Below are 239,158 nucleotides of genomic sequence, written 5' to 3' on the forward strand. Positions count from 1 at the left end.
ACAAACAATATAGACACTCATAAAAAAGACCACTCACAAGTTATTTCTTGATCATTTCGACGGAATTCTGCTCCGTCTTCATCCGAGGATATAGAAGTAATCTTTACTTCTATATCCATAATCTTTAATCATTACTGTGGAGCTGCAGATGCGTGCATTAGTAAGTATGGGGCTACACCACGATTTTATTTTGGGATTTTGTTGGCATACGAGTAATTAAGTTACCTGGAAGTCGCCTTCAGCAATTAAAAACGCTAGAAAATTTCATTCACTTCATAATATGATGCTATTTGTAATATTTTTATCTTGGACAATTATTATTTTAGGAGACCTGGAATTATTCGCAGTGGTTTTTCAATAACGCAGATGATAATTTCTTGTAAATATTCATATCCCCATCTCATAAGGAAAGGCAATAGTCCATTTCAATGTTTTTTTATGATGAAACGCACGTTGGTGATTTTTGGATCAGCAGTCACGCTGGTGAGGCGAAAGTAAATAACCGATTGGGGACCGATCTCTTGACATCTTAGAGACATCGGATTCTCGCCATCTCTTCTATTTTTACTTTGAGTGAAGGTTAAAAATTAATTCCCACACATTGAGTTGTGGCTGATATTAAATGGAAAAGTTCTACGATCAGTTATTCATGGAGCCGTGGCGTTCTAAGTTTCCGTATCTCATAAAATTACTCATTCCGATTTGGCTTTGGATCCTTCATAATATAACTTCATTATATACCCTGAACTTCGTTCATATAAGAAATATTTTTCCATATCTCTTCTTGATATGCCGTGGAAAACAATCCCAGAATAATTTAAACCGAGTCATATGCGCCTAAAAATGTATAGGGTTATTTTACATTTTATCTTTTTTTCCAATACTGCCTCAGTGAATCTACATAAAGAATTAGTTTATTTTCCTCCATTCATGTACCTGGAAAACAAACGCGAATACATAACTTTGAGTGAGGGGAATCCTAATGGGGTTAAACCGGAGACGGTTTCTCAGAAACAAGTTTATTCTTCTGAATAAACAAAAGGTCAGAAGCATGAGGACTCAAAGTCGTCAACAGTTCTAAAGGATTAGTGCTCCAAACTCAAGAGATCAATTTCCTTGGAGTTCTTCTTTCCCCTTCCTCCCACTCTCAGCCAACCAACTCCAGTGAACCCCAAGTCCAAGTCGCCTCCCTTCGCCGTCACTTCGCATCACCCTATCCTTGGCCCTATCCGAGAGCTGAATTCCAATCTCCTACATTTTTCTATTGTTCCTCTCCTATGGCCTTATTTATCACTTCCACTACGCCTTCGTAGACATTCTATTTACTCTTTTTTGTCGTCCGATGTGGAATGGCATTTCGCTCAATAGTTTGGCTGCTACCCTATGCATCATGGCCCTTCAGCTATAATTTCTAAGGATCTACATTCTTATACCATCCTTCACCCGAAGTGTGATCGAATTTCTACGTTTACCTATTTATTTTGCACTAATTTATTAATATTATTTAAGAATTACGTTGCAATTGGCGATTACGTGGAGGTTTTCCTGGTGTAAACGGTCAAGTTTGGTCAATGATCACTCTTACAGCGAAAAATGCATATAGTACATACACGCACTAGAAAAACGGATAGAAGACAGCATATTCTCACATACAATGACACTTCCACATCACATACAAACAAACTTCCACATCACATACAAAATGCCGTCCACATCCCATACAAACAATATTTTAATAACTACAATGAAGTTCATCACCCAGTGGCTGATTTACATTTTTACTTAAAACTTCTAAAATTGGATGGAAAGGGCTCAAACAAACCTCCAGGCAGCTGGTTCCAGTGAACAATAGTTCTATTTAAAAAAGAGAATGTTTTCTTATTTGTTTTTTGCGTCCTTATTTTTATTTTGAAACTATGGTCGTTTTTTCCCTTAAAGTTAGGCTTTTCTATCCCTTTCCATAAATCTTCCCACGCTTCGTCCTTTAACAATTCTATGCATCGCGCCTAACCTACTCCTTTTTCTTCTATTTTTGAAACTCTCCCATTTCAGTACGTTTAACGTTTCTGTGACACTTTCTGTTCTTTTTCACCTTCCGAGTACATATCTTTCTGCCTTTACATTCATCTACATCGACAAAATAATCCAAAAACCGCTGCAGGGACGTGATAAGGCTCCAAACATACATACACAATATGTATACATGTATTAGTTCATTCATGCATTCCAGGATATGTGTGCTCACGTACAAAAATATTCTCAAACAAACACATGCATTCCTAGACATATCATGCCTTTGTTTCTGTGTTTGAAAAAATCACTGAAATGTTCACATAATACAGGCCCACATTATGTAGTCCGTCATCCGGAGTTTTGACGAGTCATCCCTTTTGGAATTATTCCTCTAATCCTGCATCCCACCACATGGTAAAGAATTGGCATGGTAGAAGTACGTTCTGATGATCCCTAGACTGTGCTGGCGGGATTAAAAATGTGAAAGAAATATAAGGAAGCTTCTGGAAAGGTCACCCATATAGTAAGTCGAAGAGTAGGAAACCGGACGAAAGGTAGTTCTCGCAGCGTCTGTTCCCCATTTGAGACGACTATAATGGAGTTTGGCCGGTATCCGACTCCAGTGGGGCGGGCGGCCTTTAAGCTATGGTGTCACGGTAAAATGGCTATTTAAAAAAGTAAAGGAAACAATCTCAATAATTTATTCCAAGAATTTCATTTTGGAATTATTGAGAAAATGAGTCCTGGCAACTTTGGGACTTGGAACAATCGCCGTATGTCGTATTCGGCTGCGGGAGATGCAAGGGTTACGCGATCGTCATCTCAAGAAATCATTGCAAGGTGAGACCAACGGTAGCCGTAAAAAAACATAGAAGAGGGTCGAATCAGTCAGAGTAGGGACTTGGAAGTTTGGACGATGTTGAGGGCAGAAATATAAAATATAAATCGAGAGAAACAGAGGAAATATATAAGTTTTGAGGCTGTGCAAAGTGGGATAGCGGGATAGCGGAGATTGCCGGAGGGATAGTTATGGAGCAATATGCTTCGGAGAGGACGAGAGACGGTGAGGGATTTCAGCAAACTTTAGAGAAAATTATTTGTGAGGATATATGAATAGGTAGCCAGAAAATATGGAGGAGAAATGGGAACACATCAAAAAAGAAATATCGAAAGTCGCAAGCATCACTATTCAAAGAGTAAACAGGAAAAGGACAAAGAAACCAGGGATTACAGACAATGATAAAAAAAATTGGACAAGGAAATGGAATAATATAAACTCAGATCCATCCCCTATGGCGCAAATGACCTCAGCTGTCGGTCGCCTCCCCTAAATACTACTACTGCTACGAAATCCCGCTAAACGGCGAACAAATACTCATTTATATAGAAACTGATATAAGGAAAAGGGATAGGAACACACATAAAGGACGAACACAGGAGAGGTGGGGAAGGCGGAATCAAGCAGATCACGAATGTAAAAATCTTGGTTAAGAGCCTCCGCCCTGCTAATGGAAAGATCCGGAGTTCATATTCCGGTCTAGGAAATATTTTTACTTTCGTGATTTGCTTGATTCCGCCTTCCCCACCTCTCCTGTGTTCGTCCTTAATGTGTGTTCCTATCCTTTTTCCTTATATATACATGTATACATACATTTATCATTCAAATAAGCTTTTAATAATTAAATGGGTATTATTACAAATTGGAGGGCTATCCGTCATATGAATTCGTTAGACGTGGTCGGCAAACAACAGTGCACAGGAATATTATGTTTTGTATTCTACGGGTTAAGGTAGGTTTTGGATCGACACAGAACACAAAACGGTATAAGGTAATTACCCTGCCTGTCCTATCAAAACACAACCTGACATCCAGCATTATATTAAGCCACTCTTTCATTTAGGACACCTCCTCTCTCCCTTTATTCCGTCCAACATCCTTATCCTATTCTTACCACATCTTCGCTTGTTTAAGGCTCTATCACAGTCTTCAACACCCCACTGCCGATCAATATGCTCTGCATCCATCTTTCCGGCCTCCTTAGGATTTCTCCCAACCATCCCCTCTCCTCGTCCTAGTACTTCCTCATTTGTTTCCCTTTCGCTCCACTTTGCCTTCTCCATCCGTCTCTTCACTCACATTTCAAAAGCCTCCAATCCACGCCTGCCATGCTGTTTCAGTGACCATGTTTCCGAGCCGTGCATAACTACGCCCCATATCAAAGTTTTAACCAGCCCTTTCTTAACATCCTAACTCAAAGACCCTGCCATCAACTCCCTTCTTTCTTGAGAACGTACCTTTACCGAACACAATGCTTCTCCTTGTGTACCTATTACTCTGACAATTTTGGTCCACAACACTTCCGAGAGAGTTAGCTTGGTCATCCGCAAACTTGACTTTATGACCTGTTATGCTGCGCGAAAGCGAAACCGTGGTCGTGTATTAATCAATTTTGAATTCTGGAATTGGAGAATGTTATTTTACCATTTATAGCATTTTGGATAAAAACCACATGGTGAAGTTTGAAACACTCCCCTGCAAAGGAGATATTAACTTCAGAAAAATTGGGGCAAAATGTCTTTTCAGTTTTAATGACACATCGTACTGCTGCCACTGCTTTGACATACTTACTCGCAAATTTACCACTTGCCGTCTAAAAATATTCAATCTATTTTTACTGTTAAAATATGTAAGAATATTATGGCTAATATTCCTAGTTCATTAGTCACTTTTTTAACAGTATTTGAATCGCATAGATTTTAGTGAAGCTTCTACGGATGATTGCTGTTCACAGGATCAAGCAGCTGTCGACTCATGAATATCGCCGCGAGAGTTTTTTAGAATTTTGCGAATTCAATTCGCTGGAAAAGAATAATATACGATATTCTTTTTTCGCAGATGATAATAAAAAAACACTTATACTTTTTTCTTAGAAATTGTCTGATCATCGATGTGGTATTTCGAAACTTAGGCAACAAAATGATAATGGAACCAGTCCGTTGGGATAACCCAGGTAAACTATGGATTTATCGGATATATTTTAGGCAGGCGGAGGTCGTCCACAATATTTTTTTAGCTCGAGGTTGTCGATATTATCCCATAGCAGTCCTCCTCAACTTGTAAATACGATTGGCATTAGCACAAAGATATATAGACACTCTTTCTCTAATGATTTTCCGTCTGGTTACGTTGGATTCGCTTCACGAGGCTTGCATATTTTCTGGCAAAGGTTTTCTTTCATCACACATCCATTTGATCTATACATCTGAGATTACTGTATTTAATATCCAACCTTCAGTGCTCGCAAATTTTCCGTGAATGGTTCATCAGCGCCGCTATCAGCATTTTTATGTACCTTTTTCGTAACTAATATAGCCTCCATCCAAATACTACTTGCATTGAAGTCCTCCGTAAGCAAGTATTACACAAGTTTTTATGTGGTATCCTCAAAGTCAGAGCCGCGCATTATTACGCCCAGTGATCCTTTATGCACACATCACATACCTGTTGCTGGCTTTCAACTTCCGGGGACATAATTTTCTGTACGCGTCTCTTCATTTTGGGGGAATTAAATTTAAATCTAGGAGCAATTAAATGAACCTTAGTCGTATATTTTTTCAATTTGGATAGTGTTCCAAGTGGCACCAAAACCCCAAAGGAAACTTCCGCGTCCTATTTATGGAGACTCTTCACGTTGTTTAATGCTCAAATCCGCGTTTCTTTTAGTGCCACTCTTCTTCGGTGACTTCGACAAAAGTAATATTAATTTCTTTGCCTCAAGATCCCATCACCATTAAATACCCTCGTATATGGAGAATAATGAAATTACATTGAAGGAATAAGCCATCTATTTCAAATGCATGCGTTATGGCTGAAGAATGTAAGGTGTTTCGATGAACATACGAGTTTAATGTATCATGTATCATAGTTTATTCATAATCTCAAATGTGCAGCGAAGTTTAAATGGAATATTGATTGAAATATTACAGTTATTTCCAACCGTATTCGTGGAAACTTGCTAGCTAAACGTGTACTTCGGCAGAGTATAGCAGTGCTCCTCGTGACTCCTCAATAAACCACTCGTAGAACCCCGCCTAGGTTGCGCGGGAGCGGCCAGGCCCAGATTGGCGATCACTAACAGAATTTTTCCCTATGGATTTTTTTTTAATTTTCTAGATAAAAACCTGTTTGTCCTTAAACTCCAAAATATATTGTGCTTTCACAGTACATTTGGTGATTCCTATACATTTTAAAGTTATTTGTCCACAATGTACAGGGTCTATCCCTAAAACAGAAGAATAAATCCGGGAAAAAGTTAATTTCAGATCAAAAGTACAATTTAATGAAATCATTCAAAATATCGCTTATGTGCATCGACACGCCGCTTCCAGGGCCCCTGCCAGTCGCGATACGCTTCTTTAAAGGCGTCGAAGGAAACCTCGTTTTTGCGCTTCGCCACGGCCTCTTTGACGCTATACAGTGTCCCAATTCTTGCTTTCAAGTTTCGTTTTAATCTCGGGAGCAAAAATAAGCCCGACGGGGACACATCGGGGCTGCAGGACGGTAGGGGCCACGTATTCAACTTGTGATTGGCCAGGTACCCGGTCACGAGTCCTGATCTTCCGACAGCACCTTGGGAACCATCTTGCCACACACATATCTCTTAGCTAAATCTTCGGTATTAATGCTATGCACAGTGATTTTCGGAATATAGCACTCTTCTGCTGACATTCTGACACTCAGGCATCGATCGGAATCGAGCATGTCTCCCACTGTTTGCACATTTTGGTCGCACTGTGTCGTTGACGGACATCCAGGGCGTTCCTAGTTGGGTTAAATGGAAGAAGGGACCATTTGGTCTCAATTTCGCCCAAATAAAGACCACTATCATTCCTAGTGGTCACTATCCTCTCTACCCTCCCGAAACATCTTGTTCCAGTAAAATACGATTCCTTAGGACATTGCTTCATCTCCTCAAGCATCCTAAGCCATGGCCTTGGTCTCCCAACTCGATTTTCTGAGCTTAACACAAAATATTGCCGCGTTTCGTTGCTCCGTGGAACGTGGCATCATGAATTCGTGCCGGGACCCTTTTGCAGGGATCCAGACTAGTAGTGATCGGTACTGCAGTGGCCCTCAGACAACTGACGCGGATCGCATGGCTTTCCAAATACCTACCATTACCTATGTGTCATAGCGATTGTTGTCATTTAAGAACGCTTATTGCCAATGTATGAATGGAATTATGGAAGGAAGTGAAGACATAATAAAGCGAAGTAGCAATGGCGGATGCCAGTAATAGCAATTATTGTGGAATGAATGTATTTGAATAGGCAATTCAATAAATTCTCAGATCGGTAATCTCTGTTAAATTCTTCCGCATGAAATACTTCTGAAGGCCTGCCAGTAAATTCCTGATAGATTTTCGCTTCAGAATGTAAAATCCCATGCACGTACTAAGCCAATAGCATTAGCGACAGGTGGGTTTACTAGGAGAACTGAACCGACCCTCATTCAATTCCAATTATGTATACATACATCCCTCCCCGTGTGCAACACATTGATGTGATGGAAGGGCTTATTTATTCTGGTAACCTCTAGAGCTGTACTGCCAGGGGCAATGATAACTGATGCTGTCAGGGTTGTGATTAGGACATGAGAAGCCTTTGTCGGCTACGGTGAACATGATTTTTGGATTTTTGACATGTTTGATCAATGAAGATTCAGCTAAGGAAGGATTGTTTTGTTCTTATCAACTTCAGGGAAAAAAAGGTTTTGACAAGTATATTTTTCCTTAAAATCTCAACCAAATGATTTGGAGGAAAAGATTTGCATAGATTGGTGAACGGGTGTTAAAATTATGAGGATAATGAAGTGAATGAACTTTTATTCTCACAGCATGAAAGTTGAGTGCTTCAAACTTATAGAGATATTTGCTTGAAAGACAGTTTTTATTTTAGGTTATGGAATTGAACTAAATTTTTACTGTTTTTGGCCCAAGTGTATCTATAGAAGGGTCTGAGGAATGGGAAGTCTACTGTTTCTGAAGGAAACTTACTTGGCAGTGGTAGGAACCTTTGGTAATCATTTTCCTATTTTGACCAGCGTTTTAAATAAATATCAAGGTGGTTATGATACAACAACATAATGATAATTTCATATGTATTAAGATAAATTAATGTTATCATACTGGGGCTACATGTAGGCCATTTCATCAATTTTACCATTTGAATAATATTTTCCATATCATTCTATTGATTAAAATACCAGACCACAATGGCTTGCTTAAGAAATGGATATTATTATGCATGAACATTTGTAGAATATCAGATTACGATATGGAAAGAAGCAAGAAGTTGTTCAATATATTATTCCCAAGAATGTTAATATTAATTCCATACCACTATGCATCACAAAAACACAAAACATCCTTTTGTCATCTCTAAATCATTTTTTTCAACATCTTGTTTTTAGATGAAATAAGTTGGAAGTGAAATGATATCTTGTGAGTATGTGATACTGATTTAAGATATTATGACAGTAGGTCTGCTGGTTAAGGTACTCTTTGAATGGGCAAAACTACCAAATAAATATCTAGTCTCTCCTAACAAAGCACAACCCAACATTCTATTCTACAGCATTCCACTCAATTCCGTCCAACATCCCTATCCTATTTCTGCCCATTCCTCCTTTGCCTAACATTATCCCCCCTATCACAGTCTTCAAAATCGCACTGCCAATCAATTTTTTGCATCAATTTCTTCTGTCTCCTTATGATATCAATTAGCAATATATATCAACGACCATTTTCAACGACCATTTTGGTCCTAAACACATCCAAGATATATGCATAAACTGTTCCACTTGCTCTAGTTTTAGCCCTCATAACTTAATGTTCAACTTAGTATTTCTCTTTCTGGAAAATCGCATAACCTTTGTTTTCTTAATATTGATTCTCATCCCATACCTGTCGCACTGAATTTCCAATTCACTCAGCAATGTTTGCAACCCCTTGGCTGACTGACAAACTAAAGCTTGGTCATCAGCAAACCTAACTGATTTTACGAATTTCCCGCCCACTTTCATTCCTACGCCCAGTTCTTCCCATGCCTATGTAATCATTTCCTCTGCATACAGGTTGAACAGCAATGGTAATAATGGGCAACCCTACCTTACACCTCTTCCTTACAATGCCCATTCAGACTCCCCGTTCCCCATTCGCACCTGAGCAGTCTGAGACATGTACAAGTTGCGGGTTAGCCTCCTTTCCCGCCAATCTATTCCTATTTTCTGCAATATACTCATTAGTTTTTCCCAATTCACTCTATCAAATTCCTTTTCGAAATCTTTAAAACAGGCATATATGTCCTAATTGTATTCAGTATTCCTCTTAATGAGTTATCTCATTACTACAATGCATCATGCATACCTCTCCCCTTCCTGAACCCAAACTGATCATCCCCTAACCAATCATTTGCCCCATTCAATATCCTCTTGTTGATGATCCTTAGAACCACTTTAGCCACATGGGATATCAAACTTATTGTTCAGTAGTCCTCGCATGATGTAGGCTTCATCTTTTTCGGAATAGGAACTAAAACTGATCTCACAGTCTCCCGGCCAGATTCCTTCCTCATAGATGCTATGAATCAGTCCATATATATCTTTTAGTAGTTCCGCAAGAATGTTGTCTACCCCCATGGTCCTATTTCATTTTATTTCCCTTAATGCCCTTTCTATCTCTTCGCTGAGTATGCCTGGACCTAAGCTATCTTCCTCTATATCATGTTCCTTTTCTATGTCTAACTTTGTTGTTTAAGTTCTTTACCCTACAGGCCTTCTATATATTCCTTCCATCTATCCTGGATTTTTTCTGTGCCAACCATTATCTAACCCGACTAATCTCTAACTGTTATCACAGATCTTCCCTTCTTACTTCCCGATGGTGATTTAACTTTGTTGTATAGCACACCAATTTCACCCTTCTTCTGCAAACTTTCCGTATCCTTGCACTGCGTCTTCCACCTTGCTTCTTTTGCTTTATTTGTAGCCGGTCTAAGTTAATTATTCAACTCTTCGTACTTCATTTTGCCAAACTCTGTGTTTACATAATTCAATTTCCTTCTCTCATCTATCTTTGTAATCATCCCATTAGTGTTCCATGGTTTCCTTGTCCTTTTCCTATTAACAGTTTATGTAGTTTTTTTTGTGGCTTTTCATATCCCTTATTCACATAATCCTATTTTTCCTTGATAGTACTCCACTCTTTTCATTCATTCATGATATACTCTACAGCCTGTTCATACTCATTATTTGTCAATGTAATTAATGCTTCCACATTCCATTTCTTAATCCGCCTACCTTGCCTTATCTTTTTTATTTATATGCTAAATTCATAACTACAAAATTGTGATCAGAGTCTGCATTTGCTCCCTGTAAACTGGGAGGATAAATCAAGCTGTTCCTAAATCTGTGCCAAACCATAATATAATCTGACTGATACCTTTCTTAATCACCTAGCATTTTTTTTGCATTTGTACACCTTTTGTGTTGTCTAAACCAAGTGTTTGTGATGATTAACCCGTGTCTTCTTCAGAACTCAATTGGTTTCTCCCCGTGGCCATTCCTCCTACCTAAATCATAGCCACCCACCTCGTCGCCGTCTTCCTTTACTTACCATTGCATTCTAATCCACCATCACTATCAAATATTTCACTGCAGGAACACACATGATTATATCCTCTAACTACTCATATACCGTATTGACTTCTTCCTCCTTATAGGATTGCTTGATGGCAATTATGCCTGAAAAATTACAATTTCGTTAGTTGTGCTTTTATTTCTACTAATAATATTGTATCAAATGCTTGCTGTATGCTAAGTGCACTTCTTCCTACCTTTTTATTCAATATTATGGCAACCCCTCGCTGGCTCTTGCCCTGCTGCTGTACATTACTCAATAACTACCATTGCATTACTCCCGACTATCCTTCCATCTCACCTAGCACAGACCTAAAATATCTATATTTGCTCTTCACATCTCTAGCTTTATATTTTCTAATTTTTACATCTTCAGCATTTTCCTAACATTTCAAGTTCCTATTGTAATAAATTTGGTCATTTTCTGCATTTTCTTTGCTGCTGCTGATGTTGATTTTGCTTTGCAAGGATTTTTTGTAATGATGACCACGGAAACTTACCTCTCCCACTGCCAGCCAAGATACTTGGCTGACTGGGGCAAGTCTCATAGTTGCCAGGCCTTCTTTTCTCTATATTCTTCATAATCGAATCTTAGGAATAATAATTTAGGTGATTTCCTGTTGCCTTCCTCACTAGTATTTTTAATGTGACACCATCACGCAATGGCTGCCCCACTGGGGTGAAATGCCCTTGGGGCCACCTCACAGTTGAATAGATGCCACCCAGACTACCTTTTGCCTGGCTCATAACTCTTGATATATCTGTATGACCGCACCAGGAGTAATTGCCACTGCTCCCACCAGAATAGCTCTAGGAGTCATCGGACCCACAAGCCCTCCCACCATGTAAAGGTGGTAGTCCATGGGAGAGATAGAGTGAAAATTATGTTAAAATTCGTGGGAATAGTATGCATTGTGGTGAGGAATTGACAAGAATATACATATTAGTCAGGCAATAGGTTTGATTCTGAATGAGAGTCCTAGGATGAAAATATAGAAACAGTAAGCTTCTATTCTGATTGTGTATTGACTGATCATAATACCATGGCGGATTGTGTATTGACTGATCATAGCACCATGACTGATTGTGTATTGACTGATCATAACTATATAGATGAAATATTTAGTACTTTTGAGGTACCCAATTCAAGTGGAAAGCCTTTCCTTATAAAGAGAATAGGGGAGATAAGTTGATTCAGAAATGAAGAGTTTGATCATAATTTGTTTCTCAAGGAGTTGATAGCTAATTGTGTTACCAAATATCAACTTTGTAGTAGGACAGGATAATAACAAATGTGAGAATCCTACTTCATAGGATTGGCAGGACATCAACCATATATATTTTTATATTCATCAATTAAAAGATCTGAGATTTGCTAAGCAGACTAGTTCAGCTCTGTTCCCCTTCAATGCCAGTAATGCAAATGATACAAAGGACTGAAATGAAGACTGAAAAGATAGTTTACAAGAAGACAAAGAAGAAAAATGACACACTGAGGGTGAAGAGTAAGTATTCATTCCAAGACTAAAGCAAGGAAAATCCTCCATAGGTGTACTGACTCATTTTTATTCCTTAAGTTTACATACTTTTATTCACATATTGATGGTAGTGTGGGTATATTTACTATATTCTTAAAAGAACCCATGGTATATTACCCGTGAGTAGAATAACAGGGACTTTTGAGATGCCATTTAGGATGCCATCTTGAGAGTTTAATGTGTCTTTGTTGGTCCTATTTTTAAGTGTTTTTATGGAGTAAAAATTATAAATCAAAGTAATTTTTATTTATGAAATGAAGAACACAATACATATTTCCATTGTTCTTTATTTTGGTACTATTAGTTTCAAAAGTTAAGCATCATCATCAGGTGCAAATTAGTCAAGTTTTGGTCCTTTTATGTACCATTCTTGTGGAGGAAGGGGTGGGTGAGAGAGGGGGACGGAGAGGGGGAAAAGAGGAGGGGCTGTGATTGACATTGATGGATATGAGGAAAGGGGTGCTAAGCCTCAGGAAAGCCGATTTGTGGGGTTCATAGTGAGGGGGGAGGGTAGTTAGGTCTTTCTGTAAAGGAGAAGGATGCTTCCAGGATTGGGGAGAGATATGCAAATAATAAATCGTAGATCAAATGACCCTTTTTCAAATTCTTTCTGATTTCCAGCCCTTCCCACTTTTCCATCCTTCTTCCTTTGTCCATTTGGTGGCACTGCCACAGACCACATCATCCCCTTCAACTCCCACCATCACATATCTCAAAAGTTAACCTCTTTTCATTTCCTCCTAAATAGACTACTAGAGACACCTCTGTCCAAAAGTAATTTTGTTCTTGAACTAAAAACGATATAAGATACTGCAGTGAAAAATGAGTGCCAAGAATATTTAATAGATTAAATACTACACAGAAAATATTCCCTTAGAACACACAATCTTTGGTTTAAATCAGTTAATATGGATGTAAAAGATTACCAATGGTGTATACTCCCATACTATGGATTGATTTCACAAAAGATAGTCATCCTCTTCCCTGGGGAACAATATTGGATTGCTTTTTACAATGCAAACAATTTAAAATCATTCACGAATACTATGAAAGAAAAAATGAAAAAACAAAATAAAAATGGCATTTATAAGTTAACTCGCAAGGGATGTAGTGCCATCTACCAAGGCCAAATGGTGGGATCAATAAAATCACGAGCAGCAAACATAAATGCTGTTATAGGATATGTGGCCTGCTGCAATTTCACTTCACCAAGCATCTTTGAGAAGAAAATTATTGGAGCAATTTCAACCGGGAACTGATTCACAAAATGGACAGAGGAAAGATGATGGACAATTGGGAAAAGCTGGAAACTAGAAAGAATTCAAAAAAGTGTCATTTGGTCTACGATTTATTATTTGAATACCTCTCACCAATCCTGGGAGCACTCCTTGCCTTCACGGAAAGGCCTAACAATCCTTCCCCCCCATGTGAATCCTACCAATCACCTTTCCTGATGAATTCTGCATGTCCGGGTTTTCACCGCGTTGTTGTTTGAAGCCGACAACAGTTTCGCCGAAGTTTCATCCGGCGTCTTCAGGTCGAAGATGAGGGACTCAGATTTTGGCCGTCCTTATATAGGTGGTCCCGTCCAGGTGCTGCTCTCTGATTGGTCCTTTTTCGGAGGACTCTCTTCCACGCGTTGTGGAGATGGTAGCCTTCATCTCTATTGAAATTCGCCGGGTTTTTGGCTATCTCAATAGCTTCTCTGATTAGGCGTGGGTAATATCTACTTTCTTTACTTATGATTGTAGCGTCATGGAATAGAATATCATGGCCGGGTTCACTCCACTTATGCTCGGAGATGGCCGAGAGGTGAAACTGTTTGTTCGTAGTAGCCCGGAGGTGTTCTTTCATCCGAACTTTCATAGCTCGGCATCTACGCAGCCACCTTTCCTGATGCTTAACACCCCTCTTCTCCTACCCACCAATGCTGATCACAACCCCTCTTCTTTTCCCCTTCTCCTTCCACCACAAGAATGGTATACAAAGGGACCGTAACTTGACTAATTTGTACCTGATGATGACGCCTAAGTTTTGAAACTAGGAGTACCAAAATAAAGAGCATTGGAAAAATACATTGTGTTCTTCATTTAATGAACATGAACTTCCACTGAAGTTGAGCCAGAAACCATCAAATACATACTTTAATTTGTTTTACAATTTTAGAGAGCATCTTATTCATGTTATCAATAGATAACGTTAGTGATAACATGCAGGTCAAATCTCATATGGTAGTCATGAAGTGCTCAAAAAGCTGCAAGGAGCTTGATATTGACAAGGAAAGCATAATTTGTTTTGATTGTGATGAGCATTTTTGTAAAAAATTTGCAAGTCTGGGTGGTACATTTTAAACAATTGTCGAAGATGACGAGATCTAGTGTTTTTGCAGTTCATGTAAAAGTAAACTCTCAGCTGATATGATCATACCTCAAAATTCATTTACCCCATAGCTGGATTAATGTCCAAGAGACATAACCCTTTGAATGACTTTAGTACTTTAGATAAGCCATCAGCTCTTTCAAGGAAGCATATTGGCCAGTCAGAATTTGAAATTTCTGCAATTAAAGAAAGGCTCAATGCTCTCAAAAATAGTACATTGGATATGAATGATTTTGAGATATTCTCACTGAGTTGGACGAGAGGAGAAGAAAAGCAAACTGTGCAATTACTTCCAATTTTGAAGAGCCGCCAGGTCAAATTAGAGAAAAGAGAAGGTAAAAGAACTTCTCTCCAAGGTCCACACTATCAAAACAACTACAATGCTCATTTTTAGAGTAGGCATAACATTATTAAATAGAGTGTGCCCAGTTAAATTGTGTTAAAAAGTTCCTCAGAGGCACAGGTCATGCTAAAAAATAAATTGGAAATGACAACGGGTTCTCAATTGCATGGGACCAGACCTTGATCCAGCAGCAACTTTTCAAAATGTTAAAAGGTGAACTTAAATGAAGGACTCGAGCTGACCAAAGCACCCTCACAATAAAATGAGTAAATATCTCCCCGAAAATTGTGCAAAAAAACTAAGTAGCATAATTACTAAAAAGTAACTATCAAGACATACCGTATTATAAAAGGACCCCTGTTCTGTTGGATGACACCTTAGACACAGGTTTAGGAACTGTGTGATAAATTCGCACAGCTTCCTGGGAGCGGATGCCGACTCTGACTACAATTTAGTGGTTATGAAATGTAGCGTCCGTTTCAAAAAGATAAGGAAGGAGCGGTGGGTTAGAAAATGGAATGTTGAAGCATTAAATGGTTTGAAAAGTAAGGAGTACCAACAGGCGGTAGAGGAAATCATGAAAGATGGTAAAGAGCTAAGTACTATCAAAGAAAAATGGGAAAGGATCAAGAAAGGGTTATCGAAAGCCGCAAAATACACTATTGGAACCGTTAACGCTAAAAGGACTAGGAAACCATGGATCACGGATGAGATGATTACAAAGATGGATGAGCGGCGAAAATGGAAGAATATAAATACAGAATTAGGCAAAATGAAGTAAAAAGAATTGAACAATAAATTGAGGCGGGCAGCAAATAAAGAAAAAGAAGAATGGTGGAAGACGCAGTATGAGGATGTGGAAAGTCTGCTGAGGAGGAGTGAAATTGGTGCGCTGTATAGCAAAGTTAAATCTTTATCGGGAAGTAAGAAAGGGAGATCTATGCTAACAGTTAGAGATATGGCGGGTAAGGTAATAGTTGACACAGGAAAGATCCAAAAGAGATGGAAGGAGTATATAGAAGAACTGTATGGTAAAGAACTTAGACCAGCAAAGTTAGACATAAAAAATAAACATGACGTAGAGGGAGATAGCATAGGTCCAGGTATACTAGACAATGAGATAGAAAGGGCATTAAGGCAGATGAAAGTAAATAAGGCAGTGGGGGTAGATAACATTCCCGCGGAACTTTTAAAATGCTTAGGAAAATGTGGGAGGAAGAGGCTATATGGGCTGATTTGTAGTATTTATGAGGAGGGAATCTGGCTGGAAGACTTTGTGAGATCAGTTTTAGTTCCTATTCCGAAAAAGGTAAAGGCTACATCATGTGAGAACTACAGGACAATAAGTTTGATATCCCACGCAGCTAAAGTTGTTCTCAGGATCATAAACAAAAGGATAGAGAGTAGGGCAAATGATTACTTAGGGGATGATCAGTTTGGGTTTTGGAAGGGGAGAGGTACGCGTGATGCCATTGCAGTAATGAGATTATTAATCCAGAGGAATATAGAATACAACCAGGGGGTATTTGCTTGTTTCGAAGATTTCAAAAAGCGTTTGATAGAGTGAATTGGGAAAAACTAATGAGTATATTGCAGAAAATAGGAATAGATTAAAGGGATAGGAGGCTAATCCGCAACCTGTACAAGTCTCAGACTGCTCAGGTGCGAGTGGGGAACGGGGAGTCCGGTTGGGCAATGTTAGGAAGAGGTGTAAGGCAGAGTTGCCCGTTATCACCATTGCTGTTCAACCTGAATGCAAAGAAAATGATTAAAGAGGCATCATGGGAAGAACTGGAGGTAGGAATGAAAGTGGGCGGGGAATTCGTAAAATCAGTTAGGTTTGCTGATGACCAAGCTTTAGTTTGCCAGTCAGCCAAGGGGTTGCAAGCATTGCTGAGTGAATTGGAAATTCAGTGCGACAGGTATGGGATGAGAATCAATATTAATAAAACGAAGGTTATGCGATTTTCTAGAAAGAAAAAGGCTAAGCTTAACATTAGAAAAGGAGGGCAAAAACTAGAGCAGGTAGAACAGTTTACGTATCTCGGTAGTGTTTTGCACCAACACGGTCAAAGTAGTAGGGACGTAAGGAGACCAATTGCTCTAAGAAAAGAGACTTTTACAAGGAGGAGAGAGTTGATGACAGGGACATTAAGTAAGGATGTTAAGAAAAGACTCATTAAACTTTGATATGGAGTGTAGCTATGTGCAGTGTGGAACCATGGTCACTGAAGCAGGATGATAGAAGTATGAGTAGATTGGAGGCTTTTGAAATGTGGGTGTGGAGAAAAATGGAGCAGGTGAAATGGACGGAAAGGAAAACAAATGAGGAAGTACTTGGTATGGTGGGCAAAGAGAGGGGTTTGTTGGGAGCAATCCTATGGAGGCAGGAAAAGTGGCTGAGGGGGGTATTGACCGGCAGCGGGATGTTGAAGACTGTGATTGAGGGGAGAATGTTAAGCAAACGAGGAAAGGGAAGGAACAGGATAGGGATGTTGGACGGGATGAAGGGAGGAAGAAAGTACTCAGAGCTGAAGAGGGACCTGATGTAAAGTAGGATGTTGTGTTTTGCTAGGGGTCACAAATTATTTAATTAGTAATTATGTCCATCCAAAAACCTACCTTAACCGGTTGATTACCTATACACATATATATATTTCTATATATATGTATATATATATATAGAAATGTATATATATGTGTATATATATTTCTATATATATATATGTGTGTGTGTGTGCGTGCGCGCACGTGTGTGTGTGTGTACACACACATATTTATATATATTCTTTCTGATAAAATAATTTTTTAATTTCAAAAAAATATTTTTTAATTTCAATTTAAAACTGATAAATCTTCGGTCATTTTTAATCACTGATGGTAAATTATTAAATTGGTGAAAGCTTATACAGGTAGATCCTTTGCTATGTATAGTTAAATTATGTGACATGTTACACAATTGTGTCTATTTCTTGTGTTATACTGATGATCTTGGGTGGTCCTTGAATTTAATTTGCATTCAAATATTTTTAGGAGCATAATGGCTTGATAAATACATGCTAATTTTTACTCTGCCAATTTGTATCGCAGAGGAAGAGTTTGTAATTTTTTAAATAGATAATGGCAACTGCCATTACATCTTGCATTAGAAATAATTCTAATTACCTGTTTCTGAATTTAAAAAAATCGGCTCAGATTTAGGAGAATTCCATGATGCTACAATGTCATATTTTAATTTGCCATATAAGTTAGCATAGAGTACAGCAATGGCTGTGTCCATATTTGTTACGATAATCATTCTTCTTAATAAAATGACAGGCAGCAGCAAATGATGTGACAAAAGAATTAATATATGTGTCCAACTTAAAATTCAATGACAAAATTGCCAAGGAACAATGTGTCAGAGCTGCAATGGACAAATTTTATATAAGAGCTTTCATCGATTTTTGTCTGCATAGGATAAAACAAGATAAAAGATTTGATCTTGTCTATCAGGACCTTATTCAGATCATACCAGCTCGCCATATTGGTGACAGCATCTTGGGCTACAGTAGCAATATTGCCCTTGTGTTTCAGTAAGTGATTATTATCATCTGCATGCATGTAAATATCTCCCTTCAATGATGCTGGGAAATCAAGGATGCATGGTAAAAATATTGATGATCTGAGAATGGGAACTTGGTGAGTACCTCTAATAACCTGCTGGTATGAGGATTAATATTTCTTCATGTTACCCTCTTTTATCCTGAATCGAATATTTGGATCATAGATACACACCCAGTGAAAATAATAACAGGCAAAAAAAGTGTCTAAATATGTATTTGCATCATCTGCTCTTAAAAAGGATTTTTTTATTATTACAATGTTATCCATCCGCTCATGGATAATTTTCCCATCCCAAGTCAAGCCCCTCTTCAAAAATAGAGGATGAATTTACACCAAAGACAAGTTCCTTGAAGCCAACAATGTTGTGAGTGTCAATTTCAAAACCATGAGGTAATATGCTATTGTGAATTGAATGATCCTGATGACAGCTCCGGAAAGAGGCTCACCATGATTCATGCGTGATGATGTGTCACCAACATTCCAAATCTAAGTATATTTCTGAAACGTGAGTATGAAGATTGATATTTATTTGTGTCTGCCATGATTTGATGTCCTCTACTGTTCTCCCATGGGTGTCCACATATCACCAATTGACTCTTCGATGATATGACACCACTTACCCTGATTGAATGATTAGCAACAATTACTCATATGCTCTGAGGTTCGATGCTCTTTTTCTGTCCTCACATTGGGTGCCCCTATGTAGTCAATTGATTTATTAAAATCCAGACTACTCATCCCAGGTGAATGAGTAGCAATTATTATTTGTGCCTCCTGTGCCTTGATGTCTTTGCTGACCTTTCATTAGGTGCCCCTATGATACCAATTTACCTTTTTAAGGAGCCAAAATCACTTACTGCATGCCCATTAGTAGAGATATTATTTGTAACAAATGTGACTTGATGACCTTTGAAGCCCTCAGATTCAGTGCTCCCAACTTGTCAACTGGTTCTATGATGAGCTGACATCTCTTGTCCCAAGTTTGTAAGTTGTGATATTTATATTTGCCTCCTGTAAATCGTTGCTTTTGCAGCTCTCCCATTGGGTGTATGGAAGTTGCCAATCAACTGTTTCATGAGTGGACATCACTTGCCCCAAGCATATGAGTGGCAATATTTATTTGTAATGTGATGTCCTTTTTCTCCTCTTCCATTGATTGCCCCTGGTGGTGGTAGTTTTAGGGGACTTGACCAATAGCTGAGGTCATTTGCGCCGTTAGGGATGGGTATGAAAGGATGAATGGTGGAGAGAAACCCAGCGGTGGCATCAGCCTACTCTCAATAAAAGTTGCCCAGGGGTCCGCAGTTTAATGTCCCATCTAATGGATGGACAGCATACTCAGAGCGCTCTCTGCAAAGCACCTAAAGTAAGGATCTGGATACCACTGAATAATATCTGCTTCCTACAGGATTTGAGCCCGGGCCTACTGGGTCAGAAGGCAGTACTTTAGCCACCCCACCTTCTTGATCCTCTTGATTGTCCCCTTTCTATTCAATTGACTAGATGATAACCTGAAATCACTTGCCTCAAGTATATGAGTAGTGATATTCATTTGTTCATTTTATTGCTAATTATCCTGTTCTACCCTCCCATTGGATGGCCCTTTTGTTGCCTGTTGACTACTTTTATTGACAATTGATAAGCTCACATAACTGCACCAAATGTAAGTGGGCCAATATTTATTTGTGCCTCTTGTGACACAATGTACTTTATTAGTTTCCCATTGGGGCTCCACTGATTGTCAGTTTAATCTTTGATTGCCTGAGAACACTTGCCTGAAGTGGATAATTAGTGATACTTAATTGCACATCATTTGACTTTACGTCCTATACTGCCTGTGTGTCATCATCATGCACTCTATCATGACTGTTGACATAAATTGTCCCAAGTTATTCATTAGCAATATTTATTTTCAACTCCTCTAACGTATTACCCTTTGCTGATATCCCATTTCATGTTCCTATGTTGTCAATTAACTCTGTATTAAGCTGATGCCATATCCACAAGTGTAATAGAAGGGATATTTGTTGGTGCCTGCTGGGACTCAATGCCCTCTCCTACTCTTCCATTTAGTGTCCTCATGTTGTCAATTTACTCTTTGGTGAGCTTGCATCACTAGCTCCAAGTATTAGAAGTGATAATCATTTATGTCTTCTTTGACATTTTATTCACAGTTCCTCACCTTTGGATGTTCCGATGTGATCAGTTGACAAGTTAATCAGCTGACATCACTGCCCCAAGTGTATGGGTAGCCATAGTTATTTTAACCTCATATGACACAATATACTGTCCTACACTCTTGTCTACTTGTCCAGGTTTTTTGAGAAGATAAAATTATGTATGCCTTCTGTGATTTTGTCCTTTGCTGCTTTCCCATTAAGTGTCCTCATATTGTTAATTTACTCTTTGGTGAGCTGATACCACTTAACCCAAGGGTATAAGAAGTGATATTTTTATACCTCCTGTGATTTCATCTCTCTTACCGCCCCAAAATTGGCTGTCCCGATGTTGATAATTGTCTATGTAATGATCTGGCATCATTTGCCCCAAGTTTATTAGCAATGATATGTTGAATGGAGTCCCTTGGGACTTAATATCCTCATCTGTCCCATTTGGTAATCCCACCCTGTCAATTCAATCTTTGATGACCTGCTATCACATGCCCTAAGTGCATTAGTAGTAATATTTATTTCGTCCCCTGTGACTTGCTCTCCTCCCATTGGATGTCACATGTTGTCAGTGACTCTTTCAAGGGTCAATGCCACCTGTCTCAGTGTATTAGTAGCAAAATATACTTGTGCCCTCTATGATTTGATGACCTTTGAAACACTCACATTGGGCGTACCAATCTTATCAATTGTCTGTTTGGTGAGAAAATATCGTATTCCCCAAGTGGTATGAGTTATGATATTTATATGTGCCTCTTTTAACTTGATGACCTTTGCTGCCATCCCATTGGGTATCCTCAATTAGCCCATTGAGTCTTTGATGAGTTGGCATCAATTGCCCCAGGAGTATGAATAGTAATAATTATATATTCCCCCTGTGGCTTAATGTCCTATGTTGTCCTCAAATTGGGTGTCCTCATGATATTAATTGACTTTTCAATAAGCTGACATCATAATCATCAGGTGTAAGAGAAGTGATAATTATTTGTGCCTCCTTGGACTTTTGGCCCTTCAATTGCCTTCACATTGGATGCAGATATGTTGTCAATTGCATCTTTGATTAACTGCCATTACTTCCCCTTTGTTTAACTCTTGTGAATATTATTTTTTCACACTGTGAATTGATGTAATTTTTTTGCCATTCAATTAAGGGTCCTCATTAAGCAATTGGCTCTTTGGTAATCTGAAATCTCTTATCCCATGCATATGATATTCATTTTTGCCTCCAGTGACTTTACGTCTTTACTGTTCCTTCATTGGCTGCCACAACTTTGTCAGTAACCTTGCAGATGGGCTTGCACCAATTACCCAAAGTTATGAATAGAAATAGTTATTCCTTCAAACTTCGAATTAAAGTTCTGCACTGCATTGGGTGGCCCCATGTAGTCAATTCATTCTTTGGTGAACTGTTATCAATTGCTAACAGTTTTCCATGAATGATACTTAAATTTGCTTCCTTGGACTCTTATGTTCTCTGTCCTTTGATGCTCGCCCATTTGGTGAGTCCACATAGTCAGTTGACAAATTGATGATCTAATATCATCACATGCCATAAGTGTTTGAGTATCAGTATTTATTTGGGCCCCCTTTGACTTGTTATCTTTTGCTTCCCTTTCATTTGACATCACTTGCCCCAAGCAGAATGAGCACCGATATTTATTTGTGCCTTCTGTGACTTGATGTCTTGCAGTTCACTCATTTGTATCCTCACCTAGTCAAATGAATCTTTAATGAGCTGAAAATACTTGACCCAAGTGCATGAATAGCAAAATGTATATATGAATCCTGTGATTTTATATCTACAGCTGACTTCTTATTTCATAGCCATCATGCTCTCAATTGATACTCTGATGAGCTGGAATAATTTCCCCAAGTGTATGAGTGGTTATAACGATTTTCTACCACCTGTGATTGATGTTCTCTCTTATCTCTTCCATCTGCTCTTGTGCATTATGCAATCTTTGTGCACTGTCTGCTCTCCTTTAGTTGAAGAATATCATTGCCTCCCCCAATATCCATATCTGGAAAACTGTCATCCTTCGTTGGATCAGCTATGCTGCTTGAATTTTGCTCTGAATGTGTTTCCAGCAGCCACAAAGTCATATGGAAGTTATCTTCTGCACAGTCCTAAGAACAGTCTAACACATGCTGACCCACAATAGCAACGAAGCCCTCTAAAAAACCATTGCCTGACTCAATAGATAAGTGTACATCTATGATAGAGATAGATAGAAAAGTAATATATCATAATATTTCATTGCAATTTTGCCAGGAAACTTAAAGTTAGTGAGTTGAAAATACCCTGGTTATAACTGTATCTCATAAAAAGAGACGTTTCAGGCGTGAGCCAGTGCAAAAGCTAGCTATGAAATTAAACTTGATTTATCAGCAACTCTCAGGCTTCAAACCCAGGTTCTCAATAGAAAGCTTCATTACTTGAATGTCTTCTGCCCTTCACCTTACCACCCAACCCTAAGTTAGTATTGTTGGACGTGCGCAGCCTCTTTACTTCTATTCCAACGCATTAAACATTAATTTATGCTGAAAATTCATTAATCAACGCCAATGTGAAACAACACCTCGTTAAAGAATTGATTTCACTTCTTAAACATTGTGCAGACCAAAATTACTTTTCATTTTGTGGCACCTACTACAAACAAAAGGATGGACTAGCAATGGGGTCACCTCTTTCCCAACTCCTTGCAGAAGTATTCAAGGACAATTTAGAGAACAAGGTCCAAAGAGATAAAAAATTTAGGAATAATATTTTATACTGGTTCAGATGTGTGGATGATATTTTATGCTGCTACAAAGGCAGCAATAGACAGTTAGAAATCTTCTTACAATTTATCAACTCCATTCACCAATCAATAACTTTCACCATGGAATCGGGAGTGGACAATAAAATCAATCTCTTTGATCTCACAATTAAAATTAAAGACAGCATACACAGCTTTTCAATATTTAGGAAACCTCATCACACAGATCAATGATACCCTCAGACTCCTGCCACCCTACCACCCACAAACTAGCCAGCTTCAATTCCATGATCCACAGATTAATGAGTATCCCCTTGTCCAAAACCAACTTCGAACGAGAACTCAGGATGATCTAGCTCATAGGCTTTGAGAATGGTTACCATACCAACATAATAGATAATTTACTGAAGAAAAAACAGAAGAAACAGGCCTTAAAATTAAACATCTCCCTTTCTGTCGCTACTGCTTTAGAGCGGAAGTGGTGCAAACTTCTGTTCCATAACTCTGTGACGCACAACATCGCTAACAGGTTTCCCAAAGATTCCGCATTTTATTTTATACCCCACTACTTTGTTCAAAGCCTCATGCATGAACAAAGACCCTATAGAATGCAAAAAAATAAGTGGTGTATATGAAATTCAGGGAGAGTGTGGAGCAATTGACATTGGTCAGAAAGGCATAAGTATTTCGATACATCTCAAGGAATACAGGAAAGGCACAGGTCATACTAATTCTTTATTTGCCAAACGTCTGCTTGATTCCTACCATTTCTGTAACTTTGACTTCAAAGTGCTTCATAACTTGGATAAAGGAAAGAAGCTAGATGCCATGGGGCAACTAGAAATCATATGTCGCAAGGACTTGGAGCTCACCAATGAAGTCCAATTTTATCATCACCCTTCCCCCTCCTCACCATCTCCTTTCCATGACATTTATGTGATATGTTATCCCTTGTCCCTACTCATAGGAATTCCCCCCCCCCCTCCCTGTGCATATGGATACCATGCTTTCCCGACCAAGGTGGAAAGCCATGGCTCCCCACCCTCTTTCTTCACAAACCAGGAGGGAAGGTTCTACGCTGAGCGTCCAACCTCCCCCCCCTCTTCGGCAATTTGAAAGTGAGAAAAATCCCTCCACCACCCTTCCGCTAACCCTCGCTTGGGCATTGCCCTTGGAACCATAATATACAAGTGATCCCAAACCCCTAATTACCAGTTTTTACCCTTTGTGGATTGATACTATGTGCCCAGTCAACGACCACAGGGGAAGTCCCCCGATCTCACCCGCTTTCTCCACGGCCCTAGGAGTATGGCGCCGCTCCATGGGACACACCCTTTGGGTGGTAAATCCCCCTCCATCCAGCTACCACGTTCTCTCCAGACTTTGAAGGACTTTGCACCTAGTTATCTTGTCTTCCCCATCCCCTTTTCCCTACCCCACTCACGGTGTCAATCATGATGCCTCCCGCCTTTCCTCCCTCTTCCCCTCTTTTCCACTACCCTCCTCATACTTGCTTTTCAGCATATACTCTGGTCTCGGAGTGGTGACAGTCACCTGATGCTGATGTTGTTACATTGAAACCAGTCGCATTAAATTTTATTTTGTGGAAAATTGCCAATTTTTAATTAATGTATCTCATAAGGCTATTATTGATAATGCTTCATTAAGTAGAGCGAGGCACAGAGTCATTATATGTACAAAATAAATAGACAACAAAAGAATATAACAATTTTTTTAATGCTAGTAATGATTGCTTCTAAAGCATGTGTACCAGACTAGTTTTAACTGGTTTATAAGTAGCCCAGAAATATATCCCACAAAAACTTAACAGTCCTACAGAACTACATATGTATTTTGAACATTTCCAAAATATGAAGTGGTAAGACTATGTCTTGTTCCTGAAGATGACTCTAAGTTGAAATGCACATCATTTATTTACTCTTTTTGCAGATAAGTCCTGGACTCTTATTCCGCTATGAATTCCTTCCACCATATCATGCTGGAAACTAAATCTTACCACCAAAACAAAGTTTCACAGCACAAATTGTGGCTATAATTCTTTGTTTCATCTTTTTTATGAAAAAGTGATAAATTTCACTACCTTGTCAGATAATAACCTAATTTAATCAAACTTGCAGTGGGGTCTCTTTATTGGGGTGGGTTATGGTCAATTTTCATCGCCATTAGAGGGGCATCCAGTGCGAGGACCAATGACTATAACCTCCGAATTGTAAAAGAAAATGATAGTTGAGTCTAAATTGTTGAGTAAGGAAGAAATGAAATACTCACTGATCAACAGAGGGACTTCATTGTTTCTGTTGATAAAAAGTTCACACAACATATGAATAGCAGGATATATAATCTTTTTAAAACAGACCATAAGCCAATTTTTGTGAATATTTAGGGATAAAATGGGAATATACCAAATGGATGCAAAACCACTTCATTGCTAAACTCTATGATAGTCAGAATAAGGACATAGAAGCAGCTGAGAACATGAAAGTACAAGGGCTTTCTAGGCCACCCCTACTTGAAGAAGGATCAAAATTTGAAGAATTATCTGATATTGAATGGTGTGAAAGAAAATTCTTGTTGATCACTTGAAAATATATTTGTTGAACATCTTAAGCAGGCTCATTTATTAGAATATCCATAAATTTCTGCATTTTGAGTGGCCATTTTCAGCAAACAAAGTTCACCTAAAGTTCACCTCTGAAAAATTGAAAAATGAATGATACTTGGAACATAGGTGTTTGACCTGGGTACACAGTCATGCCTGAAAAGATATGATGAACAACTGAAATGGAGCTTCACTCCAATAATTTGGGGATTGAAAAGATGAAATGATTGATCAGACCATATGAATGGCAGTCTAAATTGGGTCAAGATCTTACATATATGGTTAATGCCTGTACTGCATGATAAATGCACAAGCCCTTGCCGAAAAAGGTTCTCAAAAAGTGCAGGAGCTAACCAGAAAGAGGGTTATATGGCTCATTGAATTGGCTAGACTACTGTTACATAAAATATTACTAGCAGTCATAGATGGTTCAAGTATGAATGGCCTGAGATAACAGAGCTGAAGAATGGAACGACTATGGAATATACCTCTCAGTTGAGAGTTTTGGTTGCCATTTTTAGGTTATCCGAGGAAACATTTACACATAATGGTAGTCGTTTGATTGCACTATTTTTATGAAATTTTGTGGAATGAGTGTATGGCCACAACCTTACCACCCAACCCAGAATTAATGGTTCTTTATGTGCCTGAATGTGTATGCGCATGGTTGTCTGCACAGGATTATGTGTATGTTTGCAAGCATGCACACATACCACGTGCAGCAGAACATTTCAATGCAGTGGCAATTTTATTTCAATCATGAAACATCTCGCAAGGTTCTCCGCAGCACTATTAGTGCTTGGTTGGTTGGTGAAGTTGTAAGCATGAATGAGTTATGCCCCTCAGTCCACAAAATTTCTTTAAAAAATGAGAAGTAAACAGATTAACAATATATGTAACTAGCATGAATGCAAACAACCGAATGCACACAAAACTATGGGCACATAAAATAATGCAAATATCAGTCATCAAGCTGTTGGCAGAGGTACATGAATACCAGAGTAGTTAAGCTTTCACTGCAGTATCAACATGGCACTCACTGCTTTTCGTCTTCAGCTCATCTCCAGTGATTATTTCTGGCTCCTCAGCTTAACTTTCCCTGCAGGATGGCATCTACCTAGGCCTGGCAAGGTTTACTAATTTCAGTGATAAACAATTAACGATTAATTATGCAAGCTTTCCATATAACCTTCTAGACCTAAATGTAAATAAAAGTAAAATAGTATACTTTACACGCAATTAGAATGTGACAGATAGCCCGCTGGTAAAAATTAATGAATCAATTGAGCATGTAACGGAATTTAAATTTCCAGGTATTTCTCTGTGTGCAAATATTTCTTGGATTATGCACATAACATTCCTTCAACATAAGCTCAGTTCAACTTGCTATTTATTAAGACACCTGTAAGAGACTACAAGTAAAACTGTACAACTCAATTTACACTATGGGGAAATTTATTCAAATATAACCTGCAGCATAATATTATGGGAATCAACTACTATTTCTTAAACCATTTTTAAAATTAAAAAAAAAGCTATTAGAATCATCATCAGGAAACCTCACAATGCTCCATCAAGGCCTATTTTCCATTAATTAAATTTGCTACCACTCCCGTGCATTTACATTATATTTTTAATTCTATATATAAAAAATAACATTGGCAACTATTCTCTTGACTCTGCCTTTCATCATCATTACACCAGAGGAAGGAATGACATCCATTATGGGAATATAAGAACTAAAGCATTGAAATTAGGACCCAATAAAATGGGCATCAGATTAAATAACAAACTACCCAAAAGTATCAAGGATACTAAAGGAACTGCTGCATTCAAGCATAAATTAAAAAGATATCTACAGCGCAATATGTTCTACTCGGTTGACGAATATCTCAACAATATGCCCGACAAGTAAGTTCATACTTTTAGTTTCCAGCAATGGTCATGGTCTGATTCATGTTGGTGATCAATGATTTTTCTGAATTTGATATTGCATGTTACAGCCAATGTTCATTGGTTTGTGCCAAACATTTATGTAACTATGAGCACCATTTCTTTTATGTACCTTAATTGAGCCTGTCTTTGCTCCTTTTTGACGTACCTTATATCATGTACACACACCACCCAACTGGTATTTTTGTATTGCCATCTCTGGACTAATAAAAATAATAATAATGATAATAATATATAAAATAATATGCAAGAGTGAGAGATGTATAATGAGGTAAGGCTTATATTGCTGGGTGTCCCCTTGCCCTTGAGTGGAGTACACTACAAGGAAGGGAATTGGCCGGCCATACACAGTGCACTCATTCTCGGAAAAGATATCAATGGAACATTGCCCCTTTACCTGTGCCACTTCTACAGTGGTATCCCCAATAATGCACTTAAAAACCTAAAATAAGTATCCAACCATCTCATGACCTGGACTCAAAGTGCAATCTATGAGGAGTTAATGCTATTTTAAATCAAAGCTCTGCAATGTGAATTATATCGGGAAACTAGAGCAGAAGCTTAAGACGAAGTTTGAGAGAGAGAATAAAATACCAAGCTTGTCACATTAGCCTTGCTAACTTTAAGTAATTGTTAAGGTTATAATGTTTTCTACAATGTTCAAGATGTGGAATTGAATTTTACATAATCATAAATAATTTGATATAATCTAATGTATGTAAGTACCCAGAGAAATCATTAATACAATGATGCAGCTAAAATTCCAAAATTATTTATAAATTCCTTGGCATCATTTGGCCTCTCACATGCGTCTACACAATTCACAACTTTACTCTGTTCCCTCATCAATCCACTATCATCATTATCTCTCTTCCCCTTCTTTAATCCATCTTGGTTTTGATTGCATGAGTTGTGCAATGCTTTGGATCCTGCTTGCTTGTATTACAGGTGGTCAGAAAAGAGAGGGATGTCATTGTCATGCATAGAGGAACATACAAGCACACATATATAGACACAATAATAATAATACTTTATTTATTTTGAAAGATGGTACAACCATGTTAAATGTTGTCAATATAAATATTACTTAATATATAAATATAAGTTATTTAATGTGATAAACATTGTTGCAAAATAAATCATCAAATGAGTAAAGTGGATGAGCAAGTAACCAGGTGTATACCCTATTATTGAAACTCTGGGTACAGTCTAATTTCAACTGAGCAGGCAGATAGTTATACAGTCGCATGTTCATATTATGAAATGTGTTGTAAGTTGATGACAATCTACTATTAGTAGTGTTTAAATTCGCTTTACCTCTAGTTGTGTATTTATGGATATGAGATCTTAATTGGTAAGTTTCTAGATTAACTTTCACAGGAATCAGAGCCTTAAAGATATATACACAAATACAGTCAATATCCCTTAATCTAATAAAAAAAGGTTTGCAGGAATCACGAGGTGTTATATTAGCAAGGGAGCATACGCACACACAGACTAATATTGTATGCATACATACACTAATACAGATATATCCACACCTATGCTTGCCCATGAGCACACTCACACAAATGTGAAAATGCAAATACACGGTCTATCCCAAAAATAAGTAGAATGATTTCCTTTTACTCTAAAGACATTACCCATAGAGAGTTCGTTCCTCAGGGACAGACAGGAAGCAATAAGTTTCATGCAGAAGCCCTGGAAAGGCTGTAGAAAAGAGTGCAATGCATCAGGAAGGAGATATTTGCCAACTGGAGGCTGCACCATGACAGTGCCCTACTCTGTACCACCTTCCTGTTGACCGAGTACCTGGGCAAGCACAAGGCAGCAACGCTGCTCCAGCTGCTCTATAGCACCAATGTTGCATCACGGCGTCTCTTTTTGTACTCATTAATATAAAGGACCTTGAAAGTCAACCATATCGGAACACTGGATAACATCGAAGATGCTGTAATGAGGTGCCTGAATGAGGTTCCTGTCAATATCTTCTAGGAAGCAGGCATGTCCCAAAAATAACATCTGGGAAAAAAATGTATTGCAGATCATGGTACAAGCTACTAAAATTCTTCAAAATAGTACCCTTTGCATTGACTGGCTGTACCGTGACTGGAAGAGGTACTAGCATCTGCCAGTCATGGTACAGCCAGTCAATGCAAAAGGGTGCTATTTTGAAGAATTTTAGTAGCTTGCACCATGATCTGCAATAAATGTTTTCCCCAGATATTATTTTAGGGACAGACCATGCATGCACACAGATACATGTACATATGTAGACCTATTCACACATATGCACATTCACACTCTTACACACACATACATATATAAATGCATGCTTTTATATATATATGCATATACACGCATACAACTTGATGGCATTTTTCTCGAGCATCGGAGTTTTACAGGTATGTGTGACTTTCCACTTTCATATCATAGTTTTTCACTGGGGTCACAAGAACTCTCTTTCTATACTCACTACCACTGCTATACCTGCAGCATACCCATTGGATAGTCCTCTCAATCCACCAACCTCTGTCCCACCATCCCCTCTCAGCGACCCTACCTTACCAGAGTCTACAAAGCCCCATCCATTTCAACCACTCCTGGTGGCATACCTGATGAGGTCATTGTGGTTGCAGTGTTATCATAATCTGTTAATAACTCCTCCGAGTGACAATGGAAAGCCCAGAAACACAGGGTCTTAGCTGAAATGATGGAAGGGCACTAAAGATTAGGAGGAGAGAGTCTATGCGAAAAATAATATCATTCTAGCTGAAGTCTGAAATTTAGCATGATCCCCATTAGCATGTTTCAGACATACCTGCAATAGGTCTCGTCCCTAAAGTTACGGGCATTTGTTTGAGATTTTCTCACATAGGGTGGATGCAGTCTTCCTAAAGAGCATGAGAACCAGTCCTATGCCAGAATTCCCATAGTGCCTGGTTGTTGAGAGCATGGTATTGCACATTTGCATCCTCCTCGTCCATTTGTATACTGTCTTCCCTGGAAAGCAATTCAGAAATGCCCGAGGATATCAACTGGCAAACTTCCTCATCACTCTGGGCAAGGCAGCAACTCCCAGTTACTCTCTAATTTGGAAGTGGCATAGAAGATATTACATGTAGCCATCATATAATATAAATTTTTTTAGTGAGTTTGATCTGTTGAGGGTAGAAAATGAAACTTAATACTACCACAATGAAGATATAATATTTCACGACCATGGTTTCGATGCTGTGCATCATCATCAGGTGACATACATGAAAAATTTTCATTGGGGAAATCATTAACAACTTTCGTTTCCTCCAGTGGAAGTTATCAGCAAGGCTTAAAAAATGAAAAATTATAAACAAATGAAACAATAATATTTTTTCCAAATAGATCATGTTTATTAAAAATATTTGTTTTTACGATTTCACAAATCACTTTTATCATTATACAGGTAGTAAATACAGATCGAACAAACTTAACAGTTTCAGGCTTAACTTTGTGGAATTCCTTCATGATGAGTGCAGAAAAAGAAACTTTGCAATTCCACATAAAGATTTAATACTTCACATGACCATGGTTTCCATGCTGTGCATCATCATCATGTGACATATATAAAATATTTTTCAGCTTATATAGCCTGGCTCCAATAGGGGAGGAAGGTAGGGGGAGTAAGGGAGAGGGGGTGAGTTGGGTACTGGTGGAGCAACCTATTACTGGGCTAGGGGAGGGGGAGGGTATCTATTCGATGGTTTCGGGCTCAAATTTGAGGAAGTTTATGTTCATTAAATGAAGAACGCTGTCTTTTTCTGCTGTTCTTACAAAGAACAGTGGAGGAATACATTGAGAATACAATGTATCCCTCCACCGTTCTTAAAAAGAACAATGGAAAAAATATATTGTGCTCTTCATTTAATGAGGGGGGTGTTTGTCCGCAATGGTTTGACCTTCGTTAAGGAACAGTCGATGGTCATCACTGCCTTGGTGGGTTTTGTGCGGAAAGATATTGGAGTCTCTTAGGAATTTAAGGAGAGGGGAACGGGAGAGGTATAATGTTTTGTTGACCCCCTCAAATCTGTCTAACTGAAGGGATTGCCAAATTTCCAACTCCTCAAAGCATTCAACCTTTGTCCTTTCTTTTCTGAGGGAAGAATGTCCGCTGTGAAGTTACTTGTATGATTCTTTTCGAAGAGGTGTTTGGCCAACTGTGATCTGCTGTCTTTCTTTGTGAAGCATGATTGGTGCCGTTAATCGTAATATCAATTGGCCTCCCTGTCTGTCCAATGCAGATGGCTTTGCAGGCCGTGCAATTGAGTTTATAAACCCTACTTTATTGCATTCTTTCAATTTTGTCTTTGGGTGAACCCATTATGTTTTTTAAAGTGGGTGTGTTGAAAAACACTGTCTTGATTTTGTTCTTACAGAGTATGTATTTATTGTATCCTGTGTGAAATATGGCCAAGAAATGAAATTCTTTGCCATCGGTGCTCGTCAAGTTTAGATGTGTGGTATATAGCTTTCTGGGCTATCTGTGTTTGTTTTCTGTTGTGCATGTTGCCGATCATTATTTCCCTGTACCCATTGTCAATTGCAGTTTGCTTTATAGCATGGAGTTCCCCTTGCTTGTTGTGTGGGGACATTGGGATATTGCATACCCAGTGTAACATGGCATGAAAGGCTGCACATTTTTGTGAATGGTGATGCTTGGATGTGGAGTGGATAATTTGGGCAGAGCAACACTTTTGTGTACATGGAAAGGTGGAATCTTTGATTTCACATTTCACTCAGGATACAACAAATACATACCCTCCCCCTCCCCACTAATAGGTTGCTGCACCTGAACTCAACTTACCCCCTCTCCCTTACCTTCCTCCCCTATTGGAGCAAGGCCTTATAAGTTGAAAAATTTTTCATGTATGTCACCTGATGATGATGCACAGCATCGAAACCATGGTCATGAAATATTATATCTTCATTGTGGAAGTGTTAAGTTTCATTTTCTACCCTCAACAGATCAAACTCACTAAAAAAATTTATATTATATGATGCGACATGTAATATCACGGCACATAATTTTTCATGCAGTCAAATTCCGATCCCTCTTAGCCTTCCAAGGATATCACAAGCACTAATTTACAAAATTGCATTGAAATTTAGTGATGTATTCAACAATACCTTATCTATTTAGACAGCTAAAATGCATGATATATTGCATAATCATTAGCACAAAAATTTTCATTATTCCCTTTCTATTTAAGCAAGTGGCAACTCTTATTATCATTGACATTAGATTAAATACTTTAATGACTTTCAGCGTCATTGCTTTCTTCCAGAATTATTGTTGTACCTCAGAAAGACACGTGGTTTTCTCCCACTTTGACATCGCATGTACATCTTTGAAATCAACTATATATTTTGAATGGATATACTTAACTATAAGAATTACACAGTTTTGAAACAGTTAGCATGTTAAGTTTATAATAAAATATGAAGGTACTATAGTGCATGCAATCCTGTCTTTCCAATAACCATTTTTGAAATCCTATTTTGTGATACAGAAATATAGTATTAATTAGTATATATGTTACCCTGATTGTTACAACACATCTCAAAAGGGACTCCATTATGGTTACGTATTATATTTTCTTTGCAGTGCATGGTTTAAGATCTTGTACATGATACATTTGATATAATGCACTGGATTCCTTAATTCTCCGTGAAACCATCCAATCTCATAACTTTATCATCATCAACTTCATTTTCTGAATGCCATCGACGAGAGAGAATGAAAATTACCCCAGAGAAGTATGGATGACTCCACTTTCAAGGCACACCAGGAATTAGGATGCATGTGACTTGAGAAGTTGCATTATCTTACGAGTGTTGGTGGCTAATTTTTAAAATGCATGCAGTAAGCAAATGCCTTACAGATAGATTGCTAGCTTTAACAATAAAAATATTTATAATTAACTTTGTAAACACTTACAGAAATAATACAATACTAGAAGAAGTAAATACATTTGGATGCATGTATAAAATACTCAATAGTTACTGCAACAAAGTATCATTAACATGCTCACCAACAAATTAATAATACCTTTGCCCAGTTGGTTTTTTTTCAAGTTGAATTTAAGGGATATGATACTGCTAACACCTTCGACATACCTTGGATATTTATAGAAAAGCCCATTAATCATCCCTTCTGGCTAATTGACAGTCTTTTTCAGATCAATTGGAATGAGTTTCCAGTCATTTTTCAATCTTGTTGAGTAGGTAAATGTATATATTACTGAACTTAGTGAGTTAGTTTTCCCAGATCAGTACTATTGCACAGAATATTTCTGCTCGGTAGAGGCTGAAGCTTGGGAGATTCAATTGAAGGACATCAAGGTGAGTGAGAAGACTTTCCTGAAGGATTTCTGACGTTTATTGTACCTTGCAACTTCTTACAGTGCATTTCAGACACCATTAATGCGTTGTGCGGAAGTTTCACCAAAATACTAGTATTTAGCACATCTTGATGAAATGTTTGCTTTAAAAGTTTGAACATAAAGCCGAGTGCAATGGATTTATTGACAGGATGTATCTCCCAGGTGAAATTGGCATGAAAAAACCAATAAGATCATTTTCTGAGCATTTTAAGCTGTGTTTTTCGGGCATGTGAGCACTATGGAATTTTGATTTATACCAATAAGATATCTGTGATCGTGCTGATGAAGCTTGCTTCATGCCATATGGCTTTCTGTCATAGGGCTTGCTCAGATTTAAAAACCAATTTGTTAAAGAACTCAACAGCTAAGGGTATTTTGTTTAGATGGATATTTTGTACCCTGCAAGCCAAAGTAATTAGAATCATAAGCTTGAAGAATCACTTGGAAACTGTTGACAGAGGTAAGGCAAGTAATCAGAATATTCATTTATGCATAATGATAATGGTCCCAAAATGGACCATTGCATTTTTTTGTATTGTTATGGCCCTACAATGTTTGCAAAAGCCCTGAGATAAACTCTGTGCGTAAGTGTTCACTAAATTATTTGAAACTTCTTGGGAATAATATATTTGGCATAAGGTGTATATTGTGTGGGCGCAATCCTTTTTCTCTGAAGGTTCTAGCTCTTTTCGTTAAGTTTCCCTTTTGGTTTCATTTCTGGTCATTCGTTATTAATTGGATTAAAATATTTCATTCCGGGACAAATATAACTTATGGCATACCCAACATGTGCACGTAAACTAATCCTTTAAAGTATTCTTAAAAAACTTAAATGTGAATGCATTCATTAATTCTCTCACAAATCTCACGTATACCATTATTAATGGAGCTTCCCCACAGAAAGATTTGAATCATTATAAATAATGGGTTTGGCATCAAGCTGGTTAAAAACTAATTACATAATTTGTATCACATATTGTTCCTAGTACTATGGCAATTTTGCTTACTTTCACATTTTCAGATATTTTAGTACCATGCAAGCCAACGTTTTGGTGAAAACACACGACTAATTTGACCCGAACAAGACCCCTACCGCGGTCGGACAATGCTATTGCAACTCCTCACCGTACGTGGATATAAGGGTACCTACCTCTTACAGTGTGACATGCAACCCCATACACTCCTTACTCATTTCAATAAAGTTACTTTTTCAATCAGCGCACACAAGCTAATATTGTTCTAATTGTCATTGGAAAAGTACTGTATTACTTCTATTCCACGATTCCACCAAATGTATTACTGAAGCGCGTCATTTTTAAAAACAAACCTCACGAAATGTCATTTTATTACCATGTACGACAACGTCATTATATTGTATGACACGTTAAATAAGTTGTTCACATTCTGTCGTCGTTGTTGATAGAGAAAAAGTTCAGTAGCGTATAAAATTGATTCATCGTTAAAGCCATTATTTCTTACGTTTCGCATTCGCTTCATTTTCATAAAAACAATGGCATGCTTAAAACTTACTATTGTGAACAACACGACATAATTCAGTATTTTTTTGCAGGGGCATATGCTACAAAAACACGTGTGTTAGCCATAACTTATCCTCTGGCTTATACACTATTGTTCGGAATTTCTGAGCATACTCAAAAGATTTAATGTCATCCTTCACAACAAAATCCTAGCGCCTCTAATTTCTGCATTATCCAGGGCAAGCTGTTTCCGTATAAGTTTAGCAATATGGAATACGTTTTACTTAACACACACTGCCAAAAACCTATTTAAACAACTACCGGAAGGCAGCATGGGAATTTTCTCACGACCAGTAATATATCGACGATATCGACCTTGCTCACAGTGGCTGCATAGTAGTTCCATCTGTCGGGTAATTAGGTTATAAGGAAATATATATTTTTGGGTAATAGAATGTGCAGAATAGTGTTAGAATCTTCGGTTAAGTGATCATGTGGTTAAGTATGGTTGTTAATTCATTAAGTCCCTTCGAACCTAAATATTATTAAATTGCAAGTAGAGAAGGGAGGTTTAATGTTTGGCGAACTTCTCAATTTGTGACGTAGTCGTTTTCCGAAGTTCGCTTCTTGGAAAGTGATTGTGTGGGTTCAAGATGTTGCAAGTCAACTTCTCATGAGTTAGTCCACCTACGAAAATACTTGTTCGGTTCCAGTTGGAATTGTATTTGAGGTATGTATGACTATTAATATGTTGGTTTCTTTAAGATTAGTTGTAACATAAATCGATTTAGTCGATGACCAGAGGAATCGTTTGTCTATGAAAACAACGTTACGCAGGAGGTACGTGAAATCCTTTGATCCACATGTAATGCGTTGACATGCATTTGGAAAAAAAGAAAAACCGTGCAAAAACGAATGACCAAATTCTTTTTATCACGCTAGTAAATTCGTGATGTAAATAGTGCCAGTGTTATGTCCTTCAGATACTCGTGTGTTAGTGCAAGAAATACGTGCTGTTATTACGTTCACTAGGTATTCATATGAGTTTTAATGTCAAATATAGGATGTAATATGTGAAATTTCCTCTTAAATAATTTGCCGTCGTCGCTATCTTCTACCCCAGCGAATTTCTAATCAATGTTGATTTTTAAACTTACTATATGTGAGCGATTGGGTTTGACGACTTCACTTTTGTGCTCTTACTTTTCCTCCCTTTCCTATGACAAAAATTCGTTTGACTTACGAATTTTAATTTAGTTGTGATCGTTCAGTTGCATTGGATTTTATCGGTGAACTTCCGACAATACTCGAAATGTAAATAAAGATCGAGTGTTTTCTCGTTGTTAGCCTAGAAAAAAATAAGTTTAAAATGCCTGGAAGGATATTTTTTTTGCCCAGGTATTATAATTAATCTTCTGATTGCAGATCATCGGTATCAGTTTTTTTCTAAAAAAATATGGTAAATATTTGGGTAACTTATCTGGTGATCAGTGTTGACGATCGACAATTTCTATTTAAACTATTCTTATTGAAATGAATTCTATGCAAAGAACATTTGCCTCTGATTCATTGTAGATCAAATGGTAATTTAAATGTTTTAACTCATAGGATATATGCTCTTCACTTTATTTTGCTTATTAATTGCCTTTGTATTGTTGGAAAGCTACTTGGAAATCATTTAAGATTGGGCACAGCTCAAGTGTCATCGTTTAATGGTGCTTTATCAAATGTTATTGTTTCTAAAATCCTCCTGGGTATCTTATGTACCCTGTTGATGCACTTATCCGCATCATTAGGATTGTCCGATTGTTATCTTGGTCGTCGGGAAGATTCATGCTGGTGCATATTGAGCTGGCTTGACCCATAATTATCATAGGTTATATCATATGCAGGTTCTGCGTGCTGCAGTAGAATTTGTTGCAGACCACGATGATATGGCGAACTATCCGCACATCATAATATTGATGTGAAGCATCTTGGCAGAGTTGTTAACACGTTTTATTAAATCGGTTACTCGTCATGTGAATCACTTTGCTGAGGAAGTAATAGGATTATTTGTGATGTTTACAAATATAGGTACATGAAGTGTAGTCTTCGAACAGTGTTCTTGTTTAACTAAGATGTTTATGATATGGTTAAGCATGTACTATATCAAGGTGTAGTATTCCTTGCCGAATTTTATAGGGAGTTTTAATACGGTTCTGACCGTTATGGTAGAATAGTCGACGAAGTCCTCAACGGCCCCAGTGATGACTTCAAGTTTTTATTTTCGAGTTGTGAATACGATAGTAAGTCTATATAATCGGTTCAATTCATTCGAAAACCAAATTATCCCGCTTTGTACCGGCAAGCGCCTTGAATGAGTCCTAAAGTAGTAGCCAAGCTCTTCGTTATTTTCCATTCAAAGGTAAAAACAACAAATAAGTAATTTGTAATTATTAAGGGTACTACTAGTACGTTTCTGTTTATTATGTAATCGTTGGGCGGATTCAACTTTTATGTGTTTAGAAACGGGATGCTATTTCTTATTTCTTGGTTTTGAAAAATGTGACCCTTCTAAATATTTTCTTCCCAGGTAATATTTCACCATGGTCCATCTCGTGGGTCACTCGCTGTTTGTCATTCCACTGTTTTAGCTTTTTGACTTATTTGCCACGAGAGTGCACGGCAGCTCGGAGGAGCCCATAGTAGCCTTGGTAGCTATCGTGGGAACTAATGAAGGTACTTGCCAGGCCATAGGATTGGCACATAGGATTTTTCCCATTTCCCCCCCGGGCGACCCCCAACCCTCGCTCAAACCATTACCAGGTAATCGGCCCCCGTTTTCCGTGGCCTCGCAGATAGTGCTGGTCCAACCTTCCCCACCTCCTCCGCCCTTCCATGTTCTCGCTCTTCGGTCAAACGCAAGTCGCTCATTTTGACGCTTGGTCTTCCCAAAGCCCTCATTGCTATTCAGGCTCACGTTCTCGACTCGCTGCTCGTGTCTTCCACTCTTGGCCCGCCCGTATCCAGTCTAATGAAAACTTGCCGAGGTTTCTACACAGATTACTGCAGCTTATGATGCAGACTTCCTCCCTGGCTAGGGCATGGGATTTTATTATTTTTGTTATTCCCATTCTGCTAACATGTGTTCTGGTTCTCTGTTCACGTATGGCTTGCACTCACAATGTTTGTTTTCGGGCGAGTGTGGAAGCATGCTCACGTCTCAGTGGCAATGGGTTCCATTTACCGTGAAAGGTAATGTAATCGCTCTTCTTCATGCTTTGTGAGCCATCTCTTTGTTAAAAAACTGTTATGTACCCATAGACCTTTTTCTATCGTTTCGATGTATAAAGGTCTGCTAGGTAAGTGTAATGATTCAATTTCCCATACTTCGATCATATCGACAAGTTAGTTGAGAACATCGTCCCCGCCTGTGTAGAAACGAAGATAAGGAAGGAGTATTGACAGATTGCGTATTGGTTATGCTAGTGTATCGTGGACCTTAGATAATTAAAGGCGGCATAAAAAACATGCTTTGCATGCCGTGAACATGTCGTGTATGAATCACAATACTTAATTCTTACTTACTTGAAAGAGTGTCTGCAGTGAGGAATAATTGTCTTTCCTAAGAGGACACACCGCTACCATTTGAATCCATTGGTCAATTTTTTCATGAGGTTAGGCTTTAAGTAATAGCTAAGGCAATATTCAAAATAATACGTGAATAATCAAGATTTCATCTTGTACGTTATTGCAGAGGGTGTCAAGGCACAAGCATTTTATTTAACATGCAATAATGTAATATTGGGTTAATTTGAAGAGTGATTGGCGATGATTAATTGGTCTGTCGTCCAATTCTAACTGGATGTATGGTCTCTGCTGCATATTACTCTGCTTCGAACGAATCTGTTATTGTCGTTTGCACAATCGCCGGATTTCTTGTAGTCGCGAAAGACTGTGTACGAAGGAGTCCAAGAGAGTAAGTCGCTCGTTGAAGAGCATCTCTGTTTATTGAGCGTAGTAACTGCGTAGGGATGTTCGATTCGCCTGAACGTTGCATGCGCTTAGCGGAAAATTCCTTAGCTCTCTGAAATTCATGTGCCAGGAAACAAATTCACTGTTTACCAGGAAGTCAAGAAAATCCCTTGCAAGACGATTGGGAGTGACGATGGCGCTAGTGATAATGAAATGTTACGCGTAACTTGCGGTGAAATTTACAAATATAACGAAAATATGAAACCAGGAGGGTTCGGAAGGAATTTGCATTATTGAGAGCAACGTAGTTAGAAGTTTGCTCCTTGTGTTGATTTCTTGTGACGAAAAAGTTGGCTGTTAAAGACATTATCTGTGGTTATTAGTAAGTTACGTTTATTTGCCGACGATGCAGTGGGCTACTGAGGTATCCATAATCCTGAGGATAAAGCAGCTTTAGCAGAATACCTAAATGCCATACAATGCTGGTTCGACACTTGGAAATAAGAAATAACCTTAAGAAAGTGATAAGAATGAACTTTTGGGATGAGAGCAATGCTCTCCTGAATGCCTACTGCATAGGAACCCCCCGGCATGGGAAGAGTGGACTCGATAAAATCTTATGCGCTACCCTCCTAATATGTGGACACGCTAATAAAAAAAATGAGGATTTATTTGAAGAATATCGGGAAAATGCAATACAAATTTTAAAGAGGAATGTTATTTTTCGCTTATCAGGCCACATATGGAATATGATGTTAGCATATGGGATCGTCATGAAGTTGGTTGCCGAATTAGACCGCGTGCATTATAGAGCTAGGTTTTAAAAACGTTATTATCACAAACTGAGTTGCGTGTCAAAATTATTAGAGGAGCTAAGTTGGGAATCACTCAAGGTTAAATTACAAATTAAAGTTCTTGCTTACGTGGGAAGGGTATATCTTTAGCGGTGATGTAAAAATGTATATTTAGCCCCATCGTACTACGGGGGGAGAGATCATGTCAACGAAATTAGAGATCTCTTATGTGTAGAACAAATAGATTTAAGATGTCATTTGTCCCCCGACCGACGAGGGATCAGAATAATAGACCGAACAGATAATAGACCGGCCGATCTCTTTGACCTTTTCATCACATTTTCCCAGTACTCTTCTAATAAATCCCAATTTTTTGTTAGCCTCGCCGCATGTCTCCCCCCCCCCCCCCCCGTATGTGTTTCACCCAGGAGTGGTCGTGAGTGAGGGTAACGCCTGGGTATTTAATCGAGTCTACCCATTCCATTTCGGTGTCCCCGATGGGGCCGGCGTTCGGGAGGGAATTGCTCTTTTTCCAGAAATGTGGGTGTAAGTAACGGGCTAGAAGACTCTATCCCTCCCTCCCGCTGAGTGAGAAATGTTTTGTTTGGGACGCGAGTCCTTGGTCAAGGTTGGGCCATGAAAATTTTCTCTTAGTTGTCGATTTTCCATCTTGCTCTTGGTGAATTTCCGTTGCTCATCTGAATGCCAGACAAGGGCCGGCTGAATCTTCAGTTCTTGGTGCTGCGATTTTAATATTGCTGACCAGTGCTATACCCACCTCACAGTGGTGTTATCTTGAATAGTCACTTGATATGGGCCAACACGGACTCTTGCCCTTAACCGAGAGATTGTGGAACAGATGGATTAAAGATGTCATTTTTTCCGCTAACGATAAGGGATCGTAATAGCAATGTTTGACCGCGGTATGTTCATATTTGGGTAAAAATTAGTTTGGTGTGAATTTACCCCCCGCCACACACCCTAGCCGTGGCTTTCAGGGTGCATAAATAAAATAAAACGTTTTCAGGGGTTCTCGCGCTCTCCCCTCCATAATGGATTTCCTGGAAACGCGTGGGGACTCGGATTCGCACTAACTGCAGCCCCCCCCCCCCACCGCCTCTTGATCAGCGAATATGGGGCGGCGGTTCAATCGCCCGCCCAACATCCCTTGATCCTCGCAGTCATCGTTTGGTCACACGCGAAACGGAACACGATAATTGGGCTCACATCTTATCGTGGTGGTCGTTTGCCCGTGTGTCGATTGTGTGTATTCACTCAAAGGGAATGTCATTCATTCTCTTTTAAACGAAGATAGTTTAGTTTCTGGAAAAGCCTGCCATTTTGTCGGGATTGAATTTAGTTTCAGCGAAGTCGATTTCGGTGAAGTGTGGAGAAATCTAGGAAAATTCCTAGTGTATAATGTCGCACGCTTAATTGTTTTTTATAACCTGCCAACGCGGCCGATTGAGAGAAGTGGTATTTCGTACGAGTGTGGTTGGTCTGCTAATATTTTCGATCGTCTGAAATATTTAAAGCATCGTGTCGACCCATTTTAGTATCCGTGGCTAAAACCGTTATTATTTGCAAATGAAGGATCATCGCCAGCTCGTGGGACTGTATTGGTGTAGTTTCGTGGAATAAGCTCCGTGGTGTAGTTAGTAGGCTGTTTTTATTTTATTTTGTAAATGCGGTTAATGAACTGAAAGGGTGAATATGCGCGTTAACCTCTTCATTCTAACGTATCCTGTATCATTAAATACTCATAGTAGTAGTTTTGAGGGGAGGTGACCGACAGCTAAGGTCATTTGCGCCATAGGGGAAGGACAGGAAAGGATGAAGGGTGGAGAGAAACCCGGCGTCGGCATTAGCCTACTCTTTACGAAAGGCGCCAAGGGGTCCGCGGCTTAACGTCCCATCCGACGGACGGCGTACTCACTCAAAGTGCCCTCCACAAAGCACCTCAAGTAGGGATCGAGATACCTCTGAAAAATATTCAACACCGCCGGGATTTGAACCCGCGCCCTCAGGGTGGGAAGCCAGTACGTTAGCCCCCGCACCATCTCGATCCCCTTAAATACTCATTAAATACGTATCCTACATCCCCGTCGCTGGCCTACCTTCCCTTCGTCATTGAACGCACCAAGTGGTTTTTGGCCTGAAGGCTCGTCGTTGGCAAAACGTGTCACCAGTTGACTTTAATGGGATAATAATTCAATGTATTTTTCCGCGGTTGTATTATAAAAATTTAGCTTGAAACATGTCCCAGGAATTTTTCGTTTTATTCGGACAGTGCTCCAAATAACTCCCATTTATTTTAAGGAGCATCCACGGCGCTGAATCAGATAATTTTCAATTTTGAACGGACCATAAGGATAAATGCAATGGTAGGCTTCCTGCTATGCCTCACAATGATGCTGTTGGTGCTTGTATGTGAAGTTTTCGTGCGTCCGGACTCCGCTCGCGCACTCTGAGCGGAAGCAAGTCTGAAACAGGCATTCCCTTTGTAACACTCGTACGTGGATTTCTCCATATCGAGGTGATCAAACGCAGAAATCGTGGACGTTTAGGGTGGTAGAGGAGGTCGTGCATTTTTTTTGGAAAACTGCTTTTGCACGGCGCAATACGCGTAAATACAATGCGTGTGTTGCTCGAGAGGCTGCACTGGGAACGTGGTTAACTTCCTCCGAAGCTAATACATTATCCTTGCCCTGTTTAAATGTACCGGTCGAGTATTCGCATTATGTTGTCAGCGATATAAAAATATAAACAATACAAATATAGTAAAATGAAATACAGTATATTACGACTCATTTCAAAACACCTCAGCTGGTTAACAGTTACGCTAGCCTAGACCTTGTTTGAGTTATGGTGATGTGACTATTTACGAACTGTCGAATACGAAACTATGGGATAACACAATTTTAGCTTTAGGTAGTCAGCAGTGTGCAATTCAGTTGCCTTTGGTTTTTATCTCACACCAACAAATTTCATGTCAATTCTTTGTGATTTGTAAATGTTAGAAGATTAGAAAATATCAAGAAATGGCAAAGTGACTAGGAGAATATGATTTTTCGTAATAAAAAGACATGATATTCGTTAAAGTTGTCAACAAGCATTGAGTGTTATCACAAACATATCGATAGCGTTCATTTTCTTGAACATTGTATTAGGAAATGTAGGGTATGATTTCTGTGGAGAATTACGATCGGTACTTTACTACTTGTACACCATAGCTTCTTCATAACTGGTTATAGCCCGGAGGGTGTAGATGTTTCCGCAAGTGTATATTATGGTTAGGCGTAGATGTAGGGACCGCGTCAATAATACGCAAAAATTTCTCGTTGGTGGATGCGCATTCAGATCGTAATGTAGCATTAATGAAGTTAACCTTAGGATAAAAACGGATAAAGAGGGGAAGAAAGATGGTAAATGAATAGAGTAGCTTCCACCGAAACAAAAAGGAATGAGTCCTTAGTGGAAGTTAAAAGATTGAGAGAGGACACAGCCGAGTATAATAAATAAAGGAAGGTCACACGCAAAAAAAGGGAATCGAGAAGCGCAGGAGAAACTGTAGGAGCAGTTAATTTAATACAGAATTAGGAAGAAGAAAATACGAAGAGATCGATGAAAAATGTCGAGAAAAAAATAACGGCGAAAGAAGCATAGTGGAAGACTGCCGAGGAATGGAGAATTTGCGAAGGAAAGAGACATGGATGCGTCGTGCTAAAGGGTGAAAGAATTATGAACAGTAAGAAGGGGTAAAAACCGTGCCCACTATTAGAATTACTGCAGACAAATTATAAATCAAGCCAAGAAAGGTTCAAGAGAGATTGAATGAATATTGAGCAACTGTTTTGTGAAGATAATTGGGTCAGCAAATGTAGGCATAGGAAGAGAATACCAAGTAGATAGGAGGGGCATTGAGGGAATTGAAATCAAGTATGGTCGTGGGGATAGATAACATCTCTGCGGAATTGCTTAATGGTTTCATAGTAAGCGGACGGAAGAGTTATTATGGGCTAACTCGTAGCATTTTTGTGTTCGAATTTATGCGGAAGATTACGTTTTTGTGTGTGAATTCCCATTCGAGAATAGAGAAAGGCAGCCTTAGCTGAGGACTACGGAACAATAAGTTTGATATCGCACGTAGCTAAAGTGGTTCCCAGGATAATCAACGAGAGGATAGAGAGCAGGACAAATGATCACTTAAGGGATGATCAGTTTGGATTTAGGACGCGCGATACCATTGTGGAAATGAGATCACTAATTGAGAGGAATATGTATAGAATACAATAGGGACGCGTTTGCCTGTTTCGCAGAAATCGAAGAGGCATTCGATAAGAGTGAATTGGAAAAACTAATGAGTATATTGAAGGGCTATGGGGCCGGTCCGCAGACTGTGCATGCCTCGGACTGCTCGGGTGCGAGTGGGGGATGGAGTGAGTCCGGATGGGCAGTGTTAGGAAGAGGAGTAAGGCAGGTTTGACCACTGGTCCTGTTCGACGTATATTTGGTAAAAATGGTTGCAGAGGCACGGGGAAGGATAACTGGAAGCTGTTGAAATGTGGGTGTGGAGGAAGATGGAGTGGACGGGAAGGAAACAAAATGGGGTTGTTGGGAGAGCTCCGAAGGAGGCGTGAAAAGTGGTTGCAGGGAATTGTAATTAGAGATGTAATTTGAAGACCGATAGATGGAAGAACTTTGGGCAAGGGGGGGGTAATGGTTAAGTAAATATGTAGGACGGAATGAATGGACAATAGAATGTGTGGTGAACTGTACGTATAGCAGTTAAATGTGTGTGGGTTAGTGTCGTTCTGGACGGGGCCGGGAAGTGTAGCGATGCTCATTCTATGTCCATTCTAAACCCACCTTTGACGGTAGACCGCCCATAATAATAATGGGGTAGCTCTATTAATGCGACTGAGACAATTAAACACCATTCTAATACATTCGGAGAGCTTTTCCCTTGGTGGTGATAATAATCACCAGGGTGGAATGCCGGCCCGAAACCCTCCGCGCCGCCTTCTCCAGAAGTCTGAAAGGTTCCTGGCATTTATAATAGTCGAACTTTCTTTTAATATGGAACTTAGATACGACGTCAGCCGTTCATTTTAGCGGGCTGTTTGGTAGTTCCGAGGGAATGCTTCTCTCCATGGCCTTAATGTCACTTGAATCGATTGGCTAAAAATCTTCTTCGAGGTTGAATGCAGGGTAACCGAATCGAATAGTGTCATGGGATCGAGTGGAAATGAATCGTTCTGGACACGTACTGTGATCGAAGAGGGTTGAGTTCATTATGGTTGCATTTCCGAAAGAAAACTTGAACCCATCAGGGATCTCTGGACTAGAGTCTGCATTGGGACGTGTTTGAACCTAATTGGGGAAGTGGTAAGGATAAATCAGTGTGAGATCCAAATCGTAGAACCCAAAGTTTCGATTCCTTCGGACGTAATTTATTTTTGAGTTAATTGCATAGGGTTCGCCGGCGTCGTTTGCGCTCCCCCATGGACGCCGATCCTCTCCAGTGGTCCGTGACGGGAGAGGAAGGAAGATAGAAAACTCTTAGAGCTCTCTCTCGGCACAAACAAACTTAAGGGATGTAAAATTAGTATTAAATATTTAGTTTATCACGCAATTGTTTGCCGTTGCGAATTGTACGCAGTAGAATTAATTATGAATAATAATGTAATTTTTTAATCATGCAATTTTTATTTCACCTTCCGATGCACTATCTGTCTGCACGGTAGGCACCATCTTTGATTATTAGTTATCTGGTGTCATCGAGTACAGTTTCCATCCAAGGTAATTTAGCAATTACCTTACCTTCTTTCCTTTTCACAAGTTTTTGATATAATTTTTGTTTTTTTTAAATGTATTGTGTTTGCAGATAGTCAGTATTTTCTATAATGGACTCGAAACGCTCTCCTATTCGCAGTCTTGACTAAAATAGTTTTGTGTAATTCCTTCTCTCTTGCTAAGGTGAAAATGTGCTCGCTATTGCATCGGGTTTGTAACGCAATTAGTCACGCAGGTGCTTACATCACCCTATGCAAAAGTTTTCTTATGGAAAATTATAATTTAAAACGCAGTCAAATATTCTACAAATATTTTTAAGGAACCAAAAAGGTATCTCCTATCACGTAATTTTTCCTTTTTTCATTAAAAAGTTTAGTCCCCTTTTATTCAGAAATTATGTATATTTTGTTTAATGCATTTCAAAATAGCAACATGAAGCATATTGCTGATTTATGAAATTGCATATTTCCAAGGAGTAGTGGAATATAAGGGAAAGAAATAAGTTAAAGTTTTACAGTTCGACTTATAGTGTTATCCGCTATTGACTTGGTAATATTCTCCTCATTTTTGTGTGTCATATATGCCGTGTTACTGGAAAAACAGATATATGCGTAGGTTGAGACATTTGGTGTATAATTGAAATTGGGAGTAGGCCAGTGGGCGGTCGGTAGTCATTCAAAACAATCAAATTATAATAAATGTTTGTTTTACAATTGTACAACTGCATGGCACAGCAAAATGTCAATGCATACCAAGGGAGAACTGAAATAGTCATTGCAATTTGGTCCATTTGTTTGTCGGCAGATGATGGATTTTGCTCGCTGTTTTCACAAATATTTTATATTTGTTTCATACAAATCATCGGGAAAAAAATGATTTTGTGGGAAGGCTTTTATTGTTGGACACACCATATTTCGCCCTGGCACTGTCACAATTTTTTTAGAATTTGAATCGATATTGCTTTTCACTTGAGCTTCGTATCTCTCTTCAGCCAATGCCCTATCGCTCTTCCTCTCAGGTTTTACAGGAAGATATGACACGAAGTTCTCATAGCTTTTTCTTTCATTTATTGGTGGGTACGATTTTCCGCACTTGGTTTGCCGATGAAAAAGCTGTAATGTATCCCAGCTGACGGACTCCTCCTCGCTCTGAAGAAAACGTTTCTCACTAAATCAGAATCTGCTGGATCCGATTTCCCCAAATCTTATCAACGCTAGACACTAGTGCTAGAAGTTTAATATTCCCGGAAAGCACTTTTCAAAATCACTTAGTTGCAATGATCGCCGCTGATTACTCTGAATAGGAACAGCGTTCTGAGGAAGGATATAAACGCAATCCACACGCTCAAGTACACGGAAATTTACGTAAGCAGTTGCGAAGGGGAGGGGGGTGGTTTAATGACACCCCCGGCACAATATGCACGTGTGTAGTCGTCGTCTGGCACGATGTTCGAAAGAAATTTCTTTGAGCATGCTTGGGGGTGTGGGTAACACCGAGCGCGCGACTAATGGAAGTGTTTAACTAGAAGGTGCCGTTTTCTCAGGAGCCAGTGGTCAACATTTGTGGAGTACACTGAAATCCACCGCTAGGGCGTGAGGAAGTTGTATTTCCATTCAAGGCATGCGCAATCCGCATTAATTGATAATGAAGGTCGCTGAGGGAATACTTGAGAAGCTGCTTTATTATTCTTATTGTGGAAATGTCGGACGCGGACTGCTTTACATGGAGTGCAGCATTTAAGTTGCAACCCTATGTACCTGGGAGGTAAGCTGCCAGTTAGTATTATATTACTGTGTGATTTGCATTAGACGGTGGGCGTTTTAATCTAGTTAGTAGAGCGTTTTACTGCCGACAGGAGGGACCAGGTTCGATTCCCGGGTAAGCCTATCTGGGCCCCCTGTACCCTTCACGCATGCTGTGTGATTTTTCGGGTACCAGATCTTCCTGGGAAACCATAGCCTCTACGGGGATGAGGACTGCCCCCCCCCCCACCCTGATTGTGTGGAATTCACACGCCAACGGGCTTAGTACTGGGGGAACTCCACCTTTAACTATCAAACTGATCTTCCGGCTGACAGCTGCGGTTGGTTAATATAGGATAAATATATTTCCCTTTTTCCTTCCTCTCCCATGTACACCTTTATTTACTTACCCTTCCCACCTGGTGCTTGCACCGACTGCCGAACACATTTTTCGTGGATCGCGGGTTTTTTATGTCGATTTTGTCCATGCCGACAATTGCTCAAGCTAGGCCAAATAGCATTGAAAAAATGAAGTCTTCGACGACTTCGTTCGCGGAAATAGTGGTCCCTTACCGTTCACGGGAAATATGTTTTATCTTTCCTTCGACCGAAGGTCGGTTTCATAAGAGGGGGTGAGAGGACGTCTCATATGGTACAAGGGACGCCTTTTTCTAATTCCGGACCCTCGCTTTAATTGCTGGACCCACCAGGATACCACGCACTGGCTTTCATTGTAATCTCAATAATTTTTATTGGTATTTTTTCTCTGTTCACATCGAGATCGTAAGCATCGGTTCTTTAGAGAGAGTTAGAGTGAAAGGCGTGTCGCGAAGCTACCGAGTGATCGATTTGAAGCGGTGTACGCGCACTCCGACGCACGAATGGCTGGAAGCTAGAGCTAAGTATCCAAATGGCCGTCGAGTAATTAATGAGTGCGTATGAGAAGACCGTGCGTGCGTCCCTCACATAGCTGGGATCTCTCTCATCGGCCCCCGTTGATGTCATCCCCGCGCTTCGTGGTTGCCATTCGTGCGTGAGGCCCTCAGCGCGTCACACTCGCCGGACTGCTCGGTGCGCTCGAAAGGGACGGAGGTGGGTTAGGGAGCGAGCTTGAGTGTGTCCCTACTTTCCCCTCGGGGCCTTGGGGGGAAAACTGTTTTTCAGAAGCAATTAAAGGCGCCTTTTACCTTCACTTGCGGCCCAGCGGGTTCACGTTCCTGCGTCTCTAGGATCTGAATTGGGGATTGTGTTCAAACGGTGCTGACCGAGTGAGTTTTGTGCGTGAAGCATGCCGTTAGCGGTTTACTATGGTAACTATGGGAATTAGTCAAGTAACCCTTAGTTCAACCCTTTCCTGCTGGTTTCCCGCCATCTTCAGGTTATCACACGCGTGTTTACATGACCGTAATCTTAATCGGCGTAAGAGTGGACAAGGTGTTGATCATTGGGGATCAAATCTCGAACTCCTCGCAGTTTGCGCGCGTGCATCGAAGGTCAACTCCCGAAGGATTCGATTGATTGAATTGATCGTTCAGTCAAATCAAAGGATTCTCTTCCACAGGATTGAGATCTACGAGTGTGTGGGTAACGGTGGATTGGTTACTTCAGCAGTCGGGTCCTTCTTGTTTGCTTTTGCGTTAGGACAGCTCAATAGGGAGTAATGAATGATACGTTTTTGTGCGTAATCTTTCGTGCAATCGTTTAAGAATGTTTTATGGTGACTTGTGTGTTCTGTATGTGTGGTACTCGTAGCTCATTGATTTGACGCCAGTTTAGAGTCAGCGATAGCCGGTGCAAGTTGAAATATCGTACGTCCAGTTCGCCTACAGCTCTTTCTGATGATGGAAAACGCTTTCCTCGAAGTTGTTACTTCAGGCTGGGGACTGGGAATAGGGCGAGGACTAGGCAAGGCCTAGACTAGAGAGAGGGTGTGGGACACTTCACATTGATTTTCACGAAATCTTTCGAAGCACTGTTTCAAACGACTTCTGCGGTGTTTGGCCATGCATCGCCGTGCTTCGGCATAAATTTTCGAAGGATCAAAGTGATGTTTTCAGAATACATCTGCAGTGATAGCCTCCATTAGAACCCTCATAATACTGTCAAATCGACTTCAACACGAGCAAGCCTGCACGCGAAAGCCCCGCTTTTCGGTCGGGAACAGTTTTGGAGCTGTCCGCGCACAAAAACGTCTCCTATGTGATTTGTCTCATGCCAACGCGTGAGTGGCACCCAGCGAAATATCCAATATTTCTTAAAGTACTCCTTAACATCAGTTGTTCGAAGTTCCTTATCTACATCCACATCAATACCCTGCGAGCCACCAAAAAGGTGTGTGGCAGGGGTGTGTTCTTCTGTCGCTATGGCATTAGTGTAACGTAGTTGTTGATCCACCTAATGCAAATTGCAATTTATGATGAGAATTGTATTTCGTCTTTTTTGATCAGCAAAAGGCTCTGTATTAATTTTTTCCTTGAGTTAGTAATTAAAGCCCCTGAGGCAAGAATGTGTTGCCAAACTTAATTTTGTTTAATTAGGTCAAATGAGAACTTTCATACACTATTCTAGGAAATTGTATTGTTCATGGGGAGGAATGTGGAATCGGTTCATTCATGATGCTTAAATTTGGATTTTATTGTAGCGTATGGAAAACAATTGGCCGGGAAAACCCGAAAGAGAGAGGAAATTTCGAAATGGGAAATGTGGCAACCCTGTATTGGTTTTAGTCGTAGCCGTCACACTGATATTTTTTAAAAGTAAGGAATACATCCATCCATATAGGGCGTAGTTTTTAATTCGTATAGCAATCCTAAACGCGATGCATATAGTTACAGTGGTCAGAAGTGGTGGAAACGAGGAACCACCAGGAAATTGCTCTAGCAATAAATTCTTCACTGTTTAAATCTTCAAGTATCGTTTCAATCGTAAAACTATCGCGCAATGTATTTGGCACGAGCCAACTAATTCTTTGTCTGATCGCAAGGTTTTCTTTTTTTTTGCTTATACTAATAGAAACCAACATTATTTCCATTTTTGTGTAAAGTTATTAAAAATGGAATTAAACGGAAATAACTGTGAAATTGCAGAGCCCAGCCAACCTAAGTGCCGGTACAAATTCGTTTAAACTTACTAAAGTATGATTTAAAAATATTTATTTTTGAATGTGTGATTTACTCCAATTGTAAAATGGTTGTTTGAGTATTTCTGCGAGTAAAAAACGTAGTTCGTGGTGATGATATTGGAATATTGCTCATTGCATTCTAGCTCCTTAGTGTTGGCGGTTCTAAAGTCGCCTTTTCAATTAAATGAGTGCCTGCATTGGCCTCTGCGGAACACCAGGCAGCGCTGGGTGTATGCAGAAGACGCTGGCAAACGACCCCTGGTGAATTAGTCCTTCATATTTAAGGAAAAAAGAATTTCGAGGAAGTAGTTCTAACTTTCGCCCAACGTTTTCCTCAGATTGTGAACGATAATATGCGGATAATTTGAATGAAAAAAGTGCTGAGTAGTATTAAGTCGTGCGACTCAGTAGGCTTACTCTTTATTATTTTATAGTTACATCTTCCTTCTGGCAGCTAATGGCTTTCACGCTAGATAGTATTCCATAGATATCTGGAAATTTCAATTGTCATGAAGACGCCCGGACGGCGCGCCGCGGTATGCTCGCTGGGTGGACTGCATTATCCGTGGTTGGGCAAAATCTCGTTAACTTTCTACTTCAAATAGGGAATGATGTAACATAATAGTGGTTCTTAAACGTCGTCTTTCGATACTGAAACGATGAATCTAAATAGCATTTAATGGCAAGAAAACGTTATCATTTCTGTTTTTGTATTACACGGATTAATAATACAAGTTAATTAAGACTCCCTCAAATTAAAGTGGTTTTGGTATCGATTTGCAGAAAGAAATGAACGAGTTAACGAACTGTTTGCGCAGGATAAAACATATTCACAGTCGGAAAAATAATCCACCATCTGTGAAAAAGGAAAGAAATAACGAAGAGCAGGACATTTTTTTTCAGATTCATCACACAGCGATGCCAGGAGTATAATTACTCCTGTTGATGCGAGTGTTTGATACGAATTTCTCGGAGAGGACGAAAACCTCCAATGAGTCCAATTTATCTTTAATTTTGAGAAATGCCTGTTGGAAGGATGAGTGCATGCGCTTGATCCGTACGGAGGACGCCCACGTTCAGGAAAAACCGTCCCAAATAATTAAAAGACGCCGGAAATAGGAGTGTATGTGGAGCAATCCTTGGACAATCACAGCATCCGCTCAGTCGGCGGAAATTATGAGAGGGCATGCGGTTTTGAAAGGGTGAGCTTGTGGCATGGCCATGAGTGATCATGCCGAAATTTGTGATATGGTTCTTTTTTATTTATTTGTTTGATTCATTTAAGTCCTCATGTAAGGACGTGTTGAAAGTGTTTCTTTAGGCAGAAGCGGATGTTACGCTTACTATGGTGCTATTTTCCCTCCTATATGCCTTCAGTAGCGGCGGAAATAGTGACGCCTGCGGAGACGATGTGTCGTTCCCATTGGCACTGCCCGCGGCGTTGCAGCGGCGAAATCTAGCTGAATTAATCTCAGGGAAATCGTCGGGCCTTGATTGTCGCGGTTAGGCGTAAGCAAAAGCGCTCCTGGGTCTGCATTCGAGGCGGGGAGTCGTACGTCTCTCGCAAACAAAATATACCGAACGTTGAAAATCTTTTTGGCACGAATCTCCTGTCATTTGGCATTTCTCCGTGCAGTATATTTTTTATAACTCGCGTATGTTATTGCTTTTTAATGTCAGTAATTGTGTAAACGGCCATTGTGGTATTTACAGTTTTATAATGTTTTTACATTATAAGCTGAAGGTCGAGGAATCTCTTATTTTCTCTCCACATTTGGGTTGTGCCTCGGCATCAGCGGAATTGTGGAGTGGGTAGGTGTCCGCATTGCCCGTGAGGATACTTGCCCGGGGAAGCCCCCAGTTGAGGTCCACCCTTTAGAGGCACCAGTTCGCTTGGATATCTCTGTCGTTAAATGCTACTGCGCCAAGCTCTTCACAGCTTATCTTAATATACTATTTCTTCGGATGGCAGCTTGGGAAAAACCGTAAGTGGTCCGCTCTGATGTAGTTGAACGTGCTAGATGCTGCTCGAGTCGCTGCTGGGTCGTGTGGCGAGGGTTTGTTGGTCCACCGTTAGAAATATGTGTATAGTAGAGGGAATAGAAGAGGAGGAAGAGTGGAAAGAAGCCTGGGAATGGAAGATTGGTGTTGTATGGGCAATTTTTTTAAGATCGCGAATCGTCCGAAGTAACATTAAAAAAAAACGCTTCGGCAGTGTTTCTTTAAACATACCGTTATAAACTGGCCTTCCGATGAACTCTCTGCACGAGAGATATGATCTTTGATTACTAGTTTTCTATCGGGTATTAAATCGCACGGTTGAAATTCTACGAGGGTCATCCGGAAAGTAGTACCCGTTCGTGCCGCATGAAGTGCTGACGACGCGAGTAGCCGCTGGACGAGGTCAGATAGCTTCAGTGGCTTGTCTGCCTTCTCTGAGCCAAGTTGCGTGACGCTAGCATTGCCTGTGTTGTTTCTGTGATTGTTTACAATGTTTAAAAAAATTGAGAACGCCGCCAGTTGTGAAGTGAGGGCAGTGATTAAATTCCTCAATGCAAGAAACGTTCGCCCATGTGATATTCATCGCCAATTAAAGGAGGTGTATGGAGACAATGTAATGGACGAGTCGTCTGTTCGGCGGTGGTGTCGCAACTTCAACATGGGGAGGGGGAACACACACGACGATGAGCGTTCGGGGAGACCGTCTGTCATTACAGACCAACTGGTGAGCTCAGTTGACGAATTCGTGAGGAACGATCGGCGCGTCACAATTGATGACATCTGTGAGCATTTTCCCAATGTTTCTCGAACAATTGTTCATGAAATTGTTAAACACCATCTGCATTATGCAAAAATTTGTGCAAGATGGGTCCCTCGCGTATCTCAATGAGCTGGCGGCGAAGGACTATGCAGCAGGAATACAGAAACTTGTCACACGTTATGACAAATGCCTTAATTTGCTTGGAGATTATGTTGAGAAGTAGTTTAAAGTATCCTCTTTCAAATAAAATTTTTTATGTTTGTTAATATTTACTTTTGTGTCTTTATTTCACGAACGGGTACTACTTTCCGGATGACCCTCGTACGTAGCCATCGGACGTGATTTCTTGCTTTTATTACTTTCTTCCCTATTCGTAAAAGTTTTTAAAAACATTTTTCTATGCATTGTGTTCACAGATCGAATCCGTCTTCTCTGTGATGCACTCCAAACGTTCTCATGTTCGGAGTCTTAACTAGGACGGTGTTTTTTATTTCCTTTACTCTTTCCTAGGTGAATCTTTTTGAAATGTTCGTGTATTTTCATGAAGAACACTTTCTTCAGCGTTACCACTTTCGTCCGAATCTCAAGTCCGGTGTCATGGACACCTCCCAAGTATTTTACGAGTCCATAAAGTATCATTTGAACTGAAGGAGTGCTTTAGTCTGTTCCTCTTTCAAAGAAGTGAATTGCCGTGCATGAGACGCTTTTGCTGTGGACCGCAATCTCTGTACTGTTCGTGTATGCTCGGGAAGTATTTCGGGATCATTATATTAGCAGTGACCAATGCGTGTCGGCTCGAAACGTCCACATCCCATCAGTTGCCTCACTCGGCTTCCGTGGCATAAACACGTGTCACTAGCGCAATTTATGCCATCGCGTCTCACAAAGGGAAATGTTTTACAAGTTCAATCCAGAACTTCATTTGAATTGCATTCAGCCACCCAGAAGATCCACGGGATAGCGGTCGGACGGTATCCCGTGGAGCAGATTGAAAGGAGACAAGACTTTGGTGGGTGTTCGCCTGACAGCGCCTTGAAAAATGTTTCCTGTTAATATTTGTTCCATAGTGTTCCAGACGCTATCGAATTTTAAGGTTACGCTTAATTCTGCGACCTGAATGAATCATAAGAAAATGGGTCTTATAATTTATAATACGCGCGACGAAGGCTGGCTACAATGTTGTCCCTGTCATGAGTTGCGTTGATATGAGAAATTTGTTAGCAAAAACTTCCTAAAGGGGAGAGGGGTACTTTGAGTAAAATCCGTTGGCGTAATGTCTCTCTGTAGCATGCGAGTGCTCTTAGGAAGCAGGCCAACAGCTTGGTGAAATACGATCCCGGTGCCCCCGAAAATGAGCAAATTATATGTGCAAGTGCAATTTATCGGAGACTTGAATGAAAAGCAAAAGCAGCCATAAAAAGTCCTTCATTTGAAATAATCGCTTCGTCTCGTCAAATCTTGTGTGATTATTTAATGTGTACACCATGTTAGTGAATTTTCAATTTTTAAATTGTCATTGAAACCGTTGGGTTATGTCCATTGGCGATTTCAAATTACTATTTGGGTTCCATTCATGCGGTTAGTAAAGAGTGGAATTATTGAAGCGAATGAATTGGTTAGTATAACTTGGAACGGTGGCTTAAAACCACTCGCGAATTAAGCCTAAGTCTCTGCCTGCGGGGCACGGTGTGAACCCGAGGATTGTCTTCTCTATCATAGTATCGATTGCCATTTCGAAATCCCATGTAAGTGTCAATCTTGGATACCAGGAAACTTGCGTTCAGATTTGATAGCCTCCATCAGTCAGGTTTTGAAGAGGTTCCTTGTGGAAGCCTTCGAAGTTTCTTCCTGGATCTCCAGTGTTTTGTGCTAAGATCGACAACATTTAAGAGGAGAAGAATTGATACACTCATATACAGTTTTATTTAGGCGAGCCCTACTCTGTTCCTTTTTTTAAAGTTGGCCTACACATAAGCAAAGGCGGTTAATAAGTTCGGCGGCCAGTCAAGCATAGCCCGGGGCCCTTAGGTAAACTCCTCGTTTCCTGCGTGTGAGCAGACTTAAAGGACGTAGCTCGTTAAATGCCCTTTGGAATGAGTCTATGGCGGCATTTACTTTACGCAATTTGTATGTAATGCTAGTATGTTTTTTATCTGTAAGTTTTAACAAAATTTATTTTTAATGCACTGTTTCAAATGACGATTTAGTTATTAAGATTACTGTTAGAGCTGTCGGTCGCCTTCCATAAAAACTGACTACTGCTAAGTTAGAGAGAATGCTGTATTATCTATCATTTCAAGTCCCAGTCTATCCCTATTTATACTAGTATATTTTTATTTTTGCATTCCGATATCGATAGGGAGCGTTGAAGTCAGTAGTTAAGGTTTTTTTATCCTTTGTTGTAGTTATATAAGGACTTGAAGCCTAGAAGAAATAGGTTAGATCTTACGATATTAGTCCAGCATTAAGTACTTTGTTTTATAGATTCGCTCTTGAAAATTACCCATGAACGGAGAAGAATGGTGCCAGTTCAAGTCTCGAGTCGTTGGTCTGCGGCCTAACACGCCCACATATTGCTGGAGCAATGCCAAGTGTGGATTTGTGGCGTGGTCGCCATGCCTCGGTGACCCCTTGCATTCTTCGTCTCATTCGGTCAATGAGATATTGTGTTTAGGGACCAAATTGAGAGAGATTATGACACGGGTCGAATCGACGAGGGTGTTCCAGCCATGGGTGTCTATGTATCGGATCGTTCAGTCAAAATTAGGGTTTAGGACTTAAAAGAGTACTCGCTGATAGATAAATATAAACAAAGTTAACTCTAACGGTTGTTATTTTTTTTCAAAACTGTAATTACTTGATTATTCTGATATATCAATGGAAGAAGTGGCAAGCAATTAGAGAATCTAGGCTCCATAGTCTCATTGTCTAGGGCAGGGCAAGGGAATCTCCGTCCCCTGGTGTTTCCCTTTTCGGCCCCTTGCACTATAGTCGTGCGTGCCATCTAACAATACATTTTCAACGTCGTCGCTGAAGAGACGCCCTTCTACTGTACACGGTTTTAATAAAAATTATTGGGAAATGTTTCGGAAAAATAGATTTATTTCAGATATTGCTACAATGTTTCAAAATGCTTCAAAATTAATCCTTGGAGCGTCGACATACTTTTGCCAGCAGCTCTTCCACTGCTCGAAGGCTCCTTGGCAGGCGGATTCCGGAAAGTACTTAAAAGGGTACGCTGCAAGCTTCTTTGAAGGAGGATTTCACTTTTGGAAATAGGGAAGTCTGCTGGTGGCAAGTTGGGTCTGTAAGAGGATTGGGGAATCGTGGCGATTACGTTGCAGAAGGTCTTCGCAAGCAGACCCTCGACTCTACTCGCTGTTTAACGCAGATCTTTCGCATCGCCTAATTTTCAGTGATAATGGTGCCCGCTGTCATCTTATCTAGGCAAATACGTTCTGCTGTCATGGGCACACCTAACCGACGGTCAGAATTCAGTACTTCGCGCGCGCACGTCAGTAAAAAATTGTTGCCGATACTCTTTACACAAAACCTTGTGCGTATGAGATTTCATTTATAATTAAACCTTCGCTCCATGAGCGATTCCCAACCTGCTTCCTCGACGCTGCACGCTATTGCAAATCTTGTAGTCCTGGAAATGTTGGGAAACGTCCACTAAGCGGGGAACGTGAATGCAAGTGGCCCACAATGCAGAGCGCGGCCTCGTGAGATCGCCCCAGGCTGAATTTTGTTCTTTGGAATGAAGAAGTTTGCCAACCCCACCCTCCTTGGTCCGGGGTCTCGAGCGATTGTGCCCTCGCTTGCCCTTGACCATCGATGGTGTCACTTGATCTTTGTGAACTCTGCAATCGTTAATGACGCGCACATGCTCGTCCGTCACACTTTTTCGTGGTAATCGAATCCTCTGAAGTAAATTGAGACGTATGCATGCACAGAAAGTGACTGGTAGCCTTTGCACCCCAACCGAGCGATATGGTTTGAAGCGTCTTGGAATGACCGAGGAGACAAAAGACACCCACTGACGAGGCGTTGACATTTAACGAATAAATGCTACCGCTCGTAGCTGAATTTGATAATACTTTAGGGAAGCGGCCATTATCGGTATTTATTAACGCCAGGGTTGATTTGACCCAGCTCCATTTCCCTTTTCATGTTGGCTCTCTCCGTTTTCCCTTCATTTGACTTCACTTTGTCCTCCTTAGCTCCTGCCATGCAGGACTTCTCTCCTTTTTCCTGTTGTCAGCCTTCCGAAGTTTTATTCAGTAAGCTGCCCTGTATCGTAGAATGTTCATTTCGAGTTTATTTAGCTCGGCAGTTCATTCCCAGTGCGTGATTATCCGTGACTGTCCTTTTCAAACTATGAAATCCTGTACGCTAGTTTGCTTAGATTTTTTTTTGCGTATTTTGAGGCTTTTAATATTTATTGGTTTGTACAGACTTCGCATTGGTGTGACTCATTGTGGGATAAATTGTTTCAAAATTTATTTTCGCTGTGTCGAGTTCTCGCTGCATTTGGACTCCTAATGCAAATGGTCGATCGGACACATCCGCAAAATGGCTTCCTGGTTAGAATAGTGTTGGTGTTTGGCGATTTTATAGTAATAACTCGCATAAGATTGCGCAAAATTTTTAAGACTTGGTATTATCCCCGTTGGATTGTTAATGCTGATATGATGTAGCCTTTGGTGTGTAAATATATGTTTTAACATTTTGCAGGGTAGAGTAACGCGCCAGATATACGAAAAAAGGGTAATAGGCGTAATTGTGGAATAAATAGTTCCAAATGTTAATTTGAGGAAGCTCTCTACTAGCCACTTGTCCTCAAATTTTGGCTTTTAATTAAGCCTAAACCTTGCATTCTCTTTATCTGATTAAGTCGTAAAAGAATGGGGACAATGTCAGATTTACTTATTTGTCGCGAGGCCTACCAAAGTGTAGAAGTCTCAATTAGAGACATATATATTTATCGTTTTTTTCCGTTTTAATAGGGTTGTCAGTCACATAATTTGTGTATAAACGCTTCGAGGCATTTAGCGTTGCTTTAAGAGCCACCTGCAATGTAGAGGGTAGTGGATGCTATTGTACAATGAATGCAAATGAAGCCTCTTCGGCTGTTCACTATGGAAGAGTCAGCGGCCCATTTTATTATATCTTTGTGTGTATAATAGTGTGGTTGTTGTTATCAACAAGCGTTTATGATGTAATTTTCAAACATATTTCTGGTCGAGATGGTAGAAGTAGTCGGCAAACATTCTCAATAAAATAATGGTATATTTTTAAGAAGAACTTACAAGTTAAACGTTAAGTGTGTAGTTATAATTATATTGAGTAAAGCAAGATGTTTCCCGAGCGCATACTGTATCAAGCATATCGAAATATCAAATGTAGAAACTACTCCGTGCTAAAATTAAATATGCGCCTCCCTTATGGCACGCGAAAATTGAATACGAGACGAGAGTCTCGTATTCAAGTTTCAGTGGAATCACAAAGTTACTATTTTTCATTTCCAAATTGAATCGATTCCTTAAAGTTGCGCCGGAAACCATCAATTATATCAAGACTCACAGAAGTTTAGGATTTATTAAAAAGGTGCTGTAGGAGAGGGATTAGAAGGTGGAAGTACTCCGTCTGCATTTACTAGGTCTTCTTTTGAATATTACTCTATATTATATGACATATTATGGTGCAGGTTGGACTTCATGATTAGATAAGAGTTCAGATGCTAGGTTTGTAATGCGATGCCCTAATAAGTTGAGTGGCGTGCCTGGTTTAGAAGAGATCGGTTAGGTCTCACTTAAAAACCGAAGGCTAAGCGATAGACTATATGGACCTCTTCGGCAAATGTGAAGCGGATCTTTATTTTAGCAATCTTTCATAGCTATTGCGGCCGTCAGTTCATTACTTTAGGAGGGATATGGAAATAAGGGATGGAGGCTATGGAACAGCCGATTTTAAAATTCTTGTGTGTGGAAGATAAGAGAGCTGTCATTGACGTCTCCCACCAGATGTCATTACAATAGGTAGCCTCGTTTGCATATATCCATTCGTGTCCGTCCTTGTTCGTTAATCTCATTATAGCCACCCCTAGCTGCTCGTATGGAATTCTGGTAATCCTGTAAAAGTTGGGTACGCAGTGATGTAATACGTGGTCTTTTAACTCCAGTTAATTTGGCTGTTATATGACTTCTCAATCAGTTTCTTTTAGCAATATTTAAAATAGATCCTGTGTGCCTCGTGTGGAATCACTGCTCTTCCGTCAAACACCCCGCACTATGGTTTGCAAATATAGGATTAGACCACAGTTTCGCAATCTCTTTCGAGTCGCGTCACCTTTGTGTGCAAGTAAAATGACTCGTGACTCCGATGAATTAAAAAAAAGCAATTTTAGCAAGGGAAAGAGAGAGCTCCCAAAATTTAAATCACCCATATTTATTTTAACATTCAGTATGTAATAATGATTTTTCGGAATTTTTTTCTATCGATTTTTTAAATTTATTTGAACTTAGCGACATCAACTAAAAATGAAACTTGCTTCAAAATCGATTTTTAAAAAGTTTTCTGGGTATCGTATAAATCGTCGACGCCAGCCGCGATTCGCAACCCTTTGAGCTTCGATTCAACTCATAAAAATGATTTATTTCGTCGTCTCCGCCCACGGCCGTCAAACGGCATTGCACTTATTACCCCTTCCATCCAACAAGTTGTCACATGAGCAACGTCACACCCACGCATACATTTCCAGTGCCGGAGCGTTGCGTAGGCAGTATGTCCTATTCTTTGAGCTGAAGTTACAATGGATCAAATTCCGTTAGAATGCATAATCGGGTGATGCGAAGGTAGAAACTAGAAGCTAATACAGTGTAATGTTTAGAAAAAATGTGATTATCGTATGAGAGATATTTTTTTGCATGAATGGAATAAACTCCACTGTTAAAAACACGGAGTGTGTTAATTTGAACGTTTTATGTTCGTGACTGAAAGTTGTAGAAAGCGTGAAAAATAAAATGATTGAAAGAAAATATCATATATTGATGAGTAAGCTTGCTTTTTAAACATCTTTTCAATTTCTGGTAAACGTCGATCACAAAATCCCTGCTGGTTTATTTTATGATCGGGTTTTTTTTGTTGTCTTTATTTCTTCTTGTACTAACTGCAGCCATTTAACCCACATTAGTCGTTCACGCTGAAAGATTTGTAGTACCTTCCGTAGTCCAGGCTCCATTCCGTCTTCCGCCGGGAAGAGGGAGTGGGGTAGAACGAGAGAGAGATTGTGGGAGAGAATGGGTTAGGGGAAAGGGAGGGAGAGGGTCGGAGGTATTGAGGGGGAGAATGAGGGAACAGAGGTAAAGAAAGAGGGGGGAGGGAGCGATGGGAAGTAGAGGAGCAGCGATAGTGAGAGAGAGGCGAGGGAGAGTGGAGAAGGAGCGAGTGAGATAGAGAGAGTGAAAGTGAGGGATGGAGAAGAAAGGGAAGGAGAAGGTACAGTGGGGGGGTGTGAAAGAAATCTGAGGGAGGTGTGAAAGAGGAAGGGGAAAGAGACAGTGAGAGAGAGTGACTATGAAGGAGAGACAAGAATTGGATAGGAACTAATAGAGGATGGGAGAGAAAGGGGTGGAGGGACGTAGAGAGAGGAGAAAGATAGGGAAGAGGGTGGGAGGAATAGAATAACTGTTTATTTTTCTCCTGGACTATTCCTAAGGAGCAAGCAGAAAAAAAATAGAATAAAAGAAACGAGCATTTCGAACAAAAGAGACCATATATAATCAAGAGAATAAACCGTAATTTGGGAACAGGTTAGTGATCTTGTTGTACACTCAAAGTGTAGGAAAACGTTCTTTTACTACAAGATCATGCAAATATTATTTAGAAATGTCCTTACGTAAGTTGGAATGGATTACCATTGTTGTGAAGTCACTCTATATGACTCGTGGAGTGTTTATTGGGTGGGTCGGAGGTGCGGGATTGCTTGGTTATGTTCTATTAACCATAGAAAATTGTGATTCTATTTATAAGCATGTAAGTTAGTAGGAATGGTCATTCATATGCAAAGATAGAAATGTTTCTAGTAGTTTTTTCCTACATGTACAGGTAACTAACCAAACTAGTGTGTCTTAGAAGGGAATGCTCATCTTTGCGAAGATAAAATGTGCAGCGTGCTAATGAATTTAGGCTGCGCTGGAACTTAGGGTTATGCTAAACCCTCAACGCGGTTCTCAGTACGTGATACGTCTCAGTCGGCTGACCTTATCCGCGGATCGACGTACGCCCCTCTCCGCTCCCTCGGTTTTGAATTTTTTTCTGCGGCTCCATCGAATTTTTTAAATATCTATATTTACCCTTGACCTCTTAGATAATGAGTTCCTAATCGTTCTGTTTCGGCTAATGAAAAGCGACTCTAACAGGAAGATACAACTATCAAGTCCGTTGTTGTGAGATGATTTGAGTTCTTTGCATTTACGCTTTGTCCTCGGGTTCTGTTCGTCTTTATTGCTTGATATGATCTCCCTATCTATTTTCTGTGGAACCATTCGTCTATCATTCTTTCTTTTTGTTTCGTCATAACAGTTGCGATGGCAGAAGGCCTCACCACCATCTATAGTCTCAGTTGTTAGATTTCTTTCTTGAGAAAGAGAATTATCAGGTGCATAATCTGAAATCCGCTGTTTACTCACAGTTGGCGATAGTAAGCTATTAAGTTACTATGGACACGCCATTCTTTTGATTTTATGAAATTGACATATTTAAACAATTTAATCCGTGCACATCATCAGCAATTTCATACAACAACCTAAATTTTTCGTATGCTAATGATGCCAAGTTTCTTCCCCAGAAAAGAGCATAAGCGGAAGCTCTGCTTTTCTGCTTTAATTTGAAGGAATCGGCTGCCGAATCGTGTCAAATGCTTGTTTGAGGCCTATGGCGGCAGTGCTTTATCGGAAAAAACGTGCAGAGACTGATTTTGTCGGTTTAAAGACGGCCATTTTTACCCTAGCGATAAGGCGCGTGAAAATCGCCTTGGAAGGTTGAGGAGCATTAATGGCAGACTCTCTTGGACGAAGATGATGCGCAATCTCAAAAAAATGCTTGCCACGCAATTGTGTGTCACTCACCCAGGCATTTCTATGCGCCTGCGTGCCACGGGAAAGATTTAAAAGATCGGAAAACGGGTGCTACATGAATTGAACGATAGGCAGATGGAGTGACGTGAAAACACACGCGAAATCTTGCTTTGACCAAAAGGAAAGTCGTTTTTGCATCGGATTGTGACTGACAATGAAAAGTGGATATACTTTGAAAATCCTAAACGCAAAAAGATCGTGGGTTGATCCTGGTCAATCATCGATGTTGTCCGCGAGACCAAATCGCTTCGGATGGAAGACGATGCTGTGCGTTTGGTGGGATCAGCAGGGTGCCATCCACTATGAGCTGTTGAAACCTGGTGAAACTGTCAATGACCATCGTTATAACCAACAATTGATCAAATTGTACCGTGCTCTGCGTGAAAAAAGACCGGAATATGAGCAAAGCCATGAGAAGCTGATTTTCCTCCGTGACAACGCACCATGCCATAGGTCAATAATGGTCCGTAACTATTTGGAAGCCCTCAACTGGGAGGTGCTAGCCCATGCCGCTCATTCACCAGACCTGGCTCCTTAGGACTGCCGCCTGTTTTCGTCGATGGGCCACGCGCTTGCTCAGCAGCACTTCGATACTTACGCAGACGTCCCAAAATGGCTTGACGAATGTTTTGCTTCGAAAGATGATTGTTTTTGGGCGTGGTATTTACAAGTTGCCCGAAAGATGGGAAAAATGTGTAGCTAGCCAAGGACAATAATTTAAATAAATAATTTTTTCACTTTCTATGAAAAAACATGTTTATTCTGAATAAAATACAGCGGATTTAAGCTTATGCACCTGATAAAAAAAACCTCGTATATAACCCCAGTAATGGATTCCAAGAAGGATACGCTTTTTTTGAGTGGAGCTAATATAGGGAATTTAGTTAAACACCCAGACGGAGAAAGATAAGAGAGTATCGGATGTGATTGTGCAAGTTCAAGTGAGGAAGTTTTGGTCAGGAGGCGCTTCGTTGAAAAATACGGCCGACCGGGAAGAAGTCCAGCCTCGCAGATGATGTCAGGTGTGCTCGGCACGAGGTAAAAGGAGGGATGCAGTGTACTGGTGCCCCGACTGCTATTCATGCCTGTATTTAGAGGATTGCTTCAAATTACTACCTTGATCAAAAAGTTCCCGGAATAACCACCGTGTGCCGCTCCCATCGTTCCGATTTGAGTTCTGTTTTTTTTTGTTAAATTGGTACATCTGTTGTTGATATTCCCTTTAAATCTTAGTGTCATAACTTGACATTTGCAAAAGTTACGGTCGGTTTTCGGTATGTCCATCAGTGCTTCCTGCGATTTTTCCATTACTTCCTCTCGGCTGCTAAAACGCGTTCCCCGTAATGGTTTTTTAACTCGATTGAACAGAAAGAAGTCACAGGGAGCCAAATCAGGTGAATTCGGTGGCTGTTGGATGGTATTTGTTGCATTTTTCGTCAAAAAATTACGAATAATGATAGCACTGTGCGACGGTGCGTTATCACGGTGCAAAATCCACGAGTTTTCTGCCCACATTTCTGGTCTCTTTCGGCGAATTGCTTCACGCAAACGTCTCATAACGCCCAAATAATACTCTTTGTTTACTGTCTGGCCTTCTGGCAAAAATTCATGATGCACTACACCGTTGTAATCCATGAAAACCGTCAGCATTGCCTTCTTTTTTGACTGAAAACGACGTGGTTTTTTTGGTCTCGGCTCATTTGGTGAACGCCATTCACTTGCCTGATGTCTGGATTGCGTGTCGTACTCATAAACCCACGTCTCGTCTCCAGTAATGATCCTTTTGATGAATGTGGGATCGGATTCAGCCTCGCAAATCATGTCTTTTGCGACGTCAACACGGTCTCTTTTTTGCATGAAATTGAGGTCTTTCGGCACCAACTTTGCTGCTACATGACGGAAACCCAAATCATAAACCACAATGTCTTGGGCGGATCCATAGGCAATGTTCAAGTCCTCCGCTATTTCTCTGATGGTTAATTTGCGGTTATTGACCAACATTTCTTTTACTTTATCAATTTTTTCACCGACTTTCGATGTCGATGGTCTGCCACTGCGTTCATCATCTTCGATTGACTCACGACCACTTCTGAACCGCTCGTGCCACTGGTAAACGACCGTTTTTTTTAGAGAATCGTTGCCGAAACACTTTTCCAACATTTCCAACGTCCGTGCGCCACTAAATCCGTTTTTTACGCAGAATTTAATACAAGTTCGTTGTTGCAAATTTAAATCCATTTCTGCAATTGTAAAAAATCGCCAACACACACAGAGATAGATGTACTCTTGGCTACGTAACTTTTGCAAATGTCAAGTTATGACACTAAGATTTAAAGGGAATATCAACAACAGATGTACCAATTTAACAAAAAAAAACAGAACTCAAATCGGAACGATGGGAGCGCCACACGGTGGTTATTCCGGGAACTTTTTGATCAAGGTAGTATATCTTACAAAACTCAACTTTTAGAACTGAGGTACGAAACTTAAAGGCGAATAAAGAAGTGAAAATAAAACAAATACAACGTAAGTAAAATTTTTCTAAATAAAATAGGCAATTTAACATAAGGTTTTTTTTTCATTTTAGAATAAATATTGAAAAAGATATTAATTTCAACAATGCTGCAGCTGGGAGAGATTTTAGAGAAATTAAATTCCGAGAGTGAGGTTCAAGCATTTAAATACCTGCACCTGCTAGAGGAGTAAATGGTTTAACCCAGTAATTGTATCGTTGTTATGTTGGTATAACGCCATATTAATTGTATTTTAACCGTGTGAAATTTATTATTCCATTACGATTTATCATTCGGGATTGTACGGGTTTGGAGAAGGGCAGCTCAGTATCCCCACCTCTCATCCTGGGAAAGACGTTGAGATCGAATTTGTTGGTTAATATATAGCCCCCAAGTAGAATACCTTGAGTTTTGCTTCTGGTCAGAGAAACTAAGTCTTTATCGGCCCAATTCACAAAGGTATAGTAGTTCTCCAAACCCGTACATTCCCGAATGATAAATCGTAATGGAATAATAAATTTCACACGGTTAAAATACAATTAATATGGCGTTATACCAACATAACAACGAGTAACTTACGGCCCTTACATACCCTTACATAGCCGTTGGGTACCATATTACCGTTTTTACTATTGAAGCCGTGGCAGTATGTATATTTGAAAGTCTTCTGCGTGCAGCAAATGTTGGAAATTCATAATACATTTCGCGAAGTCTAGGACAAAGAGTGAGAGTAAGAGTGAACCAAGGATGGAACCTTGAGAAACTCCTCTAAAAACAGGCCCCCAACCTGGTAAGTTTCCGTCAATAGCCCTTCACTGTTTAAGGTTGAGCTTTGAAATAGGATTGGAACTAATTTAATACGAAACGAGGAAAATTCATGGTTTTCATTTTGAAACGTAAGCGTGGGTGGGTTCACTCAAGTGATAGCTTCAGTGAAATGAAATAATACAATAACGGTGACCATTCTTTTGTCAAGGGTTTAGCGGATACCATCGGTTAAATTGAGAGGTACTGGCTGTTTGCAAACGCCTTTTCGCCAACCCGACTGAAAACGATCAAATCCATCGTAGGCCGGAAGATTGATCGGAGTTCGTTCGTGAGCGACCCCCTCGAGAACTTTCTACGAGGCATGTAAAATCGAAATGGATAAGGAAATCATTTAGTGGGCCTTATTAGCACATGCATACAGGCCGAAGGAATGCCTTTGGCGTCAAGTAGGGAGTGGTTAAAAATATCCAAGTTACTGATATGTACTGCAGAAACAGATTTCATTAGGAAATCAATGGAGACCCTCCTGTGAAAAAAGATATCAATTCCTATAAAATAATGATCAATTCCTATGAAATTCGTCTTAGACATCCAGACCTGTTGGCTTCAAGTATGGAATACCGAAACTGTCCGCGTTAAAAAGGTAGAATAAATCTGAGGAAGTAGGGGGAGGGTTTGAATTTAACTCTTTATTTATTTGAAAAATAATGGGAAGACGAAACGAAATAAACATTTAGATGGTCAACTGTTAGTTAAAGGCTGTATCGATATCAAGAATGAGTCCCCGTTCCCTGAGCTTGCGCCGAACTGCATTTGGTTTATCCGCATAGAAAAAGCTCTGGATTGGTGATGACCCTTAGGATCATTAATTAAGGATTGAACCGAAAGCCGACTCCGCTTACGAAGGGCCGGTAGGTCTTTTGATTTCTCGAACGGATGAAATCTGCCAAACCCTGCCCCTATTTTTAGTGTATCCCCGAAATTCGTTCGTCAACCAAGGAGTTTGTGGGTGTTTCTGAGAACGAAGCTATAAAGGTACAAGTGTTTTAAGGTTATCTATGTAATGAAAATCAAAAACTTGGGCGTTAAGAATTAGTTGAGGCTAAGTAAAAGCAGACTTCCGGTGAAGGAAGGAAAGGTCCACTTGAAAACGACTCTTATAATGTCTTGAAGTAGGGTAAGAGAAAGGAACTGGGGAGAGTCGGGAAATGTCGGACTTATGTTCAGAAAGCCACAGGCAGGGAGAAAGAGCGTTGGCGATTTAGAATATTGCTGGTATTCCACCAGTTAGGGAAAGTGTGGGATGGACACAGCCTTTACCGCGGTACAGCGATACATATTCTTGTCTCGCCTAACAAAGCACATCTGGTCATCCTACACTGCAGTATTACCCTCTCTAAGTCCACGTAATTCCTTCTCGCCTTCATTAATCCGTCCAATATGCCTATCTTAATCCTATCCCTGATTTATAGATGTATACAAGAGCCATCAAATTAATTCTGGACCTATCATTACATTCACCCGGAATAAGTGTTTTTTAAGGTCGTACTGAATTTCAATTCGAAATCATGCAGTTGGCCAATTTTTGTTGGGTGATACGCTACAGATACTAATAGATTAGACGTTGATTTTTTTCTGACAGTTCTCAGATAAATTAAGACTGGGAGAGCAGTTGACTGAGACTTATTTAGTAAGCACATAAATTGAGGTGAGGGCGGACAAAGATACCAACCACATCACCAATTTACCAGCCCTATCATATCGTATCGAAGTCTGTGAACCCAGACAAGAACACCATTTCTTAGGTCATAGGAGGCATAAGTCAAGAAGTATTTGTCATACAGATATATCCGTCTTACAATTACCTAAACAGGAGCGAAATTCATCGATATGACGAAATAAATACGGAGTATCATCTAGAGAGAAACTTACCCCACCATTGCCAAACACGTGGGCTAATGTGATCTAGAAAACACTATTTCCAATTTGACTGCATGAAGGTCTGCTCTGAGTTAACAAGGACGCGTTCAGTCTTCACTTCTTCTTATTCGCCGACCATTCAAACCCAGAGGAATTTATTTGAAGTCACCTCACTTTTTCATTGTTCTGGCCATTGCATTGTTTCCTGTTGCTTTGTGCCGACTACTCATTTGTGTAGATAGTAGGAATATGCGTTCCGCCCTCCAGGTCAGTGACGTGGAGGGTTGAATTTTTATTTGTACTTCTAACCAGCGCAAAATCAGCTGCGGTATGTGATTTCTTAAAACGCTTTCAGATGGGGGAGGATGTTTCAATGACCCTTTAGAAGGCTGGTCTCTTTTTCATCTGAAAGGCCAAGTATGCTTCACTAACATTAATTTTTATTCCTGCAGCAATTCCAGTTCTAAACACCGCTTACACGCATTCGCAGTTTGGCAATCAGCCACAGGAAAGCCATGAATTTCCACCGCATTTTTCAAATGATCCTGTTCGACACGTAGAAGTGGAATCTCCATTTCCGAAAACGGAATCGACGTTAGGGTCCTAATTGTCACCGACCAAAAGATGGAGCCTCTCGATCGATATTGTGAGGGCGTTGTAAATGAACTCAGTAGGCTTGGTAAACATATCATGGAAGTATGCCAAAATGTGACGGGTGGATTAAAGAGTGCGCTCTTCTTCACGCATCGCTCTGTTTTTACATGAATACTTATCAGTGCAGAAGTAATAGAATTACTCGTCTGTGCACTAGGAGTTCCTTTTGGCCCGATAGGAGTGTCATCACCTCGATCTCATTGAATCTCCGTGTGGCACTGGACTCCGCTCCGGGTCTTCCGCGGGCCTTCTTAAATCTTGAGGTACTCACAGGAGACCGACTGACTGGAATGTAGGATGGTGTAGATCCGAACAGGTGTGGCAGGGAAGACCTTGATCGCGCTTCATTTAAATGCCATACTTGCGGCAGAGGCTCTGCGTTGCGTAACACACAATATCTGAAGCAGGCAGAGAGAGAGAGATGGGAAGATATACATAGATGGGGAGAGGGGAGAAATTGATGTTAAAATATCAAAATCCCTCTCTTTTCCCTCTTCCTCCCTTCCCCTCCCCATCTCTCTCTTCCCCCCCTCTTCCCCCCCTCTTCCCCCCCTCTCTCTCCCACTCTTGAATGTTTGAATCGGAATCTGGATTTAAAAAGGAACTGAATCGAATTTAACTTTTTGCTTTGCGAATCAAGGACTGCGGAAGAAAATGAATGTCTAGTAACCGTACGTATAGCCTTAAGCGCTGGTGAATTGTGCCAACTGCTCTTTACCTAGAAGAGGGATCGCTAATTTTCAAGCAAGTGTATGGTTTCATGTTCGTTGGAAAGCAGCTGAATGCTTGCCAAGAATTATTGGATCGCACTGAGGTGGCATTTCAGCGCAGTATTGTGAATAACATTCACTTCGAAACAGTCTGTCTCGATTCGTCTCTGTTTTTAGGCCCGGCTTCTTGTGGTAGTAGTAGTTTTTATGGGAGGCGACCGACAGCTGAGGTCATTTGCGCCATTAGGGATGGATGGGAAAGGAAGGGTGAAGAGAAACCCGGCGTCGGCATTAGCGTACTCTTGTCGAAAGGCCCCCGGATTCTTGTGTTCTGCGTCTTTAATAATCCTCACATGTCACGGACGAGGATGAGAGTGCTTTCTCTGAGGCATCATATATAGTATTCAGTCCCATTTCATTTTGTGGAAAAGAGACTTATCCTTGAATTTTGCATTGCGATATTTCATGCTATAGCGATCACCTTCGCGACGCGTTGATAGCATAAGAGCCCACAAGAATGAGTACCGGAAAGATGTTCAACCATCGAACTACGTGTTCATGCATCCGGCATCGCGGCGCCGCAGACTGCGCCGCCGGTCGGGAAGCGGGTGGCCAACGCGGCGGGTTTGCGGCCCCGCTCAAGTTGCTGCCCTCTCTCGGCTCGTGCGGCGGCGAGCGGAAACCGACGCTCGACCTCGTGTCATTGGTCCATGTGCCATCGAAACACGCAGCGCTCGGGTCAACGTGTCTTCTATTCCTGTCCGCCGCTGCCGCAAGCGTGAAAGCGGGCCTAGCGGGGAAGCAAAAACGAAACGCAGAACCGGGGTATGAAATGTTCCCTCAGAGGCCACGTTTTAATTCATCCGTTTTTTTCGGCACTGCAGACGGCGCTGCCAATCAGGACGCAGGTCACCGCCACTGGTAGCCGCAGTGCCCGTCGTGTGCCGCAAAAGTAGCCCCCGTCTGGCGAATTTCGCCGCGGGCTACGTCGGCGTAAGTGATAACCTTACGCTCCCTGTCTGTCTTTCGTTCACCACCAATCAAAAAACACGGCGCACGGGTCATCGCCGTTTCTTGTTTCCCGCCGCAGGCATGAGAACGGGGTAGGACGGCGACGCAGAAACGGAACGCAAAACCGGATGTATGAAAACGTAGCTCATAGTACCCGGATCAACCGGTCCGACACATTGACAATTACTGTTTACAGTTACGTCCTGGCTGTATGCGAGTAAAGTTCTTAACCTGCATATGGTTCCAAATGTGTATTTTGTTTCGAAGTATTCTTATAATATCAAATGATGTATAAATTTATCAAGGTCTATGAGCTGTGATATTGAATTTCTCCGTAGTTGTAATTTCGAATGGGTAGAAAAATGTGCCAATGAAGTGGTAGCTAAGCTTAATAAGTTTATATTAGTTGGTTGATATTCGTCATAATATGGGTAACTTGCGATATGAGCATAGCATAAGACTTGGAAAACTTGGAGGGAAGTGGCCAATCTCTCGAAATGGCAAATGTGCGCGCCGTCGCCCGCGCCTCCGCCGCAACCGGAATAAATGCGGAGGGAGAAGTGTGTGGTGCAGAGGGGGGGTATGCTTGTTTACCTCAGTTAGAATTTCTCTAGCATATATCATATTAAAAAAATGCAATTACTTCTTTCCCTGTTGACGTCATAGCCCATTTTGTTTTAAGGAAATCAATTTAACTTAAACCGATTTCGGCTGTCCTAATCATGAGAAATTAGTTCTATCTCCTAAATATGACTCTGTTGGCATCGTAGGCACATTTGAAGTACAGTTGTAATAATTAAACTGTCATAATAATAATAATGAATAATAAAAAAACTGTATTGCCTGATGTAATGCGTTCTTTCAGAAAGCGTGTAGAGATGGCCCTTACAGCAAGGGTTAACGTTATTACCTTTTGAATTTGCTTCAGTACGAAGAAAATTGTGCAAGTTCTAATGCAATATACGAAGGATAAATATTCTTTGTGATTTTCCACACATTGATCATGTTGTCGAACGAGGTTTGAACTTAGGCACACATAATTAATTATCAATGCACATGTCTTGACAAAGTGTAGAATTTGCACTTTCTCGTGGCGCAAGCGTCGGTTTTCGCCATAGCATCTATCTCCGATGTGTGGCAAGTGGATAAATACTCGAGTGGCAAATGGCTCTTCCTGCTTCGGGCAAGTGGTCGCGTCAAGAGTTGAGGCGCTTCATGAACGTCTTAGACACTCTCCTCTCTCGAGTACGAATGTAATATTTTCAATGGAAAATTTCTCTCGTAATTTCAATAAATTCCCAATATACTTAGTCTTTCTGCTTGGAACGTAGTTTTCCCGGCTGTTAATTCCCCAAAGACCCCAGCGTCGATGCTAACTGAGAAACGTATTTTTTTATTGCTGACTTATTTCGGCGAAATAGCCCGTCAGGTTAACATGGGACGTGTTTGGTCGTGCTTTCATTCTCGGTATTATCACGGAGCTTCCTTTCCCAGTAATTTCGCACTCGCCACTTCGTGATCTTCGTTTGCCCACTCACTCACTCCTTTCCGCCGCCTCTTCCTCCTCCCCCCTCCTCCGCCGTCCTTCGGCGCCGCTGCTCGCGCCCTCCCCCCTCCACGTGCTCTCCCCTCCCCGTCGCTTTCCCTGCCACCACCCTCCGCCCACTCCTTGCCCCCCTCCCCAACCCTACCCTTCCCACCACACCCGCCCCCTCTCCTCCACCCCCCCCCCTCGCTCTTCGTGCGTCGCCGAGCCACTTCGCATTCCCGCCTGCGCCAGTATTTACGGGAATGGTTTGCCGCGTACAAGTACCTATCATTCCAAAACACATTGCTTTCTTTCGTCGGATGTTATTTATGGAACCCCCCCCCTCTCTCTCTCCGCCCGATTTCCCAGCCATGCACATTTTTCTTGGTCCGCGAAAAAAAAACGGTGCTGGTTCTTAAACATTGATGGCGCTTTTTTGTAATGGGATCGGCGCCGTAGCGTTCTCTTAGCACTCTTTGTTTGACAGTCCTAGAGTTGCAAGGCCGGAAATAAAGTTCTATTTCTATTCAGTGCCCTGAATGAAAATAGGGTGAAAACTGCGGTGGAAATTTGTCGTAATGATTACGTGGATTGTTAGCACCCACTTAACAGTATCTCGTTTCCTTGTACTTTCTCTTACTATGTGCATTCTTGCAATAGAGTGCGAAATAGAAAACGTTGTTTGTTGAACGCTTATTCTAGGGCTTACTCTGTTTTAGCAATTTTACTAAATTGTTCCAAGCTGGATTCTTTTTTGTTCATTGCCATTGCTGTGTGCTTAAATTTCTTACCATTTAATTACTAATGGTTAAATAAATTATTACTGTAGTGTAATAATATTCAACATTCCTTTTGGTTGTTTTATAAATACATGTGTGTGTGTGTATATATGTATATATATATACATATATATATATATATATATATATATATATATATATATGTAACCATAAATGCAGTAATCAACCCGAAGGTCGGTTTGGTAGGTGATGGTAGAGTTCATCCAGTACTAAGCCCGATGGCATGTGAAATTCACACATCAGGGTAGGGGGGCCAGTTACTTTCCCTCTGCAGGTTATGGTTTCCCAGGAAGATCTGGTACCCAAAAAATCAAATAGCATGGGTGGAGCTGCAGGTGCCCAGAGTGCCCGGGAATCGAACCCGGGACGCTCTGGTCAGTAGTCCAACGCTCTACCCACTGGACTACCGCGATCCATATACATCAATATTTATATATATGTATGTGTGTATATATATATATATATGTATGTGTGTGTGTATATATATATATTTAAATATATATGCGTGTGTGTGTATGTATGTGTATATATATATATATATATATATATATATATATATATATATATATATATATATATATAAACCATAAACACAGTAATCAACCCGGAGGTCGGTTTGGTAGATGATGGTAGAGTTCGCCCAGTACTAAGCCCGATGGCGTGTGAAATTCACACATCAGGGTAGGGGGGCCAGTTCCTTTCCCTGTACCGGTTATGGTTTCCCAGAAAGATCTGGTACCCGAAAAATCACATAACTTGGGTATATATATATATATATAAATACACAGTAAAACTTTCAATATAGCCTATAAGAAAAGTTTTCATAAATTGTTGAAATTGTAGAATTTTTTTTCATTCTCCCCAGTCTAGAACTTTCCTATGTTTTGCATGGAATAAAGTGAAGAAGGCATGTGATAGTAGTCCTAAACTTTTCAGCATGTGAAAGTCTGGGTATTGTCTTCTCTTGACATATATGCATCAATTAGAAATCTTCCCTCACAGCCTGCCCTTTTATTCTCTGCTTTTACACCACATCCCTACTCTGGTGGTCAAAGCTAACCTCATGCCACTCGGACAACATCCCACTGATCCTCCTGGCGCTCATTGTTGATGGATTTTCCAGTAAGTGATTAAGTGCCATGAGTAACTGTGTCCTCATTCTTTCCTCGACCTACCCTCATTCCTCTCATCTCTCCTCACTGCACGTTTGTTGGCCGTCCACCTCTCTATTGTTGGCCACCAATCACTTTGGTGGCACTCCATCAGATTCCGAAGTAAATTTGCCGCTTAATAATCTCTTTCAAGTTTTCCACAAATTTGCATGATACAACTACAATCGACGAGATCCCCACTGTTTCCCATTATCCGCCCCACCTCTTAATAATCGCAAAGGGGTAATCTTCACATGCCTGAGGTATTAATGCTGCTCATTTTTCTGCTCCACAGTTTCTCCTTCCGAGTACACCTCAAAGGATACTTGCTCTTTGGAAAATGTCTTATGCATCCTCTTCCATGCGTTCGGCCTGTCTTTTGACGTTGGCATATGCACTGCCCTTTCCATCCATATCAACAGGGCTCCACAAAACCTCCTGCATTCTCTCTGGCATTAACTCTGTCATCCCATTCTTAAGTGTACCACTCATCACAATCAATCATTTTCTACTTGCTTCACCCTCACTATCATAGAAGTCCTCCATACTGATGGACGATTCAGATAAGAGTTTGTGTATTCCAATGTGTCAGATAAATTTGCAGGTTTTTTTAAAAGTGGCGGAGACATTTAAGTAGTTTGCAATTGTTTTATGGTTGGTAAGATTGGGGAAAAGGTCTTTTGCTCGAGGGACTGAATTCCCTGGAAGTATGCTTTGCAGATGTAGAGGTTGTGCAGTTTATTGTTTAGGGAAGGTTTGGTCCCAATAAATGTTGTCAGCATCTTGTAATTTAGAAGGGACGTCAAAGAAGAGACTATACATTTGCGAGAAATTTCCTGGGAAGTTTGAATTGTTCCAGGCTCGGTGACCGGGGATGAAGAGTAAGTATGGAAGAGAGCATGTGGGATGTTGGCTTTGTGTGTTTTGGGCAGGAAATAAAAGTGAGGAGTATGTATGTGGTTGAAGTGGGGTGCGGATAGTAATGCCTGTGGTGGAAAGAGCCGTCAGAGAGGCCATTGTCCTTGAGAAAGGAGAGATTTATTCCTGAAATTCTAAGTGTGGCTTATGTATATGGAGAGTCAGGATGGGCAGTGTTAGGATGAGGATTAAGACATAGATTCCTCTAATCACGCATGCATTTAGACAGATATGTAGAGGAAATGGTTAAAGTGGCATGGCGAGAACTGGAGGCAGGAACGAAAGTCTGTGAGGAATTAATAAAATCAGTCACCTTTGTGGATGATCAAGTTTTAGCAAGCCAGTCAGCCAAATGGTTACAAGCATTGCTAAGAGCATTAGAAAATCAGTTTGATAGGTGTGGGATGAGAATCAATGTAAGCATAACAAATTTAAAGAATTTTTCAATGTAAAGGAAACTAAGCTAAAAATTAAAGTAGGTTGGCCAAAACTAGAGCAGTTAGTGTATCTTTGAAGAGTCTTTGACAAAAATGGTCAAATAAGTAGGGACATTAGAGTAAGAATTGCATTAGGCAAAGAAGCTTTCACAAGGAGGATTGATGGGAGGGAGATTGAGTCAAGAAAAAGTTTATTGAAGGAAAAGTCATGATCGTAAGATCGGCTTATTAAAACTTTAATATGGAGCTTGGTTTTTGTACGGTGCAGAAAAATGGTCTTTGAAGCAAGATGATGGGGTATGTTAGATGTGGGTGTGGAGAAGGATGGAAATGGCGCAATGGGCTCGAGAAAATGCATATGACGAAGTTCTGGGCATTGTGGGAGAGGAGAGGGAACTGTCTGGAAAAATACAAAGGAGGCAGGAAAGATGGATGCAGAGTATTTTGATTGGCGTGAGGTTGGCATGGATTGGGTGTTGAAGACGGTGATGGAGGTAGATGGGAGAAAGTAAGGCAAACAAGGAAGGTATTGGAGAAAGATAGGCATGCTGGATGGAATGAAGTGATTCAGAATGGTTCCAGAACAGGAGATCAGTTTAATGTACTTCTGTTCTGCAGGTGAGGTATTGTCTTGCAAAAGGAGAGCAATTGAGTTCTGTAGGAGACAGGGGTTGTTCATCATTAACTTTTGGTTTGGACACCACAAAATGATTAGGTATACATGGAAAATGCCAGGTGACTCAGAAAGGTATCAGTTTGATTATATTATGGTTAGGCACAGATTCAGAAAGTGTGATCAATTCGCATAGCTTCCCACGAGTGGACGTGGACTCTGACCGCAATTTAGTTGTTATGAAGTGTAGGATCCGTTTCAAAAAGATAAGGCAGGCGTGGCAGGTTAGGAAATGAAATGTAGAAGCATTAAATGAATTGACAAGGAAGGAGTATCATCAGGCCGTAGAGAAAATCATGGATGACGGTAAAAGAGCTGAGTACTGTTGAAGAAAAATGGGAATTTATCAAGAAAGAAACATTGAAAGACGCAAAAGAAACTTTAGGAACTGTTAATGGGAAAAGGACAAGAAAACCATGGATCATAGATGAGATGATTAGAAAGATAGATGGGAGAAAAAAATTGAAAAATGCAAACAGAGCTAGGCCAAAGAAAGTACAAAGAGTCAATAATAAAGCGGAGGTAATAAATTGAGACAGGCAACAATTAAAGCAAAAGAAGCATGTTGGAAGACACAGTGCAAGGATATGGAAAATTTCCGAGGAAGGGTGATTAGTTGCTCAATAAAGCAAGGTTAAATCACTATCAGGAAGTAAGACGGGAAAATCTGTGCTTACAGTGAGAGATAAGTCGGGTAAGAAAATAGTTGACACAAGAAAGATGGAAGGAATATATAGAAGAACTGTATGGTAAAAAACTTAGCCAAGCAAGGTTAGACATAGAAAAGGAACATGACGTAGATGAAGATAGGTTAGGTTCAGACATACTCGACAATGAGTTAGAAATGGCATTAAGGGAAATGAAATCAAATGAGGCCATGAGGGTAGACCACATTCCTGCGGAACTACTAAAAGGTTTAGGAAAATGTGGATTTGTTTTATCTATGAGAAAGGAATTCAGCGAGAAGACTTTGTGTGATCAGTGTTAGTTCCTATTCCAAAAAAGGTATAGGCTACATCCTGTGATGACTACAGAACAATAAGTTTGATTCCCACGCAACTAAAGTTGTTCTCACGATCATCGACAAACGTATAGAGAGTAGGATAATTGATTACTTGTTTTAGTGTTAGCTCTGGTCATATGATTTTTGAGGATGGGGAAAAGGTCCTATAGAAAATACAATGTGTGTCCCAAAAATAGTTAGGATTTATTTTTTCCCGGTTAGACAGAAAGATGGTGGCTTGGTTTTTCTGGCTGGATTTGAGGGAGAGTTTCAGGAAAGGCTATTGGCAGTTGGCTCCCAGTCTATGTTGAGTGTGGATCATTCATTTGCAAAGCCTCTATAACGTGACCTCTTTATATTTCATCATGAACCGGTTATTAGAACAGAGCTACGCCATTGAATTTTGTGTGATACTTGGAAAAGTAGAGAAGATTTTGAAGGCGCCAAACATTCAGGAAGACCGTTGACCTTAAAAAGGGATGAAAATCTTGCAATAGTGAAGGTTTTGTTGGACAGGGATTGCAGCTTAAGTTATCGCATGGTTTATTATGAACTAGGTATTGTTAATAGTGATGTGTTTTGTCTTGTGACTGAAAACATGATCATGAGAAAGGTATGTGTACGAAGTTGATGCCCCGAGTGTTCTTCAAGTAACAGACTAATGGGCCCGCCACAACATGGCAACCCTGCCTCTACCACTCTACAGCTCTGACGTTGCCCCGCCAGACTTCTTCCTGTTCGCCCACATCAAATTCGTGCTGAAAGGAAATCACCACGGCTTGGTGGAAGCATTACCATAGGCTGTTGCGAGGGAGCTTTGCAGCATTCCTGGCGCCGCCTTCCAGAAGATATACGAGGCGTGGAAAACGCACTGGCAGCAGCGGTGTGTGGACGCACTAGGGTGCTACTTCAAAGACGTTTTAGTGAATATATCTATTCTGGCAGTACATTTTTTTTATTCAACTCAGTCCTGCAACTTTTGGGACGGGCATTTTGTATCCCAGGGAAATAGGTAGTAAAGATGGGAAGAGGATTTTTGATGGAGGTGGGCTTGGTGGTGTTGGAGTGTTTTTTTATAAATGGATGCTGGTAATGAAAAATGCTATTGTTGAATCTTAGCCAGACGAGTGGTTTCTTCCCCTGCAGGTAGGGTGATAGAGAATACTTCTGCAGTGTCCCTCCTTGTCGTAAGAGACGATTAAAAGGGTGAGGAGGAAGCCCCAAAAACAAACTCCCAGCCAGCAAGGGATGTATCCGAACAGTGTGGTGGACCCACCATCTGCGTGTGGCCATATTATCTAACTTGCGATCCACCCAGGTGTTTGCTGTGACTGGAGACCCGTAAGGGAGAAAAGGGGATTCTGGAGGGTTAGCTCTCTGGTTCCCAGCAAGGTTTTGGATGCCCTGCATGGACCCGGGAGCGATACTCCTTTGGCCCTGGATTTTGTGTAAATGGGAGGCCAGGTTCTGGACCCTCCTGGTCAATCAGCTTCTGTAGAATTTGTACTCTGGTAGAGAGTGCCAAGGTTATGAGGGTCTGCATCGGGAGGTCGGAGATGTGAGGGTTTTGGTGGGCCCTTGCATCGAAGATCTGCCCCGAAAGAGACAACCACTCCTGAAGCGCTGTATCCCTAGAGTTAGCCCTAGAAACCGCTCCGGTTCAGCGGAGTGGCATCCGAAATGTGTGGCTCCATGGTGGGTTGGGAGTTCAAGGGATGGAATATTTAATACTATGGAGGAAACAGCCTTCCACCACCTAAGAGATCCTGTCTGGACGTGGTCGGGTGAGATAATTTTTATGGCACGTGTAAGTGGTACTTGGTTATGTCCTGTGCCAAGGAAGGTGAGACCATGAAAAAGGTGTCACCTTTTCTTACACAGAGTGTTGTCGCAGAACATACCTGGTGATCCTAAGAGTATGAAGAAACTGAGGGATAGTATACTGCTCATAGTGACCCTTTATGATACACAGAGCAAAAAAATTTTGGCAATGGGAATGTTCCATGACATTCCGATAAAGTTGAAGGTGCACCGCCCTCTAAACACTTGCTGGGGAGTTAAAAGTCATTATGACCTCCTATACATGGATGTCTACGAGGTCAAGAGAAAAATATTCTCTCAGGTAGTGATTGATTGTCGTCAACAGCACCTCTGTGATATTGACGTGTGTGTGAGACAGGCGTAGGTGTTCAGTTCACCGTTTCAACAAGGCGTAGGTGTCAAGGTGTTCATTGGGTATGAAACAGTTCCCATTTGGCTGTTCATACCAAACCCAGTACCACTCAAAAGGTACCACTGCGGAAATGCAAGAACGGAAAGGAAAATTAACGAAGAAACTAAGAGTAAAAGGTGGACAACGAGCCACTTATTCCGGTGGGACCTTCAACAAAGAGCCCACCAAGGGGAACACGCCAAAAGGGCGTGGAAAGACACCATCCCCTACACATCCAACAAAGCCAAGAAAGCCGGAGATCATGTAAGAGGAAAATAGTATCTCGGATACTGACGTCCTTGTGAGCAAGTGGAGGAAGGAAAATCACTTCAAGTAATACTCTTTAAATGGTTGGTCATTTCACCACTTTTTACAAACTTATTTATTTTTTTTAACATTCAAAATGTCTAATATTTTGCAATGGAATTACAATGGTTTTTATGGGCACATGGAGGAGCTGGTCGTTTTAATTCATGATTTTAATCCCTCCTGCATCTGTCTGCAAGAGACACATTTTAAGGTGGGAGACGAAGGTATTTTAAAGGGGTACACTGTTTTTAGACTGGATTATACGAGTGGTCAACAAGCCCAAGGTGAAGTAGCAGTTGCAATTCTTAAGGCCCTTAACACTTCCCGAGTCCAACTTAACTCTCCATTCCAAGCAGTGGCTGTCACAGTATCCCTGAGAGGATAACGTTCTGTAATGCTTATCCTTTCAGCGGGTGCACCGGTAACATGTTTTAACCGAGAAGCCTTTGTCCATCTGTGACCTCAGCCATTTATATTGACGGGCAATTTTAATTCCCATGATCCTCTATGGGGAGGGCTAATGACTCCAAGTAATAGGAGAGGATAAATGTGATCTAATTTTATTGATGATTTTAATCTGTTTTAATTAAGTAGTGGCAAAAAAACTCAGTTTTAATGGGGAATTCACAGCTATAGATGTCTGTCTGCTCCAGAAGTCTAGCCCCAAAGCTGAAGATGTCCACTCGTAATGATCTCTGTGGAAGTGACAAGTTTCTTCTTTTGCTCTCAAAAAAAGACATTTCGCCAAATGAGTTTAAACCTCTGGAAAACTGGTTCATTGGCCATGCCCACTGGCCATGATTCAAGTGTGATTTCACTTCTCAGCATGATGCTGGTTTTGACGTTCTGCGGAACGTCGAGTCACAAAGTTTCCATTAGGCGTCATCATCAGGTACATTGTACCCATAACCTGAGCAAGTATATATTGTACCCGATGATGACGCCTAAGCGTTGAAACTAGTTGTATGTAAATAAAGAACAGTCAAAATATAAATTGTGTTCTTCATTTAATGAGGAGGAAAAGAATGTGGAATATTTAAAAAAAATATCCTATGGCAACTAGTCGGGTATCATTTCGTCAGCTGAGAGTCCGAGCTCAAAAAGCCGTGAAGCAGGCCAAGAGGGCTTCCTGGATAAATTATGCCTGTACTACCTTTCTTAATCCTAGAACCCCACTTGCTCAGGTTATGGGGCAAAGTGAAGAAAATTTCCGGGTCCAAGGGCTCATTTGTCATCTCACCATTGCTTATAGCTGGCCGGGTGGTGACTTCACCCTCTACAATAAGCAACATATTCACCAAGCAGTTTGCGACCAACAGCAGTGACGAGGGCTATGATGCCAACTTTCTAAACATAAATAGGCGATGCAAGAAGATCCCTCTCAATTACAGTGAAGCTGGAACACCGGCAAAATACAATGTACCCTTCTCGCTGTGGGAACTGAAATCTGCCATCGCAGACTCCCATAACACCTCGCCAGGAGTGGACCAAATCTATAATACTTTTCTCCGCAATCAGTATTGGGAGAGGTCCTCAATGCCCTCAACCAGTTGTGGATCAAGGGTAGTTCCCCCGAATTCTTGGTGGGAGTCCATAGTGATACCTATTCCAAAATAGGGCAAGAACTAAAAGGACTCGAATCACTATCATCCCATCTCCCTCACCCGCCTCTTGCTTGTGATGGGAATCATGGTCAACCGGGATCTCGTTTGGTACTTTGAAAGACACCTTCTTTCCGATGCTCAGTGTGGTTTTCGGCGTGAGAGGTCCACAACAGACCATCAAGTGCGCACTGACAATTTCATCCAGGAAGCCTTTCTACTATGCTGGCAAGTCTTGGCTGTCATCTTCGACCTTGAGAAGGCATACGATAGTGTGCGGCGACAAAACATTTCAAACACATTGCATAAGTGAGGATTTAGAGGCAATATCTATTAGGAATTTTTTAGCATACTGCATGTTTAAAGTAAGGACTGGCAAGTTTTTATCCCAATCCTTCATACAGGAGAATGAGGTACCTAAGGGATCACTGCTGAGTGTGATGTTATTTGCCATTGCAATCAACGACGTGACGGAATGCATTAATGCTCCAGTGATGGCATTGCTCTTTGTGGATGACCTAGTCATATTTTCTGGTGCACACGACTGGTAAATGCCTCCAGGCAAGCCCAGGTGTATTGGGAGATTGGTTGTGAAGGAACGAATTTTTTCTCCCCGGAGAAAACGAAATGTCCGTTCTCACCATCTTTGCGGACACCACATACCACCGCCTATAGAAGCCTGCTGGGCAGGAATCTCCCGTTTGTTGAGTTTTTCCACTTCCTGGGTATGATCCTTGATCAAAAACTAGACTGGCAGGAGTATATCTGCATATTATGCAAGAGTTGTCATCAAACCCTCAATGTTTTATGGTTTTTAACTCACTCTACGTGGACAGCGGATCGCACAACCATGCTTTTATTGTATTGAGCCTTGGTGCGTTTGAATCAGGACTATGGTTCGAAAGCATACTCATCAGGATGAGAGTCTTATTTGAGACCCCTTACATGTGTTCACAATGTCGGGATATGGATGGCCACTGGGGCATTTAGAGCCAGCTCAGTCCCGAGCCTACTTGCTGATGCAGGCGATTCTTCGTTGGCAACCAGCAGGGCCTTTTTGATGGGCAATTATGCCTGTTAAGTTTTATCCGTGATGAACCACCCATGTTTTAACATTCTTTTTAACCCACGATTTTTTTTTAGACTTGTTTAACAGGCAAAGAAATGCCTCTAGGCCCCTAGCCGTTCGTTTTAATGATTTTGTTCATGAATTCAATTTTACCTTTCCTGAAATATACCTGGTCTTTTATGCTAAATATCTGCTTTGGTTAATGCCAAAGCCGTATATTGAACCCAGATCACACGCGCACCCTAAAGCGTTCACGACCGAGTCCCAGCCACTCTCTATTGCCCTCCTTGGATCGCACTCTGACTTCGTCACTGTCTATACCGATTGGTTGAAGTTGGAATCCGCATGTGCCTGTGAGGTCGTCTCCCGCTAACATGGAGTCTTGAGGGAAAAACGGAACACATTTGCAGTATATATTCACAGCCAAACTGTCAGCTATCAGGATGGCCCTAAAGGAAATAAAAGAAAGTAACGGCTCTTACCTTATCTGTCGTCGGGACTCATGGAATTATTCAGTAGGCGGACACAGTGGGATGGCGAGGAATATTTGTTCGCAGTACTGCCCAATCCAATTCTTCCCTCCCTCACCCCTCCACTCCCTCTCCTGCCTGCACACTGAAGCCGCCTCTGTGCTCTCATTGTTTCCACTGAGGAAGGCGGTTGTGCCACCAAAAACTCAACCCAATCCTCGCACAAGATCCATTTTTGTATGCTCTTATGTTGGCTTGGGGTTAGTTACAAAATATATATTTTATGCCAAGGTATAAGACGTATAATTTATATGAATATCTTTGAGAATGAGCGCCTTTCAGTGGTAAATATAATTATGAAAACTGATTCCAAAGGTGGCCAAACACAAAGAAAGTACGCTCGCAAATATGTTTGACATTTCAATGGTCATGCCGTCATATTCATAGACTGCAAACTGTGAACTTAAGTCATTATTCTGTAGATTGCAGCCTGGTCATCAAAACGTCATAGGTATTTGTGAGGGCCCCTTCTTTATGTTTCTTCTTCTATGTTTAGTGAAGATGTGAGATAGTCTATGCATATAAGTGGTTCCTTAGTTTCAAGTTAGATTGGAGATAGGGACAGATATGTGTGTGTGCTTTGGAGTTAATAGGAAGAAGAAGGAGATTGTTTTTGGCAATTACGTATTTAAATTTAAATTGGTGTGATTGCCTGTCATTGTGAAAGTGTTACTTTCCATATAGGTTACTTGCCTAACTTGTTCTGTATATGTCATTAATAGCCAGATTTTATGTTTTATTACCAAAGTATAATGCATCGTCAATTAAGAACTCTTTCTCCCTCATGAGAAATCAGGTGAAATTATCTAAGACATAATCTTTTGATGGGACCTTGTAGTCTAAGTGTAGAGCATTAGACCACTGACCCAGGGGACCCAGGTTTCATTCCTAAGCCCCACCCAAGCTGTGTGATTTTTCTGGTACCAGATTCTCCTGGGAAATCTCCACAGGGAAAGGAACTGGCTCCCCTAACCGGATCTGTGAATTTCACATGCCGTTGGTCTTAGTACTGGATGAACTCTGCCATCGCCTATGAACCGACCTTACGGTCAATAACTGTGCTTAGGGTGTTTTATTACCTTTTAATGATGGGGCATTCAAAGAGTTAAGAGAATAATTACATCCTATTAACATTGTAATTGAATTCTATGTTAATCCTGTACTAATGGATATTATTTTATTACAGATGCAATACCTTCCAATGAGTGTGTAATGTATGGATTTCACTGTTTGCAGTCATTTTACCCTGCAAGAAATAAAGATAAATATGGTGAGTACATATCTTTGGAAACTTGAATAGCATGTGTAATAAATATTTGGATATTTTCCTTGTGCTTTTATTAGTATAGCTGTATGATAGTTGGTATCTAAAATCGCTAGGGTACAGGTGTGATCTGATGAACGTAAGAGTTAATGTCATGGTATGGCTTATTTTTCTCTGTCTTTGGTCGGCTCGTTACAAGAAATGGAATAATTGTTATTTTCATTTTCATGGCTCACTTACTAAATTCCTCCGTAAAAAAATTATGGTTGATATTTTTGCTCTGTTCATCTTAAATCAGTGCAGAAATTCCATGGTTAATTGGATTTTTTGGTCATATATGATGCTGAAGTGTACTTAAATGGAGCACTTACTGTGTTTCTCAGTGCACAAGAGGCATCCTGATTTTGGGGTTAGAATTTGTGAAAAATACTTAGTTCTATAGCTTAGTAGATGGAATATATCAAAATATTGTGATGTTAATGCTTAATTAGGAAAAATATTGAATTGTTGCATTAATAATTTAGCAGCTTCATGTACGTCAATGTTTATTCATTGTAGAACCCCAGAAATTTATCATCACGGTCAAAATGACTTTCAGCTGCCTTTTACCATGTTCTGAAGCTTAGTTAATGATTTAAAGTTTAAAGGCAGTGCTGCGTTACTATCTGCTATCTTAAGATCCCATACAGTTATTATCATTTTATTTTGTGATGCCATGTGCATATTAAAAGTTTGTAATTTTCCACAGACTTTCACCGTACAATGGGTGTTGCCGAAGCAGCATCATCAGGTACAATTGACACCAGCCAAGGAAACAGTTTTTCTGTTTTGTTTTCTCTTTCCTCGACAACAGACTTCCATGTCTGAAAAATACCCGACCCTACACAGCCACCCCTCTACTCAAGGGTAAACAAATCCAATAGTTCTAAGTAGCCGTCTGCAATTAGTTCCCCCCTCCCCCCCATAAACCTGGACCAGACCCAATACCTAGTCATAACCAAGGCGCCACCAGCTCTCCTTCCTAAATCCGAAAAAATCACGACCATCAGCTTTGAAGTCCCAGAAAACCTTGCCCCTATCTTCAACTTTCTCCTCTCCTCTGCCCGATGGGTATATATTCAAAAGCTGTGTGTGTCACTTGTACCTCATGATGCCGCAATTCGGTGAGATGCACTGTACTGTGAAGTTAAGTCTGTGAAAAATTAAAAACTCTTTTAATTTGGACATCAAACAATTACACCAAGTGAAGCCTGAAAGTATAAAGTGTATTTTAATGCAATGCTTGGTTTCTGTTATTCTTTTGATATTATTGGAATGTGTTGTTAAAGCAACCATATTCTATGCCTGTATGATACTCTCATACTACTGACGGTTAAATGCTTGTAGCCTCTAAAGTTTAATGGTAAAGATACAATGTGTGTATGTATTAGCAGAGTGGCAACAATCCCATTAGCCCAACTCAAATTAAGTTTCACAGTAAAGTCATCAGAGAGAGGAAATTAAATATGCTACAGAGTATAAATTTACAATTTACTGTGGAACTTTTTTAGGTAGTATTTTCAACAAAATGTTAAAACTCTGTTGCTTACTACTGACGGGAAAAGTTGATATTATCGACATGTATAATAACAGCAACCATTTTGTATGCATGGCGTGAGAAAAAATACTTGATAGTACTTTTTTTTCTGCAAATCGGCTTTCGCTTACAGGTCCAAGTTATACTCGAGTACCCTGGCCCATAAGAGGCAGGCATTTGAGAGAGGCAATGTATTTAGAGCACATTTTGGAGTTTAGAAAGTGCATGTTATGGGGCGGGAAATATGGTAAGTTTTCTAGAAAGAATTAAGCCTAACCATTTGTCGGGATAGGCCTGAAATGGCCTTTTTTCTCTCCTCTCATACTTCATGTTAGCCTCCACAATATAGGTACCTTCAATGCCTTGGATGTTTATTTCTTACCTAGCAATATGTCTTATCTGTATTCCTCTTTTCAATAAATTTGATGAGATTTAGGAGTTCAAATTTCAGATAGCTTGCATCACAAAATATACCTCTGCATGTAAGTGTGTAGGATTCATGGTGTCAAACTCTGTGTGCTTATTCATAGTGTTTTTGTGCAAGAACAGTCATCCTCATCCTTTCTTTATTTCTCTTTTTTATTGTCTCTATTGCCATGTATATTGGGCAAATAAACAAAATACATTTATTAATATTTCTCAATAACATATTGATTTACTCACATCTGAAACAATGTAAATACAGCTAACAAGTTAAGATCTGGTGCTTTCCAGGCGTATTTGCTTGATGAAGTGTTCTTGGTTCAGGGGTTCCATATTGGCCGACATTTCAATTCCTGACTCATACATTGAAACGTGGGCCAATATGGAACCTCTGACCTGGTGGAAGACCCGAGAAAACTTCATCACGCTACCAAATTCAGACATGGAGAATGAAAGTTTCTTCTTTGCAAATATTTGCACGGAATATTTTACTCCAATTTTAACTTTAAAGAATTATTTATACTTTAATAATATCAGTTGATTGTTCCTTGGAATAGTTTTTTCTTCCATTATTTTTTGTTTTGTAAAGCACTTATTAATGTTATACAAGCATGAAACTGCGCTTCTTATACTTTTAAGTTTAGAGTCAAGGCTGTGATGTTAATGATTATCATTCCATTGTGAAAAGGTCAATCAAATATTAAGAAATAAGCATGAGATTTGGCATAGCAGCATCTGGAGCAGAGATTTTTCTCCATAAGAAAGTGTGCATTTCAGAATATTTTAAAACTTCTCTGATGAGGTTAACTCTGTCATTTTGTGAATGGTGGAAATTCACTTCAAATTGATGAGATAAATTTGTTTTAAAAACCTCAAGGTATATTTTATTAGCAGAATATATTTTGTTGCTGAAATAATTTCTTAAAATGCCAATGAAAGGAAGCCACTCTGGTTGCAGGACAAGGAGGAGAGTGACATGAGTGGGATAATGTGAGGCTTATATGAATCAGTAAGGTGGGATGGTGGGCAAGAAAAATCTCTGCAGTCTGTGGAATTGGATGTCTTGAGGCAAATTTGAAAGTAGTGATTAAAAAACATGTTTTAAATGATCAACACACTGCATGTTTAGCATTGAAACAATGGTTGTGATACACTAAATTATGGAATTTTCACGTTATTTTTTTAATTTGAAAATTTTGTGGTGAAAATTGATTTTGTTTCCATTTAATTTTTAGTGATGAGGCTTAAATGCTGAGAATCTTCAATGGTTGTCTGACAATGGAAGGGGGCGTGATGCGGTCACCCCACTGGAGTCTGGCCCTCCATGGCCTCCTCCTCTCCATTTGTCTAATTTTTACACCCATGGTGATGTCATCCCAGCTCAACCACACTTGTGCTCCTGGTGTTGATACTCCCGGTGGTATGCTTTACTTTTTTTTTAGAATTCTCAACTTCTGGTTTTGACTCCCATGTTTATCTCTGCTATCTTGGTTATAACTCGATGCATGTTTGCCTTTTTTAAAGATTTATTTACAAGAATTATTCAGTTTGTTGCCCAAGTGTATGTTATATTTTAATTTATTTCTTTTGTGACTCAAATATTTCATTTTATACAATTGAAGAAAAAGCCTGAAATTAGCACAATATCCTGAACCCCTGGAGAAGGCAATAGTTTTTTTTCATTTTTCCACTATTTAATTTATGTCAGCACTGCTTAATGTAAATGCCTTTTTAAATAAATTGTTAATAATTAATATTTAAATCAATTCTTAAGGATTATCCGTAATTTTAGTATCTGTTAATTGGAATCATTCATTTCTTCTAGCATTAGATTTTCTGAAAAATAGCACAAGTATTGACCATCGGATAATATTTCAAGTTAATATTATTATATTTTCCTCTGAGAAGTAGTTCATTATGATGAGCACTGTAGGGCGCATTGTAAAATAAGCTGAGAATGTTTTCTATAAATTCAGTGGTTCTCAAACTTTCAATTTTTTTCGTTCTTGACTTTAACTCGTGACTTGCAAATACTCTCTCTAATATTTCTTATGGAAAAGCAGTTGTTATTTTATCATATTTTTGGTCATATGCTCGGCACAAAATTATTCACTCTCTATATTTTCTAAAGCGATGTTAATAAAAATAGGTGTAGAAAACATTTATTAATATGCAAACTAACTGCAGAAATAGCAAACCCATGAGAGCAAATTATATAAAATTTGCATTTCATTTCAAATGATCGGATCCTGACTATTGCTTTATATATTGGTCAGTACCACCATCTGGTGGAAAAACTAGTTACAGCAAGAATGCTGTTTGCTGGCCAGCGATGACCAAAGATTACAGGCACAAAAATTGAAATAAAGTGTTGCTACTACAGTGATATAAATGTTCTGTTTGTAGAAATGTAAACCCAAAGGTGGGCAAAAGAACTTTTATTTTTAATATCCCAATAATCCTGTATGTATACCACCTTTTGCCAGTTCAGTATCCAGGGAGTGTTTAGGCAGGAAAGAGGTTGGAGAACAGGTCGGTCAGATTTCCATTAAATAAAAATTTGTGATGTTATTAATCAAATTTCATCTCCTTGGATTAGGGTAGTGAATAGCAGAGAGTAAATTTAGTGCAGAATTTAATGTCAAGCAACTAATGAAGACTATTTGCTTGCATCTTAATGTGAGCTAGTTGTTGCAACCATTGTACTATAAAGTGTATAATAATAATGTGGTACTTGAGTGGAGGTAAATATAATATAGATTATATCCTGGTTAGACACAGGTTTAGGAACAGTGTGATAAATTCGCATAGCTTCCCGGGAGCGGATGCGGACTCTGACCACAATTTAGTGGTTATGAAATGTAGCGTCCATTTCAAAAAGATAAGGAAGGAGCGGTGGGTTAGAAAATGGAATGTTGAAGCATTAAATGGTTTGAAAAATAAGGAGTACCAACAGGCGGTAGAGGAAATCATGAAAGATGGTAAAGAGCTAAGTACTATCAAAGAAAAATGGGAAAGGATCAAGAAAGGGTTATCGAAAGCCGCAAAATACACTATTGGAACCGTTAACGCTAAAAGGACTAGGAAACCATGGATCACGGATGAGATGATTACAAATGGCGAAAATGGAAGAATGTAAATACAGAATTAGGCAAAATGAAGTACAATGAATAATGTAAAACTGTGGTTTTTCTGCATGTGATCTGTAGATGTCTGGTTCCTTTGCCAAGATGCTAATTGTTTTATTAAACATTAAATTAGTTAAGTAATAGTCTAAAATTATTTGGTGTGAAAAGTTGTCTAAATAATTCCTTTCATGAAATTATTCAACCCCTTTTTCAGCCACATACCCGAGAGGTGATATATTCCTGGAGGTAGGTCAGCCTTTGGAAATTCTTTGTATGTTGAATCCAAGCCACAAAGATGCCTTGGAGAGGAATGCATCTCATCTAGTTTTCTATCGAAATGATGAACTGGTAAGTATTACTTTTCCAATGATGACTATTGTGGTTATTTTAGCATTTAAGTTACCAGTTTTTTGTAAATTAATTTGATAAAATTAAATTTTCCGTTTGGGATAATGGTCTCCATGTGATTTTTATCTGCCACGAATAATGTTTCATACATTATTATTGTTTTGTGAATCATTTTGGCTTCTAAGCATTCCTCCAAATGAAATATATATTCTTGTACATTTTTCTTTAATAATTCAACAATTTTGTATTTTCCTGAATATAAGCCATAATTATTTTGTCCCAATTCGTAATGAACAATCACTTATAAGCTTAAATTTAGGCCTCAGAAAAATTCACTCTCTTTCTTAGAGCTATTGTATGCAATCTACCAAAAAAAATAAAGGCTTGCATCATTTTTCAGTAAAATTTAAAGAAATTTCAATTAATTTTACTCCCATTAACTATTGTTTCAATTCCAGGGTTCTATTAAAAGTTGGTTTGTTAATTTAACAGGTGTTTCCTAATATATCTGTGAAATATATGGATGCTCATTTGTGTGCATCCCTATAACGTAAACATTGCTTAGACGATGCAACATGGGGATCGAGATGGTGCGGGGGCTAACGTACTGGCTTCCCACCCTGAGGGCGCGGGTTCAAATCCCGGCGGTGTTGAATATTTTTCAGAGGTATCTCGATCCCTACTTGAGGTGCTTTGTGGAGGGCACTTTGAGTGAGTACGGCGTCCGTCGGATGGGACGTTAAGCTGCGGACCCCTTGGCGCCTTTCGTAAAGAGTAGGCTAATGCCGACGCCGGGTTTCTCTCCACCCTTCATCCTTTCCTGTCCATCCCCTATGGCGCAAATGACCTTAGCTGTCGGTCGCCTCCCCTAAAAACTACTACTACTACTACGATGCAACATTTCTTTTCGACACTAATTGCTCAGTGTTGTCAGGAATACTGAAAGGATTTTGTTTCCTTTCTTCTATAATTCTTACCTTATGAATGGACTCTAACTTAGTAGATTTTTTCTAATAAAAATATTTCAAAAAGTGGACCATTACTTGTGTAATTGCACTTCATATTTGTTCAATCCAGAGTATTATCACTGTTTTTTTTGTTATGTTTCCTTTTGCGAATTTTAAGTGAATGGGTGTTTTGGTGAGTGTCAAATATTTTTTATCACGAGTAACTTCCATGTATTTTGAATCCCACGATGTTTTTTGCCCCCGTGTCAAACAAAGTGCCATAATTTGTTGTAAAAACAGTACATGGTCATGTCTCACTCTAAGTTATTCTCCTACTTAATTTATTGTACAATTAATTGCTTTTTTATTTGTTGCAGGTGCCCCCAGAGTTTTTGCGTGTTGTAAATACGACGACTTTGAAGTTGTATGTTAAAGAAATGCCTGCCTCTTCAGACATGTATTATTGTCGCCTGAAATTAAGAAATGGCCACGATTTAAAGTCTGTCTGTTTGAACAGTGTTTTTGTGGGATGTAAGTATTTCAGAAAATTTGATAACAATATTGGCACTCTTGATGCATAGCATAAAAAATATAGATTTGTCTTTACCAAATAATGTTCTTATTTCATTGGTGAGGGGAATAAGAAAAAATAATACATTTATTTTATAAAAAAAGTCAAACTATATATTTGCTATCCTGTTTAGTAATGCATATTCATGGATTAGTGTACTTCATTCTTACTTTTTCTGGTGTAAGTATGAACTACTTTATACTTGAAGGAATATGTATTAGTTTTGCATATTATGCAAGGGTAAGAATTCTCGCAATATTTGAAAAGTCAAGTTTACTCTTGTCTGTAATATTTCAATCCCCAAGCACTAGAAGGTTTGACTATTCCTTGAAAAGTTTAACCCATACATTTGAAATTAATTGTATGCATGCAATTACTATGCCTCAATAATAATTTATAATTATAATCAGTTAAAATTCATAAAATTGCTTAAAAATGGTTGATTTATGCATGTCGTTATCCATTAAACAATTAGTTGAACTTTATGGTGCAGTCACTATTATGTCCTAGCTGACATAAAATAAGAAAAATAGGTTGGGTGCAAAGGGTAGACAGTTTACTAATACAATGCCTCACAGGATTGTGATGAAATGAAGGTTATCAACACAATTCTATTTATGCAAATAGATCCTTCACATGTAAATGAAATGCTAATGCTAAACTGTTTTAGTGGTAACATCTCATTTAGAAATAAGAGATCTTTATCAAATTTGATTGACAAGGCAATACCATTGATCCGAAGGAAACAATGTAACTTTATTATTTTTTAAGAAGGAAAAGTGCGAGAAATATCATGTATGTGTATATATATATATCTATATAGATATATGTTAAAATTGCTGTATATTATCAACCTTTGTTCAGAAATGGTACTAGTTCATTGGTATATGTCTTTAGCAGGTTGTGATAACATGGTATCCCAAATGTGTGCTGCAGTTTTCTGATAACTGCTTAGGATTGAATTATACCTTATTTGTGAGTGGACTTTGGGAAATTTGGGAAAAAATCGTTTGTGATGTCCTTTTATTTGAAGAAAAAGGCATTGATATGGGTGCCAGCCAAAGGTGCTAAGGGAGAGGGAGGGCCATCACCTTGACCCTGGAATTTTTTCCCTGCATAAATTTCAGATATGCTGTGATTTATTTTATGAGACCAGCCATTTAAATATCCTCGTATATTTTATGAAAGCAAATGGCATCTCTCTTAAATGAGTGGGAATGGGGAGAAGGGTGGTGGAGTGGCACTTGATGAAATAGCTTCACTGATTGATCTTTTATCTCTGTTGCTCTGTAAGATTTCACTCTGCTGGTACCCATGTTCCTTTTCAACCGTACTCCACATTTAATATTCTACGCATAAGCATAGCCCTACCCAATGGCCGCTATTCTATTAATAAATGTTTGCATGAGAATGCATTTCTCCATATTGATGCACATTGCTTAAATTGGCAAAATGGTTCCTATTTCTTTCAGACAAACCTCAGGAGGTAACAAATTTCACATGCATCTCTAACAACTGGCAGAGTTTAACGTGTAGCTGGGTTCCTCCTCACAACTATGTCAAAACAACATACACTCTTGTGTACAGATTAGCTGGCCGAGCTGGAAGAAGGTAAGTGCCAATCCTCTGAGAATTTTGATGGAGCTTATTCTTGATCATTGCTGATGTTCATTAGTGTGGTGGAGAATTGTGAATTGAATAATGAATAATTTGAAATGGAACATATGATTGTATACCCTGTAATACCATAGTTAGTATTGGGTACTATAGAATTCTGGATGTGAAAAACTGAATCCTGGAATGCTATAGTTGGTATATGTGTGTGATCTTATGCATATACATGTCCAAGCACTAAAACCTGCCAAATGACGTAAACATTCACATGGATGTAGATAAAATGGAAATGGATAGAAACACTCGTGAAGGTTAAGCTTAGACCTTTAAATGCACTCTTGATATCATTGTGTGACTGCACACTCTGTTAACCTTACCTCTTGGGTGTTTGTCCATTCCTTTGGCTGTGGGTGAAAAAACTCAGAGCCTTCGATCCACAAACCCTTTGCTGATTTCAGTGGCAATAATCTTTGCTCGATAGCTTCATCGTTAAGCATTGTGCGATCAAGTTTAAGGCTTGTGGTCCAAGTCCTGGTCAAGGAACCTTTTTTTGCTACTTGTGATTCACACCCTTGCTCCTTCCTCACCATCCTTGCATTTTTCCCTTAGTGTTTTTATCCCTTTCCCCTATATCTCTATCGGTGTGAATACATGTGTGTATATACATATGTGTGTATATATATGTATGTATATATATATATTTATGTATGTATATATATATATTTATGTATGTATATATATATATATGTATGTATGTACATATTTATTTATATTCTCTGGGTATTTATGCATTTATTAGGAGCAGAGTCATGTGTTTTATATTTTACTGGTGGACTAATGAAAAACGTGGTGTTTTCAATTGTCTCAAAATGACTATGAGAAAGATGTTAAGCATTTCTGAGAAAAAGTGGCCCAAGTAGACAAGTAAAATTCCAAATATTAATAACTATCAAAATTACTTCTAATTACTGATAATGCTGGTTAAGCAATTGTGGCCCTAACGTTTCTATATGCCTTTGAAAAGAATTATCATTTCTAGATGATATGATAGTTTTTGTTTGTTTATAAAATACAATTATTCAATTAGGTATTGTTTGGTGATTATTTTTAACTTCAGAAGGAAATATTAATTACTATTATGTAAATGAGTCATATTGACCGGGTTGTCTATCTGTAGAACATTTTGTTTGATGCATATCTAGTGAAACGGTGTTCAATGGTGCTGTACTTCTATTGTAAACGTTGATCTACTCCTCAAGCCTAAGACCACAAGATGTGACATTTTAAGGTCTCTTTTTTCTCAAGGTTTAAAGGTTCACTCATAGACACCTTGCTTTTGCTTGCAATGTTTTTAATTGGAATGATAAGAGACGGATGTACAATGGTCTTGAAAGGATGAACTTTGTCATTTGCTGTAGTTATATCGAGTATACATGAAAGTACGGTTACCTGGCTGGACAAACAACCAGGTTGTTGGGTGACATAAGCTTCTAACTTTTTAAGTGAGCACTTAATAAAGAATTAAGTTGGAGTTACTGTGTATGTAAATGTATATAGAATGTTTCCTGTTTTCTGTACATTTTTTATGCACGATAAGAAAAAGTTAGTTGTATTCTCTCGTTTTAATGATAATTTGTGGAGGAGTGTATCTCAAGCCCTTCATAATGATATATGTTATCATATTGAAGGTCTTTTAGTAAACTGTCTGTTCTCAATATGTGCTGGAGAAGGAAGATTCAGATTTGTTGATGGCCATTTGGGTGATATCCTAATAGTATATGATTATTTCCAGGGAGCCCGATGACCTGGAACCGGAAAGCCTGAACAATTCAGGAGATTTGCCTGGGTATGGAAAATTTATAGGAAAATGAACGAATTTTACATCCAAGTTTCATATGTACCCTGGAATTTTATCGACCAAGAGAAAAATGCCCAATGGTCATGTTTAAGTCATAATTGTTAGGACAGGAAAATTGTAGGAGAAAAATTTGAGTGATGAATGTAGAATTTTTGGGGCAAGATTACTAATTTCAGAGCGGGCACAAAGTATTTTTCATTAGATTTTCATATTAGCCCTCCAGCTATTTGTGGGGATCCTTATATTTTCACAATTTAATTATTATTGTCTGTTGTTTGTACTTGTTCTGAGTATATTCCCTAAGTTGAGACATGGTAGTCCAGTGGTAGAGCGTTGGACTTACTGACTGGCCGGCCTGGGTTCGATTCCCGGGCTTGCCTCTCTGGGCACTCTCAGCTTCACCTGAGCGGTGTGGTATTTCAGGCACCAGATCTTCCTGGTAAACCATAGCCGGCGCAGGGAAAGGAACTGGCCCCCTTACCCTGATGTGTGAATTTCACACACCGTCGGGCTTAGCACTGGGTGTACTCTGCCATCACATACCAAACCGACCTTTGGGTTGATTGCTGTTTTTATGGTTTTGTACCCTAGAAATGCAAGTAATGCATTTTGAGCATAATGTAAAATGGTTGCTCATCCTACTAACATTGGATAATGATTTGAAAATAGTGGTAAATGCATAGAGAGGCAAATAACAGTAGGTTTATGGATAACTTTTGTGATAGATCCATTTGACTGAGATTGAATATAATACCTTAAAAAGTTCCTGGCAAACTATTAATACATATAGGAATCACACAAAATAGCCCCTGAAAAAAAAGTGAAAAATTCAGGTGGTGAAGCCATTTATAGTTTAGTTCGTCCATGCACATTGTATGCTATCTATAATTTTGTAGGCATTTCACATGCAAGAGCACTCTTCTGTGAGGCAGCTTGTAATTATTTTCTAACTGGAGGATACAGGCACTGAAAAAATGCACGTCTTGTCATAATTTCTGGTGGTCTGTAAGTTAACAGCAAACAGTCAAGTGCCACTCTAGGTGCTTATCTCTTAAACCAAATAAAATAAAAGTCTGGGAGTAATTGATATGCCCTAGAAAATCCATGTTCATAGAATTTTACAAATAATGGCTCATTAATGGCAATACTTTCATCATGTCCTATTGTTGCGGTACACGCAGTTGTAAATTGGTTGACTAGTATTTGGTAAAGTAATTCAGTGATGTGTGGTTATACTTATTAGCATTGACTTGCTCTTTTATCCCTGCATTAATTGAGTCATATGAACGGCAGTGAGCAAAGCAAACCAGGTGCCGTTTTTTTTCCATCTAATCATACAATAATTTAGCTATGATTGGTCTTGTATGTATGAAACATGTGAATGAGAGAAGAGCTAATAGTGAGTTAAATGGCTTGTGCAGTAATGTGATGATAATACTTTACAATTGCCTAATTGGTTCCTCCTAATTTGCTGCTCTTACCAACATTTTGATTTCTACCTAATGATAAACGTTGCAATTTTGACACCAGTGGTATTCATGTGATGATTCACATTTGATGCAATTGAAGAAAACTCATGTTTCAGAAGAGAGAAGCGAAAAATGTGAGGCCAAGATTAATGGAAAATGGAGGTCTGGACAGAAAAATATATTGATATTGCATTTAAATGTTTCACTAGCTAAGTATGCGCCAGTATAACAATAAAGTAATGCAAGCACCTCCAAGTAGCATGTGCAAGCTAATGCATCTGAAATGAAACTACTCCACTAATATACAGTCTCATTCAATGATTAGATATTAACGTAAAATTTAGATGAAATTTCATTTGCCATTGGTTCTGTATTCATTGTTTTTGACCCATGGAAATAGACACTCCCTCTTGTTAGTTTAATGTCCATTGAAGCGCATTAGAAAGGTGTTCTACTTTTTCATCATAATCCTCTTCGGTGAGCATGTCTCCATTTACAAGATGTTTATTATTTAGTGACCCCATTCAAAGTCTGAGCAGAAAGAGAAAATAAACAGAATTTTCTCTCATTATTGCTCCATCATTCTCATATAGTTTTTTAATTATTGTAATTGTTTATCAGTCAAAGACCAATTTATAAAAATACATGGCACAAAGCATGGAAAATATGCATCGTTACATATTTGTATGCAAAAAATCATTCAGCCATGGAAAAATAGCACTGTTATAGGTATTCTTTAATGCTGAAGTAAGGTTAACATAAAAAATACAAATTTAATATTTTAATGTTGAAAATGCGTATCATGTAGCTTGTTTAGTAATTGGTTATACAGCCAGATACTGACAGTAAGTTATTTATAGTAAGGGTTTTCGCAGTGATGGTTTAGGTGCAAGTCATTCAGGTGAAATGTTATCAATGTGAGAGTTAGTTTCTACTAAGCATATAATTTGCTTTTATGTAGAAAATCAATTAAAACAAATGCACTAAGTAAGATTGTGTGAATTGCTGAAGTAGTAGTAGTTTTAGGGGAGGCGACCATCTGCTGAGGTCATTTGCACCATAGGGCGGCGTACTCACTTGAAGTGCCCTCCACAGAGCACCTCAAGTAGGGATCAAGATACCTCTGAAAAATATTCGACACGGCCGGGATTTGAACCCAAGCCCTCTGGGTGGGAAGCCAGTACGATAGCCACCGCATCAATCCCAATCCCAAATTGCTGGAGCAATAGTAATAGAGTAATATACAGTATATGAGAAAAGAGCCAACAATTGGTAGCTGTGGTATTAAACAAAACTGTATGAAGAATCATGGTAAACATAGAATGCTAGAGTGATAGAATATTATTTATCGAAGCTAAAGTAGAACAGACAAGCTTGGCCATGTTCAGGTCTACATGCCTTGCCAGCAATCATAGGGAGTAAAATGTCAATAGGGTAGACGATCAGTTAGGAGGGTATAATTGCGTTTGCTCCTGGAAGAAAATATTTGATGTTGATGAGGGTTTGGAATGCAATAGTAGGTGAAGTAAGTAATGGGTGATAATAACTCCCTTACATTGACAATGAAGCCTTGTGCTTCAGAATGAGGGTTTATCTATACATACACGAAACCTTACAAGCTGCGATTAGGGTGGGTGGTGTCAAGGCATGTCTTTTATGTATAAACTTGCACTTTTCACTAATTAATATTTGCACATACACGAAACATCCAAGGTTAATGCTTCCCATGGGCACCTCTTGCATCTCTTTTAAAATGCAGTGACTCCCGTCATCTTGATGGGTCTTCCTATCCATAAATTACTCTGCAACTACTTCAAACTCTAACACATTGAGAGCTTGAGAAATCTTTTTCACCAAGGAGTTGAGAGCCAGCAAAACAGTCACGAAACAAGTGGCATCATTGACTTAGATTTCCCGCGGTGTAACCTTGAATAAATGCACCCCCACATGATATAATTCATGAGGGTATATAATTAATGCTCTAGAAGGTCCTCCATGCAAATCAATGGAGTGAGTAACTCATGTTTACATTTCTGAACCCAGAATTTTTCAAGTCAATTTATGTCCCAGCAGAGACATTGAGCTGATTTTAATTGTATTTTTTTCATGGATTTTCTCCATAAGTATGAATTGTAATATTTAAATTGTTTATATCGGTTCATTAAAATTAGTTCTGGCGTATAAATTGACCATTTAAGCATTTGTTATTACTTTTTCAAATGGTCATTGGATAGGTTATCTCCCTCTCTGAACTGTGGAAAACATTGTTGTCATTGTCTCAATGGGTGCAGTTTTTAAACCATTTGAAGTATAGGTTACTGACCTTAATTATTTTAGGTTATTTTAAAGTGAGCTACTTACGAGCTATAAATGTATAAAATCACAACTTAAAATGGTGCTAAAAAAAGATGGTATTGCCCTCTGATTGTTTTGTAAAATCCATACAAATCTGACTCAATTTCATAGTCAATTGAGTGTACTATATTTAATGAACATATACATGTACGTAAGGATCAGGAGAAAAATGGGAAAACCAACACTTAGAAGGAAGCCCATCTCATTGAACATAGGATGAAATTTTTATGAATTCGTGTATTGCTGGAAAAGAAAGTCTTAGAGGCATCCTGCTAACTTTCTGGAGAGCCAGATGTGTTCCTAATGGGTTGGGGGCAGAGTGGGGTGTCACCCAACTCCTTAAGAGCCCCACTCATTGGAAGGAGAGTTGGAGGAATGGGTGAAGTTATATACCAATGATCCCACTGATGGGTAAAGGGAAATCTCAATGTGGCTTTTGGGAGAATTTGCCATTGAGATACTAATAATCAAGAAATCGACCAAAAATTTAGTTTCTTATTGTCCAAAGGAATTTATGTTTGTTCACATTCAAAAGAGGCCATTTTTTCTTGACAATCATTGTTTCCTGTTAACCATTTCATTTCAATTAAATTGGTGCATTTGAAACTATAGTAGGACCTTTCCTTCATTTTATGTAAACCAATGCTTCATTTTGTGGTTTCCGCTGTAAATTGACTTAATTTTTTAATGAATAACTTTTGTCTTCTGTATTTTGAATTCTGAGGCCACGATATTTGATTACATTTCTAAAATATGTATCCAGGCATCAATTTCTCCTCAATGCAAATGACTGCAAAATTTTCAAAGATGTTGATTCCATCAATGGCCTAACTTGCAGAATGCCCTCAATAAACTTTCTGTGTGGTCCTCCCTCGTGTGGTGCTTAAAAGTAAATCCTGCCAAAACAAATATTTTCAGAGATGAATTCCGGCAGTCACAACTCAAAAAGACCCAGGTGTCATCTTTGACACAAAGTTGCTGTATTATGAACGTATTAAAAGTATTTCCTACATACTACCTTGATCAAAAAGTTCCCGGAATAACCACCGTGTGGCGCTCCCATCGTTCCGATTTGAGTTCTGTTTTTTTTGTTAAATTGGTACATCTTTTGTTGATATTTCCTTTAAATCTTAGTGTCATAACTTGTCATTTGCAAAAGTTACGTAGCCAAGAGTACATCTATCTCTGTGTGTGTTGGCGATTTTTTACAATTGCAGAAATGGATTTAAATTTGCAACAACGAACTTGTATTAAATTTTGCGTAAAAAACGGATTTAGTGGCGCACGGACGTTGGAAATGTTGGAAAAGTGTTTCAGCAACGATTCTCTAAAAAAAACGGTCGTTTACCAGTGGCACGAGCGGTTCAGAAGTGGTCGTGAGTCAATCGAAGATGATGAACGCAGTGGCAGACCATCGACATCGAAAGTCGGTGAAAAAATTGATAAAGTAAAAGAAATGTTGGTCAATAACCGCAAAGTAACCATCAGAGAAATAGCGGAGGACTTGAACATTGCCTATGGATCCGCCCAAGACATTGTGGTTAATGATTTGGGTTTCCGTCGTGTAGCATGCCAAAAGACCTCAATTTCATGCAAATAAGAGACCGTGTTGACGTCGCAAAAGACATGATTTGCGAGGCTGAATCCGATCCCACATTCATCAAAAGGATCATTACTGGAGACGAGACGTGGGTTTATGAGTACGACACGCAATCCAGACATCAGGCAAGTGAATGGCGTTCACCAAATGAGCCGAGACCAAAAAAACCACGTCGTTTTCAGTCAAAAAAGAAGGCAATGCTGACGGTTTTCATGGATTACAACGGTGTAGTGCATCATGAATTTTTGCCAGAAGGACAGACAGTAAACAAAGAGTATTATTTGGGCGTTATGAGACGTTTGCGTGAAGCAATTCGCCGAAAGAGACCAGAAATGTGGGCGGAAAACTCGTGGATTTTGCACCATGATAACGCACCGTCGCACAGTGCTATCATTATTCGTAATTTTTTGACGAAAAATGCAACAAATACCATCCAACAGCCACCGAATTCACCTGATTTGGCTCCCTGTGACTTCTTTCTGTTCAATCGAGTTAAAAAACCATTACGGGGAACGCGTTTTAGCAGCCGAGAGGAAGTAATGGAAAAATCGCAGGAAGCACTGATGGACATACCGAAAACCGAATATAAAAAATGTTTCGAGGATTGGATCAAGCGCTGGCATAAGTGTGTTGCAGTCGATGGGGATTACTTTGAAGGGGACAATATAGATTTAGATGAATAAACTTGTATTTTTAATTTTCTGAATAAATTCCGGGAAATTTTTGATCAAGGTAGTATATTGCTACGTAACTGTTGGGTTTAATATATTGAAAGGGTTAAGTTTCTAACTTGCCGGCTCTCCGCACTCTTGTCTCTCCCTGTGTCTCTCTTGTCCTTTAGGGCTATTCCCAATTTTGGGCTACTGCTCCAGCCATTTCTCTCACATTACTTGAGCCCCCGAAGAATTTATTTCTCTCTATCATTTACACTTTTTTCTAGATTGTCAGATCTTCTCTCGGCGTTTCCTCACATACTGAATGCCATGCCATGAATTAGATTAAGTTTCCATAAAACTCATCAATGGTAATTATAGGTAATTTGAACTTTTCCCTCTTCGAGAGCCTTTGAATATGACTCAGTTGAATGACCTCTTCAGTGAGTCACTCCTCGTCTTTCCGCCTCAGTCACTTAATGCTCATTAGTCTTGAGACTTACTCATCAACCTGTGATGCAGTGAAGAAATTCCTCCCTGACTTTAACCCATTCCAAACTTCTCATGCTGCCCATCCGATCCCTGCCTTACTCTTTCCTTCTCCAATTTTTCTTTGATAGTACTCCTTCATTACTACTCATTTTGTCCCCTTCATTTATGCGAACCAAACTTCACTTTTTATGTGGTGCTGGTATTTGTTACCCGTTAAGTGTTTATTGATGTCCTTAGTTTTTCTTTTTATTATTTGTCCATTGTAATCTGGGTGATGGTGTTTTGACCAAATAAATACTTTTGTTCCACTGATCAATAAGGTTTATTTCAGTATTTGTGAAATGTAGTATGAATCACATGGGTACCGACCTCCGAAAAATAAAATTATGCAGAAATTTTTGTAACCTTTTTTTAGGGAGATATCCCTATCAAGAAATAGGATCACTTCAAAGATTTACATGGAACTTATTCCAGTGCGTATCCCACTCATAGCTTTGAGGGGTTTGCTCAGAAAGTAGTTTTGCATACAATTGCATTATTATCCTGTTCATTTTTCTGCTTTTGAGCCCGCATAAATCAATTCAGTATTTCCGGAGCGTTACTAAACCAAGTTTTTACATGATATCCATTTGAACTTGAGTGTTTCAGTACCTACATGTATAATCTATTATGAATTTTAGGCACTAATTGAAGAAACTTAGCCATATTCTGTGGATTTATCAATAGTAAGGCACATTCATAGTTGTTTATGATTTTATTTCATGCTACCAAAAGGTCCATTCATGTAAAGGTATTAGGGAAAACCAAAATTCTCTGCAATCAGTATTTTAATTTTGTATACAGAGCCGCTCTTTGCAGTTGGGTTTGTTAAGTTGGTGTATTTGTGGGGAGGGAAGGGGTGCAGGGGGAAGTGCCTACTGGTCATGTTTGTAATGTTGTTTTCTCTTTGTTCACTGCATTTTATTTAGAATTCCATGGGTGCATCCATTGCATACCATTGTTTGTTTTATGTGTTTAGTCATTGCCATTCTGGGGCATCGCGAGTAATCTCTAAGTACCTGGTAGAAAATTACGGGCTGTAATTTTCACTTTAGGGGAGGTGTGAATCGTACTTGCTGTGGCCACGTCGCTATTTTCTGTTAAAATTTGGAATTCTGAAGTGCTGCATTTGGAGGGTTTATTTTTGTATGAATTCATCAGTAAATTTTATTTGACATGTTTTTTTCATTTGTCTGTAAAATCATTGATTTTTTTCCATTAGTTCATGATGAAAATAGTAAATTAACCATCCATCCGTTTAAATCACGTTTTGGGGAAATAATTGCTTGTTTTTGGAATGGTTTATAAATTCATTGGCAATTAAGTCTGATAAAGGATTACCCTCTAGCATACTGAATTTATTTTTAATATATTTGATTAAATTGAAAATGCCTTGGGAAATATAGATTCTGCTGCTAGTGAGATCAGGCTTTTATTAGAAAGCATTCATTTTGTGTTATTTATGGAGTTTTTGCCTTCATTGACCACACGTTACTTAAGAGCCAAGAATTTTTTTTTTCCACCTGCTAGTCTATTGAAAATGCTGTGTACTGTGGAATTTGTCCCTGTGGTAATGTCTAAATTTTTTTTGTTGCTAGTTTATGCATATTTGGTGAGGAAAGAATTGTTGAACAACATGGTTCCATTTTTCAAAATGGTGCCTAATTCTTTGTCTGGTTGTGATGTAGCTATTGATAGCATTATTGTAATCTATTGTTTTATTTTGTGAAATCAAAAAATCAGGTAAAATAATGTATCTTGGCCATATTAGTTAAGACAATAGTGGTTTCTTTTTGATGTCTGTATGATCAAATGATCAGTGCTATTCAATGTAGTCGAGGTGTATTTCATGGTATAATATTCTTATTATATCCGGGTAGTGTTATTTATGGCAGGTATTTTTTAACCCTATATTTAATGTGCTTGTTTCTTCATATGCAATATGCTTGGAAAACATGTCTTTGGCTATGGACATTCCTTGATTTAGTTTTGAATGTTCAGTATTGTTTGTAACTTTACATTAACAATCTAAGATTATGTTTTGTGTGCCGTCTGTGTTCATTGTAAGCAAAATGTCGAAACATGCTAACCGTCTAGTAAAATTTAATGTAGTTATGATCTTTAAATGCATACTAGTTCTTCAATGTCTGCATCTTTACATATTTTTGTTTAATATGTCTTTAACCAAACACACCTTTGTGAAACCTTTTGTCATGATGTCTTTATATTTTGGAACATGATTTCAATGAACTCAGGGAAAACTCTTCTTTTTATTCCACATTTGGAAAATTTTGTATGAATTTTAATATTGCCTATGTTTTTTTAGCTAAGAAAACCCTCCAGATCAAGCTCAGTTTGCTGGTGTCCCACAATGACAGTGATACTTTGGTCACATTTGTATAGAGCAAAATATTATGCCAGCTCTGAAAGCTTCATATATGCACTGAGTATAGCATACAATTATTGTCAATTTTAATAGAAAAAAATGGTATCTGGTAGTTTTGAATAAGTAGCTATTGTCTTCTTTCAGAGCGATTGAATTTGCTAAATAGCTGTGTCATTGGCTTCAGAAAAAATCCAAATGTTAGTCATGAAACATGATATGGTTGCACTGCATATGTCACGAGTGTAAGAATTTTGACCCTTCATGCAAACAACATTTGCAGAAAGTTATTTGAGTGGGCATTGCACCCAATTGTTCAAAGTTTTTCAGGCCTAAGGTTGCTTGCCCAAAATGAGAGATGTGACACTTTGTGGAGAGTGGTGGCTAAGAAATGCAATGTGACCATTTGACTAGAGTGGGCAGAGGGCTTGTTATTTGCTGTCGTGGATCAGTTTAATGAGAAATGCAATTCACATTAAATTTCTCGTAGCTTTTGTTCCAAAATATTGATTTGTTTGGCCATTTTTTTTGGTTTTAAAAGTAAAATTGTAAGTTTAATTGCACAAGAGGGTACTCAAAAATAACCAGAATAGTGCTGTGGGTGGCGGAGCTTACGTAGTACGCATTTATCCAGGAAGGTCAAGGTCAGTCACAATGATTCATTTTGCAAAAGCACTTTTGCTTGATCTTCATTTTTTATCGTGGCAGATTTAGGTGAACAGCATGCCACTGCGAATTTTTGCTTCCTGCTTAGGAAAAACACGGCGGTAACTGTTGCGATATAAAAAATAGCTTACAAGGATTGTGCTTTGGTAAAAACTCAAAGTGTACCAATGGTTTTTTCTCTTTCCAAAGAAGGTGAAAAGTCACACAATGACAAACCTCGTTCAAGATGTCCACCAAACTTATCAAACTATGGCAACATCAACTTCTAGAATTGACGAAAATGTTGAAGCAGAAGTCTGACCTGGTAGGTTAACAGTGTGACCTGGTGAAGTGATGAACAGTCTCACGGGTTGGTGGGACGCATTCAGAATGTACTACCCTTCTCACATTGATGAAACAAATGAGCATCATCTTGAGTTTGATTTCACTCAATGAACAGTTTTTTTGGGTGAGGCGACAATGCCACTTCCACTGATTTGACTGTTGTTTGGTTTCAGTGTCATAACCATAGCATGGTAACTCGTCACCAGTAATGTCCTTGAAAAAAATATCTGGGTCAGTTAGGAAATGGTCTTTCAATGCTTGGCAAATTTCAATTTGATTCACTATTTTCTGTTCAGTCAGGACCAGAGGCACAAATTTTCAGTGACCTTGCCTATCTTCAAATCTTTCCACGAAATTCCCTGAACCAAGCTCCATGTTATTCCAGATAACTTACCAATCTCTTCAATACTCCGGTGTCAGTCTTCAACCACGACTGCATGAACTTTTTCAACATTTTGGTCAATTCTAGAAGTTGACAGACATTCTGAACAAGGTTTGTCGACAAGTGGCAGTTCACCTTCTTTGAAAAGAGAAAAAAACAATTGGTGCCCTTTTGAGGTTTTCCCATAGCACACAATCCTTGTAAGCAGCTATTAACATCACAACAGTTTCTGTGACTTTTTTCCTCAGCAGGGATCAAAATTTCACAGCGGAACGCTGTTCACTTAAATCCGTCATGATAAAAAATGAGGAGCAAGCAAAATTGCTTTTGCAAAATGAATTGTTATGACTGACCTTGACCTTCCTCGATGACAAGAATGCCTTCTGAGGACTCATGACAAGTTGTGCTATGCTCACCTAGCAGAAGAAATGCACATTACATAAGCTCCACCAACCGCAGCACTATTCCGGTTACTTTTGGGTACCCCCTGGCAATGTATACTTTTGAAACTCCCACGGAACACTTAGAATTTGACAGTCAACAGTTATACTGATGATTTTTTGTAACTTATTTTTGTACTGATTGCATTATTGTGATTTTGTCTAGGATTCAGCATGGCTGCCCGGAGAAGTTGGACGAAAGAGAGAATAAATGTTTTTGGAATTCAAGTACTGTGCCGCACTACCGTCAACCATATGAATATTATTTTTTCACCATAAATGGCAGGAATGCACTTGGTAACATGTCAGCAATGAACTCAAAGTTTCACCATTATGCTCATAGTAAGTGCGGAAATATTTTTTTCTTTATGTATTTTGTAGCTGTTGACAACTTGATGAATTTTTATTTCACAGAGTAATGCAATATATGTGCTTCACTTTGGTTTTATGAGTCTTACATCATACTCTATGTAAATTGACTTAATTAATTAACCCATAACTTGGTATCTGTTGATTTTAAAGTACATTGAATGTAATGTGTTGTAGAAAATTTACAGAATTGCATCCTGTATGATTTTGTATTGTTGTAGGATCATAAAAAAATATGAGCAAAAATTTTGATGTGGGATGTAGTTTTGTATGGTGCAACTTCTCAGTCATTGATCCAAGTTTATAAGCATGGATTGGAGGCTTTCGAAGTGTGGGTGCAGAGAATGATAGAAAAGGTGAAGTGGACAGGAAGGAAAACAAATGAGAGAGTGGGCAAGGAAAGGGAAATCTTGCGAGAAAGCCAAAGGAGGTAGGGAAGATGGATGTCGACTGGCAGTGGAATGCTGAAGTTTGTAATAGAAGGGAGAATGTTAGGCAAGTGAAGAATTTGGGATAGGAATAAGATAGGGGGATGTTAGACGGGAGGAAGGAAGTATGTGGAATTGATGCATTTGGCATGGGGTGTCAGGTTGTCTTTTCCGAGTCGAGGCTAATAAAGTCCCTATTTAAAATATCAACACCAGTAATTATTAATCTGAAAGTCTCATTGATTGGTAACTTAGATGTCTAGAGAAATATCAATGTAATTACATTAAGAAACAGATGCAGTGAATAATTATAAATAGGGAATTTCAATTCAAAGTCTGTAATTCAAATTAAGCAATATTTGAATTCTTGATTGAAGAAGCTCAGTAAACCATAATGGAAAATATGTTATGCGATGTTTTTAGTTAGTCTTTTCATATCTATATGACATCCAGCAAGTCCACAATATTAATATTTCTCGCTATGTTTTTTGATTTTACATTGTTACCTCCTCCTAATTAGCGACTAATTGCTCCTCAGCATCATCCCAAATTGCACTAGGTATCATATCCTAAACACAGTGTAACTTTTTTCTTTGAATCTCATTCACAAAAATAATTAATTGGATAATATTTTAAAGGAAGTGGTATTTTACTTGTGTATTAGTTATAAAAAGTGAAGTATTTGTGGATATTTGGCTGTACTGTTTGGCTATATTCTTGGCTTGCTCCTCTCCCTTCTCTAGTTATACCTGCAAAACCAGAGAACTTGAGGGTCCTCAACAGGACTTTGAGTAGTATTCTTTTGAAATGGGATGTGCCACTTCCTCTTCCGGTTTTCCCGCCTGGATTAATACAAAAAGTAGAGTACCAACATCAATGGATGCCAGGAGATATATGGCAGGTATGTCATCCATAGTGTAATCGAATCTCGCTCATTGGATACAGGAACAATGCGTTGTATTTTATGCTAACCTGATATTAATGCATGTCTCTCCTTAGGTTGCAAACACCAGCCACTTAAAGATGCAAAATGGTTCATATGTATACAATTTCACAAACATCGAATATGCGTACACAGTATATGATATACGTGTGTACATGAAGTCAGCTGTGGCCACTGGAGATGGGTGGTGGTCACAGCCAGCCAATATAACACCCTGCACGTTGCCAACTAGTGAGTTTATTGGATATTAAATTGATTGAACTTGTTTGGCCAGTCTTCACATCCATTCTTGACCAAATCAATTATATTTTAGTCCCTGGTGCTGCTCCAAAGACTGATATTGGTAGCTTTGAGGTAGCCGGTGGCCTGCCAAATCGTGATGTTTATATTTATTGGCAAGAAATACCTGAATACTTACACAATGGACCAAACTTTGAGTATAAAATAATTGAAATCCATGAAAATGGAATAAAAAGGTGCGTATATTAAACTTCATCATCAGTACTAGTCGAGATGAAAAATGAATTTGCATATGAAAGTTTCCTTACACTTTTAATTATTTAAAATAATCCTGTCCTCCCTTTAATTTCCAGGCACCTGATTCCAAGTGAAATGACAAGGACTTATGCAAAGTTTAAGGGATTAACATTCAATAGCTATACTTTTACTATTGTCTCATCTAATAGTGAGGGGTACTCCATGGAATCATCTCAGGTTTACATACCCAGCCAAACGGATAGTAAGTGAAATCATATGTGCTTATGATTGGGTCATTTAATATTTGTTAGATGAAGTTATTTCATTAAATTATAATCATGTTACCAAGTAAATTAAGCCCACAGGAGTAGGATGGTTTTGATTTTTGAGTAATATATTCATCTGGCGCCTACTAAATCTGGGTTTAACATCTTAATCTATGCGTAATCCAATTTTATTTAAATGATCTCTTCTGCCATTGTGCAGTAGGGCTAATAATACAGGGTACGGCAGTTAAATCCGGATAAATGAAACTTTTGTTTAAAAGCAAATGTATGAAAAAAAATACAAATGAAAATGAAAATCCTTTAACGTACAAGTAGTGGTATCTGTCAAGAGTAGCATTAGTCAATGTAACCCCCTTCAGCTGCAATGACCGCCTGCAATATTGTCCTGAATCGATGGCACGCACTCTTTAAAACAGCGCTGTCCATATTTCCGAATGCTGCTACGATAGCGATGCGTGGAGATGCAACATTAGGGTCCCTCGTGTTATTGGTAACACTTTCGACTACGCTGCAAACATATTAGTCGAGGAGGTTCAAGTCCAGGCTCTTTGGGGGCCAGAACTCCTTTGACCAGAACATGTCAATGTTATCTGAGAGCCAGTTTTGGACTAAAGGACCTATATGGGCTGGTGTATCATCCTGTTGAAAGACATATTGTCTCCCCTTGGCCACAGTTACCATCCACGGTTTCACGACATTCTTTAAAATTTGCAATTATATGTAAAATTCCTCTGAAATCAGCACCTGAGAATTTCCTCGAATGAGGTTTCCTCGCTGGGTTAGTGAAACCTTCCCCAGACTTCTCCGAAGCATTATACTTAGCCACAATGTTGTAAACAGTTGATCTGGGTTACCCAAAGAATTGAATTATTTCACTGGGTGAACGCCCAGCACAAACACTTTTGATAATAGCAGCTCTTCAATTGTACTCCACGCTTGTACGTAACATCTCAGCCAGTTTTAGGTTATGACTGTTTAAGATGCCTATGGCTTTCTAGAATGCCAATCACGACCCCCAGTGGAACTACGTTATGACAGGAAATTCATATTGAAATTTATCCAGAGATAACCGCCGCACCATGTACATTTGCTGCATCATTGCTAAAGGGCAAAGGTAGTAGAATGAAGTAGCTTTAGCAGATGACCCTCAATGCCACACAATACCGATGCAACGCCTGGAAACCAGAATCAAACCCAAAAAATTGCATAGCAATGAATCCCTGGAATAATAGCATTCCCCATCAGGAACACCTGGAGAACATGTAAACCAGAAAACAAAATACCAGGATTTATTAGAGGAGTATTGAGGAAATGTGATGGAAAGGGAGAAGAGAAATGTATCTTTCACTTATTAGGCCTAGTTAAGAATATGCTGCTAGTACTGTATTGGATTTTCATGAAGTTGGATTGACTTATAATTGGATCGTGTTTGCAGGGTAGAGGAACTAGATTCGGAAAACGTTGTAATGGCAAACTGAGTAGCGTATCAAAATGACAAGAGGAGCTAGGTTGGAAATCATCTTCAGAGCAAAGGTTAAATTATAGATTAAGTAAATTGCATTAACTTGAAGGATCTGTCTTTGGAGATGGCGTTGAAATGGCATTATTAGCCCAATCGTACTAAGGTGGGCAAGACCATATAAATAAAATTCAAGAGATTAGGTGTTGAACAGTTGGGTTTAAGTTTTCATTTTTCTCAAGGAATGGGAGAATGACAGTTCATGCTTTGTTGCACAAATATATGTGCATAATTGTTTGCTTATGACTGTGTTTATTCAGTATTTGTTACTGTTATATGTTTTCTAGGCCCAGGAGATCCTGCATCATTTACCAAAATAGCCTTTGGTGATGGAATATATGAGTTATCATGGAAACACCCGAATGATCAGGATAATATCATTAATTACACTATCTTCTGGTGCAGTAATGATCGTGATAGACCCTATCAATGTGCTGTAAGTTTGTGGTTTATGATGATAGGATATCTTTTTCTCATTTCACGTAAAGTTACTAATATATCATCATACAAATATGCAATAAATTTTTTGTTTCCTTTTAATCCTTAGGGTTACTTAAATTGGACGTATGTCAGTAGTGACACTCAGATAATAAATATTACAGTTCCTGAAGATAAAATATATCAATTTGCTATTTCTGCGAACACAAAGTCAGCAAGCAGTGGAATGGTGTGGGCATCTTGCACCGTTATTCACCAAAAAGGTAAGTGAGCAGAAGTTTAATTTTTGCATCCATGTGAAACGTCTTGATTAATTTCTCAAATGCATATTTAATATAAATAGTGCTTGGTTTTATGGTTTTTGTACATTATTATACAATTAATGATTATCCAATTTTTGGATGCCAAAAATTTCGGTTATGTGCAAATTTAATAATTCCCTCTTTGTGGCAGTTGTGTTAAAATTTGATTTTGTTCATTTTTTATACTTAGTCTACATTTTTCAAGCCATTAAATTATTATTCTGAGTAGAGTTCTGAACTGTAGGTGTGTGGTTGGAATTTGATAAATTTATTGATTTATGTGACTCACCATAGTCTAGATTTGACTTGCAGCTGCGCCACAGACCCCCCCCCCCCCCCCCCCCCCCCAGGACCTGGGCGAATGAAATGCTAATTTTAAAATATCATGAAAACTTGAATTATTTCTTTGTCTAAAATGTCCTGAAATTAACCTGTATTGGAAGTTGATTCCCTAAAGCCATAAGGGTATGTGGCAGCAGGAGTAATGAAAGAGAAGATGGTAGAAGCAATGAAAGAACTGGAAGTGTCCATTCATTCATTGATCATGATTAAGTGAGTAAGGCATTCGGCAATCGCATGCATTGGTGCCTTTTACGCATAATATTTGTCTCTAGACGCCAACATAAATGTCTTAGTTTGTTTCACGCTTTCACACCCATATTTCCAGCATCCTGGTATATCTCTACAAATTGATTATAAATCTGTCATAAATAGTGAGTGAAATGCTGTATTTTTATAAGATATTACAATTTTACAACGTGTCTCATTTTGCCATGCAGAATTCTTGGTATGCAATGAGAAGTAAAATACTACCTTTGCAGAGAAGTTGATTCTTAAAACACCAAAAAAACGAATTAACCGATTATTAATGTCTCCTGATCTCTTTCACGTGTGTCATTGAAGAAGACAAGTTCGGCTCCTGAAAGCAATTTGAAAAGTCAGTGCCGTTCACTGTGGGTAGAATTTCAGGTGGACTCAAATTTTGAATGCACAACTGTGACAGAGAAATTAAGCATATTTAAAAGTTGAAAAACTTTTCATGGATGATGTCATTTCATTTTGATGGCTTTCTGATGATTACCTAAGTAAAGTAGTTGAATTTTATTTGTTTCATTTTGTTTCAATGTAATTTCGGGAGCTGCTTTCAACTCATTTCCTTGTCCTCGCCTTATCCTTGAAGCCTTTGATTTGAGCTTGCCTTTAAAAGTACATTTCAACAAATCTCAAATTGTCTGAGAATGAAAGATGGATGATGATCAACTCAAAATTGCATTTTATGATGCTAAATGAATTGGTTTTTTGATATGTTGATTGAAGTTACCTTTAATCTAGTAGATAAACGATCTTATTTAACTTTTCCAAAACAGTGCTCATGAATTGTAAGATTTTATAGACTTAAAGAAATGGAATAGTGGTATTAGAGATTGTTATAATTATGTTATTATAAATGTTGTTATAATAATGAAGTTCAAAAAGAACTTATTTGTTTACCTGCAAAATTTTTAATCAAAGCAAAATTAAATTCAACAGTAATCTATTAGAAAAGTATTTCTTATTATTTATTTTATTTTTTTGTTTGTGCACTCGATAGTTCTTTGCTAAAAAGTGTGTTTGAAAGGTCTATCATGTCATATTTCAAAGATATTATACTTAAATGCATTGTATCGGGTAGCATGAATAGGTTCCTTGTAGATGTCCTCCTTACTTTATTTCTTGAAATAACTGCTTAATTTACATGAAACTGTTCGATGACATGATATTTAAATAGCTACAATGAAATCCTTGCTGTAATGCCACTTGTAGATTTTTAGCTTCGGTTGGCTAGAAAGTGTCCTTGTATCTGGTTATTTCCAAAGCATTTTAGATGTTGGTGTAAAATTTCAAAATTGACACTGAAGTTTGCTTTCTTTTTCAGCTGTAGGTAAGATGAAAAATATTTGGACTGGTAGACTTGGCTCTACATACATCGAGTTGGCTTGGAAACTAGAATGCTCTGATCGTATTGGCCTTGTGGAAGGCTATCGAATCCATTATTGCCCAATTTTAAGTCCTTATGATCTCTCCTGCAAAGGTAAAGTAGACATTTGGGTTTCATTCTGAACAAAAATATTTACATAGGTTATTAAGATTTGTTAATAATGGCAATCTTTTCTTTCAAAATGACTAGAACCTAAGCAGAGCACAACAATCAGGACAAGTGATTCACAAGATCTGACGAGAGGCAGAGCAACCGACCTAAAGCCGTATACCACCTACATGGTGGCTGTATCCGTCCTTACCAAAAGTGAAGAAGGCATACAGAGTGATCCACTCTATGTCACAACTTTGGAAGAAGGTATGTTAGCAAATTGTTTTTATCATGCCCAACTGCTTTTCCATACTTTTTCTCATATTCTAATCCCTCGTATTTTTTTCAGCTCCAGATTCGCCGCCAACAAATGTTACGATTTATAATGTTACGAACTCATCTATGGAAGTTTCTTGGGTACCTCCTGTGTCTTTGAATGGCGTCCTTCGGTTTTTTAATGTGTGTTTCAATAATATGTCAAGAAAGGTGGAGCAAAATTCGTCCGTAAGTGTATCAAAAGTTATTCTTATACCTTCCCCTTTTTTGGACTTTAAACATGATGGATGGTGGGCTTAAATATGTTTTGAGATAACCTGATATTCTATTTTTGACTTTCATTATATAAATCACACCTTACATAAAGCCTTAGGAGTGATAATTTTGCACTGTAAGTAATTGGCAACAATAGTTAAAGTTAATCCAATTGACAGCATTTGTCATTACATCTACATCTACATCTACATAATACCCCGCAAGCCGCCGCAAGGGCGTGTGGCGGGATTACTGCCTTATTCCGCGGATGATTTCATGTAATTCATAAATTTAGTCATATTCACATCACTTCCCTAACATTTTTCCAATTCTAAAACTCTGATGATTTGTAATGACATACGAGTCTTTAATTTACAATTTGATTTCAGTAAAATCCATATTTTCGCTTCTAAAATGCTGTTCAAATGTTAAAGTTGTTTCTGATAGCCTGTAACAGGTATTTCTATTTCTTAAAATTGAATTTCCATCAGTTGAAATTATATTCTCTAGTTTCTGAGAATCAGCTGAGGTAGCTTAGGTTACTGATAACTAATTAGATGAATAAGGTAGTAGAAATTGTTTATAATAATTTTGCCTGATAACTGAAGACACATTCAAGCATCAGTGGATGTTAGGTTGGGTTTGGATTGGAATCAAGACTGATGATTTGATTTGAGATGTGTTTCAAAGGAGAATCACAAGTGACTTAAGGGTCCCCAATGGAGAAGCCAAGAATCAATCTATCCCCAGCTTGAACTGCCGATTGCTCAAGCACGGAATATGCTAGGGGTTGTCGATTTAATCCTCCAGGTTTGTCACTTGGAGGATTTTGCAGTGATGAAAGAAGACACTTCGCTTTTCCACATAAAATTTCTCGATTACGACCTAGGTTTCATTACAGGGTAACATCTTCGACCGGTATACTACCTTGATCAAAAAGTTCCCGGAATAACCACCGTGTGGCACTCCCATCGTTCCGATTTGAGTTCTGTTTTTTTTGTTAAATTGGTACATCTGTTGTTGATATTCCCTTTAAATCTTAATGTCATAACTTGACATTTGCAAAAGTTACGTAGCCAAGAGTACATCTATCTCTGTGTGTGTTGGCGATTTTTTACAATTTCAGAAATGGATTTAAATTTGCAACAACGAACTTGTATTAAATTTTGCGTAAAAAACGGATTTAGTGGCGCACGGACGTTGGAAATGTTGGAAAAGTGTTTCGGCAACGATTCTCTAAAAAAACGGTCGTTTACCAGTGGCACGAGCGGTTCAGAAGTGGTCGTGAGTCAATCGAAGATGATGAACGCAGTGGCAGACCATCGACATCGAAAGTCGGTGAAAAAATTGATAAAGTAAAAGAAATGTTGGTCAATAACCGCAAATTAACCATCAGAGAAATAGCGGAGGACTTGAACATTGCCTATGGATCCGCCCAAGACATTGTGGTTAATGATTTGGGTTTCCGTCGTGTAGCATGCCAAAAGACCTCAATTTCATGCAAATAAGAGACCGTGTTGACGTCGCAAAAGACATGATTTGCGAGGCTGAATCCGATCCCACATTCATCAAAAGGATCATTACTGGAGACGAGACGTGGGTTTATGAGTACGACACGCAATCCAGACATCAGGCAAGTGAATGGCGTTCACCAAATGAGCCGAGACCAAAAAAACCACGTCGTTTTCAGTCAAAAAAGAAGGCAATGCTGACGGTTTTCATGGATTACAACGGTGTAGTGCATCATGAATTTTTGCCAGAAGGCCAGACAGTAAACAAAGAGTATTATTTGGGCGTTATGAGACGTTTGCGTGAAGCAATTCGCCGAAAGAGACCAGAAATGTGGGCAGAAAACTCGTGGATTTTGCACCATGATAACGCACCGTCGCACAGTGCTATCATTATTCGTAATTTTTTGACGAAAAATGCAACAAATACCATCCAACAGCCACCGAATTCACCTGATTTGGCTCCCTGTGACTTCTTTCTGTTCAATCGAGTTAAAAAACCATTACGGGGAACGCGTTTTAGCAGCCGAGAGGAAGTAATGGAAAAATCGCAGGAAGCACTGATGGACATACCGAAAACCGAATATAAAAAATGTTTCGAGGATTGGATCAAGCGCTGGCATAAGTGTGTTGCAGTCGATGGGGATTACTTTGAAGGGGACAATATAGATTTAGATAAATAAACTTGTATTTTTAATTTTCTGAATAAATTCCGGGAAATTTTTGATCAAGGTAGTATGTTACTCCATAATGAAACCTAGGTCTTAATAAAGAAATTCTGTGTGGAAAAGCAAACTGTCTTCTGTCATCATAAAGGTGTCCACCACGTAACGCCTGAAATTGTCGTTTATGTTGCAGTGAATTTAAATGAAGAGCAGTCCAACATTTCATGTTTAAATAATCATTAAGATATGTGATCATCTCTTTTCATTTATTTGTGTGAGTAATGTCTTCATGTTCCACTAGTCTGATAATAGGTTTGGCTTACCAATTTGAGGCCATTGACAACATTCAAAGGAAGGCCTAACTCCCTTCCCAGATTCACTGGCATAATGGTTTATCTACTTTAGAGCCAATTTAGATTTTTTCATTTCTGATAGGACATTCTGGGAGGGCAAGGTCATCCCAGTGGGGTTCTTTTTGAATGGATAAAGTTAATGCTGCAATTCCTCTCAGACCAGTCATGAATGAATGCATGGAGCTCATACGAGATCGCCTCTTGTTCATTTCTCACTTCAAATTATCGATTATTCTTTTCAAATCGGAATATGTTGGCAACAAAATTATATTGTAAGAGTAAATAGTTGTAGCATTGAGACAAGTACCATCATGTAAGGAGTGAAATGGTTTGAGTTCACGCCATATTGGAAATGTCAAAAATTCATCACATGTGTTTGTCATCATTTATTTAATAGATGTGGGAACAATTTATTTTTTAATGTATTTTTTTCAATTTTCTCCTATAAAGGTTACCCTAGATAACTTAAAGAGTTTTCATAAGTATGAAGTCAAAGTTGCTGCCTGCACTGTTTCCTGCTCCAGTTTCTCTGATCCTGTCATAGTTCACACAGCTGTTGGAAGTATGTAGTTTGGGTTTAGTTTCATATTGTGTTCAACTCTATTTTATGGATGATATAGTTGTCATCCCAATTACTGTTCAAGTTGAATATTTTCCCTGAAAATACAAATGATTATGGAATCTCATGTCAGCATTCATTAATATTAAATTGTGAACTGGGCATTTTTTGCTGACTAGAAATTTCATGACAATTAAATGAGTTCCCTATGAATCTTTTGAAAAAAATATCAACAAGGAAAGGATAAATCACATATGAAATGACAGCGACTCAACTCTTTGTCTTTCAGACATTCGTACATTTTTTGTTGTGTAATGATTTTCTGAATATATTCAGTTGAATCACAGGAGTTATTTCTCAGCTTAAGAAATATTTTTTAAATGTTCATACTGATATTTAATTGCCAAGCTGGCATATCGATTTTGTCATGAAAGTGCTGAAAACCTCAATATAATCCTTTTTGTAATTAAAAAGCCATTGTGTTAGAGCACTATTTATCATTCTCATTAATCAGTAACTACATTAAAAAATTACTATTCTTTCAAAGGTTCTGTGCAATGATTATTTTAAATGTTGTGTGGAGGTTGATGAAGAAGGTTTCTTGGCTGCTTGTAGATGCTAATGTCTCTTATGCATTTGCTATGAATTTATAATTTTAAATTACAAAAGTGTCGCAAACAAGTTGTCTATGGATTGATGCTGAATTTGCATCTTGTATGGTGTAGCCACCATCATAGTAACTATGCAAAGGAATTCTTATTATTCTAATCTAATTGCTTTATTTGAAGTAGAACTAAATGGTGTGTTTTGGATTTGCTCACACATTCTGCCTGATATGGGGGTATTACTTGTAGTGCATTCGGCACTTTTGCTATTTTCAGTGTCTTGCAAGAATATTGGCTGTAGTAATATCTTGTAGGCATACATAACAATTGTTATTGCATGGTGGCGTATGACATTTCAAGTTAGAGGTGATGAGGACAGTGTCATTGATTTATTGATCGCCTGTGGTAATTGCAAATGTTATAAAGCCAAAAGTACGAAGAGGAGAGTTTTTTCAATAAATCTTTGATACAATTTTTCCAAAAAATGTGAATCACCCCCTCACCCATTTATTTTCTTTGACCCATTGTTCATAAATATTGTTATTAATAAATAGCAGTCTTTTCCACTTGCATCACATAGTGTTTGATAAATACTGGGAAAAGTTGAAAAGTAAAATGGCTAAACCAAAAATCAGTGCAACAGATATAGCTCCTCAGTATGAAAACCGTGTGTTTTACTGTACCACCGTTATATATAAATTTTGTCTCTGCCAAGTTGCATCGTGGAAAAAAGACTCAATTAGGAAGCATTCAAAATATTCAAAAACATATCTGGCATTGTTGGAAATAAGACAAATATGGCATTATGCAATAATAGGCTGATTTTTGAAACTGGCCACAGCAGCATAGAAAACGGCCGAGCATTTTGGTAGACATTTAGAAGAAACATTGATCAAAGCCAGCATTCCTCTGCCAAAGGAGTAGGATGAAAACTTGAAGGATTTTTCTTAAATTGTTCTTTGAAATTAAATTAATTTTAAAATTTCTTTCTTAAGTTTTGCACATGTATCAGTTAAAATGCTGCAAACTTTGACTTGGTCAAGTATAAAAATTATAATTGAATTGTGTCTGGTAGTTACTTAACAATGTTTTTAAATTTATTAATTACTTGGGTGATTTCAATTGCTATTTTGATAGTCACTTTTGATGATGTTCACAGGATTTGGTGATATTCCAAATGCTTAAACAGTGCGTAATAAGTCAAACGGATGATGGAAGCAGAAGGAGAAATTGCTCCTAAAGCTAAATTAAAAAGGACGCGATGGTCCTTGACTGCATTGGAACTAAGGTGTGCCCGTTCCTGACTGCAATAGCAGTGACATTACTTGACGCCATCTTCTGCGCAGAATAACGAAGAATCATTGTCTCTTCCTGTTTTTAGTCTCATTGCTGTAAAGGACCATCTGTTTGTCTTTTAATTTTGTTTTATGATAAACATCTCTACCTGTTTTTATCACTGAAAAATGGGAAGGGACAATGCAGTTTCATTATTTTTTTATGAGAATGATTGAGGCCAGTGATGCCACTGTAGTTGGGGATGTTTACAACTTAGGGACAGTGGATGCAATAACTTTCACTAGACCTATTTTAGATACTGTTTAGAAAACTAGAAATTTGAGTGTGATCGGCTTTAGTCAAATGTTTTCCTGAGGCCATCATTCCCATATTATTGTGTAGTTTTGTAAGATTTTTTGGGGGCATCCCAGTTAATCTCTATCATAGTTAATATGATCCCAGCTAATTAGCAGTTGTGCTTGACTTCGAAACAATGCAAAATAAGTATTTTTGAATTTATTAAATAACAGTTTGCTTCCTAAGTTATATATTAGCTAGTTATTAGCTGATCCATCACTTGTAACCCAATTAAATATAAGGGGCATGGAAATATTAATAATTACTAGGAAAATTGTCATATTTTATCACTTCTCATTGCATTGTGGAAGAGTTAAATTTTCTAGTGGATATTTTTGTGTACGATTCTCTTATTTCCCTTTGCTGTGTAAAGTTATGCAATAATACTTTAAAAAATTGTGACCTTGGCCTATCTAAAAGTGACTTTATTTTTCAGCACCTGGAATAATGGATCGCCCTTTGGTTAGTTTCATCAATACATCATTAGTCCATGTGTCATGGCGGCCTCCAGATTATCCTGCTGGGATTACCGAATATTATGAACTAAGAGTGAACCAAAGTGAAGGGGAAGTGACGCCTAAATACCTTAGCATACGCAATGGTTAGTACCAGTCATTCAAGGTTAATGTTTGCTTAGTATAAGGAAATTCTTCAAAAGTAAACATTTACCAATTTTGTCACATGGTAATCAAAAGTAATGATGAAATTGAATTAATTGTGCAGTTTTAATCTGTATATTAAGCATTACTATTTTTGTTCAATAACTGCAGCACTTCATTTGGTTGGAAAAGGCGAGTGTCAAAGAGTTGTTCTCAAGTTGAAAATTCACTATTGCTTCTGCGTGATTGAAAATTGAGCTTTTTACCACTCTTGTCTGATTGTATCATTCTTCTGTACTTTTGAGTCTTATCAAATTAGTGGTTTTTGGTGGGAATTGCTCATGCAATGGCCCATGCCATTCACACTCTGCTCCATGTTTTAGAGCGAACCATCTATGCAGTTGAGTTCTTGGCTGTGACTCATGCACTCTCTTGTGCTCACTGTGCTCGTGCTACCGTCTTCATCTTGGCTTCCACTTACTCGCTTCCATCCTCTTTCCACTTGAGCATAATCAATCATGGCTCAAACGATGGCTTCATGTGGGAACCCTAGTTCTCCTTCTCCTATGTTAATCCATTTGCCTAAATTTTTTTGCATTTTTATTTTCTGACTTTTTTTAAATTCCCTGGGATTTAGTGTCTGGCAAAATGTCATCTGGGAAAGACTAGGGTAATAGGTAACCTGTAGCAATGAATTGTATCCATATAATAATTTTTTGAAAGCTCATCAAGTTGTCATCATCTTTGGCTAATGTTCTGAGAAGCTAAGCCAAGTAATTCCTTTTCATTGATGCTATGGCCCCCTGATCCCTAGTACCTAGGGGAAGTTGATAAATTTAATCACTTTGGGATGACACTGCTTTCTCATTAGGGTAGGAAGGGACATTGACGAATAGTAAGCATGCTTCCTGACAGTATCCCTTGTCCTCCCAAAAGGAATGAACTACGGGAACAAACATGGCCATAAACCTCAAGAATCTCAAGCTCCATACCCTTCTGTTTGATTGTGGCCCCAAGTATAATTCATATTGCCTGGAAGCATTTCCACAGCTTAACATTGGGCCAATCTTTTAATAGTTTATGGCTGTGATTTATGGAAGCTCGGGGGCAGTTTCATCACAACCTGATATCATCAGTGTTGTAAATATGATGTTTCAAAATATTTGAAAATTTTGAGTACTTATAATGAAATCTACTTTTAGTGGCAGCCTCTTTTATCTGGCTCCAGACTCGTTAGGCATTGGGGAGAATGCTTCAAGGCCCATCAATAGGGCAGCTTGAGTTTGGACACCCTAGGCAGTAGTACTGCCATCTATGATGCTTAGAATAAGGAATAAACAGATGATGTCCAAATGTAAATATTTGAAATTGCTTGTGCAAAAATTTGTGTGTAGTTGCCAAACTGCATAATGTTTTTTGTATCATTTTGAGGCCACTTTGCAATTTATTCAGCAGTCTTTTATTAAAGGTTTCCATTCCTTCCTTTTCATTTAATTACTTGGTCGATTTTTGGTACTAGTTTCGCATTCAATTTCTCTTATCGGACTATCAGATGATCCATTTTTTTATTTGCATTAATTATAAGGTGTAATAGTATTACATTTGAAGTATTTAAAACTTCTTACCTTATTTATGGTATTTTATGCTGGGGAAACTATTACCAATTATAAAGGTTGATGTTGAGGTTTTAAAGTTGTTCAATGTAGGCTATAGGTGTTTACATTTTAAAAGTGGATTAGAGTGACAAGTCTTGTTAGAAATTCTTCTCCATTCAGCTGTGAACCATTTTAGCTTGTTTTTTTTTGTTTTAATGTTATAACAAGTGCATAAATATTGATGGAAAATAGAAAATAATGCATGGATAAGCTGCCTGACATTATCTGAAGTTCATTCTCATTGAATATTCTTGAGATAACCTATGCCTATTATTACTTGAGTTTCAAAGCAGAAAATGAAAATATTTTATGCAAATTCCATTGTCTACATCTACATGGTACTCTGCAAGGCACTGCCCGAGTGTGTGGCAGGGGTTAATTAGCCACCAGGCATGCTATGTCAAAAATAATTTAAATAAAAATTCATTTTTTTCATTGTTAGTCAATAAATATGTACGACAATTCAAATAATTTAGATAATGATAATTTGAATTAAAGTTTGTATCTTTTTGTAAGTTTTTTAAATGAAGCCCTGTGATTCACAAATGTGAAATGAAAGATGAGCTCATTTTCATTTTCCCTTTGTAGCGACCAATGTCCAGGTGTCTGTACCTGATTGTGAAGTGGAGGGTTCCATCATTAGTACGTTTGCCATACGTGCAGTAAATGTCGGGCCTGGTAAAATGTTTTACCGGGGTCCATGGAGCAACCTAATGGAAGCCAATTGCTACAATTCAGGTGATTATGAATTTAACTAATATAAATATTAAATGCATAACTCGGGAAAATTTAATGACATCACACACCCACTGGGAACTTAATGGAATTGTGTGTAAAAATTATTGCATGCTTTTCTTTTCTTAAATTCTAATAAATAAGATAAGAGCTCTTTCAAGTTTATAATAATTATTTTTAACATTGAGAAAGATTAGCTTTATTATTTTTAAAAACAAAAAATTGCTGGAAGGATTATTTCATCATATTATGAATGAATGTTAGGTAAACATTAGAGTAATTAATTTTTTTGAAAATTTAGAAAACAGATTTGCTGAATGAGTTTTATGTCATTTCATAATCCATTTTGTGTAGTATTCACGATAAGTAACAATGAGTGCATTGTTTAGTCTAGGATAGAGATATCTCATAAAATTGTTTATAAAGTAAGTCATTCACCATAAATACCACACACCAACCTGGACTGGATGATTTTCTGTTTAAATGAAATAATATTTTCACATTTAAGATTTGACAAGTTTTTGTTTTTTCTACATTAATCCAAGTATATTAATTGCAGTAGTGTATTGATGTGAAAGGGAGGCAAGATGCAATGAAATGAATACATTGTATGATTAGCAGTTTGTTAGGTAATTTATGCATGGTAAGAACCGAGGGAGACCATTCATATCGCGCAATAGAATCATGCCATCAGGAACCAAATCCTAAATGATGCCATGGGGAATGAAACTGATTTTGACCCAAATTATGCTGAAGCATGAAGCATGCTAGAACTGGTGACTGACGACTCCGATCATTTTTACCGCTTCAATGCAACAGATATATCAGTGATGGGCTCCTGAATAATAAAAAGTGTGTAATCTCAAAAATTTTACTCAGATTTTGAGTTATTCATTACATTAAATGAACACTATGGGTTCCAGGTTTCGGCCCAGCTATTAACAATTTATTTGGTTCGTAAAACTTAAGGCAATAAACTGTAACTTGAATGTTAGTCACTGCGCCAAGATTATTATTTTGTGCTGTAGTCATTATATCAGGTTTCCTCTGTTTTTTCTATGTTGGCACAGAGTGGAATTAAAGATATCAAGGGGTTATGTACCTGTATATAAAGGGCTGTACTAATACTCCAAATGGTTTTTGGTTGGTGGTGGTGTTTATCTTATGCTGTAACTCAGTAGACTTATCAAATTTCTCTTCTCAGGCCCATCAAAAGAACTTCAGCTTTGGGTCCCAGTAGGATTGGGCATCATCCTGCTCGTGTTAATAATAGCATATATAACTCGCAGGTAAGTGATCCTTGTTCTATTGCATGAATGCCTGGTATTGCCTAGCAAGAAAGGCTTATTGGTGAGAACTCCATTACTGCGTTGAGTACATTTTTAGGTAACTGATGTGTAATTCTAAGTCACGGCATTAGCCACGCATTTGTGTGAATCTATTGAGAATTTTCTGAAGTGTGCATGCATTTTCTAGTACTGGTGGGAAATATTTGCAAGCTATTGTCTCTTCAAGTACGAGGGCGGTTCAATAAGTACCCGTGTTAGAAATGAAGAAACCATTTTTTCCAAAACTTTTTTTTTATTGTTCAACATAGTCGTCTGTTAGAAGGATACATTTCTCCCAACATTCCGAACATTTTTGTAACCCCTCCAAAAATAGGATTTATCAAACTCTCCAAAATGCACCTCTGTCTCGGCGATAACTTCCTCGTTTGAGCTAAAATTTTTTCCTGCGAGCCATTTCTTCATGTTAGGGAATAAGAAAAAGTCGCAGGGAGCCAGATCGGGTGAATATGGGGGGTGTGGGAGCAATTCTTAACGTAGTTCATGCAGCTTGGCGGCGACAACTCCGGATCAGCTAGTTGTCCACCGTGAGCAATGGCGGCACCCATCGGGCTGACCATGTTTTCATCGCCAATTTATCATATAAAATATTAATTGCCGTTCCAGTCGACACACCCATGGCCACTGCTACTTCGTACACTTTTGTTCGTCGATCAGCGAGAATCATGGCATGGACTTTTTGAATGATATCCTTGGATACCACGTCTGCTGGGCATCCTGGTTGCTCCTCATAAAAAACAGATGTTCGCCCACGTTTAAATTCATTGAACCAATATCTAACTGTGTGGTCATACATGGCAAAGTGTCCCCATAAACAGTATCCAACTTTGCTTTTATCTCCTGGCAATTCTTCCCATCCAAAAACAAAAAGCGAATTACCGAACGATACTGCACTTTTTCCATCTTTGCGAAAATCATGAAACACGTCTCACTCGAATGGCTGCCAAATCCAAACTAGCCTTTAAATCAGTCTGAAATTTGTTTCACCATCGTTTGATAGATGGCAGCATATGATGATAACATAAATTTCTCTCAGGAATGCCCTTTGTCGTCAAACACGGGTACTTATTGAACCGCCCTCATACTCCTCCATTCCACTCATGCTATCTGATTGCCCACCAAGCGATATTGATGTCTTGCATGACTGTCATGCAGCAAAACTGTAGTGTGAAGCTGATAAGGTGGAAAGGTTCAACACTTCTAATTTCATGGTTGCAGAATTATCCATAGCAGTGAGAAATGGTTTTAATTTACGAAGATCGGAAAGGTTCCCATTATTCTTCAATCTGCAATACATTTAAATGGACAGAATGCAAGCACTAGTTCCTTCCATCTGTTGCCCCACCGCTAGACTACCCTGCTTCAATGTGTGCTTATTACTTTATCATGACTTTATCAAAGCTTTTGCTTTGTATCAATATTTACCACTCCTGTTGCTTGTGGTCATAATTGTCACAATGGAAAGTGAAAATTAAAGGTGCAATGGCTGGGACATTCATCATCTGCCTATGGAAGAAGCCACTTGAATTTTTTTAGATAAGTTTTGGATTTTAAGTGAGCCTCTGGGGATATGAAGATTTGACCGTCCTATCCCTGGGTTTTAGCCTTCACATTGTCTATATCCAGCTAAAAGTTTAAAGTTATCACGGTCATTATGTGTGGTATTTAACTTGAGGGGAAATTATACCTGAAATTAATATTGATCAATCGACCAACAAAAAAATTGTGTGACTAATAGTGTATGGGGCACGATGAGCTTAGCTGAGGGGAATCATAAGTTTTATTCAATTATGTGATGTAGTATCAAAGAGTCTTCATTAGTAGTTACTAAAATAACAACATTATGAAGGTTTCCTCAGAGGGCTATTACCATCACCAGCTCATGGCAACTTCAAAAAAATGAAAAATATGTGTTTTAGTAATACTGCCCAATAAGTTTCTTAAATATGGAAGAAATTTGGAAGAGCACATAACTCAAGAATGATGATGAAGTTACTTTACTTTTTGATGCTAAAGAAATCTAATTGTATGGAATAAGAGAGTCTCATCAGCTGTGCTTCTCTACTTTTTAATCATTATTTTGTAGTGGAAGATATGTTCCTCTAAATCATGAAAGGGTAATTTTACATTCTCTCTTTCTTCATTTTAATATTTGAGTGAGAGCTGATGTTTCCATTATTTATTTTCAGGGCATATGCTCATTATGTAGAGATGAGTAAATTTGTAGTCCAAATACCCGAAGGATTAAAGGAATCGGTAAGTAATATTACTTTTATCTATTTTATGAGTTCATGCTTAGAATTGACTGTGTGGGTATTTTTGCTTGGCACTCGATGGAAGGGTGTAATGCAGCTGGCTTGTGAAAACTGCTCCAGAAACTCAAGTTGATCGTGAAATAATTTGACTGGATTTCTATTGTTTGCAAAGTTTTGAGGTAACAGCCGTACGATGGCTACATTCCACTTGAGTTAGGCTGATATTTTTCCCGCAATCCACCTGTGCAAGGAATGTATGATGATGATTGTGCAGTATTGTTCAAACTGGTCAAAAGAGAGACATTTTCAATGTAGAACTATTTGCACAGGTACAAAGGAAAATAAACCCAGATATTAGATGTTAATAAACAATATTACAGTTGCTGATAGTTGAAGATTCACGTTTTGAGTCATGAAAGAACTCATCCACACTAGTACAACTTGCTTGATAACAATTTACACGCTTTTGTTTTGGAAGAAGTAGGGGAAATTATGTATTTAATTGATTTTGGAAGTTTTTTTTTAATTTGGGAAGCAGAATGGTGAGGACTTTGCATAGAATCGGAGTGATAACGCTTTTATGTTGGCACGAAATGAGGCACTTGCTGATACACCATCTTTTATGGCCCATTGCTCACGACCTGTGAAAGCTTAATGAATCGAGTATATTACATACTTATCTATACCATAGTTTCTTAACTTTTGTAGCAACTTTCTATGAGGAACTTATTTGAATGTCTCTTGGGTTTCTGATTGTTCACAGTAATCATATTTAATTTAACTTGCACTAGTGGTCACTAAGTCTGAGTCGGTGTCAACTGAATAAGTTCATCAAAATAAACATTCCAGGAAATGCTGTTGAATGAATTTTAAATCTGAATCACTCTAATTTAACTAAGCTTAGTTTCCTAGGAAAACATGCGACCTTAGGGGCACGGGATGCCCATGAGAGGATTAGATATAACAGTTTGTCATGATCTGAAGATGCAGTGTGAGCAATTCTTACAGCTCTTCCTATTCTGTAATGAGTTCTTCATTTCGAGGTCAAAGAGGCTTCACTTGTTAGAAGTAATTCAATTCGTGCATTTTCCAGATGTACGATCATGGTACAAGGAGGATAATATTGTGGTAGGTATTTATGGTTTATACACATAAGAAAAACAAGGGTGAATGTTTAGACCCATGCTATACTGAGCAGTAATGGGACAGGATAAGGGCTAGTTATACCCTCTATTTAAACCTTCTCTTTGGAACTTGTATTTGAGTGATTGATAAAGGAGGATGTGAAATCCTCCAAGCGATAACATTCCTGGAAATATTATTTTCAAAAAGATTCCCACTCTCTTCCAAGGACTGATAATTAACAGTTAGCGCTAAGCACGAAGGTCACATTTTAATGTGTATTTCTGCTTTTCAGGTGAAAGATAAGACGATTCCACCTGATGATCATGATCGCTCATTGAAGAAGTTGGGCATTGGAGGTCCAGCCGATGAGGAGGTAAATATTTTGCCCGTCTTAATAATCACCACGTATCGTGGAGTCTGAAATGTCATGCTCTGCTGACATCTGGTTGAAAGGCATCTTTGTTAATTTTATTTTTAAATGGTATTTGTATTATAACCATCGCATTCCATCTATTTTTGGGAATGTGGCACCAATATTGCAGGAAAGATATAACATGAAAATATTGCTGAGCAGCATGAAACATTCAAATAGCATGCATCTCATTGATTCGCCATTTATTTTGGTAGTAGCGTACTGGAACTTTTAAACATTTAAATTGTGTAATTCATATAATAAGTGTTATTCCCTGGAAGCAGCTGGGTGCTCTAGTCAGCCCTGTGAATATAAATATCAACAACGGAATAAAAGAGCGCTTTCACTTAATGAAAGCTTTTCATTTGTGGGGGAAAAGTTTCATTCTGAGGGTGTAAACATGTCGCAGTGCGCACATTATGAAGCCTGTTGTAAGGAGTCACAGCTGTGTCCCACAAATAACCTCATTAAGGAGGGCACACGAAAATGTTCAGCGTACAGCGAAAAGTTTGAGAAAACTAAGTGAAGGGACTTGATGAGTAACAATTAGGAAGCTGCAAAAGGTGGATTTATTTTTTGATGGAAAGCAGTTATTTTGAGATAGCATTTGATGCCACGATCGAGCCAATGAATCAGTTTGTTTTACAATTGTAAATGCATTTTTGTTTTAAAAGTGAGTTAACTTTTTGAAGGTGCTTGGATTTCTAATTAAATCAAATGCTTTGTTGATGTTTTTTCTGGTTTCATTATTTAATAGAGTCCATAAAGAAATGTCTCGGGTGTTGAAAATGTTTTCATGTAATACAAGTTTTAAGATACAGTATTGTGTGAAGTTGATGGGAGTTGCTTTCATTGAAATCAAACCCTTGCTTTGGAAAAACTTGAGTTTGAATGAAGGAATTCATCAGCCACTGAGGAAATAATCTGTTCCAATGCAGTGGAGTGATGTCAAGTCATTTATTGCTGCCTCAGAATAATTGAAAATAATATGCAGTGTAGCTCAGACCTGTGATACGATTGCATTTTGCTGTTGCTTTCATGTTTGCAATTGTAATATTCCAGAAACTGCTGAATGGGCCAGAGGGGCATGGCAGGAACCCAAGTGGGGGCAGCAGTGGCCGCGGGTCAGCCCACGAGAGTGTTTCTTCTGAGCAGACATCTGGAACGCAGATTTCATCCGACTCGGGAGCTGATGTTGACAGGGTAAAATGCTTTCTCAATAGTTGGAAATTGTCAACGTTAATGTTAGGAGCAAGAGCTTGTGGTCTGTGCTTTTGCTAGCCATGCACTTAAAGCAAAAACAATTTCCCCATTTGCATTAGTTAACATTCTGGTACTTGTGTAAGTGGTTTCTGGGTGGCCAAGTGTTCCTAGCAGCCATTGAGGATTTATTTTTAGATGGAAGGGAAAAACTGAACACTTAGAATTCTTGTGGGTGAGGCTGAAAGGGGTGCGTGGTCAGTGAATAGTTCAAGGGGTCATGATGCTGTCTACTTCCAAAATGTTGTAGTTTTGTGTGAAAGTACTCACTTCACTTGGGTTCATGGCTCTTTTTTCAAAGAATAGAACAGTTGCAGGAGGCTCTCGTTTTTCAGTTGCGGACAACCATTACCTATCTAAGAGGGGGGATGGGTTTGCCCTCTGCCATGAAATTACCCTTGACTTCTTTTAATCTCTTAACATTTTAGCCTGAGTTAAAAAGGATAACTGAGCAAATCAGATGAGAGCAGTTACTTGCTTTAATTTTTCATTGCAATAAAAATATGGAATTTTATTCCATATTTTTAGCATATGGTTTGAGTGCATAAGCCAGGGGAGAAACAAAAATTTCTGCTCGAAACACAAGACCAATTTCTAAATTGACTTAACTAGCTTATTTCATGCAAAAATTCACCAAAAATTGTCTCCGAGTTAACAATGTTATCCTGATGAAATGGCATTCTGGTCAAGAAGAAATATTATTATGGCAAAATCCTTGTTTTTTTCTTGTTTAAGAAAATATGGTTCCGACGGAAAAGTTGGATTCTTATCTTATAGATAAAATTTTGTTTGACTTGTAGAGATCCATTAATTAACAGTGGAGATATTTTCATTTTTGCAAGCGTGTGCACATCCCTTGGCTCTGTAAAGCTCCATATTCTTGTGTGTATTCTTGGGTAGTCTGCGATATTTTCATATTTGTTTTGTGTATTTTCCAAATAAATCATGCAGATTCATAAAACTTCAAATTTTACCATAAATAGCAGCAATATAAAAGGAGGAGTTCCATAGTCTTCAAACATTTTACTTGATGTGGTTGCTAGATCAACAGGAAATCACAGGATAAAGAACGCAAGAAAGAGACTATTACCGAGGGTGGCTGCACTAATGCATGTTTTCTTCAGTTCCCATGCCATCACACATTCCCATTTTAGGTTGGGTATCCGCAACTTGCATACTCTATTCAAAACACCTTTATGGTTAGCGTCAATCTTATATGTCTGCTATTTATTATACTAAATACCTCTAATATGACTGCAACATAGACTGTTAGTATTTGGACAACAGTTATGTCAGGAGTACAGCTCAGCAAATTTAATGCTTATGTAGTCTTTGTTCATGAAAGCAATGGGAATAGTTGCTATTTTAAAGGCAGCTGGTAAACTAAGCATTGCCAGTGTGCGCCTGGGCAGCGTCCATGACGTGATTTCATTTTGGAGTGCTGTGGTCTACATCTCTGAAGGCAGTGGCCTCGATGCTTTGGCAGTCAGTGTGAGCAGCATGATTTTGTAAAATATGCTCTCCAGTCATGCTGTTTCCCATGCTTCAAAAGCTAACTTTTTGACAAGAGATGGATGCTTTCTCAACTCTCACACTGCCTTGTTGACAGGCTGTCCTTACCACCTGAAAGAGAGCATTACAAGTTCAAAACTATCAAGATAAAGCAGGAGAGATGACTAGTGGAAACACAGTGCATTAGTGAGACTTAGGTGTCTTTCTGTCTTACAATTATAAGAGCCGATAGATTCAGGGAGGGAATTGGCAGCAATGTGATGATGGAGCAAATTCTTATGTGGGCATTAAAGTCATTTTAAGGTGTCTCCAAGACTTGAATTCACTGAAAGTACAATGAGGAAGTGGATGACACTGACACCAGCATGCCTAGACTTGATTGAAACATTGTAAGGCTTCTTTATGCATAATATCAGACATCTGAAAAGCACGTTGCCCGAACAAGATTACATCAGTTGAATGACAGGACAAACTTTGAAATGTTTGTTCAATTTTTTATGTATTCATTCCCAATTAGCCCAGTGCCTCTTGCTCAGTACCCTGGATGACGGAGTTTTGCTAACGAGACTGTGAATAATGACAAATCATTTACAATTGGAGAATGGTTTCTCTAAAAGTCCTCAAGGTGGCATCTGATTTTAGTCACATACAACTGCAACCAAGGTTCTTAATTGTCAATGGGAATGTCTATCGACTGGGTCTCAGAATTTGATCCAAATTGACACATAGATAGTCCTCGGAAAAACTGTTCTCTACTTGCCTTACTTTCTCCATTATATAGCCATCAGTTCAACCCAGAGGACTTTCCAATATTTTCATTCCAAATAACCACCTGTTAGACAGCCCCTCATTTTAATATCAAGTTAGCCTATTGATCATCTAAGTTTGCCCATCAGCATGATAACTTTTGGTTAGAGGTTTGAGGTTCTCTGCTTGAAACTTTTGTTTTTCAATTTCATTACCTATCTTTTTCCAGTACGTTACAGATTTTTACTTAAATAGTACATAAGGCATTTTTATGTGAACATAATATTTTTCAACTGCATAGGTACGTAAATCCTAAGTTTTCCCTGTCACAAGTACCTTGCTTCACTCTAATGCTTAACTATGTCTTCACATGATGTGAAAATTACTCGTTTTTACTGTTATGTTTGTATTGCTTATGTTTTGTACATCTTTGTTTCAATTGTGGAACAATATTCTCCTCATATTTGGCCATTCCTTGGGTAGCATCTGTATTTTTTGGTTGATACAAATGTGGATGGTGTAATGGAATCAGTGTAATTTTTTTGTGCAGATTTGCAAATGATTTCTACATTACCTTTGCATTCACATCGTCCATGAAGCAAAACCATGTAATTTTTCATCCTTTGAATTTCACCAGTGATGTTAATGGGGATGTTTTTCTGGTTTTTTTGTGTGGTGTGAATTAAAAGCATGATGCCAAACATTTGCACTGATAAATATTTTCTCTTTCTTTGTAGTACCCCCCTTCGCCTGAAATGTTCAGGGCCTCTGAGAAGAGTCCCAGTTGCCTGAGATTCAGGACCCCCTCATTTCAGTCTGATCTGACAGACAGTGACCACAGGATCAGAAATACAAGAGACTACATTGGAGAAGGGAGCAGCAGCCCATCTCAAACTTGGGATTACCTGAGAATAGGATTGACTGAAAGTGCTGACTTACCTCCACCTGGAGGATATGTAACTTTGGAAAGTGTAACCAACCCAGGTGTGGTTGTTAATGACCCCGAGCTGAGCTGCCTGGATGATGTTAGTCCTGCGCTGAGTAGCAATTATGTTGCTCATCCATGCACATGGCCTCCCAAGGATCGAGACTCCCTCCTGATCCCTGTGAGTGCGACCGAGAGCGCCGAATCCACGGAAGAGACGAATGACTTTGTGGAAGCTCCCGACTCGTACTGTCGCGTGGGTTGGCAGCCAGGAACAGGGTGTTCTCCAGAGAACTCGGAGGGGGGGGTGTTCCCTGGGAGGCCATCTCTCAGTGTGGCAGAGCCCATCCGGCCCACTACATCTGAGGGCTATGTGACAGTTGCTTCGTTGGGAGCAGGGGGATTGCCCACAATATCTGAAAGTGTCAGTTGCCATTCCCTTGGTGATTTACCAGACCCTGATTGTGGTGTTGAGACTGGGGAAGGTGTTGAGTGCAGCGCAACTGACGTGGAGAGTCAGCCAAGCCGCATGACGTCCCCTGGATATGTTGCCCTTGGCTATTTTGCTAAAGACGAAGGCATTCACGGTGTGAGTCGTGATGTCATGGAACCGCTGGGTGGCACTTCCTCGGGTGAAGCCACATATCAAGCTTTGGCAAATGAGGAGTCCTAGTCTCACTTGTGGGGTGGGGTCCCAGCTTCTCTAGGCCCTCCATCCACCCCATGGGACCCTTGCTTCCCTCCCCCCTTTGTTTGCAATCCTGCCATGCCTCCATCGAGGCTCCTCATTCTGCTGTCTGCCCGAGAGACCCTATTATTTCCAGGGGCCTAAAGTGTATTTAAGTTACTTCAGTCGTTTGTGTCATCTTTAGTCAAAAAATTTGTTCATCACAGTTGATTGTCATTGGTGCCAAATTTGTTTGCCGTCGATGAATTGAATTGGTGAGAGCAAATTTGTTAGTTTTCCCGCGAACCCCATTGCTGTATAAGTGTGTTCCTTTTAAAAGTAAAGCCTTCAAAATGTTCCTTATTGTTTAATGAATAGGCTTAAAGCAAGCATGGGTCTTGAACGTAGCTCTCTGTTCCAAATTGTGGCATAATTCCACACATTATTTTATTTTGAGTTGGTTTTTTTTTAAAATGACTTTTAAGCGTTTTCTTCTATTTTTAGCTCTCCTTACCTATTTTCCTTCATTTGTTCATGCTTTTACCTGAATGGAAATAATTGGCAACGTTTGTTGTTGATTTCCCATTGCATTACGTCATATTTGAAATTTTCCACTGTGCAAGTGGGTGCTTAAAATCGAACAGCTTTAGTTATAAATATGTGTATTTATGAAAGTTTTGCCACACTGTTGCATAACTGTGTATGTGTATGTTGGTATATGGTATATATATGAACATACATATGTACATATATTTTGTGTGTATGTGTATGTAAGTGTATGTATATATTGTCTCAGGCATATTGTTTTAAAATTTAGAAATTAATATTTTTTACACTTCTCTCTTGACATTAAACATGACATATGTTCATTTTCAGCACCGTTGGTTGTGTTGAAAGAAAGTCCCCCTTCTTATTGCTTGCATGGTTTGTCCGTTGTATAATGGCCATGTGTAGACAATGCACAAATTTTGTATGAATGTTATGTTGATCTTGTCATTATTGGACAAGTCAATGCAATCAAAATATATCCTGCCCAGTGCCTGAATCTTTCAAGTTCATGAAGAATGTTGTTGGACTCTCTTTACACATTTGAATCATGTTTAACTCAAAATTGTTTCTTTGAAAGTTCAGGTTATTTTAAAAATTAAGTGATATCAATGTTGAGATTTGGATTTCCTCACTGAATTGTTGCCATGTGTATATGGCAATGCTTATTTCCTGGTTAACCTAATAATTGTGGTTATATTTTGTAAAATTTTCTTTGATGTTTTATTCTAGTTCATCATGCATAGCCAGTGATTAGGGAGTGTAGAATTTTAAATGTACCTGTGATAAGCTTTTACCTGGTTTTCTCTCGTAATTTATGTGCTCTTTCCTTCTGTGATGTCCATGGTAATTTATGTAGAATACTTTGCCACAAAATAAGTTCACTCTAATTTCATGGAAACCAGTTTTATGATTCATCAATTTTACCTTGAGGCGTCATTGCTTGTGTAAGTGTTACCTCTCTTCTTGAAAATGAGGACTCAAATTGTATTCACCGTGCTTCAATCAGAATATTTTGTTAACACTAAACCACAAAAGTTTTCATACACCAAGTTTTATCACCTCCAGTTGTACAATGCAAAATAATCAAAATTTTCAGCAATAACAAATGGGATACCCAAAACAAATCTGATAATCAAAATATTTGTCTTGTCACAATTGTAGTTAAATGTTAAAAGGTGTGTTTTTATGGAATATAGAAAGTTATTTGTAACTTTATTGCTTCATAATGTTGATATGAGAATGAAATGAATTTTTGTCATTTGAATAACACTGTTCTAATGAGGAGGTAATCATTGTGTCATATAAATCCGCAAAAGTCTGAAAACATTAATTTTCTATTTTTTAAGCTCTTTGCTTGTTTTACATTGTTGCATTTATTTTTGCATTTTATAGAAGTAATTCAGACAAGCAACTGGCTATTTTTATGGAAAATAATAATGTTATCATTCTCTGGCCAAGTTCAAAGCCCTTGTTGGAGGTACCAGAGTCAAAATTGAAGGTGAAAGCTGATTTTTCTCAAAAATATTTTTTTGTGAAATAACCTGATAGTAATGTTATGCATTTCAGAGTTTTGCCATTGTCCACACCTATTAGGTACTTCTGCATTCATTATTTGTTGGTGATGCTCTTGTATATAAGCAAAAGTGCAAAAATTTTGTGTATGGATTCTGGAATAGTTCAAGTCAAAAGCTTTGTATATAATGTCATACACCTATGTATATATTTATTTGGGTTACATTCGATATTTGTAAATGCTTAGCTTGTAGCAATTCCATGGATAGTGCACCAATGAGTTATCTAATGTAACAGGAGCCAACTACTTCAATAAATTGTAAAAGTTTACAAAATGCAATATTGCATACTTGTGACATTTGTTAACTTTCCTGTTCACATGACCACTGTCATTTCAAGGTCATAGTTTTATTAATCTTTTCCACACTTTCAGGTTATACAAGTTCCTTGTTTTAAATTGTCTTCAATGACACACAGCAGCGCATATGCCTCCTGGTAACAGTCACTCCGCTCCATTGAAATGCTTCAAGTGTTAAGGGAGTCTTACTTTGTGGATTAAATTTCCAGTAATGTGTTTGTGGATCTCTCTCATGTGAAATGAGTGGTAAAGTCAGCATTCATGTTTTTATCCTCAGATATGTAAGTCAAATAGTTTGAGACTCATGGTGACATCCTGGTGCTATGTTAATTGTTTCTTTTTAGCACTAGTGCAGTTATTGTACTGAAGATCTACGTTTAATAAATGAAACTGAATACATCAGGAGTTATTGGTAATTGTTGTTGGTGGTAATGATATTTGGATTGGCTATGATTGATTGGTTCAGGATAATTGGGGTACTTAGTGTGTGATAAGGTGTGTTTTGGTTTCAAGACAAGGGAGGTAGTTTCCTTAAATGGGCTGACCTAAAATGCACAATTGTGACAGTTTTTCATGTATGCCGTGATGTTGATCACCTGAAATTGGCATATTTTGAGCAATCGGTGAACGTTTGATGACTGATGGTAAAGAAGGTAACTCCTGATTGAAACTCATTTGCCAAGGAACTGTGTGGATCCCTGGGCAAGCTATGCAAATAGGTATCACTGCTGCTTACAATGTGGAGCTCTACCATGAAGGTTGCGCGAGATGTGGTTGTTTCTGTGCTAATCTCATTTATTTGGTACCTGCACCTGAATAGATTAGTAGCTGTCATTTTTGCACTAAAGAATGTGTTAAAACCCCAGGAAAGGTGTGTTGGTGGAAAATCAATCGTGTGTAATATTAAAAATTACATTGCCTTGCTTACTGTATAAGTTCTTAATCCAGTACTGGTACCAGGAACCTCAAATTTTGTCCTGGAATGGAGTAACCCAAGGTGTAATGCTTTATCCTTTGGCTCTGATTTCTTGTTTGTGATTTTGTTACAATAAAATGTGATGTAACCAATTCATTGCTCTCTAGTCTATTTAATTCAGCCATGGAGTCTGTTACCACATATGCATATTAGTTGCACAGATAGGGTTGGGGTTAACTAAGCTGTTATTGTGTTGCTCATGAAGTTAGAAAATCCTGTCATTAATAGTGTGCCTGGACTATACCACTATACCCTGTTAGAATCCCTGACTGACACAAAGAACCATCCAATAAACTAATAACAGTTTTTTTGAGTGTGGTTCCATAGAATTCCAATTGCCCAAAGAAGAGAGTGCTAGTGTAATTGGAAAGTTAATTCAGAAGTCATATTTTTCCACTCTGAAAATAATCCGTGGAGTGCATTAGTAAGAAAACAATGTGATATTCAAGAGTATAATTTTTCATATTTGTTTATTGAGATTGACATCTTCCCATCAAGTGTTTGCCTGTATAAAAATGTGTGGAGGAGTCGATTATTTATAAGACTGCATTTTCATATTTGCAATTGGTCTATGATAGGTACCTAAATACATATTTAGAATAGTCTTGGACAATATGTTTTATTGTCAAATGTGCGAGACAAATCCCTTGGTGAAGGCAATAGTTTCACATAAAATTAAATTGTCAGTTTGTGTCACATTAGATTATGTATTAATGTATATTTTGTAGGGTGACAGGATAACTATGGGAGGAATGTATACCTCGGTTTGTGCAGGAAGGAGCTGGAGAGGAGGGCAGGGTTTGGGATGTACAGCGGACAACAGGAGACCTTGTGATATGGGAAGAACATTTCTTTGTGAAGGTTTCCAGTTCCTCAATTGTCACAACTAAAGCCTTCAGGGGTTCTATCACATGGCAGAGACTAAAGAGGTACTGTAGGCTTCCTAAACACACTGCGTCAAGATATCCAACCCCCCCGGAAATTTCATGTCGAAGTTAGCGATTCTTATCAACGTGGGTGGGACTTTGAGGGAAGAGGATAGGGCAACTGCGAAGCCTTTTCGTGCCCATGCATTCGATGGATGTGTACTAGCGTTATGCGTTTGTTACCTTTCTGGGAGATGGATCATATCTAACTCGCAAAATTTGTGATTTTTTGGGTATTTTTCACAGTTGTCTTCAAACTGAAAATGTCTGCCTTTTCCTTTTGGCTGAATGTTTGAATCAATAATGAAAATACATTGATAACTACGAGTATTAATATGAAGTTGCTTTCAGGGGATAAATCTTTTTTAGTTTCCGAAAGATTCGCGGTGGGAAAATTCTACTGTGGATTGAACCTTTTTCGTAGGATTCACATATTCGATGCTGAGAAATATGAAACATAGATGCTTGCCTGTAGGAAACCATTCAAATGCGTTCTCGTTAAATACTACCGTTACTTAGGAATTGAAACGATCGGGGACCATTTCCGCCTGAGATACACCTAAACCGTCGACAGTGCAAGGACCTTCGTCATTGGGTGTAAGGATTTTTTATTTTTGACGTAAAATTATTTTTCTATTTGTCATTACATAAAAAAATCCGTCCTGTGCGACATGAAATGAGGATCCCAAGAGAATGGGTAAATAGGTGGGGTATGTATAATTCAGCAAGCCGTAAAAATTAAAATAACTATAACTTTTAATAGGTACGACAGGGGTGAATATTGGTCTGCATATTCCTTTGTCAACACGTTTTATGTGGTGCAACACTAAATTATCTCGATTTATTCGCAAGACCTCAATCAAGTTTCGATTGTTGCCTTGCAACGGAGTTTTTCACAATATCACTCCTGAAGAGTGGGCGCGCCCCCTGCGGCACATCTTGGTATCACCAGGGCAATTCTTAACCACTCCCATCGTAAATGTTGGTGTATACTATGTATCATAAACCGAATCCAGATCTCTCCGAAAGGTCTCAGCACGTGCCATAGCTGACCAGGGCGTGTTCGGGAATTTTTCTGTCCGTAGGTTTCGGTTGAGTTGAGAGGTCTGTGTGCCGTCAAATATCGTGGACCTACTCGAGGGGTAGATAATGGTGTTTTCATTACAAATGCAATAATTACCCCATTACACTAAACGTATCTTACATGCGTTAACTCCTCTTAGGTGGCATATGGCTTTTCGGGTCATGCGCGCGGTGTTTACTTCCGATGTCCTCCTTACATACTTTCTTTGTTGAGAATTCGTATGGTGGGAGGTTAGTGAACATTTCGTTGGTGAGTTAACATAAAGCGGAATGCTAATGACTTGAGACCCCCACCTTACAAGATTTCCTTTCTGTCAATGATACTCTTGAAATGAGAATATATATCTAACAGCAAATTTCTAAGTGACACTGAAAGTTGACTCGCATATTACCGCGAACTTATCTCCAGGCATCATTATGAGGAAGACGAGAGCAACCACAAAAAATTCTATCACGATACTCCAGCAAGAGAGACTCACTATAGCAATGGGCTAGGGATTTGAATTGGGAGGGATTGCGAGAGAAATCGAATGATTTCGGGAAAATTTGATAGGAAAGGGAAATATTCAATTACGTAATTTATCGGGATTAGTCTGACGACATTATTTACATTAAGAGTAGACCACCGTTTGACGTAGTTTCTGGAGAGTCACTGAGCCAGGGTCACTAGGCCTCACCTAACACGACACAACGTGACACCATCTGCACTACTAGATTATACCCTTCTTCAAATCCGCGTATCCCGCGCCTACCTTCATCCCTCCGTCAACGTCCGCCTTTCTTCTCCTCCAACTGCCTCGCCTGACTAACACTTCCCTTAGTTTCCCATTGTACTTCTTCGTTTGCTATCCATTCCGTCTATTTTGCTTTCCCCATTCTTATTCATACTTCAACATTTTTCTTATTTGCGCTTATCATCGTATCGACGACGACTAATAGAAACCACAAGTAGACGTGTGTTTTTCATGAATTAATGTTATTTGTACTTTGCCGCCGATGATACTTTCCTCGTGATGTCTCTAGATGAGCATTTCATAAAACCCGAATGGCCTCTAGATAACCAATTCATACGTGTACATCTTTGGTATGCACGTTCACTTGTGTGCTAATAATTTGAATGAATCTTATTTTGCCGTCTTAGGGTGAGGCTCACTTAGATTCGCGTATTTTCGAGGTAAATTTATAATTCGATGAGTAAAACTGAACCCTCCCCATGAACTACAACACTTGACTTGGTGGGAGGGCTTGTGCGACATGATGACCCCTAAAGCCCTGCTTTGATATTTGCTCCTGGTGGGATAATCCATGCCAGATTGGTGGAAGGGTGGGCACCCGACGAGAGGTAGTCCGCGCAGTGTGTTTTCCTCAGTGATGCGACGGCAAAGGCGTCTGACCCCAGTGGGACGACCCCAGTGATGATGAAAACACTATTGAGGAAGAAAACTTGAAAGCAACACATTAATCACCCCAAGAAATTATGACGGAACAAATTTGAAAATGAGTCCTGGCAAATATATAATCGGGAATAAGTTCAAATTACTTTAATATATAATCTATCGGTCAAGGTAGATTTTGGATGAACAAAAGCTACAAACGGAACAGCGACAATTCCCTTGTCTCGCCTAACAACCACAACCCGACATCGAACCTTAAAATAGGCCCCTCTTCAGTTCTGCATACTTTCATCCTCCTTTCGTTCCGTCCAACGTCCTAATCCTACTCCTAGGGGGTTATTCCCTAACGATGGCCCCAGATGCTAATTGCTTATGGATGACATCATGGCATCGACTGCGTGAAATGGCATCAGTAGCTATTCCATAAAAGTCCCCGATGCCATTTCTGGATGCCACATGAGTGTCGGGCAGGCGAGCTCATCACATAATGGCATCGCTGAAATAGCATTGACACATGCATTGCTTTGTCGGAGTCATTTGTCAAAATCGTAATTCAAAACAATGTTTACGTGAGACTTGAAGAGAATTCAGGCAGTTAATGCAGCTGATTTTAATTCACTTGCTACAGACTGAGAAAAAATTAGTTTTAATATTTCAAAAGAGAAGGCTACGGGATCAATCAAACCATTTCGTAGTGTGCGACGAAGATTATGTCCATTGTTTTTTAATTCTTTACGAATATTGAAGACTGCAATGGAGGGGAGAACGTTAGGTAATCGAGGAAAGAGAAAGAAAAGGATTACGACGTTGGACGAAATTAAATAAGAACGCGTTATTGAAGAGGGGCTTATTGTAGTGTCGGATGTCAGGTTGTTTTGGTATAAGGGGCAAGTAAATGCATCATTGTACCGTCATCTAGGCTGTGTCTATCGAAAACCCTACATTTATCATTGGATTATCATTAATTCAACGTAAATGCGTCTAATGAAGAAATTCCAGAACATTTGCCAAATAGCAACGTTATCAATACATAAGACTATTTGACAAACCTTAATTAAACAAAATTAGTTGGTATTTTTGGACTAAATATAGCAACGTATCGTAATCATATGATATTTTTACCGAGTGAATTTTGAATTCAATTATTGTTTGATAAATTTAACAAAATGGCATTTGGTAAAAATGCTACTTTTGGACCAACTATAATTTATGGATGAAGATAGAGTGTCTGCTAGTTGTTGGACAGAAATTCCGTGCCAGGGAGCAAGTCGTTAACTTTTAAAACGGTAATAATAATATTTTGATTGTTCACTGATCATGCAAACCATGTAGGTAAGGAATTAGTCAAACACAAATAAATGTACAAAGTACAGACACATTTCAACACCATGAACAATGAGTCCTAGCAACTACAGGACTCGGTCCGATCGGCCTGGTGTCGTGCTCGGCAGCGGGAGAGGCAAGACTTCCGCGGTCGTCATCCTCTAACGTATATGTGGAGGAAATGATGAAAGAGGCATGGGTTGAACTGGAGCTAGCAATAAAAGTCGGTGGGGAATTCATAAAATACCAGAAACACAGTGAAATGGCACTAACGCATACATATATTTGACGTTTCGTCGGCATGGCCGTCATCTTCAGAATCACATATTCTATGTTGAGGTCTGTCCGTAGAGGATCAAACAATGCAATATTTCGAGAAAATTAGCCTGCTTAGAACAATATGGCCTTATTTCCCTTCGAAGTACTCCCTTAGCGACCTCACACACCTATCCCAGCGTCTCTTCCACTTTTCAAAACAATCGGCAAAGTCCTTCTTTGAAATGGTCACCAACTGCCTCGTCGCATTCTCTTTTATCTCACCAACCTTAAGAATTGCGTGCTACGGTTACAGGGGACTTGCTCCAAGTCGCAAACGATGACCCAGGTTTTCTAAAAGGGTCATAACTAGAGATGAGTCATGGGTATATGGCGATGACACCCAATTCTTCCCAACAGTCGGCTGATGAGATTAAGTAGAATTCGACGGGACAGCTGATGACCATTCTGAAAAAAGACTTTGCCGATTGTTTTTAAAAGTTAAACAGGCGTTGGGATAAGTGTGTCCTTAGGGGTGTACTTCAAAGGGATTAAAGTATTAGTGTCCTAGGTAGTCTATTTTTCTCAAAACGCGGCTGGCAGAGAAGCTGACGTAGCGTCGGTGTGTCGATGCACAATGGGGGGTGCTATTTTGAAGAATTTTATTAGTTTGTACTCCGATCTGCAATACATTTTTCCGCGGAATCATTCCACTTATTTTTGGGGCAGATAATGTACACATACGGATGACATTGCAAGGAAGTAATAAGGAGTAGAACTGGAGGCTGAAATGGGAGTGCGTAGGATATCTTCAATTCAGTTAGATTAGTTGCGGATGATAAATCGTTCATTAGCCATTTAGCCAAAGGATTACCATTATTGCTTCGCTCATTGTCGAACGAATTTAATAGGCATGGGATGAATCGAAGAAAAACATTTGAAACAATTGAAAACATGAAGAATTCAGGGAAAGCGGGTGTATGAGAGATACTGGGAGGTAATTGGGTGCTGAAGACGGTCATAGAGTGTGGAATGCTTGGAAATCAGGGTAGAGAGAGGAAAACAGTAGGCATTTCGAATGGAATTAAGGAGGACATACTACCTTGATCAAAAAGTTCCCGGAATAACCACCGTGTGGCGCTCCCATCGTTCCGATTTGAGTTCTGTTTTTTTGTTAAATTGGTACATCTGTTGTTGATATTCCCTTTAAATCTTAGTGTCATAACTTGACATTTGCAAAAGTTACGTAGCCAAGAGTACATCTATCTCTGTGTGTGTTGGCGATTTTTTACAATTGCAGAAATGGATTTAAATTTGCAACAACGAACTTGTATTAAATTCTGCGTAAAAAACGGATTTAGTGGCGCACGGACGTTGGAAATGTTGGAAAAGTGTTTCGGCAACGATTCTCTAAAAAAAACGGTCGTTTACCAGTGGCACGAGCGGTTCAGAAGTGGTCGTGAGTCAATCGAAGATGATGAACGCAGTGGCAGACCATCGACATCGAAAGTCGGTGAAAAAATTGATAAAGTAAAAGAAATGTTGGTCAATAACCGCAAATTAACCATCAGAGAAATAGCGGAGGACTTGAACATTGCCTATGGATCCGCCCAAGACATTGTGGTTAATGATTTGGGTTTCCGTCGTGTAGCAGCAAAGTTGGTGCCGAAAGACCTCAATTTCATGCAAAAAAGAGACCGTGTTGACGTCGCAAAAGACATGATTTGCGAGGCCGAATCCGATCCCACATTCATCAAAAGGATCATTACTGGAGACGAGACGTGGGTTTATGAGTACGACACGCAATCCAGACATCAGGCAAGTGATTGGCGTTCACCAAATGAGCCGAGACCAAAAAAACCACGTCGTTTTCAGTCAAAAAAGAAGGCAATGCTGACGGTTTTCATGGATTACAACGGTGTAGTGCATCATGAATTTTTGCCAGAAGGCAAGACAGTAAACAAAGAGTATTATTTGGGCGTTATGAGACGTTTGCGTGAAGCAATTCGCCGAAAGAGACCAGAAATGTGGGCAGAAAACTCGTGGATTTTGCACCATGATAACGCACCGTCGCACAGTGCTATCATTATTCGTAATTTTTTGACGAAAAATGCAACAAATACCATCCAACAGCCACCGAATTCACCTGATTTGGCTCCCTGTGACTTCTTTCTGTTCAATCGAGTTAAAAAACCATTACGGGGAACGCGTTTTAGCAGCCGAGAGGAAGTAATGGAAAAATCGCAGGAAGCACTGATGGACATACCGAAAACCGAATATAAAAAATGTTTCGAGGATTGGATCAAGCGCTGGCATAAGTGTGTTGCAGTCGATGGGGATTACTTTGAAGGGGACAATATAGATTTAGATGAATAAACGTGTATTTTTAATTTTCTGAATAAATTCCGGGAAATTTTTGATCAAGGTAGTATGTGTTCAGAACTAAAAAATGAGTTTTGGTGATCGGCAGGGTGGGGTCCAAGAATACTTGGAGTCATGTCAGTCAGAGCTAAGGAATACCGTATAGTGCAATCCCAGGGTCCATCTAAAACCCTTAGCCGGTCAACTACTACGTGTATTAAGATCTAAAACAAAACCAGAGGGCGTGAACATTTATATAAAAACCATAAAAACCATCAACCCGAAGGTCGGTTTGGTAGGCTTGGTTATTCTTTTTAAAATATGATTATAATTGATGAGTTAAAAGCCATTGCATCGTTGCTCCTTTAAATGTAATTTTTACTAAAATATTTTTTAGCTTGATTTTTTATTTATTTTTACTAAAAACACTTTACATAGTCCGCCATATGCTGCTGAGAACATGGCGGACTATGTGCAGTGTTCCGTTGAACAGAGTCCACTTTGCCTCCGCTGAGAAATGTGGTAGTCCATTGGGTAGAGCGCTGTGCCACTGACCGTAAGGCCTCGCTTCGATTCCTGGGGTCGCCTCTGGGTCTTTAGCTTCACCCAAGATGCGTAATTTTTCGGGTACGGGATCATCCTGGGAAACCATAGGTGGCGAAGGAAAAGGAACTGCATCACCTACCCTGTTGTATAAATTTCGCACGCCATTGAATTCTACACTCACTTATCAAAACCAGCCTTCGTGTTAATTGCTGAGGTACTTTTAGTCTGTAAAACCGAGAAATAAGTTAAAACTGCTATCCATATGGTCGTGTCAGTGTTTTTACTTTTTTCGTTGTTTAATACTGACCTTAAAATGGGCTGTTGGCTCTCACGAAACGCTAATCCTTTTTTTTTCAAATTTGTCTCAAATGCCAAAAAAATAATTTTTATCGCGTCCATTGTTGTTTAAAAAAAATAAGTTAGCTAAGGAAATATGAACTTCCCTTAGCCAGGTAACATATACGGCAAGGATTTCTAATTTTCAAAGTATTTTCAGAGTCGCAAATGGGATATGGCAGGCGCTAATCCAGTTATTGTTTCCTGGATTTCAAGAGAGGAGCGCTTTTTGCTTGGCTAGCATTTAACACTTTCGCTGAAGTTACTCCCGCACGCTTGGATCGCAGTAATTTCGTCACATCATTGGCCTCCGCTCACCACTACGCGCTCATGGCGATTGCGCGTCACTTGGCTTCGTGCAGAAGTCACGCTTTGCTCCCATTTGATACCTACCCAATAGAGCTCGTGTTGTCCCGCCGTTTATTTCCCCATCGGCGCTCGATGTCCTTCCCTTACGCTTCGGCCTTTTACGAAAGTCTTTATATTTCTCCGTCCTTTTCGTGCTCGACATAATTATTACCCACATCTCTATTCAAATATGTTCGTATTTCTTATGTAGCACGAAGTATTTTGCAGAGTAACAGTACTAAATTTAATAGCAAACGCATAGGGAGAGGAACATCCAGTTTAATCTCATGTGTGATAACAATTTTAGGCAGGAAGATTCCGGAGCGAGAGATGGTTATTCCCATGGCTATTTTCAAGCATTTTATTATTTTGGAAATTTAAAATCATCGACGTCACGTATTCTCTCAGAGATTTTCTCTTTTAAATTCAAAAATAATTTCCCTTTGGCTTCCAAAAATCTCGATTTCCGTAATTGAGGTTTTTAAGTCAAAAGACGGAGAGTTACATTGCGACCTGTTGACCAACTTGCAACGTTCTTCATTTACCAAACACGTCCGCGAGCAAGCGCTTCGATTTGCCCGGTGAATGGGAAACTCGTCGGATGACTCACAGATCACAGTTTCAAGTCCCTCTTGGGGACATTAAACGCCATGGTGAGTGCGCCGCTGTCGCGATACTTGGTATACATTTTTATTCACGTGACACATCCGTTAGAAAAATAAATAAGCCTCTTAAATAATTATATGTAGCCCATATTTTAGAGTTAAAACTTTTTTATTTATTTTCCTACCCGAGAGAAATGTACTTTTGTTTTTCCTTCAGTCAAGTGCCTTCTTCACTTCTTTACTTCTTCTCCTCCGATCACATCATTCATTATATTTCAATCGCGGTCTTCCAATGAGCATTAGCAGTTTTAGCTCTCACTTGACAGTAACAGTATAAATTAGTTTCATGGGAAAATAAAAATTTCCCCTTAAATAAGTTTGTGGAAGCGTGATTAAAAAATCAAAATTATGGTTACTGCTTATATTTTCTCATGAAATACGTATTGAATTGTTATGGTGCAGTTTCGAAAACAAAACTAATTTGCTACCCGAAGCAAGTCTTCAGTAAAACAATTGATGATCGGATATAGACATTTGTAATCGAATCGGTGTGTTGTCGGCCAGAGAAATGTATTCGGCCGTAGATCTAAGGAGTCGCGGAGAAGTCGCTTTTGTAAATCGCCTTCGCTCATAATTTTATCTTTCCGCTTCCCCGAGCCCTGAGAGATCACGCCCATTCATCCTCGTTTGGACGTGGCGAAAATATTCAAGTAAGTTTGCGAGCACTTTCTGATTGAGTCGCTTCCAATTCTTTGTGCAGTTCCTCGCTCGCCAGACAATCCATTTTCTGCATTCCAGCGAAATGTTACCTCAACCGCTGTAACGTCAAGTGAAAAATCTGTTTTCCTTTAGTTGTCCCTGTATGTATGTTGCCCCACTTGCTACTTCCTACTTGTATTGATCTTACTTGTGACATTTCTACATTAAATGTCAACCCATTGACAAATAAGCGTTGTCTCAATTTCGGGAACTAAACTAGTTATCATTATAAAAATTCTTATATTTATTATAATAATACCATAGGAATGGAAATGATATGCTAAAAAATATAAACACTGCATCCTTTAGAAGTAATCTCAATATTCGCTCATTTTTTGGAATGTCAGTGAATTTTATTAGCAAAACTCGTGAAATTTACCATAGTTTAGTTTTTAAGTTTATTATTGGTTGGCTAGTCTTTGTAAGCGAGCCTTCAATGTAGATGGTGTGGCTTATTCCAATTCACACACAGTTCAATAGCTGTACATGGATCGTGGTTAAATAGAGCAGCACCATTTAGGGTATTTTCGAATGGAAAAACAGGGAATAAGGCCAGTGTCGACATTTTCCTTCTCTCCGTGATACACGTATGCGGCTGAACGTCACCGAAAGCATTATTCTCGGCGCAACTCTCAACGAGCAGAACAGCGAAAAATGCAGCGGGCACTTCCGCAATGGAAGCAAGTGCCCGTGCGCTAGCCACCTCACCGATCGTGGCAACTTTATTCGCCCCTCCTTCTCTCTCACACACACTTTCCTCGACCGTACACTTCCCTGGGAACATAGAGCGCCGAAGGTAAACATGGCTCCTTAATGTTTGAGTAATTTCCCGAGTGTTCTACTTAAAATATTGTTAATTACTTCGTAGGAACAGTTTTCCGCGATTCACTCTCATCACAAATCCTCCAGAGCAAAATTGTCCGCTTCTCCGATTCCTACTGCCGATCTTCTTCTGGAAGCTTTGCGAATTTCCAGTAGTCCATATCTACATGCCAATAAGTAATCATATGTAGGAAAAATAGACAGATTTAACGTCCAATCAGAGGAAATGACGGTGGTTATCCCTGAAAGGACATTGGATTGGAACGCGGTGGCGGGCGAAGGTAGAGATAGGAGATAGGTAAGTGACACAATTTAGGGAACAGGAATGGCCGTGGGGAAAAAATAGATCTCAACGAGAGAAATGGTTTAAACATAACGAAAACTTGGTTTAGAGACCACAGAGGGCGGAGACAACGTGAAAAATGCTAGAAGATTGATACAGATATCAGTTATACTATGTTTTGGCTAGTCACAGATTTAGGAACAGCGTGATTAATTCGAACAATATCCCAGGATGAGATGCAGATTCAGGTCATAATTTAGTGCAAACAAAGAGTAAGCTGTACTTTGTAAAGTGTATTTACAAAGGGTAACACTAGAAATCCGGATTAGGTAATAATAATTTTGGAGCATTGACCATTCTTTTATTTCATTTAATTATAAAAAGGCGTTTCTCCGCAAGAAACCAACTGGGAATATTTTTCCCTTCCTTCGCGATCGAGGATAGGGGTGCCATGGGGCAGTGGAAAATGTATTAGTGAAGACAGAGAGACAAGTGGAGAAGAAGAAAGATGGGAACATACCAAAAAGGGATTTCAAAAGTCGCAAACGGAACGGTAGAACAAGTAAATGAGAGATGGTCATGAACGCCACGAATTACAGACGAGATGATTAGGAAGTTGGACGAGAGAAGTGAATGGAAGAATTAGAAAGAAGGGAACACAAGGATTTCGGAATGAAACGGAGGCGTGAAACTAATAGAGCAAAGCAAACATTGCGGAAGACGCAGTGCGAGAGTATTGAAAGTATACTAAGGCAGGGAGAAATTGTTGCACGGTACAGCAAGGTGAAAGCACTCTCAGGTAGTAAGAATTGCAAATCCGTGCCCATTATTTAAGATAAGCCAGGGGAATCATTAATTGAACGAGGAAAGATTCGAGGCGATGGAAAGAATGTTTAAGGAATCAATATGAAAAAAAAATTGACCAGCAAGGTTTGAACTAGAGGCATAATGTCGTAGATGAAATAGACACAAATTCTTGCCTATGAGACAGCAACAACTTTACATCTACGTCTATCTACTCAATACCCTGCAAGCCGCCGTAAGGGCGTGTGGTGGGGGGTGGTAGGACATCACCCATAATTAAGAAAGAAAAATAAACCGCATGCAAAAGTCTCAAATTTTTACAATCCATAAACAAAACATTCATTCATACAAAAATCCGTATAACCCACACACATGCAAACACTCAAACTATCAACTAACATAAACATGTACCTATAAATAAACCTGATAAATATGCAATGTTTAATTTTGTTCCGACTTGTAAATTAAATGTTTTTAATGTATCTGAACTGAATTCGGTTTCTTGCTATTATAATTCCTGATTGTTCGGAGAAATAATGAGTATTTGCATCCATCTGTACAGGAATTGATCTCCCTTATTTTATATTTGTGATATGATCCACTTAAGTAGTGTGGGGCAATTATAATTCCTTTAGTGTTATCGTCAAACTCGATTTCTCTAAACCTTTCTGAAAGTCTAAGTCTCGCTTGTTCTCTTCGTATCTCAAGTGGCTCCCAGCCTAATTCCACTAAAAGACCTGTCAGACTTGTGTTCTTGTCATAACAATTTTTAACGAATCTGGAGAATTTTCTTTGGACTTTATTTAATTATTTTAGCCAAATTTTCTCTCAAGGATCCCAAATACTTGCGGCATTTCTAAACGAGGTCTATCTAGAGAAAAATAACACCTCTCTTTAACTTTCTCATTACATTTCCCTACCATTAGTTTAATGAAGCCTAGTTTCTTTAAAGCGGATCCGCATATTGTCCTGATATGTGCTCCCCAAGAAAGGCGTGGTGTTAGAACTACTCCCATATATTTAACTTGAATGGTCGTAGTTAGCACTGAACCCTATATTTTGTAGTTTGTATCTTGTTCGCTGCTTCCTTTGTTCCAAAATTTCAAAACTGTGCATTTATCTATATTAAGCGTTAATCCCCATTTATTGCACCATTCCGAGATTGTGTCCATGTCTCTAGAGAGTTGTTCGCGATCTAGTTGATTCCTTATTTCCCTGTATACCACCGTGTCGTCAGCAAATAATGTGAGATTGCTACTAACACGTGCGCTTAAGTCATTCATGTATGTTAAGAACAGAAGCGGCCCTATTACACTTCTCTGGGGGACGCCCGAAGTTACATCTCTGTCCGTTGAGCAGAACCCATTGATGACTACTATTTCTTTGCAATTTGACAAGAAGTGTCTAAACCAATTAATAATTTTCGCATTCATACCATTGCATTTAAGTTTGTGTAACAATTTCTTGTGTGTGACTTTATCAATAGCTTTTTTGAAATCTAAGAATATTGCATCGACTTGTGTGTTGTTTTCTACCGATCTAAGTATATCGTGAATGAAAAGACCTTTGCAGGATCTGCTCTTTCTAAGTCCGTGCTGCTTGTGGCTTAGTATTTCCCTAAAATCGAGAAATTTCATAATGTTAGTGACAATAATGTGTTCTAATATTTAGCAAGAGATCGATGTCAAGGAAATGTGTCGGTAATTGGTTGGTTTATCCCTATTGCCGCCGTCATAGAAGGGCAAGGCATATGGGCCAGCTTCCAGTCGCAAGGTACTAAGCCTTCTTCTATCGTTTTAGAAAAACAATTTCTAAAAACGGGGTAATGTCTTCAGGTAATTCCTTTAATACACTTGCAGGTATTTCTTCCGAACCAGGTGCTTTGGTTGCTTTAATACTACGGAGCAGATAATCTATTCCCATCTTGGTCAGTGTTATATCGCTCATGTGTTCCCCGGGTAGGTGTGGAGGACCATTTGGTGTGTTTGTCTTCATTGTAGACGCTCTGGAAAAACGTGTATAAGATATTTGCCTTTTTCACGCTGTCTGTAATAATTTCTCCGTTTTCCGCCTTCAAAGAATGTTTAGTTGGACGTTTACCCTGTATTTCCCTAAGGCTTTTGGAGATTTGCACTCAATTAAGGCTCTGAGGGATAGAATACACCCAAGCAGTACCCTTTTAGGGTTTAGGAAAACGTGGAAGGAAGAGTTTTTGCGGGCTGATTCTTAGCATTTTTAGTGAGGAATTTGACCTGATATCGCTGGATCAGTATTAGTTGCTATTCCATAAATTAGAGAGGCAGCCACAAGTGAAACCTACTGAATAGTAATATTTACTTCGCTACTAAATCAGGATGTATTAGCCTATTTCGTAGATTTCGAGAATGTGAATGACAGAGTATTGAGTAGAATTAATGAATACAGCGCAGAAAATAGGAAGCGAATGGAGGGATCGGAGGATTAACCGCAAGCTGTAGTTTTATACGGTCTGCTCAGGTACGAGTGACGGATGGGGGCAGGGTTCGGAAGAGGAGTAGCACAAAGGAATCCATTTTCACTCGTGCTTGTCAGCTTAAACGGGATGAAAATGGTTACGGAGTATAAGTAGGGATACATAAAGAGGCGAATCTTGAGACAAAGACATCCTCATCTCGAGGAGGCGGGAATTTAAAAACACGTTGAGTAAGGATTTCCTGAAAATATTTTTTTTAACTTTGATATGGTGCTGTTTTTTGTGGCAGTGAAACTTGGCCAATGAACCAGGAGGGAGGGCGTAGGTTTGGAGGATTTTGGGGGAGATACGGGTGTGGAGAAGGATGGAAAACGTGGAATAGACGGAAAGGAAAACGAAGAAGATATAGGAAATGTGGTGGAGCAGAGAGGGTCGTCGGGAGAAATCCCTGGGAGGAGGGAAAGGTGGATTCAGGGCATTGCGACTGGCGACGGGACGTTGAAGGCCGTGGATAAGGGGTGGACCTTAGCCGAGGGAAGGAGTGGAAACAAAGGAAAGGTCTGTTGGACGGAATGAGGGGTTGATTGTAATGCGTGGTACCAGGCTGTGTCTCGTTAGGCGAGGCCGAAGAGGCGATGTGATCGATCTGCGTTCATCCCAAACCAACCCTCAACAGTAGACCCCCATTAATTATAATAATCGCATTCATCGGAGATTTTATTGCTTTGAATCTCGAGTCACTGGAAGCAGGAGAGCATACCTTCAGGGAAACATCGGCGGGCCTTCACTCGACATCGCAGGTAGCGGCGTTAGTGAGGCAAGAGTGAGGTCGAGCGACGCGTCCAATTTCCGAGCGTCGAGTGGAGGCTGCTCGAGTCGCCCTCCGCCGATTCCGAATTCAGCCCGTGGGTCGTGACCGGCCGTGCAAACCAAAATCTGCTCTCCAGCAAAAGTGTTCCCTCGACTGCTCAGGCTTTCCCTGGGCCACGCCTCGACAGATTCAGGCGCGCTCGCGCGGTGGGGAGAATGCTAAGCTCGGTGTGCTGCATTTCATGGAAGCGTTGCTGGCGATAGTAGTCTCGTAGAATGGCTCTTTCTTTCCACTGACCGAGGTTTTCTCACGGGGTTTAGGATCCGGCGTCCAGGTGAGATTTTATCCGGGGCAGGAGTCCAATCGGTGAAGGGAAGGTCATTTGCAACTACCATCCCTTTTCGCTCGATATTTCAAAGGGAAGTGGTCCTGCCCTCCTTTTCACAACCTGCTCCCTCGCCTTCCCCTCCCTCCACTCGCCTCTCTCCCGTCGCCCGCGAGAGCCCTTCATGGGACGCACAAAACGATTTCTATTCCGAGCGCTGGACGAGGCCAGAGGCTTCAAGCGCTCCGTGACGGTCCATTTCCCTCGCCGCGGCCGGAAAAACCTATGGCCAGCGTCATACTATGCCGTCGTTTCCGCAAAGGATTTTTCTCCCCTATCGATTGAGTATGGCTCGTAGTGATGCAGCCTACAGGGTCGGCGACAAATGAAACAGACCACCCACCCGAGAGGGTGCGTCGTCTGTTGCATCGAGTATTGACGTCGTCCTGTCCCGTTCTTGGTCGCCACCATTCCAATAGGATTATTCCTTTAACAGTTTGCCCTTCGTGGCGCAGGAGTGAGTTGCAGCAGCGAGCAAGAAGGAGAAGGCTCGTTTGCTCGCTCGTGATCAGTCGGCACACTCTCATTTGGCGTTGGAACCTCGCGGGGAAAATTAGTCTCCTGCCATGTAGTAAATGGAATAATCAAACAAATTTCTTTTTCGGAAGTATTTTGAAGCAGGCAAATGAAACTCAAAGTTGGCAGCTGGAGTCATAACTCTTCCCTTCGATGAATTGCGTGGAAACATTTAGATGCAGTAGATTTCTGTAATTAGTCCCAATGAATTTTGGAGGTATATTTCAAATACACAAATATTTCATATGTAGAAGTACACATTGCGGTTCTTTATTGGATTTTATACTTTTTGTTTGTTTAAATACGGGGGACTATTTTATGAAATAGGTGCAGTTCTTTTAGCGAGATATGACGCCCTGGAACATGTTCCTTTAATTAAAAAACACAAGGAATTAAGGCAACTTTATGCTGTTTGGGAACCTATTGCATTCGGACAATCACAACAAGATCATTTGAATAATCACAAAGAAGTTCTTTGAATCCCGGTTGATTTTCATGGAAAAGTTTTACATGATCGCTGTAATATGTTTTTACTTCCACTTGACTTGCTGGCGTCAAGTATAGTACCGATTTATTACATTATAATGAGAATTTACCTACGGAATAAAGTACTGTAAAATGTCACATCTCGGTTGACAGTTTTAATTTTTACATTTTCATTCTGTATCAAATCATTAAATAATGAAGGGAGCGCCTCCTATGAGAGCGCTCTTGCTTTTTGGATTACCGCCACCGACTTGTAATTATTCATTGTACATTAAGGAATAACTTCGTCGGTCAGGTTAGTTGGGTAGGAATTCCTGCCTGCTAAAAGTTCGCGGATTCAAGTCCCACTTTGCGAAGGAGGGGAAAATATTTCCCAGTTCCTCTCCTCCAGAGAAACGACCTGTTTTTATTAAATGGAAATTTGAAATAAAAAACTTAGGACTAGGTGGATGCATTGGTATTGTATAAACTGGTGGTTTGGCCTTTTGGGACACCTGACAAGCCTGGGGGTAATTCTAAGGCTTGGCCGAAACAAAATGCATTCTTAGATTGAGCGTCGTCAAATATGTATGTATGTCGAAAATTTTCAGAGTCACTCGAACCAATAATGAATAAATGCAGCAACAACCACTGTAAATTAATCAGTAAATGTTAACTCAAGCTTCACACTGTTCACATAGGGACTGTAACGATAGAAGAAACGCGAGGCATGCACCTGTAGATACTTATTTACATTTGGCACCTCCGTGGGTACGATGGCACGTATAATAACTTAAAGAGTTACGTTGAGTCTCATATAAATGTATTTTGGAAGCAAATAAAAATTTTGCAAGTAACATTAATCATTGAGTACAAGTTTTTGAATTGACATAACGATTACGATGCAAGGTTTGCTATTTATATTTTGAGCCTTGGCAACACTAATTGCTTTAGGCGCCATCTGACGTTTCCATCTGAAGGTTTGACCCTTTTAACGCTAACGTTCTTCGGAACAAATTGTGCTGTTTCCAGTGACTCGAAAATTTTGGCTCAAGGAAAAATTGAGCTGACTCCTGAACACTTTAGTGCGATAATTTCTTACGACTTTTGACTTAGATTATCACGACAAGAGTGTATCTTACTTACACTTTCGGCGATGAAACTCCATCCTTTGCCACTGTGAAACGCTTGTATAACGAATTCAATCATGGCCGCCGTTCGCTCGGCGACGAAAGTCGTGAAGGTCGTTCAAAATCGGTTGTTGTGCCAGGAAACATCGATGCTGTGCAAGGACTAGTAAAGGAAGATCGTCAAGTGACTTGTCGTGAGATTGAGGCATCCTTGGAAATCAGTATGACGAGCATCAAAATTTTGCATGAACATTTAGCTGTGGAAAAAGTTTGTTCTCGTTGGATCCCGCATAATTTGACAAAAGCTCAAAAAGATACTCGTGCCAATTGGTTCAAAGAAATGCTTAATAAATAAAATTACGGCGCATCGTAAGCAATAGACAACATCTACACAGGTGACGAATGTTGGATCTATGCGTATGAGCCCGAAACAAAACAGCAATCCACTGTATCGGTCTTCCAAGACGAACAAAATCCGACAAAAGTGATTCGTACACGAAGCACATCGAAGCAAATGATTGCATTTTTCTCCGGAATAACTGGATATGTGGAAACCGTACCGTTAAAGCAACGTAAAACCGTGAATTCTATATGACATTTCTTTCTGCAAGAGTTAGGTGAAATACGGAAAAAGAAGCAGCAACGAAGGATCATTCTTCATCATGTCAATGCAAGCTCTCACAGATCGGCTGAAACAACTACCTATTTGACCGACCAAAACGTCGAATTGATGGGTAATCCGCCGTAAAGCCCTGATTTAGCACCAAATGACTTCTTTTTACTCCCGTTTATCAAGAAAAAAATTGCGTGGTCAACGTTTTTCGGCGCCTGAAGAAGCCATTGATGCATTAAAAAACCATGTTTTTGAGGTACCTCAGTCGGAGTGGAAAAAGTGTTACGAAAATTGGTTCGAGCGCTTGTAAAAGTGTATTGGTTATCATGGAGAGTACTTCGAAAAACAATAAAGCAATTTTCAACAATATATTACCGTATTTTCATTATTAGGCTCAAAATATAAATAGCACCCTCGTATTAACAAATATGTGAACATTCATCGTAACATTTCATTTCGCCATGTGCTATGTGATCAGATATGAGATCTTTCTAATGCCAATTATTGTTCCCTTCTTCCAATGTTAATTTACTAAAACTTACCTATCACTTCGGCGATAGAAATGCTAGTGCATATCAAATGTGTATCGGTGACATTTCCCAAAATGACGATATCTGGTTACGTGTATTGAAAATGTAACTACATGGGCAGTGGCAGATTTCCTCTGAATGTCTAGGTTCTATCCGCATGCATATCTAATGATAGTCGTGACTGTTATCTAAAACTTGTTGCAATATCATTCACAACTGTTAAAATTTAGCATATTTAGTTGTTCGTCTCCGTGAGCATATTAATGACGTGGACATGAATGGCGCGTATGATGCCAGGTTTAATGAGACGTCAATATTTATCAGATGCTGTCTAAAAATATACTGAAGCTTTCTATGAAGTGGTTATTCTTATTTCTTCCTTCTCGAGTATCCGCATTCCAAGTACAGCTATTGTAGTCATATATTTTCGGTCCGTCATGGAAGCGTCCTGAAATGAATTTGCTATTCTGTGGTCAATGAAAATTATTCCGCGATAACTTGTGTTCATATTCTCTTTTGGGTTGGTGCATTGATTTAGAATGTAACATTCAGTTATAAGTTAAGAAATGATGTGTTTCAAGGTGACAGTTTTATTCATTAGATTTTATTTGAATGAAAAATATCGCAGACGATTTATGTCTGTGCAGAATATGCATGCAATGATTGACAAAGGGAAATAGGTGAGCCTCAAAAGGCACACGTTCCCGTAGTTCTTGTGCCCTGTTATCCTCGTCTGCAGGAAACTAAAACGAATCGATTTATTGGAAAGCTCGACGAGAGAAATATTCTTCACAAGCTATTGGCTGAGTGCGATAAACAAACAAAATTTTTGTTCTTCATTACGATCTATCTGGACGGGTAACGTGATATTTGGCATTTTTTGACGATGGTCGATAGTAAAAGTCAACATGACTCGATGGGCATGTCTCCGGGAGAGGCTCCTGCGTCTGTCGAGGTGCACGTAAGTCGAGTTGCCTCCCCAGAAGGGAATGGCTAATCGAGTCCGACGGGCCACTAAAAGTGCACCGGATAGGACAAATAAATATTAATAAAACTCGCTAGGGAATAAATTATAAAGGTGTTTTCTATCACACAACTTACACAAAAACTTGTCAATTTATTTTTTTCCTTGTACCGATTTCCCTCGCCCTTCACCTCTCCCGTTAAAGAAAGCCACGGCGACGGAGAATTTTATGCACGTGAGCTTTGCTCCCACGACATTAAGACCGCTTCCCATGGGAACAAGTGTATAGAAACTACCTAAAAAAATTATCACTAGAAAGGTAATAAAACTCTCTCTCCCTCGCAGTATTCTTGAGGCCGAACAGCATAATCGTGAAATGTAATTCTCATCTGCATTTAGTTCCCATTCATTTCCTTTCCTTCGATTTCTTTGCCACTTATTTTTTTCGGTGGGGCTCGTGTGACATTGATTCATTATTTTTAAAGGGTTTAACAGAAAGTTTCCTTTCTCCGAGAGTATGGAAGAGCGCAGTTCGTGGCTTAATACGCGTACGGTTGATTCCGAGGTCGTGTCCAAATAGATCGCGTGTCTCTGATGTACGCAATCAAATTGGGCACGACCTCGGAACAAAATATATTTCCAGTCAGAGATGCGTGCGGCACTTGAGGTTAGACAAATGAAAGAAGGAACACGTTTCCAAATTGACCCGAGCTCTCATCTCAGTATACTTTATTACATTGTGCAACGAATGTTGCTATTTCCATCGCACATAAATTATAGGAAGTCTGAATATATTTGGAGGAAATGTTACGCCGTCCAGTCAATCGTGTCTGTTGTTTTTTTTATTGCGGAATTCGTTTTTCCAAAATATCCCTTTCAAATCGGGCATCATCTCACGGAAATCAAAAGAGGGCGCCAAGCTATTCCGGCGATATTCACTCGCTTCAACGAAGGTGAAAGGTACGTTTCTGGTGCTGAAATAAAGAACAAGCCATTAAAATGCTGGCGGAAATTTTTATTGAAAGGGTACACTTTACTCAACACTCCAACAGTAGAGTAAGCCATGCTGAGTGTGTCATTAATACATTTACAAGGAGATGACATTTCTTATGAAGTCTTCATTAAATCTAGCAGAAAGAACATTTCTATTTACGACCGAAGCATCTTCTTGTGGCGAGCCTGCTCTTTGTTGAAAATTGCATTTTTGTGAGCGAGTATGTTCGTTGGATAATCATCACAATGCAGTGCTCACAGAAATTCATTAAATTCAACCGCAGGCATTTCGGCCACGTTTTCTGTCCTCGTAAGAAGTACTCGTTTAGGCGAAATTAAAAAAGAAGATGTTTTTGGTTTTAATTTGAAACTTAAAATTGAAAATTTTTGAGGGTACAACTTTGATGAGCGTAAATACTATATAAGTGAACAAAAGTCTTTCTGCTAAAATAAAAAAAAATCTACCTTGAAAATTTATTAACCTTTTCTTGACTTGACAATTTGTGACTTTGTTGTGAATAAATGATGGAATGTAGAAATGAGATTGTGCTGCAGTCCACACGCAAGTCGATGTCATTCTGTTCACTCACCAATGCCCGCACTTATACACCACTTGCATGCTTGTTGGAGCTAACCTCGATGCTTATTTTCACGCGTAACAAATGTCTGCAGTTCCCCCATTTGCGCTCATGGTCCTCACAGTTGATATTGAAAGGTCTTCCAAGAGCCAGGAACCACTGCTCTTTTCGCTCCAACTAATGAAATCACTTTTTTTTAAGAAGGCGAGAGAGTCTCTATCACTTTGCGGAGAATGTGTAACGCAGTGCCCCAGAAATGAAAATAGTGATAAAGCTGCGAATTAACTGCCACCGATGCCCCCCCCTAATTCGACCTCTAGAGAGATTTGGCATATCCATAATCTTTGCGGGAGATGTGTCATCGTCGATCACAATTTTTAGAGGCATCTAAAACAAAAAGGAATATTTGATAGGCAGAGAAACTTTTGATGGTTGGCATTTTCAGGCAAAACTTTTGCATTGGGCTTATTTTAAGGAAATTTGAGTGATACGGTCCACACAATAAAATCTGGAGTGGATTATATTTAATTAATTGTAATTATTTCTAGATGATTCTGGTGACTTAAAGATCTAAAATATATGTGCGGTAGATAAATTTAGTATAAATTTTAACTTCCTAAAACACAAGATTTAATTACCGAAATGAAATGGAAAGTGAGTTGCCTGTAAGGGAAAGGACCCGCCTTTCACTCTCCAACCTATTTCAATAGTCCTCGTACTTCCGCCTATGATTTACGTTCGCCTTTCTTTTCAGACAATCATTACATTGGAAAATGACGCTCACGGTTCTCATTCCTTAATTTATCCTTGACTGAAAATCGGGAAAAATTAATGTTTATTGAAGCTGATGGAATTCGAGAGGAGTATTACGATGGCGTAAAAATATTTTTGCTTTCCAGTTCATCCACACCTTCCAGATTAAGTAAGTCATTCGTCAATCCTTGCTGTGGTTCATCGATTAAACCATTAACGTTAATCGTGGATCCTATTGCGTTCACTTCTGACAGCGTTTCATTCTTTTCACTGCTCTTGAGTTTTTCCTTTAATTTTTTCTGTTCCTTCCGCATGAGCTCCATGAATTTCATTGTTAGATACTGGTTCACTTCAGGGCCATGATAATCTTCCGGAAAGGAGGGAGCCATGGGAATAATATACTTGTAGAGACGCTCATTGATGACGTAGAGCTGTAGGGTGGAGTTGCAGTCCACATTAAACCACCAATCGCAAGTGAAAAGGACTTGACTGAAGATGGTTCCGTTTGGGCAGAGGAACGACGCTTGCCCTCCGTTGAAGTCGCAGTAGTGCCAGGCCTGTGGAAGAAATGAAAGCATTAGTATCGTCAACAATGACACTTTTTAAACTTATTTGCTTGGTATATAGTATTAAAAAAATGATTGACCATGTTAGTCTATCTTGATGATTTATTTACATCATTTCTATTGAGGCCAAAATTATCAGAGGCCGTCCAAATTTATCGGTGCCCAAATTCACACACGAATAAATGAATCCCAAAATTTCATTGTTCTCTTGACAAACCCCGTTCAAATGCGTGCTTGCATTTTAGTTTGTATTTTTATTTTAGTTTCAAATTGGTTAACATCATAATGTTACAGTTGAATCACGCGTAAAGAACAAGGGATTATAAAGACTCTATAGGGGTTTTTTCATAGTCAAAATGAGTTTTAAAATTTCATCAGGGAATTCATAACCAATTAAATAACTGTAATCGATATTTTTATCATTAGGCTCATTGAGCCTCTGGCTCTTGCTTTTGTCGTTTTAAGTGCGAGAATGGTGGTCGCAACCGATGTCTCTCCCCTCCTCTCTTCGTATTAATTTATCTCTATTTTAGCATTATACTTGCATGCAATACCTTCCTAAACTCAAGTACATTTGCGCAAGAAAAAATTTCCTGCCACTTAACACCGGTCCACCTTTTAATTTCCATCTGGGGCTTGCATTAAAGTGCAACGAGAGGAATAAACCGTACATTACATCATCATCATCCTATCATCATCATCATACATCATAGTGTGCGGATGAGAGATATTTGCCTTGTTATTGTCTCGAATAGATCGAGCAAGTTCAATCCACGTAGCTGATGGTCATAAAGTGTTTGAAATAAACTTCCCTTTGAAATAAACGGCGTTAGGTGGGAAATGGGCTTTTGATGCCGGTGAGGTCTGGCGCAATATCAATTGGCTTGGGCGTAGGACGATGGGTGTTTTCTACTGTTCGGTCTCAAGAATCGTATTTTGTGATGTGTGCGTGGAAGACAGATGGGAGTGATAAAAGTGATTTAACTTAAAATGGGTTCATGGAATGAAAGAGAGGTTGGGTTGTTTCGTGAAGGGGAGTTTTGGGGGGGTCTGTTTTGGAATGTTTCGACGTGAGTTGATAGATGTGAAGCGGCGACGTGAAGATGCGAAAGTGTTGTGGGAACTCTCTCTCCTGAGTGCATTCATGCGGGCATTGGCCCACTGCCCAAGGAAATAAGCAGAAAGTGACCAGATATTTTATAAAAACTTTATTCAGTAGGCGTTCCGACTTTTGATTTTTCTCCCTGATTAGTGATTGAGTATTTCTTTTTCTTTTATAGCTGTGGCGTAATAAAAATTTAGGCATTTATAAAAATAATATTGAGTGTAGATGCGACGGCTTAAGCGCTAGTTCATGAGGTAAAAATATTGCAACAAATACACACACACACATATATATACATACACACACACACATACATATATATATATGTGATATATGCCTAAAGAAATTATACATTACCTTAGATATATATATATATATATATATATATATATATATATATATATATATCTAAGGTAATGTATAATTTCTTTAGGCATCTCCAGAGTTCATATTAAAGAATAAACATTTAATGTTTCACATAAATACACCAACTTATGAATAACATAAGCTCACATGTGTGGGCGTGTGTTCTTTTTGTTTAATCAATTGGAAAATCCAGTGTCTAAAGCAGGTTTTGGAAGAATAAACTGAAAAAACGGAACATATATTTGCATCCCTCGAATGGAGAAAACGGATGGGAGGGGAAGGCGAGGGAGCAGGTTGTGAAAAGGAGGGCAGGACCACTTCCCTTTGAAATATCGAGCGAAAAGGGATGGTAGTTGCAAATGACCTTCCCTTCACCGATCGGACTCCTGCCCCGGATAAAATCTCACCTGGACGCCGGATCCTAAACCCCGTGAGAAAACCTCGGTCAGTGGAAAGAAAGAGCCATTCTACGAGACTACTATCGCCAGCAACGCTTCCATGAAACGCAGCACACCGAGCTTAGCATTCTCCCCACCGCGCGAGCGCGCCTGAATCTGTCGAGGCGCGGCCCAGGGAAAGCCTGAGCAGTCGAGGGAACGCTTTAGCTGGAGAGCAGATTTTGGTTTGCACGGCCGGTCACGACCCACGGGCTGAATTCGGAATCGGTGGGGGGCGATTCGAGCAGCCTCCACTCGACGCTCGGAAAGTGGACGCGTCGCTCGACCTCACCGCTGCGCGCCTCTCGTGCAGCTCACCAACCCACCCACCTCCAGTGCACCGGCTATCCGGTCGCCCATGCCTCCGAACTCACTCTTGCCTCGCTAACGCCGCTACCTGCGACGTCGAGTGAAGGCCCGCCGATGTTTCCCTGAAGGCATGCTCTCCTGCTTCCAGTGACTCGAGATTCAAAGCAATAAAATCTCCGATGAATGCGATTATTATAATTAATGGGGGTCTACTGTTGAGGGTTGGTTTGGGATGAACGCAGATCGATCACATCGCCTCTTCGGCCTCGCCTAACGAGACACAGCCTGGTACCACGCATTACAATCAACCCCTCATTCCGTCCAACAGACCTTTCCTTTGTTTCCACTCCTTCCCTCGGCTAAGGTCCACCCCTTATCCACGGCCTTCAACGTCCCGTCGCCAGTCGCAATGCCCTGAATCCACCTTTCCCTCCTCCCAGGGATTTCTCCCGACGACCCTCTCTGCTCCACCACATTTCCTATATCTTCTTCGTTTTCCTTTCCGTCTATTCCACGTTTTCCATCCTTCTCCACACCCGTATCTCCCCCAAAATCCTCCAAACCTACGCCCTCCCTCCTGGTTCATTGGCCAAGTTTCACTGCCACAAAAAACAGCACCATATCAAAGTTAAAAAAAATATTTTCAGGAAATCCTTACTCAACGTGTTTTTAAATTCCCTCCTCCTCGAGATGACGTCTTTGTCTCAAGATCTGCCTCTTTATGTATCCTTACTTATACTCCGTAAACATTTTCATTCCGTTTAAGCTGACACGCACGGGTGAAAATGGGTGTTCTTCGAGTTGGTCAAGATATTTCTTATTCCCTCGACTCTTTTCAGTGTTTGATATATTTCCTTTCGATCGCCTGCGTAAAACGTATTTGGCAAATAAAACTCGTTCACATTGATTACATATTGATCACAATTGAAGTGTATCCACTGGACGTCCAAAAAATGGGCCCTAACGTTCCCTCTCTCCGTCGGGCAGAGTTCGACGGGTGACCGCCTGCGGGGGAAGGAATGATTTGGCGGGGGAGGGAGAGGAGAGCGGCGGGGACCTCCACTCCTTCGGCCCGCGGAAGGAGGTCCTTTTTTGTTTTATATGTATTTGTGTTTGCCAACGCCTCGCTCCTTTTGCCAGATACCAATGGAGTTCTACAGGAAGCAGGGGTTAGTCATCACCGACACTTGGTTTAGACACCATAAACGGCGCAGGTATACATGGAAAATGCCAGGTGACTCAGAAAAGTACCAGTTAGATTATATTCTGGTTAGGCACAGGTTTCGGAACAGTATCATCGATTCGCACAGCTTCCCGGGAGTGGATGCAGACTCCGATCATAATTAAGTTTTTATGAAGTGTAGCGTCTGTTTCAAAAAGATAAGGTAGGGGCGGCGGGTTGGAAAAGGGAATGCAGAAGCATTACCTGGATTGACAAAAAGGAATATATTCAGGCTGTTGAGAAAATCATGAATGACGGAAAAGAGCTAAGTACTATTGAGGAAAAATGGTAATATATCTAAAAAGGAAAGGAGACAAGGAAACCATGGATCACGGGTGAGATGATTAGAATAATAGATGAGAGAAGAATATGGAAGGACTTAAACACGGAGTTAGGCAAAAGGAAGTACAAAGATTCAAATAATAAATTGTGACGGGTAACAAATAAAGCATGGTGAAAGACTCAGAGCGAGGATCTGAAAAGTTTTCAAAAGAAGGGTGAAATTGGTGTGCTCTACAGGAAGGTCGAAACACTATCTGGAAGTAAGAAGGGAAGATCTGCTATAACAGACATAAGTCGGGTAAGATAATAGTTGAAAGAGAAAAGACCAAAGAGAAACGGAAGGTATATATAGAACTGTATGGACTTCGGCAAACAAGGTTAAACATAGAGAAGGCACATGACGCAGGGGAAGATAGCTTAGGTTCAGGCATACTCAGCGATGAGATAGAAAGGGCATTTAGGGAGATGTAATGAATAGGGCCGTGGGGGTAGACAAAGTTCTTTCGGAACTACTAAAAGGTATGGGAAAATGTGGTAGGAAGAGACTATACGGACTAATTTAAAGCGTCTATGAGAAAGGAATCTGGCCTGAGGACTTTGGGAGATCAGTTTTAGTCCCAATTCCCAAAGAGACACCGCCTATATCATGTGAACACTACAGGACATTAAGTTTGATATCCCACGCAGCTAAAGTGGTTCTCAGGATCATAAACAATACGATAGAGAGTAGGGCTAATGAATACTTAGGGGATCATCAGTTTGGGTTTAGGAAGGGAAGAGGTATGATGCCATAGCAGTAATGAGATCACTGATATAGCAGAATATAGAATATAATCAGGACGTATTTGCCTATTTCATAGATTTTGAAAAGGCGTTTGATAGAGAGAATTCGAAAAAACTCTTAGGTATATTGCAGAAAATAGGACTATATTGGAGGAATAGCAGGCTAATCCGCAACCTGTATATCACAGACTGCTCAGGTGCAAGGGTGGAACGGAGAGTCCGGATGGGTAGTGTTAGGAAGACATGTAAGACTGGGTTGTCCATAATCACCGGTGCTGTTCAATGTATACTGCTGAGGAAATGGTTATGGAAACATAGGAAGGACTGGAGGTAGGAATGAAAGTCGGCAGGGAATTCCTAAAATCAGTTAGGTTTGCTGATGACGAAGTTATAGTGTGTCCGTCAGCAAAGGGGTTGCAAGCATTGCTGATTGAATTGGAAATTCAGTGCGATAGATACGGGATGAGAATCAAAATAAATAAAACAAAGGTAATGCGATTTACCAGAAAGCGAAAGGCAAAGCTTAACTTTACATTCGGAGGGTAAAAACTAGAGTAGATGGAACATTTTATGTATCTCGGAAGTTTTTTGGACCAACACGGTCAAAGTAGTAAGGACGTAAGAAGAAGAATTGCGCTAGGCAAAGAGGCTTTCACAAAGAGGAGGGAGTTGATGACAGGGACGTTGAGTAAAGATATTAAGAAATGTGGCCACTGAAGAAAGAGGATAGACGTAGACGGGAGGATTTTGAAATGTGGGTGTGGAGAAGAATGGAGAAGGTTAAGTGGACAGAAAGGAAAACAAATGAGGAAGTACTTGGTATGGTGGGCGAAGATCGGGGTTTTTTGGGAGAAATCCTATGAAGGCAGGAAAAATTGATGAAGGGTGTATTGATCGGCAGTGGAATGTTGAAGACTATAATAGAGGGGAGAATGTTAGGCAAACAAGGAAAGGGCAAGAATAGGATAGGGAAGTTTGACGGGATGAAGGGGGAAGAAAGCACGCAGAGATAAAGAGGAGTTTGTTGTAGAGCAGGATGTTGGGTTTTGTTTTGTTAGGAGTACCAAAGTATTTATTTGGTTGGTGTGTCCATCCAAAACCTACCTTAACCGGTAGATTACCTGATAATAATAAATATCCTGATGGAAAATAGAACATATATATGTATATATATATATATATATATATATATATATATATATATATATATATATATATATATATATATATATATATATATATAATGCTATCCGTACCAAGCGGCTTCATTACGAAACTTTTGTGTCCATTCCTGCGGCATTAAGAGCTGTCACATTAACTATTGAACAATATTTTATTTATTGATTTTCCTTTGGTTGCGAGGAATCTCTGAAAATAATTTTTATAGCAATTCAGGAACCCTATCATAAAGCAAAAGCTTGTTGTGGTGTGCGTGGATTGTACAGTAACTCCTTCAAAAAACCAAGGGATGGGCCTCGTAATATCGGAAAAGGCTTGCTTCCTTTAAGCCTCATCTCTCATTAAATTGCTGTTAAAAGGAAAGGAATGAGTTTCGCATAGTGTTCTTCTATTAAAAGGTGTAACACCGAAAGAGATCAAAGCCATGTTGGATGACGTTCATTGCGCATCTGCTCCTGCATAAGCGACTGTTCATATTTGGGTGAACGAGTTTAAACGTGGCCGTAAATCCACAAATGTTGGACATCATTCGGGACGTTCAGTGGAAGTGACTTCCTTAAAAATGATTGACAAAATCCAAGATATGGTCTTGAATATTCAATGAATCGAAGTTCGAGAAATAGTTGAGGTGACAAATACATTTCACAACGCACAATACTTTCATTTATGCACTAAAAATTGGGTGTGAAAAAAAAAATCTCGGCAAGATTTGTATCAGATTTGCTATCAGTTTGAAGAATAAACGCAATCAAGTGATCGATTCGGAGGCTGGTTTGGAGCCTTTCTATTGAAATTCTGACAATTTTCTGCGTCGACAAATAACTGGACAAAATATGAATACGCTACTACACTCCAGAGAAAAAAGAACTTCCAAATTAATGTGATTCTGAAAGAGATCCGCCTTCGAAAAATGCTGAGACGTTGAAAATGGCCGATAGGCTGGTGGCCACGGTCTTTTAGGATACATCCAGAATCATCTACATATATCTATTACTTGCAAAAGAAACAAACCATAGATTGAGGGTATTGTGCGTCGTCATTTCGCCGGTTCAGGGAAGTAATCAATAAAAAACTCATTTGGAAAAGAAGAAAATCTTCTTCAGTCATGACAGGTACACTCCCGCGTAGTTTCAGTGACGAAAATTATGAAATTGAAGCTAAAATGATTGCAAAATCGATCGTGTTTTCCAGATTTGGCTCCAAGTAACTTTTTTTTTGTTTTCAAACTTGAAAAAAATTCCTCCGCGGCAAACGATTCACGCCGAACGAGGTAGGCATCGCCAACAGAGATATACGAGACATTTTAAGGTCCTTCCGAAAACCTAATTTTTGGGCGGCCTAAAAAATGAGGGCAAAACGGGGGAAAGTCTATAAATTCAAAAGAGACTATGTTGAAAAATAAAAAAAATATTGCTTTGAGATGAACTGTCAAAATTTGGAGGAGGAATAAAGGTAAAGGTGTTGTTAAAAAAGTATGTTAATTCTTTATTGAGCAGCCCCCATATGTGAAGTTTATGAAATCTTTCATGGTTGTGAAAGGAACCGCTGAAGGAAGAAAAGCAACATATTATCGTCCAAACGACCGTTAACAGTAATTTAGTGCATCAAACTGCACACTTCCTTTAAGATTCGTTGCAGACTATTGGATGGAATATTCATTTGTAGATTGGAGGTACCCTGGTTGAAACCCTTGTCCATATATTTTAAACTATATTTTATCCGCGGGCGTCTCTCGTAGTCCGTGCGCCCTTGGGAACCCGATCACTATGTGTCCCACGGGCCGAAGCACGTCAATCGACTCTACACCCGTGCACGGGACGGCGGAACCTGAAACTGCAGCCTTTGTGTTAGCAGGCGAGGGCGTTACACGCCTGACTGACCCGGACGACTTAAACTTTGCTTTTTGAAACATTTAATTGGTGTTATGTATTTATGAGAGGCGGTACAGGGGACACAGAAATAAGAAATAAAAATAGAAACGACCTTCAATCTCTGAATCCGTGAATTTTACACGCCTTAGAGCCAACATGACGTCATAATAATTGACCTTCGGGTTGAAGACAAGTTGTTGTGTATGGATTACTGCGATGTGTCAGTTGCATCAAAACCCTCTCACCGTTCCATTTGCTTGAACTTCGAGAAGTATCCAATCCCATCAACTCCGCCTTAGATGCCCTCCCCTTCTCCTTAGCATTCAAAGGTAATTCTCAATGTCAGACAAATCAACTTCCTTTCCTATGGCCTCCGCACCGCCATTCTCCTCCTTTCGAGTGTCGTGTAGATAAAATCTCCTATGCATTCTACGAGGGGATCCATGAACACGTGAGTATAAGACTCCGCTGAGCAGCTGATATACTACTGCAAGCTTAGTTTTGATGAAAATGGCTTCAAAATGTTCCAGAAATTTTAATAAAGCGTCCGACATGAACGTTTCTACACTGGAGTTAATTTTGAAGCTAAGCTGTCAGGGAAAGTTTCAACAATCTTAAATACAACCTTAAGTAAATATTGACGAAGTATAGCATTGACGCACCATGTTTGGTGCTCAGCGGAGGTATCTTTGGGTGTCCCCCAGGGAAGTTTAATGGGGCCGCTACTATTCTTACTACAGATTAATGACTTAAACTCAAACGTTAGTAGCAACCTCAGATTATTTGCAGGCGACACGGCGGTATACAGGGAAATAAGGACCCCAAGCAGATTGCAGGTTACCCTTTAGAGACTTGGACACGATTTCGGAATGGTGCAAGGAATAGGGATTAGTGCGTAATATAACAATATGCTCAATTTTGAAATTTTGGAGCAAAAGACGTGACGAAGAGGATATACATTATGAAATAGAGGGTTCTGTGCTAACTATGGCAGATCAAGTCAAATATTTGGTGGTAATTCTAACACCACCAAGGGAGCTGCTATTTCACTTTAGTTAGGTCTCATTTGGAATACGCCGCAAGTAATTGGCATCGTTGGGGGAAATCATTGATCAAAGAATTAGATAACATACAGAGATATCCCCCAGATTCGTCTAAAATTGCTACGATAAGGTATGACAGGTCTTTCAGAGGAATAAGGCTGGAAGCCGCTTGAGATGCGAATAAAAAAAGCGAGACTTAGACTTGTAACAAGGTTCATAACACATGAGATTAACTATGTCACAAAGGGAATTATTATTATGGCCCCACACTCTATGGGTAGATTAGACCTCAAAGATAAGAAAAGCGAAATACACTCGAGTGCAACTCCAAATATAAACATTCGTTCTTTCCTCGGACGATCAGGAATCATAATACTGAGAAATCAAAGCCATAAAAGAAATATTAAAGGCATTCTATTTAAAAGCGATTACAAAATAACGCTGCGTAGACCTCTGGTGCATTCGTAGGTGCATGTGCATGTTAGTTGCCAGTACATGTATTTGTATGTGTGTAACCTAAAATGGGATTTGCGCGAATGCATTCGTCCGTGTGGATGTGGATTGGAATGCTTTTGTTTATTTTGCATGTGACTGCATTCTGTTTTACTGGTGGTGTCGTAACACCCCCCACCACACGTCCTTGCGGGGTGTTGTGGGGTATTGTGAAGCTGTAGGCGTATAACTTTACATGTATAAAATCAATATATTTTTGCAGTACTTGTATTTTACTGTCAATATGAGGATTTAACTATTTTTGCTATATTTGCAGTTTCTATTATACTTGTATGTAATAGGGTACGCGCCCCGTTTTGCTAAATAAATAAATTAATGCAATTTTCACGGCATCTAAGGGACACATATGTACATCCAAGAACTTCGCTGGTGGTTTCCACTGTCAGGACTGTCAGAACTAGCATCGATCGTGCTCGTCTCACCCCACAGCATTGAATTTTCCCGAGATTCAGTAATCTCTTCAGTCTCCGCGTTCTCACTGGACCCAGGATGGAAACTATGGCAATGCACACCGTGATATAGGCGCGGAGGAGGTCTCCCTCCCGGAGCTCACGTGCGAGCGGGATTACCTGACATCCGGTTTCTGGGTCCCCGAAGAATCCCTTGTAGCGCTGATCCTTGCACGAGAAGCTGGTCTCGGGGATGGTCCGTAGAGTGGGGTAGTCGATGCCCGGCCTCCCCGCGGCGCTGCCCTGCTCCTCCGCCTTGGAGAGCAGCGACGGACGGTGGGGGCGGCGGAGGCGGGGCGCCGCCAGCCTCCTCGGCAGGGCCGCCTCTTCTACGACCCGCTGTGGCGGCTGCTCCGGGGACGCCACCACCACGGGGGTCGGCTCCGGGGACGCCGCCACCACGGGGGTTCGCTCCGGGGACGCCGCCACCACGGGGGCCCGCTCCGGGGCGGGGGAGAGGGGGTAGTAGGGCAGGGGGGATGGCCAGGGCCGGGCGCTCTCGAGCCGGGTGGGTTGGAGGGGGAGCGCGCGGCCGGGGAAGAGGTGGCGCACGGCGTAGATGAGGAGGGGCGGCGGGGCTCGCTGGCGCTTGGCGGCGCTGGACAGCAGCCGGGGAAGGATGTGTACTATGCCCACGTCGGCGGCGTCCGCGGGACCGTAAGGGGCGAGGCCATCGCCCAGGCGCACCACGATCCCGTCCGCCAGCCCCATGCACAACTGCACCACCAGGACGCCTGCGAAGAGGACAAGCGAATGCTCAGGACAATCCCACTAAGCATGCACCTCATTTAGCACAATGCCAGGTAGTTACCGTTACCTACTAATTTTCCATGGTACTAATACCTTGGCTTCTTGATCTGGATTCAGGACCCGATATCTCGGTACTTGGTTTTCCACCCCTATGTACCAGTGCCGATTTTACATTGCGCGTGGCTTTTTCCATAGCAAAAATATTGCTTGTTAATATTTTATCCAAGTGTGTATTTTTCAGCGACCTTTGATCCAAGATTCTTCCCGCCCGCTCTCCCAATCCAATAAAGGCATACCTGGGTGCCTAGTATACCTACACATATGTAGAAGTACCAGCCTCCGTTTAAGTATTATCTCGGCCACACAATAACCAAAGAAAAAAGAAAAGAATTTTTGAATCCTCAACATCACAGCTGCATTCATATTTTTCGAGAATCCCTGCATAAAAATGGCGATTAAGTGAAGAGCTTTTACTTTTAACCTTTTGAATGATCAGCAGTCAGGGTAATGGTGTACCAATCACCTTCATTCTGCATACTTGTACAACTGACTCCTTTGAAGTTGACTCGTAGTCAGGCGCTCATTCGTATGATCATTTACGGCACTATTACTAGGACGATTCATCTTCAGTTTGACTGGTTACCACTCGATTAATACAAGAAGTATTTACCAGTATTACTCTGTGTATTCCGTGAGATTCACTCAAGCCAGTGTTTACTCTAAGGAGGCTATGACATGGAAAGCGGCAACCAGTGTCGAAGAACGCTCGTTCGAATGAAATAAAGTGTGATACTGTTTGATTGCTATCAATTTAACTGAGGGCATTCACTATTTAGTGAAATTCTCATGCCTTGAATTATTCCTGATTAATTTATTATTATTGCTGGTAAGGGTAGGTTTTGGATGGGCTCAGCCTACTAAATTGTGCCGAAATACAGAATTCTGTTTCATAAGGATAAAAAAGTTATCTATATATATATATATATATATATATATATATATATATATATATATATTGAGCTATAGAATCAACATATAGAAATTAATGAAGAGAGTTGGGTAACATTTTTCAACGGGTTTTTTCTTGTGCCATTTTAAATTACCTGCTTTTGTGCTTTGACGCTTCATGAGTATTCACAACTTAATTTATTTCTTGGAGTACAACTTAATAACGCCGTTATTATCATTATTATTGATGATGTTGCTTTTATATTATTTTTCAATCTTATAACATGGAAAATTTATCAAATATTCTCTCTACTTAGCTGTTCCCCTGGCGGAACGCGTGTTTGAATGAAGAAAGAAAAGAATGCGCGGGCATTCACATTATTCATCGAATACTGATATTCAAACACGTATGACGGGGGCAAATGAAATTGCGTGTTTATGTGTTGCATCTTCAAACAGGAATATTGGAAAAAGCGATGGTTGTACAAAATGATGGATATGATCCAACTAGAGGAGAATTTGAAACATTATGAAATGTATTATAATGACGAATCCGGCAATTAATCACGATAAAAAATCACGGAATAAAAATCACCAATATATGGTCACACGGCGACCATCATAATTCATGGTAAGTGTTGTAATAGCTTAACTCGGGATGGATAAGTGCAGAAGGATTGTCGCTGATCAATGTAGATGTTCAAGTGGAGGAATGGCATGTGACGGAGGAGGGGATAGGTTGATAGATAGATAGAGGTCTTTACTTGGACGAAATTGAGACCTAATGGTCCCTTCTTCCATTTAACCCATCGTCGTATATATATTATATTAGGCATAAAATTTATAATTACAGTTGAGGCGGTAGAGAATAATTAGGAGGGGCGCAAATGTCTGCTAGTACCCATGTTATGCTCAGGTGTTTACATTTTTTTGAAATTCGTTGATTAATTTCATGGTTATGGTTTCTTGACGAATCCCGGGTGCCTTAATATGTGATGTTTGTCATGGTGGTCGCCGTCATAAAGTTGGCAATTGTCCACCGATTTTCAAAATTAGTTACTCCTGAGTGAGCCTTCAAAGCGCTAACAACGTGAGCCTTGCCTTGCATTTGAGAATCTTAAGCTCGTTTGCCTAGCTTTAATTCAAACAGCTCATGAGTCGACTCACGCTGCATTTGTCATCCAACGACTCATTCCGCTAGCAGCTGGGCCATGATAGAATTTTCTGCTCGTTCATAATCAGTGTTTCCTTTCCGCCGTCTGGCTGGCTTTATCGCGCTCGCGTTGCCTGGCGAAAGCCTCGAGGGACTTTTCGCAAATGACCCTGGATCGTACGCAGAATGTCTCTTTTTGACGGCATTGCCTCGGAATGAGAAACCGAATGATCCGGGTTGAAAACCACTCTTTTCGAAATATTCCAGTCCGGTTATTCCGGCGGCAGCTTCGGACTGCCCGCCCGCTTCGTCTCACCTGAAGGTTAGAACCCAGCCTCGACTCGAGTATGATGGTTTTTTTATTGCTGCGGATTTTATTTAGTCGCGTCGATGGCACGAAATGACCTTACTGCATTGAAACTATAATGAAACCATTACTAATGACTATGCCATTGCTGCTCGGTGTGAGAGCCTTGGGAGATAATGATAAAATGAAAGTAATGAAATCCTCATGAAATAATAGGGCAGACACCCAAGCAGCAGGGGCATTTTAGACGGAAATAAGTGTAGTAGTAAGGGTATCAGTAGAAGAATTGCGTTTCAATGAAGACTTAGACAAACAAATGGAGAAGATTTTCGCGTAGCATAGCGTTCATTGTATTACGGTGAGATCTTTGAGGAGAGAAGATGAGCGAAGCGGTTTGGATGCCTTTAACATATGTTTGGAATGGAGAAAATATAATGGACGGTAACTAACAACAAATTAAAGTTCTAAATAACACTTCTCCCTTTGAAGATTTTGGTATTCCATTCTAATATAATGCAGCTAGTGTTACGAAGTCACACACGACCCGGGTTTAGATGCGTTAACCCTATCAATGCTTGTTGATGCCAATGCATCAACAAGCGTCACGTGATTTGACGACGGTTGTTCTCAAACGTTTTTTACAGCAATACGAATGTGATCTATTCATGGTGATAGAATCGACAAACAATTTCGTATCACCCCATAAGTGGTGGCATCAGCCTGTCTGTTCGTTCCCTGGTACTCAAGATAGCATAATATCAATCAATTTTCATAACAACATTAGCCAATATATTGTGCAGTGACCCATGAAGTTTAAGAAAACCGATAAAAGTGTATTTCGTGAAGCAAAGATTTTGCTCTCAGAAATGCATGCGAGCGTCATCAGGAAGGTTGCTGATAGAATGTACTCGGGGAGAACAGAAAAATGAAATTTTGCCTGAGGCAGCAGGATTTGCACTGTATCAAAGTGAACAAGTGGCCGCGCGGAAGCGAAAATTGCGCATGTTTGGGTAAACATCAATTCTCACTAACTAAGAGCGTTGGATTTGTGGTTCTCCGGCAGCGTTTCCGTTCTACGAAATACGTTCTCGTAAATAGGAGGGTTAGAGGGTGAGGAATGAGTGAACTATGAGAGCATATGGAACAGACGGCCAGGGTACAGCTATGAGTGGATTAGAGTATTCCGATAGAGAGAGAGAGAGAGAGGGGGAATAGATGGGAGAAAGTCGATTCGTTCTTAAACGCGAGGGAAAAGGAGTGATTGGTTTGAAGGATAAGGCGAGAGAGAAAGGGTTGAACGGGGAAAACACGTGGAAAAACGCGGCCGTGAAGAATCTGGGGGAGTAGTCGAAGTCAAAGGAGCGATTTAGAAGAGCAGGGGTGGCACAGTATCCGATAGTGACAGAGGCAAGGGATGCGTTGAGAGAACAGTGTGAAGTAGATGAGGAACGAAGCTTTCCTTGGTATTACCCCTCCCGAATGGGATCGCTGCGGCGCGAGGGATGTGTGCACACCTCAAGTTTGCCCCCGGAGGCACATCCTGCCGTCGTCGTATCGGTTTGTAGGCAGTGCATGGGTTGCGTTTGCATGATGAGAGGGCGTCTATTCGGGCGGGCTTTGGGAGTACAGCGGCACAGGTACGAGGGGGCCTTGCAAGGCGTCCCGTCGCCAGGGCGCTGGCGATATCACGGCAAGCGTGAGCTGACCAGTGGAGGGGAGCGGGTGTGGCCTCGACCGCGAAGTGATCGGTAGCCGGGGGCCGTGTCGCGGACGGATTGCGGCACGGCCTTCCGGGCTGTGCTTGTTTGGCGATGGCCAGCGTTCAACCACTTACCAATTTGTACGAAATTATTGCGCGCGTGTCACTCCGCTGTTAATCGTCAATATCTCGCATCGATTTGGCATTTATTTAAAAGTTAAAAGCGTATGAAGCCTTCCAAGAAGTGGACGATACTTCCTTTCCAACTCTCACCTGACGGGAAACCAAACTATTTTGAAACTCAGTAAAGATACAATATAATGGAGTCTTTCGAAGTTTCACATAGTTATTTCCTTATCGGATGAATGAATTCAGAAACTGGAAACAATGCCCGGGAGTGGTCATAAGCTAACAAGAAAAACTTTAGCTGCGCGATGCATATCGAGTGATGAGAAGCGAGATACTCACGCGAGCGACGTCATTGGGCAGGATGCCGAGCGCGCGCGGACTGTTCGCTCGCGTGCGCCGGCAAGCGTGTCCCTTGGTCCCACGGCGAGCTATCTAACCTTATCTTAAATTTGGTGTCAACATGAAGTTCTAAGTGCAGTAAATGCCGGTATTGAACTACATAGGTTGCTCATTGTGGTTTATTCGCCGATGGACGGATTTTCAGTTACGTTCACATTAGTACATTTACGAGTATTTAGGCCCTAATTCCAACAAACGACCATTTGATGGGTGAAATAAATTAAAATATGAGTTTGCATCTATCATCAGCGAATACCTCATAATAAATGTGTTCTGGGATTAAGAATGTTTCAATGGCAGTATGGTGATTTTTTTCCAACTAACTTATAGTCTCCCCAAGTGAACTTCGACTTTATTCGATGGTTTATTGTCGTTGCAATGTTATATTTCAGCGACGGAAATGATGACTGTATACTACTTTGGTTCTTCGACTTAATTTCTTTTTAGGGTTTAAATTGGCCCAACCGTTGTTTGCGAAATCAGCTGAACTTAGGATAATTATCGTTATGAGTAAAAATAGCGATGACCCAACTCCTCCCTCTAATCGACCGCATCTAATCGAAGGTTTACTGAGCGGAGCATTTTAAGTATATCTTCTTGGACTTTGGAGAGCGCTTCCTTCCAGCCATAATAACTGTTGTTTAGCCCTCATGATTCCCTTGCTCGGCTCTCCATGCTTCCCACCGCCCTCCCCCCTCGTCTCTTCCCTCTTTACCCAACTTCCTCCCCTCTCTCACGATCTTATCCACCGCTTCTCAATATCTCGCCAATCCACCCATTCTGCCTTTTTTGAAATTTCACTTCACAACTTCCATTCCCCCCCCCGCCCACCCATCCACCGCAGCGGGCGTCGAAAACTCGCGGGTTGGGAGTTGGGCCACCGGCCATAGGATCCTGGGGTCTATACCCCGCCTTACCTTTGGGCAAAGATGCGTAAAATTCGAAGCGGTGCGATTTTCTGCTGCGTATGACCCCGTGGCTAATTCAACGGTGGCACGGGGAAAATAACCGTCCCAAAGTGCGAATATTTCACACGCCTCTCGGCTTAAGTTGAGATGAGCTCAAAATAAACCTTCGCGTTCAAAAAGGCGAATGGACGGAATCCCTTCATTCCCACATTGTACCACATCTATCCAATAAATACACGAACTGGTGTAATATGGCGGCCACGACGCGGACTATAGCCCCGCCCACTAGCGGCGCTAGTTGCCTGAGACCCAATTAGCAGTCTGTGCTTGGCGGATCGTCGAGTTGTGCGTATGGTGACAGGTGTGTTAGTTTCTGCTGTCCTTGTTTTTACTGTTTATCGAAAATTGAAATTGACGAAATCACGGAGCAACGAATCAACATCAAGTTTTTGTTGAACTGACGTAAAAGTTATCAACAAATTACCAAAATGTTGACAGCTGTTTACGGTGATAATACTCTGAAGAAAACATACGTTTTCAAATGGATTAAATCAAACCAAAAATTCAAGAAAGGGCCGATCGAAAATCAAAGTCATGCTCCTGGTTTTATTTGATGTTGGTGTTGTTCATCATGAATTTCTTCCTCAAGGACATACAGTAAATGCTTAGTTCTGCCTTTCAGTCTCAAGCGTTTGAGAGATCGCGTCCGTCCTGTGTGACCAAATTTGACTCAAGGCGATGGATGGATCCTTCACCATGACAATGATGCACCTGCACATTTAGCATTCATTGTTCGCCAGTTTCTGCCAAAAAATTCAATCACCATCCTAGATCATCCTCGATATTCGCCAGATCTCGCCACCAAAGACTTTTTCCTATTCCCAAAATGCAAAAATGTGATGAGGGGACATCACTGGGACGATGTGGATAAATAACACATTAAAGCAAGACTCGACGAAAAAAACCAAAAAGCCTAACTGCTGAGGACTTCCAAGAGTGCTTTAAACAGTGGAAAAGAAGGTGGAATAAGTGAATAGCAAGGAATGGAGAGTACTTTGAAGGGGAAAAAAGCGATGTAGACTAAATTTGGAAAAATAAAGTTTTCATGGTCTCAGTTCGCAAATTTATTGGACAGGCCACGTATTTAAAACATCTTCGTTAGTTTTTCTTGTAGCCCATATTATTTTCATTCGTCTCCTCCGCATACGCATTTCAATGATCCCTAATTCACGGCATTTTCTTGCGTCAAAGCTTTCGGGATCATCATATTGAAGACTTGATCGGGAAAATAATAGAATTGCATTACTCATTACATATTTTCTTTATGATTGTCCTTGAATGTAATGAACTCTCATCGACTCCCTTCCCACAAATTATACTTTCCCCGAAGCCAATATCATCCTAAATTTCCTCCTACTCTCCCATTTTCCTTCAAATTATTCTTTTATTTGTATATTGAATTATTCCAATATATAAGGAATAAAGTTATCTCTTGATCATAAATTTTGCCACCCAATTAAATAGAAGTTAGATCTAAGTTACTTAGAAACGGCAGCGCCAACATAACTTACTTGTGAATATTAGCTAATGCTGAAATAATTGCGAAATTTGAGGAAACAACGACGAGTGATAGGACCACCAACTTGGAAGCAAATGTATTTACCTTCAACGTGAACTACGCCCATTGAAATCAGCATAATTTATTTAAATGGCCGTCGATGAATACTTATAATATGAAACAACTTGTTTTGAATGCTCAATAGTTTACATATGCAACATGTGGAAGCGATTAATCAACTCTTTAGATTTGAATTAAAGTGACCTTTTGCACATGAAACAAAGATTTCACTTTTCGTAATTTTCTAAGGTCAAGGCACGTCTCAGAGTTTGCGAATTGTTTTCGCTTTAATTCGAATTCGCAGCGAAGGCTACAGAACAATGAAGCAAGGCTTCGCATTCATTTTCGTCTTAATCCTAGCTGCAAAACTCCACTTACGTTTTCTCTGTAGTCCTGTCAGATGAATTTAGAGCCAGACAGGATTGCCTGTTGTATTATTGATTCCCAGAAAAATTAAATTATTCTCAAAAGTCGTCAGTACTTATTTTGATATGCGAATGAAATGAGGTCGTCAATTTTTTATGAGAACCCAATGCTACTTTTTTTAAGAAAGCCGTTAGCTCGGGTTTTTAAGCTTCTGATGCGATAATTGTACACTGAAATTTCACAAGTGCATATCCAGTTTTATGTAGGTAATCGGCTGTACCACGCAATAATTAGACCCTGGGCGTCAGATAGTAAATTTTAACTTAAAATTAAATGATTAAGGGCGAAATTCCAGCGATAATCGCGGCAATACCCATTTTACCCAAATTCCTTCCTAGGTAAAACGAGCCATGATGTGTTTTCTGCCATCAGTTGCAAGCAAGATCTCGGGATATTGATAATGGATTTCCGGAGCGTTAAAGGCGCGGCTGGTTACCTTGCTCTCTTTCCTTTCTTGCTTATTTCTCAATGCACACGTGAATTCTTTCATTTCTCTCTTGCGTTCAATGGACTGAGACCATGATGAACGGCAATGTCACCCTGGATTTACCAACTACCGCCGACTGAAACTCCACGGAGCACGGATTGTCTGTCGTGTCCTCAATTCACTCAGCTCGCGGACACAAAGCGCCTAAGGCTCATTGGTTTGCAAATAACTAGATTATTCAAGCCAAAAGGGGTTTAAATTGGCAGATTAAGTGCCAATAATGTTTTATCAATCGTTTTGAAGGCCGCAGTGGTCTAATTCATGGCATTATCTCGTGGATTGGGCCATCAGTCTTAATAATGTTGTTTGTCGTGAGTCGAGTATTAAATAATCACTTGTTCATTATATTTTAATGGTGATCACTGTATGATAAAATTATGATTTTGCATGGCAGGTCAATATAATTACTGAGTGAAATAATAATGAAACAATGGGTGTTATTAAATTGTGTAACAAATTCGTTCACTTTACCGTGAAAATCATCACAAAGTAAGATGTATTTCATCATTTATCATTATTCATTTAATTACTATTAGCTGGAGCCATTATTATTTGGCACAGTTAATTGCCGAGGGTAAAATTGCAATGGGAAGTCGTGTGAAAGTACCATAGGCTCCGAATCACTTGATTGTACCGATGATTGCGAAGCAAGCAGAGCACAAAATTCATGGCTCACTTCGTTATCTAAATGCTATTTATGCGATGCTGAAGGATACAAATCTCCGTTTATCACTTTACGTCGTATACAAGCATTTTTGGCAAAGAGGATATTTTTAGGACCTCGGAGGAATATCACCACCATGAAAGGAGGAATCCGTAGAGATATATTCAAACGGCGAGTAGTGCTGAGTAATTCCCGGATGAGTAAAAAAAGAATCCATCCAACATCAGTTCCATGGTCATATGATGCATGATGGTGCATTTTACATCAATATCTCCAATGTTAAAAGTCAGTATCAAGAAGGTAATGCACATTAATTACCGTCCAGATAGTAATTTCTCTTTCATTAAAATGTTTCTAGAGGATCTCATGGGTTCCCTAAGTTTTAATAAACGCGATTCCATTTGTCATATCACGTCCGTGTCATACTTCCTCATAACTTGTACGAAATGTCGTATGTTATCGAAACGGCCCAAAGGTAGGCTTGAGGAATCGAAAACCAGTGCGTGACAGATTCACTTCTGTCGTAGGAGAAGAGTGTAGCTCATATCCGCCCTGATCCACAAAAATCCCTGGCCCGAGTTTCCGCTCTCGCCAATGGGACGCGGCACTGTTCTTTCTCGTCGCTTGGCTTGATGCCGTCACTTTTCCCTGCCCAGTGCACCGCTTCCACTTTTATGCCCATGCGTGCATTTAACGTGGAACCTCGTCAGAAGTGGTTCAGCAGTATTTTTTTCCCTGTGACATTTCGAACTCTCAATGCGTGAACCTCCCAAATCCATGAACGGGGTCGGAGAGAGTATGTTCGGGAATTCGAACCGGTTCGAAGTTTTAAGTACTTTCCTTTCTCATGGAGTGAGGCGTTCACTCACCGGTCGGCTTCTCCCATTTCCCGCCGACAAATCCGCTTCGGATCCCGAGAGAACCCTGATTCCGCGTCCCCGTGAGGGCGCCAAGGAGCAGGATTGAACTACATAAAAGATCTGTCCCAAAAATAAGTCGTCTTTTTCACTCACAGAGCATTATCTACAAAGAGTTTGCACCACAGAGACAGACACTGATCAGTACGTTTTCCATGCGACTCCTCGAAATGCCGCAAATGAGAGTGCAATGCGTCAGTAAGGAGATATTTACCAACTGGAGGCTACACCACGATAACGCGCCGTCCCACGTCTCCTTCCTTGTGGCCTGGCCAAGCACAAGGTGCCTCCGCCAACCTACAGCCACGATGTAGCATGATCGGACTTACTTTTATTTACAATAATGAAAAGGAGCTAGAAAGGCAACCATTTCGGAACGCCGGAAATCGTCAAAGAGGTCGTGACGAGGTGCCTGAACGAGGTTCCCGTCGACGCCCTCCAAGAAGCGTACCACGAGTGGCAGAGGCGCCGGCATCGGTGGTGTGTCGATGCTCAAGGGTGCGACTTTGTAATTTGCAAATTGATCTGCAATAATGTTTTCTCCGGATTTATGTAACCTATTTTTGGGAGAGACCATTTATATATTGATAATTGCAATCCTCAATGATAATTTTCGAACCCCAATCATGTGATAATTATCGTATCGAACGTTTCCAGAGAATCGATGATATTCATCATTATTGTTTCGTTATTTAATTTATTACGCATCTAATTTTTTTGCGAACATGCATAAAATTGCATGCATTGCATAGGGACTCACGCCTCCACCGGTTGTACGCGTGCTCGTCTGTAACAGAGAAGCAAATAGATTCATATTGTAATGAAACACTTAGCACTCTTTCATCGGTTTATATAGGCGGCACGACGCGCTTCGGTGGCATAACGGCGCGCGCCGATGAAGGGAGTGGTCGGGGCCGAAGAACAAAAGGGTAGAAGGGAGTGGGTGGGGAGAAGGAGCCGGAGAGTTGGGGTGTGGAAAGAAGAGGGAAGGGAAGAGAGAAGAGTGCCCTTGAGAGCATTTTAGTACAATTGAGGCAGAGCCTGAACAGCCTTGTACGCACAAAGCGCAATAGCATGGGACACCAATTACTCTTCGTAATGTGAAATCGGAGGATTGTGAATACCTTCTCGCCTAATAGAGATGGCCGTTTAAAACCTTTTATTGATTTCCACTTATGTTTCATCCGAGAGGCTTGCTTTTAAAATTTGGCCCGACAGCATTCGAACCACGAAGTAGACATGGGGAAATATTTGCCTGAGATATGGTTCCCAAGATCATTGAGTGAATATCCAGATTGAGATTTTCAGACAGTTTAGAATTTCTAAAAAAAACCTGAAAATGAAGTTCTGAGGTAATATATTCTTGATTAACTGAAATCGGTATCTACATACATGGACATTTCAATAAAAATTCAAAATGTTACTAAAATTAATTAAAATACGTTTTAATACGCCGTACTTTTTTTACTTTAGGAAAAATCTACCTCTCTGTGGCAATATATCCTATGTGGTTTGCTAATACCATTAATGTGCATTAATGCGGTATGACGGAATGCAGTTTTTGCTACTAAGTGTGGCTAATATTAAAAACAACCCAATGTTATGCAAATATATTTTATTAAATATTATAAATGTATAGGTTTTTATTAAAACCTATGATTATTTACAAATATCAATGCAACGAAAGGTTAAGGGAAACTATTTTTGCCAAATTTTCAACTGGTACTGGAATCGACACAGTATATGATTCGACCTTGAATTATATCGATAATATTGCATCAATATATTAAATGATTATATCCAAAGTTCCGGTATACCGATGCACCTGCATTGATAATGTGGATGCAGCGGGTGTTCATCCCTAGTTGAGGGCAGCGGCTGACGCCGCGCCGCGTGCGGGCTGCGACGCGGTCTGCGAGTTGAGTGGATCAAGCTCAATCACGGTCGCCTGGGCGCGTCAATAAACGTGATTCGGGCAGGAGGGCCATAATATTCAAAAATACGAACTCGATTATGTCTGACACAAATCTCACCGCATTCTCAAAATGTAGTCTCCGATCCCAAAAAATTACTCAACCATCGTCGGGCGTGAAAAATGCTGCCGCGATTTGAGCTGGCGACTTATTGTGTGCACTATTCATACGTAATTGCATGCATTATTCCGTGGCAAATACAAGTGAAAATACATAAAAATCTATTCCACCCATCAGGCTATGAATAAAATGTTTGTGTGTTTTCTTGCGGTGAGGGTTTTTTGTAGGACGAATCCTTTATCCGCAGGCTTGCCAAACATCCAAGTGTTTCCACTATCTCCTCCCTTTATCATTCTTTTCAGAAATGTCCCGGCCTACCTGTCACTGTAATAGCTTTTCTCCTTGATTTTTACCTCATCTAAAATTATTTGGGCTATAATTATAATTTTGCAGCGAAATTAGGGTCCCTGCAGAGAATCCCGTCGAAGATGACTCGTAAACGTATAACAATGTTTATTTAGTGAATTGCTTCCAGTGTGCATATTGTGTGGTACGTTAAAAATTCGTAGCCAGCATAATCTATTTTCAAATGCATTTCCTTCTTTTCCTCTTTATTTATGCCGAATCTGAAGCTGGGGCATCGTCATCTCAATCCTCTTTCTATTTCTCTGCAAAATATTTGGCAAAAGAAATTGTGATTTTTCCAGGTTGCATATGCGCTCATGACAGTCTATAACAGGTCAGTAAGTCTGGCAGGTCTAATAGAGTTTTCTTTATTCATTCGTTCATTCCCAGGATCATACCAATTGTCATTTCATCTCGGACCAATTCTCTTTTATTCATTAACGGAATCGTCAACCTACACTCAATTTCCAAGCCTTTATCGGCGGAATGCCGTTTACACGCGTAGTTTAAGCGAAAGCATTTTTTTCGGGCATTGCTCTAAATGCCCCTTCCGCGTCCTCTCACATATATATGCATATATATACATATGCATATATTTATATATGTATATATCTATATATATTTATTTATTTATTCATTTATATATAATCAGCATTTCAATTCTGGTATTGGTTTACTGCAGCCTTCCATTCTACTCTATTTAATGTCAATTCCCTCAATCCTTAATACCTTCTCTGTTTTACGTTCTTCTTAACATGTCCTATGCACAGGTCTCTTGGTCTTCCTCGTGGAATCTCCCCTTCTATTTTCCTATTTAACAAAGCAGCCAAAAATGGCACAAAGGCTGATAGGCAATGCATATGGTATACATTAAGGTAAAGAAAGGGGAGGAGAAATAAACAATGATGAAAAATTAACAAAATAAATGTCAAGAACAGCTATAAAATAGCAGGAGAGCACGTATGCAAGAGGGTTTAGTTACTATGTGGCGTGTGTATGATATTCTTAATCAATCCATTGTGCCTCAACGTGTGTCCAATTCATCTATTTCTACTTTACCGTTGAGTTCACAATATGGCCCTATCCTCTTCTGCTCTTCTATATACTTCCTCGTTCCTCACTTTGTCTGTCTATTTGATCTTCAGCATTCTCCTCCAGCGCCATGTTTCAAAGTCTTCTATTCTGGTCCACGTGTCTTATGTTTCAAGCCTCGGAACCATAGAGCGCCATGCTCCACAAAGCCTTGACAAGTAGGGTAACTGGTCTGAGATATGCGACTTAACAGCCTTCATTGTCATTAGTCCTGCATCAATGTTGGTCAGAATATTGTCAATGAGAGTTGCAGAGGTAGGACAAACTATTGTGGGTTCAGCAGTGGTGGTATGTAGGTTGAATAGCATATCAAGGAATTGAAGCTTTCATCTTGAAATCAAAAGAATATTGCAGTTAAAGTCACCACTTATGATTAGAAGAGGGTATTGAACAGAATAATGAGTTATTCCCATTAGTTCCATTATTTTGGTAAGGAATATTTCAAAGTTACTTGAGGGTGAACAGTAAATAGTTGTATTAATTAAGTAATGGTCCTTCAGATGAATCTGCATTATGCCAGATTCAAATGCCTGTTTTTGTTTAGTAAATGGCATGAGAAATCAACTGGGGAGTGATGGAAGCTGTTGGTCAATAAAAATAACACTCCACCATTTTTATGCACTGGTCGGCAGAAACAATTAAATAGTATAAATAGAATAAAAAATGCCCCGTAGATGAAAGTCTTGACAAATAGCTTCCTCGGTTCCAGTCTTAGGTTTTTGAGCATTGTAATATCCTCTTCTTCATGATTGCGTTCTTTGCTTGGGCTATTCTTCGCTTGATGGCGGTCGAATTTCATCCATCCCATCTTATGCTTCTTCCCGGGTAGATGAAAGATTCCACATGCTCTATTTTCACCCGTCGAATTGTGATATCTGCATTCAGCTTCTCTCTTCCATAAACATGGATTTTATTTTTCTTCTTGTTCATGTCCATATTATATTCCCCCAGAACTTGGTCCATACCACTTAGAGTACCTTGCAGGTCCTCTCGCATTTCCGCCACTACCGCTTTGTCATCTGCCAACCGGACCATGTTGATTTCTTCTCCATTTACCTAGATTCCTTTGATACCCAATTCTTGAGTTTATTTTATTGCCACTTCCAGATGCACATTGAGTATTGTAGGTGAGAGGTTGCACCCGTTTATTTTAGCTTCCATTTTTCTCCCAATTTTTTTTTCATTGTTGTAACATGATTCTTGTAGATGTTATGGATAATTCTTCTGTCGTTTTAGCCCAATCCAAGCGCCTCTAGTATCTTGAACATCTTGTTCCATTTGACGCTGTCGAAGGCCTTCTGCAAGTCCACGATTGCCACTTAAAATGGCTTGTTTACACGGATCAATATTTCGACAAGTACCCTCAAGCGGAGTTTTGGCTCTCTTGCTTCTCGGTATTTCTTGAATCCGAATTGGTTTTCTGAGAGGTTGCCTTCTATCCTTCCTTCTTTCTTCGGATAATTATCCGAGCAAGGAATTCCGATGCATGTATAACTTTCGATGCAACCAGGCTCAATGTTCTTTGTTCTTCGCATTTATCTTTATTCGCTTTCTTCGGCACTACAATCATTATACTTTTCTCGGAGTCTTATGGTATCTTTCCACTGTCATAGCAATCATTGATTTTAGCAAAGAGGGCAACCTTCGCTTTGACCCCGAGTGTCTTGATTATTTCATATAAATATATATATATATATATATATATATATATATATATATATATATATAGGTATATATATATATATATATGTGTGTGTGTGTGTGTGTGTGTATGTGAAAAATCATGACACTCGGGGTCCAAGCGAAGGATGCCCTCTATGCTAAAATCAATGATAGCTATATATATATATATATATATATATATATATATATATATATATATATATATATATATATATATAAGTGGGTCACAAATTGTTGAATTAGTAATTTTGTCCATCCAAAAACCTACCTTAACCAGTAGATTACCAAACAATAATAATAATAATATATAAAAATATAGGTATATATATATATATAAGTGTAAGTATACATATACACACACTTATATATACTTATATATATACATATATATATATACACACACGAGGGTCATCCGGAAAGTAGTACCCGTTCGTGCCGCATGAAGTGCTGACGACGCGAGTAGCCGCTGGACGAGGTCAGATAGCTTCAGTGGCTTGTCTGCCTTCTCTGAGCCAAGTTGCGTGACGCTAGCATTGCCTGTGTTGTTTCTGTGATTGTTTACAATGTTTAAAAAAATTGAGAACGCCGCCAGTTGTGAAGTGAGGGCAGTGATTAAATTCCTCAATTCAAGAAACGTTCGCCCATGTGATATTCATCGCCAATTAAAGGAGGTGTATGGAGACAATGTAATGGACGAGTCGTCTGTTCGGCGGTGGTGTCGCAACTTCAACATGGGGAGGGGGAACACACACGACGATGAGCGTTCGGGGAGACCGTCTGTCATTACAGACCAACTGGTGAGCTCAGTTGACGAATTCGTGAGGAACGATCAGCGCGTCACAATTGATGACATCTGTGAGCATTTTCCCAATGTTTCTCGAACAATTGTTCATGAAATTGTTAAACACCATCTGCATTATGCAAAAATTTGTGCAAGATGGGTCCCTCGCGTATCTCAATGAGCTGGCGGCGAAGGACTATGCAGCAGGAATACAGAAACTTGTCACACGTTATGACAAATGCCTTAATTTGCTTGGAGATTATGTTGAGAAGTAGTTTAAAGTATCCTCTTTCAAATAAAATTTTTTATGTTTGTTAATATTTACTTTTGTGTCTTTATTTCACGAACGGGTACTACTTTCCGGATGACCCTCGTATATATATATATATATGATTACTTCTGTCTTGCGATGAAGACGGAGTTGAATTCTGTCGAAATGATCAAGAAATAACATGTGAGTGATCTTTTTATGTGTTCTTATATCGTTTGTTGCTGTCAAAGCTTGTTATTCAACACTTCCGTGTTACTTCGGCGAAATCATCTATACACCCACACACATACACATACACACACACAAACACACACACCACACAAACACACACACACACACACACACACACACATATATATATATATATATATATATATATATATATATATATATACATATATATATATATATATATATATATATATATATATACATAAACACAGTAATCAACCCGAAGGTCGGTTTAGTAGGTGATGGTAGAGTTCACCCAGTACTAAGCCCTATACGGCGTGTGAAATTCACACATCAGGCTAGGGGGGCCAGTTCCTTTCCCTGTGCCGGTTATGGTTTCCCAGGAAGATCTGGTACCCGAAAAATCACATAGCTTGGGTGGAGCTGCAGGTGCCCTGAGAGGCTTGCCCGGGAATCGAACCGGGTCAGCAGTCCTACGCTCTACCCACTGGACTACCGCGACCCATATATATATATACATTTATATATACATACATATATATATAGATATATATATATACATATATATACATACATATATATAATATATATATATACATATATATATATATAATATATATATATATATATATATATATATATATATGATTTCGTCAAAGTAACACGGAAGTGTAAATAAAAAACTTGGATAGCAACAAACGATATTAGAACACAAAAAAAGAACACTCACACGTCTGTTTGTACTTCAGTACTTAAGAAACAGAAGCACTGTCAGTACTTCTGTTTCTTCCGATGAAGACGGAGCTAAATTCCGTCGAAATTATTAAGAAATAACGTGTGAGGGTTCTTTTTATGTGTTCTTATATTAAGTTATATATATATATATATATATATATATATATATATATATATATATATATATATATATATATATATATATATATATAATGAAATACGCCTTTTATATATATTTATATATATATAATTAAGTGTGTGTGAAGGAACTAGGAATATATTTACGCACATGCATAATTTATTGTGGAAGTTAAATAACCTAGAGGTAGGCCAAGAACGGAATCGATTGAGCAGATAACGAAAGTAAGATAATGTGGATTCGTGAATGAAAATGGAGGAGGAAGGGCCTTGGGAAGTCAAATCAGGATTTTATAACTGATGGTGATGGATTGTTGCTTTTAAGCGTCTCGCTGGAAACGACCTAGACCGTCAAAGTCGTAAAGCCTCGGGGGGATGAAAACATATGGAAGGAAATTCATTAATGCGCATTTAATTATAGGCGTAGTTGTTTAGAAGTTACTTTTCTCAAATCAAGAAACATTAACAGTACGGAGTGAAAATGGCGAGTCAACCATCGTAAATCCGACAGGTAATCTCTTATTTATTTGCTTACTTTTTTATTTCGCTGTCTTTAAAATACAGCACTAAATTCTAGGAATTGGGTCCTGGGTGAATTTTTCCATAGTGATACAGCGAAAGGACCTTAGATTGGGACGGTCTCTTTGGATTTCATAATTGATAAAACCTTGGGTCGAACGGTTCTGACATCGTGCCTTCCAGACACAGATTAGAAGTGTAATGCGAATAAAATTTTGAAATTTTAGATGTTTATTTCTATGGAAGGTGAAGAAGTTAACATTCAAATCCCGGATGGCTGAATCCAGCAGAGAAAATATATTCAATGGTGGTCGTCATAGAAACCAAGGCGCGACAGATACTTAAAAACCATGCCGGCCTATGCTATCACGACAATGGTTATAAAGATTAATTGAAGTATTTTTAAAGTTTATTGCCAGACGTGAAATGGTTGGCCAATAAATATTTTGAAACAAATGCATGGCATGTAATAAACTGAATTGCTGAAACCGGAAACCAACTTCATTTGGTAATTGAATAGAACATTTTTATACCCCTGAGAATGGAAATTGAACAGATTGCAATGCCAATTATCAAATGATCATCAATTTTCTGCTGCTGTATTCGATTGCCTATAAACGGGAAAGGTCGAGGAGAATGCTAAGTTTTCAAGGGCTGACAGTTGTGTGAATAAACATACTCTATGACTCATAAACGTTTGATGTTTGTCGGAGGCATTCTTTGCACTTTCTTGGGGCTATAGAGTGATCTCACGGATGGAAGGGAGCAGTTTGGGACCCGCTGTGACACGTTGACACATGTGACACATCGGAGCCCCTCGTGTGATTCGCCTCGCATGTGGACGCCGCTTGGAAACGGGTCGCGAGGGGTGTGGAATCAAAACGCTGGAACATTTTATGTGATCGTAATACTTTCAGAGGAGTTATTCGTTCACGAAGAATTTCATGGACACGCTAACTAGATCAGTTTCGTTTTAACGACCGTGCCGAGGAATATTCTCTACGAAAAGTGTGTGCGTAGTTCATCTGAACTTCGTGACGGGGAAGAATTTGCTTCGGCTTGATTCAAGTATTCTAAGTATCATTAAGGGTAACCACTGTTCGTCAAATAATTCATCAAAGCGCTTTTCCGTTTTATCTGAGATTCCTCGCAATATTTTTCGGAGTCCTAAATGTAAAACTTCTGGCAGTGAACCGTGGTGCCAAACGCGACCCGATTAACAGCTTTGGCTGCGCCGCGTGGTGTCCTTGCTTTTACTCTGCTCTCAGAGTGGACTTCATCCTTGAAAAAAATATTTTATGAAAGTTTGATCGCGCCGAAGCCTCGCGGCGAGACAACATCTGGGGATATTGGAAAACAGAGCGGTGGGAAAGGTGGCGAGTGTCTTCGCCATCGAGGACGGACCCGTCCTGTTTGCTCTCGGCCAAGAAGCAAGAAGACCAGCGACCCGGGCTCGCCATGTGGCGGCTTCTTCACTTTCGCCGGGAAGAGGAGCGGGAAAGTGAATCTTTCCCCGGACCACTTCTTTACGCCAGTGGCAAGGAAATTAATGCCTTCTATGCACTCTGCCCTTCTTCCGCTGCCCCCTCGAAACGAGAAGCCTGCCCTTCGTGATGGGCGGGAGTCCGTGAGTGACGTGTTGAAATGTGTTCTCGAGGTATGGTGGCCGAGGAGGGAGTTGAGGCGGGGCGTGTCCGGGGACAACAGAGGTGGGCCGCCCCCTCCCTTGGGCCTCCATTCCTCAGCCCCCCCCCCCGGATTCGGGAAAACCGAATTAAATTCGCAGGCACTGTGAAATTAGCTAAGGGCATTCCACGCGAACCCTACCTCCACTCGATCCCAAATTCGCTGTTGCCGCGGTGACTTCGTGACTAGGGCGAAGTTGCCGAGTCTGTGGAAAGTGTCCTTGTAATGGACATCCGGATTTAGTCAACTGGAAACATTAATCACGAGTGTCGTGTACGGTCTGAAACCCAGGTGAAGTGAGGGAACAACGGAGAATTGCAATTACTCGAAGCATGGGCTTGCCACTTTTCTCAGAGCGGGGTGGGAAAGTAATTGGTCAAACACTTCATTCAACGTCAAGTTATAGGCTGCCCTTATTTATTTCTGCCATCTTCCACATCGCACCTCTATATACAAGATCTGTTCAAAAAAATATGAGGCTGTTTGAATAGATAATTGATCTTATTAGCTACCCTTTAATCATGCTTATCACATTCAAAATTGACTGCCAATAGAGCGCTCCCAACGTTTTTTTCAGCTTCTGAAAGCCGCCTGGAACGCTTCTTTTCGGATAATCTTTAAGTCTACGGTACAATTTTGTTGGATTTCTTCAATAGTTACTGATCGGCGTTCTTTCAATGTGGATTTCAACTTAGGAAATAGAAAAAAGTCTGCCGGCGCAACAATTTGAGAGTAGGGTGCCTGGGTGATCGCCTATGTGTTATTTTTGGCCAAAAACGTGGTAACAATCAATGATGTGTGTGCCGGTGCGTTGTCGTGAAGTAAGCTCCAAGTTGCGCTTGTCCGCATTTGTGGTCAACGCTGTTGATTGTCACCGTCAAGCAAGAAAGAATACAAGGCATGGTGCATCTTAACCTTCTCATAGCCTATACGAGTCGAATAATTGCATACATTTCAGTTGCACTTTTCCTGATGCTAAATAAAATTCAATGAACAAATTTAACACCTTGATTCTCACAGACATAAGTTCAGACAAGAATCGCTGTTGTGCAGAGGCAAGCCGAGATAGGGTCACGAGCAGGGTGGTATTTACTTCTCACAGATGCCGCTACAAGGCAACATCTCACTGATTGTAATCCGTCAAGCAGTACGCGCATAGGAAGCCCAGTCTCATATTTTTTTTAACAGACCTTGTACATTGACATCGACGTCTTTTGGGGAAGCCTCCACTTGGACAAGAGATGCTGACATTAATTTTATATTGATTGAAAATTACAATAACAATAATAATAATAAAGGAAGGATATAGCACTTTGCCACAAAATTAAAACTCATCTGACCGACGCGCGTTTCGACTCACAGCGGCATCTCCGAGTAAAATACACACGAAGGCTGGAGAATAAACGATTATAGAGCAAGGAGGGTGAAGGGGGGAGAACGGGAAGCGGTGGAGGCAGGGAGTGTTGAAAGATAAAGAGAGGAGAGAGAAGGAAGTCGGTAACAACAGAGACGGGGGGGTGAGAGGGGGGCACAGCAGATAGACATGCTATGGCAGGGGGAAGGCCAGGGGGGAAGGAGAGGGGAGGCGGACGGAAAAGAAAGGGAGGAAGTTAACGCTTCGGTAAAGCTAAGGCAAGAACGTGAGGATTCTTCAAAAACACTTATTCTTCATTTAGTATAGTCTGAGCCATGCTATAAATTCCCTTATTTAATATCCTAACTTTACAATGGATTACTTCCACTACATCAACCCTTGAATTGTTAATCTTAATCCTTTTCATATTAGAACAGTAACCCTATAAAAAGAACGGATTTATTATTAATTTGTCTACATTCAGAACAAGTTGCGTCACCTTTGAACGGATGGACGGAAGTAAAAAGCCACCGAGAGGGGGAACGTGATATGTAGAAGAGCGCGGTGGTGACTGGGACCAGCACAGGCGATTGCCATAGATACGGTGGTACATTGAGAGGAGCACGCCCGAGGCACACCAGAGGCACACCTGAGGAACACCCGAGACACACCGAGAGGAAACGCACACCACTGTGTGTGTTTCCGTGCATGTGGGTATGCAAATATGTGTGTGCATATATATATATATATATATATATATATATATATATATATATATATATATATATATATATGCATATGTATATTTACGTGTGTTTGGGTTGCGGTAGTCCAGGAGTTGGACTACTGACGGAAGGGTCCAGGTTCGATTCCCGGGCGAGCCTCTCTGGGTACCTTCAGCTCCATCCAGGCTATGTGATGTTTCGGGTACCAGATCTTCCCGGGAAACCATAACCAGCACAGGGAAAGGAATCCCTGCCCTGATGTGTGAATTTCGCCCGCCGTCGGGCTTAGTGCTGGGTGAACTCTATAATTACCTACCAAACCAACCTTTAAGTTGATCACTGTGTTTATGGTCTATATCACTCAACGTCCCTGTTATCAACTTCCTTCTCCTTGTGAAAGCCTCTTTGCCTGGCGCATTTCTTCTCCTTACGTCTCTACTACTTTGACCGTGTTGGTCCAAAACACTTCCGAGATGCGTAAACTGTTCTACCTGCTCTAGTTTTTGCCCTCCTATTTTAATTTTTAGCTTTGCCTTTTCTCTCTGGTAAATCGCATTACCTTTGTTTTATTTATTTTGATCCTCAAACCTTTGGCTGACTGACAAACTAAAGCTCAGTCATCAGCAAACCGAACTGATTTTACGTATTCCCCGCCGACTTTCATTACTATCTCCAGTTCTTCCCATGCCTCTTTAATCATTTCCTCCAAATATTCGTTGAACAGCACTGGTGACAATGGACAACCTCTTTCTAACACTGCCCGTCCTGACTCTCCATTCCCCTGAGAAGTATTAGACATGTCCAGGTTGCGGATTAGCTTCCTGTCCCTCCAAGATATTCTTATTTTCTCCAATATGCTCTTTAGTTTTTCCCAATTCACCCTATCAAACGCCTTTTCGATATCTACGAAACAGGCAAATACCTCCTGGTTGTATTCTATATTCCTCTTGATCAGTTATCTCATACAATCATATATAAATAAATATATATATATATATATATATATATATATATATATATTAAAATAACATTTGTACGACACAATAGAATACAAATAAAATAGGAGTCTTACTTGAAGAAGGCCTCGGAGAAGGCCGAAAGCTCAAAAAATCTACAATGTGTGTGTCCTTTTAAGTGTTATCTATTTTATTTGTGTTCTATTGTGCCGTCCAAATGTTATATTGCTCTTGTGAGTGCTTCAACATCATCGATATATATATATATATATATATATATATATATATATATATATATATATATATATATATATATACACACGCACACCCAACACCTATATATAGCCTATAATTATCCGCGCGGAGCGTAATTGAAGTCTTTCCAACCAGGTCCGCCTTGCCCTCTGAGCACATTAATGTGGTTTCTGGGATGTTCTGGTCTGTCAGTGTCCCCTCAGCACGTCGCCTGACTTGGAACTCGTCCCAGTGACGGGAAGTGAAGACGGGAAGGACGAGGAATGGGCGCAGATGCTTCCTTCCTCGTAACGTTGCAAGCGAGAGTAAGTATGCGACGACGGACGTTGACCGCGGGAAGGAGCGCCCGGTCTTCGAGAGCTGCTCTGCTTAGCGAGGCGGCGTCGCAGGCGGGAAGGGCGGGAGGGTCTGAGAGGGAGGGGCGTCAACACTTTCACCCTCGCCGCAGTGGGACTCACGAAGGCCAACGAGCGAAGAAGCAGCTTTCTTCCCGCCGCCGTCCGCATTGTTCCACCGATTCCTCGTCCTGGTCCCCCCTGCCGTGGTCCCCATCGCCCTTTCCCTCCCAAACCCTGGTTGATTCGAAGGGGGGAGTGGAGGGTCACCCGGAAACGGAGAATGAGCTCCCTTGGCGGGAGGGGGGTGGGCTTCCCCGGCGGCCACGGAGGCATGTCCACCTGCCCCAACCTTTCCTCCTCTCCATGTTCTCCATTATTTTGTAGGCGATCGGCGGAATTTCATTGATTACGTCGGCCTTGGGGGAAAGGGGGCTCTTGGGGTCGTGCCGTGATTCCATCCCCGACCCCCCTTCGGCCCACGGAGATATCCGCCCCGGGATCCCTTCTCCTGGCCCAACGCTTTGCAACCCCCTTCTGCCCCCTTGACTATTTTAAAATAACTAACGTAAAACTTCCCAGAGCTATGGTTCACAATATATTCCCGTAAACAGGATTTCTTCAGCTTCGGCAGATTAAGACAAATGGGCATGGATATCTCGGTATCAATTAAAAACGTACTGGAAATTAATTTTGAAATCCATTAAATCTTATCCTTTTCGAAGAATAGAGTCCAGAAATGTGATTTGAGTGATAAAGCTACGGACATTTCAGATGTCGCTCAGGCGTTACGTAACTCCGGAACGATCTCCATCCGGAATATTTTTACTATCTCTCTAAGTTTTGAATACAATTATTCCACTTAAATTAATTTGCAAGAATTGGTTGCGGAGAGTGCCTTCCATCCGCGTCTCACAAGTCTTGACGCACCATGTTTGGTGCTCAGCGGGGGGACACTTCGGGCGTCCCCCAGGGAAGTGTAATAGGGTCGCTTCTGTTCTTAATATACATGAATGACTTAAGCGCACGTGTTAGTAGCAATCTCACATTATTTGCTGACGACACGGTGGTATACAGGGAAATAAGGAATCAACTAGATCGCGAACAACTCTCTAGAGACATGGACACAATCTCGGAATGGTGCAATAAATGGGGATTAACGCTTAATATAGATAAATGCACAGTTTTGAAATTTTGGAACAAAGGAAGCGGCGAACAAGATATAAACTACAAAATAGAGGGTTCAGTGCTAACTACGGCCAATCAAGTTAAATGTATGGGGGCGGTTCTAACACCACGCCTTTCATGGGGAGCACATATCAGAACAATATGCGGATCCGCTTTAAAGAAACTAGGCTCCATTAAACTAATGGTTGGGAAATGTAATGGGAAAGTTAAAGAGGGGTGTTATTTTTCTCTAGTTAGACCTCGTTTGGAATATGCCGCAATTATTTGGGATCCTTGAGAGAATATTTGGCTAAAATAATTAGATAAAGTCCAGAGAAAATTCTCCAAATTCGTTATAAATTGTTATAATGAGAACACAAGTGTGACAGGTCTCTTAGGGGATTTAGTCTGGGAGCCACTTGAGATACGAAGAGAACAAGCGAGATTTAGACTTTGAGAAAGGTTCAGAACAATCGAGTTTAACGATGACACAAAAGGAATTATAATGACCCAACGCGTAGTGTGGGGCCATTATAATTAGGTAGATCAGACCACAACGATAAAATAAGGGAGATAGATTCCAGTACAGATAGATACAAATACTCATTCTTTCCCCGAACAAACAGGAATCATAATAGTAAGTAACCGAAGTCATTTTAGGAACATTAGAAACATTTAATTTACAATTCGGAGCAAAATCAAGCATTGCAAAGACATCATGTATATTTGTAGATGCATGTGCATGTTAGTTGGTAGTTTGCATTTGTGTGGGTTGTAAGGGTATTTGCATGAATGTATACCATGTTTTGTTTGTGGCTTTGAATAAATTTATGGCTTTACAAATAAGTTTGTGACTTTTGCATGCGGTTTTTTTGTCTTAAATACGGGTAGTGCCTTAACACCCCCCGCCACACGCCCTTGCGACGGTTTACGGGGTATTAAGTAGATGTAAGAAGATAGTAGAAATTTGTCGACTCGGTTGAAAGTTTTCACGAGAGTAATAATGGGCATTCCATTAAAATGTGAGGAATAATTAATGCATGCTCTGTTTGCATTATGCAATAGTTTTCTTATTGTCTCTTACGAGATTATGGCCGCATTCTTATCTGATTGTAGTGAGGGTTGGGGAAAGGTTGGGGTCGGGTCTTAGAGGATTGAAAGCTGTCCTGACGAAGAGCATTCACGGGATTCACGCCTCCTTCACCAAAAAATAAATCTCTGTGGATTCAATCGTGAAGGTAAAAGTGAGAGATACGAGGCGTCGGCGACTTGTGAGTGGCATTGGAGTAAGAGAAAGCGGAAGGAAGAGAAGAGTTAAGCAGGGTACATGGCTGCAAATGGCTGAGGGTAAGTATGCGGAAACGATTCTCTTTTAGTTTCTTGAAGATTATCTCGTTACTGACTTGAATTAAATGCCTCGAGCCAATTTCGTGATTAAATATAAGTTATCATCCAAGAAACTTCGGGAAATGGCGCGACAGTAAGGTTCAACGGAGCCACCCGCTATTAGATATGTTCTTTGGTAGGCCAAGCTTTGCGAGAAAAATGATTTCCTCCTTTACCGAGCAAAAAATGACAGATTTTGACTCAATGCAAGGCAAACGGAGAATGCTGCAATATTACGTGTTTTTAGCAGGTCAAAGATCAAAGGGCTCCAGAACGTTTCCGAGTCATTAAAACACTAATATATGTAACTTTTTTCACGAAACCACCCTATAGGAAAGAGTCGTGGATTATAGCCAGTTATTATAGTAATACTTGCATTTGGGCCCTTGATTTGCAAAAGCAATTCGTATTTTTTGCGTGTGACTTTTAACGAGAGGAGCTTTTTAGGATATGTCACGCTATCTTGCGTGATCACTCGCACGTTTACTTAACTTAATTTGTGTCAATGTGGCTGATATCCCAGTATCTACTTCAGCGGGTCTTACTTGCTTTGCATTTTTGTACGTATTTTTTTTTAATCCTTATCGCGTTCATTCGATAACAATATCGTTCATATTAAAATAGAGATTACGGAGAGTTTAACACACCTCAAGCTAGTATATTACCTTCACTTCATATCCCTGCGTTAGACTGGGTAAAATATGAAAGTGGCCGGCGCAATTCACGTGCCATAAACCCGTTAGTCGTAACAGGCATAACAACAACCAAGAGCAAAGGGGTCCCCGCTTTTGACGTTCGCGGCTGAACGCTCCGCGCTACATCCAGTCGACGTGTTCACTTTTTCAGAGAACGTTTCAGGAAGCTAGTAATGATTCATAAATCTTTCTTCTCATTAATCTCATTTCATTTGTTTGTTCAAGCATTGCAATGAGCTAACGTATCTGTATTTCCCTCTTGACATTTTATTTCTCCATGGTCTGTTTTAAGGGGCATGTTTTTGAGCATTTCCTGGTTGTTTTTTTAACTTTCAGATCCTTGATATGTAGTTCATCGGCACGGTACTCACGAGATGCCGTGTACATATATATATTTATGTATGTGGATACACACACACACACACACACACACATATATATATATATATATATATATATATATATATATATATATATATATATATATATATATATATATATATATATATATATATATATATATCGTCATTACTTCTATATCTTCAGATGAAGACGGAGTGTTTCCGTCGAAATATCAAGAAATATCGTGTGTGTTCTTCTTTTTTTGTGTTTCTATATTGTGTTACTGTGTACTGTGTAATGTACAATTCGGCACTTCCGTGTTACGTCTACGAAAGCATATATATATATATATATATACTACCTTGATCAAAAAGTTCCCGGAATAACCACCGTGTGGAGCTCCCATCGTTCCGATTTGAGTTCTGTTTTTTTTGTTAAATTGGTACATCTGTTGTTGATATTCCCTTTAAATCTTAGTGTCATAACTTGACATTTGCAAAAGTTACGTAGCCAAGAGTACATCTATCTCTGTGTGTGTTGGCGATTTTTTACAATTGCAGAAATGGATTTAAATTTGCAACAACGAACTTGTATTAAATTCTGCGTAAAAAACGGATTTAGTGGCGCACGGACGTTGGAAATGTTGGAAAAGTGTTTCGGCAACGATTCTCTAAAAAAAACGGTCGTTTACCAGTGGCACGAGCGGTTCAGAAGTGGTCGTGAGTCAATCGAAGATGATGAACGCAGTGGCAGACCATCGACATCGAAAGTCGGTGAAAAAATTGATAAAGTAAAAGAAATGTTGGTCAATAACCGCAAATTAACCATCAGAGAAATAGCGGAGGACTTGAACATTGCCTATGGATCCGCCCAAGACCTTGTGGTTAATGATTTGGGTTTCCGTCGTGTAGCAGCAAAGTTGGTGCCAAAAGACCTCAATTTCATGCAAAAAAGAGACCGTGTTGACGTCGCAAAAGACATGATTTGCGAGGCTGAATCCGATCCCACATTCATCAAAAGGATCATTACTGGAGACGAGACGTGGGTTTATGAGTACGACACGCAATCCAGACATCAGGCAAGTGAATGGCGTTCACCAAATGAGCCGAGACCAAAAAAACCACGTCGTTTTCAGTCAAAAAAAGAAGGCAATGCTGACGGTTTTCATGGATTACAACGGTGTAGTGCATCATGAATTTTTGCCAGAAGGCCAGACAGTAAACAAAGAGTATTATTTGGGCGTTATGAGACGTTTGCGTGAAGCAATTCGCCGAAAGAGACCAGAAATGTGGGCAGAAAACTCGTGGATTTTGCACCATGATAACGCACCGTCGCACAGTGCTATCATTATTCGTAATTTTTTGACGAAAAATGCAACAAATACCATCCAACAGCCACCGAATTCACCTGATTTGGCTCCCTGTGACTTCTTTCTGTTCAATCGAGTTAAAAAACCATTACGGGGAACGCGTTTTAGCAGCCGAGAGGAAGTAATGGAAAAATCGCAGGAAGCACTAATGGACATACCGAAAACCGACCGTAACTTTTGCAAATGTCAAGTTATGACACTAAGATTTAAAGGGAATATCAACAACAGATGTACCAATTTAACAAAAAAACAGAACTCAAATCGGAACGATGGGAGCGCCACACGGTGGTTATTCCGGGAACTTTTTGATCAAGGTAGTATATATATATATACATATATATATACATATATATATATATATATATATATATATATATATTTATATAAACCATAAACACAGTAATCAACCCGAAGGTCGGTTTGGTAGTTGATGGTAGAGTTCACCCAGTACTAAGCCCGACGGCGAGTGAAATTCACACATCAGGGTAGGGGGGCCAGTTCCTTTCCCTGTGCCGGTTATGGTTTCCCAGGAAGATCTGGTACCCGAAAAATTACATAGCTTGGGTGGAGCTGCAGGTGCTCTGAGAGGCTTGTCCGGGAATCGAACTGGCCCCCCGGCCAGTAATCCAACGCTATACCCCTGGAATGTATGAATTTCACACGCCATCGGGCTTAGTACTGGGTGAAGTACTCTACCATCACCCACCAAACCGACCTTCAGGTTGATTATTGTGGTTATGGATTATGTATATATATATATATATATATATATATATATATATATATATATATATATATATATATATATATATATATATATATATATATATATACAGAAAAACCGTTTCTAAAAACGGGGCAATGCCTTCGGCTATACCCTGTAATATTCTAGCAGGTATTTTTTCTGGACCAGGTGCTTTGTTTGCTTTGATACTACGGAGCAGATGTTCTATTCCCATCTTGGTCAGTGTTGCATCGTTCATGTACTCCCCGGGCGGGTGTGGAGGATCGTTTGGTGCGTTTGTATCTTTATTGTAGACGCTCTGGAAAAAACTCGTTTAAAATATTTGTCTTTTACTCGTTGTCTGTAATTTCTCCGTTTTCCGGAGAAATTATTACAGACAGCGTGGCTCAGCGTAGAGACAGTTTCTCGAATGTCCGAGGAGGGTTGACGTGCATAGCGGTCGCTTCGTTCCACTTTCACTCCCATACTCACTCACAAGACTCGCTGCTGCAATGCCTCCCAAGGTCAACCATTATGAACAAAAGGACGGTCATTCCTATGACCACGCCGATTTGAAGTCAATGTTGGAAACAATAAATGAAACCATGGCGTGTTACAAAAATGAGCTTGAAACTACAAAGAAGGACGGCTCTAAAGAAAAGAAGTTGAGAATTACATCGCCCGAAGAAAGATTCGTCAACTTCCGAAATGCAATCAACGGAGACCTGCAGCGTCTTTCTGAAAGGTCGAAGGGTATTGAAGAGCGTATCTCCAAGTTTGATAACTGCCTCGATGATCATGAACAGTACTCGAGAAGCAATTGTCTTATTCTGCATTAGATCAAAGAAGAAAAAAGTGAAAACTCCTTGCGTGTAGCCGCAGATTTCTTTGTTACTAAATTAAAGGTAAGCGTGAACCCCATGTCCCTTGACCCAGGCCACAGAATAGGTTCATCGAAGAAATCGAACAAACATTCTCGACCCACCATAGTCAAGTTTATTTGATATCAAGTTAGAGATCAAGTTTGGAGGACAAGAAGAAACTTAAAAGCGAGCGGATTTCTCATAACGGAGTCACTCACTGCTACCAGGAAGCGTCTTCTACTTGCCGCCAAAGATCTCGCCGGGCCAAAGAATGCTTGGATCCAAGATGGGAAGAGAATTATCTTTAACTCTAAAACGCGATGTCTCTAGGATTGTTGTCGCAAATGAATGAGACTTGCAGCAGGTGAGTATTGATTAGAACTCTCGTAATATTTCATCGAGAAGCGGACACGGCTAACCCAGTGTGTGAATTGCCTTCCTTGCCTACCAAGAGTATTTTTGACCAACTACTTGCAGATGGCATTAAATAATTTAATAAGGTGATTTGTGGCCTGCCAGTGCTCTATTTACTGCCGCAAAAACAGTACTTCCTCATAGTGCCTTACCGCTCTGCATTTTACTTATCTGTGCCTCTTGCTGCTCGAAATTAGGAAATTATACCATTCCCGCCTACACGACCTACCTAGAATAATCAACGAAATTAATTCAAATCTTGCTGCTTTTTCTCAATGGGGCATAAAAGAATTACTGAATATAAACCCCATCAAAAGTCAGTCAATTATAATCGGATACCATAAACTGCATAAAATTAGTATCGATAAATTCCCACGACTAACATTGCAAGGATCTATCGTACCATACCTAAGGACAGTAAATAATTGAGGCGTAACCATTAATGAAACGTTATCTTGAACTGATCATGCAATGGCTACCTGCAGAAAAGTAAATTAATCCCTGCATTCCCTGAAAGGTTAAAGCACATTGCTCCCCCCTCCCTAAAGATGCCTTTTGTATCCTCTCTTCTCTTACCTCATTTTGATTACTGTGACCTGGTATACTAAGGCCTATCAGGCGAACCGAAAACCAAACTCCAGAGGGGCCATAATTCCTGTGTGAGGTTCATATGTGATCATAGCAAATACGATCATATTTCTGACTCATTTACAAGAATATCCTGGTTAAAGCTAGAAGGTCGCAGGCATTTACATATTCTTTCAATTCTCTACAGGATATTTTCAAACGACACACCTAAATATTTATACAAAAATTTCTTGTCCATCAGCTCAACACACAACAGAAATACTAAGGGTAATAATAAACTTCTTGTCCCACACCATCACACAGCCATCTACCACAAATCTTTTCATATTACAGCATGCCGTCTCTGGAACTCTCTCACAGATGACATAAAAAAACTCTCCATCCACAACAACATTTAAGAGAGCACTTCACAAGTTAATTTTCCTCAGGTACTAAACTTAAACAGTAAACCACCCCTCATTTAACTCAACTTCTGTACAGATCACAGTTTCTACTTTTTCTTTTGTCATCTCAAGCAGTAGGATTTTGCATAATTATTATTAGTCAATGTTAAGTTTCTCATTACTCCTCTGGCGTTGTTAATGTAATTAATTTCTTCATTTCAATTCCAGCAACTTCATAATATGTATACTATGTGAAAAATAATATTTACAATATATATCTTTCCTCTAATTAATAGGGTTCTCGCAGGTTTTTCACACCACCCTTCTCATCGTGAGTGTTTTCCTGCATTGGGTTTTAATAGGTGAGTAATGCCACGCTCTCCCCAGCTTTTCCCACCAACCTCATTCTTTCCTTAGAGTGTTTTATTGTTCTCTTTTTTCACTGTCATTTACTTTGAGTATGTGTAGGTGAATACTTAATTTATACATGTATATGTATGTATAAGTTTTTTAATGTGCGAATCCAAGCACAATGTGTGTCTCTCTCTGCATGTGTTTACAATATGTGCATGCATGTTATTATAAATTTCATGGCTATTATAATATGTATACCATGTTGGGTCAAATGGAAGAAGGGATCATTTGGTCTCAATTTCGCCCAAATAAAGACCCCCATCTATCTATCTATGTGATCATTGTCGACGCAACAAGCGCGTGTTGTCAGTTTTCTGTCTGAAAGTCTCTCTCTCTATTTTGGACGCGTTCCTCAGGCAATGGAAAAAATGTCATTCGTAGTGAAACTCTAGTGCAGGTAATTTTTTGCTACTCAAAAAATGTTAATTATGCTCTTCTTATTGTGTACTTTTGTATGCCATTTGATGTAATCATGCCTCATATTCCGGTAAAATACAGGGTTATTCGTTTAGGAATGATGTGAAAAGAACTGACCAAAAGATATGGAGAATAGGGCGAAGGTACTTTTAGGTACGAATTAGGAGTTCTCGGCATTCCTGGTCTGGTAAAAGACATCGAAACACGCGGTGCGTCATAAAACAAGGAGTTCAAATATAAATCTCTTTAACAAGGGCTATGAAACTCAGTAAACCTTGGGTTGTATACTTATTCCCCAGCACAATACCAATAGTATTCTGTTCTTTAATTTTGCTAATTCAGCTTGTCGTCGTTAGGAGGAGGGTTTTCATTTTCCCTTTCGAAGGACAGGCTTGAGAAACTATTTTGAAATTACTTAAACTATATATAACGCATTTGTGTCACTGAAATAAAAATATGGTCGACATAACTTTTGTAGACCTATATATGACTTGATGGGACGCCCACGGAGACTGGTTTCTGTTTTATACCTTCGTCTTAGCAATCAAGGTCATCACCACCTCAACCGTCCCCGTGAAGTTTCCCTAAATGCCGACTATGAGCGACTCTCACTCACTGTCCCACTCCAAAACCTGGCCACCAAGTGACTCATGAATAACTCGTATTTTAGTGAACCAGATGGGTGTCCGCTGCGCATTGTTATGTGCCTGCGGCCCAGGCGACTGCTCTGATCACCGCCTTTGATGAGACATTCAGTGCCGTGATGAAACCCAAATCTCCACTGGCCCTCATATTCGGCATCTTACGTGGCAAGCCGCTTAAATATTGTAAGGCAGGGACGTTACATTGCCAGCTTTTTGGTTAAAAAGTGATTGTTGTCGTGAGACGACAATTATAATGCTGGCTGATGGGGTTCTCTGGGAGTTTTTGAATTGTTGTGAATAATTTTTCCAGATAAATGATATCAAGGATTGTGGCTGAACGGGAGAAAATTCCTTCTACGAAGTCTGTCCAATAAATATGTGAACGAAGGCCATAAAAACGTTATTCTTTTAAATTTAGTCTACATCGATGTTGTCCCCTTCAAAGTACTCTCCATTCCTTACTATTCACTTATTCCGTAGTCTTTTCCACTGTTTAAAGCACTCTTGGAAGTCCTCGGCAATTAGGCTTTTTAGTTGTCTCGTCGTTCCTTGCTTTATTGTGGCCACATCTTCCCAGTGATGTCCCCTCACCACAGTTTTACATTTTGGGAATAGGAAAAAGTCGCAGGGGGCGAGATCTGGCGAATAAGGAGGATGATCAAGGATGGTGATTGAATTTTTTGATGGAAACTGGCGAAAAATCAATGCTGAATGTGCAGCATTGTCATGGTGAAGGATCCATCCATCGCCTTGAGTCGAATTTGGTCGCACAGGACGGACGCGATCTCTCAAACGCTTGAGACTGAAAGGCAGAACTCAGCATTTACTGTATGTCCTTGAGGAAGAAATTCATGATGAACAACACCTCCAACATCAAATAAAACCAGGAGCATGACTTTGATTTTCGATCGGCCCTTTCTTGAATTTTTGGTTTGATTTAATCCATTTGAAAACGTATGTTTTCTTCAGAGTATTATAACCGTAAACAGCTGTCAACATTTCAGTGATTTCTTGATAACTTTTACCGCACTTCACCAAAAAACTTGATGCTGATTCGTTGTTCCGTGATTTCGTCAATTTCCATTTTCGATAAACAGTAAAAAAAACAAGGACAGCAGAAACTAACATACCTGTCACCATACGCACGGCTCGACGATCCGCCAAGCACAGACTGCTAATTGGGTCTCAGGCAACTAGCGCCGCTAGTGGGCGGAGCTATATTCCGCGTCATGGCCGCCATATTACATCAGTTCGCGTATTTTTTGTACAGACCTCGTATTGGTCTGTCAGACAATCGATTTCTCGTCACTTGTCATTACCTTACCTGCCAATATACTCGTATATTGGGCCTATTATTATCCCAAGCCAACATTATAATCATACTGTATTTATCAAGTGGTAAATATTATGCATGTAATCTTCATGCTTCCAAGGGCTCCCCAGCGATAATTTCCGATGATCTTGCGACGTTCCTTCTTTAAGAATAAGCGGGTATCTTCTCTCTGCGTGGAGAAACTTCATAAAGAGATCATCAACTTCATAAGACACTCATGCACAGAGGGATTTCCAAACACATTACGCTTATAATTTACGTAGTAGATCACATCTCGTTTACTTTTCCAATTGAGTTTTCTTCAATAACTTTCTGTGCCGAATGAGCGACCTCAGAGCTACCTCGAATGCTCAGGTGGAATGGTGAGAGAGACTATGGGGCTATCATTCCAAAACAAAAGGTATGTGGGAATAATCCGAGCGGGAATTCCGCCCATAGAACTTGTACGGGGTAACCTATTTTCGGCAGAGGGCTAGTGTCGAACGGATAGGTGAGAAAGGAAAGTCTGAGTGGATTAGTTTTTATTTCGCTAAAAAGTTGACTAATTTCAGTTTTTGTGTCGGAAACGGAAACAAATTAAAATTGAATGAACAAGGAAGTCCTAAAAGAAATTCTAAGAACGAGTATGCCCGGAGGAAATATTGGATGAGTTAGAAGTGAAACGCTTCCAATGCTAGGATGAAAGTTAATTGTCGAATCTCCCTTCGAGACGTGTTTCCTGGCGTTGTATTCCTGTCTCGTTGACCAAGGTAAGCATGAATGACGCGAGGGAATATCCCAATACCCGACTGGTGTAATTTATGGAAAATCTAACCATCGACAGATGACAAATTTTGAGGTAAACTCTCGAATAAAATGGCCACATATGCGGCCATTGCTTTCGTGAGAAACACCCGACTAGAATTTAGAGGGCGTCTAACCGCATGGATTACCAAAATAAAATAATACCACGGATTGCCTTATATGTAATACCCCACTCGGTAATATGTTCGATTATTTCGAATTTTTCGTCGGGAGAAGAAAGATTTTTTCACACGTATCACGAAGCGGTTTTGTCGGAATTTCAAAATTGATATGTAAATCACTTTGAAGAAGGCAGCGGAAAACCTCCTCAAATACTTATTACAACAATTTCAAGACGGACAATATAGAGAAAATGAGTCCTGGCATAAAAGGGACTCGACCCCATCGGCCGCGTGTGTCCCGGCAGCGAAAGAGGCAAGTCTTCCGCGGTCGTCATCTCACGAAATCCTTGTAAGGCGAAAGAGACTTGGGCACATTAATATGAAATACCACAGATATCGCAAAGTTTGCCAGAAAAATATATATGACGGGAAGATCCCAGGCAAAATCTTTTTTTTCCTACGGCCTTATAACTTGAGACTATGATTATTTATGCGTAGAGTTACCAATATGGACCAATGACTTCATGAGAAATTATTATCATAGGATAATACGTAGATGCTACTCAAACATTAAAAAAGTATTTACAACAAAAGTACGGCTTCCCAATATTGTCAGCTTCTGGAATTCAAGTATCTAAAACGTACATGATTTAGTCCATAATACTGAACTTATTTGAACTTTGTGTGAGATAAACTGTTGTGTTATATTCCGCATGAAAATCGTGTCTACCGGTCTTTTATATTTTAATATGGTGGGGTTGCTGTACCATTGCAGTGATTGCTATCCTTGTACATTATGAATGTATGCCTACGTTACGGGTCGATTATTTTGATTAATCTCCTCAGACAAGCGATTCAAGAATATATCCAATGTCGTTAGAATGAACTTTTTAGTGACTGCTGCCCATGAAACTAAAGTGTGCACTGTTTGTTTAGTTATTACATAATATGAATATCACAATATTTTAACATCTTTTAACATCTGATCCCTCAGCCTGGCAATAGTACAAGCCGTTGTGGTGCATACCTATAGTTAAGATGTGACACTGGAGGAGACAATAGGCTAATACTTCTCTTGCCGTACATGACAATACAATGAATTTAGTATGATGTTTGCATTGCATGAAATAAAAAAAAACATGCTTTATATTCATGCATGTTTTACGTAAACAAGTCACAAGTCTCGTTGAATGTTTTCCAAAGGGTTCTCAAATGGAAATATCCTCGTCATAAGCATATTCATCATGAAAGTAATCATTTGAGAGGAATTTTTAATGCTGTCTTATCTTTACTTCATCATGCAAGTTGAATTATTCCAGCGAAAACAAGTGTAATCGCATTTATTATCGGTTTTGAGTAATATTTTGATAATTCAGCTGTCACCCCAAACTCCCATCAGCGGGAATAGTCAAGGGGCTCTTTACACATTTAGCCAAGATTGGAACCATTGAATTGGAATTTCCTGAGATATTTTAACGGATGGATGGCTAACCGAATAACTGCAGCCGAGTACCAAACTGCTATGGACTAGATTGGCTGACCGATCGGTGTGCCGCCGATTCGAGTAATTCAACTCGAATGCATAAAACTCCTGAGTGACCCTCGATGTGCCCGAAGAAATTATCGCAGGGAAAAGAGAAGCTGGAGGGTTTTCCCACGCGGATTTGAACCCGGTCGTTCCGGACGAGGTAACCAAGTGTCTCTTGTCAACCAAATCTCTTGACACCGTTCAAAATCCCCTGGTAAGCATACAAATGGCCAAATAAGGAGGAGACCGAAGCACTCTGGTCAAGCGGGGAAAAACACATTCTAAATATTGATGGTATCATTTGTTCAGTTACTGCCAATGGTAATCCTCAAGGGCACGTCACAGACAACTTTGCGTCGGCAAAACGTCAGTCCAGTGTTTTACGGACGCAGAAGATCATAGGTCACGACGTGCGTAATGCTGCATGTGAGTAAACCGCTCAACAAATGGAGGGAGCTCTCAATATTTCCTCAGCCAACTCCACCCTCCCCGACCCTGAGATATTCCTCTCAGACCAAGTTTACGCTGAGTAAAAGTCTCACACAAAACTTGGCCCTCTCGTTCCGCTCAAGGACCTTTCCCCTAAGCGAGAGCTGTGGTGGAAAATTGAAACGGAAATACAATATGTGCTCATCGATGCAGATTTCTCCAAAATAATGTACGGCCTTCTTCACCCATGGGTGATGACAAACTTCCAGACACCTTCGTCAAGTGATGAGGCCATTCAAGCGTGGACCAACCGCAGTCCAAAATCTTGGGAGTGACGCGAAAGGTCCTTGGTGTGCCCGAAAGACGGGGAGATCGATAAACGGGATTCAGTCACCGTGACCATAACATTTTTTGTAAATATTCTTCATGGTCTTCTCCTTAAATGTTTGGTTATCCCAGAAACTGAAAAAATTTTCTCCGACGTGACATGCTACCTACCTTTCACCGGAAGGGAAACCGTGAAAGCGGGTGCCTACAATTTGATTAAACTTACACCATAAAATTTCTTGTAATCTAAGTAATTTAAGGCTACTCGCAGTAACTATGCTCAAAAAGTAATATATGCTCGAAAATGATATGAAAAATCTCTGTTTTCTGCTTTACGAAGCATTCAAAATTCCTCGTCATATCTTCATGGAGCCGCTTCCCATGCCAAGGGTGAGCTCGTTGCGTGTCCTCTCTCGCTCGCTCAGAGAGATCTTCATCTACGTTACACCCTGAAAACCACCAAGAGGACGTGTGGCAAGGCATATTCTGATTACAGCCTTCGTTATGCAACAGCAACTAAATGTGATGTGTTAGTTCGGCAGACTACAATTAGGTTTTCCGATCGAAGTAGTTGGGCAAAGCAATCACGGTTTTATTACGGCAGTTGCTCGTGCGAGGAATGAAAGAGTATGTAAAACGCCTATCACGCCTCCAGTCCAATTTCATGGACATAATAGTGGTATTTAGGGGAGACGACCGACCGACAGCTGAGGTCATTTGCGCCATAGGGGATGGACAGGGAAGGATGAAGGGTGGAGAGAAACCCAGCGTCGGCATTAGCCTGCTCTTTGCGAAAGACGCCAAGGGGTCCGCAGCTTAACGTCTCATCCGACGGACGGCGTACTCACTCAAATTGCCCTCCACAAAGCACCTCAAGTAGGGATCGAGATACCACTGAAAATATTCAACACCGCCGGGATTCGTACCCGGACCTTATGGGTAGGAAGCCAGCGCGATAGCCACTGCACCATCTCGATCCCCTTCATGCTCATATATGTGCCTGCAGAACCTCTTCCTTATCACACCAAGGAGAATTTCTTCCGCTCAGCTCTTTTTCCCTCGAGATTTGCTCCCCAATGACCGTAACTCTGAAAGAACAAGGCATCTTTCCTGCCATCTCAATGGGGATTGGTGATTGGCGGAGGCAAGAGCTTACTTCGAGATAAGTCCTACGGCGGCGAGTGAAATCTACGCATTCAGAAGAGGGAGGCCAGGCTCCCTGCTGAGGTTTCCCGAAAAACTCTTTCGGGGGTTGGCAGGATTGTAGAGGGAGTGGTGGGAGAGAGAGGAAAGATTCCAGTGTCTCGGACTCGACGGAAGGCCATCGCAAAGAAATGCCTAGAACTCAAGGGCAAGGACGGCAGTCGGCCCAAAAAATGGTTTCCCCAAAGCAGCAGAGTTGGTCTATCTCCGAAAACATTGTCATTCCTGGATTTATGTGCCCTTGGGTGGACTGAACAACGTATTTCCACCATTACCCATTATTGGTGTACGTGTTTGCATGTGTGTGGAATGAAGGGATTTTTGAAACAGTGTGTACGCCATTGTGGGTGTAGATTTGCATGTATGTGTGTATTTTGCATATAATTTTGTTCATTTTTACGGGTGGTCACCTAACACCCCCGCCACACGCCCTTGCGGCGGCTTGCGGGGTAATATGTAGACGTAGATGTACCCTCGACGCACTAAACAAGTGAACTTCCTCTCTACGGCACCTCATCTTCACATTCCTCTTTTTACGAGAGGGCTATTCCATGGTGCATAATAAAGCATATGATAATTTCTCGTGTACTAGATAAGGAATTTTTAGCTAAACTTAGTAATTTGAAGGCATCTCCGAAAAATTGTTCCGTTGAAATTAATTTATTTAGATGAAAATAGAACCACATACGGCAGTTACTTGCCAATTTCAAGTGGAGCATGTAACAACATACGAATAAGGACGCATATATACAAAAGGAATAAGTGTTAACAATTAACAGCAGAAATAACAAAAAATAGGTATTAAAATTATCTCATTATTGAGAAATGGGAAAGACCCAAGTCAGTAAATGTTTTGGAGGAAAGCATAAAAGGGTATTAGGGTGTGAGTTCGCTAAAGAAGATAGGCGGAAGAAAATAGAGATTTAAATGAGTCATGCGTAATCTGGGAGTGGTCACGTGGAGTAATGAGTTCGTGCAGGTGGAGGTACCCTGAAGTTGACGAGAGAGAGAGAGAGCAGTTCGGGGCAGTCAGTGAGAGAGGTAAGAATGTAATAGAAATTGGGAAGGAATGGTATCCTTCTATTGATATAGTCACCGAAAACAACTGGTTCAGCGATGTATGAGTTTTTTCTCAACTTCCAATGCAGCTCATAATTTTACGAGTATTAGCCCTCATAATCTGATTTCAGTTCATTTAAAGGTTTGCTCTGGGAAGGATTTCAGTTTTCCACCAAACTGCTTCATCCTTTTCGGAATCAAGATCTTAATAATAATGAATTTTTAGAACATTGAAGTTATTCAGTCTTGAATTAACTCGATGCAATATTCTCAATTGAAATCCTTGGAACCTTGAATATCCCATTAAAAACTAGTTCACACTAATGACCCTGCAAATTATGCGCACCCTTACTATTAAATTTTAGCAATAGTTTGAATATTTTGAACGACGATAACCTTGATGTACCAGGAGGTCGCAACGCAGACATTACTATATCGTTTAGCACCACACTATAGCAGTGAGTCGTGTTCCATTTGGGTGGGCGGATTCGTAATCGCGGGGCTGCTGCAAACGAGCGTTGGAGGGCGAGGTCGGCGATGAGGAGTTCCCCGCCCCACATCGCCCCGCCCGCTTCGGTGGCGTCACTCCGCCGTGCACCCAATGAGTTACCGGGCAAGTCCTCGGTGCAGCGGCTGGCAACGCAGCTCATTGACAGCCGCTGCACTCAGGTGAAATATGCAAGGCGCCATGCACACAAATGCAACCGCAGGAGGTTCCCTGGGTGCGTCATACACATTCCCTGGAGTTGTATTCATTTGTGTCGACCCTTCATATGTATTAATAAAACTCAAAGAATGTTATTCTACAAAGAACAAACAATTTGAATAGTCTCCTACACTCCAATGTATTAGTAGGTTTACTCGTAATTACCGAATATTCCCTATAGGCGGATAAATGGAGTCGTGGTTCAAGACTCACGTCTATAGGTTGTATTCATAAGGTCCCAATGAGGGCCTTGTGGATACGATTTTCTTAATCCAATCATCGAGTATGAAAGTTACAGAAAAATTTAAATCAAAAAAAGTGTTATTCGGTTCAATAAATTTAAGAATGAATTTCACAGCGTCAGAATTATTACCCTCCAATTTCAAGTTTTTTTGCATTGTGGAAACATCAATGCGTTTCCTTCTGTAGCACATTTCGTCTGGTGGAAGGAAACACATGAAAGCTGGTTGAAAAATGTAAGCAAGAAGATTATGAATCGTGTGCATGCGCAGAATTAATTAGTTAAGTTTTTTCATTATGTACAGTCTGTCATATTCTGTGCGTACCAAAATGCCATTTACTCACAGTGAGACCGGGACTGTAATCAACAATGGAAAACCGAAGAGTCATGAGTTCAGTTTCACCTGTATTGGAACAGGTTACTTGCACTTACGGAGAATGCTACTTTTATGCAATGCGTTCGAGTTGGCGAGTGGAGTGATTGCCCTTCTATATATTTCGCCAAAATCTGAATAAATATATTAAACTGGAAAATGTACTGTCAACCCGAGCTGATAGAAGCCACGACTCTCGATGGAAAGTAAGCATAAGCAAAATGCGTCAGCAACTTCGTTCATATTTTGGATAACTTTCTTGGGAACAGGAATTATTGTCAATCCCATGAAAGCGTTATTGTATGCTCAACGGATTTCGAAATCAGAGCCGGAACATAAATGTCTCAATTCTCTTCTTTCATGAAGGTTCACGGAAAATTAGATAGTGTAGAAAGTAGCTAGGAGCAAGGACAGTGATTAAATTTGGAAAGGAAAAAAGGGGGCGATTCCATCAGACGGAAGGAAATTGAATGGAGGCAAAGACTATATTATTACGGCAGTTACAGTAGTCTCCTAAAGAAGAGACGAGGGTTCTCGTCAGACATGAAACACAACAATTAAAAAATTTCATCGCGCTTGAAGTTAAAATCTTTTTTTAGCTATACAATTTCAAGCTAAATATAATTAAGGTGGCGTTTAAAAGGTCCTTACGACTTTATACTTCTACGTATCACTGTAACTTCCTCTTATTCGCCCTACATAATTACTTCTTCTTTACTACTGAATTTCTACCTGCCTTCATGTGGTCTAGAAGGCCTACTCCCTTCCATCCTCTGCCCTCTTACCCAACGTTCTCCCTCCTAACACGACCTTTAACATCTCGCTACCTTACATTGTTTTCTTCAATCAATTTCTCTGCCTTTTTTGGATTTCCTCCAGATAATTCATCCCTTCGCCCATCCTGCTTATAATACAGGTATTAGCGTTTGTCTCTAAATCTCTGTCCAGCTTACTTGTGTTTTCTCCATTTTTCACCACACTCATCTCTTAAAAACCCCAATCTTTGCTCATTTTCTTCTACCAAGGACCTTCTCAATTACATAAAACACTATATCCTATGGTAAAGTCTTTTCCAGTCATTTATTCGCCTCTTTACTTAGTTTACCTATCGCAGGTTCTCTTCTTCGTGTATATGATCCCATCGCTAGCGCAATTCTCTTCCTAATGTCCCCATTGCAATGCCCATTCACAATCTTACCCCAATGCATTAACTGCTGCACGTGCTCTACTTTGTTCCCTCCTAATTTGATATTTAACTTGGGTTTCCCACTTCTCGAGACTCTCATTACTTTTGCTCCCTTGGGGTTAATCTTCATCCCACACCCCTCACACATTTCCTGTATATCACTCAATAATAACTGTGATTCCTTGCCTGCTTGATTATCTGGAGACGACATTGACTTAATTACCTCACAGCCTACTCGTATTCCAAGCCCAAGTTTTTTTCGCACAATCCTTGACATCTCCTCGCAATATATATTAAAAAGTGCCGTTGATGACGGGTGAACCTTCCTCACTCCCCCGCCATACACTACGCATCCCGATTTTTCCTCTGCTATGCCGTCTGATTCACATACAGATTTCGAATAAGTTGCCTATCCTTCCTGACTAATTATTTATTAATTTTTCCATCATATTTGTCCACTCTGCTCGGTGGGATGCCTTCTTAAAATCCACGAAGCAGCGAAGACATCCTGATTATATTCCATGTTATTTCTACCAATGCTCTCGTCACTGCTATGGCGTCGAGTGTTTCTCCCTTCTTTCTAAGCCGAAGCTAATTTACGTCCAGATACTTGCTTGATCCCTTTTGAAACCTTCCATTTATGATTCTCATAACTATTTCAGCAGCATGAGAGTTTGATCTTATTGTCATATGTTTCTTACATTCTTACTCCTTTCCAAGCGTGAAACACCTGTCCACGCATGCGTGACGAGCTCTTAGGAACAAATAAGGACAAAACAGAGGTTAGATAAGGCACCTACCTACCTACAACTACAAAAAACCCTTTTTGACCACTAGAGCAGTTGTTGGCACTCTTTATCGTGGGAAAAATGATATAGAACGGTTACGGGGGTGAAAAAACACCCCAAGAGCTGGTTGAAATCTCGCGCCAAGCGGAAACGGCTTACGTTTGCGACTCGGGACCTTTACCATAATTCACGTCAATTGCTTGCGGGGTATTAAGTAGATGTAGAATTAATGCGACACGTGATTCTACATTATAAAACGAAAAATTGAGCCCCCATAGGACTCTCATAGTCAGAATGGGTGTGAGATACGAATTTTTGAAAATTGTCACCCCACGTTACCAGAATAGGGTTTAAAAAATAGCGTTACCGCTCTAGGGTTATATCTATCGGTTATTCACTTGATCTCTCTTATCATACTATAGTCTCTCCTACAGTAGTGAAGTGCAACTTACAATACGTTTTAAATATCATTGCTGTGGAGATCCGTTTCTTATGCTAAACAAGAGCTCATTTCATTCGTTTGGTTTTCTATTTCTGTAAGTTAAATTTCGAGAGTGATTCACAACTTAGCTTCTGGAATAATCTAAATACGCTACTCATAATTAATCATAATAACGTTTTACAAATCTAGCTCCTCAAAGCTGCAGGCGATCTAATTCGGCAATCAATCCAACTTCATGAGTAGTTCCTATATACCTGTACTAGTAGCCTTTTATATTATAACTGAGGCCTGACATGCGAAAAATAACATTGCTCTTTAACCTTCTCGCCACATTTCCCCAACACTTCTTGCAAAATCTAAATGTATAACTATCGAGTCTAAAAATGTCTCGATGTTGTTTCACCCAGGAGAGGGTTCGAGGAAGGGAAAAACCTAAGGATTTATCGAGTTTATACTTACTGTTTCGATATTTTGGTGCAATAAGCGTTTGGGAGATAACTATTCCCTCTCCTAAAATTCATCACCCTAGTTTTTCATGTAAATCCTCGTAATCATCTCTGCCGTGTTCTATGGATTCATAACTCTCTTTCTATTTTCCATTCCTCTCATTTTCGTTGATGCCCTTTTTATCCCATCCTTCAGATACGCCCACCTTCACCCAATCGTTCCGTTCCCCTTTAGATATTAACCAAGTTTTTTTTGGCAGTCTCATTTTTACTCCGGATAAGGTTTAAACATGTCACTTCTGTACTCTCCGACCCCTCCTCATACTTTTCGAACTTTTAATTGCATTTCACAGCGTCTAAATTATGAGCCGAATCTGCATCCGCACCGGGAAGCCGTGGAAGTTGACAACGCTGTTCCTAAATCTGTGTCGAAGCATGACATAATATAACTGGTCCCTACCTGTTTTCCAGCCTTTTTATGTGCATGTACGCCAGTTAAAAAAAAATTAATCAGGTGTTAGTTATCATCAAGTATTTTCACCTGCAGAAATCGATGGCTTTCTCCCCGCGATCATTTCTTATTCATAGGCTCTGATTTCCTCTCCTCCATCCCTCCCTTCACCTACCACTGCGTACCAGTCCTCTATTACTATTAGATGCTTCTTTTCTGTAGTAGTATTTCTTTTAATGGATCTTAAAACTGCCAGATTCTTCCTACGGATGCCTGCACGTCGGCTTGTACACCCAGATTGCCACTATATTGGTCTGCTTTTATTTCTACCAATAGATTTGCATCACTCTCCTGCTCTATAGGAACTGGCCCCCCTGCCCTGATGTGTGAACTTCACTCGTCGTCGGCCTTAGTACTGGATAATCTATCATCACCTTCCAAACCGACCTTCGGTTTGATTACTGTGTTTATGGTACTATATATACATAAACTATAAACGCAGTAATCAACCCGAAGGTCGGTTTGGTAAGTGATGGAAGAGTTCACCTAAGAGTACTAAGCCCTAAACGGCGTGTGAAATTCACACATCAAGGTAAGGGAGCCAGTTCCTTTCCCTGTGCCGGTTATGGTTTCCCAAGAAGACCTGGTACCCGAAAAATCACATTGCTTGGGTGGAGATGCAGGTGCCCAGTGTGCCTTGCCCGGAAATCGAACCCGGGACCCTCCGGTCAGTAGTCAAACACTCTACCCCCTGGACTACCGCGACCCATATATATACATTCAAACACAAAATCCCACCAAACCGCGAACAAATACTCATTTATATAGAAACAGATATAAGGAAAATGGATAGGAACACACATAAAGGACGAACACAGGAGAGGTGGGGAAGGCGGAATGAAGCAGATCACGAATGCAAAAATATTTCCTATACCGGGATGTGAACTCCGGATCTTTCCACTTGCCGGGCGGAAGCTCTTAATCACTTGAGCTATCCAGAAAACGTAATTTATACTGAGATCTGCGATACTTTATGTAACCAACTGCCCCAATTCTTTGGCCAAGAAATGGCGTTACGGAGCTGTTTCACCCACCAAAGGAGAGATAGAAAACACACAAGAAGAAAGGACAGTAGTAGAGGAATCATACAACATCATAAAGGATAAGAACAGTGCGTTTCGTGGAACGCAAGACAGAAGGAGAGGCGAGCCACATTATATATATATATATATATATATATATATATATATATATATATATAATGCCCGCGTTCGACTGCCGGGCACCCTCATCTCCAGCCCAAGTTTATGATTTTTCAGGTACCAGATCTTCCTGGGAAACAATAGTTGGCACAGGGAAAGGAACTGGCCCCCCTACCCTCATGCGTGTATTTTATACGTCGTCGTGCTTTGTACTGGGTGAACTCTACCATCACCTACTAAACCGACCTTCGGGTTGATTACTGTGTTTATGGTTTATATAAATATATATATATATATATATATATATATATATATATATATATATATATATATATATATATATATAATTATTCACATCCGTGAGACTTTATCTTGAAGGAAAGTTTCACAGATGAGAATAATAATTTATTATAATTATATAAATATATATATATAATAAATTATTATTCTCATCTGTGAAACTATATATGGTAACATGTATATGTGTGTGTGTGTGTATATATATATATATATATATATATATATATACATATATATATATATACACACACACATATACATGTACACACATACATATGTATATATACATATACGCGGAATGGTGCATATCTCAAGCGGAACCAATGTTTCCTTTTCTAGACCGGGACATGAAACTATGGCTAAGATCGTGCTTGCAGTCAGATGAAAGGGATACATTGTCGCAGTTAATTTCCGGAAATAACCAGCATTTGGCTCAAGCATATACTTTCCTTTTCCTAAGGTAAGTGACGAAGCGTGTCGAGTGCATTACGCCACCGATTCCAAAGCTAACGGCGATTACGAGACGCTCCGCGCCTTTCCTCTTGATTTCGACCTTCATGTTTCGAGCATGACGCCCTGGTAGCCTAATGGGTTAGGCGTTAGGCTGCTGACGAGACGAGAGTCGCACGCTCAAGTCCGCGAAAAGAAGATGCGTCCCTGGACCTTCCGGGCTAAAACCAATTGGTGCGATATCCTGAAGACGGGAAATAAGTGAATAGTTGGGTAACTGTACGGGGACGTGGAGAAATGTACTATCAATGCACAAATTTCACACGCTGTAGGTTTTTGGGCGAGAGTTCCTTCATCTAAATTGGGTCGGATTTCCAAATCCGTATAATACCGCGTAGCTCTACACTCGCTTATCTACGGGTGGTGGATTACAAACGGAGATTTTTTAAGCCTGTAAGCAATTACTGCTATCAACAGGTAACAGTGGTCAATTCGTCACGTGCACTTTTAGTAACACGTAAAGCATATATGATTTTGGTTTTAATTTTTAAACACTTTTACATTGAAGTTGGATCGCCCTGAAATACGAATAGATCATATAGATAATTTTATATGATCATGATTCATCTTGAAAGTATCGGCCTTGCTGAAAAATTACGAATCAAAATAACCGCTTCCGTTGGTGGCGAGGGCCGAGCGTTTCTGTGCCGCCGACGGCAGCATTCATCTCGCTTACAAATCCTAGTAAGTCCTGTCGAGGTCAATATCCACGGAAATATCCTAAGTTGATCACTAAGGTGGAGATCCAACGTAAAAATCAGCATTTATGCTGATGAATGAGCTGAAAAAAACGTATTTATAGGTCGCAGGAGTAAAAGACAAGTCTTACCCCCAGAAAATAATTGCGTGGTTTAATATTTCTAGAAGGGTTAGAAGGCATGAAAAACAGATATGCTGGCAATTTTTCTTCAAGGAAATATTTGAAAGCACTAAAGATGGTATCTGAAGTTTGAAGTGTGAAAGTGGGGGAAATTGGATGGAAAAACTTAGTATCATAACACTAGCTTTAAATTGATCAATCTGATTCCTCTATTCGGTATCATATTAAATATTTCTTTTACTTTTGTCGCATCACAGCATCTCTACCTGTGATTACATACTCTTGAGTTCTATGACCAAACAAACTGCGATGGATAAGTATGAACTTTCAAAGTTGTGTCCACAGCAAGTAAACATTAGCGCTAAATTTAATATTGGCGTATTATTCCTATGACATCTAAGAGTTTCATCAGTTTTATGTTTAAAGTCAAAATACAATTATTGTTACAGTACTGAGACAAGTTCCATGTTTCTATAAAATAACATGAGTATCGGTTTCAGTTTGCTCGACGCATAGTCGAATTGGAGCTCCTCCCATGGGTCGCCGTTAAGAGGGTGGTCTTTCGCCCGCTCCGTCACATCTGGGGCGACGATGGTGTCGTCTTAATTTCGGCAAATTGCCGTTCAGTGAGCAAACGCGGAAGTGCAGCCGAGTGCCCTTCATCTTAACTTAATCGGATATTCACACCTGTGCAAAACCACATACCTCTCTGAAGTAAAATCTCGTGAAGAAATGGCTCTGATAATATAAATAAAAAGAAACGGCTCTAATGAGTGAATTTCCGAAAGTCTAGGACTGGCGAAAACATTTTGGTCCCTAGTAGAATACAGTGAATCCGCTGAGGTAATTTGGAAGAAGTCGATCACACCATCTCACACCATTCATACATTTGTTAAGAGCGAAGTCGCCAGATTTCCGAAATATGAAGTTATAATCCTAAAGTAATTAAAGGTCGCATTGGATAGACAGAAGACAACCGTATGCATACGCTCCTTGTTGACAAAAACTTGTACTGCATTTACCAATAAATCTAATTATCTGTAGATAATAAATCCAAATTTCAACAACGGTAGATATTTTAACAATATTTTGATTAAGGATATAGCTTCTACTTGTTTAACATACAGGTTAAATTGCGTTGTACATGAATGTGTGAACCTTTATATGCGTCAAAAATAGTAAAATTTTCGTGTGAATTCCCGTTTAACTTTGAGTTTCTGATATGTTCACCAAGTAACTTAGAAATGGAATTCGATACCAATCTATTAAAAATAATCTCGGACATTCAGCTATAACAGCCAGATAAAAATAGACAATAGATTATGAAAATTGTAAATGCAGAATTTTCATTTAATTTTGTTTTCAAAGGAAAGAAAATGTACAGCTACTATATTTTTAATATGGAAAATGAGCTGAAACACTGTAGAAGTGAACATGAGTAGTATATTCGTTTATACTTAACGGAGGCAAACATAATTTTACCATTTTCAGAAGAAAAAAAATTATAGCGATTCTTCTTGCGGCTTTCATGTCACTTCATGAGCCTTAAAATATGAAATCGTGGTTGAAGGTTGATTTTTTAGTTCATTAACTGAAACGACTAATAGAAAACAATGGGATAAACAGTGAGCATTTAAAATTATCTGTCTAACTATTTCGCAGAAAGCATAGATTGACAATTTTACAATTTTTTGTAGGATGGAATTGAGAGATGAATGCTTAATCCCACCACTTTACCTAGAAAAAACTATTAACGCAGCCTAGCTTCTTACTGGTTGCAGGGAGACCAACATTTTCAGTCTCCCATAACAATGCGATTGCGACTATATTGGCTGCGAGTCGCAGACGCCCTTTTGCAAACGGTGTGCAGAAATTCAAAAAATTTATTTCAACAAATTCAAATCTTAAAATATGTCAATAAATTCAAAAATTCATTCTATCTCCTACTAAAAGTACGCGACTAACTAACATGTAACGCAGTTGCACTTTTGTCCGCGCAATATTTAGCATATTTTATGCACGCATTGTAAGTCAGAAGGATTGTTTCATCTAAGAAAAATAATAACAATTATGCTAATAATAATTACTTCAATTATGCATATTCTACATCACAAGACTGGCCTCTGATTTGGCGTTATTCACAGTACAAAAGAGACATTGCACGCATTGTTTGCTTTGTACATGAAAAATCCCAGTGAATAAATTATTTACCTCTTTCCTATTCCTACGCAATGCTTCACAGCGTAGGGTTCGGATTCGATACGTATACCGCGAGCATCCAAATTGTTTGTTCTAAGAATGACATTCATATTTCTAAATCGGCTTCGAGGAACATTTATTCACATCGTGGAGGAAATTTGAACGAATAGACGTAAGACTCAAAGCCTTTGATTATTTTTGAATTTATAATGCATCAGGCAAGATATGAAAAGCCTGCCGATACTTTAATTCTATGGGTGGTTAACTCTAAGCGGATTGAAAACTTTTCAAATTAATTGTATTCGCGGATTAAATATATAACCACAATTTATTACGCTGCGGTGCGAAATCTGGCCACTGTGAATCGAAAATAATGCTGGAATAGGATGAAAATTAAAATGCAAAAAGTTAAAAGGGTAAAAATCATTCGGCTGGACCGGAAGCCGGACCCGGGGTCGAACCCTCATCCAATATTTAAAGCCCAAAATGAGCTCGTGATCCAGCAATGTATGAATCTAGATTGATTCGCGGAAAATGTCGATCAAGTAATTAAACGTTCCGAGGAATATGATGAGAAGCGAATAACAAGTTGCATGGGGTAATATTTCTGCTAAAACATTTATCAAAAATAAGCCCGTTTGAATTGTACACTGGAGGAGCTGACTCACCGACGGCGAGTCTCAGCGTGGCTGGGACGACGTTGGCGGCGAATCGCTTGCTGCGCGTCATCTTGCGTTCACGCTCTGCTCTTGTGAAACGCTCACGTCCGACTGAAGTCGCCCATGAATCCGCCACACGGGACTCGACGAGCCCGACTTTCTTCGCTCCTGCCTCGCTACGCGGCAGAAGGCGTTTCACTTGGAGGTGGGAAGCCCGGTGTACGCAACAAGAATTCCACTCTGCTATTTAGCATGTGGCAATATTTGCATTCGAATTATGCTCAAAGTTTATATTGTCCACCGGATAAATTCGTCCGCTTGTCAGAAAACCTTTATTTATCCAGTCTTTCACCAATGCTGAGGGCCATCGGTGATGGTAGCTAGCTAATGGAGATCCATTATCTTCCTCTCAGTTCTTCGCTTGGCGGGATGAACATTGTACAATTCTTCTATGAAAGTCGCGTCAAAGTATCAAGATGTTAAGCTCTCGCAAATTTTCTTATTGTTGAGGTTACACCTTCCGGAGCAGTTTTGAGAGGCTCACCAACATATCCTCGCGCAAAAAACACGGACACATGAACTTTTTGGTACACGTTTGTGCGGGAATATTTAATGCTTCGATCACTCTTCAATGATGGCGCACATGAATTAAAAAGTTCCCCTACAATATAGGATCAATTCTATACAACAGGTATTCCAATCCCGTTAATTAATGACAGAAACGAAACATTAGCACATGTCATGATTTGTCTCAGATTATGTATCGAATTACACCAACGATTGCTAACCCTATGAAGTAGAAAATTTGAAACCCAAAGCAACTGCTGTTTAATTGTGAATATTTTCACTTATATCAGTCATATGAGCATAGAAATGGGCTAGATGGACCATCTTCAAGATTTCTACCCATGGTACACTGGAAGCATTAGGGTGGGTATGCCCAAGGCCCTCTGGGCATACTGCCAGGGTGCAAACCATGCTCATAGTTTGGGGGTGCTCACATATGTTTAAATTCACACAGGAGGGCTTTCTGATACATGGTATATACATGGATGGTATATATATGGTATATACATGGATGGTCTGAAAAGTTTCCGACCTAACAAAGATACAAGACATTCCAGGGGTAGAGTGTTTGACTGGAGGGCCTGGGTTAGATTCCTAGGCAAGCGTCTCTGGGCACCCTCAGCTCCACCCAAGCTCTTTTGGTTACCAGATCTTCCTGGGAAACTATAGTGTGCACAGGGAAAGGAACTGGCCCCCCTATCCTAATATATGAATTTCACATGCCGTCAGGCTTAGTACTGGGTGAACTCTACCATCACCTACTAAACCGACCTCCGGGTTGATTACCGTGTTTATGGTTTTATGCATATGTGGGTCCTTTAGTGAATTTTGTACATATGTGAGTACCCCCGAAATATGCATAAAGGGCTAGCTGGCTCTTCCCCCAAATAATTAAGTGAAAAATCTTTGACCCAATTATTTTTTAAAGTAGCTATTTGACCCATGGGAGCCGAAAGCTGGAGATTTTTGGGAATCATCACATGTAACTGCATCACTTGAAGAGATAAACATATACTTGAAATTGGCAAGGTGTTTAATATCCAACAGGTCATTTTATCTCTTTCATCCTCACTGCCAAGGATTAGCCAGTCAAAGTAAAGATGATACTTACATGAGGAAAGTTGAGGATGGTCTGTAACGCACAAAAATGTTGTCCTGTTCATTAAAAATATGTGTTCAGACCTTCAAAATGTTTCAAATATATTTAGAAATGGAGTCTTAAATTATGTTTACCTAGAGTAGAATATTTCATGTGATGAAAATTAAATTAAATTTTTTACGCACCTTCTATAAAGCATGGAAAAATGCTTGTCAAAACTCCCATCTAAATGGATTGTAAGAAATTCGAACATATGCCAATATTATAAAAATATATTGATGCATTCAGGGTCAGGAGGACACATATGTGAAGCTATTTGAGGATGGTTCAAATTGCAAAGGATTATGTACTATGTATCAGTATCATAATTCTGGGTTCAAATCTTCAAAATAGGTGGGGTATATATATTTAAATAATGGCATCTAAAACCCTTTAATAGACTTGCTGATTCAACAGTTTCACTGATTGAAAGAGTAACAAGCTCCATGACCCAGGGGGTCAAGGGTTTACTTACCCCACTGCTTCTGATATACTTATGGCGGAAAATCTCTTGAAGGTGTCCCCATCTAATGGAACAATTAACAATAGCTAGCCTATTGACATGTGAAGGGACTGTAGAGTAACCTCACCTTTTATACACGGCAGTTATAGAGGAAAAGGGGAAAAAGTAGTGGTATTGACATTTATATCATTGGGTAGTTCCCAGTTAACTCAACCCCGTTTCCCTATCTATTGCTTACTGTGATTTTTAACCTAACTTTTTCATAACTTTCATATTACAAGATGAAATTTCTCTAGAGGAATACAAAATTGGGTTTCCTTTGTCATTCAAAATTGATTTCATTGTCTTAGCAAACACCCTGGCTTTTCCCATAAGGGTTATGATACGATTTTCCATCATAGGCCTTCGTCATAGGCTATTCTCACATACTTTGTATCCATTTTACAAGGGATAATTTCCACCCCAAAGTAGATGGGGTGACCCACGTCCACTTTCAGTCATCAGATTGCATCAGATTGGTATGCATAATGTGCAGGCAGCCATTATAAACCTCCTCCTCATGCTGAGAGTGGCTGGGATTCTGAAATCTGATTCTACTTGTTTATGGCTAATATACCAGGGAATAACCATGTCTTTGTCTATAATATCTTAACCACTGCACTTGAAAGTTTGCTTCTTGTGCAGCAATGAATCTCTCTGACCCCTCTATAATGACAGAGGCATATTAGGTCTTCACTACTCAAGTATTTTTTTTATATTAGTATATTTCATGCATATATTTTATCTGGCAGAATGATATCCTAGACTATATAGCACATTTTTATGTGCTGGATGAATTTTAAGATAATACAACTTGAGATCCTTTGTTTTTCTTTACAAATACACTCAAGATAGCAAGGGAGCAATGTGCCACTGCTGACATGAAATCTGACCTCAATTCAAATTTAATGAGGGGTGCATGGAAAAGAAAGATATTCAAGTGGATCATAGACTCTGATTATAAAGATGATGAAAACTGTTCAGCCAAATGACTAAAAATGATTAATGCTCCTGCACAGTTTCAGGTGGACGGGATAGAGGAGTCCCCTTCCAGATCTCACAGTGGGTACCAAAGTACTAACACAAGTGTAGAAAACAGAGTGCATAGAAAGAGCTCTAACTGGAGAATATACAGCAATAGACTTTGTATTCAGTGTGTTTATGACTGAGTTGGCTGAATCACTTGCTGCCCAGTAAAGTTTGCTAGGCATAAAAAAGATGATGGCCATCTCACAGCTGAAACTAAAAGAAGTCGAAAGGGGAATTATTTTTGCACTTTAAAATTATTGCTTTGTCATATTTTGCATGTTTTTTATATTTTATACAACCCTTAACCTTATTCTAAGATTTCCAGGCCTTCTAGAAGTTACATCTCATTGCATGCTCAGTTTGCAAAAGTAACTTTTCCTTTTATTCTTCACTCAAAACTAAGGCAATTTTTTTTCAACCTCCAATAGGCCATAAAAAAAGAACAAGTGAATATTAACAACTATTTTATTACTAAAGATTATACACCCTTATGTTTACTTTTTTAGATAATCACCTTGATGATTGAAGCATTTGTCACACCAGTGGACAAGCTTTACAAAATCCTCTTCATAGAATATAGCTGCCAATGAATCTTGTCGTTGTCTTAAAGCTTTTGACTGGCTTGAAAGCGCTGCCTTCCGAGCCAATTCTTCATTTCAGGGAAAAGATGGAATCTCATCAGCTCCAGGTTGGGACTGTATGGTGGGTGATGGAAACTGTCCCACTGAAATTGATCAAGGAGACAGCTGCATCAACCATTGTCCCTGGCGGCATGAACTCCACATGCAACACATCTTTTTAGTCCCAAAACAAAGCAGCCATAACCTTTCAATTGCTGTAGGTTTATTTGATTTTTTTGGTTTTTTGATGAATTTGTGTGCATCCATTGCTGTGATTGTCTCTTTGTGTTGGTTGTGTCATGTTGAATTCACGTTTCATCTCCGATCACAATTAAATTTAAAAAGTCTTCTCTTCCATTTGCATAATGGCCAAGGAGCAACAAAGCTAAGGGCACTTGGTAATTTTTGTGGTTGTCAGACATTTTTGGGATCCAGGGGGCACGAATTATTTTGTAGCCTAACTGCTCCATAGTGATAAAGTACAGAGAAGATCTTGAAACTAAGGGAAATTCTATAGACAAAGGACCTATGGTGAACCAGCGTTTCACGTTTCTAACCACTTCGTCAACTCATTGAAAAAGGCTGTGTGTAGCAACAAACATCGAACCTTGAACCCCTTCATTGTGCACATCAATTCAGCCATCATTAAATTTTTGACACCATTCATGCACAACACCTACACTCATAAAGTTTTCTCCATACACTAAGCTCCATCTGCGATGAATTTCTGCAGCACTATTCCCTTTTTCTTGCAGGAAACAAAGACCACTGTGTAAATTGCACTTGGCACGAGAATCAATGGAGGCAGCTGTGTTTGTTACTCAGCACAGACCCATGACTTAAGTTCAGCAGTAACAGAGTGTGTGGTGTTGGATATGCTCTGTAGCCTCCTAGCCCCACCACCGACCTATCCCTTTTCTGGTGTTTATTCTGTGCGATGGGAGGATTAAAAAAAACTGTCTTCATATGCAGCAAAAAATTATGCAGTTATGAATTTTTTTATCGTCCTCCCCCAATTATTTAAATGCAATGATTGATTACTACCTGCTCTACCATGGCCATTAACTGATGCATAAAAAATGTGTAGATTTTTTTCACTATCTGCTTGTTGGGGCATGGCCACTGACATATTTGTAATTATTCTAAATGATTTTATGCCATAAATAAATGTATTATTATCATTAAGACAAATAAATGCTACATCAGCTTAAATAATAATAAACGAATTAGTTGAGTAAATTCAGTTATTGAGTGTATATTCACGTCATGTTTTAAATGGTCATAATTTTTCATAGCTGCTCTGCTAAGGCAGTAAACTTTCACCGTTCTTCTTCAAGGCTTCTGTTGCATTTGCAGGGTGTGCTGCTTGTTAGTTGACTATGCCAAAAGTTGGTACCAGCAGGTTTTGCCAAACTTTTTTCTGGGAGTCAGTCAAAAGTCACCATTTAGGTGCATAATAGCTGTTTCAGAGGCAATATGATATCACCTCTGGCGTTTCTGAATTAGATTTACAACTTCAGATGAAGGAAGGGCACTAGCAGGAAAAGGTACAGCAGACTCGTATAAGTGTCTTACTTGAAATAGATCAATAATAACTGATATAGTATTACTGTTTATATTTTTATAAAAATTGATTGGCTCTAATCTCATTTGGATTTTGGCTTCTCAGGGGTTATAGGTACAATCGGTTGCACTCATAGTTGAGTTGTGCAAAAAACATGAAGGATTTTACTCCGTCAATGTGAAAATAGTATTAGGCCTTTCATTATGAATAATTTAGTTCTCCCAGATTCTGCTGCCTTGATTTGAAATGCTAATATCCTTTCATTATTTCTCACATCAACTTTTGTAAATTTTACCAAAAAATAATTAGGTGTCATAATTAATTTATTAATGGCTTATATTCTGCTGAATTTATTTGAGGAATATGAAAATGGCCTGACAATAGGAATATAACAGGCTATCAAGGATCAAACCATGACTAGTTCATCTGGACATTTAGCAATGTGCATGTGATAATGTAGGGCATCAATGAAGAAAGGATGAGGAAATTTTACTGAATTGGTTATGCATTAAAAACTTTGACAAATAATTCAAAAGGAAAAATATAGCAATGACAGTTTTGATTTAGCTTATTCAGTTTTATTTTTGGTCCCTGGATTGTTACCTAGATTGATATTTACAGGTTTATTTTACAAATATGAGAAGATTCAGGGTATGCATTTGAGAATTAGTAACTTTTCCCTTTTCCTTATATTTCTAAATACTCAATTTACCAAGGAATATTTCCCAAAAAATAAATTAAATTTGCCTTTTACAATAATTCATGCCTCAAGAACCTGATCCCATCCGCTAAAGACAATTATCCAAGACGAGAGGAATGAATGCACGAATTAAAATGCTTGAAGGGTACCCATAAGTTTATTGGGCAAACAAAATTGAAATTTAAAGTAAGAATATAAGAGCACAGAATATGGGTAAAGAATAAGAACATAACATCCCTCTTTGCAAATCGCCTGATTGAACATGACCACAAAAGTGACTATTTGACTAAAATTCTCCATTTTGAAAATAAAAGTCAAAAACTCAATACATTGGAGCAGTTGGAAATTTTAAAATGTGTCCATTGCAAGGATGAACTTGCCAATGAAATTTGTATCCCTCCCACTCCTTACTCCTAAACCTATCACTCTTTTAAATCAACAATTGGCACTGAAAGCTGTAATTCTCTTTCCTTCCCATCTACATTTTAACCTTTTTACCCCTCCACCCTCCCTAACCCTCCCTTTCTGACCAACCTCCCCTCCCCTGCTCAGAGGTATTTATACCAAGTTTACTTCTGTGAGGACCACCTGATGATGGCATTCAATGTCAAAACCTGGGTCTTGTTCTAAATAAAGTGTATACAATTACAAAGTCAATGATTTCATTTCAATATGTGTTATGCATGCTGAACAACAATATTCTGATATTTATTGTATGTTTTATACATTGACATTTAAGCTCAAAAGATTTTTATGATTTCTATTCAGAATACCCTATTTGCCTGTGATTGGATATGTCAAATCTGTCCACCTTCAGGAAGGTAATGAGGCAAGAGAACTTGCTTGGAGGAACTATGCTGATATGATCCGAAGGTATTTTATCGAAGTAGCTACTCCATTGCCTTTATCATTGAAGTACAATGATTAAGAAAAATATATCTACTAATCATGCATTAAATTGCATAACTTCCATATCTTATGGCATATAATACGTACTGGTATACTAGAAGCACCGGCAAATAAGGTGAACTCTCATTTATGTAGGGCGCATACAGGGAAAAACTTATAATGATCTGCATGAAGGCACCACACCCCACCAACTTAAATTATTCTTCCATGTTATTTCCATGCTATTTTGTTATGATCAGTTGTGATAAAACACATTCAAGTTTGTGAGATATCTTGCTAGTATCACTTTCAACATTGCAGAAGTAAGCAACATGATATTCACATCACATCATAGTGGTGAGCTAATTAGTAACAATTCCAACTATAACATTCTTCAATTGATAATAAATATTATACATAAGTAAATATTACTTTAGTATTGAGCATAGTTTTTTACAGTGCAGTAACACTGAAGCAAGATGATAGACGTAGATTAGAGGTTTTTGAAATAGGGGTGTGGAGAAGGATGGAGATGGTGAAATGGGCAAAAAAGAAAGCAAATGAGTAAGTGCATGATGGAAAGGAGAGAGGATTGTTGGGAGGAATCAAAAGGAAACAGGAAAAAAGAATTCAGAGTGTTTTGATTGAGAATGAGACGTTGAAGCCTGATGGTGGGGAGAACTTAAGGAAAGTGAAGAAGGGTTAGGCATAGGATAAGGCATGCTGAACCATCTAAAACCTATCTTAATTGGTAGAATTACAATATTAATAATAAGTAAATATAATGAAGTTAAAATAGCTGGAACTGAGCTTTTGGGGAAAAATAAAATTCAATTAAATTGCCCATGGAGTTTGAACTTTCCCATACAAGATGTGGATAATTTATTCAACCACAATGTTAGATATAAAGGTGCATCTTATATGCCGCCATATGTTGAATGTTCATTTTCATGATTCTTTTCATACTTCAGAGATGAGGATACTGTATCTATTTTGAAAATATGGCCATCACACATCTTGGAAGTTAGTTAATTATTTTTTTCACCTTTTAGCATTACAGATTATTGTAATTATTCTCAGTTCTTTCATAACAAGGGAAATGTTTAAGAGAACAGCACAAAGCATTTCCCTCATACAGGCATTTGTAAGGACAAAGGGATCAAGATGGGTTTGTGAACAAAAATAAATTATCAATAGTGAATGGCCCTTAGCCTCTGCAAACTCCATCCCCACTGCTTGTGGTATTCCTCCTACTCAAACTAACTGAAGGATTAGCTGTGAAAATGATCCCAAAGTTCTTAGATAGTCCACAAATAGATGATGGGGCCTTTGGTATTTTTTGCCATTAGACTCTCTACTCGACGAACATGTACCATGGATTTTGGATGGAATATAGATTTCGAAGTCTCTACAAATGACAAGAATAAGGTGGCAGTTCAATTGTAGCTCCATTTTGCAATGTATAAGTTCCATGGGCAGGGAAGTCTGTCCTAAAATATTTAGGTTAAATGTATGCTTGAAAAATAATATGGGAATATGGGTGTTTGAACTGGTATGAGGAAATATGTATTTCAGTATTACATTAAATTACTATTTCAAAAAAGTAATGTAATTAAAACTTCAAAGTCTCTAAAATGTCTAGTTTTGCAGTGTTGTTCAAGTTTTTTAGAACCTACATGAACGAGTCCCACACTCGTTGCAGATATCCCATCTTGTAAAAGATGTTTTACTATGCTGTAAACCTTTCACTATATTCAGTTTCATTAATAATTAGCCCACCAGCCAGGCCAATGTTATCATATGCTGTTGAAATGTACATCTATGCTGGAATAAAAGAGAAATTTCAGTAATTGACATTAATGTTTCAAGTATAATAGAAATCTGTTTTGATTATTTTGTCATCACTGGAGAAAATCAGAGGGAATAAATTGACAGAATCATTCAAATTATTTGAAATGGAATCACCATGAGCCACCATATCAGGTAAACCTTTGGACTTTCATGAGGTAATGATGAAACTCCAGAAATATTTCATATTGTTATGCATGGGAGCTTCTGCATCTAAAACATAATTGTTGTATCATTTTCCAGATAATTTTGTACACTCTGTTCTTAAAGTTGAATATTTAATGTACCTACTTTTCATGATGAGCCTGGCATAGAGCCTATTCTCTTAAATTTCTTATGCTGTTTTTTGTGTTGCCCATGGTTTTAATCAATTATTACCATTCAGGATAGTTTGTATTGATAGGTTTAAACTTTGGTAAAAACAAAGCAATAGCAAATTAAAGGGGATTATAAAAGTCATGATTTGAAACTTAAGTGGGGTACCCATGAGCCATGACTCTTAATGCTCAGGAAATAAGTGTTCATATTGCCGTGGTTATCATTTTTAACATATATCCAAAATTATTTCCAGCATTAATTGGTGCTTCCTTGATACATATACAGTTTTTGGTAATGCTGGATGGTAAATATCACAGTTACTTATGACATTCATGGCCTTAGCTGCATTAGCCATATCACTAATACACAATGCCAGGTCTATCATGTTTCCATTTTTATTAGCAATACCTGTGAATTGTTTCATGTAATAATCAATTACAATACCTGTTATTGGCTGAAATTGGGATGGATATTGCTCTGAAACTCATCAGTCCAACAAAAATGTAGCAGGTTGAAGCCCCTGGTGAGATGGAGTTTGGCAGATGGAATTTGATATGACTGAATGAACTGTGAACTGCATAGCTAAATTTACAAATAGGAGTACAGCTCTGGAGAGGAATTTGGAGTGATTTATGAGCAACTACTTACCAATGCAGACTTTTCAAGCTTTAGTAAGACAAAGACCAGTTCCAGATTCTTTCCCAGAATTGGGAATTCTATTGATAAGATATGTCACCGGACAGTGATTAGCACTATCTCCAATAGATTCTTTAATGTTAATATCACAATGGTATACATTAAAATTAGCTCCATACTGTTGATTGAATTGTTTAGCTAGGTTTCAGTTTGTAATAATGCATCATATTCAAATATTGAAGCCACACATTTTACATCACTCAGTCTTTAGTTACATTATGTTTTGATAAACTCTTATGTCTAGGGTAGCCTTTCACTGTTGCATGGAAAAAAGTTGATAAGTTTCAAGTCTGATTTGCATTGGCCTCTGTCATTAGAACTAAGACCTCCAATTACAGAGAAGGCCATGATACTGGTACAAATGTCGGGCTTAGTGGTCTGTAGGGTGTTTACTACTCCAAGTAAATCAGCCAGTGTCACTTGTTGCTAAGTCATCAAACCTAGGTGAAATCGTTCTTTACCCACAACTTGCTTCACTTAGTACCTCAGTTATGCTTTCTAGAAGATAATTTTTATCATTTGAAGGATCTTGTGCTTTCCTGGCATATCTGCTGGGTGGAATCCTCTTGGGTCTTTTGCCGGGTTAGTTTCTCAATTGCTGCCTATGTTTTAAAAACCATCTCAGTCATCACCCTCAGGCCTTTTGAATGCAAGGCAGACCTTAGGGTTTCTGAATGCCCAACATTTAGAAGACCTGAGGATGATTATGAGTCAGTTTTTGAAACGCTGGCAGCAATGGATACACTAACCTGAAGAAAGACCTAAGAGTATTTTGCTCACTTATCTTTATCCATTTCTCTGTGCAAGGCAGCTTATGAGGCCTTTAGTTCTCCTGCCTCAAATTTGAGACCATTTCTCAGGTCGCCAATTTACAACCCAAGCGAGTGCACTATTGAAGTGACATCATCAATCATACAAACATAATCAGTTATATTTGGTAAACTATTTCCCTTCAACTGTATGGATTTTGGGTGATAATTCACACCGAACCAATTGGCATCAGTCAATAAATAATTTGGTAACTTAGGACACTGAGTTTTTTGTTGCAGTAACTGCTGACCATATGTTGAGAAGTGGGACCCATTTTCCATTCACAGACCACACAACTATCACCCATCGTTTTGTATTATCAAGATAAGCATTATTGTACCTTGGTCCCTTCCTTCTAAAGACACTGTGATCCTCTGGTCAGCAGTCCAACGCTCTACCCACTGGGGAGCGGATGCGGACTCAGACCACAATTTAGTTATTATGAAATGTAGCGCACGTTTCAAAAAGATAAGGCAGGGGCGGCGAGTTAGAAAATGGAATGTAGAAGCATTAAATGGGTTGAAAAGGAAGGAATACAAACAGGCTGTAGAGAAAATCATGGAGGATGGTAAAGGGCTTGGTACTATCGAAGGCAAATGGGTAATGATCAAGAAAGGGTTGTCTAAAGCCGCCAAAGACACTATTGGAACCGTTAACGCTAAAAGGATTAGGAAACCATGGATCATGGATGAGATGATTACAAAGATGGATGAGCGGCGAAAATGGAAGAATATAAATACAGAATTAGGCAAAATGAAGTAAAAAGAATTCCACAATAAATTGAGGCGGGCAACAAATAAAGCAAAAGAAGCATGGTGGAAGACGCAGTGCTAGGATATGGAAAGTCTGCAGAGGAAGGGTGAAATCGGTGCGCTGTACAGCAAAGTTAAATCGTTATCGGGAAGTAAGAAAGGAAGAGCTATGCTAACAGTTAGAGATAAGGCGGGTAAGGTAATAGTTGACGCAGGAAAGATCCAAGAGAGATGGAAGGAGTATATAGAAGAACTATATAGTAAAGAACTCATACCAACAAAGTTAGACGTTGAAAAAGAATATGACATAGAGGAAGACAGCTTAGGTCCAGGCATACTAGACAATGAGATAGAAAGGGCATTAAGGGAGATGAAACTAAATAAGGCCGTGGGGGTAGATAACATTCCTGGGGAACTTTTAAAATGCTTAGGAAAATGTGGGAGGAGGAGGCTATATGGGCTGATCCGTAGCATTTATGAGGAGGGAATCTGGCCAGAAGACTTTGTGAGATCAGTTTTAGTTCCTATTCCGAAAAAGGTAAAGGCTACATCATGTGAGGACTACAGGACGATAAGTTTGATATCCCACGCAGCAAAAGTTGTTATGACGATCATAAACAAAAGGATAGAGAGTAGGGCAAATGATTACTTAGGGGATGATCAGTTTGGGTTTAGGAAGGGGAGAGGTACGCGTGATGCCATTGCAGTACTGAGATTATTAATCGAGAGGAATATAGAACACAACCAGGAGGTATTTGCCTGTTTCGTAGATTTCGAAAAAGCGTTTGATAGAGTGAATTGGGAAAAACTAATGAGTATATTGCAGAAAATAGGAATAGATTGGAGGGAAAGGAGGCTAATCCGCAACCTGTACATGTCTCAGACTGCTCAGGTGCGGGTGGGAAACAGGGAGTCAGGATGGGCAGTGTTAGGAAGGGGTGTAAGGCAGGGTTGCCCATTATCACCGTTGCTGTTCAACCTGTATGCAGAGGAAATGATCAAAGAGGCATGGGAAGAACTCGAGGTAGGAATGAAAGTGGGCGGGGAATTCGTAAAATCAGTTAGGTTTGCTGATGACGAAGCTTTAGTTTGTCAGTCAGCCAAGGGGCTGCAAGCATTGCTGAGTGAATTGGAAATTCAGTGGGACAGGTATGGGATGAGAATCAATATTAATAAAACAAAGGTTATGCGATTTTCTAGAAAGAAAAAGACTAAGCTAAACATTGAAATAGGAGGGTCAAAACTAGAGCAGGTAGAACAGTTTACGTATCTCGGCAGTGTTTTGGACTAACACGGTCAAAGTAGTAGGGACGTAAGGAGAAGAATTGCACTAGGCAAAGAGGCTTTTACAAGGAGGAAGGAGTTAATGACGGGGACGTTGAGTAAGGATGTTAAGAAAAGACTCGTAAAAACTTTGATATGGAGCACAGCTATGTACAGCGCGGAAACGAGGTCATTGAAGCAGGAGGATAGGCGTAGACTGGAGGCTTTTGAAATGTGGGTGTGGAGAAGAATGGAGAAGGTGAAATGGACAGAGAAGAAAACAAATGAGGAAGTTCTTGGTATGGTGGGCAAAGAGAGGGGTTTGTTGGGAGCAATCCTATGGAGGCAGGAAAAGTGGATGAAGGGGGTGTTGACCGGCAGTGGGATGTTGAAGACTGTGATAGAGAGTAGAATGTTGGGCAAAACAGGAAAGGGAAGGAACAGGATAGGGATGTTGGACGGGATGAAGGGAGGAAGAAAGTACTCAGAGATGAAGAGGGACCTGATATAGAGTAGGATGATGGATTTTGTGTTTTGTTAGGAGTAATAAAATATTTGTTTGGTAGTTGCGTCCATCCAAAAACCTACCCTAACCGGTAGATTACCTTAAAAAAAAAAATATATATATATATATACCTACATATATATACATATATAATTATAAACATATCTATATATATATCTCGATGATATAGAAACACTCACTCGAGCAGTATAATATTTGGGCGGTAAAATGGAACACAAATAAAATAGTAACACTTAATAGGACACTTACATTGTAGACTGTTTAAGCTTTTGGCCTTCGCTGGGGCCTTCTTCAAGTAAGACTCAGTAGTCTTACTTTAAGAAGGCCTCGGAAAAGGCCGAAAACTTAAACAATCTACAATGTGAGTGTCCTTTTGAGTGTTACTATTTTATCTTTGTTCTATTGAGCCGTCCAAGTATTTAAAAAAATATATATATATACGTACATATATATATTCGTACCTATATATATATATATATATATATATATATATATATATATATATATATATATATATATATATATATATATATGTATATTATATATATGTGTGTGTGTGTGGGTCACGGTTGTCCAGGGGTGGAGCGTTTGACTTCTGACCGGAGGGTCCTGGGTTCGATTCCCGGGCGAGGCAATCTGGGCACCTGCAGCTCCACCCAAGTTAAAGTGATTTTTCGGGTACCAGATCTTCCTGGGAAACCATAACCGGCACAGGGAAAGGAACTGGCCCCCCTACCCTGATGTGTGAATTTCACACACCGTATAGGGCTTAGTACTGGGTGAACTCGACCATCACCTACTAATAACTGACCTTCGGTTGATTACTATGTTTATGGTTTATATATATATACACACACAGGGTTCGTCCGGAAAATAAGTGTACTGAGCTCAGGAAAAAAAATGTATTACACTTTTACATATCTTAAGCTAATATTCCTCAAAATAGGACCCTTGTGAGTCGATACACTTGTTCCAGCGGCGTTCCCATTCCTGGAACGCTCCCGCGAAGGCATCATCGGGAACCTCTCGAAGACACGTCGTCACGGCCTCTTTGACGGCGTCCAAAGTCTCGTATCGCGTTCCTTTCAAACTCCTCTTTATCTTCGGGAACAGAAAGAAGTCCGGTGGTGCCAAGTCCGGGCTGTAGGGCGGGTGCGGCAGCGTTGCCACGCCGTGCTTGGCCAAGAAGTCCGACACGACAAGCGTGGTGTGAGACGGTGCATTGTCGTGATGCAGCCGCCAGATATTTTTAATCCCTAATAATCTCGTGCACTATTGTTTTTGGCACATTACACTGCTCTGCTATCATCCGAACACTAAGAGAACGATCAGAGTTCAGTACATCGCGAACTTTTCGCACATTTTCGTCGGTGAGTGTCGTTCATGAGCGTCCAGGCCGTGGTTCGTCGTCGACCTCTTCTCTGCCCTCCACGAGCATCTTGTGCCACCGAAAGATCATGTTTCTGGACATGGCTGACTCCCCGTAAGCCTGGTTAATCATACCGACAGTTTCGGTATACGATTTCTCAAGCTTTACCGCAAATTTGATGGAATAACGCTGCTCCAAAAACTTCGGCATCGCGTTCCGTGACGTGAGTCGAGCGTGGAGGTTCGCGTTACAGAGCTCCTCACTACACCACAGCTCAGAGCCGACTGCCTTTTTCAGCGTCGCTTGCCAACATACCCCCCTCCAATCGCAGCCCGTCAGAGCGGTGCTGGGCGCGCCTGGAGCGGCGGGAAAAAATCAGTACACTTATTTTCTTTACGAACCCTGTATATATACACACACACACTTTTAGGATGAAAGAGTGGGTAGAGGAGTGAAAGGGAGGTGGTTTTGATGGAGAGATGCATTTAGGTAAAGGGTGAGATTGGGGGAAATGGGTTGATGTGCAGCTCGTGGCAGCTTCACCACACTTAGAGAGATGGGTGGAGTAATGAGGAAAATTGGAGGGGAAAGTGGGTAGGGTACAATAACTCATTGACCAGGTGAGTATCCTTAAATTGTAATAAGTTGCTTATCACTAATTCTTTGAGTGCATTTAATCTGGGAGCTTTTTTCTTCATGTGCAGGATCTTGGGTCGGAAAGCACTATGATGGTTGTGTGTCAATATACGAGGGTCATCCGGAAAGTAGTACCCGTTCGTGAAATAAAGACACAAAAGTAAATATTAACAAACATAAAAAATTTTATTTGAAAGAGGATACTTTAAACTACTTCTCAACATAATCTCCAAGCAAATTAAGGCATTTGTCATAACGTGTGACAAGTTTCTGTATTCCTGCTGCATAGTCCTTCGCCGCCAGCTCATTGAGATACGCGAGGGACCCATCTTGCACAAATTTTTGCATAATGCAGATGGTGTTTAACAATTTCATGAACAATTGTTCGAGAAACATTGGGAAAATGCTCACAGATGTCATCAATTGTGACGCGCCGATCGTTCCTCACGAATTCGTCAACTGAGCTCACCAGTTGGTCTGTAATGACAGACGGTCTCTCCGAACGCTCATCGTCGTGTGTGTTCCCCCTCCCCATGTTGAAGTTGCGACACCACCGCCGAACAGACGACTCGTCCATTACATTGTCTCCATACACCTCCTTTAATTGGCGATGAATATCACATGGGCGAACGTTTCTTGCATTGAGGAATTTAATCACTGCCCTCACTTCACAACTGGCGGCGTTCTCAATTTTTTTAAACATTGTAAACAATCACAGAAACAACACAGGCAATGCTAGCGTCACGCAACTTGGCTCAGAGTAGGCAGACAAGCCACTGAAGCTATCTGACCTCGTCCAGCGGCTACTCGCGTCGTCAGCACTTCATGCGGCACGAACGGGTACTACTTTCCGGATGACCCTCGTATATTCTGGCCTGAAGGGGGAGCCATCAGACTTTAACAGCAATTTAAATGATAAGCTCTCGTGCAAGTACACACAAACACCACCACCAACTCTTTCTGGCCTGTCATTACGCAAAATGTTGTAATTACTTAGTTGGACAGATTCCGAAGAGATGTTTTCGTTAAGCCAACTTTCAGAAACAGCAATGACATGATAATTTCGAGCAGAAAAGTAGTCCCGGAACTCATCAAGGTGTCTGAATAATGACTGTGCGTTTACATGGCACATTTTTAACATTTCTGTGGAGTTAGGCATTTATGTGAAATTACTGAGATCTTCGAAACAGGTAATCACACTTCGTTCCCCCCCGTCACTTATTCTCGTGTAAATCCTTCCTCCTCGTATCCAAAGATATTTGAATTTTCCTGCTCTTTTGAGTTCCCTGGCTTTAGCGTAAAGTTTCCTATTGAACTGTGTGAGGGCCTTGTTTATGTATATCGTCTGATTGGGGACGTTATTAAACCCAATGTCGCGTGTACTAAGGTCTCGTTTAACTCTCAGCCGGCTAAGGAACTCGCTAACCATTCCTTGCCTCAAAAATCGAAGCATAATGATGGGGGGCTGATCTGAGTCACTACGAGTTTTCACACGATAGACGTAATCGACGACCGATGTATCCACTTGAACTCCTATTGCCAGGCCTATCTGATGGATGATAGCACTAAGTATTTCACCTTCTTTGAATGGAACCCCCTGGATCTCAACTACATTTCTCTTGGTTTCTTGCTCTAATTGGTGGGTGTATTGTCCTAGTTCTGACACCAGTTTCTGCAACTGGCACAAATCACCAATTGTTTTCTCGAGTTTTTCACCAAGGCTTGCAATTGCACTGTTGACGTTGCTAATGGACTTGTTCAACTCATTCATTGTCTCCTGGCACCACAGAAGGGACTTTTTGATCTCACCTTGCTCGTCCTGGAGGCACTTGATTCGAGTCAGGATTTCGTTCAGTGTAGCAGCTGCGGGTTCTTCACCAGCGAGCCTGCCATTGCTCTTAATAGGGGTGGTATCACTTCTGATGGAACGTTTCCTCTCAAGACACGAGACACAGTGCCATGGCCATTGCAGGTCCTCCAGGGTTCGTAGGTCTTCCTCGGTCATCGAGGAACAAGCAAGATGGTACTGTTCACGGCAATCACCACAGGAAACATTGCCTTTGACGCACTTTACAATGTGACCACATTTCCCACAGTTTGACGACATGTCGAGAGAGCAGAGAGACGTCCGTTCACTACCAGGGACATGAAACGACTGTCAATAGGTGTTTAGTGATTTGAGATGTATGTTTGTTATTTGCAAAGCAGGCTAAGAGTTCATCGGTCCTGATGTTGAATGTTCTCCCAGTTTGCCCTAAGTACCTATATGGCATCGCAGTCATCACAGTGAAGTGCATATACTCCGCTTTGTTCCATGATGTTTATTCTGTCCCTTGGTTCATAGAATGCCTTTGTGTATATCTCTGTTGAAAAAGGTGGCTTTGACTTTTTTCTGTGGCAGTAAACATTGGATTCTGAACAATATTCTCCACAGAAAAGGGAGTCTACTCCAATTTGGTTGGTGATTATCCCTGGATTTAGTGCCATGTATGTCCCTCACAGCTTTTTGCCTGTTTCCTATAGTAAAGAGCGCCTATTAATTTCAAATCGTATCCATTATTGGCTACTATTTGTTTTATATCCACGAGTTCCATAGTTTTTTGCATCAGAAATGGGTGTACTGCACAGTGTATGTATCATGTAGTGAAAGGCTGCTTGTGAAATATGATGCCCGAATTTTGACCAAAACCTTCTAGTACCCACCTTCAGTATGGGAAACTAACAGCAGCACACCTTGCAAATGCATCTGAAGCCTTTAAGGAGAGAGCTGAGAGTTCATTGACTGGGCAGAGAGGATGTGAAAAATAACAGCCTTTTAAAACATGACATGACTTGATTTAAAAACTGATTTAAGACAACTAAGTAATTCCTATTTTAGCTGAAGCTGCATGTTCATCATTATGATAATAATAAACTTATTTATGGTATAAAAGTATTTGGAATAATTACAAAAGTATCAGAGGCCATGTACCAACAATCAGAAAATGAAAAAAATCTACAAATTTTGTATGCATCCGTTATTGCCCATTCTAGAGCAGTTAGTAGTCAATTTTTTTGTGTAAATAATTAGAGAAGGTGTGTAAGAAAATATTCATGACTGCATATTTTTGCTGATACACATTGAGGGAAGAGTCAAAGAAAAAGTTACTTTCACAGACATAGAATGAATAGGATTTAAATTCTAGAAGGAATAATTAGAAAAAAATTGTTATTATAGAGAAAAGCTAGTTTTGCCATGTAAAATAAAATACATTAAAATCAAATCAACATTTCTTTTTTCCTGGCTAATGGGATTCAGAGTTCAAAGCAGATATACAACTATTATTATTATTACTACTACTACTACGAGGGTCATCCGGAAAGTAGTACCCGTTCGTGAAATAAAGACACAAAAGTAAATATTAACAAACATAAAAAATTTTATTTGAAAGAGGATACTTTAAACTACTTCTCAACATAATCTCCAAGCAAATTAAGGCATTTGTCATAACGTGTGACAAGTTTCTGTATTCCTGCTGCATAGTCCTTCGCCGCCAGCTCATTGAGATACGCGAGGGACCCATCTTGCACAAATTTTTGCATAATGCAGATGGTGTTTAACAATTTCATGAACAATTGTTCGAGAAACATTGGGAAAATGCTCACAGATGTCATCAATTGTGACGCGCCGATCGTTCCTCACGAATTCGTCAACTGAGCTCACCAGTTGGTCTGTAATGACAGACGGTCTCTCCGAACGCTCATCGTCGTGTGTGTTCCCCCTCCCCATGTTGAAGTTGCGACACCACCGCCGAACAGACGACTCGTCCATTACATTGTCTCCATACACCTCCTTTAATTGGCGATGAATATCACATGGGCGAACGTTTCTTGCATTGAGGAATTTAATCACTGCCCTCACTTCACAACTGGCGGCGTTCTCAATTTTTTTAAACATTGTAAACAATCACAGAAACAACACAGGCAATGCTAGCGTCACGCAACTTGGCTCAGAGAAGGCAGACAAGCCACTGAAGCTATCTGACCTCGTCCAGCGGCTACTCGCGTCGTCAGCACTTCATGCGGCACGAACGGGTACTACTTTCCGGATGACCCTCGTATTAAGTAATCTACCAATTAAGGTAGGTTTTTGAATGGACACAACTACCAAATAAACATTTTGTTTCTCCTGACAAAACACAACCCAACATCCTACTATACAACAAGCCCTTCTTCTTCTCTGCGTACTTCCTTACTTGCTTCATCCCATCCAACATCCTTATCCTATTCATTCCTTTGCCTAAAGTTCTTCTCTCCATCACAGTCCTCAACATCCCTCTACCTCCTTATTATTTCTCCCAATGATCTCATCTCCTTCTCCACCATACCTAGCACTTCCTCATTTTTTCCTTTTGGTCCATTTCACTTTCTCCATCCTTCCCCAAACCCACCTGTTAGGAGATCGAGATGGATCAGTGGCTAACGTACTGGATTCCCACCTAGAGGGCCAGGCACTACAGGGTTCAAATCCTGGTGGTGATAGATATTTTTCAGTGGTATCCCAAATCCTACTTGAGGGGCTTTGTGGAGGGCTCTTTAAGTGAGTATGCAGTCCATTGGATGGGACGGTAAGCTGCGGATCCCTTGGCGCTTTTTGTAAAGAGTAGGCAACTGCTGATGCCGGGTTTCTCTCCACCCTTCATCCTTTTCTGTCCATTCCTAATGGTGCAAATGACCTCAGCTGTCAGTTGCCTCCCTTAACTACTACTATTTCTACGCCGTCTGTTGAATGAGACGTTAAACTGTGAACCCCGTGGCGAGTTGTGATAAGAGTGGGCTACTGTCAATGCTAAGTTTCTCTCGGTAATTCACTTTTTTCAGTTCATCCCTAATGGTGCAAATCACCTGAGTTGTAAACATACGCCTCTCCTGAAAAAACTACTGCTACCATTTTGTTCCAAAACACTTCCAAGTTATGCAAACTGCTCCACCTGCTCTAGTTTTTGCCCTCCGATTTTAACATTAAACTTAGCCTTTCTCTTCCTGGAAAATTGCATAACCTTTATTTTGTTTTATTTGTATAAAGCTATCTTCATCTACATTATATTCTCTTTCCATGTTTATGCTTGTTGGTCTAAGTTCTTTACCATAGAGTTTTTCCATATATTCCTTTCATCTCTCTTTGATCTTTTCTGTATCAACTGTTATCTTACCTGACTTATCTCTAATTGATAACCTTGACTTTCCTTTTTTACATCTCAACATTTTAAAACCTTCTTGTAGAGTGCACCAAATTTGCCCTACGAGTACAAAATTTCCATTTCCTTGCACTGGGTCTTCCAGCATGCTTCTTTTGCTTTATTTGTAACCCATCTCAAATAATTATTTAACTCTTTGTACTTCCTTCTGCTTTAATCTGTTTTTCATTCTTCCATTTCATTTTCTCATCTATCTTTTTAATCGGCTCACTTGTGATCTATAGAGTCCCTGTCATTTTTCCATTAATGGTCCCATTAAATTCTTTTGCTGGTTTCTTCAATTTATAATTTCACTCTTTTTACTTCCTTCTGCCTAACTCTGTGTTTAAGTTCTACCACTTCCTTCTCTCATCTATCTTTTCATCATCCATCCATAGTTTCATTGTCCTTTTCCTATTCACAGTTCCTATAGTTTCTTATGCTGCTTTTGATATCCTTTTTTTGATAGATTCCCATTTTTCCTCAATATTGCTTAGTTATTTTCTCTCATTCATGATTTTTTCCTACAGCCTGCTGATACACCTTCCTTTTCAATCCAGTAAATGCTTTTAAATTTCATTTCCTAACCTGCCACCCTTACCTTATCTTTTTCAAACGGCAGCTACATATCATTAAAATTAAATGGTGACCAGAGTCCACGCTGTTCCCAAACCTGAGTCTAACCGCTTGGTGGCATATATACTGAACAATGACCAGGTTTGTCAGTTCTGGTTTTACCTGTACTTGTAATATTTTATCCATTGCTTGCTTTGTGTTGACTATGCTTCTTCATACCTTTTTATTCAATATTATGGTAATACCTTGTTGGCTCTCTCTGCTGTATTTTATTTTATAACTATCACTACAGTAATCCCTGCTATCCTTCCTTCTCTCCTGGCATAGATCTAAAGTTATCTATATTTCTTCTTCTCGTGTCTCCCTTTATTTTCTCTAAATATTCTGTTCTTAATATCGTCCTAATATTCCAAGTTCCTACTCTATCTAACTCGTTCTTCTTCTTCTGCAACTTTTATTTTTCTGATGTTGGCTTTGCCTTGCAAGGTAAGATGACGGCTGCAGAATCCATGCCTCTCACCCTACTGGGCAAGACACACGGCCGATTGGGCTGAGTCCCGTAGTTACCAGGACTGATATTTAAAGTTTTGGGAATAAAATTGAGGTTGTTTCCCGTTGCCTTCCTCAATAGTTTTTTTAATGTGACACCATCCCTCAACGGCCGCCACGCTGGGGTCAGACGCCTTTGCAGCTGCCTCACTGAAGAACATATGCTTCACGGACTACCTTTCGTCCGGCTACTAACCTTCGACCTATTTGTTGTGTGACCCCACCAGAAGCAATTATTATTGCTCCCGCCAGCAGAGTTCTAGGGGCCATCGGAACGGAAGAGCTCTTCCACCCCGTCATGGATGTAGTCAATTGAAAGGAGATGTACAATACAAAGTTGTAATCAACTCTAGAGTGGCATGGAATCAGTGAAAATTATGAAGATATTGTGGGGAACTCTTTCAAGATAATTGTCATTTATCGAATACTCAAGGTTCCATGTTACGAATAGTATCCATTGAAACTATTTTTT

At 39.6% G+C, this 239,158-nt stretch overlaps 2 protein-coding genes across 3 annotated transcripts; one reads left to right on the top strand and one right to left on the bottom strand.

Moving 5' to 3' along the window:
* The first annotated feature begins 36,440 nt into the window (after nt 1-36,440).
* dome (cytokine receptor domeless) lies at nt 36,441-135,037 on the top strand. 2 transcript variants are annotated; one of them, XM_071598233.1, is made up of 25 exons: nt 36,441-36,704; nt 84,279-84,362; nt 87,591-87,775; nt 89,698-89,831; nt 91,156-91,309; nt 92,822-92,960; nt 94,756-94,809; nt 105,791-105,966; nt 107,165-107,322; nt 107,421-107,595; nt 107,678-107,840; nt 107,958-108,103; nt 109,935-110,083; nt 110,195-110,348; nt 112,303-112,458; nt 112,555-112,722; nt 112,805-112,959; nt 115,963-116,074; nt 118,745-118,909; nt 121,151-121,300; nt 122,502-122,586; nt 124,833-124,899; nt 126,316-126,396; nt 127,498-127,638; nt 130,692-135,037. In XM_071598233.1, the coding sequence occupies exons 3-25, from the start codon at nt 87,604-87,606 to the stop codon at nt 131,550-131,552; spliced, it is 3,915 nt and encodes a 1,304-aa protein (XP_071454334.1). In that variant the 5' UTR covers nt 36,441-36,704; nt 84,279-84,362; nt 87,591-87,603; the 3' UTR covers nt 131,553-135,037. The 2 variants fall into 2 exon arrangements, with proteins under 2 accessions (XP_071454334.1, XP_071454335.1); XM_071598234.1 differs by lacking the exon at nt 94,756-94,809 and having other exon boundaries at nt 36,442-36,704.
* Nucleotides 135,038-155,661: 20,624 nt separating this feature from the next.
* LOC139699788 (uncharacterized) lies at nt 155,662-217,269 on the bottom strand. The gene is made up of 3 exons (XM_071598225.1): nt 217,129-217,269; nt 167,222-167,835; nt 155,662-157,533 (listed from the first exon to the last, which is right to left on the bottom strand). Exons 1-3 carry the CDS (start codon nt 217,187-217,189, stop codon nt 157,090-157,092), a joined length of 1,119 nt encoding a protein of 372 aa, XP_071454326.1. The 5' UTR covers nt 217,190-217,269; the 3' UTR covers nt 155,662-157,089.
* Nucleotides 217,270-239,158: the final 21,889 nt, after the last annotated feature.

Source organism: Hetaerina americana, unplaced genomic scaffold (genome assembly GCF_022747635.1).
Source record: "Hetaerina americana unplaced genomic scaffold, ioHetAmer1.1.p SCAF_90, whole genome shotgun sequence".
In the NCBI taxonomy this organism is placed as follows: domain Eukaryota; kingdom Metazoa; phylum Arthropoda; class Insecta; order Odonata; family Calopterygidae; genus Hetaerina; species Hetaerina americana.

Excerpts from the sequence above, each read along its gene's own strand:
- LOC139699788 (XM_071598225.1), bottom strand. The coding sequence starts at position 217,189 with ATGACGCGCAGCAAGCGATTCGCCGCCAACGTCGTCCCAGCCACGCTG. Across the intron at positions 167,836-217,128 it reads CACGCTGAGACTCGCCGTCG|GCGTCCTGGTGGTGCAGTTG; the intron begins GTGAGTCAGCTC and ends TCCTCTTCGCAG. Across the intron at positions 157,534-167,221 it reads ACCCAGAAACCGGATGTCAG|GCCTGGCACTACTGCGACTT; the intron begins GTAATCCCGCTC and ends TTTCTTCCACAG.
- dome (XM_071598233.1), top strand. The coding sequence starts at position 87,604 with ATGCTGAGAATCTTCAATGGTTGTCTGACAATGGAAGGGGGCGTGATG. Across the intron at positions 105,967-107,164 it reads GTTTCACCATTATGCTCATA|TTATACCTGCAAAACCAGAG; the intron begins GTAAGTGCGGAA and ends TCCCTTCTCTAG. Across the intron at positions 127,639-130,691 it reads CGGGAGCTGATGTTGACAGG|TACCCCCCTTCGCCTGAAAT; the intron begins GTAAAATGCTTT and ends CTTTCTTTGTAG.